Source organism: Lacerta agilis, chromosome 9, assembly GCF_009819535.1.
Source record: "Lacerta agilis isolate rLacAgi1 chromosome 9, rLacAgi1.pri, whole genome shotgun sequence".
NCBI classification, from domain to species: domain Eukaryota; kingdom Metazoa; phylum Chordata; class Lepidosauria; order Squamata; family Lacertidae; genus Lacerta; species Lacerta agilis.
Window position 1 is genome coordinate 30378382 of NC_046320.1, and position 249630 is coordinate 30628011.

The 249630-nt window shown below is 41.9% G+C and overlaps 3 protein-coding genes across 8 annotated transcripts; 2 read left to right on the plus strand and 1 right to left on the minus strand.

The window, feature by feature from the left end:
- Positions 1–13331: 13331 nt before the first annotated feature.
- Positions 13332–23498, plus strand: CBR4 (carbonyl reductase 4). 6 transcript variants are annotated; one of them, XM_033160972.1, is made up of 7 exons: positions 13332–13444; positions 16411–16552; positions 16925–17045; positions 17640–17776; positions 19331–19465; positions 22671–22829; positions 23197–23498. In XM_033160972.1, exons 2-7 carry the CDS (start codon positions 16411–16413, stop codon positions 23280–23282), a joined length of 780 nt encoding a protein of 259 aa, XP_033016863.1. In that variant the 5' UTR covers positions 13332–13444; the 3' UTR covers positions 23283–23498. The 6 variants fall into 6 exon arrangements, with proteins under 6 accessions (XP_033016863.1, XP_033016862.1, XP_033016860.1 ...); XM_033160971.1 differs by lacking the exon at positions 13332–13444 and adding an exon at positions 16117–16169 and having other exon boundaries at positions 16928–17045; XM_033160969.1 differs by lacking the exon at positions 13332–13444 and adding an exon at positions 16122–16169.
- Positions 23499–29785: 6287 nt separating this feature from the next.
- Positions 29786–237372, minus strand: PALLD (palladin, cytoskeletal associated protein). The gene is given in 24 exon segments (XM_033160304.1): positions 29786–31693; positions 40945–41078; positions 42203–42368; positions 43925–44132; positions 46346–46478; positions 49191–49285; positions 57345–57494; positions 62971–63192; positions 64135–64185; positions 65908–66009; positions 66709–66844; positions 73714–74400; positions 147140–147473; positions 149182–149301; positions 159334–159357; positions 159860–160001; positions 161009–161083; positions 162001–162106; positions 163194–163254; positions 163769–163947; positions 236331–236625; positions 236628–236843; positions 236846–237027; positions 237029–237372. Coding segments are annotated over 24 exon segments (4251 nt in total). The 3' UTR covers positions 29786–31604.
- LOC117052926 (A-kinase anchor protein 4-like) lies at positions 82409–84265 on the plus strand. Its single transcript, XM_033160305.1, has one exon. The coding sequence runs from the start codon at positions 82565–82567 to the stop codon at positions 83495–83497; it is 933 nt and encodes a 310-aa protein (XP_033016196.1). The 5' UTR covers positions 82409–82564; the 3' UTR covers positions 83498–84265.
- Positions 237373–249630: the final 12258 nt, after the last annotated feature.

Here is a 249630-nt window from a genome sequence, read left to right on the forward strand (position 1 = left end):
GGTTGCAAGCCATTTAGGGCTTTATAGCTGGTTCTGTGGTCTAAACCACTGAGCCTCTTGAGCTTGCTGATCAGAAGGTCGGTGGTTCGAATACCCATGACAGGGTGAGCTCCTGTTGCTCAGTCCCAGCTCCTGCCAACCTAGCAGTTCGAAAGCACACCAAAAGTGCAAGTAGATAAATAGGTACTGCTCTGACGGGAAAGTAAACAGCGTTTCTGTGCGCTGCTCTGGTTCCCCAGAAGTGGCTTAGTCATGCTGGCCACATGACCTGGAAAAACTGTCTGCGGACAAACACTGGCTCCCTCAGCCTGTAAAACGAGGTGAGCGCTGCAACCCCAGAGTCATCTGCGACTGGACTTAACTGTCAGGGGTCCTTTTCCTTTACCTTTACCTAGGTAAGAAATAGTGCCTTGACTTGAGCTCACAAACCAATAGGCAAATAGGGTTGTTGTTGTTTAGTTGTGTCCGACTCTTTGTGACCCCATGGACCAGAGCACGCCAGGCACTCCTGTCTTCCACTGCCTCCCACAGTTTGGTCAAACTCATGTTAGTAGCTTTGAGAACACTGTCCAACCATGCAGCCCATGGGACTCTCAAGAGTCACCTACAGCACCATAATTCAAAAGCATCAATTCTTTGGCGATCAGCCTTCTTTATGGTCCAGCTCTCACTTCCATACATTACTACTGGGAAAACCAATTACCTAGCACCAATTACCCTGGAATGTTAAATGACTGTTATGATTGTTTTAAGTCTTGTTGCCTGCAAAGATATAGATAGATGATAGATAGATAGATCTTCCCGAGTTCCTGCTAATTCGACCTTTTTATGAGCGCTAAAACAATGATGAAAGGTCCTGCCATTGACATAATCCAATCATTCAAAGAAAATTATTTCTAAACCCTTCAGTATATAACACATGCATATGTCATGACTTTAAGAAAATCAGTCCATAAGGATATTTGCTAAGTAAATTGCTTCCATCCTTCCTGCCGCCCATGGACATCTGGAATTTCCCAGCAGGGGGTTCTGAAATAAGGTTCTATGAGTTAACAAATCTGGTATGCCATCAAGGAGTAATTCTGCTTTTGATTGAGACGGCATGCTCTAAGGAGGGAAGAATCCTATGCAAAAAGTCATCTGTCTTGGTCTGTTCTGCCCCATTTATTTGAACAAAAAGACATCTTTTTTCACAAGTAAAGAAGGCAGCAAAGCAAATATTTCTTTAATGACAAAATCAGTATGTAAGGAGCAGCACCTCGAGTTACATACACTGCTGATAATTCAAGCAATGTACATATAAGAAACATTTACAATAGTACAGAAACCATTTAGGATAAAGAATTGGGAAATAAACCAGCAGTAGAGGTAATATTTCATTTAGTCACAGCAGCAAAGCCATTGATGGTTCAATAGTTAGAAGGAAACTGAGGCACTTGCTATAGCAGAATGGGAGATAAAATGTTGGGCACTGTTGAGAAGCTTTATACTTGTGCACTATATCAAGTTTAAGGAAGGGGGGCTTGTAGAAAAGAAGCTTGTGGATGAATGATAAATAAACGAATAAGGGAATAGTAAGGAAACGGCTGTCAATGTTTGGATTGAATGTTTGCATTTATGAGGAATGGTGAATGGCAAAAAGAACTATAAATGGATGTGTTTTAATCATTCTGTGTCTTGATATGGGATCAGTACTCTGTGTATTGAAGAATGGGTTGGTTCAGAATTGTGCATGTTATTGTTCTTTGCTAATAATGTGTGTACTGAAGAAGTGTGTAAGATAATAACTTACATATGATTTTTTAAAATAAGGAAACTTTGGGTCACTTGCTATGTTTTGTTGCTTTCTCAGCATACAAACTTAGATGAATTACCCCTATTTCTTAGTTTGTGTGCCAGAGATTTATGTATTCAAATTTTCAAACTTCCATTTTGAACCATGACCTTTCCCCCCTGGGCCAGTACCAATTGCTGCTATTCTTTTGACTGTGTTTTTCCAACCAGCTTCTAACAGCTTTCCAACCTCACCACAGGGTATTACTCGTCATGAACACCAGGCAGGCACAAGCTGATCAAATTCATTGTCCAATGTTGCCAAGATTTCCTTTAGACTATTTTAGCGTTCAGCTCACAGTGCCAGCTCAGCAACCTTGAAACATAATACAGTATAGAAACCAATTGGCTGGTATCCTTGAGCAGCTTTCCAAGGAAGTGGGTTCTCTCTGCTTTATCTTTCTGTTTACAATGGGGTTTAGCAGCTGGTACACCAGCTGCCCTCCTTCATTGAGAAGTCAGACCTGGCCACAGTTACCCATGCTTTGGTAACCCTCTAGGCTTGATTACTGTACCAAGCTACGCTTGAAATGTATCTGGAAACTTCAATTGGTGCAAAGTTCTCTAAGCAGGTTGTTCACTGGGGCTGGATACCCAAGATGATCAAACCTATCCATTCTGAAGGAAATCAGGCCTGAGTGCTCACTGGAAGGACAGATCCTGAAGCTGAGGCTCCAATACTTTGGCCACCTCATGAAAAGAGAAGACTCCCTGGAAAAGACCCTGATGCTGGGAAAGATGGAGGGCACTAGGAGAAGGGGACGACAGAGGACGAGATGGTTGGACAGTGTTCTCAAAGCTACCAACATGAGTCTGACCAAACTGGGAGGCAGTGGAAGACAGGAGTGCCTAGCGTGCTCTGGTCTATGGGGCCATGAAGAGTTGGACACGACTAAACAACAAATTGGTTTTAGAATCAATATGCAAGCAAAGTTCTAGATCAGCTTTTACAAGTTTGTACTCTACAGACATTTTGGAATACAACTCCCATCAGTTCCAGCCAACGCAGCCATATATAAGTTGCACCCTCATTTGATCCTGTCTTGTTTGAACAAACCACATTTTATATGTAACTAGTGTAATGACAGCTTGGACAGAACACTGGCTGGTTTAAAAGCAGAGACTGATGCTTCCAATCTCATCCTTAGTGATGTGCCGGAGGAAGAGGGGATGGGCATGCAAGCCCAAGGCTTGTGCACATACCAAAAAATAGTTAGGTTACATCCACAAGACTGCAACTCTAAAACTTAACTCTCTTTCTGTGTGTGTGTGTGTGTGTGTGTGTGTGTGGTACCTCGGGCAGGGGCAGAGGAAGTCGCCTGGCTACCCGGGGCGGCAAACCTGGAATCACCAGGGGTGTGGTTTTGCTCCCAGCATGCATGTGCAGCTGCTGCTGGGCGACCCCGGAACGGGCTTGCTTGGGGTCTACCAGCGGTGCGCAGCACTCTGTAGCGGCACGCTGCCAGCGGGCAAGCCCCGAGCAAGTCTGTCCGGGCAGAGGCGAGCCAGGGAGGGGTGCCCAGAGTGTCATCCTCTCCAGGGTGGTACCCGGGGCTCCCCGCCCCCTTTGCCCCCCTCCCTACGCCACTGACCTCGGGTTACAGACGCTTCAGGTTACAGACTCTGCTAACCCAGAAATAGTACCTCGGGTTAAGAACTTTGCTTCAGGGTGAGAACAGAAATCGTGCGGCGGTGGTGCAGTGGGAGGCCCCATTAGCTAAAGTGGTACCTCAGGTTAAGAACGGACCTCCAGAACGAATTAAGTTCTTAACCCGAGGTACCACTGTAGTGAGTGCTTTATTTTTATTTTTCATCCAGATGGTTTGCTCACTCCCCAACTCTACCACTGCTACCAATTTAAAGCTCCCGACAGATATTGTTTCATACTGACAGTTCTGACTTCGTCCAATGGATTTAAGTCGGTTGCTTGTTTCTATTGGAGCAGATGAATTGTTTGGGAAAGGGTTCCAGTGGCTCTGAATAAGGACTTGATCAAGCAAACTCAAATGGGTTTTGTGAATATAAAAGCTTTGCATTCCAAAGACATTGCAGAGATGCTCTGCAAATTCATGCAGAAGCCTGATGCCAGCAATTAAAGTCTGGTGAGAGCATGACGCATGTGTCCTGCAACAATAGCAACTGAATGGGAAAAGAACTCCAGGTGTTCAAATAAAGGTGAAGAATTTCCATTAAAACTGGAGGACTGCAAACTCTTTAGGACACATGTTGTTACATTTAAGGCATGTCTGATTATTTTCTATATTTTTATCCCTCTTCAGACAATTATTTGTCTCCTAAAGTGGCACACATCAATATTGCCACCAGGCTTTCAAAAACGCACAAGGCAAGGGAAAAGAAAAGGAAAGGTAGAGGAGGGAGATGTATTACTTACATCCAGAGCAAAGGAGTGAGCTATAAGCAGGTACTTATAGCCAGGCTGGGCTAGGCTGGTCTTCTTGTGTTGGTGTTTGCTGCCCTGGGCTTGCTGGGGAGACTGAATGGGATATAAATTCAATTAATCACCACCGCCATCAATTGCTACTGTAAGTCAAAGTATTAATGCTTGAATGGAAGGAGGGAAGAGGAGCAGGCATTCCCAATGCTGAAACCAAGATTTCAGCAGAGTCCTCATGTTATGCTTGCCCTGGATGTGATAAGATTAAATTGCTGGCAATATTTCTTTTGGTGAAAAAGATTTATTACCTAAAATATTACTGTAAAACTGTATTATTTATTTATTGCACAATATTCCGCTTAAGTCCTGAAATGTATACATATTTCTAGGCTTTATTGAAGCGAAGCAGCTCTTTTTCCAGTCTGCAGAAGGAATTCTACACAACCCAAAACTTTTGCACTCGTATTCAACAGATGTTTGTGATATATTTTACTTCTTCTGCATAGAAATTCTCATCAGAATTAACGGCATTAAGATCCCAATATCACTTTGTTCCTTACGGCAACCTTATTTGCAACTGAGAAATGTGTAACAGCTCCTATCACTGACTTTTAGCCGAGTTGACATTTAAGCATTAGTTGAACCAACAAAGAGGATAAGCCCTGAAGGATTGGCTAAGGGGGTGGAAAGGACTGCACTCAACGGCACATCCTATTTCAAGATTAAGCAAAATACTGCAGTTGGATTGAAGGGTTTTTGGTATGCTATGCAAATAGGAAATTGAAAAGTGATGCATGGGGCAGGTTTTTGGGACTCATTTAGTACCTCTTTGAATAACCACAGACCTCTCCTGTAACCACCATACTTGGCTCCAACACACCCAGCATTGCCCAGCACCTGCAGAATGCAAGGAAGATGAATGAAGATGGTATGAATAATGGCAACCATGGTCAAACTTTATTCAGATATGTGTGGTCATTAAAGAAAGGGTTGAGGTCAGCTCCAGATGACCTGCTGATTGAACGTTCATCCTGATTTACACAAAGTTAGTGAGGAGGTGAGATGACATTGGCTATATTCTTTATTATTATTATTATTATTATTATTATTATTATTATTATTATTATTATTATTTTACACTATACATTTAAATCCAAACATTAATCATAATCATCATCACTGAGGATTCGCTGAATCCTTAACTTCCCTCCATGGTTTCCATTATCAAACTTTTTCTACTGCATCATGCAATTTCTCCATTTTTCTTAAAATAATCCATTTTATCTTAGTTTTTAATACATTACAAGTGTTACTCAAATCCTGCCAAAGTTTTTAGTTGTTTACAGTGTTCTCTTAAGTAAATTGTAATTTCCCTCCATTCCTTACTAAAGTTTCTATCTTTCTGGTTTCTGATTTTCCTGGTCATTTTCACCGTTTCCGCGTTGTCCATCATCACCAACCATTCTTCTCTGGTTGGGACTTTATCTTCTTTCCATCTCTGTTGTCGGCTACATTCTTGAGCATTCATTCTGATTTGTTTCTGGGACATTTATATAACAATGCAGCATGTGATCACTATCACACACTATCCAGTGCATTTATTGCAACAACACAACAACAACAACAACAAGTCTTGAGGAAGCGGAAGTATTGCACACCAAATCAACTTTAATTGTGCAACATGAATTTTCTGGTATGTGATTGAATCTTCCATGAAAACTGTCTGGAAACACCATGAAGTTTGTAGTTACCTCAGTTTGGACTGTGTCTTATGCCATTTCCCTTGTTCTTAGGTCCATTCCCCCTTTTGTTGTCCTTCCTAATATCACCATCTTTTCCTATCTGCTAGACTTGGGTTTTCTTTTTCCTCTTTGCGAACAGTTGTCTTCCCAATACTGGAAGTTGATTGGCTTATATCTTCTATAGGTCTTGTAACTGGATGTTATTTTTCTTAAGGCATGTAAAAACAAGATTAATGGGAGGTATTTTTATATTGATTTTGACGTCTCAGTCCACCTTGGATTAGGGCAGGGGAACAAATCCAATTAAAGTGTTATTACGTTAAAGAACGAAAATGCTGCAAATAGGTTATGTGTTAAACAGCCACAAATTCTTTGATTGCAGGGGGATTAAATTTGTCCCACTGTTAGAAATGTTTATAAGTGGATCTAAAATGTGCCCAGGAGGACAATCTTTTAATAAAACGGCTTGGCATGTTTGAAATGTCCCCAAGGGGGTGAATGTTCACAGTAATATATAAATTAACAAATCATTCAAGCAATCATTTTAAAATGTCACTTTTCATCTTCAACAACTTTCTTCCTACCTCAGTAAACCAGCTGACAGGATTTTAAAAATTGAGAATAATCATCATCCTTTACTTCTCAACTACCACTTAACTATTAGTAGAGTGGAAGAACCAATAAAAGGCTCCTTTTGTCACATAGAGATGAAGCTCTTGACTAATGGCAGCAGGAGAAAAAAGGGGTTTAGCCACAAATTTGATGCAATAATACTTTAAGAAGGATTTATTTGGGAGGAGATCTGTTATAGAAAATTGATTTTTGGGAACCAAGGTCTATCATTCTTTCCCCAAGGGTTACAGTATCCATTGTAAACTCAATAACAATTCTTAAACAAAATTGGATTTGCCACTTCTTATAGTCTTGCTGCAGAAGAGACATTTCTGAGCTGTGGGTATTCTGTTTCTCTAGTATTGCGTCTTCTTTTTCTACCGATTTTCTTAGACTTAATTTTTAATGGTATTTATTATGGGCATTGCTTATGTACTGAAACAGTGGACCAGTTTGCACATCTCATTACGCCATGGTTTAATGTGTTATATGAACCAGGCCACAGCAATCCTACTTATTTTGGGAGTAAGCTGTACGTAATTCAATAGGTTTTACCTCTGATTCATAAGGTTTCAGTGTGTGTGTTAACTATACAGAATAAAACCTAGCAAAACACAAACTCCAGATCCGGCTTTTTCCTTTGGGGGGGGGGGAGGAGGATTGGATGTAGTAATGACTCTGCTCTGCTAGTGGGGGCACTCTGTCAACATAAAGGTCTCCATGGCACCCAATGTAAATGCAGGTGTGCAGAAGCTACTGCTGGTGGTATTCTTCCTAGCAATAGCCAGCACAGGGGGTTTCTGGGGTGCAGAGGGTCTGAGATCTAGATCCTAAGTTGGTCTAGTAACTACCAGCAGGCTAGACTTAAACCCTTCTCCTGTGACACCCTGTAATTGGATCAGCCACAAGTGAGGCAAAACCAGCCCCTTTTCTTCCACTCTGGCCAGGGTGAGTGGCATGCAGGGCTGTCTCATCCATAGGGGCTAGTGGTGCGGTGCGCCAGAGCGCTGTCCCCCCCCCAGGTGTGCCCCACGAGCCCGCCGGCATACCGGGCACCCCCTCCCCAACCCGCCCCCGCCCCCACGGGGCTGCCGCCCATGCCACTCCTGGGCGGGCTGCAAGCTGGCCGCCCTTGCCTCCCGTCCCGGGAGTACTGGAAGGGCGCGCAGAGCCCCGCGCCGCTCTAGCACCAAGCCTCTCACCCCCCACTTGCCCACCCCCCCTCCCGAGGGGCGGCAAGCGCGGGAGGTGGCAAGGCTTCAGATGTACTGTTCTGGCTCTGCCGCTGAGTTTGGCTTGTGTCACTCTGTTCAGCCCTGTCAATCCCAGATGGTAATTAGGATTATTTCCCTAAGAGTATAAAGCTGTACAAAATTGTTACTCAGAAGGAGGTCCCAGTGAGTTCCACGGAGCTCGCTCCCAAATAAACTTGTATAGGATTGCAGCTCAAAAAAAAGCAATAGACAGTGTCAAATTTGCAGCAATTTCTGGGTTGGGTCAAATGTTTTCTCCAGTTTGGGAACCCTTTGCATTATGGTTTGGAAGATATTGTGAATGTGAGCCCTTTTGTCATTATTTTTGAAAGAGAAAATAGATGGCCAATATCCTAATATCTACAGACCTGTCAAATAGTACACTCACAGAGAGGGTGGGGAGGGAGAGAGCAACTGCAAGAATGATAACAACATGTACTAATGATCAGGTTAGGACGGGTTTTTAAATAGATATGGATGAAAGAGAAAATGTGTGGGCAGCCTTACAACCTGAAGTGCCTGGTTTGAAACATAAGAGCTACAGTGATATTAATGTTAACTACCATAGGGAAGGCTTACACTCTTGTTTAGTGGATTTTATGATGCACCATATAAGCATCAAATGCTTCACTACTGTACCTTTTTTGGATTTTAACCAAATTATAGGCAAAGCGAATTCCTTGAAATGAAGCTCCTTTTTATATTTCGTAGTCCGCAATCCTTTGCAGGCATTCTTACGAGTAACTATCATTGCACTCAGCTGGGGCCTACTCCCAAGTAAACATGTATATATACAATTGTACTGTGCGATATTACCCTCTCACAATAATCTCTAGGGAAGAGAAAATGTACTATACAATTAACTGTGCTATGGAGCCCAGTAGTGAGGGGGAAGGTTAAATCATGCCAATTCTGGTTTCAGTAATCAGCTTTGCTAGTAGATTAGGGATATGTGTCTGTATTAGAAGGTGTAAATCTCCTGTAGGCTGGATCACAGGGCACATAAATAACACCACTGCTGTGAGTTCTATGGAATATGTGAAGATCTGATGCCCGCCTAAGCCTAAGATAAGTGACATAATAAGGCAGAGGGTAAGGTGGAATTTAGTTTAGATTGGTAGATGGATTCCATTGCTTGGATTTGCTTTTCATATGGCTGTAACTCTGCAATCCTATGCATGTCTACTCAGAAGAAAACTGATCTGAGTTAAGTAGGATTTGCTCCTAGGTAGAATTTATGTAGTATTCCAGCCTAAAGGCAGCTTCATATCTTTAAGTACATCTCACTTGCTGACTGTCCAAGTGTCTAAAGCAGGGATGTGGAACCTGAGTGCTGAATGCAGTTCGCCAGTGCAAGTAGATAAATAGGTTCTGCTGCAGCGGGAAGGTAAACAGCATTTCCGTGTGCTCTGGTTTCCATCACGGTGTTCCGTTGCACCAGAAGCGGTTTAGTCATGCTGGCCACATGACCCGGAAAAGCTGTCTGTGGACAAACGCCGGCTCCCTCGGCCTGAAAGCGAGATGAGCGCCGCAACCCCAGAGTCACCTTTGACTGGACTTAACCGTCCAGGGGTCCTTCACCTTTACTTTCACAACTGTAACATAGTGAATTGAGCAGAATAGAAGGCGAGAGACCGGGCAAATTTTGGCATTGCATTGGGCGCTGCTGAATTTTTGAAGACCAAAGTCTGCCACGGGTAGCCTGCCAACTGCCTGTGTGTGCCTGGTGCTGATGCCAAGCCTGCTCATCAGCGTCCCTTCGGATTTGGGCAAGGAAAGGTATATAGCACTGCACAGAGAATCGTAAGATAGGGCTACTTGTCTTTAATCAAACAGGAGGGCACCAGGCTTGCTTATTTTCAGTGGAGAAGGAAATGTACTCTGTATATATATTAGAGGCACTTTGCTGTTTGCAGAGATCCAGGTCATGCTAATGCAAGCAAGGGATTTTGCAGTTGTGATTGCTGAAGGGGCTGGAGGTCCAAACATACAGTATGCACAGGTCCAAGAAAGATACACAAGTGAGCTGAAGTGGCAAATAATGTAGGATGCACACATGCGCCTCCACCAATGCCACACCACCTCCAGGATTCAACAGCCTGTTCCCAGCTATTTCCTGTACTTGAACTTGGCACTTGCAAAAGGTTATGCTCTGCACACTCTTCTTTATTATAGGGTGGTTGGGCAAGATTAAAATGTTGTTCTAGTGCAGGAAAAAAAATCTGCATGGAGAGCTAAGTGAATAAACAGTGTTGGAGGTCTCAAACGTTTTGTAGTAATTCTAAAACTCCATATGAATTGTCCCGCAGTGCGATAAGAGAGGCTACCCATGGCTCCCTCTGCTGTTCATAAACACTGTTCTTGCCTGTCCCAGGAGCAACATCAATAGCACAAGGCATTTTCTCCTATGAACTGTGTTCTTGATGTTCCCAGTCTCTGCTGGATTGAAGAACAAATGTGCAAGCCAAAGTGTGATACCCTGCGATGGCAGCTGTGTTCAGACAGAGGGCTTGGCATGTTATTAAATCACTGAAAGTAGAAAAATGCCATGTGAAGGCTGAAAGTGTATTCTTAATCCCTCCTCCTTGTATACCAGCATAGCAGGACAAAACCATACTTGATTGCTGCTTTTGTTCCATTACAATAACAGCTAGGCAGACTGTACCATTTCACTACTTCCAAGTATAAAAATTACTGGATCAGGCTGGATTTTGGGGTGGAATTTGAAATGTGCCAAATTCCATACTGAGGGTCATTCAGAAGTTTTACATTACATGAAGATAGGTTTGTGATTCAGCTGCTTTCGTTTTGTCCCAAAATTGCAATTTGCATTGGAAAGTAATAGCTTTGAATCTAATCCCTCTGACCCCCCAACCCCAGTTTAAGGTAAGAATAAGTGAACACATTTTACCATCAGACCAAAATTAAGCACATAGTACAGTGGTACCTCTGGTTGCGAACAGGATCTGTTCTGGAGCCCCGTTCACAGCCTGAAAGGTCCGCAACCTGAAATGCCGCGTCTGCACATGTGCGCAACACGATTTGGCCCTTTAGCGCAAGTGCATGACATCATTTTGCGCTTCTGCGTACGCGCGAATTGCCGAACCCGGAAGTAAACCGTTCCGGTACTTCCGGGTTCGGCGCGTTCGTAACCCGTGATGAATGCAACCTGAAGCAATCATAACCAGAAGTAAGACTGTACATCTTCAAACAATTATTGCTGCTTTGAATGTCAATAATTACTGGTAATAAGTGACCTTACTCTTTCTAAGTACTAAATATTTCATTTATTTATCTTTAGTTGTACATGATTCAATTTTATTTTGTTTTTATAGTTGATGCTTCTTTATTGTTTTCTGATGCAATTCTTACAGAGGTCAAACAAATCCATACAAAATTAAACCGTGGAGTGGGAGTCTTGTGTATCTGTATTTGTTGTATCTGTAATGAAATCCCACCAGTGGGACTTATTTTAAAGTAAAAGGTTCAGGATTAGGTTGCTACATGCTGCAAACTTTCTCTGGATTGCACCTATTGTACAGCAACAGCATATTAATCAAAACTGACATGACTGGGTGCTTTGTGGTATTAAACATAGGGACAATAATTTTTGTCTGGTAAATTGGCTTTGGATTGTGCAAAGTAATATCTACTGTATTGTGAAAGGCTGCAAAATAACAGATTATTAAAGCTTTATTCTAGCCTCCACTATCCCTTTTTTCTCAATTAGCACTTCTTTAAAAAACAAGGCAACATCCTTATTTTTACTGTGTAATCATTCAGTTCATACAGGAAACATTGTTTCATGAACATCTTAACAGGTTCCTCAGTTTTCCAGGCAAGGCTCCCAAGGACGTGACAAGAGTACAATTAAACTGCAATTAAGTCATTTTGCTTAACTTTTTGCCTGCTGTCTAGCAAATGTCCTGGGGTCTATTATTATTGCCCGCAAGCATTAGCAAATTAGCCATATCCTTTCCCAGCAGGGATTGAGTCTGTTCCTTGAAGTCATCTTGCTTCTGCCTCTTTCGCTTGAATGAAAGTTTCTTCTTACAGCCAAATTGTTTAAGTGCTCTGGCAGCAAAAAGCCCCACTGAAGTTGGCAGTTACTGACGGGCTGCTTATCAGATCACAGGAATGCATGATTCTTGGAACAAAATCAATGTTTGACACATTATTCTGACACCTAGTGACAGTGCTTTAAACATCTGGATTGCTCCAATCGCTGTCAAATTTTTAAAATTGGCAATATTTAGATTCAGCTTTGGTTTGGTATGGTTGTTGCTATGCCTCCATGTGGATGAACACAGGAAGTTGCCTTATACCAAGTCAGACAATTGCTCCATCTAGTTCAGTGTGGTTTTTGCTGCTGGACTACACTTTTAAGGTGTTTTAGACAGGGGTCACTCACAACCCTACCTGGAGACTGAACCAATACTTACCAGTGAATGGCTCATCCAAGATCATATGGGTCACAAGTGACCAGCACACCAATCTATCCATGAACTCATTTTTTAAAAGAGCTTTGTGTCAGGAAGATATTTCACAGGTGTGCTTTTTTTTGGGGGGGGGGGAGCAAGTTTGAAGCGTCTGCAGCTACACTTGACTGTTTACAGTAGTTGGCTTGTTTGTGTGAGATCATTTGTGTGTTAAGTTTAAGCATGTTGTGAGCCATCTTTGCGGGAGGACGAACGAACACAGTTTTTTGGAGAACAAATGGAAATATCCCAAAGAGGATACTAGTCTGTTGAGATCTTCTCCACCCTGTCCTGTCCTTCAGGCAGGTTAAAGTACTTTTTAATTTGATTTATAATCATAAAATGGTGACCGAAGCAACTTCATGTCTAAGTGTTTATCTGATGAAAATAGGGACCGTCCGTTCCACTGACTGCGTTGCCCCAGCCACTCTGTACGGCTTCCAACATAAAAACAGGATAAAATATTAACAAATGTTCCTATACAGGGCTGCCTTCAGATGTCTTCTAAAGGTTGTATAGTTACTTATCTCCTTGGTTTTTGGGGGGAGTGGGTGGGTGGGTTGCATAACTGAAATCGCCTCTGTCCAGTCTCAACGCAGATGTATTTACATATTGCATATTGCATCGCAACGTATCTGAAGAAGTGTGCATGCACACGAAAGCTCATACCAGTAACAAACTTAGTTGGTCTCTAAGGTGCTACTGGAAGGAATTTATTTATTTATTTATTATTATTGCAAAGCAGTAGGCTATATGCGCCGCTTTCGGACAGTACAAGGGAAGTGGGCGCCACGATAGTAGCCCAAGAGATGCGACAGTAGGAGCACATGGGAAATTATGCCTCCTGGGGCGACGAAAGGAGGACAAGCAGCGGCTGCAGCGCCTAGTGGATAACGCGCCTGTTTCCTGCTGACGAAAGCCTAACCAGTTTGCAGCCGTCGAGTTCGGCCCTGAGCAACATCCCAGCACGCACTGCGAGACAACGAACTACAACCCCCAGACTACCCCTCTACGACGTATTCGGACCCCCTAAGGATCACGAAGCGCGGTGCATGCTGGGAACTGTAGTTCACGTTTAAAAGTGCAGACGCCTGACGGATAGGCCTCCGTCCGCCCGAGCTCTGCGACAAGGTAAGGAAAGGCGAGAAGGGTCGCATCCCCGGCATAGCCCAGCTTAGACACCCGAGTAAATGACTTCACACGGTCGGGCAGGCCAGGGTTTTTCCCTGCTGCCGCTTTCGGTAACCCTCGCTTTCTAGGATTCCGCTGGATTTTGTTCGGTGCTGCTGCCCCCTCGCGGCGTGCTTGTGGCGTTAACCTTTCCCAAGCGGCCGTTGCTCCAGGCGATGGAGCCGCGGCGACTCCGGCCCTTTTAATTGCTCTAGGCGCATGCGCATCTGTTCGCTATAAGCTCGTGCAAAGGGCGTCGTGTGGCGGACCCGCACTTTTGCTGCTAAGGAACAAGGCAGGAAAGTCGCCGCCGCTGCTTTGCGTGGCCGTTGGGAGGACGCTCCTTAACGCTTGCGGAGAAAGTTACTCCACCCCCCTCCAGAGGAAAACCTAGGGGGAGCGTTTTTCTATAAATAATTGTTATATCCACATTATATAAATTTAATAAATTATAAATGACTGTTGGCAGCTGCAGCTTGCAATTGTTGTCCAATGCACATCTGCCAGAGGAAGGCAGGAACTGTGGCAACTTTACTGTCCTGCTCTGTTTTTTTGGTGACGGGTTGTCAGGAGAAGTGCTTGGGACAAAGCCTTGTCTTTTGGGGCGTCCATTTCACATCTTGTGTGAAGCTGTTTTAGGAGTTGGGAAATGGCTTGGTTCGTGGCTCTTATTTCCTATCGACTAAGTGGGCCTTGCATTTCCTCCTCAAAATTGCAATCATTTGCTGCGGGAGAAGGTCTTCTTACTGGAGACTGAGCCTCCATTAAAAATTCAAGAACTTAGACTCTGAGGAAAGGTGCAGTCTTTCACAGGTCTGCTCAGAAGTAAATGCCATTGTGTTTAATGGGGACTCATTCCACAGAAGTACATAGGATGGTAGGCTCAGTAACTCTCCCATACAACCTCTGCCCCATCCCATTGGGAAAGAAATGCTGTTATTAACGCTTCCCTGCCTGGGTTGAAGGGAAAGGGCACTTTCCACATTTTGCAATAAGCAGCAAAACAATGATTTTAAAGTAGGTTTTAACTGTGGCACCTGGTTCAGTGGAGACTTTAACTGTTTATTACTTCTCCCTTTAAATACATTAAGTATGGTTTAATTTGTTTTCATATTAACTAGGGCTTGTTACCTGCTTGGCAAAAATAAAGCCATTGATTTAAAATTTTCTTCATAACTTTTTGACAGTGGTTAGTTAGAACCTGAATATTTGCAAAAGCAAAAGCAATATATGTTTAGATAGACACACCTCCCTCTGCCCTTTCTACAATTATGCTGCTTTGTAGTGGCACCAAATAATGTTAGTTTATTTATGTTGTCTATAAAACTTTATACTGCTTGATTGTAATAAGAAAATCACAAAGATAAAACAAGAACATTTTAAAAACATACAGTAGTATTTTAAAATATACAAAAGTTAAAATATTAAACAGATTATGTAGATAGTGGTGCTCTAGTAGACATGCCACATGGATTTGTGTAACTTTGATTTAGGCATTTAGCACCCACCTTCCCAGCCTCAAACTGATTTTTCAAGCCACCTTGGGTTGGTCTGATATGTGTTGTCCTGATCATTATGCTAACCCTTTTTTATTTATCCAGACAATTTTTCATGTGACCTGATATGTTTGGTTTAGAAACTTTGAAAAATTGAGTGAACAAAGAAGTTACTGCGCAGCTGAAATTAGATTTTACTCTAGCACAAAACACAGGCATAGTTGGGTGTTTAAATATTCTCAATGATTTCCCATTTCCTATTTGTACAGGCACTTCACAAAAGAAATGCAAAAGGCTAAGAGTATGCAGGCAATGCCATAGAAATAGACCGTATCATCATACACGTCTTAGGCAGCATTTATCACTTCAAAGCAATTGCACTTCATATCCATTTCAGGACTAGTGTATGGGTTGTGTGGTTACACTATGTTTACACAAAGGGAGGCTATGTCAATATGGTTATAAAGTTGTCTCCTTTAAGTGGCTTGCTGATTTGAACTTCAAGCGCTTTAAGAGTATGAGAGGAGTGCAGGTCAGTGTTAACCACACACCTGGCACTAGTTTTGTAATTATGTAAGCAAAAAATGTTTTTGAGTGACACAGGCAGGTGGGCATGAATGGAATGATTTGCTTCTTTGGCAAAGCTTGTCTGTCTTGTTAGCCTCTTATGCTTCTTTTAATACATTGTTTGTACATAGGTGCACTCTGTGTATGTGTGTGTTTGTTTGTTTTTGTATGTAGATAGAATATCTACTGTATCTTCTATCCATACAAAGATCCTTAAGTCTGTCTGACAGATGTGTCAGAATCATTGAAGTATTTCCAGAACACCCAGAAATCTGAAATTGGGAAAAGATGCACACCAACGCTTCTCAAATATTAATAAGGTCTGAAAGCAGGATACTTTAATTTATCAGTATCAAAATAGAATATGAAGTGTGACGGCAACACATTGCAATCCAGGGTGCAAATGAAGCAGTATGTTGGGCCAGGCTTAGGGAAAGTAATAATGGGTCAAGGCACATTTCTGTGGGAGTTCACTAATTCCTGTTTTAATACTTGGAAGAGAAAAAGGGTGACTTCGCTGGCAGCTGATAGTGCAAGAGTAATAACCAATTTGCCTTCTAGAAGATAGACTCCAACAGGCTTTGGAACGTACAGCCCTCCAGATGTTAGACTGCAACTCAATGGTCAGTGGTCAGGGATAGCTACAACATCTGTATGGTGTATAAATTTGGCCACCCCTGTGATAGTACTGGCTAAAAGATAATAAAACCAACAATAAAAAATAATTGCAAAACCCCCTGTAGCATGTAAACATTCTGTACAATTTATGACTCTTCCATCTTTTCATGCCAGTATAATAAATGTAATGCCAACACACATTTTGTCTGTCGGTACAATCAATATTTTGTTATCTGTTCATTGAAGATGTCAAAGGTCTGTGCCATTTTTGGAGGATCTCTGGGAATTGGCCATGCTGTTGCACAACTGCTAGCACAGAAAGGATATTGCCTGGCCATTATTGCCAGAAATCTGGATAGAGCTCAAACTACTGCAAAGAACTTGGGAGGTATGTATACCTTAGTGTTTTTGTGAAATGTGTTGAACGATTAAAGTAATATATGTGTGTTAAAGAAAGTAGCATGATTATTTTACACTGAATTTGAATCTTGCAGATCTGATAGTACAATCCCTGCATAATATAGTATAAGATAAGGGTCTGGTTAATAGTTGATGAGTGTCATGGGGAATTGTTGGTTCTTTGTAACACAAAAATGTGTACTCTGTCAGTATCAGACTTCGTTTCCAATCATATAATTAGTATCTTATTTTCTAGGATCCACATGGTAGCTAACAGCTCTCTGTCTGTATTTATGATACTTGCAGTCTCTGAATGTTTTGAGAAAGTTTGTATCTTATTGCGGACTTTGTGCCAACACAGCAGGTCATCTAGCATTTAGATGCGATGTTTCCAAAGAAGAAGACATCCAAAATGTGTTTAAAGAAATGGAGACGAGTTTAGGTCAAATAAACTATCTGGTTAATGCTGCAGGTATCAACAGGTTAGTTAACAATTTAAGCTTCTCTCAAAGGTACACTTTTGAAAATATTTAACATAAATAAATATATATACAGGTATAAAATAGTGTGGTTTATTTTGTTTTAGAGTGAGTTTAAAATCAAGGATTTATTTTGTATCTAAAAGCATGCAGAACAAATTTCATTAGATTGATTTGATATTCTTTGACTTAAGGTAGTTGAATTAACATTTCATTATCCTATAAGGACTGTTTCATTTGCTGCAGCCTTTTTACTGATCAAAAGCTGATTTTGGAGGGGCTCTTTATCTACCTACAATTACAGGGTGACCTCTAGTGAGTAAAGGTGCATAGATAAAACATTCTGGAGTATCCCTACTAATAAGACAAAGGTTGCCAATTGAGATTATTAGTCCTTAATAAAACAACATAGGGTACTCAACCTCATAATGAACTCATCTAGTTTTAAACTATATATTATTATTATTAGCAAAGTGGCTGAAATTGTTATATTTTTCAGTGCATTGTAATTAATTATGCTTGACTATATTGGCCTGTTTCTTTCGTGAGTCTAAACAATAGTATTTCTATTCACCATTGTCATTTTTTTAATATTAGGGATGGCTTGTTGTTGCGAACCAAGGCTGACGATATGTTATCCCAGCTTCAGACCAATCTTTTGGGGACAATGTTGACATGCAAAGCTGCTGTGAAGGGTATGATTCAGCAGCAAGGTGGAGCTATTGTTAACATAGGTGTGTATGCCTAAAGAAATATGATTATTTTCAATTGATACTAATTTTTCAAGAAGTATGGCATGTTACAAGTTCTCCTATATAAATGCATGCAGTTGAAGTTATTACCAAAATTAACCACAGCACTTTTGGGGACATTGGATTGGAGGCAAATGTGCCTTTTGCCTGCTTCTTTTACACCTCAGCCAAAAGCATTGTGTAATCAGAGTGTAACAAAAGCCAAATGTATTCTGCTTGTGTAAGATGCTCATACAGTAAGCCTTTTTGTCATTTTATGGAACTGCATATTCACTTCTACTGTTCTCTCAAAAAGTGTTTTCCAACTTCTCTGAGGCTGCAGTCCTGCTCAAACACATACACACTCCTACCTACCTGGGAACATGTCCTATTGAGCTCAGTGAAGCTTAATTCTGAGTAGTTATTCATAGCATGACTTTGTAAAAAAAATTAAAAGCTGCTTATGATGCAGTGGGATGTGGTGTCTGCAGTTAAGGAAAACGAGGATAATTCTACCTGCTTGCCTGCCAGACAACAGAACTCTCTGGAGTTGTGCCCATAAATGCAATTTGGAATTCATGGGTGCCCACTGGACATCCTAGATCAGGGACAGGGAATGCCTGGTCCTCCCTTGACCCAGTTCCTATAATCTAGTATGTTTGTGATATAGCTATATTTTATTCTTAGCTTTTTGTTGTAAGCATCTTTGGCAGTAGTGTAGAAGGTGGGTTACAAATAACATTAAATAAATAAGCAAATATTTTTAGGAGAAATTCTGTGATTTATATTTATGTCTGAAAGAGTTATCCTCTTTTCTAGAACCAAAGAGCTCCATAGATAATCCCTAATGGCTTCAAAACAGGTCTTGGGAAACACACTGGAAGTGACTATTTTTTAAAATGTAGATAAAATGAAAAAATTCTGCATGTAGATGGTTTTAAAACACAGAGTAGCAGGACAAGTTAAAAGTAGGAGAAGTATTATAGCCGCTCAGGGTTTTTTTAAATTTTTATTTTTAAATAGACTGACTTGATGCCAGGTTCATGTTATTTTGCATACAAGGAACAGATAAATATAAAACCATGTGAGGTAATACAGGGAAATGTCAGGGTTAACTGACACCATCTTTCCTCTTTAACCACTTCCTAACTGGTAATAATGATCATATTTCTTCTAGTTGTAGACTTTTGTGAGTTCTCTGGCCCCTGAGAGTACTGTCCACCTACTGTCTGAGGGGACGGTAGGGCTTGCTGAGGTGTGGAAGGAAAGGAGAAATCAACCAGCTTGCCATCTGCTACTACTTCTGACCTTCTCCCTTTACCCTATTGCAAGGGTTTGGGTTCTCACTTGTATTTTCATATGGCTGGGACTGTAACAGTATCTGTAATGCATTAAGTATGAAGTGCATGCTTGCTTTTCACATTAGGCAAAAAAGATAAGGCATTTAAAATAGTTATTAAAAGTTAAAGATCAGTACAGCTACTATTAAAAACCCCCAATTCTGACTATAGTTCCTAAACTTTGGCTTTGCCTGTCTTTCCTTTTGGTTTATTTTAGGAAGTATCGTTGGGCTGAAGGGCAATTCTGGTCAGAGCGTATACAGTGCCGGAAAGGCAGGATTAGTTGGATTTTCACGCTCTCTTGCTAAAGAAATAGGAAGAAAGAACATTCGAGTCAACATGGTTGCTCCAGGTTAGTTTTTAATTCACCAGCTGTCATTTGTGAATCCGTATGTAAGATCATACACTTTTAGGTCCTTATATATACTGAATGCAATGCACAATATTGATATCTGTCCGATCAGTTGCATCAGTTACCGGTACATACTTAACAGGTAAAGCAACAGTGGGGAACCTTTGACCCTCCAGATGTTGTTGGACTCCATTGGGAGTTTTCCACCTGCCTTGCCCCACCTTCCAGCCCTTGGATCCCAAGGGCCTTCAGAATGGTGCTGCTGCCACAGGCATTATGTGTGTGTGCCTTGTCATGAACTGGGTGGAAGACTGTGAGTCATGGGGATGGGGAGAGTGTGTGTGTGAATTCAGCAGTGCTTAGTTTGTTTTTGGTTGTTAAGTTGTTAATGTTGCTAGTATTGTTTTGTGCATTATGATTACTGCAATGCCTTGTAAGTTTTATAAAATGACTTCTCTTGTGGTTGTGCTGTTTAGCTGATTTTTAAAAGTTGTTTTGTTATTAGTGTTCTATAGAAGGTGGTTGTTTTACTGATGATTTGTTAATTATTTTATATGGTTTATGTTGTGGTTGTGATGTTCTACTACGTTGTTATTTATGGTATGTAAGCTGCTTTGTGACTCGTGAGTGAAAAGCTGTGAAATAATAATAATAATAATAATAATAATAATAATAATAATAATAAAAACATCTAGATAGGCTTGTCTCAATAAGAAGGTTTTTAGCAAGTGCCAAAAAGAGTACAGTGAGGGTGCCTGCATGATATCAATAGGCAGGGAGTTCCAAAGTGTAGGTGCTGCTGCACTAAAAATTTGAGTTGAGTAACGATTGAGTGAGGATATATGGGGTAAGACAATCTCATAGGTAAACTGGTGCCAAGCTGTTAAGAGATTTATATACTAATAGTAACACCTTTAACTTGGCCCAGTAGCAATTCAGCAGCCAGTGCAGTTCTCTGAGCATAGGTGTTATATGCTGCTAAGTCCTCCTGTCAGCAGTTGTGTTGTAGTGTTCTGGACTAACTGAAGTTTCCAGATCAGGTACAAGGGAGGTCCTTCATAGAGTGCATTGCAGCAATCTAGTCATGAAGTAGCCAATGCATGAGTGGCTGAAGCCGACAAACCAAGTGGAGTTGGTAAAAGACACTTTGAGCCACTGTGGCTACCTGAGTCTCCAGTTACAGGGTTGGATCCAGAAGCACCCCTAAACTGTAAACCTGCTCTTTCAGGGGGAGTGTAACCACATCCAGGGTAGGCATTGACCAAGTCCTTGGACATGGAAACTTCTTACTCATAGTGCCTCTGTCTTGTCAGATTTCAAGCTCAGCTTGTTTTCCCTCATCCCAAGCAATAGCCCAGGGACTGCACATCCTCTCCTGATTCATGCAGATACAGTTTTCAAAGTGGTTTGCTTTAGTAAAAACATTTCTAAAAACTTCATTTTTTCCTAAAGCATAACTGTGTGGTGACTGCACGACTGAACAGATGAATCATTATCTGCTTGGCAAAATACAAACAGCCTTATTTCTTTTATGTATGTACACATGCAGCAGGTGGAGTTCTTGCATTAACTCCTGTAGTTTACCTTGAATAACTCAGTTTGAGTGTGTCCCAACTAACCACAGCAAGATTTCGTTTTGAATATTAACTCCTTTTGACATCTCTGCAAGCCTCTAGCAGCACACTAAGTAAAGTCCCTGGATGTGAGAATTTAACCTCCAACCTCAATCCAAGGCATTTCAAATGCACTGTCTCTCTTCATTTTATTCAATTCTGATGTTCTGTGATTTTATCCTGCTAAGACTATCTGTGTAGGAATTGCTTTGTACTTATTTTATAGTGCAGCACACCTTTCCATAACTGAAATGCTTCTGTCAGCTTGCAGAGACTGTAGTGGAAAGCATGGGCTCTAGTAGCCTAAATATGGAACCTTACCTTCTCTTTCACTCCAAACCTTAACTTGATGCAAGTTGGAAACAGATCTTGGACTTGTTTTCTGCCCATCGTTAAATGTACAGTCGTACCTCTGGTTGCCAACGTGATCCGTGTGGGAGGCACATTTGCAACCCACAGCATTCACAGCCTGAAACGCTGTGTGGTGCGATTCATCTATTCTGTGCATGCGCGTAACGTCATTTTGTGCTTCTGCGCATGCGCAAGGGCCGAAACCCACAAATAACCCATTCCGGTACTTCTGGGTTTGGCGTGGTCCGTAACCCGAAAATGCGCAACCCGCAGCGTTTGTAACCCGATGTATGATTGTATAAGTTCATGTCTATAATGGCCGAGCACACAGTCATTTGAACACAGGATGTGCTTTTCACAGTAACGTAAACACTTGTTTGAATAAGAGAACTCCCAAAGATTCTGTAGACTATGCAAGGTTGAGATTGCTACTCCAGCCATCCAAACTCCATGTGTGATAAAATAGGGAACAGAAGTGGCACCTGAACCAGGCCCTCTGTATTCTTTAGTTTAAATAAGTTTAAACTGGCTTGGCTCACACAGCATTTTAAATCACAGTTAAACTTAAATATAGTTTAAAGGTGCACAGTGCTAAAACGGCAGGTACTTTGCTTCTCCCTCACTCTTATTGCTGGTTTGTTGCCAAGAACTAAACCAGGGTTTGACTTACCATTGCAGCTGAACCCAGGCTTGGGGTTTGTTTCCCTCCAAACATACCACAAGCTGTATGAAGGCTTGCTGTCAGGTTACTGCCCATGGATGGCTTGGGGAAAACCAACTATAGGCCTGGGTTTCGATGTAATGCTAAGCCAAACCATGGCTTAGCTCCTAGCAATGCAGCAGGAGTGTGGGAGGAGTTAAGTGGCATGCATCAGCATGATTTAAACCAACCGGTAAGTTGGTTGGATATAGTTTTAGAGGTACACCTCGTTGAAATCAGTAGTGGGCCTTAATGTGAAACAAACATGGTTAGAATGGGCTATATATGTAAGAATCTGGATGCATAAAATTTGTCACAGTTTCTGGACTGATGTTTCCAGTTTCAAGAAGTTTCAGATAAGTTTGAATACACAAATATTTCTTTCCTTAATTGGTTTTTAGTTGTGCAACTATGCTTTGCATTTTGACAGACTTATGACTCTTGAGCTCAGGAAACTATATAGTTGTGATGATAGTTTTATCAGGATTTGACTAGGTCTTATTTCATAAACATATTTTTTCTCCCCCCCCCCCAATGTTAGGCTTTATTCACACAGATATGACAACACACTTGAAAGAAGAGCAGTTGAAGAAAACAATTCCTCTTGGACGATTTGGGGAGCCTCAAGAAGTTGCCGAAGCTGTTGCATTTCTTCTGGAGTCTCCGTATGTAACAGGCCAAGTTCTAGTTATTGATGGAGGTTTGCAACTTTTGTTTTAAAAGCCATGATAGCATAGTCAATAAGTGTGGGAAAACATATTCAGCAGTTGAAAGTCCCAAGAAGTGGATTGAGGTGATACTTCTTTTGTTAGTATTTTAAATTAAAGTAGTATAAATTTGTAGTTAGTTTGACAGACTTCAAATCATATGCTTCCTTGTCTGTTTGCTTCAGGTAAATAAGCAAATTCTGATGTGTGACACCATATTTTTTTGGAGGGAGGGGGTAGATGATTCAGGGTCCCTTTTTGTTTTTTGTGTATATCTTGGAATTAAATGATCTTTTTTTAAAAAAACAGTGCTGCATGTTGCCAAATATACTAATTGTGGCATAGGCCTTGCTTCATCAGATTTGTTCTTTCTGCATAGAAAGCTTAATGCGGCTATCCTTCCAAAAGTTGGTCTATTTTTAGTTCATTCTGTAAGTAAAGTATGATCTTTTTCAAAGATTATGTTGGAAAACTTTGGTGTTCTACTTGGAGAGGCAAAGGAAACTGATGATAAACTGCTTAGGAATGTTGAATGCTTGGTTATATAGGGCACACTCCATGCATATTTATTTTGTTCCTTCTCTAAAGTGGTTGCTAACAAAGAATACAATACGCTGAACTTCATAATGTTAGGTTTCTTAAATAAAACACTAATTTTCAAAGGTTTTTTTCATTCATTCAAAGTACTTGAAATAGTGATAAATTATTATTTAGATCTGACATTTTCTGGCCGTCTCCTACTTAAAGCATAAATATTTGTCTTTTCTATCCCTTTAGACAGGTAGGTGTGTGTGTATGTATGTGTGTGTGTGTATATATATATATATGATCACTTAGTGCATTAGATGTTATCTAATCTATATTCTTATTCTGGATACTTTACGGCTCTTTGGCACCAATATACCTCTTTATCACAAACAAATATTTTGTGTCTACTACAGTATCTGGATAACAGAAATGTTCAACTGTATACTATATTGTTACATGCCACCCCTATCTCCAAGCATTGTGATATTCTGGGGGGTTGCAGGTGCGCTTTAACCCAGGGTTTGTGTTTCCTGTGGGACAATAAGGCACAGTGGAAACTGTAGTGTCTTTATGATATATGGTTTATTTGCACATAAATACAACCTGCAGCCTAGATGGAGGGGCTCACAGTATTTGCACCCCAAAAGGTTGTTGCTTCTTCCACAGCCTTGCACTCAAATGGACTGCAACCATCTTGCTTTGCCTCCTCTCTAGCTCATGTCCTTGCTAACTCCTAACTGTCCTTCTAAACTCTTAACATCTCCTAAAACACTGGCCTTGTCTTTTAAGCTAACTCTCAGTTGAGAGAGGGAGGAAACCCACACATTTGCAAATGTGATTAGCTTTTCTATCCTTTGTGTTGCTTAAATGGTTCATCCCTAGGCTAACGCCTCAAAAGGAAATTACCTGTAATAATTAGCTTTTACACTTGGCTTAATTAAAGGATTAAAGGTCTGGCATACACCTTAAATGCACACTTGAGTCTAGCTATCACGTCCTAGGAAATTAGCTTTGACACCCCAAACCTTAATTAAGTTCTCGTACTAATTTGATCCAGAATTTTGGTGGTCCTGCATCCCAGATTCATGAAAGTACATTAATTTTCCTACTATTTTTTAATTTGCACGATTATCTAGCTTAAAAATGTGAAATCTTTTTAGTGGTGGCTAAGTTGCCAGTTTTTTTCCCTAAACTGCTTTTCAGATTTAATTTACAAAACAGTTACAATATGCAAAATCATAAGAAACTTTCTTATAACATTAAAATATTTGTAATATTAAAAAAAATTAAGTATAATATATAAAATATTATATATAAAAATAAAATGAACTCATCAGAACTGAGACACATGGAAAAACTCAATGAGAACTTTTAATAGGAAAAATACTTATCTCTATGTTAAATTTATTCAGTTATAATGCTTGCAAACCAGAAAGGGATAATATTAAGGGCTGTTTCCCCTTATTCTTGTTCAAATCCATCAAAACCTTTCCCCCTTGCATAGAATCCAAGAAATCATGCTTAATATTGTAAAATCCCAAAATTTAATGTATCTGTGCCAACAAAGGCTGTTGTGAGTTAGAGTTCAACAACATCTGGAGAGCGCCATGTTGGCTTATCTCTTCTCTCAGCTTCTCTGTTCCAAAATAATTTGGATATTCCATAAATTATCCCTGTAAATTACTTGCCATAGCCCTGTCCATTCCACATTCCCAACCATTAGCTCCAGGGGGCGCCAACTTGAATAAAATATTGGGGGTGGGGCAGGTAAGCCCCATCCTGCATAATTGATCACAAGATGCGGCACACACACACCATTTGAATGGCAAGGCCCATAAACTTTTTTTGGGGGGGGCAGGCTCCTCAGATATTTTACTGGGGGGGCAAAAGGAACCTCAGCTTCTAGGAGTTGGCTCCTGTGATTAGATCTGACAGAGATTAAGAACCAGGTTGTCCACATCTTATTAAGGTTTGAAGGGTCATGCATTTGTTGATATTTAACCAGATATATTTCCAAATGTCATCAGAAGTAGATTCTCTAGTCATTATTTCTCATTCTTGGAATAACTGATTTGGCTTGTTGTTGTTATCAGTTGCTTTGTACAATAAAAGTCTCAAAATGACTTGACAGAATAAAATAGAGCACGTTAAAACAGTATGAAACCAGAAAATAGGGGGGGGGGGGATGACAATACATAATGTATAAATGTATAAAATGCTCATTCAGCAACATATTAACAAGGACCAAGTATTAACTGCTCCAGTAAAAGATGAACACCACTATAGACAGCAACATTAAATAACCAGGGTGAACAGCCTGAAAAGATGGTGCCAGACATCTCCCCCTTGTGAGAGCATTGCACAGACTGGGGGGGGGGGGACCACTGAAAAGGCCCATTCCTGTGTGGCCACCTTCCACATCTCCCTCAGGAACACACAGAAGGGTCTCTGATGAAGACTGCTGGGTTTACTTTACTGCTGGAATTACTTTGGTTTATCCCAAATTAGTTTTTCAGTCATTTAAACTGCCTTTGTTCATTTCAATTTACTAAGCAATAGTTTAAAATGTCTTCTATTTTAAAGTACTCAAATAATATTAATTTTGCATCTCCCAATCTTCCTCATCTGTGTTAAATAAGCAGTCTGATTATTCCTTATCCAGGCTGCCAAATTTAAATAGTTTGTGGGCTACAAGAAAGAAAGAAAGAAAGAAAGAAAGAAAGAAAGAAAGAAAGAAAGAAAGAAAGAAAGAAAACTGTCAGTTTAGGCCTATAATTAAAATTGGCAGAAATATAAGCATAGAATAAAAATGCAAACAAAACTATTCAGGTCTTCTATATATCTTAAAATGTAGTCTGGTAGTAATATATAATTGATTTTCTTGTAGGATCAGCCCAGTAATAAAAGGTGGAAGCAAGTTTACTTTCATGTTTAGAAAAATGACATATAAATGTTCACTGACATCAGGGGTGTGAGCATACAAACAGATCTCTTTTTCACCTCTTGAGGTCAGTATAATTTAAGGAATAATAGTTCGTTAGGGTTAGTTAGGTAAAGTACAAAGAACCACATATATATTTCTAGCCATTTAAGTTTGGCTTGAATGTGCAGAGCTAATTTAATGCTGCTTTTCATTTTGTTAGAATTGCTACATTCTTAAAATCCCAGTTTTAAATAACAGGATTATATTATTTGTGTACATAAATTCCAATTTATACATTCATGGTTGAAAATGGTTTCTTATCTCTCTATAAACAGTTATTTCATGAAATTTATGATTGGCTTATCTCTTTGTTTTATTATGGTCAGAGTGGGCAGAACATTGTAATACATGACAGCAATAATCTTTTGTGTTTTACAAACAGTTCAATGCAAGGTAATTGTATCTAACAAAAAATGGCAATATTCACAAACAAATAGAGAACCAGGATACACTTTCACTGATCTTAAGGAAGCCATAAGTAAACCAAAATTTCAGAGGGGGGCTACAGCAGAATTAGAATTAGTCAGAAGGTAAACTGTTCATTTGGGTCTGAATAGAGACCGTTTTTCTTTCTCACTACAGAAGTTATCCCGGCATTGCCAAGCTGATTGTTTTACCACCTATTACTGCTGTTACCAAGGAACATTGTGCTTATTTTTAAGACATTAGCTGCTATTACTATTATTATTAATTACCTGCCCTTCACCCAAGGCAGGTTGCAACATTAAAACACAATATTAAAAACAGTTAGAAACCGTTTATTGAATAATTGGAAATTGAATAAAAATTGAATATGTCAAATAATATCTGAATTATTGCTATCTACACTTCCTGCATGTTATTTCCCACTGACCCCAAAACTTAGTTCTTCTGTCCTCCTTACAGTCATGGCTATTTATCTGAAACTGAGGATTATACTTCATGTATGTTATGAAGTAGCAGACTCTAGTCCATGAAAAATTGTGCCATAGTAAACTTCTTTAGTTTTGGAAATGTCACCAGAATCTCTTTTGCTTATATATAGTTGAATCCAAGAGTACCTTGGTTGTGGAGAAAAGGCTTCACTTATGTTGGCAGTATCTTCTAAAAATTCAGGATGGTTTGGCCTTCCAGTGGTTGTGGCAGGACAGCTGCAGGCCATAGAACATCATTGTGTTTAGACATGGGCCTCAAGCACTCAAGGTGCCTTTTCATGCCATGCCATGATGCCATTGCAACTTTTTCTGGTTGTGCAAAAATGATTATAAAATGTGCTGGAGTAAACAAGTGAATTTAAATGTAGTCAATAAGCTGAACCTGAATGAAATTAATTAATTACAAACATATACAATTATTTAAAAAAGTTTAGAGATCCTACTAACTTTAACAGTATTTGGAATTTATCAAATTTAGAAAGCAGCTTTCCCGCATTGAGTGTCGTGCTTCCCACACTATTTAATTGTGCCAGACTGACTAGGCCCTTCAATTTCTGACAGCTGAAAATAAATGTCTAATAAATACTTCTGTGAGCATTTGTTGAGCTGTCACAATAATTTTGTTTCCAGGAAAATGAGTTATTTGTTCATGCTAAATCTTGCTTGAAATGTTTGTGCTCTGCCACTCCTACTGCTATAATAGTAAATACCTCCTTCCACTCACTTGGAAAATTTACTAGATTGTCACTGCATCATCTGATGAATTGATGGACCCCGACACATTTTAAAGTTTGAGAAATAGGCGTCTGTATAATAATTTGGGATAGATATATTTATGGAGTACTTTCTCCATGACTCAGCAGGGCAGAGATGACTGTGAAATGCAATTACCTTTCCCATTTCTTTCTCCAGTTTTCTTCTACTTCGCCATCCCACGTTTTCCTCTATTGTATCACACAGGCGTTTCTGCATTTGTTAAACCATCATGCTCTCAATCTAATAGTGTGCTGAAGTATTTGTTTTTTATAGCAACAGCTTTTTAAAAAGCAAGGCTGTTGCTTTATATTTGAGGCACGAGTTACCTCTGCTGTGATCATGAATGTATTGAGTAAATACATCTGTTTTCTTCTACTGTTTGACAAGCAAAATGTTCCTATAAATTATTGGTTAGCTCTTATGACACACCAGTAATAAAATTAACCATAAGGAGAAATCACTGTAAGGAGAAAACATTCCAGTCCCTTTGAAGTTACTCTGCTGTCAAAAGCTGTTTATATTCAGGCCTGAAGGAAGCACGATTCCTCTCATTTCACCTACATGGAGCAGGTAGGGTGCATTTCATTTTTTTACTTACTCCCAGGGCTGTTGTGGGTGAATCAGTATATAGTTTATCATTTCTTTAAAGCAACTAATTTTAAACTTGAATGCTGTTTTCTCCTAAACAACTTGCTTCTCTAGAGATGCAAAATGATGGTGGAAGAAATATGCGAGGTTTGCTCATTTAGAACTTGAGAACAAGTTCTAGCTTTATTCTTAATATTCAGCTATTTTATGTCGTTTAGGCTGATGTGTCAAGATACCTAATCTTTGAATCGGGTCTAATCTATACTGCTTCATCCTACACTTGAGCTGTAGTAGTGGAACTTCAGCCTGTGAGTTGTATTCAGTAGTGGTTTGTGCTAGTGGAAGAACTTCCTTCAGGCAGGTAAAATTTGCTGATCCCTCCTATCCAATTCAGTGCAGCACCCTGTGCCCCCCTCCAGATGTCTCTGGAGGGCTGTGTATCCTCTGGAGCAACATGGAACATGTCAGAGAGAGAGAGGTGAAATGGAGTGGCTCATCTTGTGCTAGTAGAAGTACTTTCTCTTGCCCAAAGCCACTATTAGGGGCAATTAGAGCAGGTCCAACAGAGGCATCCAAAGCCCTGCTTGAAGAAGTGTAGCTATCTTTGCGGCTATACTTGCCCTGGGCCTCAGAGGGTTAAGCTGGCCAGGGACTGGCTTCCTTTTTGTTTGAATCTATAACTTTATTCTAACAAGACTCCCACTCTGGTCCTGAGACAGGCTCTGCATGGGTGAAATTAAGACTAAAGGGCCTTCCACTGTATTGGTCAATGGTGACATAGTGTCTGTCCTGTTGGATCTCATGCATTGTTTTGGGTTTCCTCTCCTTCCTTAGGCCCCAGAATCAAGCAAGCCCGTTTCCTCCCAGCATTCTACATGTTAGAGGCAGATGATCACAAATGCATCTTTCAGGTAAGAGCTCCCATTTGTCAGTATGACATCCTTGCCATAATCCAGGCAATTGGGAAAGTGGCCCAGATGTCAGGAGAAGTTGATTTCAGTGGGGTTGGCTTAAAAAAATATACAATACTAGGCTGTACCTATGAAGTGGGATCCTAAGGATGTAAATCAGAAGCCTACTGGAGTTCAATGGGCTTTACTCTCCCATAAGCATGTAGGAGCCTACCCAGTTTTATTTGTGATGTCTTAAGTCCCTGACTCAGAAAAAACACTTAATAATCAACTTGTGTAATATTTATTGATGTTAAACCCACATTATATCAGCACAACAATCCAAAGTAGTATGATTGTACATTTTTTTATAAATACAAATAAAAAGAAGCAAAATGCTACTAGTGAAGCTAAACAAATATAGATTAGCAAGTCACATTGGAGAAAAGTTTGGTAAATGATAGGACAGTTTTATATGACAGATTGTGTATGACAGTACAGATATGTAAGAAATGCTTATAACAGGCTGTAACCCAGTTTGCATAGAAAAATAACTTTTCTGTGCTAAAAGTTTATTAGCCACTAAAAAAAACCTGGTTTGTGTACTTAACATGGGTGCAAAGCAATACATGTATAGCAGTAATGCAAATATATGGTGTGGTACATAATACAAAACTTCTCTTAAAAAGTACTGCACTTGAATAACTTGAGTTGAGATAAGAGTCAACATTTTTAATTATAAATAAAGTACTATGATAAGGAATACAGTGTTTTCCTTTTGTAGCAAAGTACTCTTGTACCATCAAAACCACATCTTTTTCCTGCCAGACTCAATTGAAGTCTTACATTGATTTTGAATGTTAAATGCCTAAGTAAAGTCCAGTTAGATGCAGAACTAGTCCACATTCTGGAAGTTTGACCATTTTTACTTTCTTCACGAAGTCCCAGTCTTAGGCAGGGCTATTATTCATTGCTGCAGTAAGCAATAACACAAAATTGTAACAACTAGTACACATGCATGCAGTGTTTAAAATATAACACCATTTTCTTTATCATCATTCTGCATTCCCTCCTATTTACTAATCTATTCTCTGTGGTGTGCTTATCATTCAAACCCTTTGCAGACTCACTCCTTTCCCCACGTACTCTATACTCATCACTTTTGTCATGGTGTTCTGGTCAAGCAAATCTCCAGTATGATGATGATGATTTAAAGCATTTGGGTAACCATGGAATTTCAAAGAGATGAAGTGCAATGTTTTCTCAAGACGCTTTCATTCTGAGAAATGTCTGTCCTACTGCCCTCGTCCTGTCCTGTCCCACTTGCAAATTTAATACTGTAAAATAATCCCATCATAATGTCCAGATTTTAAGTTATGACTGAGTTAGTCTGGCAGTACAGTTTTAAGTCAGCCACTTCTTAGTTGGCAGAAAACAAAGCTTTCAGGTGCGAAGTTTGCTTGCCTATCCTAAGCCTCTTTAAGCAAGCAGCCTCCTTTCCCTTGAGAATAGAAAACCATTTACAGAGATACTAATGACTCTTCCTTTCCCCTTCCATCAGTATATGCACATTTTTACTGCAGTTAATCAGAATGTGTTGCCGATACACTTGCTGCTGTGTTGTAGCTTAAAAAAATGACTAGCATTATTCATTATGAGTTATAGCACCTACAACTTGCAAAAGGCACTTGGTGATAAGTTCTGCAGTGTGCTTGCTTCTGAAAAATCACATTCACTTCAGCATTTGGCATTTGTGAATAGGATTATTTAAAGACAGTGCTACCCCCATAGTAATGAAACAGTTAGGTGAAGGTGATGTTCATGTGTAGGGGCTGTACATTTCCATTGAAGAATAACTACTTTAAATTGTAACAACGAGCAAGAAATACATGATTAAGGTGTTCTTTATCTTTTGCACACAATGGTGTTTGCCTTTCACATAAAGTGGCATAAATTATCATTGGTCAAGACAATGGCTTTCAGTGTTTTCACTTTGAAAGGAAATGGTAGGCCTGATAGCCAAGATTTACAGATCATCACTTTCTACCAATCCAGATTGTAGTGTCAGGTGTCCTGGGTTTGCTTCTGGCTGAAACGCAGCTTTGATGTCTAGTCCTTGGTCAGAAAGTGCTGCATATCGACTAGCTGAGGGACGCACCTTCTTTGGCTTGGTGGTCTGGGGCTGTTGCTGCACTGAGCTGCAGAAAGGGAAGGAGGAAACAGTTTTCTACTGTAACATAAGCACTACAAATGGAAAATTTAAGAGATTGTTAGCCTGGTTAAGAGGGAGTTCCTCCAGCAACATATGTAGGAAATCTCCTTGACTCAGTATTTCTCCTTAGTCACGAACTAGTGAGGCACCAAGATACGAGCCCCTGAACCCCATTTCGGAGATGCCCCCACTCCATTTTAGAGATTCACTTTGCTTGAACTTTGCTTCAACTTGCCAGCTAAAATCCTTACATTGCAGCTTCTTAGATAAACTTAGACATATCAGCAGTTTCAGCAGTTCAGCAGTTCAGCAGAATGCCAGTAAACGGCCGACCACAGACTTCCTCTTTTCCACACTCTGTCTGGGTAGCTAACCACAACTCACCCCTGACCGAGCCATTTCCTGTGAACATCAGCAGAAGCCAAAATAAGGTCCCAGGTGCAGTTGGGGGTCAACGGCTAGGCATTTAGGCACTGAAATAATAGCATATAGCACCTCCTGGCGGCTAAAGCAGCTTGAAACAGACAAAGGCAGCCGGACAAAGAAATGTTCTGATTTGCTAACGCAGTATTATAATATAGTTCTGATAGGCCAGGAGGAGGGATTTAGGAGGAGCTTACTATGTCTAGAGAGTACTTAAGCTTGCCCCACAGGAGGTGGGGTGTGCATTTGCCTTTGCTTACTGAATGCACCTTATTGCAATAAAGAGACTTTTTTCTGAAAACTTTGCTGCCTGAAATATTTTCGTCTGGTCTTATTGGGTCAAGGCATACAGGCGTAACATTTCTGGTGCCGTCAAGGACTCGGATCGGGCCTTAAGCCCTCGACCAGAGGCAGCCCCTTGCCTACTATGCAGGGCGTGGGAGGTTAACAGCCCTGTGACCTTGCGCGCACCACCTCAGTCTTAAGAGTTGGAAGGGATCAGAAGGCATCTTGACCCCCCTCACGCCCTGCAAGGAGTGGCAACGGACAAAGAACCGGGGAGACAGGGAAGACAGCCGGCTTTTGGTGAGTACTGACCCTCTATATTAATTAGAGGAAGGGGGACTTGATCTCTCCCCAGCGTATGGTATTAGCCAGCAGGTAAGGGGTCCTCTGGCGAACCCATATACGCAGAGGTAGGACAGGTAGGGCAGGTAGGACAGGTAGGGCAGGTAGATACATAGATATGTGTAGGTAGGCAAGAAAGGACAAAAGGGGGAAAACTTTGGGAGGTATATGTGTGTGGTGTGTGATAAGGTACTCCAGTGATTGTGTGTATGCATGAGAGGCCGGGGCGTTAGTGCCACTAGCCAAGCGACGTGTGGAGAAAGGTGTGTGATTGTACCTTGGTAGGAGCGGAGTACCTCAGCAGCAGCCCAGGATGGGAGGAGGGTCCAGCAAAGGGACTCCCCTCCAGTGTTTTCTGGACCATTGGAAGGAAGCCACAGAGGGCGACGATTGGGGATTCCCGTTGAGAAAGAACGCCTACGATCCCTGTGTGAAGTAGACTGGCCAACACAGGGTACAGGCTGGCCCTCCGAGGGAAGCTTTGATGAGAATCTCATTAATCCCTTATGGCGGACTATAATTGACAATCATCCGACCAGATACCATATATCTCAACGTGGAAGGATGCTGTAGACCATAATCCCCTTGCCTGCGAGGGTGCAGAAAATTGCCACCAAGGGCTAAGATCTGCAGTGTACAGAAGTTAGCAAAACACCCGCCAGTACTGGACAGTCAAGAAGAGGAGCTTATGGTCCGCGGCCACCCCCTTATGCGCCCCTAGTACAACAGCCTCAAGAACGCAGACCCACCGGCTGGGGCAGAAGGGGGACAGGGGAATAGGGTGAAGGTCCCTAACACCCAAACCCTGGAAGAAATATACCCAAACCTCAGAGAATTAAGGGAAAAGATAAGCCGGTATAGGTCCTCCAATCCTAAGCATAGAAGTGCAGCGGCAGCCTACAGCAGGGCCCGTAATCAGGCACTGAAAGACTATGCAAAAGGGTGCAAGGAAGCACCACCATAAGACCTAATTGCCCCCCTTCGGGTTGGTATGGGACAATCCACCCCCACCTGATGCACCTTTAGTCGATGGTGGACCCCCACCTCAGACATACACCATGCAGTATGTCCCTTTAGTACAACAGACTTGATGAATTGGAAGGTACACACACCACCCTTTAGTGAAAAACCTAAAGCTATGGTGATTTAATGGCATCTATCTTCGCTGCCCACGAACCAACCTGGCCAGATTGCCAGCAGTTGCTGAATACCCTTTTACCACAGAGGAAAGAAGGAGGATAGATCAACAGCATTAGAACACTTGAAGGAACAGAGAGTGTTAGAAACAGATTGGCCCACTCGATATCCATCGTCTGATCCCAATGGAAACGCAAACAATGATGGAGACCGAAACGCCCTGAAAGCATATAGGGAAACTCTCCTACAAGGTATTCGAAGGGCAGCTAGGAAGCCAACAGACCTGTCCAAGTCTCGGCTGTGACCCAGAAGGCGATGAGAGCCCTGGAGATTTTCTTGGAACGGTTAATGGAAGCCTATAGAATCTGGACTCCATTTGACCCCGACCTCCCCGAGTATGCGGCGATGGTCCAATAGCTTCATTTATCGCACAATCCACTTAAAGATATAAGGACAAAGATACAAAAGCAGGATGGGTTTCAAGGAAAGTCCCGGAGTGAATTGATGGCAATTGCCCAGCGAGTGTATGACTATAGAGGGGAGGAGGAGAAGAAGGAAAAGAGGAAGTGGGATGAAGGAGAAGGCGGCAGTTATGGCGGCAGCTTTGGCCTAAGGGGAACCGGCGACTCGGGAGGGCCAGAGGGGCCCAGAGGCCCGGGATAGAGGCCGGTGAAGAGGTCAGCCGCTTGGAAGAAAGCAGTAGAAGAGGCATTGAAGGAGTATGTAAGGATGAAAAGGCCAAGCAACAAGCGTCCTAGGACTGGTGACCCGGGTGAGGCCAGAGGGGTCTGACCCGAGGAAGAGGCCGGTGAAAAGGTCAGTTGCTAGGAAGGAAGCAGTGTGTCATATGTAGAAAAGGGAGACACACTGGAAGTGAGAATGGCCCCAGAATAGAGGAAGAGGAAGAGGAAGAGGACAAAGAAGAAGAGGGCTTGGAGGAAGATACCCCAGAGGGACCAACCAGAGATATTTCGCTGGGAGCCCAGTATTCTGTTATAACCACGCCTGTACAATCCAAAAGCCTAGAATCAGTGAACATTGTGGGAGCCACAAGTGATTTGTTCAGGGAGGCATTTGGAATGTCAAATTGAAGGATGCCACCTCACCCATCAGTTCCTGTATATGCCCAAATACCCAGTGCCCTCACTGGAAAGAGACGTCCCCTCAAGGTACAGGCACAAATTATTTTGTCCCCAAAGGACCAGAAATGCAGCTATTTCCACGAGTGACCAGCATATTGTCACTAATGGCGCCTAGAGAATACTCTTAGGAACTTTTGGCAGCCTTGATCACAAAATCCCATCCATTTACTCTTGGGAAAAGTGACAGAATAAATACCTGAAAATCTCCAAGCTCCACCAGGGGTGTGGGCTGAAGATAATCCCCAGAGTTGGCCAAAAATATCCTGCATATAATTCTTAATGTAAGGTCCTAGGCTATGCCAGTCTCAGTAAAACACTACTCTCACTTTCCTGCCACGATGGGCGGCAGAAGGAGCCCAGAAACACTTGAACTGTATTGAATCTTGGCTTACTCAAACCCCTTTGATACTGGCCACAAGGATTAAAAATTTTTGGTAAAGATGGCCAAAACTTGGAAGAAAAGGAAAAGAAGTTACAGAAGAACTGTTATACTTGTTATGGGAGACAGGATACAAAGCCTCTCAGAGAAAGGCATAAATTGTATCTGAAGGAAATCAAGTATTTAGGCTTCAATATATCACATCACAGAGGAAAGAAGCCATATGTCTCATAAGAGAGCCCACCACTAGGAAGCAGTTGTGGGACTTCCTAGGGAAATGCAGGGTGGTGCTAAATACCTGGCTTCAGTGTTTTACCAGAATCCCTGAATGATAGTACAGGAGGAGTGAAGGAAGACCCTTTGTGTGGGGACCAGAGCAGCAAGAGGCTTTTGAGACTATTAAGAAATGCCTAATGGAGGCTCCGGCCTTGAGGCTGCCAAACCCAGAGAAGCCCTTCCAACTGTATGTGCATGAGCAGAATGGCGTGGCAGCTGGAGTTTTGACTCAGAAGCTAGGAAGCTGGAATCGGCCTGTAACTTATCTTTCAAAGCAACTGGACCCAACGGCTAAAGGATGGCCACCCTGTCTGAGATCAGTGGCAGCCACTGCAGTCTTGGTGACAGAAGCAGATAAATTCACCTTTGGCCAAGAAATGAATGTAAATGTACCCTATGCTGTTCTCACCCTCATGGAGTACAAAGGGAGCTACTGGCTGACAAACCCCGAATGGCCCAATACCAGGGCCTGCTGTGTGAAAACCCAAGAGTGCACCTAAGAGTGGTGAATACCCTTAACCCCGCCACCCTGATGCCCCTACCAGACGACGAGGAAATAGAACACCATGATTGTCTCCAGGTGATGGACGAAGTCTATTCTAGCAGACCAGACTTGAAAGATGAACCCCTGAAAGAGCCTGATGTTGTATATTACACAGATGGGAGCAGCTTTGTATCCAATGGCGTTAGGAGGGCTGGGTATGCTGTGGTGACCAACGATGAGATTGTAGAGGCAGAAGCTCTGCAACCGGGAACCTCTGCCCAGAAGGCCGAAATAATTGCACTCACTAGAGCCCTGCAATTGGCAGCTGGATGTAAGGCGAATATATATACGGATTCAAAGTATGCCTTCTTAACCCTGCATGCGCATGGAGCTCTATGGAAGGAAAGAGGTCTGATAGGAGCCCATGGAAAAGCCTTGAAGTATGGACAAGAAGTGGAAAGTCTATTAGAGGCGGTGTGGGCCCCTGAGAGGATTGCTGTAATGCATTGCAAAGGACATGGGCGAGGCAAGGATTTGGTCACCAGAGGCAACCATAAGGCAGACAAGGCTGCCCGAGAAGCAGCTATGCAATCACCACCTCCAACCATGGCTGCACTCATCCCAGAAATAACCACTGAAGACTTGGAACCTCAATATTCTCCTGAAGAGCAAGAATGGGCACAACAGGAGGGAGCCCGACTGCAAGATGGATGGCTACTCCTCCCAGACAACCGAGTGTTCGTGCCCCAACACTTGGCCAGCAAAATTGTGAGAAACTATCATGAGTCCACACACTTGGGTGGCACTGCTGCTAGGGAACATCTCGGGAGAAAATTGTATGTGCCTAACCTCTCACAATTAACTGCTGCTATCTCCCAGAGGTGTATCCTTTGTGCCAAAAACAACCCCAAGCAAGGAATGCAACCCCCACGGGTGTACAACATGTGGGATACAGCCCTATGGAGAATCTGATTGTGGATTTTACTGAGTTGCCACCTGCAAGGACTTGCAAATATCTGCTAGTGTTTGTTTGTACGCTGACCGGATGGGTAGAGGCGTTCCCAACACGGACTGAAAAAGCCAGGGAAGTAACTAAGAAACTTCTAACCGAACTAATACACAGGTTCGGACTGCCCAGGAGTATAGGGAGTGATAATGGACCAGCCTTTATCGATCAGGTAGTGCAGGAAGTGTGCAAGAAACTTCAGATAAAGTGGAGACTGCACTCTGCCTATAGGCCACAGAGTTCGGGAAAAAACTGAAAGGATGAACCGGACTTTGAAAATCCAATTGGCCAAATTAACCCAAGAGACCGGACTGAAGTGGACAGATGTCCTCCCTATAGCTCTGTTCCGAATTCGAAGCGCCCCCACCAAGAGACTTAAACTGTCACCATTCGAGCTCCTGTATGGGAGGCACCTCCATTTGTTCGTGAAAAACCAGCTGGACTGGACAGGTGGAAGAGCATATCACCTTCCACAAACAAATAATCTCTCTATCTGTCTGTCTGTCTCTCTGTGTCTGTGTGTTGTCGTTCCCTCAGCAGGTGGGCCCTCGAGCAAACACCGTGCAGCTTTGCTGAGCCAGTCCATCAGTTCCAGCCTGGCTATAGCTTGTGGGTAAAGGAGTGGAAGCGCAACCTTCTTACACGGTCCATACACGGTTCTCCTATCCACCCCAACGGCGGTGAAAGGCGGAGGTGACCCCCTGGAGTCGACACCTGCTGTGCCTAGCCAGGAGTAGGTACTCAACGCACGGTGCACCAGTCTCCCTGCTGCGTCTGACCGGCAAGGACGCCCAGCGCACGGGAGACCGAATTGAAGTAGCCCCTGCTGTGACACACAGGACGCTGTCACTCGACGCACGGGCCACCGGAAACCTCCATTTTATGCAACAGAGACCATCTCCAGCAGAACCACATCAGAAAAATTGGTCAGAAGGACATTGTTATTAGTGGTTTGTCGACCAGTTGTTAGACAGGGCATAACTCTATAGATTGGGAGTGTTAGAGGTTTGAACAATGTTGGTCTAGGCTGTTGGGATTGGACGGGAAATTGGAAGGGAAAATCCTGTTGACCCCTGAAATTGACTTTGTCAAAGTAACAATATCCCTTTCTATTCCCTTGCGTGTATATAGTTGGGAACCAGAGGGGGAGGGCCTAGTCTTTTATACCTATGGGTGTATTTTCACTGGAAAAGAGAATAGGGAGTCCATTCTACAGCCAAACAGTTCTTACTGTTAGAAAGTTATTCCTGACTATTTGCTACATTGCAACTGCTCTCAAGAAGTCAGAATAGGTAAAATATTCACTGATCCTATTCTTCTCACACTAATTTCATTAGTCCCTTCCAGTCCTCCAGTAAATGTCATCACCCTCCATAAGAAATATGGGCCATATTCAGCTGTAACAGTAAACCAGAATTTAGTCCTCGAGGAATGAACTTGGGGTGAGGCACTGGCTCTTATTCGACTTTCTCCAGTGTAGTCACAAGGAGATTTGAAGCTTTCACACCAGGGGACACGCCACCCAGAGTCACCAAAGGGGGGTGGGAAGTCCTTTTATGTACAGGAACCGCAGGCTTACCAAATATACCTGTGGTTGCCACGCAACTGCTTACAGTCCAAGGGACTGACTGGAGAAGGACACCATTACAACGTTCGCCTCATACATGGCAGCTGTTGTGAGTGGGGCTGAGGAGAAGGTGGCTGCAGGAGGAGAAGGGATGGTGGAAAGCGGCAGAGGTATCAACGAATATGATACGGATGTCTTTGAAGTGGAGAAGATCCTGGACATGAAAACCACAGATAGTAAAATACTATACAAAGTACGATGGAAAGGTTATTCACCAGATGATGATACATGGGAACCTGATGAACATTTTGAAGACCCTATAGGGGTGTTTGAACATGGATGGATCAAGTTATAGAGGAAATCTCAGTAGGTCAATCTGAAGAGGAAGCAGAACAAGCTGCTCCTCTCGATTGAAAGGGGGGAAATGAGGCACCAAGATACGAGCCCCTGAACCCCATTTCGGAGATGCCCCCACTCCATTTTAGAGATTCAACTTTGCTTGAACTTTGCTTCAACTTTGCCAGCTAAAATCCTTACATTGCAGCTTCTTAGATAAACTTAGACATATCAGCAGTTTCAGCAGTTCAGCAGTTCAGCAGAATGCCAGTAAACGGCCGACCACAGACTTCCTCTTTTTCCACACTCTGTCTGGGTAGCTAACCACAACTCACCCCCTGACCGAGCCATTTCCTGTGAACATCAGCAGAAGCCAAAATAAGGTCCCAGGTGCAGTTGGGGGTCAACGGCTAGGCATTTAGGCACTGAAATAATAGCATATAGCACCTCCTGGCGGCTAAAGCAGCTTGAAACAGACAAAGGCAGCCGGACAAAGGAAATGTTCTGATTTGCTAACGCAGTATTATAATATTAGTTCTGATAGGCCAGGAGGAGGGATTTAGGAGGAGCTTTACTATGTCATAGAGAGTACTTAAGCTTGCCCCACAGGAGGTGGGGTGTGCATTTGCCTTTTGCTTACTGAATGCACCTTATTGCAATAAAGAGATTTTTTTCTGAAACTTTGCTGCCTGAAATATTTTCGTCTGGTCTTATTGGGTCAAGGCATACAGGCGTAACACTAGTGCTTTGAGAACATTTAAGCCTGGATGGATTTGCCTGCAAAAGGAACCAGGAGGGCTTGAACAGCTTGAAACCCCAGATAACTACTGCCGCTCAGCATAGACCAGCATTTCTCAACCTGGTGCCTGATGGATAGTTTTAGACTACAACTCCCAGCAAACCCGCAACCATGACCAATGATGATGGGAGCTGTAGTCAAAAACACTGGAGGGCAACTAGGTTGGAGAAGGCTACTGCAGACAATACTGAGTGAAACCAGTGATCCATCTTGCTCAGTATTAAGGCTGATTCCTGTGTTTCTAACCCCCTATTTACAACCATGGCTAGTAGTTCCACCAGCTGAAGCTTATAAACTTAATATGCAGAGAAGCAAGCTTTCATCCACACAAGGTAGTCATCTTTTCCCCTCTTCCATTCTGTACCACTGGGCCTTCTCTCTGATGAGTTTCCTTCCTCTGCTTTCTTCCAATTGCACAGATCTTGGTGAACTTGGCAACAGGATATGGGATTCACTCCCAGCAGTTCAGACACTAGATTCTTTTCCGTTTTTACATTGCAGCTAGTCTGGATTCACAACTGAGTGTAAGCCAATCCTGACTGTATTGGTTTGATATGCCAGTCATTCACACCTTACCTTTGTTCTTAGGTTCATCACATTTTTTAAAAATGTACAATTTAGCTATGAGATAGTCTTATCCACAGGTAATCAATGAAGTCTGGGTGGTTGTCATCTTTAATTACAATCCACAGACTGCTGGGGACTAGAAAAACACCCCCCCTCTGAACCTAAGAAAGTGGAAGCAATGCAGAGCATTCTTCCAACCCTACCTGCAAATTTGAATATACTTGTGGAACAGGCTGTTAGGAAGAACATTTGTTTGGTATTCCCCACTTGGGCTGCAAAACTAGAGGGCTCCTACCTTGTGTAGGCCTAATCTTAAAGTACAATAATCATGGTTTATGGATTTCAATAGAGCAAGGATGAGGAACTTGTGGCTCTCCAAATGTTGGTCTCCCCAAGAAGGCTGGGGCTGATGGAAGTCCACCAACATCTGGAGGGCCACAAGTTCCCCATCTATGACAGTGTATTGCTGTTCTACAGGGAGTAGCTAAACTTACTATAGACATCCAGCCTTGCTGTGCAGGACACAATCCCAGCCTCATTCTTTGCTGACACAGTGTACCAGCCAGCATCTTCTTTTGTAGCTCCCTGAACAAGCAGGCAGATATAGCCATGGTTATCCTGGTGCATGCTGAAAGAGAAGTAAATAACAATAGTGGCATAGTTACGTACATTTATTATTTTAAATGATAGTTTCTTCATTCAGATTTTGAATTTTAAGAGGCTAGTTTTCAATTCCTTGATCAGACCAATGCCAGGGATTAATTTCAGGATAAGCGTAAACCGAACCCACCCACCTCTTTTTCAGGGTAGACCTAGGCCCACCTATTACTTTTGGCAATGTTGCTCCCTCCCATTGGGAAATGAAAAGATATAACCCAGGTGGGACATTTGGGCGGGGTACAAATAATAAAATTATTATTCTATTATTGTAGGGATGGGGAACTGTAACCCTACAGTGTTGGGCTACAAGTCCCATTGGCCATGCTGGCTGGGGTTGATGGGAATTGAGTCCAGCAACATATGGAGGGCTCAGGTTCCCGGCACTTGATAAAACCAGCATAATGCAAGAAACCATTTGTCTTCTTTTCCTCCCCACTGTACTTTATTTATTCTTAGGCTGAACCGCCTCACTGCTTCTACACATCTTCAACTCCTGCCCTACCATGTAAACCTAAAACATTCTGCAAGTCTGTTACATTGGAAGCAGGTTCCTGACTGGAGGTTTGCCACCCCACTGTGTTCAATATTTATTACAGGTAGCTTTTAAGAATTCAGAAATAGCGGTTCTTTACAAATATATTTTCTTGGGAATGGTTTACAATTTTTTTTGGTCAAGCACAGCATTTCTATTTAGAGCTGCTTTATTTCTTTGTAATTTTCAGGGCTTAAAAAAATTATATAGCTGTAAGACCCAATGTACATAACGATATACTGATTATTCATTAAGGAAGCATCTGGTACAGTCCTGCCAACACATGTTATCAGTAAGAATAAAAAGAAATATTTTAATTCAATTTCATCTTGTAAACTGGTCAGTCTTCCCTATGCTGTGAACTGCAAAATCAGAGCCAGCTATACTATGTTTTCCACTGCCAGGACCAGCCCCTCCCTCCACCCCAACAAACATACTGCCATTATGGACCATCCACAGATGTAAAGCCTACCCGAGAAATAAAAGCAAATGCAACCCGTGACCACACAATACATGAAAATTTCAACATTAAGCAGAGACCCAGAATAAACAAGACTAACCTCACTCTGTCAGTATTGTATGTGAGCGACTCGTTTTCTTTCTTCCAGAAGATCTGAGGGTGAGGCACACCTGAAACCCGGCATTCCAGTCGCACAGGATACCCCTCAGCTACACCTGTGTTTTGTAGCTTCTCTACAAATACAGGTGGCTTGTGTGCTTCCTTAGCTATAAAAAAAAGAAACAACTTTTTTCTCTCCCTCATCTGAACCAATAAAAGATCCCATACATATTTCCCTGTGTTTCCAGTTGGTGTTTCTGAGCAGGAGCAGCACATGGCATATAGTGGCACAGGGAAAGCTTTTTGCATTTGCCGATTGTCCTTCGGCAGTAACTGAATTGCATCTTAGATTTGGGGGTCGGGGGAGATACAATCTGGTCAGATTCAAAATGACTTCACTAGGTGAGTTGTGCAGATTCTTGTTTTCCTCCTCCTAAAATCACAAACTTGAAGTGCTCAGATCACTGGGGATTGTGCTCAGTTTATAACTGTGCTTTTAAAACAGACACACACAACAACAACAGGCCCGTTAGATGTTCATCTCTTTAGAAGACGGAACACAGCTGACTTACCCACTTTAATTTTCCACTTGCAAAGGAACCTTCTAAGCACTATCCTAGCTGCATGGGAGCTATTCATGCATGAGTGAACCCACAGAGATGGGGTACTTGCTAAATAATCCAAACACGTGAGCGTGGAAGGGGATGATCTCAATGCTATTTCTAGTAGAGGTATGACATGTTGTACACCCTTGAAGGCAGAGTGCTGGTCCCATAGTTTACTTTAAACCCACACATTATTGCCCATTAGTGGTTGGATCTTTTGCATGGAAACTGCTATCAGAGAAGGCCAGCGTCTCATTAAAAGATCTCCAAAGCCAAACACAATTGTTCCTTCAAACAGTCACTCATTGCTCTGGTCTCTGAGTTCAACTGTTGTACGGTGAATTCAAATTACCAATTCAAATTTAGGGCACAACCCACCAAGCACTGCTCCTAAACAGCACTGTAGGGAATGCAGAGACTGTTCACCCATCTGTAGTCTTTTCCTTGTGAGCCTTTTATTTGTTATAAGCAAGTGGTGCAGTGTGTTGTGAAAACACTCAAGAATGCCAGGATTTTCAGGTAGGATTCAATCATCCCAGAAAATTCGGGCTGCATAAATAAAGCTGGTTTGGAGCTTTTGGGCAACAAACCCATATTTCCAAAAGATCAGACTTTCTCTGATAAGGTGATCGCAAAATGCACTGGAAATTGTGGGATAACGATACGACATGGTCTAATCTCCCCAAAGAGAGATCTGAGTGAATGCTTGTTAAATAGCAGATGTCATTTAACCTCTACACAAACAAATGGGGCTAAATGCTCATTAAACAGAGAGTCTAGGAGTGACCCAAGTGGCTTCAAGAAAGCCACTAGCTCATGGCAGCCACGTATCCCCCATGTCCCCAATGTGAGCTTGTTACTCTACATGATTTTAGTAATGTATCAAGGAAATTGTTACATTCCAACTCCCCCACCTCTGAGAAGGTCTCTTTAGGAAAAATATTGATTATGCCCAAATCCTAAAACCCCCAAAGGAAGATGATTTATTGCCAAAGAGGCCAAATGCATCTTCAAAAAGAGCACAGCAGAAAGCAAACTATGAATTTCCGGGGAGCTCAGACATGCCATAATAAATTACGCCTTACAGCTAAGCAGGAGGCAAGTTGTGGAGATGTTACCTGCAACTATCAGTTCCAAGCTGAAAGTGTTCTGACCAGCTCGATTGGTGGCAACACATGTATAGATGCCAGCATCCCTTGCTGTGACAGGCTCTATGATCAGGGAGTGTACACCATTCTCCCGTACAAGCATTTTGTGGGAGCTGTCAGAACGTATAACTCTTCCGTTGACTTGCCAGCTGATATCTGGTGTTGGTAAGCCACTGACCTTAAAATGGAACACAGAAGAAACCTCAGCGGGACAATAGTATGGAGAGACAATAGAAAGAATACAAGCGTTTTTTCAAGAGTATCCAGTGTGAAGGCCCAGAGCCACCCCTGGGGGGGGACCCCTCTTGTTTACATACATTTCCTCTTGTTTTTATTTCTCCCTAACCTTCAAGGCCATAAATGGATCAAAACCCATCACCACTTCTTTTTTTTGGGGGGGGGGGAGGATTTCCAAGCACCTCTAGCTTTCAGTGCCAAAGTGTATTTTAATACAGTATACATTCCATAATAGCATTAGGTATCATGACACACAAAATGAAACTTTCAAATGTGATCAGTCAACTCCTTACACTTTTGCCCTTGATTACCAAGAGGAGCAATCCTTTCAACATCCCTTTCTCTCCATAACAGCTGCATGGAGCCAAGTATTGAGAAAAGCAAAGGAAAAAAATGTGTTGGGAAATTTATCACTGAACTTCAAATTCCATTTCAGCTATACATTCATCACTTCTTATACTACATATTCAGAATGCTTTGAACAAACCACAGCTTGTTGAAAGATGTGCATCATTAATAATGCTTACTGCTTATAAAATGTTTTTTAGCAACAATGTCATGAAAAGCTCAGGGAGGCTTCAAAAGCAGACAAGTAAAATTCCGGATTGCTTAGTTCTATTACGCAAAGCGCCTGAACACCTTTCAATGCGATCGTTTTCAAATTGTCCTCTGTACAAGAAAACTTAAGTGGGATAAAACAGGAGTGAGGATATCTTTTAGCCCAAGGGCCACATTCCCTCATTGGAAATCTTCTGAGGACTCATGCCAGCGGTGAGAGGAGTGAGGCAGAAGTGGGCAGAGCAATGGATGCAACTTTTACCTTTGTACGGAAAGCAACATTACAGCAGCAAGACATAAATCAGACTGCCTAGACACCCATGTTTCTACCCAGGCATGCAAGAGGCATTATCTCATTTCAAGGACAAATTCCAGCCAGGGAAAAGCACTGGAGGAGGGGGAGTAAGGCCAGTGAAGGGTATGTCTTGGGGAAGAGGCGTAGCCAAGGGAGAGTCCTAATGACTAGATAGAAAGCTTAGAGGGAAGCCGCCCAGAGTGGCTGGGGCAACCCAGTCAGATGGACGGGGTACAAATAATAAAATAATAATTATTAGAGGGCCACATTTGGCTCCCATGGCTTGAGGCTCCTCATCTCTGGGTTCAAAGGAGGAATGAAAACAATGTTAAGACTAATATGCATTATATTTTCCTCTCTGTGCAGATGTATCTCAATTCAGAACTTCAACATGGGTTCAGTATTGACCAGGAGAATTACAGCCTTCACCTGGGCATGTGGCTTCAGTGAGGCAATCTAATAGTTGCACTGATATAATGCAAAACACGGCAGTATGACAGCTTTGCAAGCAGACATTTGTACATTTCACAAGGAGGCATCAGAATGGGACATCCAACTACATCCGGCCATTTATTTACTTAGGTTTTAAGCTTGCCCACTCTAAATACGTTAGATAAATTCATAAATCATATTCCTCCCAACCAGATGCAAAATCCTCATATTGCATTTCACAGGTCAAGTAATAATAAAGGTTGAAAATCTGGTGGCATCTGTTTGATAGGTTAGCTAGAAATAGGAGCACAAGTGTAGATTACCTTTGGTGTGCTGGAATATTTCTGTCCTTCCTGCTCGCTTTGCTACAACAATGCCATGTCTACTCTTCAACTAGTCTTACTTCCTGGTAAGTGCATAAAAGGTACAGGATTGCAGCCTTTGGCTCTATTTTGGAAACCCATGCATTCAAAGCCACTAGAGGGAGCACATATTTTATCTATAAATCCATTACCAGAGCGGTGCTTACTGTTAACTTTCACAATGTCATTTTTCACGTGATGACATTTCATAAAACATTATGAATCTCTGCCTTAATAAATTTCAGTATCTGCTGGAGAAATAAATAAAACTGCCTTTAAAAAGCTGAACTGGAATCCAGCCTATGTAGTTATGAAGTGATCTGATCAGGAATCCAACTACAACACAAGTTTATGGGAGTCAACTCTCCACAAGTGGAATATGCCTATTAGGCTCACCATCTGCAACCAACCCCATGTATTTGACAAAAGAAGTAGTAGTAGTATATGATGATCGTAAAATCCAGTTGAATATGACCTATAAAAATTTAAATTAAATTAAAAATGTACCTTGCAGTCCATTCTGCAAAGTTTTCCTTCTTGAACTATCAGATCTCCCGGGGCCTGCAGGAAATGAGGTCGGAAGAAACGTTCCTGGATTGGTTCATTTTCATCTCCACTATCCCTTGATCGAGATCGAGGTCTGCAAAAATATATATACAGTGGTACCTTGGGTTACAAACACTTCAGGTTACAGACTCTGCTAACCCGGAAGTAGTGCCTCAGGTTAAGAACTTTACCTCAGAATGAGAACAGAAATCGTGCACCAGCGGTGTGGCGGCAACGGGAGGCCCCAATAGCTAAAGTGGTAAAGGTAAAGAGACACCTGACCATTAGGTCCAGTCGTGTACGACTCTGGGGTTGCGGCACTCATCTTGCGTTACTGGCCGAGGGAGCTGGCATACAGCTTCCGGGTCATGTGGCTAGCATGACTACGCCACTTCTGGCGAACCAGAGCAGCGCACGGAAACACCGTTTACCTTCCTACTTGCACTTTGACGTGCTTTCGAACTGCTAGGTGGGCAAGAGCAGGGACTTAGCAATGAGAGCTCACCCCGTCGTGGGGATTCAAACCGCCGGCCTTCTGATCAGCAAGCCCTAGGCTCTGTGGTTTAACCTACAGCACCACCCTTGTCCCTGCTAAAGTGGTACCTCAGGTTGAAAACGGTTTCAGGTTAAGAACGGACCTCCGGAACGAATAAAGTACGTAACCAGAGGCACCACTGTAGACAGAACACATTCATTTTCGTTCCCAGGCTCTGTCCTAACCATAGCCTAAGGTTAAGAGGTTTTTCATTACTGACAGTATTCCCAAACTCTCAACAATGCACATACTTTTAAAATAAAAGTAAATGTGAACAAAATGATGGACTAGATTTCACACATATGTTCCCTCACCTGTGACCATCAACATCCCTCCCCTAAACTTTCATTAATTTCAAGTAGACTTTGAATTGGACTAAGATGAGAGGAATTTTTCTTATGTACCCTAAGCAAATTCTTGGCTTTCAGAAGAACTTTGGGGCAGGGGGGAAGAGTAGGCTCTCTACCACAATACTGGTCAATAAAATGAGTAAGATGCAAGGGAGCAAAAGGCAACCTCTGCATGCCTACTAGAACATAAATTTAAATTGCTCCCTATTTATGAGTCACATAAGGTTTGCTCTGTTACGCACACATCCAAAACTGAGTGCTGACAGAAGCTCGAAAATATATGAAGTGCCAGATGTTAGCAACACCATCGTGTTTCAATTAATTTTGGATATATTAACACACCCATACAAGAAAATCAATAAGAGTCTGTGGAATTGTGCATTTAAATCAATCTCTCACTGGACCAAATAGCTTGCAACACACACATACACCCCACCACATACTAAATTGGAAATTACACTTGATAAATTTAGCAGCATAATTTATTTTAGTGGGAGAGATTCAAGGACATGCTTAATCATTTTCTTTTTTTATGCTTAATCATTTTCTGACAAAGGGTGTAGCTCAAACGTTTTCTTAAATTTGGCTAGATCACTACTTTTAGTTTTTCTTGATTTTCCCTCTTCCTTTCTCTTATCATACACTTCTACATTTTTTTTCATCTTTGCAATGTTTGAAAACATGGAAGTGTGCAATACACACTCTTAACTAGTTTCTGCAGAACACACAGCAGTGGCACAAATTTTAAAGGAAACCAGATCTCAGTTCCTTACAGCAAACTATAGACAACACCCCCCCCCCATATTTTTTTTACTTTGCATTGCCCCAGCAACAGAAAGCTTTTTCTTGTGAACATCAGGACAAGGCTGCTAATTGCTGCTTAACTTTATGTAGCGACTGAGTTCCACCAGGGTTTTCCTGGGTCCACATGCATTTGTATAGGGGTTGTGCATCTTCGCTTTTAATTTTGTATGTTTATCACAGCAAACACCAGTGAAGCCCAGGGACTGCATAAAGCCTGCTTTGGCTAAGTGTGATGTGTAGACCAGGCCAATGCCATGCTAACGCAAACTGGCAGAGAGGCAATCGCAGTCGCTCTGCTCCCCCCCCCCCGATTGTTCTGTTGCTGTGCTGCACTGCGCCAAGCCATTGTTTAGCTTAGCATGTTCCAGACCTGTAGCCATGTGGTTTAGTGCTTTCGGGTAAGCAAAGAGCTGCAAACCATGAGACAAAGTTTTGTTATAGCTAGTGGTCAGTCTTGAGAGAGAGCCAAACTAGGAACTCCGTTTTGGATGACATACTAAGCCGAATTTGACTTAGTGCAGTGCAAAATAAATGGGGAAGAGTCAATCGGCTAGGATCTCCTACCCAGAAGCCTGTGTTTTGGGGCTGATGACATTATGTGGGAATCAGGTCTCTGCAAAATGGACCCAATAATGTTTTTTTTTTTAATGTGTTGATAAGGAATTTAACCTTCAGCTATTAAATGGCTTTGGACCCAAGTATTTTAAGCAGTGCTTTCTCTTGCACACAAATCTGCCAGGAAACTGTGGTATACTTTCTGAGGTACAGCAGTGACTACAAGAGAAAAGGCTTTTTAGTAGTGGCACCCAAGCCATGGAACCCTAGCCCGAGACATGCACCTGGGGTGTTCCGCAAATTTCACTTGCAGTGCCATTTCATATATTTAACATATTAACTATTTTACCACACAGCTCAGTGGCACCTAGAATCAGGATTGGGTTGAACCTCTTAGGCGTCTAATACAGAATTTCCTATGACGAACTGTTAACTGTGTCAAAATATTGGGAATCAAAGCAAGCATTACCAGAAATAAACATGGAAGTATTTATTTCTGTATTGGAACCACAAAGGACTCATGTTAGAACTCTTGGGAAAGACGTGCATATGCCCATGGTACCTTCTGACATGCGGCTGACTAGGAGGTGTCCGGGGACTACGTCCTCTCTGGTTGACGGCTTGGACCATCAGCCTTCCTGTGCAACTTACCCTGCCCTATCAAGCAATGGAAGACAAATACAGATGTTATACATTTGAGAGAAAACAACAACAATATATGCTGTCAATTAACACTGAAGACTACACCAAGTGTTACGCAGTTGTACCAAATGCTTCCACTGGAGAGAATCCTGTATTTCCCACAGCTGGTGTGTGTGTGTGTGTGTGTGAAAGAGAGCAGAGAGCTAGATGCCACCAAGGACATTATAGAAGGGCAAGAGAACCCAGGGACTCTATAGAAAGGAACAGAGAATGTGCAGCAATGTCTACAGCATCACCAATGGCACCTCCAAGCTTTATCTGGCTGTTGGGCAGGATTGCCCCAGGGGGATCCTTCCTCTTCACCATCACAGCTGCTATTCACTTACTTGTCTTTTCCGTCTCGGGCCCAATCTACATTGTCACCGGCAGGTATTATTACCGGTATGTTAGTAAATTACTACTGCTATTGCACTAAAAAAATTGTGCTTGCGTATGGGGAGGGTTGTTACATTCTGGGGAAAACCAGGCATGGCGAGTTAATAGGTAACTTATAACAAAGTAACACATTAAGCCACACACCCCTGGGAGTCACGCCAAAAGCATACAAAACCAGCTGTACAAACACAGAAAGAGCCTGTAGCCAGTCGCTATTGTTTGCTTGCACAAATGCCCCCCTCCCTCCCAAAATATCTAAAAGGTAGAACCAGAAAGCTGAATGGAAAGAGCAATAAATATTTCTGGCATGTATTCTTATGTGCTCGAACAACAAGGAATTTGTTCTCCAAAGTATGAGGAAGGCTGTGACAATTACACCTCTTCTTCTTCTTCTTCTTCTTCTTCTTAACATTTTAAGAGCACCTTCGAGTGTTTAAAGGTCTTCGTATACATTAGTTTTATTTACTTTGTACATTTATGACCTGCGTGTTTCTTCCATCATGGAATTCGTGCTGCAGCATCCAGGGCGTTCCCCCCTTTAGGCACTGACTAGAATATCTGCTCGCCCTCTGCAGGGGCGATGGGGCACTTGCAGCCTGGTGACTCACCTATCACCACCTGCCATACCGCTGTGGATCTTGCTTCTGACAAATTCCCCTCTCCCGCCAGCTGCTGGAATTCAAAATTCCTGCTTGAGCGGGAGTTTCTGCTTCTGCTTCTCCCTCCAAGGTGGTATCCCTTAAAGGGATCCCGGGGAAGGTGCTTTGGGGCAATAGCACTCGCCCACACAGCAAGACGGTGGTGGTGGTGGTGGTTCGCAACCACTTTATGTATGTCATGGATCAATCCCAGATACGCCTTGACCCCTGGTATCCCTCCAGCAGGTGGGCTGGAAGTGATGGTGGCTAGCCCAATGGCATGCCAAACTCACTGACATATGTAATCAAAAAAGTTGTGGCGAGTTTATGGCACCTGGGCATGCAATCAGACTCACTTTGCTTTCGCAGGGCAGCCTCATCATCATCTTCCCTCCTCACCGTGCCCTGGGATCAACACCCCTGTAAGGTATGCCTGTATTATTATTTCCCATATTTCTAGGTGAGGAGACAACTCATTTACTGTAAGCCACCCAGAGAACTTTTAGGTTATGAGACAGTACACATATGTCTTAAGCTGGGGTTTTTTTTAAAATCCCACTGAAATACAAAGGAGGAAAAACATTTAAAAGAGGGGTACTAAATAAATACAGCACGCCAAGTTTGCAGTAAGAGAAAGGATATCTGAATAAAAGGATTTCCAAATTTGTAGCACAGTCTCTTAGCCCTTATCAATGTGTTCTCTTCCCTAAAAGGACATAAATTGTAAAGTTGAAACAGCAAAGGGTTTGTTTGTTTTTTTAAAAAGACACCACTGTCTTATTATAAGTATTTGAAATATGTAATTAGTCTTCGGTGAGGATGACAGAGAGTGCCAGCCACATGTAGTTAAAAAAATTAAAAGTGGGCAGTTTGCAAACTGGAGTTAAGAGGTGAATCCTAGGTCTGGAGAAGCTGAAAAACTTACAAGGCAAGGGTTGGGAACTTGTGGCTCTCAGTATGTTGCTGCACCATAAAGCTCGTTCAAAGAAGAAAGTTGGGTCTTCGTAACCATGATATCATTGAGCTTGTGTTTTCCCTGGAGCTGCATTGGACTAACAATTCTACAACAACTTTTTAAAATCCGTAATACATTTTGCAAATGCAGGCTTCAAGCCAGCATACAATTATGTGTACTTGAATCTGGCTAAAATCCAGTGGGACTTAAGCACACATAATTATCTTCTGGATTGTGTTTAGGATTATCAGGTCCTTGCCTGCAGTTGATGTCTGTCTAAAAGCTCTACAACAGAGAGAGCATTATTCTCTGCTACCCACTCAAGTCCACCATTTTCTCCTGTAAGTTGTGAGGCAAAAGTAAAAGTTTGTTGTGTGAAATGGGTGACCATAAGAGAGAGGACTTTCTCTATGGTGCCTGCACATCTTTGAAATTCCTTCCCAGTAGACCTGCAGTGGGCAGTTGACACTTCAGGCTTTTTTTGAAAGGCCATAAAGACTCCTCTGTTTTAATGTCCTTCCCCAAGTAGCACTACACCAGATAATTAATAATAATAATAATAATAATAATAATATAATACCCCACCCATCTAAGTGGGTTGCCTCAGCCACTCTGGGCAGCTTCCAACTTAATAAATACTACAGTGAACAGTATTTCTTAACAGTGCAACTTTTGTAGTTGGCATGAAAGTCACGTAACCCACTAGTGCAGTGTTTCCCAAACTTGGGTATCCAGCTGTTTTTGGACTACAACTCCCATCATCCCTAACTAGCAGGACCAGTGGTCAGGGATGATGGGACTTGTAGTCCAAAAACAGCTGTTACCCAGAGGAATTCACATTCACACTAGCCACTTAAAAACAACTTGTGCTTCCTCTTCCTTACCGGCAGCCTCACTTCCACTTTCACCTCAGTGACTTCCTTTGCTGAATATAAGTTGCCTTTTAAACAAGGCCTACTCAGATAAGCTTTTTTTACTAAATGCTCATTACAACCCACAGACAGCACTCTACACAACTTGCAAAACAACTTTTGGCACAATAGCATCTTCATGCTCGAGACGACATTCATATGAGTAACAAAAGGCGACAAGTATGAACAGAATTGTAGGCAAGCTGAAATTATGTCCTTTTGAATCTTGTTCATGTTGGTGACTTAGCAAGCCCACAAACAGTTAAGTCAGTGGACTACTGAACCCAAGCAATTATCAGTGAGAGCAAACTAAAAGTTGAAGCCCATGTTCCCATTATCCTGGACAATTTAAATAACCAAATTACTGCCCATGGCCTGGAAATGAGTTCTTAAATGAAGTTTTTACAGTGCACAGAAACATCTTTATATCTCTCCTTCAGTCATCTCTATAAATTAGTCTTAACTAGCAAGAGACGAGTACACTTGCTTCTTTTAAATTTACTATCTTCACCCAGGGTGCAATCCCTACTCAAACCCCTTAAGATCGCAAAGCATCCCTTGTCCTGATAAAAGGCAACTGCTGCTCAGGGAGCACACTGTCTCACTTAATTCTTCATAGGGTGTTTCCATGCTACATGATGCTGTTGCAGGAGGAGCTACAGGAAGAGAAATTAAAATGTGGGCTGTTTTTAAGTCACGTGTAGTGCGGTGCCTTCTGACAGATGATGGACTACAACTGCCATCACACCTGGCCACTGGCTGGGTCATGGGAGTGGAAATCCATCATCCTCTGAAGGGGGCAAGATTGGGGAAGGCTACCTTTTCACAACTACTTTTGAAAAGATTAAGCTGGTCAGCTCATTACCGACCTACTTAAATCTTCACTCAAACACCCTCTTATATGGACGCATTAAGCGCATCTGTGCTAGCTTTGAGGCCTACAGGCATACTTCCATTATTGTTTAGGATTACAAAGCATGGCGTATTTCCATTGGGTGATGATGCTACACAGTTGGAATCTACATCTTCTGGTGTGAAAAGCTCATGCGCCGATCCACTGCTGCCCTTAGTCTCTAATGCACTGTTAAAAGCATACTGGAACTATGCTAACGCCAGGAGACGTAATTGTGTTTATTTGGAAATTATACCGTGACGAGAGAATATAAAATGACTAGATGAACCAAGCTTGTCTTTGTTGCATAATAAATAAACTTCCAGATTCATCCAGAGAGTTCGCTGATCCGTTTTCCAAAATAAATACATAAATCAAGCACCCTTTTGTCCTTCAGCCAAAGAGGAATATAAGCAGAACATTTTTAATTTAATTTTTTTAAAGGAAAGCACTGCTTCAGTTATTGCTTATGGTAATGACTAGAAATAAAATAATCAAAAGGTGCCTGGTGACCTTCACGGAATAATGCTACCCCCATATATCTTGAGCACCCCAGAGATTGTTCTGAACACTCAGATAATAGCAGGTAAGAATTCAGCACAATTGACAGAGTAGCAATAATCCACAAAAGCAGAGAGGCCCATCCACAAGCACAAAGTGATGCATCTCAAAACATGCACTGCCACTACAGTAGTGCAGAGATGCAAAGAACTGCTATGTCTGAATGTTCCTATAAGTCCCTATGCAGATGTGGCAAAACTACCCACTCACAACAGAGGCAGATGGGAAGCAGGCAAGGTCACAGCACTGGATTGGAGAGAGATGCAGCAGTCTGCTTTGTTTGTGGACAGATGTTTGGATCTTACAGGGGCTTTTATTTCATCCATGGGCCTTTGGGGATATATCACTAAACTATGGTTTGGTGGTGTTATGTGAGAGAGCCTTAGGCTCACAAGCTATCCTGCCCTCTCAATTCTTCACTTCTGCTTTTAAACTAAATGATGCTTCTTGTATGTGAGAACTTATATAACTCTGGTTTGTTTAAACTTTGGCTAGTAAACGAGTCAGGGTCATGAACCATGGTTTCATCCTGAACTGATTAAATTAACCAGAGATTAACCTAATCAAAGTTCCCCCAAGACGTAACCAAGAACACTTCTTAGTTTAAAAGTAGAAGCTTCCAATGTCCTCCTCATGGCTGCACCAGAGAAGGAGAGGGGGGATAAACTCAAGTCTTGCGCATGCAATGCTACAACATAGCTTAGTCTTATGTCTGAACTGGCACAATTTCTGTCAGCAATGCAGTGTGCCTAACAGAGCTTGGAAATTACTACTGTTAGTGTCTACATGCATAATAGGAAATGTTATATATGTTCACAGCAGTGCTTTATGTAGACTCAACATTTATGTTTCATGGTTTTCTAATATTTTGATACCAAACCAAGTTCTATGTATTTTACACAAAAGGGGAGGGGACAGTGGTGACTCTCAAGCCTTTCAGCAATGGAACCATTATGGTTAAGTAGCCTAGCAACGTTCATAACAGGCTACAACACTCTCAAAGAGGATAAGCTGTGCTTTAGTGATAGAGTTCATTATTTGTAAATGTAATCCTACTTGCAATTTGGGTTTGGAAAGATCTTTGGTGCTACACCAAATATCTTTTATTTTTTGACTCTTAAGATTGCAATCTAGAAGAGGGAGTGAACAAAGTAGGTGTCTGGAAAAGGATGTGCCAGTAAGGACACTTCAGCTGCCTTCCTTGCCTGAGAAAAACCCACACTCAGTTTGGATGCCTTACAAATAGTAATTATGCACAGGGTCAGGCTGTTGTTCCTTTAAACCAGGGATGATGTCAGGGACCGTGCTGAGGAGGGCTGCACTGAGGAAGAATGGTGGGAGCCACACCCTCCTCCTGATCCCAATTCTTCCGAGGAGCAGGAGGGACAGTGTAGATTTGGAACAGTGGTATGCAGAGGGGCATAGTTCAGAAGGCAGAAGCTGTGGAATACTGGATGTGGAACAGCTAGCAGAATAAACACTAGAAGAGAAGAAGTTAACAGATTCACAAAGTCCCGAGAGAGCTCAGAAGTGGCAGAACAGAAAACACAGCGGTTCCAAGCTCAGATTACAAAACGTAGGGAGTAACGTATCTTAATAGGGATGGAGAGGGGAGGTGAATTTAATTGGGAGTGCCGTCCATTTCTAGGAGAGGAGTCCTAGACTAATCCGCTTCTGGCGAACCAGAGCAGCAACATGGAAACGCCGTTTACCTTCCACCAGAGCGGTTCCCATTTATCTACTTGCACTTCATGCTTTTGAACTGCTAGGTTGGCAGAGCTGGATAGAGCAACGGAGCTCACCCTGTCGCAGGGGATTCGAACCGCCGCCTTCTATCAGCAAGCCCCATAGGCTCAGTGGTTTAATGCACCTTCTGAACCACTGTCTCAAGGCTATTTGCACTAAATCATTAGAAGCAGCCTAAAAACAAACGAACAACAAATGCATTTAAAACAAAGCAGCAGCAGTAACAAGAGGGCATGCCTCACTATTACCTATGCTGGCTGGGGCTGATGGGAGCAGGAGTACAACAACACATGGAGGGAACTGCACTGGCTACCCCTGCACTCTAGCCTACTGGAGATGCAAGTAACACCACTTCTTGGGTCTCAAGTTGTCATGAAACAACTTCCCAGTGAGCCAGACTGCTCTGCCTACAGTTAAGGGCCTACTTTCCTTCTGGAGGATCCGTTCTGGCGGTCACAATAGTTGACAATCAGGTTTTCAACCTTGCTTCTGAAATCTTTTACCTAAACAGAGCGGCATTTGTTGACCTGAGGTTCCTAAGGGGCAACACAGGTTAAGAAGCGTATTATTTCCCTTGGCAATCACAGCAGGCACTTGCGTTCTAACTTTTACTAAAAGAGCACGGCTTATCCTGCTGTGCTCTGTTAAGCTGACTTCTTCTCTTTCTGCAACAGGCAGTAAAGCTTACCCAATGTCTTTGTTTGTTTGCCACTCCACACCATTGGCTAGCCTGATGGGGTTTATGGAAACACCCAATAGGACATCTGGACAAGGGGTAAGTTTTATTATGGGGGACAGAGTGGGGATTCAACATGGTGTTGCCACTATTGGCAGGTGCCCCAGTTTTCTCATAACATATAATTACCCTCCGTAGCTCCTTGTTGCCCTGGACTGTTATATGGGAATGCCTATCATTTGGGTACTCATGGGCTAACTTGTGAAGTTCCACAGTGCCCCTGGGGCTCAACTGTGGAAGAGGGAATTTCATTACAAAAAAGGAGTTTGGCATATCTCTTGGCTGAGGGGCTCAGACGACTTCCTATAGCCAGTTGTGTGGAGCCTGTGATCGGCAAGGGGAGTCCATCTATGCAGGTAGCCAGGCTGGAAACATTTAGATTAAGTGGATCTCATTGTGATAACGAAAAGCTTCACAAGCCAAGGAAAGAAAGGTGGCAAGAAGGTAAAAGAAGAAAGGACTGCTACTCAAGAGTAAGCTTCATCGATGAGTCTGGTGAGGTGAGGGACTGATTAAGTTCCAAGGGAAGTGGCTGGCATTTTAATCTTTATTTTGCTCAAAAGGGAATATACTGGTTTTCAGTAACTTTTGCACTATATAGTTTTTCTTAAAACTCCATACTTTTTCCATCTTAGTAAACGATTTACTTGTTTCATAAACCTGTATGGTCTCTGATTTTAACAACCACGTGTTCAGAAGCCAATAGCCTACACTACCATTAAGATGTTTCAGGGGGAATTTGCAAGTCACTTTGTAGAACTAATCAAGGTGGGCTGAACTGGGGGATACATCTGTGTCAGCCAGAAACCCCCTTCCCATAGGTGACATGGGGCCCTGGCAGGTGGCCATCACAAAGTATCAGGAGTTAAGTTTCCATGACTGTTCAGAGCTCAATCATCTTCAACAGGGGGTGCATTAAGGTTGCACGAGAACACCACCTAGATGGCAGTTGCTCAGAATCAGGTCACAACAGAAAAACCTCCTTCTTTTTAATAATCCCTGGAGGAAACGTGTTTGCAACTTGGCAACATCTACCCTATTGGTCCTGCCCTATTGGTGTGAGATGAACATGGATGCTTTAAGTATCATCTGATCCCAAATGACATGACCCGTCAATTAAGTTAACCGAGAGTCAGGTTGTGAATGCTTTAGAGATATGTGCCAGGAGTATGCTTACTCCTAAATCAAGACTTGGTTTACCTGAGGGTTGGCAGCCATGATAGTGTAATTCCCATCATCATCCAGGGCGGAAGCAGCAGTGTGGAGAGAGCAGGTCCCATCAGGTTCTCTTTGCATCCTGTAGTGCTCGCTCCTTTTAGATATTTGCTTCCCATCTTTGAACCAATAGATCTGTGTCAGAAAACAAAACGCAAGTGATGAAGGAGGCAGACAAGGAATCAGAATGAATAGTGTGAGCAAGCCTCATCGGCGCAAAAGGCACAATAAGAATATGGAGCAAATCCCTGCCTTTCCTCCTCTTTTCGTTTCTTTGCTCTCCATATGTCTAACAGTGCTGGTGCACCTATTTGTGGCATCTGGAGATCTGCACTGTTGAGTGTGAGGAGGCTAGTGGTCCTCTCTTGTTGTTGCGAGAAGCTGAGCTGGAAGTTAAGGGCTGCCACCAATGTTACATATAATGCCAAAACTGGGGCAAAGCGGGTGGGCAAGTGCAGGCACAAATTAACAGCCTGCTCCTATTCCTTACCTTGGTTCCAGCTGCAAGTCAGACACCCATGCTTGTCTTACCTTTCTCAGGTGACTAAACTGAGGGACAAGAATCAGCAGTGCAAAACTGGGCGTAAAAGCACTGCACTGATGTCATCTCCTGCAACTTTGTTCAAGTCACTTTAACCTCATCCTTGCTTTTTAAAAAAGGGACGGGTTGTAACTTTCCTCCACACCAAAACTCCTGCATGTCACCCCATCTATAAAATGAATGCCTGAGGTTTGTTGGTTTACACTTTTATCTAGGCATCCCTATCTATCAAGACATTATGAGCGGTTTAAGCTTCTTGAACTCAACACATGGAAAAATGCAAAGCCTTGTACATTTGACCCATGTTTTTACACTGAATACAGGATGGCAGTGGGCAAGGGAGACAAATCTTGGTGACAGGCCCTCCTATATTGCATTCAACACACTGTTAGAATGAACACACACATATGGTATCTGAAGAAGTGTGCATGCACACGAAGCTCATACCTAGAACAAACTCAGTTGGTCTCTAAGGTGCTACTGGAAAGAATTTCCTATTTTGTTTCCTATTTTGTTTCGACTATGGCAGACCAACACGGCTACCCACCTGTAACACACATATAATCTCCCCTGTGCAATCAGAGATCCTGATTATAGCAGGTTCCTGGCTGTGTGCACAGTTTGTGTGTGTGCTGGGTCTGTTCTGACAATCAACAAACGTATGTGGGTTGGAGCAGGGCATACTGCCATGACCCTCTCCTCCCAAATGAGTATACAGTACAACACAAACACACACAGGTCACACTAACAGGACTCTTTTAATGCTGTGATAATCAGAAGGCAAATGAGAGCTACTTTCCTACAGATATTTTTTTGCAGCTCGCAAACTGTTCAGCTGGGCATGCCAAGCTTCTGTCCAGCACAGCGAAACTAAAAGTTTGCCCAAAAAAGGGTGATACGCATTTAGATTTGATCTTCATCAGTGAACATTCCTTCCTGCCCTTCTCTCTAATGGTTTCCTCACCAGATATTGCCACCCAGGATTTGTTTGCACTGAGACTAACATCCGTGCATTAGTTTATCAGTGAAGAATACATGTGCTGCTTATAATTACTTTGAAATGTTACCAGTAATTCTGAAATGAAGTCAGAAAAGGTCACTTTCATTTACAAAGGGTGGAAAAGGCCCCCCAAACAATCTCCCCCCCCTCCAACTATTAGCCACTATATACAGTTACATTTGTTTGACTTCAGGACCAATCCCAAGCCTTGTATAAATACTCATGGAGGGATTGAACCAATTTCTTCAATAACTCCACATCGAAGGACATGATGTTATGCTTAGGCTGCAGGCAGATACAGCAGCAGTACACATGTTACTCATCGGTAGTGGGACGTGAAGCAGGATTTCCCACAGCATCAAATACATGTGGCCCCCAGTTGTATGAGCAGACCTGACAAACTAAGCCATCCCTCTTAGCATTAGTTATCTCTTTGAATGAGTAAACTTACAAGGGTGCCAGCACACTGGACTACCTGTTTCCGATATTCATGAATGAAGATGAGAATTGTGCAAGGAACTCATAGGAAGATCTTTAATCTCAGGGCAACTTGCCTGAAAGCTGCTGGTTAAAAGGTTTTTTTGAGGAAGCACAGCAAGGAGGTGAATTAAGGGAGCATGCTCGCTCTCAAGACACCTGGAGACCTCAATCACTTGGAAGGAACGTTTACTGTATTATTACATTCCCAAAAGCACAAAAAAGAAGAGATGACCCAAAGTTATTATAGATTGCAACAGCCAATTCTGTCAAGATCCTAACCTTTCCTGATGCTTGATCATTATGCAAAAAAATTAAGGGAAGGCCTATCACTGTCCATCCAGCTCCTGGGAGTTCATACTTCCATGTAAGGTTCTCCAGCATTGAGAAGTACCGTGCGTCAATTTCACTCAGCAGTCAGCTGTATCTCTTCCTAATGCATGTGTGTGCAGGACTGCAAAATGCCTATGCTGCCAACAAGGGCTTGTTAATGTGTTCTCCCACACTGACATCACTTTTCTGTTTCACATAAAAAGGCATGTTATCATTTAAAAACCTATAGGACTTAGCAAAAGCGAAGCTTCAAAAATAAGTTTGAACTTGCACACTTCAGATTTCGTAATGTTACCTGACATCTGTTGATCTTGTAAGAGCCAGTAATTGTTTTATAACATAACACACTTCTTTCATTACAGAATCAGAAGGCTTGCCAGGAAGTAGCGATACAGTAAATACCTGGTGTCCTAGATTAACACAGCTATAAAGTAGCAAACTGCTTCCAAATATGGCTTTTTTCATTATTATTTTTTAAAATTCTGCTATGCAACAATTAATGGAGGATGTCAATTCTGCCCCAAAGCCATAGTCTCCCCCCCCCTGAAATTTACCATTATCATATGTATGTTGCCTTTGTCTATTTTTGCAGTGAATTTGAGAAAAAAATACAAATCAAATTTTGAAATGCAAGATTTTCAATATTAAATTTTCACTTTTTGAGAATGTGAACAATAAAACTGTTGATAGAAAGAGTTTCATCTGCCCCAAAAGGTTTTGCAGCTCACTATAAAATTTTGAATGCTCAAAAATCCAAAAAACCCACCCCTGAAATCAAAATTTAAATTAAGGAAAATTGGGCATACTTTCAAATTTGTGCAGAATTATATTTTTTTATAAATAAAAATATAATAATGATTAAATGTTTTTGCCTCCTAACAATCAGCTCTAGTGGCTGGATAATAAATGTAATAGTTATAATAGTAGTAGAAATGTATATTAGGTCAAAAAGAACTCCCAGAATTTCAGAAGAGTTCTTTCACAACTGGTTTTTAAGTTCCTGAAAAGGGAGTTGGCCATAAACCATTGCAGGCCGCTTCAGTACCCAACATGCATTATTTGGAAAACACAAGATCACTTCCTGAAATGAATTCCTGAATGCATGCTTGTGGAAGAAATCTTACATCAGAACTGGTTATTCACATGTTATCCAGAACTGAATCTTACAGCAAGACCTGACAAGAACTACGTACGGATCTTGTTCATTGATCAACTGTGCTAAAATATTATGTTGCAGAGTGCCCTCAGACAAAGGGTACAGGCTAAGCAGTTACAGGGAATCAGGAAGATAAAATAAGCCTGGTGATGTCATTAAGTCAGTTCAATTATTATATATGCTGATATCTTCATCAGATATAATTATTGCAAAACCTCTGATCTGACAACAACCCCCAGTGGTGGTGATCCAATTTGTAACTTCTACTTCTTGCCCTTTTAGACAGGCTTTTTATGGGTTTGGTTTTGCCAGCCAAGTGTACATCAAGACTTTGTGTAAAAGATTCCCTATCTCCATGGAAAACCATTCTCAACAAATATGCTAAGAGTAGAAATAAAGCATTCCTCTGATGCAAACGATTCTTGGCTCTGTCATTTGGAATGACTCAGGGTGAATAATTGGCCCCCGTTTCAGAACATATACAGGTGAAACTCGAAAAATTAGAATATCGTGGAAAAGTTCATTTATGTAAACAACTGTTTTCATTAGCTACTGGGGTTTAATATATGAGATAGACTCCTGACATGCAAAGCGAGATACGTCAAACCTTTGTTTGTTATAATTGTGATGATTATGGCGTACAGCTGATGAAAACACCAAAGCTGAGATTGTTAATTTGGGGTTCTCATCAGCTGTACGCCATAATCATCACAATTATAACAAATAAAGGCTTGACATATCTCGCTTTGCATGTCATGAGTTTATCTCATATATTAAGTTTCACCTTTTAAGTTGAATTACTGAAAGAAATGAACCTTTCCACAATATTCTAATTTTTCGAGTTTCACCTGTATTGTCATGGGAAGAGAGATGAGACTTCCGAAAACCATGGTCATGGTTCCGGGGAGTTCTTGGCCACTATGTTTCTGCCAGGGTTTGTAATTCTAGGCATAGGTGACCACTGCTATTAACACCAAGTGGATGACAGCAAAAGCCTGCAGGAAGGAAAACTCCAAATTCACAGGCCCAATTAGGTACTCAGCAAACACATCTCACCCCACATGATCAAAGAATGCTATGATGCCTTGCATGGGCTTTTCGCTCCACAAAGTTCCACATGATAGGATCCCCAAACAGCCTTGTTTACCACAAGGATGCACTTCTCAAGATATCAGATGGTAAATGCTCACACCTTCCAGTTCCACTGAGTTGTGAGAAAAGCCTTGTAAGGCACATATAACCTGAGCTCTGTTATTACATGGCCACTGCACTGGGAGCTGAAAGCTGCCACAGGGTGAAATTTGGTGACCATAGGCTGCATTTGCATGAACTGCTGAGCACATTTAACATGTTTAACCAAAACATAAATTGTATAGAACATGGTGCTGGTAATGCCAAGGTTGTAGGTTCAATCTCTGTAAGCGACAGGTGCATATTCCTGTCAGTTTGCATTTCTTAGTACAGCAAGTATTGATTTGATGTGTAGAGATCTTTCCTATTCTACTTAATTCAAGCAGGTTCTGGAAGCTTCTCTATGTGAAAGGAACAAGCAGAAGGTTCATGGTGTTTGGGTTATTCCTTCAGAAAAACTGAGTACAGCTGGCTTAAACTGGTTCTCTTATCTGTTTCTGTAAAGATAATGCTGACTATAAAAGTAAAGCAAGAAGGAGTTTCTCTTTTTCTATCTCTCTTCCTTCTGGTATGGTGTTCTGTACATGGTATGCTTAGTGTTAAGGTTTTAGATTTATAAGTTTAAGTTAAGTCTGCTGCAACTGGATTTCTTATGGACAGTGCCAATCCTGAATGTATTGGATTTGTGACCATTATGTTCATTTGCCTTGAGTAGCACTAAAGCTCTGCTGGATGAAATACTAATTGCCTCTGGTCTTTTTTGGGAATCCTGCAACGTGTTTAAGTTTTTATTCTGCTAACTATACATTGGAGTTCTGCTCTGGATCAATATTGAGTAGAATTATATAATAATTCCTGCATTGCAGGGGAATTGAGATGATCATCAGGGTCCCATCAAACTATGATTCTACGTTTCAACCGAAAGCCCACTGACGCTTTGTGTGCACCTCCAATTAAGTTTCTTTTCTCTTACCTTTGGGTTTGGGTTTCCAGCCACTCTGCAAGTGAAGGTGACTGGCATTCCTTCAAATATTTTGTAATGTTTCAGCTTCATCTCAAAATATGGTGCCACACTGTCCTCCGGGTCTTCTTCTCCATGCTCGACCTCATCATCAGACTCTTCTACAGGAGATCTCTCCAGCCGAAACTCAATCTCACTGATCAGCCTCTGCTCAAAGCTGGAGACTTTGTATTCCTACCAAACAAGAAAAGCTCAGCTAAGTTTCCAACTTTATTTTTTTTAAAAAAGTTAAGAGTGGATTATAGTTAACTTCATTCTCCAGATATATATACTGTATATTAATTCCAAAATCCATTAGGATTGTACATAAAGAAGAAAACTGTATTCTTGAATGTAAAACATAAGAATCCCTGGGTGGGATTCATCTAACTAGCCTTGTCAGAGGAAGTCCAGCACAAGGACTTCCATTTGCACAGTGGGGCATCTTCTCCAAAAATTTCATGGGGCAAACTGGAATGCTTGTGCAGACAGAACAGCAGTATGGTAAATCCAGTATTACCATCTTCCTGCATTGGGAAAGGAATCACATATGGTAACAGTGAATTTATGGCATAGCTGGAGAATGGGAAATTACCATCTCTCCACAAAGCAGAACCATTGTGCAGTGCACTTTCAAGGACCTACCACGTGGCCACATTCCATGTCCTCCCATTATTTATTGTTTTCTCAACAAAAGCTACCTGAAGTGCCAAATTCAGAAAGGGGGGGAGATGGCTGTATGCGATAGAAATGTTAGAATACTTTGAAATTCAGCTGGATACCTTCTTACATGTGCCAACAAGGAACTCATTTAGACAACAGGTAGAATTCAACATTGCATTCTTCCAGTCAGATTAGCTACAGACAGCCATCCCTTTAGATGTCAAGTTAATGCTGGATAACTTGCTGTTGGTGGCTACCATCCAATAAATGTAGCACATAAATAAAATATTATGGTCTGGCCGCACAGCACAGCAAAGCTTTAAAATGTTAGCCACGAACATTAAAAAATTGTGTGTAACAAAGAAAGAGATAAATTTCTGGAAACATAAATTTGTAAAGTCAGGAAAGGAAAAGACACCAGAAAACAAACAAGCCAGCAAACAGCAAGGCAAGAAAAAAGAAGAGAAGCGAAACCTTTTGAGCATCCTCAGAAGTCACTACAGAAGCACCGAGAGAGCCAGTTCCCTGCAAAAGGCAGAAAAAGAAGATAGACAACGAAAGTAAGGAGACTCAACGCCAGCCCGAGAGAACTCATCAGAATGCGCCACATGTTCAGATTGCCAAGTTCAACTAAAAATATTTTTTCAAAGCCATTCCAACTTTTCATCTCACTTCTGGACCTGGGTTGTATCCAAAAGTGCAGATTACCTATTGATGAAGCGAAAATGACGACAAGATGCAGAGGCCGTGGTTTATCTTGAGACAGTGAAAGATCAGAAGGAAAGAAGGGACTAAAAAGGAGTAGATGTTAAAATTTCGCTTCCACCTTATCCTGTGAAGAGAAAGCACCCTGTCTTGTTTAAAATATTGCTCATGGCTAAATCACCCTTATTTACATGATTTTATTCTCTTGTTCAGGCTAACTTCAGATGTCACAGTTTTGCCAATGTAAGAGGAATCATTCATCCATCTGTATGATTAAACAATTGCCCCAACCATAATATCTCTTCCAGCAGACACAGTCTAGGCATCCCATAAAACCTTCAGGTCCCCCCCCCCAGCCCTTAAAATTATGCATGTAGTTAATTTAACTGATGAGCCTACATCCACGTTTCCTCGGTGAAGGCTTTCTGCATACTTCCTAATCAAAGCTTTGGACTTTCATGGATTTTTCATTATTGTATCCTTCATGGATATAACCCGTGGCCCTTCAGATAGTGTTGGGTTTAAATTCCCAGCAGCCCCAGAATGGGCAATGGTCAGGGATGATGGGAGTTCTAGCCCAGGAAAACCCAGAGAGCGATAGGTTAGCTATCCTGGTTTAAGGACTGGTTGTCTCCCTCACCTATTGTACTGGCTACTGAAGTACAGGAGCACTTCTATGACCTTCAAGAATGGCACTATCCATTCCTTCCTACACATACAAAAAATGGGAGGAAGCCCCAGAGGGACTAACGGCAGAGAAAATAAACATTTTTTTTCTGTGGGTGGGGGAAAGGCTTATGCAAATTCAGACATTCCATGTTATCAGGAATAGTGGAACATTATGCACAGTGCTTTTTTTCTGGGGGGATGCAGGGGTACGCATACCCCTAAACATTTTGTGAATCTTTGTACTTTTGTCCATTTACTGTATTTATTTTCCCCAATTTGAACTATAAAATGGTGATTCTCTTGAGTCAAAATGAGAGTACCCCAAAACATCATTTTTTTTTAAAGAAAAAAGCACTGGTTATGCATATTCATGTGGATGACAGAACACCTAGCATATCTGTGACACTGGAGAGGCTGACTACTTGGCACACTTTTGGCATTAAAAATAAATTTCATTGAGTCCTTTGATGACTATATCATCAAAGAGTTGGAATGTGCATCAAAATCCTTTTCTAAAACAGAAGCACGGCTCTCTCAATTATGGGCATACTGGATAGCATGTTATTATGGGATTCAAATACAGCTAAGATGCACATTGATAATCTGGTTAAACCCTCCAGATCTTGTCTATTTTCCCTTCAAGTAAAGAAGGAAACTCCATTCAGGCAGCCATGAATCAGGTGTGGGGACATTAAGCATGCCTCCCTTCAGCAATAATCCACAGTATTAGCCAAAAACCCAAGTCAGGCATGGTTCCCTTTACTGCAAAAAAGCAATGCTTTCAATCAGCCCTCAAACAAGCAGGCACAGGGAGAACCAAGAGAAATAAACTGGCTGTTTTTACTGTGCAAGTGCAAAGCTACGTAGCCGCACCTGTCCTGCCAGTTCTTCTTCCGGCTCTTGAATATTAAATACGGTTGCAGCGTTGTCAGCACCTAGCAGTCGACGAGCCATCTTCTCCTCGTAGGTTAACTTCTAAGCAAAAGGAAAGAGAAAGAGAAATTAGCACCAGTTACTGGTAAGCAGATGGGCAACACACCAAACAGCAACTTCATTTCAGTAGTCAGTTCCGAGACTTGCCCACGCCCTAGGGCACTCCCCCCCCCCCCCGGAACAAAAACTGGAGGGACATTTTACCCTTACAGCCCCTAAAGGAAGTCTATCTTCAGTGGTTTTACATGCCGTTAATCTGAGCAACAAGTTTTAGAGTAAGTTGGCTTCAAAAGCTATTTTCATTGGAGTAAGATGCTCCTGTCAGAGGAAGGGAACCTCTGATTCCAACCGCTTTACTTCAGGTGCTTTATATCAAGGTCTATTTTGCCAGTATACAATTGCGCTCCCCCCCCCCTTCCATGTGCTGTATTCTACACATTAAAACCAAAATACAGTGGTACCTTGGAAGTCGAACAGAATCCGTTCCGGAAGTCCATTCGACTTCCAAAACGTTCGGAAACCAAGGCGCAGCTACCGATTGGCTGCAGGAACTCACTTCGGGACGTTCGGGTTCCAAAGAACGTTCGCAAACCGGAACACTCACTTCCGGGTTTGCAGCGTTCGGGAGCCAAAATGTTCGACTCGCAAGGTGTTTGGGATCCAAGGTACGACTGTAAGTGTCTCCAAACCAAATATGTGGCTCTACTGATTTTTGTCAATAAAGATCTTGCCGCTACGTACTGGTTGGCCATTGTTCAGTAAGTCTTCTTTGAAGCGAAGTTTTCTTTCCAGGTCCTGAATAACAGCATCTTTTGTGCCCTGAATTTCTTCATCAGATGCAATCCTAGCAGTTCTGCCTGTTTTCTTTGGAAATCCACTGCAAAGAAAACATAGATAATTTACAGGCACTGTGGGTGCTATACACAGAGAGAGCAGTTGCCCCAAACTATTATTGTTTCCTGCACCATCTCCATCTTGCTCATCTTCCCACTCCCTGTTCACTTGTTCTCCAATCAATAAAACCATCCAGAGGGAGAGAGCAAGGCAAACAATTACACCTATCACCTCACTCTGGTCAGATGAACAGGCAGTGACAGCAAGGAAGAGCAGCAGGACCAGGAAGAGCCAGAGGTTGACAGTGGGGCCTCTTTCGTGGTATGATCCTTGGCAGGTCCCCAACAATGCCAGCCTCAGTGCTGGCAACTAGTTTGTATTACTTATTTATTTCTAGAATCAATAAGTGAAACCTTCTCCTTGAAGATTTGCACGCGCGCGCGCACACACACACACACACGGTGTGTGTGTGTTGGTAAGACGAAAGCCTTCAAATCAGTTAGAATAGCAATATTTCAAACTCCATGTAGGTTCAGTTACAGGTAGGTAATCGTGTTGGTCTGCAATAGTCAAAATAAAATAAAATAAAATAAAAAATTCTTTCCAGTAGCACCTTAGAGACCGACTAAGTTTGTTCTCGGTATGAGCTTTCGTGTGCATGCTCACTTCTTCAGAAGTGTAGGTTCAGTATCTGTAATTTGCTTGAACGTACCACAAACATATAAATTATATAAAATCCTATTTACAAAATTACAAATAAATGGGCAGAGCACATGTAATTGTTATGTTCATGTAAAAACTCGGGGTGGGGTGGCAGAGCAGGGAGGCTCTTATTAATCCATTTCTTAGCATGACCTACAGAACAGGGCAGAGGGCCTACTAAGTAGTGGCGCCCGCCCTGTGGAACACCCTCCCATCAGATGTCAAGGAAATAAACAACTACAGTCATACCTCAGGTTACGTCTGCTTCGGGTTACTTTTTTTGGGTTATGTACTGTAGTGGTACCCTGTGTTACGCACGCAATCCATTCCAGATCGTTCTACATAACAGGGCGTGCTTAACACGAACGCCCCCCAAAAAGAAAAAACCCAGAAGTAGCATGATTTGAGCGCTTCTGCGCATGAGCGAAGTGCACAGAAGCATTCTGCGCATCCGGGGGTCATGCGCGCTCGGGAAACGCTTCCGGGTTGCGGGCATTCTTAACTCGACTGTATCTGACTTTTGGAAGACATCTGAGGGCAACCCTGTTTAGAGAAGTTTTAAATGTTTGATGTTTTATCATGTTTTTAATATTCTGTTGGGAGCAGCCTAGAGTAGCTGGAGAAGCCCAACCAGATGGGTGGGGTATAAATAATACATTATTATTATTATTATAGCTTTGTCTATCAAACCATTTCCCCCCCAAATCAGTACAAAATGTGGGAGATATAAAAATATTCACTGTAAACAATGAACTCAAAATTAGCACACACATCGCCTGGTTTGTGCTTAACACAATTTGGGTAAGCCTGAATGAGCAAGTGTGCTGGGATACAGTTACAAAATCATGGCCACTTCACTCCTCCTCCTATTGAGAGCTAAGCCATGGTTTGGCTTAACATTACTTATGAACTCCAAACAAACCAAGGTTTGTCCTTGGCTTACTGCTTATGGTCTGTTTGTGGGGAATCAAAACACAAGCTTGGGTTCACACATAATGCTAAGCCAAACCATGGCTCAGCTATTGACAGTGTAGCAACAGCAGGAGACAAGAAGGAGCAAAGCAGCTATAATTTTCTTCTGTGTACCAACAGACTTGCACTGTTTGGCTTAATGTGACATGCAAACAAGACCGATGACATTATGCTGCATCTGCCAAATCCAAATTTAAAAAGAACATGTTGCTGGTATATGACTCCAAATAAGACCAGAACCATAAAGATACTGATCTTCACTGCTGGAAAGACAACTTTCCCTTAGCTGAAAGGGAAGTGAACTGAAAGGGAACATAACCACAAGTGATTACTGTATTCCACTCTGCAACCATTTTGGATAATTATTAATGAAATTAAGATAATTATAAGCTACAATATACTCTTAAAGATCTTTTGGAAATAAGAGTGTTACACTGATATTAATGTTCACATTTTCCTTTTAATCCATACACACAACCCCTTATTAAGCAAAATCTATTGTAATTTATTTGTTTAAAGCCTTTCCCTGAATTTCACATAAATGGAACTTGTGTTCTTTGGTATCTAAAAAAGAACCTCAATACCACTGCCTGAGCCCTTTTTATCTAAACCAATAAAATAAAAAATAAATATACAAGTTGAGGGAAAATAAAACCAACTAGGTTTTTCAACTATTGGATATTATCCAAAACTTACCAAAAATAAAACAGAATTCCCATTAAAAAGTAAACTTGCATTAACTTCAATCACCCATGAGGCCCCCTTCAAACATGGCAAGTGCATAGGCCTCTAGCCAGGTCAGTAAGCCAAAAGCAGCAAACGGTTGGCTTGTGCCCTACCAAAAGACCCTGAGTAAATAAGCAAGGGCACCCTTCCCTCTCTCTCAATAGAGTATGACATATGCTTTGTAGCTTTGTTTAGTTGAGACTGACAGCAGGTCACTTGTCATTAGAAAAATGTTTTTACTGCAGCAGTCACTTAGAAATAGAAGTAGATAAAAAGCATATGGGAAAGAAACCCTTCCAGATGCAACCATTTATCAAGGTAGAAGAGGTCAGTCCTTTTGGCTACTGTACCAATCTGGAGATTGCCTCCTTTCCCATCGTAGGAGCCAACTCCTAGGGGCCGAGGTCTCTTCAGCCCCCCCCCCAAAAAAATTTGACTGGGCCGGGCCCCTCCAACGTTGATGGGCATTGCCATTCAAATGATGTGTGCATGCCACATCATGTGATCAATTATGTGGGGTGGGGCTTACCTGCCCCCCCCCCAATATTTTATTCAAGTTGGCATCCCCTGCTTCCCATTAAGCCAAATTACTGGCCAATGCTTATTGAGGAGTAACCCACAGCACTCCATCTGTATTATGAACGAGACTTGGTGCATCTGGACAAAGATCTGCTTCTGTCCTTCATAACTCTGGGCAAATTTAATAAAATCAATTTATGTTATGCACATACTGAACATAACTGTGGATAACACTTACATTGTTCTTCATAGTATCTATCTACAAAATAACATGGCGGAGTCAGGGTGAGCCATAATGAAGTTTCTCAGAGATATTTGATAAAAGATGGGACAAGTGCAACTATGGGGAATCACCCATGTTTATTGTGAAGCAGCAACTTCAGAGTATTCTGGCTAAAACCTGTGTCCCAGCCAGGCTTTTGTCCTGTCTTCAGGATTCTCTTTCAGAACAGGATTTATTAAGGTGCCAAATGGGACTGAGGACAACAATGTTCTTAATGCCTCACTTCCTTCAAGTGTGTCAGTACTGCTGCTACACCCACAAATGTATTCTGCTTTGGTATAATAAAAAACAACAACCCCAAACCTTAAAAAGTGTCCGTGTTTTGGTTTTGTTCCCAATAGATAAGGAGGAGCACGAAGAAGAAAAAGTTGTTGGAGCCCAAACTGCTGTTACTGAAGGCTATGCGAATCATGACTCCCCCACAACCCTCCGCCCCAAACATGCGGGGAAAGGAAGAGATCAAGAGCTCACACTGCCGCTTGTAATCAAGACGTTGGCTGCAATCCAATATATATGGAATAATGTAGCTTTGAGTTAGTGTGCTGGGCACTTCTACTACAGCTGGCAAAGGGCTTGTGCACAAAAGACTGCATTCGTCAACCGAAGCCATTTATCTGTGACGTCATGTGCATGCACACATTTATGGCAGAAGTCTTTCGTATAGCAGACCAGCCAGTTTCACTTAGAAGGTGGGGTATCCTGCTTAATGAACTGCTTAGCAGCATGATGTATTGTCTTCCTTTGATATTGTTTACGAGCATCCTTGATCAATTAAAGGAAATGATAAAAATCAGTGGACACTGGGTGACTTGGTATTTACCGAAGCAAAATCAAATTTAAAAAAGCACATTTGGATGAGACAACCAGCTGCTTCCACTCAAAATAAATGCAACCTCTCTCCCCTCTGCCACATAACATTCCTTAATCCTCTCAATTCCCATAGATCTTTCATATTTGATTGACTGCTTTGAAGAACATGGAAACAGCAATTAAATTTAACATCAGCAAGAAAAGAAAAGAAATCTAATGGTAATTTTGGAATGTGTAAACAATGCCCATTCCAAAGCAATGTTTTCTTTTACATTTTAAAGGCTTTTATTATATTTGGGGCTGGCTGTTCTTACTCAGAGCCATTACTGCTGGGAGTTATGCACACAGCAGAATTCTCTGTGAACATTCAGAGTTGCACCAAAGAATGTGAACAACCAATCTTGCACAAATCCTGCTTCTATCCCTGTTTCAAGCTGACATACCCACAAGCTGAAAATGCATTCTCCTGCCCTCTGACGTTGCAAGGGATTCCAGTCTAGCCATGGACTGATGACTAACTCTACATTTTCTTTCTAGTGGTTATGTACTGTATATTTGCAGAGACTCCTTATGAGCCAGCTGCGCTTTCAGGCTCAACCATGCGACTCCACAAATATAAATAAAGAGAGAATTTGGATTTGCCTTTGGAGATACAATTAAACTGCACTTTCATATGAACAGAAAGGAATGAAACAGAACCAGTTGGGGATTCTGCTACATGGTTGTACTGATCTGAAGAGGACTAGGAAATAGATACAGCTATGTACACATCTGGTGGCTGTAATGAACACAGTCAATCAGGGAGAGGGAAAATTGGCATTAAGGCCTGCAATTTGTTTTTGATGCAACTGAAAAACGCACTCGGCATCTTCTGATTCAAGGCAACCAGACCCACAGTATAGATAGGAAGCAGCAGTCTCTGCTGTACATGATAACCACTTGTGGACAAAAAGAAGGGACAGCAACAGCTAAGGTTGTGGACAAGGAGCATAGTAGCCTGAAATGGAAGGGAAAACCCAAATTCTAGTTCATTAAAAAGGGAGCAACATCCCACAAATCAGCTGACCAGTAGGACACACCACTCTCTTTAAACTACTCTACCCAAAGCCCGGAGGGAGTTTCAGAGGAGGGTAGGATAAACTATGTCTATGAAGCAAATTCACAGATCTCTGTGGACAGGAAGAGGGCTGGATGGACTCCAGGAATTTTGCCAGGGATTGCCACAGCCTGCTCATTGGCGGTGCATTCTATTTCCAGGCCTTCTTTCATACTCTTCAATTTTGCACGTATTTCTCAAGTTAAGCAATTGTTTAACTGGTTTTTATTATGTATCCAAGTTGCTATTTCTAAATGTTTTCTGCATGCAGTAAACAAACCTTTAGAAACATAAGTTTTGGTTGTGTGTGTTTTTAAAAACGCAAGATTCTGGAATGCCTAAACCTATATGCTGGCAATCTAGCACTTTAAAGCTGTCCAACTGGAAGATGTTCACTTAAACAATGATGGTTCCGGCAATGCTGCCAAATCCACAATCTACAGAGGCCTCTAATTCACAAAAATGAAGCTCCTTCGGGTTGAAATGTTTATGTGATATTTATTGCTCATGTTCCCATGCCACATGTTCGGGAACAAATGTTACTGAGCCTTGATTGAGTGCTCTATAAAACTTTGGTTTCATGGGAAATCAAGATGTCTCCTTTGGCTTCAAGTTGATTCCATTCTTCTGTTTAGCTGTAGTGAGTTTTCATCCATTATTTCCTCAACTTTCACCCCAAATGTGGAGGACATGTTTGCTATTAACTCCTTACGACTTTGTGCCAGGTAGAAAGAGCCACCGGGAAGTAAGGAGGAGGAGAGCTGAAGCCAAATGAGCTTTTGACCTTTTAAACAACAGGCCACAGCTGAACAATGTTAGGTGCGAAAAGGCACTGTGTGGGAAAAGACCTGAAGATAATGGGCAGGACTGAAAGGGACGGCCTGACCAAGGCCATAATGGAATGTGGTGTCAAAGGAGGCCAATGAGGCTCTTTATCTCTGCAGTGGTTCAAAATAATCTACATTATCTTTCCTGGTTAAGCTTCCTGCGAAGTATCCAGTGCTGATTATTGTCAGGGCAGGGAAGGGGGAGATGCTGGGATCAAGGCTCTACTCCAGTATAAGAGTTCAAAAGCCCAATGGCCACAATTAGCAGAATCGTAAGTAATAAGAGTAGAAATAAGAGATTATACTGGCAATCACAGGCCTTCCAAATATGCATCTGGTCAGTTATTGCTCTGCCTGTTGGCTCAGAATGGTGCCCAGCGCCATCTCTTCCCAGATGTTTCACATACTGCATGTTTGGACATCGACACACACGCCTACCTTCTTAGAAGGGAGCGGCAAAAATGAGAAGTTGTGATGTTGCCAAGGACCCAGAGTATAACAATAACTTTAGTCATCTCAGGAGGGTGGACCAAGGGAAAGGAAAGTCTAGGTAAGTCTGGAAATTATTCTGAAGCCAGCAACTGGTGGGCAATGAGGACTTTGTCAATCGACTACTACTCTTGACTGCCCTTCAAATGCAACTTCCTATTCTGGGCCGAGGAGGGAAGGTAGCTGGCTATAGATATATAAGAGCAGCATCCAACAACCATGTGCATGTAAGAAAGGATAACAGTCTGAAGGTACCAGGTCTTTTAACTGCAATGGACTGGGGGCGGGGGCGGGGATGAATGATGGTAGAAGACCATGCATGATGGCTGAGATACCTGCCATACAAGTGTGCTCTGAGAGATATCCTACTGGAATAATACATTAACTATGGAGAGTCATGGAGGTGCCTACAAAAAGGAAAGTGCTACAAATAAAACCAAGACTAATAAACCATTGTTTTGAGAAGTCCACCAAACATTGATACTTACGGTGGTGTGACACCTTTTGGAAGTCCTAGTGCGTTGACAGAGATGGGAGGTGGCTGGGATGGCAGCATGGAGCTGAGGAAGGCGGCTGGGGACTGGCCAGAGTTTGAAAACCTTGATGTTGGAGAAAGGCTGCCAGACGGTGAAGGGACAGATGTCGGGAGAGGAGGTGGCGGTGGCGGTGGCAGTGGAAAGAAATCGGCAGCTGGAAAAGATGATGTTGGACTGAAAACTGGTGGAGGTGGAGGCGGCGGAGAAGGAGACCACGGGTACTCCCCTTCCGGAGCAAATGGCTGAGAGAAAGAGGGAGCAGATGTTCTGCCAAATTGTTTCTGAGAAGCCGTGGGAGACATGGGAGATGGAAGGCTTGATGTTGAAGATCCGGAGGAAGGAGTCACGTAGCTGGAAGCAGGGCTGATGTTCTGCGCAGCAATGAACTGCTTAGGACGGGCATAGTTGAAGGAGCCAGATGACTGCATGGCAGGAGCAGAATGGGAGTTCAGAACGCTCATTTGCCCTGGAGAAGCGGCAGAGTGACTTGACTCGAGTTCTTGGAATGAAGGTGGAGGGGGGAAAGTTGGAGACAAGGGAAGAGTCTGATGGAAACCAGTTTGCTGCTGAGGGCACCACTGGGCAGATTCTTTTTCCAGTCGGATTTGGTTTTGCAGCTGCTGAAGCCTTAGAGGGTCCCTGCATTTAAAAACAGGAGAAAACAATTTTAATTTTGTGTTGTGTTGTAAACAACGCCGACAACAAAAAGAGAAATGCCAGTTTGGTCCTATGCAGATAAAACATTCTTGACCTACATTCCCTGTTAACAGATGAGAAGTGGGGCATGGGAATCCCAGCTTATCCCCTGCCATGTGTAAATTCTCTGCCTCCTTTCTCGATTACAGGCTGCACCTGCACCAAGCTAGACAGAATTACCACTGTTACAAGGATTTGAAGCTGTTTCCCCCCCTTTCAAATCCTGATGGAAAGGTACCTTGCTTAGTGATAACCATGGTTAAGGTGAGCATAAGATGCTTTAACCACGGTGAAGACCTGGCAGCAATGGGAGAAGCAGAGAGAATCTGCAAATGGAAGTGGACATGGGGGAAGATACAGACAATCTCCCCTCTCGTAACCATTACAGCTGTGTGAACCAGACCTTTTAAATAATGCCTCCCCTGAAGTTAGCAGTACACACGATACGAACAAAAACTAAGGAATGCTTAAATATAAATGCACAATAAACAAACAAACACACCTATGTACCAGATTAGCTGAGACAATAATCTCATTCCAGGAAATACTGCTCTCAGCTTCCTTATGATGAAAAAAGGATTTACCACCCTGCAAAAATTCGTTGTGAATGCCAAAAATAATATTGCTACCACAAAACTATGAAACACATGACAGAATGCAGCAATACCATCAGCTCTTTCTATACGGCTGTGATCCTATGCACACTGATTCGGGAATTGGTCCCACTGAACAGAGTTGGCTTTACAGTCCAATCCTACTCATGCTTAACTAAGTTCACAGAAGCCTAACCTGCAAACCAACCAATCGTTAGTCTGCTTGTAAGTCATAAAAGGGGCGGATGGACTCAGTACCTCCTCCACCCGCCCTGCTATATTTCCATGTTGCATGTACAGGAAAGGGCCTTGACCAGCATAGAAACATGTGCTGATGGAGGGGGCAAGGAATGCTCCACCCCACCTCCCACAATGCACTCCTTTCCCTGGATGCAGTTCCTTTCCACCTCTAGCAACCATGCAAGAGCTTAAACACAAGGCTGTGCAAAAAAAAAGCCCACCCCAAACTTTTGTCTAACTTGTATTGAATTATTTTCCACACATCTATACTGAACTCTCCAGGGCTTAAACAGGAGAAGATTTTTCCTATCTCCCTTGAAGATGGCACATTTGGTGAATGCCTACTTCCTGTGTAACCTGCCCCAGGCTCACAGCAAGGGTGGAACAAGTAAGACTGCACCACCACCTGGGATACTTTACTTCACCTAAGCTTTAAAATAGGGCTCCCCCCACCCCCCACCCCCAAAAAATGAGTCTTGAAGAATAAGAGCTTGGTTTACAATAAAAAAAAAACATGAATGGCTTAAACAACAGTTTCAGGCAGGATGGGGTAGGGGGTTATTGTTGGATTTGAGTGAAAGGAAGAAGCCATGGAAGCTACATAGACTGGTGTGTCTGTGTGTGTGTGTGTGTGTGTGTGTGTGTTTATTGTGGAACTTCTAAATATTTGTGCATGGGACAGCGGCCAGCCACTGTGCCACATAATGCACGCAAACTATATTAGCAAGTAATACATGCAAGTTCACACCCATGCACTCAAAGGGCTACAGCTGCTCTACTGTAGCAATGCTACATTCTCAATGAAACCTCAATCCAAGCAAATATCAGCTTTATCCTTGTGTGGTCTTTATTGGAAGATTCATCCGTCTTGTTTACATGCTGTCTATCACAGCTAGAAAGCCACGAATAGTCCTAAATGTTCCAGATGCTGTTTTTTTTAATATTATTATGTGTGCACACCTTTTTTTTTCTTTTTCCTTTTAGTATATCTGCCCTATAAATATTTATAGCATAGCTGACAACTTTAAAATCTTGGCCTGGATATTGCCCTGCAAGTGAAGTCTCATAATTATGTGGTCTTGACTGTTGTAGCCTAGCAGATGCACAAAAACAGTAGTCATCTAGTAGCTTACTCTGAAGAGAATATTCTCCCCACACACATGGCAAATGTTATGTAAATACAAAGGCTTCCAACCTAAAACGTGCAGTTAAGGCGAGGTTGGGTCTGTCACAATTAACGGCGAGGAGAAGGGCTGTAGCTCAGTGGTAGAGCACTGGCATTTCCACTCAGGGCGAGGAAAGGCCCCCTGAATGTACTCTGGGGAGCCCCTGCCAGTTAGTGTAGAAGAGAGATGGAGGTCCTAGGCCTGCCAATTTGGCCTATGCAGCCATTTTGTCTAGCCACGCCCTCCTGTCACTCACTTGTCATTAGGTGCAGGTCACGCAGTGGCTGTTTAAATTTGGTGGTGAATACAGAAGCCCAGCTTGGATTGGTTCCACTCAGCAGATCCCCATCAGAGCTCCTGAGTGGCACTGACCCCTGTTGCAAGCTTAAGAGTGTGATCCCAAGTGTTCCTTGACAGCATGGCCTACGTTAAGCTCTGTTTAAATGCAGCACCAAATGCAAGTCTTGCTCGCTTCTGGTGGGCACAGCTCCACCTTACATCCACCCACCTGTCAAAAACAGAGATCTGTGGACGGGTAAAAAAGGTTAAAAAAAGGTAAATTACCCCATGGCGGTTAAGTCCAGTCAAAGGCGACTGTGGGGTTGTGGTGCTCATCTCACTTTCAGGCCGAGGGAGCCAGCGTTTGTCCACAGACAGCTTTCTGGGTCATGTGGCCAGCATAACTAAAACCACTTCTGGCGCAACGGAACACAGTGACAGAAACCAGAGCGCACAGAAACACCTTCCCGCCACAGCGGTTCGCCTTCCCGCCACAGCGGTACCTATTTATTTACTTGCACGGGCGTGCTTTCAAACGTCTAGGTTGGCAGGAGTTGGGACAGAGCAACGGGAGCTCACCCCTTTGCAGGGATTTGAACCGCCGACCTTCTGATTGGCAAAGCCCAGGAGGCTCAGTGGCTTAGACCACAGCGCCACCACTTGGGGATCCGGCCTGCCTGACCAAGGTGATCTCCCACCCCTTGTGTAGACAATACTAAGCTAGATGGGCCAGTGGTCTGACATGCTATAAGGCAGTTTCTATGTCCCCAACGTCAGACAGGGATGGGGAACTTATGGCCCTGCAGCTGTAACTGGACTACAATTCCCAGCGCCATGGGTGATGGGCCGCCCTGGCAATGTTGCTTGGGATTAATGGGAGTCAGGAGTGAAGCAACATCTGGTGAGCCATTTCTTAAGAGTAACATCCTCTCTTACAATAGGAAAAATTCTTCAGGGAGGACCCACTGGAAGTAATTTACAATCTACAAGTGGGGCACAAGCCACGGGACTAAAATGAAATGGCAAGCTCCAGCATGGCTCCTGTTTATATCAGTTGGGATTTATGTGTCATCAAATCTGTTTGGCTGGCTGACAGTAGTACTGTAATTAAGTAGAATTAAGAACATTTTTTTTTGTCCTTTCTCTTCTAAAGCACTTTCATTGGATTACAAGGATGTCACACAGTTGATTTATGAAACCAGTTGTGCAAGACTTGTCTTTAATGGTAGGAAACTGAAAATGCTTGCTTCCTTTAGTCCCGCTACACTGAGAAGTAGACAGAAGTTGTGAGTATTCCACCTCTAATAAGTGTTGCAGATTATCAACCGACTGAACAACAATGTTTATCTACCACTAACCAGAAGAATCTAATATGCATTTGACAGTGCCATCTGCAATGGAAGCTGGGTTTGGCACCAAGCTGCTGAGCCAAAACATGAAAGGTTCTCAGGCTTTGATTTGCAATGTGGCAAAACTGTATGGAGCTGTAAATTCTGCAGATTGAATACTGCAAATATGCCAATTGTGTCCTTAGGACAGAGGTGGATAAGCTTTTTCGGGGGGCCAAGGGTCATAGTGATCCTAAGACAACCCTCTAGGGTAGGGGTAGGAAACCTTTTTGGCTCCACAGGCCACATTTGACAGATGCAAACCTCTTTGTGCTGAAACAGTTGCTGAAATGAAGGTGGGGGGACTTGCCCTGCTGCCTGCTATGTTCTTTGAAAATACAGTCAAACTGAGCTGGTTTTGCTGCACCAGAGAGTTTCCTCTCTGGGAATCCGAGGCATTCTGCAGATCTTCTCCTGTCTCCTTCTCCCCTGTCTCTGGCTGCCTGGTCTCTTCCTCTCGTCTCCCCTCTTCCACCACTGGCAGCTGACTCACGAGGAGCACAGCACCACACCAGTTACTGGTCCCTTCCCCTGGATCATATTCCACTGCACTTGCTTCCTCTGCCTACACATCCCTCCACTCCTCGGCTCCTGCCCATCCCTGACACCTGTGGTTTGCCAATGAACTCTGAACCTACACATGTCGGCAAACCACAGGTGGCGCAACCAGCTTCAAACCGTTGCTTGATATCCTGGATTGTCCACCCTTTGCACACCATGCTGACATTAGTTCAAGCTTAGGAAGAAATGATTGTTTGGGCTTTGCAAAGTCAATAATATGTGAATGTGATGGCTAAATGCAGCTGCAGTTAGCATAGTTGTAATGCTAAACCACAGTTAAACGAGACCAGGGAAGACAGCAAAGGAATTCAAACCAGGGAAAGGGGGCGGGAGGTATGTCTGCCCCGGGCCTATGTAAAGACCCCTGAGATGATTCCTCACATCTGGAGTATGCGGAAGGGCTAAGGAACGGGAGTCATGCAATTCCTGCACGCGCTTAATGAAGAACAGCCCCGTTAACCTGACATTAACTGTCAAATGAGGCAGAGGGGATAACAGCACAGGAAAGACAGCAGAGTCAAGGCAACCAGCCATAAGCAACGCATTGCAGTCACGGTTTGAGGTTGGTTCTATTTTGAGTTATCTGCATTGACCATGTGGCCTGAGCTGTAGAAAAAACTGCTCGACAGAGGGCCTGAAAAACATAAGCACGTCAGAGTTACAAGAAGCTGGGGAGGAAAAGAGCAGTGCACAATTGAAGCTGGAGGCTTCTGTTTGGGAAAAAAAGTAGGCTGTAAATCAAACAGTGGAGAAAGGGCTCTTCACAAACCTCTTCCTTGGAAAGGAAAACAGCAACCTGCACCACAATCTGGCAATACAATGTCTCTGTATTTACTGTGCATATTCCTTCAAATTGTGGAACACCAGTGCATTATGTTGACTCATTCATGCATACCAGTAGCCATCAACTGTACACAAGGCAAGCTTTGAATATACAAAATCATTCTAGGCTGGCACTTTGCTGAGGCTTAGTTAAAGAGACCACTTACATGATTAATGCTGCAAGATAAGTGAGGTTGCACAACTTCCAGAATTCACATTTGGCAAGGCCTACAAGAATGCAGTTTTGCTATCACTCTCCCAGAAGAGCGAGTGATTCAAAGAATGCAATGTGCTACGTTCTGGAAAAGTCTGTCCTTGGTATCCTGTACATGTCTGTTCATCTTTATTCCAGTGAAACGTCTGGAATAGCTTGTACCACTATGCATTTTGCTGCAGAATAATGACTGAAGTTGACTCAACTTTCTTCTTTAGAAAAGTTCTGCTGCATTCATTCTAGAGATTTTTTAAAATCAAAATCAAGATGCAGCACTTCTGCCCAAAACTGAATTTGGTGGCAGATCTGAGATTACTTTATGGTTAATTTATCCACAGAACCTATAGAATGAATTATGACGACATGCTTCTAATGGCCCTGGAAACATTCTAATGTTCAGCATGACATCACAGAAAGACTTCACTCATCCAGCCTTGTAAAACAAACAAGCCAACAAGCCAACGAACCAGTGAGTTCCCAAAAGCCTGTTGGAATAAAACAATTCATCAACCAGCAATTTGCTGCCCTCTCATGACACCAAAAATCAGCTGCCTTAGGCTGCCACCTCAATCTGCCTAATGCTAGGGCCAGGCCTTTCCAAGTGACATAGGGTCCAACACAGAGCCAAGCTCCCTGATTTCAATGTTTCCAAGCTTGCCTTGTCCTGCGTTGGACTGTAGCCGTACAACAGAGTTCGTCAAATATGTTCTGAAAAGGAAACTTATTTTTAGGAAAGACAAAAAGACATTCCAACTGTATTAACAGAAGCCTGTTTTAGGATATACCCATCTATTTCTGCTTTTACCAACTTTCCTGCCTTATCGACGTGAAACCCAGCATTTCCCAATTTAATTTTGTTATCTGCCAAATAGACCTCAAGCTAAAGTTTGTCCTGAGGAAACCAGAAGCAGCGATAAGACTAGTACTTGGTGAGAACGTGGGATGTCTCTCAGCAATTCTTCCATTTACAGGAAGCATTTTTCATATTACTATAATATTTTTTCCCCTCAAAAACATGCACCCATTAGGATAGCCAAGGATGGCTAAAGAAAAGAAAATGCTCAATAAGACAAAGACACAACTCTGCTATTATAAATGCCTAAATTCAAAACTTTTATCAAATTAAACAAATGCCAACACAGCTCATGGCTCCTTCAACAGTTGGGACAGGAGAGAAGAATTAAGTACGGTCATTTTTCTACTACTGTACTGAAGTACTGCAATGGAAGAAACTGCACCTAATAAAATTTCCCCTATAACACAAAATGTCTAAAGGCAATGGATTCCATGTCCTTTAGGAAACATTCAAGATCACAAAAAAAGACCTCAAACGTAGCAGCCTTCTTCTGCAAGTTTCAAAGGTGATTATGGGGTGCAGCGCTCATCTCGCTTAAGGCTGAAGGAGCTGGCGTTTGTCCACAGACAGCTTTCTGGGTAATGTGGCCAGCACAACTTCTGTCACAATGGGAAACTGTGACGAGTGTTGGAGCGCCCGGAAACGCCGTTTGCTTTTCCGCCGCAGCGGTACCTGTTTATCTACTTGCACTGGTATGCTTTTGAACTGCTAGGTTGGCAGAAGTTGGGACAGAGCAACGGGAGCTCACCGCGCCGTGCGGATTCAAACCACCGACCTTCCAATCAGCAAGTGCAAGAGGCTCAGTTATTTAGACCACAGCCTTACAACAACCCTGTGAAATAGGTTAGGGCTGAGAGTGTGTGAATGGCTCTCAGTGAGTTTCACTGGTTGAGCAGGGATTTGAACCCTGGTCTCCCAGGTCCTAACCAAACATTCTAACCACTACACCATACTGGCTCTAAACTCCTTCAATGAGCAGATGGGGAATATAGTCTGCTTTGGTAACAAAAACCTTCTGCAGGCATTCTGAACAGGGCTTAAGGAAACATGCAAGCAGGAGACAGCATACACAAACTTGCAAGCTCTGCTCCTCCATCCTTCATACTGCTGCACTACATATGTTTAGTGACTGTCTGCAATGGGGAAGACTCCAGTACTTGAGGAGGTTCTCGGGTGTTTTGAAACTCTGATTTTCTAGCATTTCAAAAGGTACCACAGCCTCCACAAGTACAGGGGACTTACTAGCTGTAGACAGTCACTGGGGAACATGTGGAGAGCAATGGTGACAGGAATGGTGGAAGGGACCTAGTGCATTTGTGAACACTCTTTTCTCCTTGCATTTGTGAACACACTTTCCTCCTTGCAGGTTGACTATTCAGAATGCCCCCAAAGGCTAAAACAGTACCAGTTAAGCCATCCTACTCAGCTCTCTTCTCCTTATAAATATCTCAGCTCCTAGTTCAAGAAACATAGGTGGCAGTTATTCCAGATTAATTAATCCATAATTAAAAATGCAATCTTTCTTTTTGAACTGACGAGCACCCCAACTACCCACCACCATTTTTGGATTTTAACAGTTTTTCTGCCAGACAAACTTAGGGAAGGGGCTGAGCTAGGCAATCTTCATGTATATTTCAGACTAATGATCCTCAAAGGTAAAATGATCCTCTGGATCCAATGTGGGCTATATAAAATAATCCCTAAAAAGCAGTCTAATATTTGTGTGCCAGGAGAGATTCACAACTCTTATTAAAAGCACTGCCTAAGTACACCACAGGTTGCTTGGTGATACTGATGCTTTATGATGTCACTGTTGTCATAGAAACCAATTGTCCACACAAGTGAAAATCCCATCTGCCACTAGAAGAGCATGGGAAGCTAAGAGAGGAGGCAACACCTTGAGTCTGGCAGGATCAAAGCTGCTCAACTAAAACACCATCACCACCACTCTATGGCCCTGGGGACAGCTCCACCCTAAAACAACAGATATGGCACATGAAATCGACTGGTTGCGCAGTCAGGCGGCCGTATGTAAAGTAAACCACTACAACCCTGAAGGACAGAAAGACCAGGATCGCAAAATGATCTGTTTTGTTGATGTATCCAGCTTAAATATGAAGGACAAATGTCAGAGAGGAGGATACAATCATCTTGACCTGGCGAGTTTGGAGGATAAAGAAGTTATTGTAATAAAAGACAACGAGCGGAACAATCCCAATAATACGGAAGGTGCGGTCTGCCTTTTCAAGCAAGGCTCCTCTGAGGAACTCAACGTTGTAAGCTGGCTGAGCAACGACCTTCAGAAGTACGCAATTGGATTTCAGCACGCACTGAAACCTGCAAGTGGTTGTCGTAAAACTCAGCCCTACACCATCTCATCCGACAAACTGATCCCTACTAACTCTGGTCAAAGGGGGAGCTCAGACGAACCTTCCTATGTCAATAAACTCTGCTCCCTGGTTGTTCAAAAAGCACGTCAGGAGATCAAGGATAAACTGGAATGTAGTGGCATGCGCCAGCCCTCTACTGCTGATCGTAAGGTTTCAACTCCGGCATCCCCGGATAGTTGTTCAGAAAAGCCCTGGTCCATGGATTTGCATGCAAAAGACATTTTCGGCATGGCATTGAAGATGATACAGCAACACTTAGTGGAAAAAAACAGGGAAGTTGTCCGTGAGTCACATTCCACTACGCCAAGCTATACTCACAGGGAGTCTGCTAATTATGACCGGGCTGGAGCATGTCAAAGACCCATATCTACCCCAGTGGCAGGTGGGTTACAAGAACCCCACCATGAACCGAAGCCAGGTATATCAGGGATCCTTTTGTCACTCGTCCAAAAGGTCTTGCGCGATGCTGCTTCAAGTATCGAAGACAGCTGCGATGGGCACCGGGCTTATAAGCCACCCGCCACTTCGTAAATCAGGCTCAGGAGGGAAAAGGCCTTATCAAAAACAGACTAATGGAAGACGGGATATGTATGGCAATATGGATCAGATAAGCAAACAATTTATTGACCAGTTGGTGTGATCTGTGATGAAGTTGAGCCCATTCCTGGCCAAGGCAATCAGTGGTTCCAATTTAGTGACTGGTGACATCTCAGAAAACTGCAACTGTCACAATTGCTCATCATAAAGCTCAGAAGGGCAAAGAGAAGACCTTTCTTCTGTGGGGGAAATCTGACAGGAGGCAACTGGGTGTAATCCATTCTGGGCACAGTGGTTAACACACATAACCAGAAGGTCAATGTTTTATAGAGCAGAGAGTTCAAGCTTATGCCTCCTCCCGCACAGTTAATGGTTGCTTCTTAATTTGCTGCCCAAACTGAGGTCGACAAAATAGGAACGATGGAGAATTGTCTGGGAAGAGCTATAGCAAGGGGGATATGTGGAAAGAGTTGCTGAGATACGCTGGAGAACAACAGATGGATGCCACCGTGGGAAAGACACTCATCTGGCTCCTTGCTACCATGGCAGGAGCCAACTTGTCCCTCTCTTATTGCTTCAGCCCAGCCTAGGCACCTACCCACTCTTCTTTGGAACAACAACTGCCACCACCACCACAGCCTCATTATTTAAAAACAACAAAACAATAACACCAACCAACAACAGCAGACACAGAGAATTCAACTGGTAGATAAAATTGTAGCTGGGCAAGATCATCAATTAAAAACATTGTAAAAAGTGAAAGCCGAAGGAGACTCTTTTGTTAATCCACTGGACAGATTCCCACCCCGCCAGGTGCTACTACACAGGTTCTCAGTGAGCTTAGAATGCTGCTTTAAGAAAGCCAAGGTTCTCCAGCTGGAAGGTGCTATTCAAAACCAGGCAAATTAATCATGCTTTTGCTTAATTTGCTTTCTTAGCAATGACCATGAAATGCTTGTTTTGCAGAACTTGGATGAGGTTTTGGGCAGTGATTAGGAAACGGCTAAACTTCCAGAGTGGTAACATACAGGGAAAAGGGGACATAGAGGGACAGACTAGGGGCAAAACTCATCTTCATATCACAGGATCTCTTACTGCCTGCCTGATTTAACTTTCTCAACATATCCATTATTTATTGCAGAGAATGAGAATACATTTTATTCCCAAGATTTGGTGGGGCAGGGGTAAGCCACATCGTGGAGTGTGGTCATTGCCATGCATGCTAATTCCAAACCTATTGATCTTAAAAACTTTTTAATGGCTCAAGAGCATGGGCTCGTTCACAGAACACCTTCAAAGTGATCCCACCAAATGATCACAAAACACATCACCTTTTAGCTCAGGTTCCATTTTGGGGTATCTTCTAAGATAGGGAAGAAGACAGGGAAAACACCACCATTACTCTTATGTGTGAAACTCACAGGCTCCTGGTATCGGGTGGCAAGGCAATGGGAGGTTTCATCACTGAAATGGGGCTGGGAAGGTGTACAGACCTTTTAGGTAGTAGAGGGAAGCAGAATTGTGACTTTATGTGGCTGTAGTGCAAAATCCAATTAGCACATTTCAGGAGGAGGCTGCTATGCACCTCTTGGAGCCAACAGTGCCACACAACTGCTGGAATAATCTCCACTCACCACTGCAGCTCCAAAACTGGGAGGGAAGCTGGAAACACCCAGGGCATTCTCTCCCCCCCCCTCTCTCACTATGGCAACAAGCACAATCATGGTGACCAGGAGAGCATCACCTTTAATGATGAAGTATGATAAGGTAGGTCATAAGAAACAGTTTTTAAAAGGTGTGAACCATTTATGAAGAGTCCTTCCAGGTTGTGCACTGCCGTCACTCCCTTGTGCAGAAAAAAGGGCTCAATAGCCAGCTTGTACTAGGTGAGCCACCTGTAACAGGAATGAGGAAAAGTGCCAGTGGACTACAGAAACTGATGAAGAGCTACATTTTGATATGCAGACCCTGTTTCAGTTGTATGAGTGAATGTGGATGATATTCTGAACAATTCTCATCTCTGTAGGTAGTAAAGGTCATAGGGCGGGTAACAAATGTGGAATGAAGCAGGCCCACAACTTACACAGAGGCTATGTTCCAGGGATTGCACCTAAAGCCAAAACTGCGTATAGTCAAAACCCATTGGGTTCAATAGTGGGTGGGATTGCCAAAGTCATTTTTCACAGAACCCTGCACCTTTCTCACCCCCTTTTAATTTTCTGGGTAAACCTGAATGCACATAAGTTAAAAGCGTGCAAGTTGCAGACTTACTGTACTCCTTTTTTTTTTTTTTTGGCTGTACATTGTGAGATATCTTTGACACCCATTTTATTCAATGAATGTCTGTTTTTTTTAACCCAAACAAAAAGCAACGTATTTTATCACCCAGTCCACATATCTTTTTTCTACTACAGCTATATCCAGGCACTATAATTGTTAATGCCATTATCCAAAGAAGCCCACGGTCTTTAAGATTTAGCATTTATGGGTATTCCAAGTGCTGCTATACGAGCGGATGGAAGTCATAGTCCAAAGCATTTGAAGGGCACTGGGCTAGGGAAGGCTGAATCATATAACCACAATACAGACTATAAAGGGACACACCAACAAGGCACAACACAGCAATTTGAATCCCCACTGCATGTCCCATGCTTTAGCTCTCCCCATAGTATTTTGGGGGAGTGGTTCAACAGAAAAGCAGGTTAAAGTGATGTTTGGTTCTTTTTTAGTTCAGATAGGAATTTTCTGTTAAACAAGAAATGATTGCACATCATCTGTGTTTGTATGCCGTCCAGGAAATACTTCATATGTTAGCTATGTCAGCTGCTATAATCCTATAGGAGATATTTAGTCCTTTGGAACCTGGTAACAGAAATACTAAGGCTGGGATATTCTTAAATCTACTCTTTTGGTAAGAATTTAATTTGGGATTTGAAATTAGCATGAACCCTACCAGAAGAGGGGAGAAATTAGCTTGTTTAGTATGCTTTATAATTAAAAGGAAATTGGTTGTTTCGACTCCTGGCTGACCTAAAGTATACTTGTCAGTATTTAGCAGCATGATCTGCTTCCCTCGTGAACTGCTTCAACTGAATGAGTGGAAAAAAGTATCTACAGTACATCTTGACAGGGCTGCTGCATCTCGTTATCTCTAGGAATACCTCATATATGCTTGCCAACAGATCCATAATTCTGCTGTACTTCTCAGATGTGAAGGAAAGGCAGAATGATTTTGAATGGCCCCTTGTCAGTTGCAAAAGATCTTTCTGCTTTTTGTGCAGGTCACACACACAGCCATGTTAACTAGACATCCCAAGAAGGATCATAGAATCATAGAACTGTAGAGTGGAAAGGAACCCTGAGAGCCATCTAGTCTAGCCCCTTGCAATTCTCTGCTTTCTCAAGACCTGTGTACTACCAAATGGCCAGCGAAAGAAGGGTCTGAGACCTGTGCAACTCTTCCTTTCTCCCCAGCAAGAATGGGGAATCTGTGGCTCTCCAGATTATGCTGGGCTTCAACTCCCATCAATTCCCCAGTCTGCATGGCCAGTTGTCAGGGATTAAAGGAGCTGGACTCCAATAAAGTCTTGGAGGGCTACTAGTGTCCCATCTCTGTTCTAGACAACACAGATTCTAAAATTTTGTTCTAGTGTATTTCTTTGGGTCAGGCGCTTCCCCTGCCCCTGCAGATGTAAAATTCTTGTTCAAAAAAATAAAAAAGGATGCAAATGCGGAGAATGGGATGGGTTCACCAATAGACAAGAGATCAAACGCATTGAGCTTCATGTTCCCAGCAGAAGCCTCTTCAGGAGCACCTAAGCAGTCTTGTTATCCCATTTAGCTATGATTCCCTTTGATACATACTTATGGGTGAACTGGGGATTTCCAACCCGTTTCAGCAACTGCAAGACTATGGATGGCTGCAGATCTTCTACATTAATTCAAAAAGGAGCAATTTTGTGTATCCAGTAAAAAAAAAAAAGCACAGAATGCAAGGTTGTAAAGCTACTGTCATGAATCCCATGGAGATATATCATGGAAAGGATGGTTTGATTCTAAGGAAGAATGGGCAGAGCTCAGGGATTTGGAGATTGATGCCCCTGGGGTGGGTGGTTAGGAGGATGGGGGAAGTGAAAAAGGCAACTCCAGAAGCCTCTAACCTTGGTGAGGGGGGGAGGAGTCTAGGGAACGGAGAGCGGGATCAGGGGAGGGACTAAGCAGGTTGGCAGAGGAGTGTTCCACCATGGTGACACCCTGAGTCAGATACCTCCTGCTGCGAAGTGGGCCTGGCGCATCCCTCCTGTCAGTGAAGAGCTTCCACCTTTGAGGAAGGTGACAGAGTGAAATTGGATGCTTAACTGGCACAGAGACCATCTCCATCTCCAAGGACATGGAGACACCAGCAGCAGCATGAACAAGCCTCACAGACCCAACTCATTCAAAGGAGCGCCTGTTTGCATGCTATGTCCCGGGACACTGGCTGCTTGCCATGCTATCAGCTTTGTCCACCTCGCTCTTCAAAAGGAAAGTGAGAGGGGCATATCACTTGTTGTATCAATATAGTTTGCACTTAGCCATCTATCTATACCTCTAATGTACCAGCTGCACCTTATAACCTGTTCCTTTCCTATGTAACCACAGACTCACAACAGCATTGTAGAGTTGGAAGGGACCCCGAGGGTCATCCAGTCCAACCCCGTGCCAATCAGGTTTACGCAGCAAAACCTTTGCACAGTACTTATCCTAGCCCTCGCTGCAGGACAAAGAACTCTTGATTCTCAGCTTGGTTTCTGCCAAACATTCAGGGGGGGGATCACTCCCCCCACACCAGACAAACATGATCAATTAGCGCAAATGGTGAAGCCCACAGGTACTGGAATACCAAAATGAGGTGGAACCTGACCTCTTGGGTGATGCAGAAAGACAGGGGGCTGGGGCTGGAACGGCTCACACTTCCTCTAACAATTGCTCATGGTTCTGCAGGGAAACTTGCTTCACCCCTGGAAGCTCCTAGCACAAAGGTTTGCGTGTATTGACTTGAGCAGGTCTGAGAAATCACATTCCAAGTACTGAATCAGGACTGTCTTGCCTCACTGCTTGTCTTCTTCATTTCAAGTTATTATGTGGGTGACTCCTCCTTAGCGTATCCTACCAACATCAGGTAACTGACACAATATATCCCATGTATTGTGTAAATGTCTGAAATAGTGTCCCCATACCACATGGCAAACCATCTTGGGAGATCTTGAAATAAAGCAACCCACGTAACTAAGTGAGCAACATATACATTTTCCCCTAGTGCAGAGAACAAATGAATTCCCTTTGTCCAGTGTTGGATTCTGAGAAGTGCCTGCAGCCCTGCACAAGACTGTTCCCTGGTAAAATAAAACCACTGCAAAGCAGAAATACTGTTGTCAGCAAGAAAAACAGTGTTTGTAAAAGTCATCAGGTAGAACAAAAGGCAATTAGGAAAAGCAAGAGGGGCCATCATAGCCAGGCTGGTGGGGTTTGAGCAAACCACTTCCCTTTACTTGTAGCGCACAAGGGAATTGATTGGGTAATGATACATTTGCCCAGGAATGCTCACAGGTAAATGATGTGTTTTTATAGCTGCAAAGCATGGAGAGATTCAGCAGTTGTGGTTTTGGTTAAGCTTGCCACAGGGTTGTGGTGACAGAAACCTATTGTCTAGAACGCATTAAGAAAGAGAACTGAAACACTCTTCCCAAGGCTGAACATCAGCAATCCCCAAATCCCCTGCAGTGAATTATACATCCATTTAAACTCTGGGAGGTGGAAATTATAATTCGCAAATCAGACCAAGGCCTGGTGCAGATATAATGCTGAATTATGATTTAACATTATAGAAAAAGCTTGCCCAAATTACATATTGCCAGCACTAACTGGCAGCAGCTTTCCGGGGTTTTCAAACAGGCAAACTTCCCAAGTCCAAGATGGCAGAGAATGAACTACAGACCTTCTGCAAAGCAAAGTATGTATTTTACTACTAAACTATGGTGTCTCCCTCACTTTTTTGCATGCATGAGGAAAATACATAAAGATTTCAGTTTAGAACTAACCAGAGTTCCCCATGGTGTCTGAACTGCGATTTGTTCCAATTAGGGTTAATTAACCAACCAGGATATCAAACTGTGGCTGGATTCTTGATTGTTTTAAGCAACAGCTCACAGCTCCTGAAGTTGGGCAGCCACAGGGATTTTTGTTAATTCTAAAGTGAAAGCGAAAACTTTCAGTCTCCTTGCGAGCACTGAGCAAGAGGAGGGTGGGGTACACAAACTCCAGCCTGGTGCAAGCGTATTCCCATAACGCGAAGTGAAATTTAAATCCACAATCAATTTTATACGACACTGAAAGATGGATTGGTTCATTAGCCTCTATTAGAGGCAAGGTTAACTTCTAACTACAAATAATGCTAAGGAGTTGAAGCACAGAAAAAGAAAGATGTTGTATTAAGAGCTGATGGAAGCATTAGTCAAGGGGATTACTGTTTTAAATGCCTCAAGACATACAGCCCCAAATACCACCCCAATTTTATGATCCTTTTTTTTTAAAAAAAAGCATTTTTTTTTTGCTTAAACCCGTTTGATTGAACTAAGATGCTCAAAATACCTTTATATAATTATTTCCATTGCATATAAACATAACCTCCTGGAATTACTAAACTAGCCTGACTAAATATAGTGAGCAGCACTCATGTTGTTGGGGTATCTTTCTCTGGTATGCAGCTAATATAAATAAAATGAGTGGAGAGAAGCTGGCTGTATTCCATTGGCATTACATCACTCTTCCTTAATAGGAAACCTCTCTCCAACCAACAATTTGCTTCAGTGTCTCCATTTAAGTTCTCCGAAAGGATCATTTTGAAAGGCTAATGTCTTAATCAGAAACAGAATTTAAAAGGACAGAAGTAATTTTCTTTGCAATTAGAACATTTAGAACTTCTAAAGCTCTTGTTGTAACACAAAACTAACAAGAGAATCTGCTTAAGGCTTTTAGCATTTTACAACTGAATTGGAAACATCAGGGTTTACTTCTGTGTGAACATGCTTAGGATCATACTGATGTCCAATAATCATGGATGCCAAGTTGACATGCCATGTTTCTCCCACATCTCAAGTGTAAACTTTCTAAATAGCTATACATTTAGCATTTGCCATTCATTTTCAGCAATGGAAAGTCTGATTTCAAGACCATGTTAAGAGAAATGCATTTGTGTGCTATTTTCTCCAGCACTGCTATTTTATCTAAGCATCACCACACAGAAAATGCCAAGCAAGTCTAGGCTACTTAAGTTCCTTATTTTGGGAAATGTAAAGAGCTACAGATTTCACTGGAGGCATCTTACAGAATACAAGTCTCATTATAAACCAATAAATAACTTTCAACTGATCAGAGAAAACAGGAAACATTTGGGTACCAAGGTATGTTTTCCATTTTAGAAGTTTATATCAGCCTCTATCAGGCAGGAGTCTGAGGTTAGATTTGGAAGACCGCTGTCATAGGTTTCCAGGCTAACAGATGAGTTACAGTTAAAGGAGGGGGAAAGGAGAAAGGCTTGGCCTGCAGACTGACCCTTGACCTCCAGGATTGATGAAGCCTAACACTTTGGAACTGGTTTTTGCTGGACGGGGAGACAGGAAAAACAATTACTCTGGCAAGTCAAAAGCAGCATTGGCTATTCATCTTATGATTCACAGAACCAAATTAGCTGTCTCGGTACATAAAATGCCCAAGGTCAGTGTGAAGACAGCTTTTGCTTCCCTACCTAGATATTGCTACTTAAGGAAATCAATGAATAAAGTTCGAATACTATTCTGGGTTTCAGTCTTGCAGCCAAATTAGACAAGACATGGGTGATGCCCAATCCATTTAAAATTATTTTAAAGTAGCAATGCCCCCCCTTACTAATTAACTGGTGCCACAATGTTGGGAGGATAACCCATCCCACATGCCATTTTCCCAATGTAATCTCCCCTCCAACAGCTATTTGTTCCATTAGGGGTTGCAGCTTGGGGAGGGGAAGCAATTTATATGGGGGTGGGGAGAGAACTAGGGAAAAAAAATAAAACACATCTCTCAGTGCTTTGTATTAAACCACTCTGGGCAGATCCTGTTAAATATGAGGTAAATTTAGAGAGATGGAAGATCTGTTCACAATCTCTGTCTCATTATAATTTGACCACTGGAAGCATAGGCCAGATTCAGACAATCCTCCAGTGTATGGCTAGAGACCATGGTGTGGATGTTCAGTAACCAGCAATGATAAGCCTTGGGGTCATACACTCTCTCATCGCCTTCCTCTGAGCACAAGGTGAGAAAATGGCAATCCTCACACGAAAATAGGGGTTCAACTATAGCCGTAAGCAATGCACAAAAGGAACAACAACTACAGCAAAAGAGACTGGTGGTTTCCAATGTGTTTCAGGAAATGTTAAATCAGTCAAGGGAAAGTTTTATTTGATGAGCTGAGGTACGAAAAGTCTTACCAAATCAGTTATTTTTACATTATACTCTTCGGTATGGAGTAGGAAGATTTTTCATAACAAAAGTAAAGGTAAAAGGTAAAGAACCCATGGACGGTTAAGTCCAGTCAAAGGCGACAATGAGGTTGCGGCGCTCATCTCGCTTTCAGGCTGAGGGAGCCAGCGTTTGAACACAGACAGCTTGCCGGGTCATGTGGCATGACTAAACCGCTTCTGGCACAACAGAACACTGTGATGGAAGCCAGAGCGCACGGAAACGCTGTTTACCTTCCTGCTGCAGTGGTACCTATTTAACTACTTGCAATGGTGTGCTTTCGAACTGCTAGGTTGGCAGGAGCTGGGACAAAGCAACAGCTCACCCCGTCGTGGCGATTCGAACTGCCGACCTTCTGATCGGCAAGGGTTTAGACCATAGCGCCACCTGTGTCCCCATAAGAAAAGTAACACACAGGGAGCTACCAATCTACACAGCAATCTGTTTTCTTCAAAATCAGAAGTTTGGACAACCATCTATTTTACTCAGCAGCACCAAACCATGGTTTGAAATCCATGCATAAAGCAAACCATTGCAATATTGCTTCCATTGCCGAACATGGGAGTAGCGACACACTGAATGTCCCCCATCCTATACCACCTCAGCCTTGCACATGCAGCTGTAATGCATGAAGGCTTCCAAGCAAACTGGAACCCTCTTGGTTCTAGAGAAGCCCTTGGGCGTGGAACTGAATGTGCAAATACTCCATTGACACTGATGTTTGCGCAGATGCTAGAAGTGGGGCTACTTGGTGCATCCATGCTGAACAATCCACTCATAAGACTGAGCAGCAAATTATCCTTTCCTGTTAGCTAGAAGCAGAAGCTTCCCATTGTTCCCTCTCATAGTTACAGGTTAACTGAGTTTTAATTGAGGTCAACTTTACCCTTGGTATAATGAAATATATAGGAGAACAGCTTGCTCCACTTTCCACTGAAAACTATACCCAAGCTTCTGTTGCTATCTTAGTTTCAAAAGATCTTGTTTGCGGTTCCAGGAATGTTCCCGAGTATGAAGAGCAATTTGGTGTTATTCTCAAAACACTGATATAAATAATAGTAAAACTATGTTTATAACACATCAATCAAGACTTAAGTTGAAACAAAACTTGGACCTAAATTGTGATTAGTGATAGATGATGCAACTATTGTTCTGTGCAGTGTTGCTACAGTTCCTTGCTGAGCTTGAAGACTTCTCCCTTGGTATGTTTGTCATGGCTGGGGGGGGGGGGCGAGTGGGGAAGGAACAGAAAACATCTGTTAAAATGAACTGTAATGGAAAAAATGCAACTGGCTTCTCCCCTCTCTTCTATTTTAACAGTGGATTACACTAGTTTGCTTTCTATATATAGCAGCCAGAAAGAAAAATCACATTTTGAACTATCCCAAAGATGCTGTACAGGAAGTCTTTATTTTGTGTGAATATTAAGCTTGACATATCTTCCAAGGAGCTTGAGGTGGTGTACATGGTCGTTGCCTTCCCCATTTCATCCTCACAACAACCCTGTGAGGTAGGTTAGGTTAAGAGACAGTGATTTGCCCAAGGTCATCCAAAGAGCTTCATGGCTGAGGGGGGAATTGAAACCCCAGGTCCCACACTAACCATTATGCCACACTGGCTCTTGACTACATGTGAAGTGGACCAAAGGGCTGCTTAGACAGTGAGCACTGTCCTTAGAAGATTTATACAAATAATTAAAACCTTTCAAAAGGTAGACTTTTCCAGATTTCAGCATTACTTGCAGCAAGCCACATGCAGTTCAAGTTACAGTTGTACCTTGGATCTTGAACGCCTTGGCTCCCAAACAAATCGGCTCCCAAACGATCAAAATCTGGAAGTGACTGTTTTCAGAAGCCAATGATTTTCAGAAGCCAAATGTCCGGCGCGGTTTCCGATTGACTACAGGAGCTTCCTGCAGCCAATCAGAAGTTGCGCTTTCGTTTCTGAACATTTTGGAAGTCAAACGGACTTCTGGAACGGATTCTGTTCAACTTCCAAGGTATGACTGTAGAAGCAGTCAGGTATCAGTGCAAGCTAGGATGTAACAGGCAACACCCAAGCTACATTTCACGTGCAACAAAGGGCCCCTCCACACACACACCTCACTACAAAAGACCTAAAAAAACTGGAATATTGATCTGTGCCCTTAAGCCCCTTTGTTTAAGCTCCTTGCATTTCTGGATGCCCAATTTGGATTTATAGACATATAGGGTGGTATGGTATTTAACATTTTTTATACATGCACTGGTGCCACTAGGGCTGAACAAGGAGGCATAGGTCCAGACCCCGTGCTACCCAGAGGGTCCTGCACAGGTGGGCCTTTATCAGAGAGGAGACAGGGTAGGCCTGTTTCTTAACCTTTAAAAGAAGGACTTCTGCTGTTCACAGTGGAATAAGTCTCTTTCTGTTCCAGAATCTCTATCACTCCAGAGCCACTCCTGGAAGGGTGACTAGCGGACTTGCCCTACTACCTTGAGCATCTTCAAAGTGATGTGATGCCAATTGTCTTTTCCAGTTTATTTCTTGCTCTTCAGAGACAGAAAGTCTACTTTCAAGATTTAGAGAAAATACCAGTGGAGCCTGGTTTATTAGACTGAATGGGGCACTATCTCAACAACCTAAGTCTGCCTGCAGACTTCCCTCACCTGTCTACCTTCATACAATCAGTACCGGTGTGTGTGTGTGTGTGTGTGTGTGTGTGTGTGTGTGTGAGAGAGAGAGAGAGAGAGAGAGAGAGAGAGAAACCTACCTTGGTTATCATCTTTCTTCTGCTTAATCTCAGTTCTGCCCTTACAGGGAAGAAGATGGGGACAAGCCTAGAATTGGCTCCACCTGTAATTGGTTCTGGTTCCTCCTACCATTGCCCTCCCAATGGGTAACAGCTGCCACTACAAAAATGCCACTACTATTTCCCATTCATGGCAATGCCCTTCTAAGTTACTTCCCGATTGGACAAAGGAGCAGAGGTGATGCTCTTAAGTTTGTAGACCAAACTAGAAGACTGAAACAGGATTCTAGATGATCTTGACAGAACAGAGAACGAAATAAAGAAAGTGTATTTTTATGCCTTGCTATTTGCTGCCCTGGGCTCCTTTGGAAGAAAGGACAGGATAGGGGGGAAAGGCAACGCAATGCAGCGCCGGCAGGGTGGGGAGGCCAATGCAGTTGTAGGCTGCATCAACGAAACTGGAGTACCTACTTCATTAGAACTAATGGTACCACTCTGATTTGGTGACAGTGAGACCTCTCCTGGAGCGCTGTGTCCAGTTACACACTCAACTAGGCAAGTCACTCACTCTCAGTGTAACAGGGTTGTTGTGAAGATGACATGGGAAGGGGGAGAAGGACTGTGTGTATGCCACCTTGGATAAAAGGTGGGAGAGAAATACAATAGAATAGGAATACCAAGGGTGCTAATCATAGTGAATTTCCTGCATCATCAGGGGAGTTGACTAGGTTACCTTAGATGTCTCTTCCTAATTCTATGAGAATTCAGACACATGCACCTTTAGTGATGTTAAATTCTCGAGAATAATCTTTTGGAGAATATTCTCGATTAATGAGATTATTATTTTCATTTAAAATAGGAGTATATTCATTTTAATGCATTGAAAATGATATAATTTTAATGCATTGAAAATGATATAATAAGTTAATATACAGTGGTACCTCGGTTTAAGAACAGCCCTGTTTACAAACTCCGCAAAACCGGAAGTAGTGTCCTGGTTTGCGAACTTTACCTCAGTCTAAGAATGGAAGCCGAATGGTGGAAGGGCACTGGCGACGGGAGGCCTCATATGGGAAAGTGTGCCTCGGTTTAAGAATGGTTTCGGCTTAAGAATGGACTTCCAGAACTGATTAAGTTTGTAAACCGAGGTACTACTGTACATGTTTATTCATGGGTAAAGTTGTTCAGATGGCAACTTGTTCACATGCTGTTACACATAATTGTATAGGCCTAGGTACTTTAAGTGTATAAAGCATTAAAGCAGGGAAGGATAAAACAGATAGATCACTATTTCCTGAACACAATGCCCATCACACTCAGAACAGTGTTGCATTTAAATCTGGAGCATCTGTCTTCCCTGTGTTTATGTGCTAAACAACAACAGGGAAGTAAGTACAGTTTGAGCTATAGAACTTACAGTGGTGTGTTTGGCAATTCCAATATGCTTGCAGTGTAGACTGATTTGATATGCTGGTGGTTTACTAAAGTCACTTAAAATTCAGCCATGCAGGCAAGCCCTTTGTTAAAAGACCATCAATTAAGACATTTCCAAGAAATAGCATTTAATACCGAGGTGCCGGTAATCAAAACAATACAGTACTCTTAAATACCCTCCACATTAGTATGACTTCACAGAACACATATTTCATAAAAGAAAGGAATTTCTTTTTAAACACAGCAGTGATTTCCCATAATAAATTGGTTTCCTCAATAAATGGGTTCCCTTTTCCTATTTGGAACCCACGTCGGACTCATTCTCTGATCACATGTTTCCTTAATAGCCCATCAGTTACTGCACAGTTTTCAACACACAGTGAAGGAAAGGCCGTGTGTGCAAGCAAACGCAAACACACACACACACACACACAAGATACTGGTGTTTTCTGGCATCTTAGACTTGTGTAGGTGGTAGTGCTATAGACAGATTAATACTCACATTCCAAACAGTGTGCCCAATTTTAAAGACGATGCCAGCCTCAGGCCAAGTAGCTTTTATACAATCAACTGCATTGCATTCAAAAGGGTTCTCTGACCTGGTACACAATGAAGTCACCAGTAGGAAAGAGTGTTCAAGTATGGGCAAAAGTCACTAATCAAATTTGCTTCACCAAAACTGCTATTTGCCTTAAAGGGCAGAAGATATAGGTGTATATATGTTTTGTCCTATGAGACAAACAATAGCTTTGGGTTAGGGAGTGACTTAAAAAGTGTGTGTGTGTGTGTGTGTGTGAGAGAGAGAGAGAGAGAGAGAGAGAGAGAGAGCCCTTAACTGCAATACAGTTACACTAAATGTGTTGGTAAATGGGTAAAGTGAGAGAGATGGCTAACCGCATCTGCTAGCACAACAGCTAACATAAATCACCATGCAGCTTCAATTAGTACTGCCAAACACCCCTCCCCCCCAAAAAACCCACCCTTTGAGAGATCAGTCACATCTAGTTAGGCTCTTGAAAGTATCCCAAAACTAGGGTACAGAGTCATAGTTCTGCTGATGCAGTAAGGTTCCAGGTGCAGCCCTTAGCATCAGAAGTTAAAAACCTAGCATGGAAACATGCAGAGAGCTCTTGCTTGCCAAGGAAACAGAAAATATACTTGGCTTAGAGGTAAAGAGGCAGATCTCTTGGAGGAAGCACACATGAATTACCAAAAGTTATACATCCACCTTATCTACAAATATGAAAGACAGTTCCCAGAATTGGATCACACCAAAAAATGGGGGGGGGGGGAGAAGAGATTTTGAGAATATGAAGAGGGTGGGATTATACTGATGGGCAAGGGACTCTGTTCTCAGTGTTAGGACCCAAGTTAAACAAAAACAAAGAACCTGTACTCTGGGACATAGATGAGACTGAGAGCACAACTTGACCAGACACTGATGTCATCATGGGCAGGTTTAGCACCTATCCTCAGCTGGGGCCCAGAGCCTGTCTTTCACGTTTGTTTCTGGAGGCCAAAAATCAAAACACATGTACTAAATCTAGCAATTGATTTGTTCTAATTGAACCACTGGGCCTCTTGGGCTTGCCGATTGGAAGGTCGGTGGTTCAAATCCCCGCGACGGGGTGAGCTCCCGTTGCTCGGTCCCAGCTCCTGCCAACCTAGCAGTTCGAAAGCACGCCAAAAAAAGTGCAAGTAGATAAATAGGTCCCGCTCTGGTGGGAAGGTAAACGGCGTTTATGTGTGCTGTTCTGGTTTCGCTGTTCCATTGCGCCAGAAGCAGCTTATTCATGCTGGCCACATGACCCGGAAAAACTGTCTGCACACAAACGCCGGCTCCCTCAGCCTGTAAAGAGAGATGAGCGCTGCAACCCCAGAGTCGTCCACGACTGGACTTAACCTTTACCTTTACCTTTTTTAATTGAACTGCTGATCTGGTAGCCTTATCCAAAGGCTAATTGTGATTTAGAGACGTAGGTGTATCTACCGGACAATCTTAGAAAGGTTTATATCAGTTTAACAACAAAACTTATCTCCCATGAGCTATTTTGTGACATGATGGGCATATGTGGTGCTGTAAATGGCAGGCATGGTACTCTGTACAGAAGTGTGTGCATGCACATGGTTCCTGCATGCTCTGCCTCACTGCAAGTGCATTTCCCAGCTTGAAGCCTGATGGAAGCCTGTGTATGGGCTTTTGTTTGCACTGGACAAACACATTAAAATTTGGCAACCATCTGTGCAATTGAAACTTACACGTAAAACATTTTTCACATGCAGGGTTCTGTATGTCCAATACAACCGTCTTTCTCGTCAGAGAAGGCAAATACCTCAAAAAGGGAGTTAAGCTATGTAAAGTTCAAATGCATCTGATACCATATGAATAACGCAACAGATGAGGATTGATTCAGTAATCTTAGCTGTAAAATGAAACTGGTTAGATGTTTCTTTGGTAGCAATCCAATGAAAGACTTAGCATATCTTTGATGTCCATTTGTTTAATCGTAGGACAAATAATAGATGAAGTTTGAAACTGTACAGCCCATTTCCCATGCATGCTGCCTGCTGAAAGGCTGAACTGAAAAGAAGGTACTTGTCTCTGGGTGCAATGCAGGTACAACTGATATCCTTTTTGCACAATTCACTTGTGACGTACCAGTCAGTGAACATGCAAGTACAGTAGAATCTTGGTTTTCAATAATAATCCATTCTGGAAGACCATTTGACTTCCGAAACGTTCAAAAACCAAGGGTCAAAGGGCTGTCAGCAAAGTCTATGGGTGAAAATTGAGAAATGCGCCTTGGAAGCCGTGCAACTTCCAAGGCATGTTTGAACACGGAAACATTCACTTCCTGGTTTTTGGCTTCCAAAACTTTTGGCAGCCAAGATGATCGAAAACTGAGGTTCCACTGCACATCTTTAAGGTAGTCATTTAAAAACAAAAATGAGCAAGTATTTGTTATTGTTCTGCTTATCCTATTCAGCTTTCTACTGTCTATAAGACACACCCTAAAACGTGCACACCGTATTTTTCCATGCATAAGACGACCCCCAATTTTAAACTTAAAAAATTTGGGGGGAAATATAGTCTTATATACGAAAAAATACAGTACATTTATTAATTCCATAAATGATCTAGAATACTCAATACTTTTTAAGATCACCCAGCCCCATATGTTTGAGACTTTCCTCTGAGCCTCTGCTCTGCATGGCTCCACTATCTGGGTGGCATTGCAGGACAAGGTCTTCTCTACTGGGGCAATAAATAATATTGTGGTCCTCTCCATAAAAGTAGTCTATAAACATAAGACTCCAAACATCCAAACTTTCCGATCAGACATTTCAATGACACACTCATCACTGGGTAGGAGATTACCCATGCTGCTTTCACTTTTCCAGTTGCTGCTGGTGCAACTCTCTCCACACACTTTAGATGTAATATGCATTTTTATGTGGTTGCACTTTTAGATTTTCCAACACCACAATGAACAAGCTATCCATCAAACCATTCAGCATATTGGCTGCTGAAATGTATAATCTTGTGATAAATATGCCAATTCAATAATTGAGTGTTGCATTTACTAAAAACTCTAAATCAAACTTCACTGGTAGATGCAAGTCTGCATAGACCTTCAGTTTCCATCTGTAATGATTTTAGAACTAGCCATTTATTTTGCATTAGAAAACCAAACTGAAAGTTTTATTTCTTGATTTAAATAAAAGCAACAGCCGCAAGATAGTATTTCATGTTAGTTTCCACAGCAGTGGCTACCAATATTTCCTGTTTCTCGCAGAAACTTTCTGGCAACCAGGTCATATGGCACTGCAATGCGTTTCTAGGTGGATTAGATCCAGACTAAATTAGCTATGCTTTAGTCAAGGGCTAATTTAAGATCCCATTATTCCAATGGAACTAAAGTGTGGCTAGGCTGCAATCTTATATAAACATGGGGGAGTAAGTTCAACAGAAATCAAAAGGGCTTACTTCTGAGTAGACATGTATAGGACTGTCCCATTGCATCGGAATGCAACTCAATGTACATTTGTTTTAATGACCTCTTCATCTAACAACCATTCTCATAATAATCGAAGTATTGATAAGTCACTGGACTAAATAAATCCTCTCTTATCTTTCACACTAAGCCAACTCCAGCCACTAAAAAACACACACCCCTGAGTTATAAAAACTTACATGCAATCACACACAAAGGGGACACTTTCTTAGTCATTCCGTGCTTAGGAGCAATTGCCAATGACTCAGTAAAACTTTTAGACAAGTTTCTTGAGGTCAAGAGATTTGCCAAAAGATAAAGGTTTCCTTATGAAGTACATTACAGACACTATCAGTTACTCTTCCTACTCATTTCATGGTTAGCATCTGTCTAGTTAATCACAGGCTCTTTCATCTGCCCAGAGGCCATCAGGGAAAACCAAACGCCAGTAAGACACACAGCACAAATCCCCTCCCCATCTCCCCATCCATAAATCATGCAGCTGTGTGTGTGTGTGTGTGTGTGCTCTTAAACATTCTTTGTTAGATGATAGTACTGCAATCATTCCCATAATGTCCAAAAGAGAGATCCCCTCCACTCAATACTACAGTTTAATTTGCTAATTTGCTTCTCAGTTTAAATCATACCATGGTCTAGCTAGCACTACACACAGAATATCTGTTGCTTCATCCATACGCCTTCTAAATTAAAAAACACACACATCCCCATTCCTATTTTTAGAGTGGGAGTTTTTCATATTCCTTCATCTAATACAGATATAAATGTTCCCAAACCAGACACTGGTTTCTCTTTGAAAACCAATGCATCTCTTTGCTTTCCAAGTTTCTGTAAACACATCATTATATTTTAAAAAGGAGGGTGGGTGGGGGAGTCAAGTTTTACTTTCCCCAGCATTCTTCTTAATTAGGTGCCTGCTGCCAGGAAACTTTCACGTACTTTGTGTCCAGTTTGACCATTTAAACAAATGTCTACAGCAGTCAGCGAGATGGACAGACAGACAGAAAGCAAGAAGGAACCCATAAGGGCAGCTGCTCTGCAATTCACAAAGCTATTGCAAGAGTACCACCAACACCAAATTTCTCTCAACTTTCAGTTTGAGAGATCTGACAAAAACAAACCAACAGCACGAGTCCACAAGTTGACATTACCAAAAGGTTCCTGCATCACTTTTGTGAGTTTGCCAATGACCTGTTGCACTTTGAGAAAAAGCATGAGAAAGAAAAAAATCCTTGAGGTTATGGGCCACTTACTTGACAAAACACTTCTGTACTATTTGTTAAATCACGGGATGGTTTGGAAGATTGGCCTCAATTCAAAACTGCACATATCCCTTTCTGTGTTTTGGATTTTACTATCCTCACTGAAACTTTCAAACTTGTTTATGCTGGAAAGTATGCTTACCCTGACCTTTTCTGCTTTCCCCAGTGGTATTTTTGCTTTAAAATGAAAAGAATAATCTTCCTTAAAAGTGCAAAAAGAAAAAGTTGCATCCCCCCCCCAACAAAAAAAAATCCCTGCCTATGTGTGAGAAATCACACATGGACTTAGACTGAAACAGCTGCTGCCACACTGGCATCCCAACTGGACTTGAAAAAACTAAAGTGATGCCAAAGACTGCAAATAAAGCAGGGCTGCCAAAGCATGTCTCCAATTACAGAAAGATTAACTAATACAGGAAGGTACACAGAAAGAATCGGTCCAGAGAAGAGCCCAGTGCAACTATCTAATATATACGATCACATTACACAATTCTATGTATGTAACTGCATTCAATCAGCCATCCTACAGCTTCCCTGTTCAGCCTATTTACTTACCTGATACACAAAAGGCACACACAGAACTGCTACACAGAAACCCTCTCATCTTACCTTTCCTGCGTCTAGTTCACACCAGTGTGCAACGTCTCTCCACGAAGCGGTAAGGCAGACCAGCTGCAGCAGTAATACCAGCACTTTGGGAACTGAAGTGGAGTTGAGCAGGTACTCAATGATATATACAGATTAGTCAGAGGAGAGAACACCAACTTCATGACTCAGTGATTCTTCACTAAAGCTTTCTAGCTCTTGCAGTTTCACAATAAGAGTCCCTTCCAAGTTCCCGGGAATCCAAGCAGTCAGTTGCTAAAAAGCAATGTTTGAAAGCGGGGGTGGAAAAGGGAGAATACTCTCAGGGTCTTTCATTTCTTCTGGGCTCCTCTTCCTTAGCCACAAGTCTGCTAAAGCTCTCTCAGGGTCACCTTAGAGGAAGGCAGGATTTTGGAATGTTTTAAAGGTCTCCATGAGGGGCTCCTGTCCTGATAGTAGCAGGCTGCTTTAGCAATAGTCTCTTTTCCACGGTGCCTTTGTGTCTGTTTCCATTACAAATTACAGAGAAATCTCTAATAAATCAGGCATGAGAAAGAAACAGCCTGGGTTTTGTGGTGTTGTTAGTGCGTTTTAAAACGGCAGTGTCTGAAAGAGTTTTGCTGCAGGTTCTCACAGTGGCATGGGATAAAGGTTACATTTTGTTAGGTGTCACGATACTCCTTTTTTTTCAAGAGGGGAGAGTGGCAGAAAGGAAATGTATGGCATTAGTTTAATGAAAATGGGAATTACTGCTTTGCTTTCCAGAGAAATACTGTATTGCCTTTTTTGACCCTGTACACCCACTTAGGTGTCCCCCCCCCCAATATTAAGCAGTTTACAAATGCTTTTAAATAAATAAATAGTGCTGCAGTTAAGCCGTTATAAAATAAGATCTATGCATATTTGCTACGAAGCCAGACACAGTGAGTACTGTACTATTGGACTCTCACAGAGAAGAGGCCAAAGGTAGATCTCAATCTACTGACAGATCTCTGGATGCTTTGGAATAGATTTATGATTTATTTATTTCCTTTTTAAAGCATCAGCAGCAACAAAAGGGTGCCCCAACTTTCCCATTCAGCTTGGGAGAATGTCAGAATGGATTCTGAGCTCATTTCTAGTAATGAAAACCAATTATTGGGCTCACCCCCCCCCGACTACTGTTTTTCTCATTGTCCCTGTTGGAGGACCTCAAGGTTCTGTTGAAAAGCAAAAACAAAAGTAGATTCACCGGCCTGTTTTATGCCCATCCCAGTGTTAGAGAATGATTTGAAGAGTTTCCCTATGTCCATGCATCAATCACCAAAATGATTTACCCTAAAAGCAGCCTCACTAAAGTATATGCAACCAAACCCAACCTGGTGCCCTCCAGATGTCTAGAACTGCAACTCCCATCTGCCCCAGATTACATGGTTAACAGTCTACAAGGGTGAGAGTTGCAGTTTAACAACACTTGGAGGATACCAGTTTGGGGAAGGCTGATCAATAGAACAATACACTTTAAGGACCAGAGACTTCAGATTAAAGCACAATTCCATGCGCTGTTATCTCATAAAAAATAGATTCCACCTTTGATGATATCATCATGGTGCTGCCAATCTAATACACAGCTGTGCAGAGGACTTGCTATTTCTGATAAATGAGTAGTAGGATTAACCCACAAACTGGATTATCATCAAGGCCACAATTCTATTCCTCAATGGTGCTTGCCAATATACCAATATGTATACATTGTTAAAAAAAAATTCAAGTATTAAGAGTAAGACCAACATGATGAAGATGCCTATTTTAGCACCTTTCCATAAGAATTTATTAATGTGATTAAAAGTAGAGAGCAAATAATAGCCTGTGTATAGGGAACTGGAACTGGATGCAGGAATTTGTGGTGTTGCATTAAAAAAACTGACCAAATTATTTGGAAAATATTTTATGAAGAATCAAGATGCTGGAAGCACTGTACAATACAAATGTCAAAATTAATTATAGAGACCAACCAAATTCTCAGATTAAGGTTGCGGTTTTACTTGGAAGTAAGCACCTTACAATTTATTCCAGACCAGCTACATACAGGACTGCATTGCACATTTTAAAGTTTGCCCCATCCCCAAGCCTAGAGATAGGTAACTAAATTTTAAAACATGCATATAAAAATATTGGATTAAAACCAATTAAAGGCATTGAAGTCCCACCCTCTTTATTGGCTCAACCTTGAAAATCTAAAGCTACTCAAAACAGTTAAAGTACTTCTGAAAGACACCAGGACTAAACCTTTGGTAAGTGTCCAGAAGAGAAAAAATTCAGAGTAGAGGGATAGCCACAAATAAGCTTTTACATCAAGGGAAGTTCTCTGAACTTTGCAGATGTACAGCAAGAGGACACCTTGGGTTGTTCTTGAGATTATCACAAACACATTGGAGAAAAGGTCACGGCTTTAATGGGAAACATGCAAAAGGTCCCAGATTCAATCCCAGGCATTGCCAGATTGGCTGTTGGCATCCTTCTGTCTTGGGAAACAATGGAGGAGTGCACCTTTGGGGGTGAAGTCAAACTGTTGGGAGTTGTAGCGCCTGCTGCGGCTGTAGAGACCAATACAGGAGAGACATGTTTTGTTGCAGCCGGGACAGATGAAGGTGTCTGGCTGTGCCGCTGCAGATGCACCACGGCGCTTCTTCTCCCATCGCTCCTCCCAGTGGTCATTCTTCCTCTGGTCACTGCTGTGGATACACAACCTGTCTGTCTGTCTCCAAGCCCTGCGGTCATCTGCAAGGGATTCCCACATGGAGGGTTGACAGCCTTCATGCCATGTTTGCAGACATCTTTGTAAACGCAGAGTTGGTCTGCCAACGGGCTTAGTGCCTGAAGCCAGCTCCCAGTAGAGCACGTCCTTTGGGATCCTGACATCTTCCATTCCATTCCATTCTCAGTTAGGGCTGAGAATACTCTGGAAAACCACCATCAGTCAGACTGTACTGAGCTACATGGACCATTTGTCTGACTTGCAGCGCTTTTTTTCTTCCCAGTAGAGAAGACTTACTGTAACCAGAGTGAGTACCGGCACCTATTTTTCCAGAAAAAAGCACTGCTGACTTGACATAAACTCCTCAGTTATGTTGGACCCATAACATTAAGGGTTTTGTAGATTCAAAGGTGCCTCTAAGGTACAGGAAGCACTCAGGGCCAGCCTGCCCATGAGCTGTGGTGAGGCAGTCACCTCAAGCAGCAGATTGGGCGACAGTTGTGAGGGGTGGCAGATACGGGTACCTGGAATCACATCACATCACACCCCTTGCCACCTCCTCCTCTTTGCATGCTCTTCTCTGGCTTCCTTTTTGGTGGTGGCGGTGGAGGAAGCTTCGGCAGGAGGATTCAGATTTGTCGGGGCAGCTTCATTGGGTAGTGACATTTTTTTGTTTTGTTTCAAACACCAAAACTTTGTGGGCTGGCCCTGAAGTGTTGGTGCATGGTCAAATGATATCTGTTTGCACAAATATAGTCCTCCGATATTACCAGCTGTCTTCTGGAACCCAGTGTCTGCAGAAACCGCACAGGAAACATTCTAGTGACATATGGTGTTTTCCCAACAAACCACAGATATCTTTCTGTAAAGAGCACGGAAGAACACAGAAGATGTCCTGCCCAGGGCCAGAAGCCGTATCATAAAAGCATCGCAGTCAATAACACTAAATGACACGTTTCGTCATCAGTCTCTGGAAAAGAGATTGGCCAGGAAAAAGACAGTCTAACTTGCTCCTGTGGCTTAACAGCTTGATATGCCAAACTCAGCAGATGAAGCTTTTCATAGCATGGAGATAAACAATATCACCTGGCAATATCTGCACATCAAGCTGCTTCTAAAGGAACAGCCAAAGGTGCTCACTGAAAAACTGGTGATCTTACTCTAGAAGCAGCAATACTTTTTCATTCATTGGTCTCTGGCAGAACACTGTCAGCCGAAATGAAAATTTCAGTCTCAGTAAAGAAAGCAGTCAACATCCAAGTTATTCCTGAAGCATTAAAGCAGCTGCCTTTTCAACCTCCTTCCCTAAAAAGAGATCAGAAGCTACCTGTAACCACTGGCGTAGGAAGGGTGGGGCGCCCCGGGCAGTGTGATCACAGCAGGGTTCCATCTCGGCTGCCCCCCCCACCTGCGCTGCATGCGCCGCCCCCAGAACGCCCGCCAGCCCGCCCCTGCCTGTAACTGACTGCTCAGAGACTGAATGTACTGTATGTATACTTTTTAAAAAAGCAGTTAAATGTTATCTTAAAGGGGGCAGCAACAGCATGATACAGAACATTCTAATCCAAAATGGTACAGTTCAGAATTTATGTTTGCTGTATACCCTGGAATAAAGATATACAAAGTATCTTCACCATTTGCTTCGGAGTAAATAGGCACTGATTGTAGGTATTACAAAAGACAGAAATGAAAATTCCTTTGTAATACCAGAAGGGCATTGCTGCTTGCATCACACTAAACCACGCAGTTTCTGATGCAGTGCGCCTTCTTCAACAAAGGTCAAGTAGGATTACAGCGCACAATTTAGTTGGGCACAGCTGGTTTCCTGGCACCATGGATACCAATGTGATGCCATAGTTACAACTGGGTTAAGTTCAATTCCAAGTGTCAACTATTTGCCATCATCAAATGGTTTAAACTATGTGATGTTATGTGAGATAACATCACTGATCATAAGGGTGTAAATACACCTGGGTTTTTTATTGCCTTTATTATTCTCAGACTAGTTTTATGATGCTCTCTGTTCTTTTATTTTCAAACTGATTATACATAATAAAACTGAAACTCTCCAATAAAGTCACTGGCATTACCAGCTTCAGAGCAAGTCATGATATTAAACCAACTTCAAAATGTGGCTTGTTCTGAACCTGGCAACCAGTTTTGCATTGCAGACAAAACTAAAATGATTTAATTAGAGCAGGAATAAAGAACCTTCGATCGGTCAGATGTTATTATTGTACAACTCCAAACAACCCCAGCCAAAACAGGACCAAAGCTCATGGGAACTGGAATCAAACAACATCTGGAGGACCACAGGCTCCCCATCCCTAAATCAGATGCTTCCTGGTTTGGTTGCTTATGCTGTGACGGGAGAAGGAAATGAGCTTGAGTGTGAATATTCATACCTCATATTTCTCATATGATAATCAGAACTGCACCACCCTAACTATTTTTAAGAGTTGAGTTTTGTTATTTAAGAGTTGAGTTTTGTTATTTGCATCCCAGAACAGATTCACCTGATCCACATCTCCTCGGGCAGATGTGTACGGAATCAGACCCACTCTAGAATACGAATCTCACCCAATTTTTTATTTTATTTAATTGGAAATAAATCCAAATTTTATTAAGAGACACAAAAAAATCTTGTATCATGCTTAAAAACATTACAGCTAAAGTAGTTTACAAAAATATTGCTACCAAAAACGTTCTTTGGAGCTTTAACAAGAGTCTTGGAAAGGCATTTATATATTATAGAAATAATCCTGGAAAGCTGCTCCATCATTCACCTTTCCAAAGTGATACAATTATCTATAGTAGAGGGATGCAAACCTACTTTTGAAATTAAAAATGATTCAGGAATCTAGAGTTGTGAATAGTCCACATAACAGATGAAGCGATGTTCTAGCTAAAAATAATAATTGCATTCACTTTGGCATTATTCATAATTGCTAAAATAGTCATGTAGCTGTCCTTTCAAGTAGTCCTCACAATGCAACCCAGGAAGAAGTTATTTACAGCTGTAGAAAGTGTGTTCCAAGTGGTGGAAAGTCATTTTTTATGCTTTAAAATTGCCACCTTGTAGATTATAGCCAGACACAGTGTTGTCAACCTACATTTTCTGACTGCTGGGGGGGGGGGATGTGATGGGTTGCAAACTTGATCACAAATAGTACAAGAGTGATAAAACTAGGGCTGCTACTTTAATTATGTTATGGCCATGAAAATGAGGAATACTGGCTGTACTAATAGAGTTTTTAAAAAGAATTTGTCATCCACACTGTGGAATGATTTCCCCGTGGAAATCAGGTGGGCTCTGACTGCAGGACTTTTCCACTGATGACTGAAAGCTTATCTGCTTATCTGCTTACCTAGGAATTCCCCTGACTGCTTCTCGGCATTCCTGGTTACTGAGATTGGCATTTTAACTTTGTTTTATTGAGGTAGTTTTATTGTGGTATTTGTTGTTGTTGTTTTGTTGGTGAATCACCTCAGTACTTCTTTTCAAAATGAAAGGAGATGTAGAAGATTTTAGCAAACTAAAAAATAAAAGAGAGCCACAAGTAGGCAAAATATTCTTGCAGGAACACATCAAAGCTATGAGCCTAAGTGGACAGTTGATCCCAGTGATGGACATTCCTATTCTGACTGGCCTCTTATTTCCTTGTTTTGATCTCACAGTTCTGCTTTTACAGAAAATGAATGAAGGGGGTGAAGGTCAAAAATAATGTGGCAATGAAGATTCTTTAAAGAAGTTCACTCAAGGAGTTATGCATTTTTTATTTGTTTGTTCCAAGAACCATACTGGAAATATTTGCCGTCATATATTAAGTACAAGGGCACAGAAAGTTTCGGAAAGCTGACATTCTGAACTACCTAAAAAACTAGGGCTTTCATGGTAGGTCCATCAGGTACCAGTTATACTCCAGATTTTATGTACGCCTGGTTTTATTATCATTATTAGTAAAGGTAAAGGTACCCCTGACCGTTAGATCCAGTTGCGGACAACTCTGGGGTTGCGGTGCTCATCTCGCTCTATAGGCCGAGGGAGCTGGCATACAGCTTCCGGGTCATGTGGCCAGCATGACTAAGCTGCTTCTGGCGAACCAGAGCAGCGCACAGAAACGCCGTTTACCTTCCCGCTGGAGCGGTATCTATTTATCTACTTGCACTTTGACGTGCTTTTAACTGCTAGGTGGGCAGGAGCTGGGACCGAACAACGGGAGCTCACTCTGTCGCGGGGATTCAAACCACCGACCTTCTAATCGGCAAGCCCTAGGCTCTGTGGTTTACTTTAGACCACAGCACAACCCGCATCCCTATTATCATTATTAATTAGTATTATTTATAATTTTATATCACCATCAGTGTGCCTGGCACTTTAAAGGTTCTTGTGCTGAGAGGGTTACAATCTACGGACCTTTTCTCACTTACCATTTAGCTGGCGTTTCATCCAACGTTTTAAAGAGTGAATTTAGCTCACATCTCACTATTATTACAGAATGGCTGTGGGGTTTTTTCCTTTCCACACTAATGGTGGATGGTTCCTGAACGGAGGAAAGTTCCAAGGCTGCAGTCACACTCCTATTGCACCCTTGTGTTCCTTCAGGCAGGCAATGTTTGAATTATGAGTAACTGCATGAGGACATCTCTTTCACAGCATTTTTTTTGGGGGGGGGGTATTTAATTCCTAATATTTCATGGGAGAATAGGAGATCAGAAGAGGAATTGTGTGTTTTCCTGAGCTATGGCCAACTTGGTTACTGTGATGACATTTTGTCTGTAGATAACAATTGCTAGGATGGACAGTACTTTGACACAGTACTACCGTGTTTCTCCTAAAATAAGACACCGTCTTATATTTTTTTTCGCCCAACAAAACACAGTATGGCTTATTTTCAGGGGATGTCTTATTTTAACCGCGTCGCATCGGTACGCTGCATAGCCACGCCTCTCCAGGCTGTTTTAATGGGAGGTACCACGTCACTATGGCTTATTTTTGGGGTATGGCTTATTTTTGGGGAACGGCTTATATTTCGCAAATGCATAGGAATCCTGCTATGGCTTATTTTATGGCTATGTCTTATTTTAGGAGAAACAGGGTATTACCTCTGTCTGCCACATCTCTGCTCTGAAATGTGCCTGCAAACTGACAGCCAGGATCAGTCAGGGGGAAGTGGCATAAAACAGATGTCTCACAAACCACACCCATCCTGCACACAGAAACCAGGACAATGCTTCTACACAAGCCACACAAATTAAAACACTGAGGATCCATACTGTATCTTTCACAGGAGTCGTTTTTTTTTTGGCAGTATAAGAGAAAGTACATTTTAGAGTTTTTTGGCAGTATAAGAGAAAGTACATTTTAGAGTATATTGTTCCTGAGTAGGAGCTGAATGATCCTGACGTCATGTGGCAACATGCCAATAACAACAACAACAGAAACAAACAGCAACTATTCCACTATAAATGGTTAAGTATGGAAAGGCCCTAAAAGTCTATACTAAGGAAGCAAAAGAGCAAGAGGAGGGAAATGGAGGTAGGGGAAAACAGGGAAAGAAAATAAAACTGTTTCAGTTGTTTATCCAAAGCTGCAGCAAGTGGGGAAGGTGGAGGTTGAGCCAAACACTTCCCAGAAAATAATAGGCTTTGAGAAGCGATTTAAAAGTAATAAAAGATCTTCATGCAGGTGTCCTGGGTGACACACTTTTTCTGCAACTGCCTCCAGACCTCACCCATTTCCCTTAAAAAAAAAGTTGCTTAAATAATTGCACATTCTTTTTAACAATGCAATTAAAAGTATGCATAACAAATAATCATGGAGACACCATGGCAGATCAGTAGAGACTAGAGCTGGGACCCACCTGCCAGTATATATAATAAAGGTAAAGGGACCCCTGACCATTAGGTCCAGTCGTGTCCGAATTTGGGGTTGCAGGGCTTATCTCGTGTTACTGGCCGAGGGAGCCGGTGTACAGCTTCCGGGTCATGTGGCAGCACGACTAAGCCGCTTCTGGCGAACCAGAGCAGCGCACGGAAACACCGTTTACATTCCCACTGGAGTGATACCTATTTATCTACTTGCACTTTGACATGCTTTCGAACTGCTAGGTGGGCAGGAGCTGGGACCAAGCAACGGGAGCTCACCACGTCGCAGGGATTTGAACCATCTCACATAAGGAAAGGGATAAGACGGCTTTTTGAAAATGGTAGAGTTCTCCCCCCGCCACAGAGAATAGTCTTTAGAACTGCAATGTTGGGAATCTCCGATTATTATTATTATTTAAGTAATTACCCATTGCCATCTTTCATATTTGCTATAACATCTAAGCACAATGAAAATGAGTGCAGGCAGTTGTTGACATAGCCCTCATCCTATTCCAAAGCAGAGGAGGGCCACAGTTTTCAGAGTACTATAAGCATTTTCAATGTTAAAAATAGACTAAAAATACCGGTAAATACATCACAGAACTGCAAGCTGTCAACTGATTTGATTAAACGTTTTCAACCTAACTGATATCTCTGAGGAGGGAGCATGTGCCACCGCCCTTCAGTTTTCAAGGGAAGAGTTGCCCGTTATTGTTCTCTTTCAAAGAAAAGCTCCACTAAGTAGTGGTGCAAAAGTGATGCCCTGTTCCGAGTTTGTCAGAGTTGCTGACAGTGGATTTAACAGGGATAAAGATGGATGGGTTTCCTGCTCTTAACCTACACTTGGCTACACAAGAACGTATTCCCTCTTTCCCAGCTTTTCCAAAAACCTTAACATGCTTGTATTGTGAAATACCAGGGCTCCAACTTCCTTATTTGGTTGCTGGAACTGTTCTTTGTCTTGTTCAAACATTCTGGGGAAGCGAGCTGCCTGCCTCCCCTCCATCCATACGGCCTCCAGTCCTCCCCCCCACCCCCCTTCATACATACTGTCTGGCTTCAAGCAGGTCACTCTGACTCAGCCTCCTTTGTAGCTCGCAAACCAATCCCACAGCAGTTATGCCCATTTATGGAGTCCCTTTCCTTTTGGAAATCAGCCGGGGCAACAGGGAGTTTTCAGCTGTTTGGAAAGTTTTGCTCCACTGCAGACACTGAAGGGAGCACAAAGCATGTGTTTTCTTGTTACACAGTTTTGTTGCTCTGACCAAAAAATGTGTGTGAGAGACAGAGTTTGGGGGAAACAGCCTAAACACTTTCCCCACAAACTTTTTGCTTCTAATCTCTTGTTGCAGTTTATGCATGCTATTTTACAAGATATTAACAGTACAGACCAGAGGAGCAAGTTCCTCGAAGTTCAATTGGAGTTAAAGTGCATTTAGGACAGCAGCCTTCCTCTTTAATATATATACATCTATCCTGTACCTTTCAGATCCTTTCTCGTGCCGCAGTTTCAATATGCTATAAAACTGAAATAAGAGAAAGAGGAATTGGGGTGGGGGTTGAGCTTCCAACGTAAACAGTGTAAGGCCTTTAAAAATATTTCTCAGTGGAACTAAAGTGAAGGAAGCATCTTAAAGTACAGTTAGATACTTAAGGGATGGTCTACTTGTCTAGGCAAAGTATAAGCCCTCCTACATATTTCTGGGGGTGGAGCTGGTATGGCACTAATCATTTAAGATGAGACAATTGCTAGAGAAATGTTTCCTAAGACATGCAACACTCAGAAAGGACAGAGGAAGCTGAACTTTGTTTCATACTCCCTGCTTTTCACATTTGCTTATAGTCACGCGGGCATTTTACTGAACATTTAAGTCTTCGTGAATGTGACTACAGACAAGACAAGGCTTAGCAAGTCCTATGTTTCAGGGGACACAATTAAGAATTTGATTCTGACACATATTCCTCAAGATATGTCTGCCTAGAGATTCCCATATGTATTGAAAACACAGTCGTACCTTGGAAGTTGAACAGAATACGTTCCAGAAGTCCATTCAACTTCCAAGACGTTCGAAAACCAAAGTGTGGCTTCTGATTGACTGCAGGAAGCTCCTGCAGCCAATCAGAAGCCATGGAAGCCCTGTCGGACGTTCAGCTTCCAAAAATAGTTCACAAACTGGAACAGTCGCTTCTGGGTTTGCGGCGTTTGGGAGCCAAAACGTTCGGGAACTAAGCTATTCCAAAACGAAGGTACAACTGTACATTCCAGGAAATGTTCTAGGTAGGATGGATGCTTACAAAAAGTTGTTGTTGTTGTTGGTTCTTCTTATGGTTAGCTTAAAACTAGACCAGGACCAGGCTATCCTTCAAAGAGAATACTCCTTCAAATAGAGCACTGTCTTTTTGCAACGTAGGACACAAGGCCACCTTAGTTGCAGGACACACACTGTTCTGATGGTCATTTGACACTTCATAACTGTGGTTGTGTCCAAGTATTGGGGCTGAATGCTCCTCCTTCGCCCACTCAAAAATGTTGTCTGCAACATTACGTCCTGCTAAGCTTCTGAAGCAAGTCAAAGAAAGCTGACCAAAAGAGTTTCCTTAAAAAGCAAAAACAAAAGCGATGTTTAACAGAATTCTTATTCCCACAATGGATCTGGTTGTGCTACTTATTGAACAGCTGCAATTCAAAATGCACCCAGCAACTTTTACCATCTTGATATGGAAGGTGGAAGAGACATCTGTGTGCGATAGTGCATACGTGCATAAGTCAACACACTTTTCAGAAAGACATTTCCAAATACCTCGCCAAGGGGTAAAATAGAGGCACAGGCTTATCAGGGAGAGATTATGTAAAATAGAGACAACTCTGGAACACATCTGCCTGCAGACACTGGAATATATATGAGTAAGCACTCCAGCCCATTTGCTATACAGTGGCTCCGATCTAACACATAGTGATGCATGAGGAAATCCATTGATTCAATAACTTAAAATACTGTTTTCTCCCAAAAATAAGACACTGTCTTATGTATTTTTTTCCTCAAGGAAACACACTATGGCTTATTTTGGGGGATGTCTTATTTCAACCGCTCCGAGTCGGTACGCTGCATAGCCAGGCCTATCCAGGCCGTCTTAAGGGAGGCGCCACATCACTATGTCTTATTTTCGGGGTATGGCTTATATTGCGCAAATGCATAGAAATCCTGCTACGGCTTATTTTATGGGTATGTCTTATTTTCGGGGAAACATGGTATGCATAATTCCATGCTGTATTGCGACCACTGTTCACCCTATCCTTTATTGGTGTATTGCTCTTTTGGGGTGTGTACTGTGAATGTGCAAAAATCACCAGAGAAACAGAACGGGATAGTTAAAGCAGTGTTTTTCAACCACTGTTCCGTGGCACACTAGTGTGCCGCGAGATGTTGCCTGGTGTGCCGTGGGAAAAATTGAAAAATTCAAGAGAATTACTTTATATATAGTCAATATAGGCACAGAGTTAATTTTTTTAACATTTTCTAATGGTGGTGTGCCTCGTGATTTTTTTCATGAAACAAGTGTGCCTTTGCCCAAAAAAGGTTGAAAAACACTGAGTTAAAGAAAGGGAACCAATTTTATGCCACAAGATCCCTACCCCTGGCATTTACCAGTGAGCCACCATCCTTTATCCATAAATGATACAAATTAGTCAATTGTCAAGAACAAACAAACAAAACCCCACGTGGTTCACCTCAACATCTACTAGCAAATGTCACAGTTTGTTTCACAAAGGGAAAGCCTGTATGTATCTCCAGAGATGGAGCCCTGGTTGTGTGGAGTTTGAGCATTTGTTTTTCATACATCCATGCCTAATGCCTAAACGTGGGCTGGGGAAGCTTCATGTCACTGGGTACAGGACCAGCCAAATACACTTGGCTAGCCTTGAGAATTTAAAGGATCACTGAGAAAAGCCAGCATTCAAAGAATTTCTGACATTTATCATAACGTATAAATACATAGTATGGGAGGACAGCTTAAATTAGCCTTTGTCCACCTGGTGTGCTCCAGATATTTTGGACATCAATTCTCATCAGCCTCATCCAGCACACCAGGTGAGAAAAGGCTGGCTTGGTCATATGTACTATGCCCACCAGCAAACTGAATGCCGATACATTGCTATTGTGTTTCCACTTTTGTTTGCCTGCTCTGTCACTACATCGGCTCCTTCGCCTTCTGTAGCAGGAAACCAAAACGCCCCAATTCACCTGCAATGGATGTAACACAACACCTTACCACCTTAGCCATTCATGTATGGCACATCGCCCGCCCCCTCGGGTAGAGGGAGAGGTGACAGGAGTGATGACCAAGCAGGTTGGGGAACAGGGTAGGACGAGACTGGCATATCAGGATTTGATCTGCTGATGTGCTTGAGAGAGGTGCTAATATAATAAGAGAACTGACAGCACTATGAACATCATTTTAGTATTTTCTCCCATCATTAGCTTTCCTATAGATTCCGTATGCAAGAAGCATTCTTGGTGGTCAAATCAAAGAGCATCTAATTGGGATTTCTTTTCCCAGAGAAATGTAAATGATGCTTATTGATCCCTTTCTATTCCTTAACACTTTTCATATACTGGTAGCTGAAGTGTTTTCCTGCCCTTCTTCACACCAGAAAGGCAGCAACCATCTCTATTACAACAGAAAGCCAACAAACTGCAGGACGGAGACACAGTTCCCAGATGCAATTTGTAACACCAGGTAGAGATGACTGAAAACAGGAGCAGTACACCCTGCATTCCAGGCATTCCCCTAGAGGGGTTTCTCCTTGTCCGGGGGGTGCAGCTGTTTCATGGAAGCAGATTGGGGGGGGGGGGCGGGACAGTCATGTGAAACATTTATCTCCTCTTGATGGAATCCCCTCACTTGCACAATTTACAAGTGATAAAAGATCTTAGTGAACAGGCAGCAGGAAGTATCAAAACACCTACCATGTTTCGGATCAGTAAAAAAAAAAGCTTAGACTAATTTACTTATATTGAAAGCCTGCCAAATCATTAGAGTTCAGACTTGTTAACAACACATCCTCTTCTCACGTATCCTCATGCTCACTATAAATAATAATTTATATCCTTCAATTATAATTTGCAACAGTTTAGCTGCATTTCATAATGTTTTTCACCTATAAATTACGTCAGCCTTCTTGTTTTGTTTTGTTTTTTTAAAAAAATCAATTTGAACCACATTGTTTGCTGTGCAGACATTTAGGAAGACAATGAAGACAAACCTCTTTGTCCCTTTTTAGTGGGATGGGGGGGGGGATCAGGTGGTGCTTAATCTAATTCCACTCGCCCCGATTTTGAGCACTTCTGTTTTGGTCTATGATGGTGCTGCAGTACTTGTTTTTTCTTCCTGGGGGCATGCAGTACCAGAACCCTCCCCCCCCCCCCAATGTTCAAAGTGTGGCACTTACTGTAACAACTTCATGGTGAGTACCAGCACCCTTTTTTAAAGAAAAAAAAAAGCACTGGTGCTGCAAGTTTCTAATTATACATAATCTGCATTCTATGAAGAGCAGGTAAATAATAATAACAAAATTATGTTTAAAAACATTAAAGAGCTGCCTATTTAAAACATCTGTTTTCAGTTGCAAATGATTAGTTAAACAATGGAGGATAATCACAGCAATAAATTAAGATCTATGGAAGATTCTAGTCTGTTCCTGGGAAGAATAGCAGAGTGGCCAATTTTTGTCATAAAAGCCCGGTCTGCATTTCTGGAAAGATTTTTAGTTCTTATGTCAATTGTGAAGGATGGAGAATACACTATGTGCTAACATTGTTTGTGGATAAAAGCCTCTTAACAAAAACAAATTTGATCGGCTAAGAGAGTTCTTACCAGCTACTGAGGAACAAGAGAATAATTTGGCTGCACATTCCCAAAGAAGACCATTTTGCGAACCTTTCCCTAAGGATCTAGGACTAACTAGGATATATTTGAAACAGACTTAATAGCTGAAATGGATCTATAACAGGCTGTTCCTCAGTTTATTATGGTTTATTGCCCTGTTTTTATGTCCACTGAAGTATATTTTAAGTATGCTTATAGATTTGTGGATCTTATGGTTGGCTGGACGTGTTATACAGGGACCCTTTTTGCATATTGTACTTTACTCATACATAACTCCATATGGGATGGTGACATTTGACATGCACAGCACTTTTACATGATTGTGGCCCATCTACTGGCCTAGTGGTACGTTCACAGGCTCCTAAAGAACTTCCATGGAAACATCAGCAGAAGTTAAAGGTCAGTGGAGTTCTACTCTTTAGAATGACCCCACCCGTTCTGAGTCACTTCCCTCTATTGAATTTAATGTCCCTTATTGGTATTTTTGACACCCCACCCCAACTTTATTAACTTCTAGCATAAAAAATACTTAAATATATTCTGGTAGAGTCTTATAGAGGTATATTATTTTGAGGTTATTATTTCAGTTGAGCTCATCTCTCTCTAATTGTACAGATGTTTAGTAGCATTTATCCAGTGAGTCAGAGACACTGTAACCACTTTATGTGCTATCAAAACTATTATAAACAGCTGCATTGGATTCCAGTTTCAGGTAGCTGTTTATTACCCTTTAAAGCTCTAAATGGCCTAAGGTTTATGCAGAGGCAGAGCTAGCTGCTCCGGCACCCAGAGTGGTGCACATGTTGTGCACCTGGGGGTGGGGCTAGCCGCCCGCGGGGCAGGGCGAGAGTCCCAGGGGGCAGGGCGGCAATGTCACCCCCCTCAGGGATGACACTCGGGGCAGGCTGCACCCACCGCACCCCCTTCCTCCACCAGTGGGTTTATGGCATACCTACAAGATCACCTGTCTACTCACCAAGAACTGCTCGACAGGCTCTCCAACAGGTAGCTGAGATGGGGCTTGTTGGGAGCACAGGTGAGAGCCTTCTCTGGTGCCATCCCTAGGCTACATCACCAACGGTCCTCCCCTAACCTTAAGAATTTTATTCTTTTGCCTGGGTTTTAACATGCCAAACTGAAAGTCTTTGTGTTTGCTTCATCAGCTGTGGTCATGTTTCTTAATCTCCATCTTGGGTTGTTATCCAATGCTGAACCAGTGGAAAGGGACTTCCATTTCCTCTCCTCCCCGTACAATATGTGCCGGAGGGTACCCTTACCAATTTTGAGGGCATGTGTGTTGGGGGCAGGGGGAAGCAGCAGCTGGATGGGACAGGGAAAGAAAGCACTGCATACATGGAAGTTGGTTGCACTAGTTAAGGCTGTAGCGTCAATAAGACTTGAGCATCTTTTAAAAGCAAAAGGCAGGATATAAGTATTTTAAGCCTAGTTAGATCCTTGACAGTGTATTAATAAAGCATTTTTACAGCACAGTTCTATAATACCTACTGAGAAGCAAGCCTCAGTAAGTTCAAAGAGGCTTCCTCCCAGGTAAGTGCATAAAGGATTGCAGCCTAAAGATATGTATGATACCTGAATAGTAATAATTAAAAAATGAACACACACGCACAACCACAAATACCCTTGGCAAAGCCAAGCCTATAAAGAGTAAACAAACTGGTGGTTTAGAAAATAAATTAAAGCAAAAATAAGATAGCATTCCTTCGACTGCATTGATAGGGAAAGGATTTACTCCGGTAAGCACTCACTTTAGGAAGATTAGTAATAGCAGGAGTTCAGTATTACTAAAATAGAAAGAGGAACTTGCAACATTTCAGTGAAGTGAAATTGAACCCATGAAGTGATGTCCTATATTGCACAAGGAAGGGGATAGCTACCGTATGTACACTTCTGACTATTGGGGGAGTATGACACAGCAACATGCACACATCACATGATTCTCATTGTTTCACGATGCCATCACTCACTGATAACTGAGCTAGACTTCAGGCCAGTGGCCTCCATGACATTTACTTCTAGGGTACCACAAAGTTTCATCAATGGTGCTGAGTAACTGAACAATATATTTCACAATGGCTTCATATAAAAACCTTTTAATATTTAAACCATCACTTAAGTCCTTTTGCCTAGTTTAAAAAGAAGTGTCTGAGAAATGAAGACTACCGGTACATTGTTCCCATAATTTCCTTATCAGTCCTATTGTACTCAAACTGTGTTTTTACATGGGAAACCACTCTATACCTAATGGGCATTCGGTCCATCTAGCTCAGTATTGTCTACACTGACTGGCAGTAGCTCTTCAGGTACTCAGACTCTGTTCTCTTCTAGTCTTACCTGGAGATGACTGGATTTGAACACAAGACCTTCTGAATGCAAAGCAGATGCTATACCACTGAGTTCCAGCCCTTCCCCTGGAAATTTCTTTCCATGTATCCTAGCCATTGTAAGAATACATAATACCAGTACAGTCATACCTCACAAGTTGAATGCCTTGCGAGACAAATGTTTTGGCTCCCAAACGCCGCAAACCTGGAAGTGATTGTTCCGGTTTGCAAACATTCTTTGGAACCCGAACGTCCGTCGCGGTCCGTCGAGATTCCTGCAGCCAATTGGAGGCCGTGCCTTGGTTCCTGAACGTTTTGGAAGTCGAACAGACTTCCGGAACAGATTCTGTCTGACTTCCGAGGTACAACTGTACTTGGTATATAATTGGAATGCTATATTTAACAATGCAACAAAGCCTATTAAAGCCTTCTCTCTATCTACCTATTACTGATCACCGTATACCAGAAGCTCATTATCTCCACACCAAATATGTTTTTTAATCCCCTTTAACTTCTTCAGAGAACAAACAGCTGTTAATCTGGACCCTGCCAGGCCTACACATGCATCATATCCAGTACTTATGGTATGTTCTACGCAAACAGAGTGGCCATGATGGATTAAAATGGATGACACTAATGCTATGTCTGTGTCCTTCCTGTGGAAGCTGCTCGAACCCAAGTGCACATTTTTGCTGCCAATCTGTCATCTTTTCTTGAGCCAATCTTACTTTTTTCCTAAGTGATTCAATGTCATTGCACTGCCATCTCAGTTAGCTATTTTTTTAAGTATAAAAATAAATGTTGGGCACTTTCCAAATAAAAAAAGTCCAGACTTCATCTGACATTTACTCCTCAAAGTCTTTATGCCACTTTTCATGTATTCGTATTTCACTGATACTTTGAAAATATTTTCTTCCCGCTTGTCTCCATTAGTATTTAAATCATACTTCCCACGCACCCCTTATTCAAATACAGAAATAAAGAAAAGACTATTGTGATATAGGCAGGCACATATTAGATATAATGGGCTAAAAGTTCTGCTTCAATTGTAAACACAAACTGTTACCTACAGCTTGTTTTCAGGGAAAGGGAGTTGAATATATACTCCATCCTTTATAAACATTAATGATTTCTATGTTTCTTACGTTGCAGCTTCACAGTTCAACATCCCTCATGCACAAACCCATTTTATATCAATTTTAAGTTCAGACAGAGAAATATATATATATTCTGCTTGTTCCAGAATACTCCAACAAAACTACTTATTTAATTGCCAAGATGAATTCTGGTAAAGGATCACTGACAACTGTATATTTTACTTAAAATTTTCTATGCCAATAAAACTAAGCAGACTGTGTGCCCCAATGATTTTGCCATAACATGAAACACATGTTTCAAATTTAGAGGCAAGCTACAATCCTTGTTAAAATACAGCATGCAGCCCTTTACATTAATTCGTAGGCCTTGGTAATTGCATATTACATTGACAATTGTAACCTTTCAAAATAGAAATAACATGGCAAATGGAATCCATTAAAAAAAAGAAAAAAAGACAAGCCCTCACAGAACAAAAATATGTGCAATTAACATTTTTGCCAAACTGAAATGAAGCTTCTTCCTAGACTTGGCGAGAGAGAGAGAGAGAGAGAGAGAGAGAGAGAGAGAGAGAGAAGACAACACCACACAAACACACTAGTACCCTATGAGCAGATTTTATAATATACCATTGTTTACAGCTCTGCAGGGCCTATTCTGGCCTGGAAAATCTGTTCTGAAAGACTACTGTGTTCATTTTACAACCTTCACACTATGTCATACTGTAAAATCATGCTGTTATGAGAGTGTGAGGCAGAAGGCTCCCTCCGTTCTCTCACTCGGCCTTGACTGAAAAGGGATATATAACACATAGGCAACAGGATTTTAAGCAGGGGGTGGAGGAAGTCGACTAAAGAGAAGACACATTGCAAAAACAGTTTTTATAAACTCAGAGACTATTTTGTCTCAAAATACTGAAACTAAAGGACATTCAGTGTGGATTTAATTGGCAATATTAGCTTCAGAACAGACAAGTCAAGGTGTGTTTTCATGAAACTAGGGATGCCAAACAAGGCAGGGGCAGGCAGAGGGCTGTTTTTCTTCTTCAGAGCCAGGCTACACTGCACACTATGCATTTTAAACTCAGTATCCTGGCAACTATGGTTTGTTAAGGATTCTGGAAATTGTAGCTGGGGGGGGAGGAACTACAGTTCCCAATTTTATTTGGGAGAAATCATGTGCCTTAAATTATAGTGTAGCCTATACACAGCCATAGTTGCTATATAAGCAACCAGAAAGCCTAAAATTAAAAAAGACACTCACAAAACTGTCCACGTTATCAAACTTGGCAGTTCTGGGCTAATTCCCTGGACACCCAAAAGAGCAACTCTCTTGACTTCACTCTGTGAACTGGTCTGATCTCTGCCCCAACTCCACTCAAATGCCCGTTGTTGTTGTTGTTTCAAGAGTTTGCTATTTATTTGTTTGCCTAAATAGTTTAATGCCAAAACACCACTAAGTGTCGACTACAAAATGAAAATGATAAAACAACATGCAATAAAAACAATCACAAAACTTGTATAATCACACACATGCAAAGCTAAAAGGTCTGGACTAATAAAAATGTTTTCATTATGTGTGGAAAAGAAACCAGTGGTGGTACCAGAAAAAGAGATTTCCACACCTGAAAAAGGCCCCATCTGTGGTTACCATCCTACGTCACTTCAGAAGGCCTCAGGACTCGAATAATAAAAATTACTTTAACATACTGCGCTGAATGTACTTTTGGGGATGGAGGGGAAGCAACGACAAAGAGATTTATATGTTAAAACACTCAGGAAACTCCAGAAAAAGTTTGAGGAGGCTTATATTGCTTTATAAAACAGGAATGGGGGACCCCAGGTCTGTGGGCGAAATGCAGTATCTGGCCTGTAGCACACTCCATACCACCCTCACTCCTTAGGCCACATATTCACCTTGAGTGCCATTTGTCTGGCAGGAACGAGTTCTTAAACACTTGCTTCTTGCTTGGCTGGACAGAGGATAGAGAAGGGTGTGAGTACAGAAACTAGCTTACTGTACAAAGGTAAAACTCACATTCCTTGCCTTGTACTTTTGACTTTGGCCTACCCGCTGGCATGTGCTTCCCAGAAGATAGCAAAGAAGGGAATGTGGTCCTTGAGTTGAAAAGGGGTTTCCACTTCTGCTGCAAAAGACTCAAGGGTGCTTGTGTGGACCTATACTTCAGGCACCTGGTGTCAAGGACTGGTTGGACACAGATGAATGGTGGGAGGGATCAGCTGAGGAACCACCAAGTGAAGAAGGCTCAGAGCCCAGGGACTGGTGGAGGGGCAACAATAAGTCGTCAGAGGCAGAAGATTGGGAAGAGGTGTTGGAAACTGAGGACGTAGCCGGGCTTAGTGAGCTGGTAGAGTCCATGGCAGATGGAAGTCCTGAATCAGAGGCAGAAGCTGAAGCAGGAGGGTGGTAGGAGAAAGCCCAAGAGGCAGAGAAGACTCAGGCTGCGGAAGAGTCATGGGTGTCTCCCCCTCCTGCTGTGACAAGGTTATGGGCACAACAATGGAATGTCTAGGTGCGCTTTTTTGGTGACAAGAATACAAAGCTGAAAATGAGTAAACAGCAGCTAAAATATTATGTTGATTTTTCACATGGTCTAGTCCCTCCCCTGCCCACCCCCCTAATATTCTTAAGAGGGTCTCTTCCCCAGTCTTCAGAGAGAAGCGAGAAGTGGGAAGGCAGAAAAAGGTCCTCCTTTTCTTCTACTCTGCAGTTTTAATCTGCAGAAACTGCTCATGCCAATGAAATTCCCTGTTGCAAAATGAGCCTCGAGCAATGGGAGTTTCGAGCACTGTTCCCCCCTGGTCTCCCAGAACCAGAAGAGGCATGAAAAGGGTTGCAAATGTAGTCTCTGATTGCTTGGGGAAAAAACTCGTGAAGTGTAGGGGACTTAGGCAGCTGTGGGAAGGCAGGGACTCAGCAGTCTCAGTAACTGCTTCGTTGAGGCAAGATGAGTTGCTGTGCTCCTTAGGCCTGACATATCTGCACAGATCGTGCTTTTGCTAATAAAGTGCTAAGTCCAACTTCCACAGTATCATTTTCTTGCTCCTGACACCTGGTTATCTTGAATTGACAGGTGTGTGTGTGTGTGCTTGCGCTTGGAGAGGAAAAAATGGGCTAAAAGGGGTGCATTCATATACACCTTATTTATATTTTGGTGCTTACAGGGCACCTGATGGTGTCCAAATTGCCATTTATATCCTTCTCTACCTCACAGCAAAAGCAGAGGTCTTTTATCTCTTGTCCTTAAGGGCCTTTTTGTTAGCTTTTCTGATTTGTGAGATGTGTTCATGGCCACCCATGTAGCAATCTCTGAAGGCAGGGCAAGGATGGATTAGCAGGACATTACACAGCAAAGCCCTGCTTCCCTTTACGACTTCCCATCAGAGACTTAAAATCTGAGTCAGTCAATTATATCAGATCATCAGTAAACAGAAGTCTGGAATTTTATCGAAGAGATGAACTAATAGTTTATAGTTTACACAGAAGAGGTGAAAAAAGTTTAAAACAAAGTGGCTGTGAACTTCCTTTGGCTACTTCCCCTCCCCCTTTTAATAACAACAAAAAAGTCCCTGCTGCTAAAATGGAAAGGTTGTGCTATTTTGTTCCGTTTCTAAGCAGATACATGAGCAAACAAGCATGCACACCCTGGGGAAGAGAGTTTATTTTGTATTGGTTTGTACAATTCAATTCAAAGCTGACATGCTACAGCCATTCTAGTGCACTATGGTGCCTAGACCAGCGGTGCCAGGAATCTGAAGGGAGAACTGGGTTTCTTTAACTGCATATCAAGAAGCCGGAATCAAAGACCACATGGTCCCAGGTGACCGGAGCCCACTCCCTCTTCCAGTTTAAGCCACTGAAGTGAAGCCATGAGAGATGGGCTGCATTTGAATGTAACTCTTAACCATAGTTTTGGATGAATGAGCCTAAATGAGCCACAGGTTTACATGCTCTTCCTTCACCTCTCCAGTGAAGTTAAGAGACAGTGATTGAAAGCTTCCACTTCTGTAGTATAGCGTGTCAACAGTAACCCTAAACTGCGGTCAATAGTGAAGACAACCCAGCTTCATCAACTAGTTTTGAGATTGGTTGTTTCTGCTAACCATAGTTAAGATTAGCCACAGTTTGGTCTGGGTTTTAATGATATAGCAATCTGCCACTGATTTAAATGGAATTGAGAGCTTCTGAACTTCTCCTCAAATCCATGCTGGAAGAGAAGGACACAGACAAGCCTGAAGCTTAGTCTGACCAATTCTTGCAAAACTAAATCACAGCTTAGCATTATGTCCAAACCAGTGCAGTGTGTTGCCTTACCCAGGAATAAATCTCTTACAGAAACCTTCCTAGGCAGCAAGGAATTAAGCTTTGTAAAGAAATCAGTACCACACTTTTGAAGTGCTATGGGACACTTTGAAAATTAAGTTGCCTCTGCCTTTTCCCTGCAACATGAAAAGCTTTCTCTGGCCCATAATGAAGAAGACTATATGAAACATTTTTTACAGTGCAAGGAATGTTACATAGTATATATCTTCTGGAATGGTATATTTATCTTCTGGAAAGACAATACAGATTCTTCTCCTTGAATTTCATCACAGCTTGAGTATAGACCAACTATCCATCCAGTCTTTCATGCAGATTCCCACATATGCAATGATGTCCCAGATATGAGCCAAACAAAACAGCTCTGCAGACCTCCAACAGACAGTAAGACACAAAGAATCAGCAGACTTTCACATTTACCTCCCCAAGTCACACAGGCTTCCCAAACATGCAGACACATGATATGCAATCAACTACACAGGGAAGCATCACATTGATTGGCAACCCCTCTTAATTTCTTACTGGCAGCTGCATTTACTATTTACCAAGTAAAGAGAATTCAATTCGATTTAAAAAAGGGTAAGCCACTATCAGAGCGCTGTGGCCTAGATACATGGACTATAAATCTGAGAAATGAAAGTTGTGGAATTAAATCATGTAATAGCACTGGCTAACAACATTTTCTCATTTTCTGGGTTTTTGCTCCTGCTTCTCCAAGCTTTGAAACTGAACATCAAATATGAAATCCTTGACAGTACAGACATAGCCCAAAGAAGAATAAAATCACGTTGAAGCAGCAGCTGCAAAAACATCAGCACCTGACTGCTGTTAAAAACCTTACTATCAATGGTTTATACCACATGGTAATTACAGTATGCTAATGAAAACCCTTAAGACTTTAGAGGATTTTTTTAGTCTAGCTGGTAAACAACTGCAAGTTTCAGAACTCTGTTTACTCAATGGCACTTGATTCTGGTAAAGAGTAGAAATTCCACCCCAAGCTTTTTCGGTCATGGTGACTACTGAGGCATTATGGTAGCCTGGCAAGAGTTTCCAGCCATGATGGCAAACTACAAAGTTAAGTGTAGTAAGTAGCAGCACAGAAATGTACAGTATTCACTCTGTATTTCAGCAGATTGAGACAAGCTGGCACACCGCTGGCCAATTCTTGGAGGACCACCTATTGGCGACTGCTTGGTGGGACCTTTGCAAAATAATGCTAAGCAGGGCCTGAATTGATGATCCAAGAAGCCAGTTGAGTTCTTAAGCAAGAGTCTCTTGGAATCTTATAGTTAAGTCACAAAGTCAGTGCTAGGTATAGGAGGGCAGTTGGTAAAATGCCCACTCAGCTCAACACAAGCCACACCATACCCAATGAAATGTAGCTCCAATAAACCTCTTACCTGTCATTTTCAGAGTAACAGTTTTAATTACCCTTATGGTGAAGGATTAAAAAAAATGTATTTACTGGCATATTGGAAGTAATGAATGCACGATGTACCGGTACTTAGACAGCATACTGCAGTTATGCTCTGAAATGCTTTCATAAGAAAGCAATGGCTATGGAGCCATGAGAGAAAAACATAAGTGGAAACTCAGCATCAGCATAATTTAGTTCCATTTGGAAAACCACAATGTGATCCTTCAAGCCTTAAGCTTCTTGCAGTACTACTAGAACAATGTCTGCATGCAGTTCATGAAACTGTGCTTATCTGAAGTCAAGGGTGTGTGAAGCACAGGAAAAGAAGCAGCATCTTTACAGATATGGTGTAAAAAAAAAAAAACCCAACCAATACTAATTAAGATTAAAGGTGCTCCAAGTGAAATAGGGAGCTATTTTTTTGCTACTCTGGGAGGCACAAAATAATCAATATAAACAGCTCATCCAGGGTGAAACTGAATTTATAGTGCCATTCTGTTTCCCCTAGAAATATGGGCACAGATATATGTCTGCACTGCATGAGGAAAATCTCACCATTTGCTGACAGCAATAATTAGAGATGATTGTCAAGAGGCTGAATGGGGTGAAGAGATGGCTGAGATGAGAATGGCTCAACCATCCCGTCATCCCATCAACCTCTTTTCTTTATGACAATAATTTCTAATTATCCAAGTCAGATCTGAGGTACTGCGTAAAGTCACACTGAAATACACTAGGGTACTGTTTAGCTTGTTTTTATTGAAAATAATAAAATGCAGGAGGTAACAATCCCACACCTTTCTAAAACGTGCAGCTAATGAAACAAGTAAAGTTAATGGTGTAGCACACCTTGTTAACATCTGTTTCATTATATAAGCTAAAAGGAAGACTTCCTAGTTTGTTTGCTGCCTTACATAAAGAGAAGTGTGAAGAGGCTGTATGCATGGCCAAAAGGAGCCAGCAATATAAGATATTAAGCAGAGATATAATTGTCTGAATGCAGTCTCTCTTTATAAAGGGATTATCAATGACTGGAGGTCAGAGTACAGCTCGTCATTACAACATCAATCCCCATTAGTGAGTTTTAGAATATCTGAAAAGGGGTAAAGATTACTACTGTCATTAAGTTATTACAGTAATGATAAAATCATGCACATCTGCAAGCTTCAGACTGAGCAACCTATGCTCAGATGTATGTAGTCTTTTGAACTAATACCTCTTCATAAGCAGTGATCATGCAAGATGATGTGTGTGACTGCCTTCTTAATGCTTCATGGTTTATTGGAGGTTGCAGTAAATCTTGTGTTGCAAGAATCATGTATATTAATAATTCAAATATTAAAGATATAAACCAGGACCTGGGAATTGTGAAAAATTCTTACAAACCATAGGATTTAGGAAAAAAACATACTGGAGAGCTGTTTTATAGCTGCGTACTGGCTCTTAAGTGGTTAGGGCACTCTGTAGTCACATGTTTGTGCTTTTATCTGCAAGTATAAAACATGTTAAAAATGAGCACCTAACATCCAACAAGTTTCCCCGAGGGCCTGTATTGTGCCCACATCTAATCTAAAAGAATGTTCAAGCACAGATAAGAGAAATGATCAAAGAATTTATCTTTTTAATACTATTTCCCCACACACAACTGTTTCGTGTCATGTTGTCAAAGGTTGCAAAGGAATAAATATCTGGCTTCTACTTCTATTAGCATGCTAAAAGAATCTTTTCTGAACATTTGTAGGCCACACTAATTAACTGTGTCAGGTTCAAGACTGTTCTTTTGAAAACTTCTTTATGTTCTCTAGCTCTTTCCACTTCCATATCTCTTTCAAAGGAGCTTATAAAAATGCACCCCTTCCTTGCCAAGGAATTTGGGAGAATCAAAGCAAGAATGAAAATGCTTTTGCATTTTTAGTTAAAAGAAAATAAGGACCATTTTTATTGCAAACACTGCCATATATATACCTAGTCCCCATTTGCACACCATGGTAAACAAACCATGGTTTACTATACACAAGTAAACTGTTCCTGCGTTGGTCTTCCTGCTGGGAGAAAACAAACCATGTCTAAACAAGGGATTGTGGTTTGTTTCACTACTAACAAACCATGATTTGTGGCCAAGGTTTGTTAGGAGCGAAACAAGCCATGGTATTTGATTCATATGCAATGTTAAGCCTGGGATCATGGTTTGCGTCTCCTCAGCTTAAGTGGGGAGAAGCAGGACAGCCTAGCGCAGTAAGCTGCTAACTATGGTTTACTGCCATGGAAACAGGGCCACCACATCCTGTGAGCATAACTCTATTCATAGAGCTCTGGCTCCAACCCAGTGCCTTACAGACACCCAATATATTGTAAATTATCAAAGAGGCCAGTGCCCTTTATAAAATCCAGCACAGCCCCAAGTTATGAGGGCAATAAATAGCGCTTTAAATAGTAATTGTTATTAGCATGTGCACGTATGTACACCAGGAAGGAGGATTTAGAAGGGGGAAACTGCAGGCTTTATGTGCAAAAGAAAAGGCTTCAAATCTTTGAAAATGTAGTGACAGATGCCAAACAAGTACTACTATCTTGAACTCACTGGAGGAATGTACTTAGAATTAAAAATAAAATATTGCATGCCCAACACCCACAGCAAACTTGTGCACTTAGTTATTTTCAGCAAGTCTTGCATTTGTACTCAGTCACAATATAGCACTGTTTATATAAAGTTGCTATGCAGCAAAATAAAAAGGGGTTAACTTTGGCTCCCCCACCAGAAAAAGGTTCTCTGGCAGGAATCAATGAAGCTTGTTTGGAAAAGGATTTGACATGCATACATTCTCCTGCTGAGAGCTGGCAAAGGAAACCTAATATGAAAAAAAGGTTCCTGCCACATCAAAGGAGGCAAGGCTGTATCCCTTCATTTCTTTCCATACTTTCCTTCATGCCCTCCCTTATCCTTTAGCTGTGTGGTTGATGAAGTCACGCCATTCACAATGGATCCGAAACGTTTTAAATGAAAAGAACAAAAGCTATGACATTTTGACAATTCTCTACACTTTAAACAGAAAGTATTTGTGCAATGTCACAATACAATCCAGCACGAGGAATAAGAAATTAACATTCATTTCTCTGCATTCCTAGATCACAGGATTATGAGTCGATTTAACATAAAGCATCTGAACGTGGAAATAGAGCTTCTTTAAGGCCCAGACATTCCTTTGTTTACTTACATACTAACTATATTTTTATCCAACTTTCCAGAAAATAGTCATCTCCCAATGCAGTTCGCATCACTTAAAAAGAGAAGGCAACACTGTAAGTTCTACAAAGACGTAAAAAGCAGGAGGGATAAGGTAGAGGAGGGAAATCAGTTCTTTAAGGCCAGAACAAAGTTGGTGAACTATAGTTGGGCATTTATATCCAGTCTGGGCCAAACTGATCTTCCTTTTCTGCTGTACTTTCTGTTTAACCTCTGAAGATGTCATCTTGCTGCAAGTTCCACCAGCAAGGAACAACAGCAACCAAAATACCTTACCCTTAAGGTGATCAGGAGTTGGCAGCTATGCATCTATTTTTACTTCTTTTCTAGAATAAGGATTTCTAGGCTGCCTGCCAGTCACAGTCCTCTGCTTGTTTATCAAGCGAGAACTCGTAGGCAGGGGTGGGAACCATTTCCATCTGGGGGACCAGATCAAAAAGTGCCATGCCTCCTATGGTCCACAATTGACAGACAAGAAGGGCCATCACTTAGATCCAATCCCACTCCAAAAGCAACAGGGCTTGCATTTGGCATCAAATTTAAGCAACACCTAATGCAAGCTGCAAAGTAACAATCAGGAGTGTATTCTAATATTCTCTATTATTCATTTACAGCAGCCACTTCATCTGTCCTATGTCTGACGTCATACGGTATCAGATAAGTTACAGGTCGGTGTGGACAGCCAAAAATGGTCTTACTGACCAAAATGAATGGCCTGACTGGCCTAATCTGGCCCATGCGCTTGAGGTTCCCCACCACAGCCACAGAGAAAAGAAGAGGAGAACAAGGACTAAACAGACCACAGGTAGATGAAAATAATTTTGCATAAGCTATTAAGAGGCAATGTTTACAACCCTTATGGTTCGAGATGCCAAGGGAAGCTGGCCAGGACACACCACCAATGCGTCTCCCTGGCACACAGTGTGGAGGCACAGTTGATGGCAGTAAGCAATGGTGTCTTCTCAGTGGTTGCACCAAAATTGTGTGATATACCTTGCTCCATGAGGTCCCTCTACATTAGCTTCTGCTAGTTTGTAAATACATTTTTCTTCTGCTTGCCAAGTACCTGTTGTTTTATAAACCCCTGGTCTCTACCTCTGTTGTAGTTTTATTTTATTTTATGACACTGCAATGTGACATTGCTGTTAATCACCTTTCCTAGTGCACATACATTAGAAGGATTGGATATAAATCTGTTTCAGTGATGGGGAACCTATGGCTCTCCAGATACTGCTAAACAACTCCCATTAGCCCCAATCAACATCACCATTAGTCAGGGATGATGAGAACTGGGAGTCCAACAACATCTGGAGGGCCACAGGTTCCTCATCACAGCTTTAAAAAAGTATTTCCTTCATTCTGAAATACCTCAGCCATGACCCTTTAGACGGCATGCAGACCACTTCCCATTTACTGGCCAGGTGTAAATTTCTGCAAAGGTGAATCTGCAACACTCAAGTTTGCAAGAACAGCAAGGGGAGCCTTAGCAAAATCCACACACACACCCTGCCACCTTCTATTTAGTCACTCATGCACCCTGGTGGTCTTCTACAAAGAACTGATAAGGAGAGCGCCGCAGGAGGTTAGAGGGTCAGGCCTCTCTGTGCCTTCTCACTTGATGTCTATTCTCCAAAATAGTCAAAACAAGCTGAAGCATTATACTCCATGTACCTTCGTTTTCTTACTGGCAAGGCTGTGCTCTCCATGCTTGAAGAAATATGCTGCCAAGAATGTTTAGGAAAGGAATGTTAATTATTTTCTATATTGTTCTCTTTCTGCATAACAAGGAAAGCAAGGAGACAATGATGTTTTTATTGCGAAAATGATTGTGGATAGAAGCATAATAGAAGGCACAAGGGTTTAAAAAGTTAGCCCTTGAAATAGGCAGAAACCACCACAGCAATTTCTGCCATTAATCTTTGCCAAGCACACCAAGCTGCTGGCCGGTATTCTTGTTTCACCTCTTTGCCAAATTCAAGCAGACATAATAAGCATAAACAAGAGCAGTAAAAGATGTTTTGTCCCTGTTCAAAACATGGTTCTCCCAAGAGCAGCAAGAGAAGAAATTAAAAGCCTTTGTCTGGTTGAAGGAACAGACTAATAATAATCCAAATTGACTTTTAGAACTTCAATTATAAATTCATATCCAGGGTTCCTAAATTGAAAACCAGGCTAAAAAAAACCACCCAACAATATTGTCAAAGGATACCTGGAAGCTACATCTTCAATCCAGGCAAGCTTTCTCCAAAACACACAGAGTCTGTGGCTGGCAGTCAATGATTATTCAGTGGTAAGGAAAGCAAACTGTTCGTGTTCATGAACTTGCCTTCTTTAGAGGCATTCTCTAAGCACTCTCACTTTTGGAACTTAGCTATGAGAGAGAGGATTTTTATATGGCAGAATCTAAACTATGCAACTTCCTCTCTGGGTTATATTTGCTTACTACCACACTTTTCTCTACTTTAGGCACCAGTCAAAGTCCATCCTGTTCTCTCGAGCCTTTTAATGGCTTTACTTTTACAATAGCAGATCTTCTAGAATTGCCTTTAGTTGCTAGCCCCACTGTCTTGTCATCTGCCATTTTATTCCGATTTTTAAATGTTTAAACATATAAACCAGCATGCCAGCTGCAATGCTAAGCTGGTAAAAAAATCCCTAGGCAAATGTGTTACCACCTGGACAGCCTTGACTCCAGAAGCACCCACAAGCTGCACACTCGATCCTTCAGGGGGAATGCAATCCCATCAAGGATATATTGAATCCTACCATGTGAAGATAAATGATCAAAGCTATTTTAAAAGTTCAAGGAGAGAAGCAGACTGAGATTTGTTTCTTAATCTCATTTATACTTGATAAATATAAATACGCTAAACCATACTAGTTGCTGTTTTTAATTAGTAATCAATTTGCTTTGTTATTTATAGCATATTTTAAAAGCAAACCAACCAGCCAACTATTATAAGTAGCTTACAACAGATGTCCCCCACAATAGATAATAGTAATAAAAATACCACAATTCTATTACAGTTCTTATCTGGAAGTATCCCCTACTCAGATATGTGCTAAATATGCCCTGTCCCAGCTTCTGCCAACCTAGCAGTTTGAAAGCATACCAGTGCAAGTAGATAAATAGGTAGCGCTGCAGTGGGAAGGTAAATTGTGTTTCCATGCGCTCTGGTCTCCGTTACGGTGTTCCATTGTGGCAGAAGCGGTTTAGTCATGCTGGCCACATGACCCGGAAAGCTGTCTGTGGACAGCTTGGCCTGAAAGCGAGATGAGCACTGCACCCCATAGTCACCTTTGACTGGATTTACCTGTCCAGGGGTCCTTTACCTTTACCTAAATATACCTCCAAAAGCTAATGCAAGGTCACTTTGGAATTTGGATTGGAATTGAAACTTGTAAGATACCCTTCATAAATTTGTTGGTTTCTGACTTAAACCTTGGTTCAATTTTGTGTGTGGTTTTCTCTCGCAACTATTCCAAGGAGCACAAACACCACAATTATGACCCACATGAAGAAAAATGGAATGGCACTCCCTCCACATTAGGCACTGCGACCCCCCTGAAGAGGATGCAGACACACCACTAGGTCTGTCATGCGAAGGCGCACCATGCACATCTCCATGTGGAAGGCAAGTCTATCAGTATCTCAAAGAGTGGCTCAAGTCAATGCTGCCTCCCCAGCTGCAAAACTGGCAAGAAACTCATGCACTCCCAAGATACAGAGCCACCAGTATGTGTGAACTATCATTTTCATTCCAGTTGCTGTTTCTGCTTTGCAATGTATGTTCAATGAGATTTATTTCTTTTGAGCCAGATGTCGTACACAAATGGATTTCGGCTCTGGAGAGTGTCTTTTATTCAGTGATGACACAATGAAATAAAGCCATTCTCTAAACTGAAATGCAACACTAAATGGCACTTGCATTACACACTGACGTGGAGGGTGGGAATGTGGTCCGTTCAGTAGGATTCTTTTCCTCTGGGAAAATCCATGTATTGTTTTGAGCAGGGCAATCTTTTTTTAAAAAATGAAGAAACGACCTCACACTTCAATTATTTTAAATATTTTGCAAACTAAGACTGTAAAACAGTTATCTTTTAACGCAGATTTTTCTTTCTTTTCTTAAAGAGCAAAACCGAATGGCAGCATTGCAGGGACTAGGCTCTCTTATTTGTCTGGAAGCCAAAAGGGACAGAGAGATAAACAAGAGGGCTTTTCTTTCCTAGATTGTTGTCACATCTTCAGTTAATCTTTCTTCCATTTTCGGTATTCAAGAAATATATCAACAGCCACAAGGCTCAGAAGAAAATGCCATCTGGAGCTTGATCTGACTTTGCTGAAATGAACCATCATGGGAGTGAGGCAATAAAAGAGACATGAAATCAAATAGTGTAACATAAATTAAATCAACTCTCTTTCCACTGGGTTTTTTAAATATATAATTATTAAATAGAGGTCATTTTCTTCAAGATACTATTTTCTGCAAATGGAATTGTAAAGTTCAGTAAGACTGATGCTAATTAAAGAGTGCCACAAGATGGAACACAGATGTCTCCGAAAATGCTAAACAGCTCTTAATAGCATTTTAGCCTGCATTCCCAAACACATTTTCAGAACAGCACTGCTCTTCTGTCTGTTATGCCTGAAATGCATGCATTTTAAAAACAGGGCTACTTCTTTCAGCTGCCCCTAAACTGTACAGGGAAAACCATGTAAACGCCAAGCAGAAACTCCTATTATGGACAGCTGCATGAATCCAAAATATATGTCTTTGCTGGGTCAAAGAAAGGGCTTTTATAGCTTTGGTGTGACCATAAGACATCATGCACTGAATATGCTGTCCAAGCAAATCACAGGAGGTCCTATAGGTAGAAGACACCTTCCTTCCTCTATCAGCTCATTTATTAATTTGTAACCTGCCTTGAGAACTCAAAGAATCAAACTGAATCAAGCAACAATCATGATAAATTAAAGAATTATGACACAGAGGAACAGTAACACAGAGATCAAAGATACCATTATGCCCAGCACCAATCCATCAACATCCCAAACCTGACAAACTAGATTTTATATCTCTATAGACAGATAGATATCTAACCTCCTAAAATGCAGGAACCTGAAAGAAACCTCCACCTTGCTATCTGAAGGGCTGGAACCTGCAGCAGGGCCATGTACAGTATAGAAGAAGGGAAGAGGGCAAACTTGGAGAGAGCTGAGGTGTCATGTTCCGGTGGCTCTGATGCATCACAAGGAATGAATCTAAAACAGGGGTCTCTCTGCACAATCTAACTACGTCCACACAAAGAGAAGCAATCTATCAGTTACAGAGGGGTGATAGATCTGCCTGTGCAGCCCACTTGCGCTGAATTATAATTCAATTATTTAGCAACACAGTAAAAAATGATTATAGTAAGAGATCATACAGGTCATTTTCTAATAATTACAGTTCAGGATTCTTTAAGAAACAGTCTCAAGACTGCATTAGACCGTATGATCCAGTATTGCCTAGTCTGACAGAAGCACTCTGTCTCACAGACTTCAGCATCAAACCTTTATTTCAGCTTAATAGTACCAATTCTTTCATCTCTTGGAAATGGCAGTACTAAGACAATAAGGAATAGTGTATGGCCCTAGTTAGAGTGAGGTAAGTGTGCCGTATGATCTCATTTTGAAAAGTCTCTTTCAGTGGGTGTGGAACAAAAAGAAGAAGAAAAAGCAACTAGGAGATGAAAGCATCTTCAGATACATTTTAGAAACTACTAACTCACTCCCAAGTGGAAGAGCTTATGACAGTTAAAGAGCAATGCACTTTTAAAAGAAGATATCATATTATAATTCGAAAAAATCAGCATTAAAAACCCTAGCATGAAAGATTCTGAATGTGTTTCCACTTTACTTCTCTTCCATGCCAATGAGAAAATTTATCCCAGCGGTTAGTGTCCATGAGGTAAGCTAGTTTTGTCTGGGGAGCCAGGGAGGAGGAGCAGAATTGCAGCTGTAATTTTTCTTCCTGTTTTGCTCTATTACCCTACTTGAGGCCTTAAAGATCTTCTAAAGAGGTCTATGTTTTTGTGTGTGTTCTGTGTGTGTGTGTGTGTGTGTGTGTGTGTGCGTGTGCGTGTGTGTTTGGTCAAATCTCTATAGCGAGTAGACGTTTCCTAAAGACTAGCATAAGGAGGCACACCCAGTTAAAGGAAAAGTAAACTATTGAAATATGCATACTTTTCATATACACATAGATATTTTAGCAATGCACATAAATATCAATGAGAAAGGAACATCTCCTAGCTGAAAATGCAAGCCAATTTTGAATAGCCAATTCCTTTATTCACCTTTCAAGTATGCACGTTTGACCAGAGCCCCTTTAATAAATCTAGATTTGTTATAACACAGGATTACTGAAGGGTAAATATTGGGATGTATCCAGTGCTTAGCTGAGATTCTGTCAACTGAGCAGAGAGAGAAGCAATTTTCAACAATTCTTCCTCTTTCCTGCAGCCCCATGCCCTGTGTCTGCAACAAAGTGTTGGGTAACCCTCCTTACCACATTTGGGTGCGCACACACAGGGGGAAATCACTGAACAATGCTCCCCTCCCCATTCCTTACTGTCAGCTGAGTGACACTGCTAGACACAACCCATAATCTCAATTGAAGTCAAGCAGAACTATGGAGGGGACGGAGGCTCAGTTTTTAAGATAGTAAAGTCCCTGTGCCATTTACATTTAGTGTTTGCTCTTTTAAGCAACATAACGTGGTTATTATGTTTGGGAAAGCTCAACATAGAGGCATAATTTTAAAAAGTGTCTGATTATTTACTTATTTGTTGCATTACATCCCACCTTTTCTCCAAGGAGCTCAAGGTAGTAAAACCCCTGGATGGCTAAGTCCAGTCAAAGGCGACTATGGGGTGTGGCACTCATCTCACTTTCAGGCCAAGGGAGCCGACGTTTGTCCACAGACAGCTTTCCGGGTCATGTGGCCAGCATGACTAAACTGCTTCTGCCATAATGGAACACCGTGACGGAAACCAGAGCGCACGGAAACACCGTTTACCTTCCCACTGCAGCGATACCTATTTATCTACTTGCATTGGTATGCTTTCAAACTGCTAGGTTGGCAGGAGCTGGGACAAAGCAATGGGGGCTCACCCCGTCACAGGGATCTTAACTGCCAACCTTCTGATCAGCAAGCCCAAGAGGCTCAGTGGTTTAGACTACAGCACCACCCGCATCCCTGTTCAAGGTAGTATACATGGTTCTCCGCTCATTTAATCCCCACAAGCCTGTGAGGTAGGTTAGACTGATTGGAAGTATATTTGTGAATGCATTTCTAGAAATACTAGTAACATTCTTGCACGCACCTTGAACTGATACCTTTTCAGAGCATCTCCTCTTTCCCCTCTGTGCTTCTCTGTGTATATGATGCCTTAAAAAGAAAAAGCTAAACACTAAGTTCATTGTGCAACTGGAGGTGAACAGTCCAGATATAGGTAGATGAAGCCCATCTGGATTGTAGGGATACAACACATAAGGTTCATGAAATATTATATAGCACGGGAGCAGCAACCATCAATGTATTGGAAAAGATGACCTACAACTACATCATCACAAGGTCAGGGAGATCCTGTGTTTAAATAAAGGCAGGATCCCCATCTTTCTCTCACAACTTTCCCCTCTTGATCTCATCCTGAGAGCAGCCTCACATCTGAACATACACTATTTGAGAAACCTAGGTTCATCTCCCCATAATGTGTGTAACAGCCATTGGTTCAATTTGAACTAGAAATCATTGACATGCTGTCCTCCAGATGTTGTTGGATGACAACTCCACCCACCCACCCCAAGATATTGGCCATAGTGGCTGTAGATTATGGCAGTTGTAGCTCAACACCTGGAGGGCATCACAATGACTATCCAAGCCTTTGATTGTGTGCTCAAACTCCACTGGTTTCAAGTCAGCTCTACAGACACCTCATCTTCTCTGGGTCACATTGTTTTAACTATTTTAATTGTGCCACTATCAGTGATCTTACTTTATAAAATATTAGTTTTTTTATAATCATCAAGTTCTTCCGGCTTCCTTCCTTGGTTTCAGATGGAGCAATTTTTACCTTGCTGATTGATTTTCAAGAGCAGTGGTATGGTTGTGCAATCTCCACACAATAGATCGGTACACCAAAAACCAGATAGGTTTCTAGGCAAGACATGATTCGTCTATGGGGAAATGGATACAAGTTAAGAGAGAAAGAAAAGGAGATTGCAACTAAATCAACTTTTGAGAAGAACAAGACTCCCTGAATTGTGTTTTCCAGATCAGATAAACTGGATGTAAATGGACAATATGAAGCTTGCTGCTGACATGAAGCTGGCTGAAAATTCATGAACAAACAACAAAGTAGAACCAGTTGGACAAGTCTTGCAGTGAAAAGTGAGATTTTAAAGTAAAGGAGTGAGGTGTATGTCTAAGGAGTGGTAGGGGGGGTAAAAATCAAAGAGGTTGGCATCAGTAGATTTTGTGCTTGTAATAAGCAAATGAAGATAAAGTGCATAGACAGGGAGCAGACAGAGACTGGGACCAGAAAACAGCTCAGTACAAAAAAACAAAAGGGAAAGCATGTGATCCTCCAAAAGTATATCTTCTTTGATCTAACCCTTAAAGATGCTATCAGAGAAGCAAAGGTTGAATATTAGTGTCCAAAGCTGCTCTTTCCTAACAGCCTTCCTACAGTAAGGAAGACACATTTTTTAAAAAAAAAAATCTACATGTTGTTCATTCAAGTACTTAAGTCTTAGCTCATTAATCCTCTACACCAGCATTTGATAACCTGGTGCCTGCCAGATGTTTTGGACAAGTCCCATCAGCTGTGTTCCTTGTTTGGTAGATAAGTTTTATAGTTAAATTGCAATGGTCACAAATCTCATGTTACCTTGACACTGTTTCCCCCCATTGCATGTTTGACATTCCTTATCAATATACATTGACTGATTTGCTTATCAATTCCTCATCAATATACATTAACTGATTTGTTTGTAGAACTTAGAAAAATGCTGTCATCTCGAAAGTGAAATGCTTTGCTCTGCAAAGCAGTAATTAGCCAGAATCTCCCAATTTCCTGTTCATTTCCTTAAAAAAACAAAACAAACCCACACATTTCCCTGCCCAACTAACAATCAGCACATTTTAGAACGAGACTAAGACTACAGTTGGCAACACCAAATAGGTCAATTTAGCTTCTTGGCGCTAAAGGCAGCTTGGCCACTTTCATATTTTCTTTTAAGCATGTGTCCAATTGGTAACTTTTTTGATTTTGTACAATGTTGCTTATCTATTAAATGTAATAGACCAAAAATCCACAAAGAGGTGTAATGCCTCTGTGCAAAAGTGACACTTAGCAGGCTTCATGCACAGCAAAGTGCTATAGTACAAGAAGATTTCGTATCTGCTGAATTTCCTGCAGTTTCATTCTTAAATACACAGGAGCACTCTTTCTTTTAGAAGTGAAAATACATTAATTAATACAGGGGAAAGCATCAGGCCATAGAAATACAGATACCTTTAATAGCATTGATCTCCGTATAGGCCAACAGTTTTCTACATGCCTTAATAAAAACTTACCTTCTCCTGTTAGGAATGGGGGAGAGATTCAATTCAGGTCACACTTAAAAGGTGCAATTACTTACCAGTAATTTGCACCTTTCCAAAACAATATGAAAACTGAAACACAGCCACCCTGCAACATATGCACGCCTCTGAATTTTGTGATGCAGTTCTCCAACAATACAGGGTTTAAAAGAATGCATTTATTAAAATGAACATATGTTAGTGAAAATAACATACAAAAGTTCAAGGTAGAGAAATTGCTCGCAAATATATGTACGTTAGCTAAAACTGCATACAAAGACACGTTTCTTAGAAATCCGCACTAAAATACCAATGCATTTTCATGTGTGTGTGCGTATATACACAGAGAGAGAGAGCTGTAGAAATGTGGAGAAATTTAAGATTGGGAAAATGGGAAACTTTTATTTTATTTTATTTATGGCCACGGTATGGGGACGTTTTATTTTTCCTGTCAGATTGCAGATTAGATTCTATATAAGCAGGAAATTCAGTTAGTTCTCTCCACCTATTAAAAAGGTCAGTACAGCGACAGCATTTTGTTGTTGTTGTCAAATCCAAAATTCAGAATTACATGACACCAGAATATCTCAATTCCATATTCTCTCTCTCTCTCACTCATGCCAAACACAGATTAAATCAATGCATTTTTAAAATACTGGTCCCATGCAGGCTGCAAACAGTTAACAGCACCTTATCTGTAGTCCTTGGATCACATTGACCTCTACTCCTTGCCTTTAATTTAGATCATGGAAACTAAAGAATACTAATTGTACTAGGTACATATGTATGTGTATTTGATGCACAGATTTAATTTTCCTCATTTGGCAGGATGTAATAGATGGGAAAGCTATTCTGGGGTTGCTTGATCATCTGTAAGAGCTCTGAAATTAAGCTTCTGCAGCTTGGATCTTTTAATTTGCTTTGTAAACCATATTGGAATAAATATGAATGACAACGTGTAACTGCTTTGAAATCTGCTCCTTCCCCTCCATCTCCAAATCAAATTCCCTCTCACCTGCTTATCTGGCTGCTGTTTCAGTGGTGGAAGGAAAGTTGATCCTTTCTGCCTATGGCACCTCTAACACTGGGAAATATACTTTCCCCGGGGATACCAGCAAGATATGTGGAGAGGGAGGGACAGAATTAGTTGGGGAGCTCACAGGCAAGTAAGGAATAGACTGCTTGCATTCCCCCCATGAAGTCATTTGGGTGTGACACGATCAGATTTGTCTTGTAATTGAGTTCAAGACAATAATAAGGGCTATTTCCTTTCTTTCTTTTACTATGGGAATCACAACATTTGCCAAGTCCAATTACAAATTAAACCAGGGGCAGGTGAGTGAGTCTGCCAGTTGCTACTGTTGGATCTCCCCAAAACTTGTCTTCCAAGCTAGATCCAGAAGCTGGAAATATGCCCAGGTTTGGGGCTGGCAAGTGGAGAGAAATGGGTGGGAAAGGAAAGGTTACAGAGAACAATCAGGCGACAGGGGAAATATTACATAACCTCCCTCATACCCACCAATTCTCCCCTACAAAAGAGGAAATGTGCAATCATGCCCTTATTTAACTAGACCAGATTTCTTCCATAGCATGTTTCACCTTGCCGTAACCCCATACTGGGCTGATGTGGCTGACACAGGGAGTCACCCCATGTGTCCTCCTTTATGATGACTGTGGGACAACCTTGGGGGAACCTTTCATCAGGAAACCTCCTAATGCTTCTGGATGTGCACATCAGCACTAAATCAACAAGGTATGAAGTCACTGTCTGCAGATTAAGAGAGAGTCATCTCTACTTGGGCTAATGGCTATTTAATCTCTCCATGTCACAAAATAGGTCATCTTAGTTTGTAGAATGCCATTCTCCAACAAGCCCATTGCAATTTAATGTGTATGATCAGAAACCACACGGACAGATTAGAGAGAGAGAGAGAGAGACAGAGAGAGAATAAGAATATTAATGCTCTAATTTCCCCTTTAAGAGCATGCCTCTCCATTTTGCCAAGAAAATGATAAAGGAAGCATTAATTTTTAGTATTTTAGGTTCAGCCGAGACCTAATACACACTCAAACAAAGAATGAGGTGTACGGAATCAACTTCATCGGTTAAAAAAACCAATAAAACCAAATGGTTTATTTGTAATACCTTCAAGCATAGGAACAGACTAAACATAAAGGGATTAAGAATCTAGTGATTCTAATTCATTAATTTCAGACTGGTGTGCTCAGCATTTCTGAAGATCTAGACCTCAACTCGTTTTGACAGCTTTGTTCCTTTCCAAGCAGAAAGGTAGTTGTAGACTGCTAAGCAGACACAGTTTTTGAACACTGTCCATGATTAATTGGAACAGCATTCCAACACAAATAGGATAAAGAGGGAGTTACACTTTTTAAAAGTAGCTGTCAGCTCTTCTCCAGGAAGTTTTGGGTAATCACAATGGTGTCGACATGTCAACTGTGCACACCTTGGGCTGGGAGTTTGGTTATACTAGAGCCAACTGACAATACAAAAAGGAAAAAAAAAATCCCACCAGAGATAATTAAAGCTCTTATAAAATGTCTCTCTCCCTTCTTGTCAACTCCCAAAGAAGAAGGTAGCTGAAAAAACATTAACGCTCATGGTAAGTTGGATTATGTTTATTCTCCAAATGGATTCACACACCCTCAATACTTCAGGCCTGTTTCTATGAGAAAAAGCAGCTTGAATGGTGGAAGCAGGCTTAAATTAAAAAATAATAATAATCCTTTGGACATAAATCTGATATCCTTTGGCGTAGGGTTTGGCCTGTTTGTCCAATATAGAGAGCTGAAGGGCACTGTTGGTATTTGATTGTGTATGCAATCAAATGCCAACAGTGCCCTTCAGCTCTCTATATTGGACATCAGAAAAAAATACAAAACCGTGTATATCACTGGAAGAATAGCATAAACATGAAACTAAACTGACAATATCTTAATGCAAAGGGCATTTATAAATATTTCATCAGAGGAAAACCTATATATGCTTTAAATCATAAAGTGCTAGTACAAAGTGCAATAATACAAAGTGCCATATAATGTTCAGTATAATGATGAAGATGGTATAGCAAATGTCTATCAGACGCGTGGGTCCATCCTCACAATGTTGGGGAAGGTTATTCAGTCCCTCATAACCTTCCCCAACATTGTGAGGATGGACCCACGCGTCTGATAGACATTTGCTATACCATCTTCATCATTATACTGAACATTATATGGCACTTTGTATTTTTGCACTTTGTAATTGCACTTTGTACTAGCACTTTATGATTTAAAGCATATATAGGTTTGCCTCTGATGAAATATTTATAAATGCCCTTTGCATTAAGATATTGTCAGTTTAGTTTCATGTTTATGCTATTCTTCCAGTGATATACACCGTTTTGTATTTTTTCTGAGGTACGGATACCGTGACTGTCTGTTGTTGTTTCTACTCTATATTGGACAAACAGGCCAAACCCTACGCCAAAGGATAAATGGACATAAATCTGATATCAGAATCACAAGACAGAGAAACCAGTAGGAGAACACTTCAATTTCCCAAGACATTCTATAAAAGATCTCAAAGTAGCTGTCTTAATACAAAGAAATTTCAGAAATAGACTGGAAAGAGAAGTGGCTGAATTGCAACTAATCACCAAACTTAAAACCATGGAGAAACCTGGTCTGAACAAAGACATTGGATTCTTATCTCATTATACATGACAAAGCTATCTTTAGCCATCTCACCCCTTGCCTTTCCCTGCAAGACTAATTGCAGCCATTGTCAACAGGTTTTCCACACCTATCAGCTGATCACCCATCCCCACCACCCTCTGAGTAATACCCCTCCCCACTCCCTCACTATATTTAAGGATCTGGTGACTTCTGTTTCAATGTATCTGAAGAAGTGTGCATGCACACGAAAGCTCATACCAAGAACAAACTTAGTTGGTCTCTAAGGTGCTACTGGAAATAAATTTTTATTTTGTTTATACTTGACAATGACTGTGAGGAAGCCTTTACCTATGCACTTTTCATGTGTGACCAGTCACATTTAAGCACAGTTATCACACGCAATGGCTGATATGAATGAAAAACTATTTGTATTATCAACAACTGATAGGTGGGGGGAGGGGACCACTGACATGCTAACACTACAAACAAATGTTTTCATTGATTTTTTTAAATAGCTTGTGTATCCTAAGCATGTGGCCAATCAATCTGCTTGCAGCACTGAGACACCCTAGGCCAGTGATGGCCAAACTTGGCCGTCCAGCTGTTTTGGGACTACAATTCCCATCATCCATGACCACTGGTCCTGTTAGCTAGGGATGATGGGAGTTGTAGTCCCAAAACAGCCGGAGGTGTTGTGGGAATGGAAATTTACTAGTCTGGATTTTTACCACTGGTCCTGGGTGAGGGTTGCGCTCTCAAAGACCAAGCCCACAGTCTGGGAGTGCTTCTGGAGTTGGGATTAACTGGGGAGGTTTCAGGCAGCTGCAATGGCCAGGAGCACTTTTTAACAGTTTAGACTAGTATGCCAGCTGTGATCCTATCTGGAAAGGTCTCGATTTATGGCGGTTATCCATGCACTAGTGGCATCCAGGTTAGACTACTGCCTTTGTAGGGCTAATTTTGAAGATAGTTTGGAAACTTCAGCCACCTGAGTTCTGATTGGAATCAGGTGGCCTGCCCAAGTGACACACATGCTGCACCAGATGCACTGGTTGCCAGTGTGCCTCCCAGTCCATTGCTCGGGGCCCAGTTACCTCAAGAACTACCTTCACCCGTATTAGTCTGCACACATGTCAGCTTGCATTCTCACACACCAGCATCTGAGAGTAAGTCAGGCTGGTAGTGACACGGGAGAGGAGCTTTTTCTATCATGGCTCTGGAATGCATTATGGCTGGTGGGTGTCTCATCATTACAGGCATTTAGAAGAGTCTTAAAGACCTATTTGTTTGAGATGTTTCCTGTGGTTGTTTTATGGAATTGCTGTATTGTTTTAGATTGCAAATTTGTAGTACATATCTGTAGTTACAGGCTGGAGGAATGCCTTTATTATTGCTGGCCTTTATTATGTATTTTGAAACAGAGCTTGCATTTTATTTTATGAGCCACCTTGAGAAGACTTTTGCCCTTCAGTTGACCTAGAGGTATTTTAAATAAAATAAAAATCTATGAAGTATTTATTTTAAAGCGAAATGATTTATTTTATTTTTAAAAAAGAACATTTGCAACCCATCTGGCAGCTCTTTTCTGTTCTATGGATCTGTGAAGGCAAGTAGAGATTAAAAGGTGCCAGCTGAGTTATCAACACAGGAAGCACCGGAAGGTCAAACAATGTAGGAACTATTGTATCTAACGGCATAATCTAGAAGCCTCTCTCTCTTGTAAAGCAGTTCTTGGTTGCAGACACAAACTCTGCATATGAAAGCATTGGTTTTACAGCAGTGCCAAGAAACAATTACATGCAAAGGTTTCTGAATATAAAAAAGAGTGATGTTGATCATTTTATTGCCACATGCTACATCTACTGTTACATATTATGTGTGAAGTCCTCTTTTTACCACCACAAGCTAACCCTTTTCTTCAAGTGCATTAGCATACTCTAATCCAAAAGGATGATATTACAGGCTGCGACCATTTTGTGCAGGGGTTCCATTGCTGTCCCCCATGTGCATCAGCAGAGTGCACATAACCCCCCTGCTCCCCGCCCCCGTTCTGCCCTCTTCTGGGTCCAAAAGGACCCATGCATCAGTGGTTGCACACCAATTGGATGCTTGCAAAATAGTTACTGCCTATACAGAAAAGCTGAGTTCTGCTAAATCCGGAATGGGTGGACTCATTTGGGAGAGTACATTACATTTGACTTTACTACTTATCTGATTTTTAGAATGCAAAATGCATGTCCTAGAATACTGCTTGTGTATAAATCATAATTATATGACATGCCTTTTTATGAATTAGAAAGGGGCTTACAACATGAGCCTCAACAAAATCATTCGAACAATTCCCACCACTACCACTTGCCATGTACTTAAATGATCACAGCCTCTCATGGTAACTTGCATGTGTCAATGGAGGAGCACAGACAAAACAACATAATCTAAATACCGATGCCCAGCCATGGCACACACAATCTTTTTCATTTAATCTTGCTCTCATATGCTCACCAAAATGTGAATTACAGGTTGAATAGGACCATGTACTACAAGCTTATCAGCAAAAAGACAACTGGTGAGAGATACTAGACGTCATATAGCTTAGCCACATTACAATGCTAACATCTTGGCCTAAAATCACATTTACTTGCAAGTACAATGCAGGTGGCACTATGGTCTAAACCACTGAGCCTAGGGCTTGCTGATCAGAAGGTCAGTGGTTTGAATCCCCGCGACGGGGTGAGCTCCTGTTGCTTGGTCCCAGCTCCTTCCAACCTAGCACTTTGAAAGGATGTCAAAGTGCAAGTAGATAAATAGGTACCACTCTGGCGGGAAGGTAAACGGCGTTTCTGTGTGCTGCTCTGGTTCGCCAGAAGCAGCTTAGTCATGATGGCCACATGACCCGGAAGATGTCTGTGGACAAACGCCGGCTCCCCCAGCCTATAGAGCAAGATGAGCGCCACAACCCCAGAGTCATCTGCGACTGGACCTAACGGTCAGGGGTACCTTTACCTTTACCTTTTTACAATGCAAAAAGGTTTCAAGTTTTGAAATTTGAGGCAAATCTAGTTGTCTGTAGAATTTGGTTAAGATGCATAACCAGATTTGTTCTTCAAAAGTCTTGCAGCAAATATTAAGACATATCCCGAACTGTATCCTATTTCACTCTTTCCACAGTGCTTTCACAGCAAAGTATAAAACTCTTAGCTCATGGGTCAGCAGTTACATTTTCAGGTTTCCCCATTTGGCATCCCCTAAATATGGCCTGCCAACAATCCCGTTTGCCAAAGACTCCTCCTCATTGACTCTACTATTCCTGAAACTGTTCACCTCTACTGCACTGAACCTAAATATCACCTCTTTTTTCAAGTTGTTTTTTTTTCATTTTCTGGATTTTGCATTAGTAATCCTATTACTTAAGTATCTCACTGGCATGTTTGAACTGGAACGTGTCCTCTTCTAAACCTCAGTATAAGACAAGCAATGCAGAATAGTTTGTAACTAAGCCTGAGCACAGTAGTGCCTTCCAGTGTGTACCTGAGGTCTGGTGCTCAAAATCCAGCTCACAAAGAAAGATGGTGATGTCATTCCATAAGAACTATGTCTTAACCTCACAAATAACCACAAAAATTATTGTGTCTGATTTTCAGAGACAAGAAGAAATTAAATTAGGATTTTTTAAAAAAATGGACAAAAAGAATACTTTTGACCTTTAAGTGAAGACAGTACTGTAAGCTGTTAGCATGACCAACGTTTAAGAATACCCCATATATATCCAGTTAAATGTTAGCTTGGGTGCTTTCACTCTTTCCACACTAAGCGGGAACAAATATATATTTCATACGTCTATCAGTGGTTTCCCCCAAGCTGCAACACCACACCAGCTTTCATCATTACTATTTCAGGTAAAATTTCCCAGAACCCTTTCATTTATTTATAGCCGATCAAAACCACAAAAATAAAGCCAGCCTGGCACATTAACTGGAAAAGAAATAGGAGCTGTAGAAACAGCAGAACTTTAAGTAAATGACTGCTTAGGTTTTCTTAGTATAGGATATATACCCAAATGCACATGGGTATGGCAGAATAGACCATCATGTGGAGGAAACTGGATGTTGCATGGGGGCCATTATTTCACACATGTATGAAAGCAAGTACAAGACTCAAATGGCAGCGGGGCCTGCCTGCGTCAACACTCAGCATCCTAGACCACCTACTGTGCTCAAAGGTTCTACGGAGGGCCCAGTAGCCCTGATACCTGCTCTGGAACCCTTCCACCCCCCAAGAGCTTGGGTTTGGGTCCCATAATGCCCTGCAATGGACTACACTAAGCACTACTGGACAATGTGAAATTAAGAAGCACCCCTGGTGCACTGCCGCTGCCATCTTCACTGCCTGGTATCCTTGACAGGGGCCACCAATGTAAGAGGGTGTGCAACTGTTTTGCCCAGAGTTGCCTCAAACCTGGAGCTGTCTTCATTTGGTAGCAGGTTTCCACTTCAAGCACATGTAGTAAAATAACACTTGCTTGCTCCATTTCTACTGTAGCGTTCTTCCAAGGAGCTCATGAAAGTGTAAATGGTTTCCCTCATGCAAAACTTTGTGAGTTAAGAGATACTGAATAGCTCAAATTTATCAAACAAGCTTCTCAGCTGAATGAAGAACTGAACCAAAGTTTCCCCTAATCCTAGTCCCATCACACCAGACGCTATCCTGCATTAGCATGCATTGGTTTTTTTACACATGCATACATCCATGTCTGTTGCTCAATGGTTCTAGGATTCTATATATGCCATTTTGTTGTTTCATAAAATGAAAAATAAATATTAACACAGAATTACTCACAGCTTTGGCTTAGCAAGGACTGGAGGTGGTGTTTTTGTAGGTGAAAGCAGGCCACCAGGATGAGAAGATATATCGATTTGGGTGTCACCATTAACTACCCCATTTACTCTACGGCTGGCATGGACACCATTGGTTTTCTTCTCCGAAGAGTTGAGCTGTAACTGAAAAGCTGCTACACTGGATCTGGCATTGATCATCTGGTGGCTCTCCAAGTGCTTTGGAGGAAGCTCAATAGAAGTGATCTCAAGGTTTGTAGGTGGGGGTGGGAAGTGGTGGAAGTCTTCGTCGTTCTGTTCTCTCATTGGCAAGTCATGGTTGGAGATTTCAGAACTGGCTAAAATAGGAGGAGAAAAAGGTAACAATATAGATGGGAGATTGTAACTACAACAGATAGTTTCAATTACTCTCACAAATACAGTATTAGTTCATTGAAGGTGATGTCAACATTTCAGTTATAGCAGCTATGCCAAAAGGCATATGCCTTTCTCAAGTTCTCATGCACATTTGAGCTGATGTAATCACCTTAATGAATATTTATTCACTGCTGTTTGTCCATGATGTAGGTTGAGCTAGTTGCCAGTTAAGAACAGTAATTGATTTATGACTGCTCAGTACTGGTTGAGTGAGCCAGTTTGATGGATCAGTTGTGTTAGCACTCACCACAGATATTCAACATCACTGTGCATGAGAACCGCCAACTTTTTCCGATGCTTTTGTATGTATTTCTGTTTTGCATTTTACATTGACAGGAGGACTGCATTTTCGCCTGTAGTAGAAACTTAACTTTTTCCATTTTGCCTCTGCTGCCACCTAGCCTCAGAACCTTAGTGTTAAAATCTGCCAGATCTACTTAAACTTTCCCCCCAAGTGCAAGACAAAGGGTGTTTGTTATTCAACTAAGATTTACTCAGAGTAGACCCATTTAAATTAATGCACATGGCTACATTAGGGCCATTAATTTCAACAGTCTGCTCCGATTAAAACTTAGTCGAATGGTACCCCAAATATTAAATTACTGAAAGTATTTACTGATAAAAAATAATTACTGTGATTTTAATAAAATAAAATACGAATAATTATTTTGCAATTAACTGGATGCAGTGAATGGTTCACAATGCATGCTTTTACTTGGCTATTACCCTGTTTCTCCTAAAATAAGACATAGCCATAAAATAAGCCATAGCAGGATTTCTATGCATTTGCGAAATATAAGCCGTTCCCCAAAAATAAGCCATACCCCGAAAATAAGCCATAGTGACGTGGTACCTCCCATTAAAACAGCCTGGAGAGGCATGGCTATGCAGCGTACCGATGCGACACGGTTAAAATAAGACATCCCCTGAAAATAAGCCATACTGTGTTTTGTTGAGCGAAAAAAAATATAAGACGGTGTCTTGTTTTAGGAGAAACACGGTAGTAAAGTTTGTCATCTGACTGAATGGAAGAGTTTTTGGACCAGTTGCTGTAATATTTCCTAAAAGCATCTTAAGGTTTTCTTCTGGGTGTTTCATATATCATTTAAAAAGACATGAGATGAACTCTGACTCTGCCCTTTATCGTTAGATTTTAAATCCCCTTTCTTTGTGCTTGCAAGTGCATAACACCAGGAGAGTCTGGTTTACACAATTAGTGAACTGATTGAAACAGAGATCAAATAGCTGCCCACAATCCTTTGGGGGAAGAGAGGCAACACTGTTTCAGTTGCACATGTTTGATGGTACTTGACCTTCAAAATTAGCAGCTGCATTTCTGGAGGTTGAGAGATCTCCATATGGCCCTTTTTCCTATTTCCTAAATGCCTTTGAAGATTATGCAGAAGCCTCTTCACCATGTCAACATTACATACTCTTCCTACCCAGACGCAGAGTAATCAAGTCAGCACTACAGGATGTGGGAAGACCATCAGAGACTAAACATGAGATGCACCCAGAAGGGGGAAGGGACTGTCTCACTACACTGCTGCAGCTGTGTCCAAGAGTGGCCAGAAAAACATCACTGACTTTCACATACACATTAAACGCTACATCAACACTGCTGAATACCTGACAGCACGGTCAGCTTTGCACTGCTTGTGACTGATCCATAGTCATTTCTTGCTGTACAAGTGAAGGTTCCTGCATCCTCAGGAAAGGTCTCTGCGATTACAAGAGTACATATCTCCTCTAAAAAAAAAGAATGGAGGGGAGAGAGAAAAAACCCCAACAGATTAGTGAGTTAATTTGCGCACAAGATATACTGGAACTGCTATGGGTCTGAATACGATATTTGATTGTGAATCATGTTGTGCGTTAAACAAGAAACACAATAGCCAAAAACAGTGCCTGAGGGGGAAGTGAGGAACCAGAAGAGTAACGCACACAAACACCCAGGTTGTTGGATCCCTGTGGTTACTTTCACATACAAATCACAATGAAATCAAAAACAGGAAATTAAAATGAGGCTGTAATCCAAAAGAATGCTTCCTGGAGAAAACCAAGAGAACTTTGGTTAGGAAGGGATATTGGCATTTATTGGAAAGTGGCACCTCAGCCATGTTGCACTACATAGTAGCCTTGCTGCAGTGCAACTTACTTCAGATAAAATATGTTTAAGATGGGAGTTTTAATAAGAAATAAACTATTATTTCTCCCTCAGAAACCTAGCAAGTGGGACAAAGCTTGACTTTCCCCAAATGCAATTTGACCATTCTGTATCCACCTCAAGATTTTCTTATAGTATGCATTTCTTCTCACCACCTTAAATACATCCCAAACCACTGATAACTCATTGACATCAATACCCCTCCCCACTCCCCCACTATATTTAAGGATCTGGTGACTTCTGTTTCAGTGTATCTGAAGAAGTGTGCATGCACACGAAAGCTCATACCAGGAACAAACTCAGTTGGTCTCTAAGGTGCTACTAGAAAGAATTTTCGATTTCATTGACATCAGTTTCATCAATCCGCCTCCCTAGATTATTAAATTTGTTACACTTACACACACACCCCACCTTCCTAGATTATTAAATATGTTTCAAAGCTGGCTTATAAGAATCAAGATTTTTTCTTTTAAAGAAAAAGAACCAATAAAGTTTAAACAGCAGCAATTTCGGTAAACTTCACCAGTCTCATAACATAAAAAGACCTTATCCTGTTGCCTAGAAAACCCCAGTAAATCTGGCTGCCAAGTAAACAATGCTGTCCCTGGGATAGCATTCTAGGGTCAGTGTACCATTATAGAAAGACTTTCCCCTGCCTAACCTCTGACAAAAAAGGCTCAATCACAATAAGTGGGCAGCTTCAGGTGGAAGCAGGAAATCGATTAGCATGGTTACACTAAGATTTTGTCCTCTGCTTTTTATTGTAGCCCTTTTAATGTCACTATTGTCATTAAAATCTAACGATAGATTGAGTAGATTCAGACACCATCATACTGACTCTTACAGTATATGAGCCTGACAAGATGGAGACAAAGTAAGCCTCAGTTTCACTGGCTTGGCTCCAAGGACAAGTTCAGAAATTTTCACTTTCATTTTTGATTAGCTACACACAGCTTGCCATGTCATCCAAACTTGGCAAAGTGTGGATAATCTTAACTATGAATTGTTTTCAAAACAAGCCAACTTGGGCATTTCCCCTATTCTTTCAAAAAAAAACCCCCACCGTTGAGTGTTTTTTGTCTTAGTAACTGCACACTCTGAGCAATCCTGGTCGGTTCTTAGTCTAACTACGCTAGCAGAATTAATAGGTAGCCCAATTGTCCTTAAGACTGGATTAATTCAAAAGCAAGGTCTTGTTGTTAACATTATAAAGCAGGCTTCCTCAACCTCGGCCCTCCAGATGTTTTCAGACTACAATTCCCATCATCCCTGACCACTGGTCCTGCTAGCTAGGGATCATGGGAGTTGTAGGCCAAAAACATCTGGAAGGCCGAGGTTGAGGAAGCCTGTTTTAAAGGCTGCACTCCTAGGTGCACTTACATGGGAGTAAGCCATATTCAGCTCGAAGGGACTTACTTCCAAATGAATATGAATACTGTAGGTTTGTGCTGTGATACATTCATATTTGTCTCATTGAAAGAATACAGAAACTTGGGACGACCTTTTCTATTTCGAGCCTCACTGTATCCATGTTTGTAGGAAACTAATGCAACCATGCAGAACGCACCATGATTTGCTTCCTGGGTATAATAATTTAACTCTAAGAGGAAGACATTCTTCAAGTTGAATTGAGTGGCAGCTGATTGGTGTCTCAATTAAGTTGAACTGTTTTTCCTTAAAAAATTTTTTTATCATGTATTATCATATATCCAAAGACTTCCTGTGCTGGAGACTGTCTGAAAATGAAGTACTGATTTAAAAAATGTACAGTATAGGATTCCACCCCCTCGCCAGACAGAAGAACAACTAGCTGGCAGCACAGAGCAGTCTGTAGAATAGGACATAAAATTTTGTGGTCTAGAATTACTTACCAGAACACATCAGTTTTAATCTGATCTAGATTATGACTAATGAAAGATCACATCAGACAATTAATAGGCAAGACAGTTATTTTCGACCAGGCAGACTTTTTACATCAGCAGTTTCAGACAATGGATTCTTTTTATGTAATGTTATGTTAACTGCATGTGGAAGTTATACATTTTACAGGAATGTAAGTGCTAAAAAGTAGAATAATTCAGTAAAAAATTGAGAAAATTGATGAAGTCAGCAGGCTCTCCAAGAATAAGAATGCACAAAGGGTTCAAGGACTGCTACTTTTCTTCAAGAACAATGCTTGCTAGTTATTTGTGCAGTAATTAGAGACAAAGTTGTCATTCATTTTAAATTCTAGGTTTAAATTCCAACCAACTTGAGCCTGAAAGTTCATGGCAGGAAAGAATATGGAAGATAACCTATATGAAGAATCCAATAAAAATCAAAACAAAATAAAAGTATTGCTGGCACTGGAAGTTTCAATCTGCACCAGCTTGTTCTCAAATAGCAGCAGATCATGCAAATAAAATAAAAAAATTGTCCTATAATTATATTTGCTGGTGCTTTTCCAGCAAAAGGTGCTTCTTTTTGGGTTGGATGGGAGCCACTGAATCTCTATTCTACTTTCATAACCACCCTAACCTGTCAAGGAAGAAGACAAGCACATGCAAAAGGCCGTGGGCCAGGTTGGAACAACATACATCTTGTTAATCACTTCACTTTTAAACTTCTATTCTTTCTTTTTTTTAAGTTCTTAATTACATTTATACATTTTTTTGGGTATTTCCCTCCCTGTAGCTACGAATGTTACATAAGTTTAAAAGTTATCTTTTTTTCCACGGGTATTTTAATTATTTGTTTCATTTTTATTATATTACACAATTGTTTAAATAGTATTATCCTATAAGCAGTTAATCAATATTATATTTGCAACGCCCCTGAAGAAGCGCACTTTGAAATGCATTGTGCAAATTAAATGCAACCTTTTCTGGCCTGCACATTTAATATTAATACTTGTGGGGCGGGGGGGGGGGGGAGCACCGCAGGGATAGACAGACTAGTTCGAAACAAAAACACGATCATCTTCTCGTCACCCTCCATGATGAGCTGAAGGGCAACTGTCTGAAGCAGAGAGGCTTCTTACTTGTGGAGAGGCTCTCCAAATAACTTTAAGAGCCCTCATTTTTCAGGATTCTAAGATGAGTGTGCACTTCCGGTGGTCTCCCTCCATCTTGTGAAGAGCAATGACAACAGCAGCATACGGGGCTAAGTTCACTCATATCCACAGACACACACACACACCCCAACATTTTCACTTAACACGGCATTATAAGGTCTAAATACAGCATCATTCTGTTTATTGCAACAAACACTCTGCAACATGTAGGCCTCCCCTTGAAAGAAAGGGCCAGCTGGTTCAGCACAAAACACTGCATTTCCCAGGTTCCCCTTTAACCGAAATCCGAAGCCAAAACTGCTAGGCAAGAGCATCAAATGCAGCCATTACTATTCCGAAGCTCTTTAAGACCTAATAGGTACAGTACTAGACTGCTTGCTTTCAAGGATGCGGCCCTGCACACACTTAGCAGTAAATCCCACTAAACTCAGTTGGGACTTATAGAACTACAGATGTATAGAACTGGGCTGTAAATGTAGCCCTGTGCCAGCATTAGCCTACAATTCCAGTACTGTACAAATAAATCACATGCGGGTGGGGGGCATGAGGAGTGGGTATGAGCACCGTAGCTTTGCACACACCCCACCCCAAAAAACCTTCCTCAGTCACCTTCCATGAGTTGGCTGTGGGGAGCATTTTGTATCTGTGGAGGGTTCACACACATTTGAGAAACATTCATGGGGGGCATATTTAGAGTGCGCCTTGCCACTGCCCCCACCTCATGTGATTACTTGTACTGGAACTGTTAATATCTGCATAGGATTTGGGTTATACCAAAAATGTGACACTGCAGCTTTGATTTTTAACTGTGATCTTTGTCTCCCCTTTTTCTTTGTCAAGTTCTAGGAAGCAGACATTTTCATTAAGCTATTTTAACATAATTAAGTTGTCACTACCAGAGATTCAAAGCAACAATAAAGACATTAGAGCAAGACAGCATAACATGCCCACAGCAATGATACTGTACACTGATACAGAAAAGTTATTTAACTGAAACAAATCAGACTTGTGTTCCACATTCAACCATGGTCCTGTCTGTAGTAAAACAAGTTCCAGGTTTTAAATGACCATGAATTCAATAGTGACACAGTAGATCTGAAAAGTATGTTGGTAAAGAAAAATGTTTTGAGACAGCATTTTTTTGTCTTTTTCAAGACTCCTGTGAGAAACCTGAGACAACCCAGTTTCCACAGCTAAATCCCAACTAAAACAATAGATACTATCAGATCACAGTTGTGAAAACTCTCATACACACACACACACACACACACACACACACACTTTAAAGTCTGTAATAGAAGTAATGGGGATGTGTGGAAGAACTTGCTGACATTTAAAAATTAAGCAACCTAAGAAATTATGGCTGCATTTTACCAGCTCCTCAGCTGCCCTGACAACTTGATAATTGGAGGAGACATTCCCACAGAAACCAAGAGCAGAACTTCACATTACTGGAGACGTCACTTGCTGTTGCTGGCGGGAGTGAAGGAAATGGACATGACGCCACCATGTCATGGGGAAAGTGCTATAACGTGTTATAGTGGTTTGGGGGACAATATGATGTGGGGGTGCCGTATTTGGTGGCAAGCCCTGCCATCTCATAGGACATGTGCTTCTGCAGAAAGAGCCACTTGAGGCATTACACAGAAGCAGTGATAGCAAATACAAGTCATACTGGTGTCTCTCATACATAAGAGCCACAGCTGTGTCTACTTGGTCCTTTATGCTCCGGGATAGCTGTAGACTCAAGTTAATGGTGTAACCACATGGGCAGGGGGGCTGCATGCATCTTTTCTGACACGATACTGATTAGGTGGGAAAGAGGGAGCCTAATGTGTGGAGGACACACACACAATCTGTTCTGCCGATGAGGGAACAACACAGATGGCCATCAGCCACATCAAACTGCATCATAGAAATGGGACTTTGAGGAAGCTGCAACAGTCTGTGAAGGGCACAACACACGCACACACATGTTGGTACTTCAAGAAAAGGGTGAGGGGGGAGAGTGGCATGAGCACAATATAGTAGGAAGATTTCACACATCTTTCCGAAATGGAGATTTGCCCGTTTTCCCTTCGTATGCTACTTTGGAAACTCAAAAGGGCAAACCTCTACATAGTCACTTGTTCATCCAACCTTCTTACTATTTCTGCCCTAGAAAATGGCTTCCAGGCCCTGCAGGAAGCTTGGCTTGAAGACTTCTGTTAATGCATTTGTTTCTTAATAGGGATTTATTTTATATTATAAAATGCTTCGTTGGGCTCTAAGGTCCTCCTGTTCAAACTCCTATTTCAGTCACAATTTTTTAAAGTCGACACATCCAGACTTCCAGTTGTGTCCAGGGCCCACTTAAGCCATTTTGCTGCCATGATAAAACTTAAATTTGTTCTCCATTCTCATACTGGATGAGAGAGGAGCAATCATTACACCAGTGGGAAAAAGGAAGGGTATTTACAAGCTTCTTACCAAGATAAAATAGGACTCGTTTGTTGGCAATGTGTGTGTTTTTTTTTAAAAAAGTTGAGGTGGTAGTGGTGGGATTTGATCAAGGAGCTGTATATACTGGAATTTCATGAAATCACTACTCTGAAAATAAAACCTGTCATTTCTGTAGGAGCACAGCAAGCAATTATATAGACAAGCTGGCTCCCGCAGCTGACACCCAAAAGGCAAGTAAACTGTAAAATATATTCTCTTTTATCAGGGAAGGAAAAGTCTGCTGTTTAAATAATTTATCTACAGAAGTCTCCAAGCCTTATTCTTTAGCCTCCTATTTCCTACCCTTCTTTCCCCCTCCTTGATTATCTTAAAATGCTGAATCAGCTCCCCAAGCTATTTTGCCTGTTTGGATTTCTTTATCGGGCAGCAACCTTGTTGTTCCTCAGCCTAATCTATTAGTTGAACCCTTCCCCTTCCTAGAGGAAAAGGCCTAGGGCTTCAGTTCCGCTGTGCATTAAAAGGCTCCCCAAAGAAATCCAAAAAGCTCAACCGAAGACAGTGTAGGTAACAGGGGAAAAATGGTAGGAAGAAACTGTGTCTCATGAAATTCAATATACTGAAGGCATGCCTCTCTCTCTTCTGCCTCACACTCCACATTGTCATCAGAGCAGGATGCTGTTTTGCTGCTGCTCCTGCCTCAAATTCGGGGCATTATGAAGGATGTTGCAAGCCCCATTCAGGCTTTCTGAACTCAGGTGCTCTCCACTGCACAAGGGGTTCACTGCACTGGTTAGCTCTGCCCCCTCTGCCTCATCACTGTTGCTGCTCCCACACCCCACCGCATGTTGGGAGCTGAACATCTCTGAGTTCTCTGCTCTCCTCATGTAAAATTCCTTCAGAACTGTGAAGGAAGCTGAATCGAGTCGAGCTGGCTCACGGCTGAAATTTAGCTTCCGACATGCAGCGTGACGCAGGAGTGGCAATGCTGATGCAATGGCACTGTGTGATGTTGAATAAGCTGGAGAGGATCATGGAAAGAGTGGAATCAACACCGTTAGACGGTTTCAGTTGACCTCAGAGTTATCTTTAAAATGACAAAAATTTAGCAGCCTAACCAATTTGCCGCAAGCCTCTGGATTCTATTAGTGTTAATTCTGAACTACATGGAGAGTTGGTGTGTTTTCTTCCCAGGTGTCCTATAATGAGGCTTCCATGCTGTTACATTAGCTTTTGCTTTTCTGCAGCTAGCCCCCCCCCCCACATCCATAGTCATGCAAAGGATCTGTTGCCTCCTTCTCATGTTACCTTTGCATCTTGGGAACCATTCAAGCGTGGCTCCTTCCTACAGCATGGAGCCCAGAGCCACATGGGAGAGGAGCCCACACAGTGCCTTGACTTCAGGGTTTCTCCCCCCAGAAACTAGCACAGCTGCAACATTTATGAACTGTTCCAGCACAGCTCCTTTCCTGCTGTTAGGGGTGCAGGATGCTTAGACCCTGCTGACATAAAAAAAAACCCTCTTCACATTCAAGGTATTGAGAGTTTTGTTTAGGGCTCATTACTAGAGCTGGAAGACTTGAATACAGCTCAGAGGGACATTAGTAGTTTTGCAAATATATGCTCCAAAGCCAGAAAACAACTTTTTTAAAAGGGTGGGGGTTTTTTGTATGTGTGTGTCCAATACATTCAACCCTGTGTTCTGGAAGATTTTCTGTTTTGCAATTCCCTAATCACAGCCCAAAAGAAAAGAAAAGATACCAAGTACAGCATTTTTGAATACCAACAAGACAATTGTTTTAAAGAAATTCAATATGCTTTGTGGCTGCTTCCAGACAGCTGAGTAATGGCCAAATCATCAACAGCTGGCAAATGATTCTGCAGGTTCTCTTGCCTGCTTCCTAAAACAGACTGCTCTTTGAAGGAGTCAATCAGCATAAAGTCAAAATGTCAAAATAACGTAGCACTGAGCAGGTAACTTGACAAACTGTGATGTTGGCCCTAAGTAATTTGACTGACTTATTAATTCTCAAAACAGTCTGAAGAGATTTGTGATGCAGGCTGATTTCCGTCTAGACAGAGAAAAGAGTGTAAAACACATTAGCCAGATACAACTTTGCAATGACAAGAAAAACCTGTTTCATAAGCGCTCAGCTGCCTGAATCCACAAAGCACAGCTTCCCCCCCCCACCCCCAACTCTTGACCTCACCGTGCCTGACCTATAAGTATGCAGCAACTGGCCATCCCGGGATTTTTGTTGTTGTTGTTCTGACTGTTGGGGATTAGCAGATGCACAGATAAAAGCTGTCCTCTTTGATTTCCTGTTCTATTTATTGCACCAGTAATTTTAACGTAGGAAGAAAATACTTTAGGAACTGAGACAGACAATGGAGCGTTTCATGTGAAGTGTAACACTCCTGCAAGCATCTTTATTTTAATTGGCTGCAATTCTTCTGAAGCCCTTGCCTGAAGGACAGGCTCCTGAAGCTGAGCCAGTTTGCACTCTCATCCTCTGTGTCCCCATAGTTACACTTACAGTTGGCAGAAGTGACTGAGGAACCTGCTACGAGGTGCCCTATGTTTCCTCTTGCTCCTCTGAGCCACTCACAGTCTTATTTCAAACATTTATTTCATCTGCTCTGGCCACCCTGTCTGCTGGGCATCTCCAATGAAGAACTCCACCATTGTATACTGGCTTATTCTACCTCGAGCAGAAAAGGGCTGTGGCTCAGTGGCTAATGCATATGAAATGTCCCAAGTTCAACCCCAGGTAGGGCTGGGGGGAAACCCATTTGAAACCCTGGAAAGCTGCTTTCTATTGCTGTAGACCATATTGAGCTCGTTGGATTCTCCATTCCTAAAGTTCATTTGCTTCACGACCTCTGACTTCTTCTTTGCTCAACAACTCTACTTCGTCACCCTCCATTATCAACCCAGAACAGCAATGGGGGAACCTGTGGTCCTCCAAGGCCCATCGTCCCAGCCTGCAAGGCTAATGGTCAGGGACAATGGGAGCTGCAATGTATCAACATCTGGAAGGTCACAAGCTCCCCTTCCCTGGTTTAGAATCTCCGACCATCAGTTCCATACCTTTATCATGCAGGATAAAGAAAACCGTGGCTCCTAGTTACAATGGCTATGTGCTACCTCCAGTTGCTAGGAATAATAGGGAAGGAGAGAGCTGTTTGCTCTTGTGTCCTCTTGTGTCCCAGAAACATGTGACTGGCCACTGTGGGATACAGGATGCTGCACCAGACAGACCTCTGTTGTGATCTAGCAAGGCTCTTCTCGTGTCCTACCTCACATCCCACCTTACAACCGAAAACACTGCTACAAAACTGAAATGTGACATGACTGGGTGGGGATCCACCTCTTTGCAACTCTTTGATCTAGAGGGGACGGAAGGAACCGATTAAATGCTGCCAGTCTCGTAGCTCTGATCTTGGAGCACCTGACTGGAGCTTCCCTTGTGAAATTGCTTGGGGATTTGTTCAGAGATGTTTGGTGGGGGAGTTGAACTATTAATAATGCTTAACATCTGTACAGAACTTTCAAGCGAACAGAGCGCTTTCTATACAACAACTGCAGAAAGCATTACAAACGAAGGGAGATAAAAGTGGAGAAACAAGTTCCTTCCATTTGCATTTTTTAGACTGGCTGAATTCTGCCCTAATATACTAAAAGGAATGCTGAACTACGCTTTTTATTTTTTATTTTTAAAAAGGATGAATGGGCTTACATTTTATTTAGCACATATTTGAGAAGAGGAAATCAAACATTTAGCAGTCTGATACTAATGAAAACATGCCAGTAGTTTCGGTGGTTGAATTGTGACGATTGAGCAACTTGCAAGGTAATGCAATTTTCTAAGAGCAAGTTCTTTAAAAAGGTTCACTCCACTGGGCCTCCCCCACATTGGTCTGGATGGGATTTGCTGTTTCACCAATAAAGAAACTGATGTAAAGTACAGAGTAGCAGGGTCTGAAGTCTGCGATAAAGAATAGGCTGTCTTGGAGGGGGTTTCATGTTACCAGTCCCTTGCAGAAACATGACACTATTTAGTTTCAATTCACACACAAAAAGAGTAAGCAAACAAAGGTGGTTCTTTCACAAGATGCTTACCAGGTTCAGCGGCAGATCGCGGCTCTGCACATCACATCATCCAAAGAAAGAACAGGGAATAGGAGGGGAAAGAACAAAATGCATTAGAAACCCATTACAAATACAACAGTCAAGGCTTTATGGCAAGGATGGGGACCTGTGGCCCTCTAATATCATTGGGTTCCAACTTAGCTTAAAATACAGTGTTAAGTGGTACATAAATTGTTGGGGGGGGGGGGGAGGAAAGGAAATCCCATCAGCCTGTCTTGCCAATGACGAGGGATGAAAGGAGCTGGGCTCCAAACAACATCTGGAGGAGCCACAGGTCTCCCACTCCTGTTTTATAGAAGGGTAATATTTGATAACAAATTTAACTATTACTCATCGAGTAATCTGATAGATACAGGTAAAGGGTAAGGGAATACTATAATGAAATGTCGAGCCTAAAAAGTAATTGTGCACACTAAAACAAACCTGAGGCATATACTCTCCCATTTGTTTTTATACTGCAGGGATATCTGAACCAACAATTAATCTGCCCACTTACTTTTTTGAAGAATTCGGAAATCTGGAGAATCCTGTATTTCGGTTCCTTGCCGAGACCAAATGACATACAAAGGAAGTGCTCCCCTCACTCTGCACTCAAACACAACGACCTGCCCTTCACTTGCTGTTGAATCTTGTAGCTCCTGTTAAATTTGATAAACGGATTATTCGAACCTCCAACCCCAAATATATATATATATAATTTTAAAAAGGCTCGACCCTGTAGCCAAACTACCTGCAGATAATTACAGCAATGCATATGCTATTTTCCATTCTTACTTTAATTAATGGTGGCATAGCAATTAATTTGAGCAAATTCTTATTTTGGAAATCTGAATTACAACCATGCTGGCAGCAGAAAGAACCCCTCTCTGATCCACAAGACATTTTAAAAAAACTATTTTGGAGAGAGAGTGTGTGTGTGTGTGTGTGTGTATAGTTTTTGATATGCTAAGATAGGGATGAACTCATCCTCCTGCAGTCATGGAACATGTGCAATCAAAACTGATAAAATGTTGGGCACAATCCATCTGGGAGAAGGTGGAAGCTGTACAAGCACACAGTACAGTGTTACCTCGGATGACAAACACCTCAAGTTAAAAACACTTCGGGTTACAGACTCCACTAACCCGGAAATAGTACCTCGGGTTAAGAACTTTACCTCAGGATGAGAACAGAAATCGCGTGCCAGCGGCACAGCGGCAGCAGGAGGCTCCATTAGCTAAAGTGGTATCTCAGGTTAAGAACAGTTTCAGGTTAAGAACGAATTAAGTTCATAACCAGAGGTACCACTGTATTCATTTCAGTAGCACTTGCACAAGAGAATTTTCATGTGAATTTATTCTCAGTTACACTGAAGGTGTGAGCCATATGATGATTTTTAATGCCTATAGTGATACTGAGAAATGATTAAAAGAGAAGTGAATGCAAAAAAATACATAACTACCTCTTTTGTATAGCAAAGAATAGAAAGTAATCATTAAAGAAAAAGTGCTTTTGCTAGAAGTCCATTGCTATCCTACAATAAAGGAACCCATCTTTATTCAGCAGGTTTAATAGGAGTGAAATTATCCTTGCACTAAAAAAACCAAAACATTTTGCTATTTCATCCCGAAACCATAGAATTAGCATTTCAGTGGAAAAAACAGACCTTTGTAAAAATAGGTGCAGCATTACTAGGTTTTGATCCATCTAATCTGCAGAGGTATGAAGTAGGACTTTGGACCTGGAAAACAGTTAAACCCAGAAATTTGCATACCATCAGCACCATTAGTAATAGAATTTCTGCACTGATACATCCTTATCTCGCTTACACATTTACTAATAAAGTAAATTCCTGCTACGTTAGGGTTTTTTGTGTGTGTGTCTGATTCTGTAAACTGTCCCAGTCTCTTGCCCCCACCATATCGACCACTTATAATAAAGAAAGCAAGTATATCGATGTCAGGGAACTGTCCCCGGCTCAGCGCAGGGTGGTGGAAGGGCTCTTGGGATGTTACAGAGAGCCCCGGCCCCACCTGACCAGCAGCACCTCCTCTTCCAGCGGAGGAAACAGCGAGGTCTCCAGCGGGGAGGGGCAGGCAGTTCTGGGTCTTGAGAGCAAGAGGCTCTGGGGATGTTGGGAGAGACCCTGCACTCCCCTCGCTCAGTGGGCGAGGAGGGAGACATGCCATTTCCGGCGCCCCAAGTGCGCAGAGGGGTGAAACACAAGGAGGGGAGGCGGAGATTTGGGATACTGAAACTCTTATATTGGGGTCACAGCAGGAAGGGGCCACTCTGCGAGTGATTGATACAGACATGAACTTGTAGCTCTGCACTGTAAATAGCATGCACAATAAACCTCTTAAAAGACGGTTTGGAGTCTTGCCTGGTTACTCGCGAGCAACCACCCCACGGACCTTACAATTAAGAACCAAATTTTGCAACCACTGCCATTTAACACTGAATTAACTCTGTCACCCAGGCAACTTTGATAAAAAGGCAGTCAATGACATTTCATGTACAGAAACTGCGTCTAAGAGAAGTCCAAGGTAGAAAGGATGAGAGTCGTTTTATCTGCAAAGTTCTGTGCAAACATGTCACAGCGTGCTACCAAGAACTTGAGTCAACTTTTGATGTCTTAGAAACGAGACATCTACATACCTGCAGATTAGGCACAGAAATAGGCTGGATGACTGCTGTAGTGATTCCAGCCTTTGGAGCAGAAGATCCTATCGTTAAAGAAACAGAAGTACTTTTCTTCTGGGCCCTAGATAAGTCAAACAAGTAGTAGTCAGTCAATCTTGCCATAAAATGCTTCCCTTTCACATGTTTACGTTGGGTGAAGCACAGCCTATTTCTGAGGAACAGTTGAGTTTATGGTAGGCTGTGACTTGCTGAAGGCCACCCAAAGTCTGCCATGATCAGGGATTTTAACCAGTCAACAGAAGTTCATCCACTTTTCCAGTACAGCAGAAAAGAGTTATAAAATGAATCTTTAACACTAATGTTTTATTGCAAAATTGCAAAACGTTTTATTCAGAGAATCTTTGGGGTCTTTTCCCATAGGAAAAAAAAGTGCAGGTAGTCCAAAAGGGACATTTCTAATGCACTCAGAAATCGGCCCTCAATATTTGATACATTTCATCTTCGTGTATATACATTCAGTTACATTCAGTCAAGAAAAGTAAGGGCATGTGTTCACTAAAGGTTTACAAATAATTCACTGCTATGTCTCAATTTCAGATATACAGTCGTACCTCTTGTTACGAATGCTTCAGGATGTGTACAACACAGGTTACGAAAGTGCCGAACCCGAAAATAACGGAACATGTTACTTGGGTTCAGCGGTTCGTGGATGCACAGACGCGTCAAATGACGTCATGTGCAGTAGCGGCGAATCGCGTCGCGCACGTGCACAGATGCGGTGCTTCAGGTTATGCACGTCACGGGTTACGAACGGGGCTCCGGAACGGATCCCGTTTGTAACCAGAGGTACCACTGTAACAGAATGGCAGGCATAGCTTTAAAAGGTGATAACTATCTGTGAAAAGTACATGGTAAAAAAAAAACACATGCAGCAGTATGAACGTGTACTTCATTACTTCTGCAAAACAATGTACAGCCAGCAAAGACTTTCTAAATGGAGACTCTGAACCAGAATCTGTATCTGTGCTGCCCCATGTTTAACGTGCAATGCAATATTTTAACAGGATCTGATCATTAATTAACACTGGTTAGTCTCTCCCCACCCCCATGGAATGACTGCAAGAGGTGAAGCAGAACAACTTTGCAATAATCCTCCCAAAGCGTCCTAGAAACAAAGTGTATAATTAAATTTTGCTATGTAAACTTACTGTGGCATGGCTCCAGATTTTGATCTGAAAATCTCACTGTCTGAATCAGAAGAGCTGGCACCTACAGGGGATGGAAAGGGGTATGTTAAAGGATGAGGGGTGCTGTCATGGAGTCTAGAACACTTCAAAACAAAACAAGTTTTTTAAAAAAACAAAAACAAACTCCCATCACTGTAGCATTATGCTTAAAACTACCAACCTATCTGCAGACAAACGCCGGCTCCCTCGGCCTATAGAGCGAGATAAGCGCCGCAACCCCAGAGTCGTCTGCGACTGAACCTAATGGTCAGGGGTACCTTTACCTTTACCTTTATTGAATGGTAATGAGCCCCATTCAAGGTGGGGCTAGACCAGGCATAGGCAAACTTGGCCCTTCAGATGTTTTGGGACTACAACTCCCATCATCCCTAGATAACAGGACCAGTGGTCAGGGATGATGGGATTTGTAGTCCCAAAACATCTGGAGGGCCAAGTCTGCCTATGCCTGGGCTAGACTCTTGGAACCAATGGCATTTAAAGCATAATGTTTTCACTTCTTTTCCTGTTTGTGACCTTCAGTTGATGCTCTCTCTTACCTTCAACAAACAGTTCTGCTGATGTAGAATCAGACCCAACAGAATTTGAGGCCAGGCAACAGTAGCGCCCTGTGTCGTCCTCAAAGGCTTCTGCTATAATTAGTGTATGGAGCCCTCCACTTTCACAACAGATCTGAATATCGGGAGAATTTTGCAGTTCTTTGCCCTCGCAGAACCACCTGTGGTTAGTACACCATAGAAAGGGGAAACACAGAGCAAGGTCAGGGAAGGAGGAGCGCTTTTCAATATTTATATTATAGAACTGCTACAATCGTAGATGAGTAAAACGAGAAAAGATTAGTTCACAGACGATATCGGTGCCAGAAATACTGCTTTTTTAAAGAAGCATCTCACAGAAAACTCTTTATAGTGAAATATGAACAGAAACCAGAATGTCAGTCGACAGTTTGCTAAAGGCACATTGGGAAGACATTTCCTAAAGTTTGCCTTGTTATAGCAAACATTATAGCCCTTTCCCATATGTTGCTATTACCCATGTTTAATAACTGTGGGGGTGGGAGGGTGGGGAAGCCTGTAATCTACACGCGTTCATTGTAAAGTCTGAAAGAAACCCAACACGTACATGCAGAGGGCTCTACCCTGAAAAAGCAGGCTGCAATTACTCTGCAGAGATCAGGTGGTGATGGAGCCTGTACTGTCTCCCTCCATCCCTCCCCAAACATTTAATGAACAGGGGAGAAACTTCCTTTAAAAAGGGAATCAATTGCTAGGAGCCATTCTGATAAGAGACTGCTTCTCTTGACAACAGGCAGATCGAGATGGTACAGAGCATCACTCTCCTCCATTGCAAGGTTTTAAAGCAGAGGTTGGATGGCCATCTGTCAGGGATTCTTTAGTTGCGAATCCTGAAGTGAAGGGGGTTGGGCTAGATGCCCTTAGGCAGGAGGAGCTAGCCGCTCTGGCACCCAGAGCTGCGCACATGCTGTGTACCCGGGGTGTGGCAAGCCGCCTATGGTGGCAGCGTGGCACCGCCTGCAGCGAGTGTCCCATGAGGGGGGCACCCGCAGCAAGCATCCCAGGCGATGTCACCCCCCAGGGATGACACCCGGGGCGTACCACACCACCAGAGCCCCTAGGGGATCCTTCCAACTCTACAATTCTATGATTGTGGCATCTAAGCCCCCAGAGTGAAAAACAAACAAAACACCCCACCATATACTCTGTTATGGAAATGCTACAGGAGGCCCATGGAGCCTGATACAAAAATATGCTTGCATTGTATACCAGTGGGCTGATCATTTTGACTGCAGAATAATCGGACATGTGAAGGTGTCCCTGCCAATCAATCGTGGATTAAGTTAACTGATAGATGGCTGCTCCTTTGATCAAACAATGCCTGCCCTCACAAGCAACAGTGGACTAGCTGTGCCAGTCAGGTTTTGTTCAACTGATATTGCTTCAGGCACAATCTTTATCTTGTCCCATATCCCACAATACACCGTTCACGGGCTGGTTGTAGTTGCAAGCCGAATGCATAGTACTAGTTTATGAGAAGCAGATTAACAAGTCCTACCTAGGGATTAGTCAAGCGCTGGAATACAAGCAATAAACCATTTTCCCCTCAAACAACCCCACTCCTCCCTGAAGGCTAGAAAACTAGGGGCACATTAACTATACATTAAAAAAAAAAGCCATAACCATAATCATTCCGAAAGATTTATCATGCTGCAGGAATCTACAGTTTCAGAGTGTTTCACAGTTATATACCACCCCATAACAATTCTCTCAGATCCATAGAAAAAGAGTGCACTTGGATCCAGTTATTTTTTTATGGATGCTCAACTATGCACACCAAGTTTGGGTGTTAATAATGACCATAACCTCTTCTTTTCAAGTGAATACTGATCGCTTTCACACATTACCATTTTTCTGTGCCATGAATACTAATGCATGTGTACTGGGTGGAGCAATTCTAAGAACTTGGATAGAAACACAGGGACATTCTGTTTTGTTGAGAGTTAAAAGGAACGACATCCTTCCAATGTAGCAGCTTTCATGCCCCCAGCAAGCAAGGTATGCAATCATGTTGACCATTAACAATTGTCCAGAACTTCAGCTAGTAGTATTAATCCCTCCCCTTTAAAGAGTAACTTGAATCAGGTAGAAAAGAGGTTACAAAGTCCTAAATCAGTTGCAAGCCATGGTAGGCAAGCAGTCTTCTGAGTGTTTATACCAGGGGTCAGCAAACTTTTTCAGCAGGGGGCCGGTCCACTGTCCCTCAGACCTTGTGGGGGCCGGACTATATTTTGGGGGGGAAAATGAACAAATTCCTATGCCCCACAAATAACCCAGAGATGCATTTTAAATAAAAGGACACATTCTACTCATGTAAAAACATGCTGATTCCCGGACCATCCGCGGGCCACATTTATAAAGCGACTGGGCCGCATCCAGCCCCCGGGCCTTAGTTTGGGGACCACTGGTTTATACTATTCCACAATACAGTACACTTGAATCTCTCTTGCAGATACATAATTGACACAACCGTGTTGTATATTATACCCCCCATGCCCTGAATGTTTTAGAGGTTAACGCTCGCAGGATAGATCACATCACCCTGTAGATACCACTTCTCACACAAGACTTATAACTCATTTTTAGCAGACAGACCCTTCCTTTTCCAAACAAGAAGTAGCCTGGCAGATCGAATTTCAACCAGAGGCAACTATGTACTAAACCGCTATGCTTTCTTTTGAAACAAAATGCAAGATTTACCTCTCCGGCCCAAGTTAAAGCCCCAGAATTCTTTGTCTTTTTACAACCATGCTTGGAATATCATACACAGATTTGGTTACCATACCTAAAAAAGGGATGCTGTTAAGAGCCAGAAAAGATAGAAATAATCTAGAGACTGGCCCTATGACGAAAGATTGCAACTTTTAGGGTTTTGTTTTGTTTTTTAGTTTCGGGCAGGAGAAAAACAAATGAAGGGGGATATGACAGAGGTGTATAATATTACTCACGTTGTGAAGAAAATGGATTGAGAAAATGTTTCCTCTCTCTCGGCACCTGAACCCAGGACCATTCAGTTAAGAATGGTAGGACACACGTGACAGACAAAAGGAAGCACTTTTCACAAAACGCATAGATATGTTGGATTTCACTACCATACGTAGCAATTAAATTGTGATTTCATGTTAAGAAAGCATTTCTGTTGTAAAAAAAACTAAAAGAATTTAAAGCATTTCCCCTTAAAAATCTGTTTGGAATTGGGATTGAACAGGCATGCCAATCAACTCATTTGTAAGGGACATGGACCAAACCAATAACTGTTTCATCCAACCCAAGTTGTTACCAACACTCCTTTGCATATGCGTTGAGGGCCTGTGTGTAGAAGAAGAAGAAGAGTTTGGATTTGATATCCCGCTTTATCACTACCCGAAGGAGTCTCAAAGCGGCTAACATTCTCCTTTCCCTTCCTCCCCCACAACAAACACTCTGTGAGGTGAGTGGGGCTGAGAGACTTCAGAGAAGTGTGACTAGCCCAAGGTCACCCAGCAGCTGCATGTGGAGGAGCAGAGACGCGAACCCGGTTCCCCAGATAACGAGTCTACCGCTCTTAACCACTACACCACACTGGTCTCCATGGTTAAGTAATTTTGCAATGGCTGGACCTGCTTTTCAGAGTGGACTAAGAATTTACTCTGCCACCACAAATAATCTGTTCAGGGTGAAATAGTAAAAATAAGAATATTTACTGGGGGGGGGGAGGAATAAAACTCCAAGCAATCACAAAAAGCTCCAATCCTGCCCCAATACTGGCCCGTACTCAAATCCAGCTCTTGGATTGATGTCTTGTAATGGGTGGTGCAATACATGCACCAGTTTTATTTGCCACACGATGCTCCTTTCAGATGTTCTACCATGTTGAACAGACACCCACTGGTGGGATGGTGCTGCAGCAACAGGCTCCACCCCAAACCTATACGTGTACACACAAGTGTACGCATACAGCCTCAATTTTGGATACTCAAAGGAAGATGTGTCGGTTGGGGGTTACAGTCTACTGCCCCCACCTTTGGGTGCTCATTCCACATGATTAGAATGACTGAAAATGGCAAATGCATTGCAGTCCCATGGTATCCATTGTTGTTTATTAAAAGTACCTTATTAGTTACGCATTTCAAGTTACATCAGCCAAGGGGTGCTTTTATATATGGCAAAGCTGTCCTTCGCCCAGCTCTGGTCCACAAACATCAAAGAAAATTGCCCACCAACACATTGTCATATGTTTTTCGTGAGTACCGATGGCATGAAATCATCCCACCATCAGGCCAATTCGGATCAGGTTGGCCATGTGCAAGTTCCCAAACAGGAACTTCTACAAATAGAATGCCATATGACATGTTTGCCTTTCTTCGTATGAGGTTAACCAAACATAACATGTGCCTCAGCAAAAAATAACACTGTGAAATAATGTTTATTTTTATTCAAGATGGGTTCCACAATTGGGACGTTGCCTTCTCTAATCAATGCACAATAGGCTTATGCATGCAAAGTGACTCCTACTTATGTTAATGAAAAACTATATACACAATTCCCCCCTTGCAGGAGAAAGAATAAACCCTACATCCCTTAAGGCTAGGAAATGTTGATGATGGAACTAAAACACTGTACCATTCCTTTCTTGTAATTAAAATCCAACCAGCTCCTATTGTGCCCAGAGAGAACATCTCACTTCTGCATGGAACTAATAAACTTCCTTTGTTTACTCAGTAGCCTCATTTGGCCTAGTTTTACAAATAGGTTCTGGAAACAAATGTATCCTGTGAGTTCAGCTGCCAGTATTTTTTGTGATTTGTCCGCTTCCCTGCGCTGCAGCAGAGACTCAAACCACAATTTGTAAACTGTCAAGAGCTTGGATTTTTATGAGATCTTCCCTGCAGAGAGCTTTTATTTTGATTATACAGAGAACATAGAGAGATGCTGCACTATGCTTTAGGGTATCTTATATGGGTTCATTTAGATAAATGCATATGGCTTAAATGGGCTGTGGATCAGATGAGAGACCCTGCTATTGAAGTGACTACTTGAAGACTACAATGGTTGGAATTTTAAGTAAACTACTCTGGTCTGGGCAACCTCTTGTCCAGAATGAGCAAAGACAAAGGGTAAACTTATTAGATACATGCTAATCACTTGCTGTGACACAGTTTCCAAAGAGAGCTTCATCACATTGCAGCAACTAAGCCGGGGGTCAGCAAATTTTTTCAGCAGGGGACCGGTCCACTGTCCCTCAGATCTTGGGGGGGGGGCAGACTATATTTGGGGGGGGGGAATGAACGAATTCCTATGCCCCACAAATAACCCAGAAATGCATTTTAAATAAAAGGACACATTCTACTCATGTAAAAACATGCCGATTCCCGGACCGTCTGCGGGCCAGATTGAGAAGGCGATTGGGCCGCATCCGGCCCCCAGGCCTTAGTTTGGGGACCCCTGAGCTAAGCAATCACTGTTAGCCTTTGATATATCAGAAAGATAATCCGAGGAGTTACAAATTCATCTTGTCACAGCCTTATTTTTGTTGTCGTAACATCATGGCTAGTTCTTTACTCCGCATTAGATCTTGTTGGGAAGAGAAAAAACAATGAACAATTGGTTATGACAAAAGGCAATCATTATGCTGCTAGCTGCAGATCTGGCTCTTCGAGATGATTAATGAAGGTGAGGGGTTCACACCCTTCAATGCTGCTCCTTTCAGTTTGAAGAAAGGATGCTGGCTGCCATCCAGTCCACAATTACATGTGTTTCTATCGCACTGACATGCACCCATAATTCTGGGCTGGGCTGCAACTTTCATTTGTGGCATTGCAAGATCCCTCCAGAACCAGAATGGTGCACAGTAGCCTTTTTCATGCTAGAGAAAGCTTATGTTCTGTACTAGCACTGCAGGATCATCTGCAATGTGTCAGGATACCACTGCAGCAATCTGAAGCCTTTTCATTTTTTGCCTTGTCAAATACAATCATCCCACACTAAATCAGTGTGTTTCTGGACACACCTCATCTGTCATCTGTCAAGCCAGAAGTTGATGCAGACAGAATGTAAGGAACAAGAGGCAGAGAATATTCAGGTTGCACTAAGCCAAATCGTGGAATGAATGTACAAACTCAGATTGCGAGAGCAGATTGTGGGTACTTGGCTCCTCCCTGGTCCTTCTCCTGCTGCACTGAGCTAAGCCTGCTTTCAAGCGTTATTCAAACTTGGGTTCGTGGTTTAATTCTGCTATACAAACCATGAGCTTAAAACCACTAGCTCAGGTTTGAATGACACACAAATTCAAACCAGGACTTAGCTTAGCACAGAGCAGAATGACCGGGGAAGAAGAAAGCAGCTGCATTCTCTTCTCCAGGAGCCCATAAATTTGAGTTAAGCCATTATTAGGCTTATTATGACATGCAAACCAGGCCATTGAGTCTGATGTTCTGCACCAAATAATAGATGGGAAATTTCCTTGTGTACCTAGAAGCATTTGGTGGAAGAATTACATGAACACCCCCCCCCCCCCGCCATCCAACACACAGCCAAGTCACCATAGGGTGAGTTCTCTCCCTTAGTAGTCTAGGGTAGCCCAATTTTCTGTATTATCCTGCCAAATGGCAAAGTCAATATCTTCATCCATCAAGTGCAGACATGTGATTGAGACCAATCGCACTCATCAAATGATATGTGAATGATCAAGTGACAGCAGTTTCACACAACCAAGAAAAATGCATGGGGTGGGTGGGTGAGGTTTGGTTGTTGGAAATGTGGCCTCTCCCTGCATTTCACTCCTTCTTCCCCAAACTACACAAGAAAGCAAATGTTGCTTGTTCAGTATGCAGGACTCAAGCAGGATGGTGCAATTTTCATCCCCATTGTCCCCTCCCTACTCATCACCTTCTCGCTGTTAACCAGATGACTGAATAATCTGACGAGTGGATGAGGGTGTGGCACTCCCACACCCTCAGCTGATGTGCACACACACATCAGTTAAGGAGGCTGTGTGTCCTCCATGTGCATGAGGCAGGATAGCAATACCCTTCTGACCCATGGGCCCTCAGAAGGTTGGCCATGCATGGATGTGTCCCTTGGGTGCAATAAAAGGAGTTAGTCACCCCTGGCTGAAACCATGTTCTAGTAATGCACCATAATCACAGTGTACAAAGCTAATGAAAGTCTACATATCTCTCTTCCTATCATTCTCTCTCCTACCCCACTCCCTCCCTCCCTCCCTCCCAGGACCTTCATTGCCTGCAGATGGTCAAAAATTGACACTTGAAAACAACCGTTGGTAGAGCTAAAATACATACATTTGAGTGAATATATTCGAACATGCAGCCACTTTCATTGTGCCAAGATAATGTTTTTTTTTGGGGGGGGGAACTGTAACCACATGGAGCAGTCACTGCCACCCCACTGATTTCAAGTAGCCATCATGCAATCATTTGTTTATCTTAATTGGTTAAGTTGAACCACCACAGAGACTAGGGATATATAGGTAGAATGAACCTTCCGCCATCCCGGTTAAGATTCCATATACTAAAATTATTTCAATGGCCTAATCCTATGCAGCATAATGTGTCTCTCAACCCACTGAAATCCAGAAGTCTAGACATACTGAAATCAACATAGGATTGCAGCCTCGGCATCTTAGTTTTAGTTTGGATTGTCAGAATGAGAGTAACAGTACCCATTTAGCAGCTGGAGCTGATTGCAGCCCAATTATACAAATTTGTCTTTTTCTTCCCCACTTCTGTCCTTGCACCAACCTCCAACAGCAATCCAGCCATAGGAAGGAATATATGAAAAATGCAACCATGATGGCACATCTGGGATTCAAAAAGTAAAGGAAACAGCAATAAAGCTGAGCAGCCACTGGCTGGCTAAAAAACTAGGGCCTTAAGAAAAACAGTTCACGGTTTCCTCTAATGCATAATCCTGCTGCAACCTGTGTTTGGTAAAGGTCACCGAGGAATAATGAAGGCTTTCTTTCCACACCCTTTTAAAAGATAATTTAAAGCGACAGTTGTACTGAAACCAAAAGACACAGACGAAGGAGAGAATTATACTTCTGACCGTAACAAGATGTGAACAGAGGTAAGTGGTAAATTAAAAGGCAATTTTATCCTTAATGCTTACTATCATTAAGGTTGTTTTTTTTTAAGGTTACTGCTGTTTTCCTCTACAGTTTCAGTTTTTCTAGCACTCTGTTCAAGCAATTCCCTTTATGCTTCTTTAATTGGGAAGGTATTTGCATAATTATACCTCTTATGTTGGCTTCACAAGTGTCCCACACAGTTCTCCAGCCTCTCTCACATACTCCTGTACTATTTATTATGAAAAACATTTAACATTTTTTTTCGAAAACAAAGAGTATGAAATCTCCACTGAGATTTGTTCTTCCTTTCACTTTTCATATCCAATGAATAGGTATGTGACCTGTAAGATGTATTCCATTTCTACTTCAATTTTTTTAGCAGGGTTATTCAGAGTCAAAGAACATGTTGCTTCTGGAAAAGTGGAATGAGAAAGGTTAAACTTTGGGGCAATGGAAACACCACATATCTGACCACTGAAATCTCTTCAAACCACACAAAAAAATGACTGCAAAGTGTAATTTGTCACCAACTTGTTGGGTGTTTCAGTCATTTGCAGTGTTTAACATTCCATTAAAAACAGCAGTTATGTCTATTTCTCCTTCAGCAAAATTCTCCAGTGCTTCCTTTATTTTTGTCTAGTTGAATGATACACACACACACACACACACACACACACAGTGTGGACTTTGTCCCTTCCAATTCTCCTTTGACTGTGGCTTATCTACTACAATCTAACATTTATACTGTAGAAATTACTTTTCACTTGGGATTTGGGGGTGTCAAGGTTTTTACCACACATAAGCAGTAAGTGTCAATGTAAACAAAGATGAACTTTGCACCTAGATGCATTTTTAAGCAAAACCCAACCTTGTTGAATTTCTTTTTTCAAAAAAAGATTAAATCATATGTCTGTGGCTCATATTTATTTTCAACTCTGTGAAACAAAAAAGGGGGGGAGTCTTATGCATGGTCAGCAGCAGAAACTCCAATAAAACATATCCCCTTTCCTACTTGATGCTTCTAAAACCCCCCAGAGATAATGACATATACATTCTTTTGGCATCTGTACTTGGAAATCTTTCAGAAATGTACCAAGATTTGAAAAGCAAGGGCTACACATGTAGACGCACCAGCTCCTTCCAACACGCACAACCACAGCAGTATTTTTCGGAGCAGTGGTGGTTAAGAGGAGGGCTTGTAGCTCAGTGATGGGGCCCATACTGTGCATGCAAATGCTCCCAGGTTTAATTTCTGACATATCCGGGTAGTGCTGAAAGAATCCTCTCTGAAGGCCTGGAGAGATGCTACAAGTCAGCGTAGGCCACATAAAACTTGAAGCGAGTAATGATATCACTCCATACAAGGCAGCTTCCTACGTGGAGCAACATAAATGCAGATTAGTTTCAGTTTATTACGGTCATAGACCAGCAGTTTCAAAATAGCTGAGAATACAATATTTATAACAAGATACAGCAGAACCTTGGTTCTTGAATGGCTTAGTTGACGTGTAAATCGGCTCCCAAACACCAAAAAACCGGAAGTAAGTGTTCCAGTTTTCGAACGTTTTTCGGAAGCCGAATGTCCAACATGGCTTCTGTGGCTTCCGCTTGAGTGCAGGAAGCTCCTGCAGCCAATCGGAAGCCGTGCCTTGGGTTTCGAATGATTTCATGAGTCGAACAGACTTCTGGAACGGATGAAGTTCAAGAACCAAGGTTCCACTGTGCAATAGTTTTAAGAACTACCGGTTGCTCCTTTTTTCAGGAGGGTCAAAAATATTTTGTCATGAGCTAAAAAGCTAAGAAGGGAGCAGCATTTCTGTAGAAGTTCTTGGTTTTATGCTTAGCAGAGTAAATGAGAGCATGGTCAAGCAAGCATTGAGTCAGTATTAAGCCTTAGGTTATGGGTAGGCAAACTAAGGCCCAGGGGCAGGATCCGGCCCAATCACCTTCTAAATCCGGCCCGCGGGAATCAGCATGTTTTTACATGAGTAGAATGTGTCCTTTTTTAAAAAATGCATCTCTGGGTTATTTGTGGGGCATAGGAATTCATTCATCCCCCCCCAAAAAAAAAAATATAGTCCGGCCCCCCACAAGTTCTGAGGGACACTGACCGGCACCCTTCTGAAGAAGTTTGCTGACCCCTGCCTTAGGTCAAATAAGTTAAGAGTGGGAATGGGCTTGCCCACACATACCTGGAAGCGGTATTCAAGTAGCAACGCTGACGAGAACTTGGAAAGAAATACAATACTTTTAATTTATAGGTCATGTCTGATTGCCTGTAAAATGGGAATCCTTTGTCCTATCCCTTGGAAATTTGGAACTTCTCATGCCTCAGGGGATTAGAGTGCTTCAAAAGCCCATGTAATTTGGATGAAAATTACCAAGAGTTACAGGTGCCAACCGCAGGGTGGGTCTCCCACTGAAATCAACAGGGTCTAGGACAAGGGGATTCTGACCAAACACAACAAACACAATTTAAACTAATGAAAAAATTAAACTGAATGGAAAAACAAAACAGATTTTTTTTTGTTCTTGCAAAACCTCCCAAAAGGAAGGAGTGTGCACATTGTAACTCCTCACCCTGACTGTACTGCCTCATAGGCACATTAGTAGAGAGAAAATCCTGAAAATGAAACAGGGAAATTGCTTTTGTGGATGCTGATCACCGCCAGAAGGTTTAGATAATGTGCTCTTAAGACTGCGATCCTTGGGAGTAAGTCCCATTTAAGTAAATAAGTCTAACCTCTGAGTAGAAGCATATAGGATTGCACTGTAAATAATGCAGTTTTAACAGCCAGTTTGTAGAACAGGAGGAAGCTTCTTTTAGTAATAAAAGAAGTCTGATCTTCTTTGCTGGCTCAGAAAGTGCCTAGTTGCATGATGCTGAAGAAATCCAATTCTCTGCTTAGGGACTTGGACATCACAGACTGACTAGGAAAGAAATGTGTTTTCAGTCATCAGCAGACACCCTGTTTATTAATTCTCCACTACAGATTGTATCATACTTTCAAAGGTGCTCAGAAGTACAGGATAGGATTTGAAATTTATTACAATTAATTCTCATTGTTGTTATATAAAGGCAAGGAGCCCTGTTGACGTTGCCATGTGATGTTTTTTACTGCTGTTTACAAGTACTCCAGTTTGGACACATGAGATGGAGACTTCCCTACTCAAAACATCCTAGTCCAGGCATAGGCAACCTTCGGCTCTCCAGATGTTTTGGACTACAATTCCCATCATCCCTGACCACTGGTCCTGTTAGCTAGGGATCATGGGAGTTGTAGGCCAAAACATCTGGAGAGCCGAAGGTTGCCTATGCCTGTCCTAGTCTATCAGGGCTGGGAAGATAAGAAGTCTCCTTCCAGCCCTATGATTTAATTAACAACTGAAGAGGTAGCTAACAGGAGGTGCGCAAGTATTCGGGCCCTATGATGATCCCGTGTTAAATGTGAGAAACTATTCATATTTACTCACAGCTACAAGAAACTGTTGCATGTAAATTTCACTGCTGAGTAGAGCAATATTTATGTATATAATCTCCAGACATCTTGTCCCTTTTTGGCAGGCGATTTAACTAAATGTTTTTGTACAACATGCTCCTTGTGGAATGCCTTCTGCTGAAGCCAAAGTATAGTGGACTCGTCTACATTTTTCAAGTGGTTTCAATAATTTCACTTGTGGAGATGTCAGGCATCTCCCTCCTATCTGCTCCTGTTCCCCTCTCCGTCCCTGCAAAAGGGTGGGGGGTGGAGAATTCACTTGCTGTTTGCTTTTGGGAAAATGGAAGATGGGAGTGTAAGACATCAAAAGTGGATCTGCTACTTGATTCCCCCCCCCATCTGCATTAACATTCTCAATCTGCCTTAGATACATGCTTGGCTATATAATTCAGCAGTCGTTCAGCTCATCAGATCGGAAACCCAAGTCAATCTTGTTCTAGGTTAAGAAACTGAAGTCACATCTACAGTAGAACCTCTACTTACGACCGCCTTTACTTGGACCCGATCCAAGTCGCGACCACAGCAAACCCAGAAGTAAATAACGGGTTTGCCGCAATTCGCGCATGTGCAGAAGTGGCTGCCGCCATCTGCACATGGGCACAATGGCGCTTCTACCAGTGACCCATTTCGTCTAAAGGATAGGCCGCCGGAACCAATTATGGTGGTACGTAGAGGTTCTTCTTATAAAGTGGCCACCTTGTGGGAGCAAATCCCACAGCTTAACTATACACTGTGTGGAGAAATACTTTCTTTTGCCTGCCCGGAATACTCAGCTTCCTTGAATGGGCCCAGATTCAAGTACGAGAAAGGAAGAAAAGCATCTCTATTTCCATTGTCTCATCACAACTAACTCCATACACCTCTAGCACACCCACCCTTTACACTCATCTTTCTGAACTGAAAAAGCTCCAAACCTTAACCATGTCAGCCTGCTAGTGCCATTAGGCTCAGAAAAGACCGAGGTTTTATATCACATTCCTTCTGGTTATTGTGCTGCCCTTTACAAAAAAAAAACTCCCCAAAAAACCCCTTGCAATGTAAGCCTTCCTATTATATTTCTCTCTCGAGAAAGCAAGACTAAGCAGCTTGTTTTCACGCTGACAGTTTGTGGAGAGCTTAAACAGAACCCAAAATCTGTACTTCTGACTGCAGGCCACCCTCCTTTCTACTATTAGGCTCGGCAGAATTAGATTTGATCCTTAATGTATAGAATTACTAATGTTGTTAGCCATAAAGATATTTAGCTCTTTCCTCCCCCCCCCCTTTTTTTGGCTCCCCAGCACAGCACAGCGAATAAAGGTCTGGATGTATGGCAAACAACTCATATTGCTTGATCAGGCAGTAAATTACTGCCAGCTATATATTGGGGTTGGGGGGGGGGTCTACTAATGTAGTGCAATACAGGCTACTCCCGTTAATGTTAAAAGGAAATCATGCACATATATCTCCCATATATATTTGTGAGGAAAGAAAAACACCATAGTAGCCATATTTCCCACTGGAGTGCAGGGAAAAGATGTCTGTTGATAAGTAAGTACAGGTGGCCAGTTACTGCCACAATATACCCCCCCCCTCAGAAAAATACCCCAACCCTCTCCCGAGAAGGCATTTTGAAAATAGGAATTATAGTAAAGTAGGGGGTGGAAAAATAGTGGAATGGTCTGCTAAAGCCACGAATGTTGGAATACACAATGAATATGGCCTGCATAAGCTTTTCCTGTTCCAAATGATATTTAAAGCTGCTGGATGAGCATTTTTGCTTTAGATTAGGACTTGGAAAGCGCACATGCATTGTTAGTGTTTCGCACCACTGTTTTATTCTTCAATCACAAAAGAATTCCTTTTCCTCTGCTACATCTACTTGATCTTAAAATCTCCCACGTCGATTTTAAAATAAATAAATGAAGAGGCATATATAAATGTGTGTGTGTAGTGAATGGCATAAGATGGGGGGGGGTGCTGGTGCAATCACAGAGCAATGAAATCCATGCACACCCATTATGCACTGGGTTGCTTTTACTGTATACCATTGTGGAGGGAGCATCAGGAGAAATGCGATTTAGGAAATGAAATGCAAAATGTACAGACTTTGATTTCTCGGGTTGCTCCTAGGGATCAAATGTACTCTACAGCAGTGTTTTTCAACCTTTTTTGGGCAAAGGCACACTTGTTTCATGAAAAAAAATCACGAGGCACACCACCATTAGAAAATGTTAAAAAATTTAACTCTGTGCCTATATTGACTATATATAAAGTAATTTTTCAATTTTTCCCACGGCACACCAGGAACAGTGGTTGAAAAACACTGCTCTACAGCACCTCGACACTGACACCCTCTAGCACAGTGTTTTTCAACCACTGTTCCGCGGCACACTAGTGTGCCGCGAGATGTTGCCTGGTGTGCCGTGGGAAAAATTGAAAAATTACTTTATATATAGTCAATATAGGCACAGAGTTAAAAAAATTTAACATTTTCTAATGGTGGTGTGCCTCATGATTTTTTTCATGAAACAAGTGTGCCTTTGCCCAAAAAAGGTTGAAAAACACTGCTCTAGCAGTATAGACAAGCCCAGTTGAGACATATGAAACTGGCATTTAGAAACCAGCATTCTTAAACATTTCCAAGTACTTTTGTTTCATGTGTTTGCCATTATTTATGCCTGTATGTCCCTAAAGGCAGAAAAAATCGAATGGAGAGCTCCAATTTACTCACACATATTAGGGGGGGAAAACACATTTGGCTTTCCAAGCAATGTTTAATTTGGATTCTGCTTATTATGGCTTCTTTCCAGCTTGCTTATTTAATATATCCCAAATAAAATGCAACATCTTTTTGTTATTGCTTCAATTGAGTCAAACAGGGTTGTTGTTCTTGTTGTTTTTAGAGATGTGACTAAAGTTATTTTGGGTACACTTGATTCCCCTCATTGACCTGGAAGAAATAAAGTTCTCTTATTTCCTTTCTATTCCTTTCCTTTTCAGTATTCTCTATGGTTACTTTGGGTGCACTCCAGAGCTATGGTATTTAAAAAGGGGGGGGGGACACCAACAACTGCAAGTTTTAGCCATGGACTGCAACAGGATATGGACTGCCTTCACTATTTGTTAGCATAAAGCATGCTATAAAGTAAGAAGAGCTTAAGGGACTAATTTGGTTTTGGGGGCATTCTTTGAAAAGTGTCTAGAGAGAGACTAAATAAGGAAAGACTAGGCAAATAAATTATGAAAGCCAATGGTGATATCACTTTTCTAGAAGCCAATGTTTTGTATTTCATGCATGGCCCATTACCTAATTCATTATTCTTCGCTTTTATTAGTTTTTAAAACCTAGAAATCTCTGCACGCCACATACAACATTCCAGCAACCTATTTACTATTCTTGTTTTATTCATGTCTGTACCACAAACCCATATAAAAGCACATTTCTGCTGTGAACAAGATCTCAATTAAAACCAAAACATAATAAATTCAAAGCAAAATTAATTAAAGAAACAGAAAAGTACAGAAAAGGGCACCTAACAAGGTTATAAAAACAGGAAACTCTTTTTGTCAAAAGGCTTGCTGGAACAACCAATACTTAAGTTGGCACCTAAAACTCGTTACAGATGGCGAAAGGTTGATATCATTACACAGAGAGTTCTATGGCCCCAGTGCCATCACACCAGATGCACAATTGAGGACAGTTGGACATTGCCAAGCACCATCAGATGCGCCTGAGTGGCAGATTGTAAAGACTGCACAGGAATATCAGGAATGTGGTATCTTTATGTTTTTGTTTTAAAAAGTATATTTACCCCAAGTTGTTTACAGCTTTGTGATGAGCTGCAAATGATAAAAAATTTAATAACCGCAAGTGTTTCAAGACATCATCTTGAGAGAGAGAACTTCAAAATTCCTTGGGTGTATGGTATGCTTTAAAGGAGCATCCTGAAAGTCTTAGCAGATCAAAAATATTTTATATTGTAGAAGTGCCTTGAACAGTGATAGGGAAACTTTGGCCTTCTGGAGGTTGTTGAACTGCAACTTCCATCAGCCCCTGCCAGCATGGTCAGTGTTCTGAGACAAGGGTACCAGGTGCACTGGGTTACCATAGCAACACCAGCAAAGTCTAGTGTATGACTTATTGAGTCCTTCACGCTCCCACTTGTTCAGGAAATATGCCTACATGTAAAGACTGATAGTCTCTAGGGCATTACTTTCATTATGCCTGTGATCTTGTCCATGCTTTGGTTGTGTCCTGACCTGTTTGCTGTCAGGGTCTGAATCTGAGTGTCAGGGGAAGAGGCTGTGGGTTTTACAAAGCAGTGTTAGCTAGCACAGTGATAGAAGATCTGTGCATATACTGGTATATCTTTACAGAAGAACTGTATATAGTGGATAGCAGTGTTTAGCTTTGTCTTGTGTCTGGAGACAACACTTTGAACTATGTGGGAGAATAATTTTTCCCTTAACCGGACACTCTGGAAGAAGCTGTTCTGCTGGGTGCAGGAAATCTGTGAAGATTCTGCTGGAGTTCCACATACTCTGCTGATAATCACACTGGTTGAGGTGTGGTGAACTACCAACTGACTTCCACAAGTCACCAACATGCAGCAGTAGTATTGCCTCCATATTGGACAATAAGTACAAATCTTAATAGATACCCTTCATAAGTTAAGTAGTATTATTACATAGTGGAAAAAAGAAATTTACAAAGTATAGCTGTAGATTTTTATCATCATTTAAAATAGAATGTTTGTAGCAGGTCTATATTAGTGGTAACTAATACATGGTATGGGGGCCTCATACAGCCCATTAAGACCTCACTTTTGGCCCACTAGCTGCAAAATTCATGTACTCAAATTGCCACAGCAATCCATTTGGCAGGAGTCCAAGTCTCCTAACCTGCCCCAAAGGAGCCGAGGATCTTTTTCGAGACTGGTCTGTGGCTTCCAATGCAGCTATTTCCAGTGCCCCCAAAATAGGCTTTGCCAAATTGCATGCTTCTCTTAGGAGTATCGCAGTTAAACAAGGCATAGAAATTAGACTTTAATACTATTAGGTAAATCTCTCTCTCACACAGAGAGAGATGCTCACCCTGGTTTGAAAAACAAACACGAAGAAATTAATCAAAATTGGGGCAAAAAGTTCAAGTGAACCATGATTAATGTACATATTTCAAAAGTCACATAGGGTTGTAAGGAATGGAAAATGTGACACAACTGAATACCGAGTTAGGTTAAAATTTTCCATCTGGGCGCTCAATAGCATTTTATAAGTAATGACTCCCAGTGTTTTGTGGTGGCCATTATAATGGCAGGCTAGGATGGTGGATTACTAATGGTTATCATCTAGAAGAAAGATAAGATGGATGTCTTGCATCCTCTATTCTACAATCAACATATTATAGAAGAGTTCTCAAGTAATATGTGGCGACAGGATTATAATGATCCTGCCAAATTTAATTTTGTTTTGACTGGGCAGTTACTTCACTCTTCCACAGCACAGCTAAAAAGAATGACAAACTAAATACACACACACACACAATAGATAGTGGTATTGAAGTCTGCCTTCTGTCTCTTAGGGCTACCAGGCTTGCCAAGACCAGTTCCTGGACAGATGAAGGTAGACTGTCAGCATAATTTCCAAGGCAATTTGGAGGTTCACCAACAAAAAAGACCCAAGTCTACATGTGAATACAAATGTATGTTTGGGGCTCAGAGAATGCTCACAGCATCACAAGCCCTTGTTAATAACAAACTATTAGATGAGTGTTAATTACTAACTATTAGGTGAGTGAACCATACTAGTGTACTTTCTCTCTTACTACTACCCCCTGCCTGCCTGTCTGCTCAAATTTCCTCTTCCACACCTGACTAGGGAAAATCAACAAAAGCACCCATTTGTCTGAGATGATAGCTGTGGTGGGAAGCTTTTGAGGGCTGCTTGTCCCCCATGTTGTTAGTTATTATACATCCAGAAAGTGAAGGGCCACCATGGAGGGTAGACAAGTTGGTTCTTGTACCAGTCAATCCTGAAGGCTATTTGTGAATAATAATTCCCTGTAAAACACAGGTTGCCCCTTGGCATTGGTCTGTCTCTTGTAGTGAGGTACCCTATTTTTCGCTCCATAAGACGCACCTTTTTCCTCCTGAAAAGTATGGGGAAATACCTATGCGTCTTATGGAGCGAATGGTGGTCCCTGAAGCTAAATTGCCCAGGGGCCAAAAGCAGATTGTGCTTTTTTATTTTACAAAGAGAAAAGGGAGTGTTGAAAGGACCCTGCTCAGCAGCTGATCAGCAAGAGATCGGGAGAGAGATAAGAGTCCCGGCTCCCTTTCAGCCCCGCCCTCCTTTGTTGAATGTGCTGCAGAGGGAGGTTGTTTGTTTCCCCAGCGACATGTGACTGGCTGATTAGATTATCTGTCTGGAAACTGTAGAAATGGCTCCCTTTCCTTAAGATTTTTTCAGAAATGTGAGTTAAACCCCATAAAAATGAGGCTTTTCCTCTTTGCTTTTCCCCTTTTGCAAAAGGAGCTTTGCTTTTCCCCCTTTGCAAAAAAGCTGCAAAACTTTTAGTTGATCCTCAAAAAAGCCAGGGCTTTTCCCTTTGCAAAAAAGCTGCAAAACTTTTAGCTGATCCTCAAAAACAAACAACAACAACAACAACAACAACAACAACAACAGGGCTTTTAGAGGAGGAAAAACAGAAACATATTTTTTTTTCTTGTTTCCTCCTCTAAAAATGAGGTGCGTCCTATGGAGCAAAAAATACGGTACTCCATTACTGCATAATGCAGAGATAAGGGAACCTTGACCCTCCAGTTGTTAGTAAGACTCCCAATTTCCATTAGCCTCAGCTGGCATGGTCAGTGGCCAGGGATGATAGTGTTGGAGTTCAGAAACATATTGAAGGTCCCAGGTTCTCCATCCCAGATGTAATGAAAGGGGAAGTGGTCTATGCACTGACTAACATTGTCATCTGGGGAAATGTACACTCCAGAACCAGAGGGGGATGGCGCTTCAAGCTTAAAATAACTTTGCAAAAGGGTCAGTTAAAGGGTTCTGGCAGGGAATAGATGGTCACATTACACTACGGAGATCTCCTGCTCTTTTGGGTGTTCTCAGCCTCAGTACTGTTGCAACTGCTGGTAGAGGATGGCTGCCTCCTACGTTAACTGGAGTGGCATGGGAAGCCATCAGCCAGAAGTCGGATGGGAAGGGCAACAACATAGCTATTTATTTTATTTAGTCCAGTATTTGTAGAACACTTTTCATCAACAAAAAAGGATAGCAAAGTTGTTTCCAAAAGCCCAGTAAAAATAAAACAAAAGTTAAATGTGAAACAATTGGGGGGGGGGAAACCACCTGATAACATCAAAACACCTACAGAATCAGACAACTTTAATGTTTTAAATTCATATATCAGAGAAGCTAATCAGATATACCATTAGCATGAATGATTAAAAAAAAAATAGGTGGCAAGAGAAGCTCATCAAAGACATACGGTAGCTGTCCAATGCCACTAGTGAAAAAGTTCTATAACCAGGGCACCACCACCAAGAAGGCCTTCTCTTCCATTATCACACCCTGAGCAACATTCACCAGGGTGGGGGTAACAAGCAGGGCCTCTTCCCCTTATCTCAAGGCCCAGGGATGTTAGTCTTCCCAAGTATGTACTCTCAGATATCCACGTCATTCAGGGCTTTATCAATCAATATGAATTTGGCCCAGTAACAGATAGACAATCAGATCCACAAAAACAGGCATTATGAGACTATGTATTGACAACAGTGCTGTTCCAGCTCCTGGGAGAGTCAGCACAGCATGGAAATAGATCATAGGAACTAAATCATAGGGGCTAAGGTCACATCGCCCCCCCAAAAAAAATATTTGAGGGGGCAATGTTGATGGGCATTGCCATTCAAATGGTGTGTGTGACACATCATGTGATTCATTATGTGGGCTTACCTGCCCCCTCCCATATTTTATTCAAGTTGGTATTCAAGTTGGCAACCCTGGCTATTGTCAACTTCTCCCAAGTATCTTTAAGTTTCCTACACTGACTGGCAGTTTATGGAAAGTAACCACACTGTCAGGGAACTGTCCTCGCCTCAGCGTAGAGTGGTGCAAGGGCTTTCAGGGTATAGAGAGCCCCTGCAATACCTTCTAAGCAATTCCTCTTCATCCAGCGGGGAAAGAAGCAGTCACTCTAGTGGGGAAGGGGAGACTGCCCAGGGAGGTGCTGACCAGGGCTCTGGGAAGGTGGGAGAGGACTTGCACTGCTCAGGCACAGGGGGAGATGCACCTCTTCCGTCTCCCCACTTGGCAGAGGGGCCAGGCGCAGGGATGGTAGGAGGGGGTTCCGCATCCCGCGGCTTTTATGTTGGGCAAAGAACCGGAAAGAGTCATTCACAGATTCTGCGGAAGGATGAGACAGACATGAACTTTTATGCTCTTCACTGTATATACCAGTACTTGCACAATAAAGAAACTAAAAGAAACAGCGGAATCCGACTGGTTACTCATGGGCAACTACTGAGGACCTGACACACACTTTAAGCACCGCCCCCATTTTGAAGTGAATGTTTCAGTGCGTAATAGATGTGGCAAAAGAGATCTTCGAATGCTCCTCATATAAGAAGTGCCTTGCCGAATGCCAGTCACAAAACAGCTGCCATTTTGTGGTGTTGACACTAAATTGGCCACACCACACTGATTACACAAATAAACTACATCTCTCTCACCCATACACACACTTCTACATATATACATCTCCCCACTTCGCTCTGCCCAAATATCTCTAATCACACACATAGCACATTTCTGAGCACCCCAACACATCCATAAAAGCTTCACCATAAGCAAAGGAACTGTTGCCATTTCCAGAAACACCACCACCACACCCAGAAGCATGTTGGCAATCCCTGACACATATAATGCATGTAATGAACCTCTGGAAGTGTAACATGTAATTTGCTCCAAGGCTTATTTTATTACCTTTTTCCTACACCCTTATTACATTTTATTGTCCACACCTCTTTCCTAACCCATTCTGCTGAATGTGCAGATCTGGTCAAAGCTGTATGGTGGTTTATGCAGCAAGATTTGGACTATGCCATTTATGCCTATTGCCTAACGTGTCATGCATAGAGTTCATTTCTCATGTGGGGCATGGAATGTATGGGTCTACCACGAAGTATGCCCATCGTACAAAATATCCTCCGATTGGAAAATCTTTTATATGTTGTTGATGTTGTTGCTAAATTATATACTGCCCTTCGTGGGAAGACCACAGGGAATCTTACAACAAGAAACACAAATGTAAACACATAACAAAAATGCCTTGACAATACTACGATTGAAACGGTTATATAAATACAATTATAACTAAACAATAAAAAACAGATACTCGTAACAGCAAGAGCATAGAAAATGAGGGAAAAAATCAGCAGCATGGTATCAAAAAATATAAAACAGTGCACAATTACAGAATCGTCTCTCTATCCCAAAGTGACTCTTAATTCTGGCCCTTACAGACAATGACGGACCCTCCCAGCCCTCACTTGTCAATATTCCTTTCCTCTCCCAGTCTCTCACCCTGGGAGATCTTCATCTCCCTGTGTCTCACTCAGGGTACTGCCACCATCTATCTGTCACTTTCATGTGGGTGCAGTCCTTGGGCCCCCAATGGCATCCCAAAAGGATGAACAGCAAAGCGGTAATTTCCCCTTCAGGATGTTGGCTTATCACTGGGCAGCCCACTGCCTGCAGCATGCCTGGCATCTCTCCCCATCCTGACAAATACCCCAAGGGTGGGTTTAGTCCAGTTTGCCAGTGTGGTGTAGTGTAGTGGTTAACAGCGGTAGACTCGTAATCTGGGGAACCGGGTTCGCGTCTCCGCTCTTCCACATGCAGCTGCTGGGTGACCTTGGGCTAGTCACACTTCTTTGAAGCCTCTCAGCCCCACTCACCTCAAAGAGTGTTTGTTGTGGAGGAGGAAGGGAAAGGAGAATGTTAGCTGTCACCCCATCAGAGTCCATAGAGACTTCTATAACAGAGCCTTGAGGGCGGGGTTTGCTGATGAAAGTACAGGTGTTCCTTGTAGAAGGGAAATCAGTTTTGGGCCCACAGGGATTGCTTGTCTGATTGCCACAATCAAGAACCCTTCAGCTTGTGCCTCTAGGCTGTGGTTGCCAGCTAAGTACCTGAGGGGTGGGAGGAGCAAACACAAGGTTAAGATACAGGCTGAAGTCTTCCAGGTGTTTCCTTCCCATTCCAGTCCTGCCCTCAACCAAGCAGTCTCTGGGTGGTGGCTCCCAGCTAAATAGCTGAGGGTGGGAACACAAGCTTTTTGACATGATTCAACTCTCTCTCCAAGCAGAAAGAAAGAAAGAAAGAAAAGTTCAAACAACCTAGCCAAACATTTGTGTTAAAAAAAGAAATAGATTGCAGACATGTGGTCTCAATAAGACAGAAAATTAACACAAAAATAGTATTTTGTTAAAATGTATGTTGCACATTCTCTTTACAAAATCCTATTTAACCAGCTCTGAATTGCTCTCACCACAAAAGTCATTGGTGGCTAACTTTTTCAAGCACTAGAATATGCTGGAGCAGGCAGATCTGCGCTGGAATTGACTTTTGGGACATTTCCCACTTCCCCAGGGTAAAAAGTCAGAGCGGAATCCAAAGCCTTGAAGGCAGAAAGTGACATCATGGTTCGGTCGGCCTGGGAGGAAACCATCTGAACTGCTGCAGCGTCGCCGCAAGGTACCACAAACCGCAGCTGCTGGATAATACCAGACAGAACAGTGTGGGATAAAAAAACAACCCCAAAAACAATTCAAACTGTAAAGCATATAGATATACCACCACAATCAGCTGGAAGATACGTTGGTTGATTACATCATTCAAAAATGGCCTTGTATTCCTAAACCCAACTATATTTGGAGGAGCCAATCAGTACAGACTAGAACGTTGACCTTGCTATATTTACTGCTATCACACTGTTGTGCGCTTCCATTAAAATGTAACCAACATGCCAATAAGTAAAACTCCGCAAGTAATTTTACCCTAGTAAATATGTTTTCCTTCTTTTATGGTACCAAGCTACCTACATCCCCTTAAAAACAGAAGGAGTTTATAATCCCTAAGACAATTAATCTGCAGCACCATCCCATAGTCCTTGTCGGAACTTTCAGTACAGTGGTACCTCAGGTTAAGAACGGTTTTAGGTTAAGAACGGACCACCGGAACAAATTAAGTTTGTAACCAGAGGTACCACTGGTATTCAACAGGGCACAGGTATCATTTAGACATGTGGAGGTCAAAAAAGAGAGAAAAGCTCAGAAAAAAACGTCATCCCTCCCACCCAATTTGTCTGCTTTCCCTCCTGGACTCTCCTAGCATTGCCTCGATAAGTTTGCAAGCTCTCTTCGCATTTGTCAGCCAGCATTGTGCAGTGATGTCATTTTCAAGCGGGCCAAGTATGCTGAACAGGTCAGCAGGCGTAGCATTTAGTTCATGGTTTGTACGGTCAAAGAAATTGGCTGAACCTTGCAAACAAGGTGCAGACATACGCATTACTCTCTGAATTATGGGAGTACACTTGCCAATTTGTAGGTAGATTGCCAGCATTTCTTAAGAGGAGCCCCAATATTAACCACACCTAAAAGTTTAATATAGAGAGATTCAATTCTCTACTCATTAATTTAAGCAAAGCATTCAGGCAATTAATAATTAAGTACTTGCAACTGTAAACCCCTGAACAAGCGCATAACATCTGCTCCCAGAGCAAGAGCAAAATTTGTATTATTAGCCATGTGAGAGTTGCCATTTAGTGTTAAATGACATGTTTAGAACAGTGCACCGTGCAAGCGAAAACAAAGTTAAGGTGAAAGGCAACATCTATCCCATAAACAGCAGGTTATTTCTACCCTTTAGAATCTAGTTTCTATACCTTAATTGTTTTACTTACTCCATCTAATGATAAGATTGAACTATTCTACAGCAGTTCAAACAATTAAGATGTAGAAGCTTTAGGACAGACTTTGTGTTCATAAACTGCATGCACTCAGCACAGAGAAGATGTGTTGAGTGGGGTGGTCTTGTGCCCTACTAGCATTTCATCTGAGGCTCTGTAGATTTATTAGGTGGTGGTGGGGAATCCCAGGTCAGAATCAGTGACCCAGGCTTCGCTCTTCCCCCCCACATACTTTTCCTGCGGCTTGCATTTTTGGAGCTGTCTGCTGCTCTATATTTACCTTGGTGCTTTTTGTGCATTCCTGATTTCCATTTGTCATGCACTGTGGCGGTCAGCAATCCGCAGGGGGTGGATTTATAGGGACCCTACACAGGGCCATTTGTTGCGACTTTCTAGTCCTTTCCAGCTCTATGAAAATCCAGTTCTTGAAACGTGAACTGATTTACAACACAAACCTATGTTTATTTACAAGCAATCGGTGCATTAAAAAAGAGCTAACTGCTTAGTGAGTAGTTTTCAGGATTGCAGCCTCGTCCCCCCCCTCCCCCAAAGTAAGCAGCATATTCCTCATGCCAGAATTGATATTGCACCTCTGGAAATGGAGGAATTTAAAATATTGGCAGACATAATACCATCTGAAAAGCAAACTTCAGAAAGGACCATTCCAATTTTAGCTCTGAAGAGGAATCTTTGGTAATTCCAGTCTCCAGTTCCAACAGAGTGAATTCTGTCTTATAAATAGACTAAACAACAGCAAGAGATGCTTTCCCCCCAATGCAGTGACGACATTTGCTGGGTTAAGGGGCGGGGGAAGGGGGGAGAACCACTGAAAAGAGAATGAAACTTTAAGCTCCATCCACATTAAATGGGAACTCAAAATCCCCATTAGTAAGCAGCTGATTAGATTAGCAGAACACTTGTTCACTGTGTGCCCCTGCAGAGATCAACAGAAGATGCCAGAATTGTTATTCAGACTTAGATAGGACTACTGAGGAGGGAAGAAGCAAAACAAGCTTTACTCTAGTTACAGGTAGGTAGCCGTGTCTGTCTGCCTTAGTTGAAACAAAATAAAAAAATTCCTTCCAGTAGCACCTTAGAGACCAACTAAGTTTGTTATTGGTATGAGTTTTCGTGTGCATGCACACTCAATCATGACCTTAACAACACTTGCAGAATAGTTATCAGTTCACAACAGTTTTAAACTCTTATATGCTTCTCTGTTTGCCTAAGCAGACTAGATTTTACTATTTTTGTCAAGGGAATTTGGCTGGATTTTGTGGCCAGCACAAACAGCAAGTAGCATTATGACTTTACTGCACATCAGTAATATTAAGACACAGCGCTTCCTAAGGGAGATTCTTATTTCATAGATCCAGCCTAGCTGTCAAAGCAGGACAGCAGAGTTAGTATTGTGAAATACTGTTAAGACAACATCCAATTTTCATCTAGAGTCACGAGAGGTTTCTATGATTGTTGCTAAACTTCAACTTAACACAGTAGTCTCTCTGTGTTTCCGCACAAAGAAATGCAAACCGAAAGCAATCATTTTATTAACTTGCAGGCCACTGTGGGAACAACAGTTCTTATCTATCAGAGATATATTCCCATTCTCCATCCCACCCCCATACACACATCTATTTTAACTGTAAATTGTACTGTACAAAAGCAACCACAGGAGTCATGATCCGGGCAGAGAAACAAATCTCTTTAATTTCAAAGGAAAGTTAAGCGGGCATTGAACTTTCTCCCCATGAAATTCAATGGGACCTTTGAAGTATTTCAATCTGGCCTGATTGTGCCCAGCTCTCTTAGCTGCTGGTGAAAACATAGGATTTTTTTTTAAAAGAAAACTGATGAGGGCAGCGAGTAGCACAAAAGCCTGAATAAGCATTTTTCACTGAACCCCGTGGTTCATTCAAAACAACGCATGCTCAGATATTTTGGTACCTATATTGGTTTTTTTAGCTTTGTGTAAAATCATACTGAGAAGCTGAGAGCGAGGGGGTGCTGGAGAGAATACAGTGTGCAATGAATGAACAGACTGCTCTAAAGAATGGCTTATTTGTGACTTTCATTGAGCAGAGTTCTGCAAGGGAGAGTGGGTGGGATGGTGTACATGAACTACTACTGTATTGACTTCTGTTACTTGTATCAGACAGAATAATACCCACAGCTCAGGTATTCATTGTTTGTGGGAGGTGGCTAACCTGAGGACATTCAGGTGCTAACCAGGGTAAAACTCCCACTGTACCCAACCATTAAATAATGCTGCCTGGGTGCAGATAGGTGCTTTACAACCTCTGGAGAGCCAGAGGCAAGCGCGTGCGCGCGCACACACACACGCTTAAAGAATTAAACAGTACAACTTCGACAGGGAGATATTATTATTGCTAGCCAAGAAAGACCCTCCTCCCCGCTTTACAAAAAAAGTAAACTCACTACTCAGAGCCCAATAACAACCCCCCCCCTTTTTTTTAGCAACAAGGCAAACGCTTCGGCATTTTTTTTCTTTAGCAAAAGCCCTGCATTCTTTTCAGGGGAGAAAAAGCAGAAATAAAAACTTTCAGGTAAAGAAACAGTTCTGAGCACGGCTAGGATCATTCACAAAACTAAATCACATTTTGAGCAGTCCCCCCGCCTCAATGCATCACGCTTGCTAATTCCCTTTAACCACTGGGACTTAACCGCAGTGTCAGGGGAAAGACCCACCTATGCACTCCCCCGGCTACCTATTTATTTATTTATCTACCTACCTACCTACCGCTCTTCATGCCTCCTTATTCTCTGGTTATCAGCAGCTCGCCGGCTTTTGACCCGGCTGCTCTCAATTCAGCCCACTTTGCAGAATGGGCGAGAGAGGGAGAGGGAATTAATAGGCAGCGGACGGATTCGCCGCCACTTACCGGGAGGTGCCGCAGGAGCCGGCGAAGGAAGAAGCGGCTCGCCGCCTGCGAGGAGTCCGGAGCGATTCCCAAGCAAGAACAAAGGCTGCTGGCAGCGAGCAAGGCGAGCTGAAGTCCTCTGGCGGGCGGCCAACTTGTTGCTCTTGTTCTTGCTCCCCCGGAGGAGCGCGTCTTGGTGCGCGCGCTCTCTCGCCAAGCCTGCAGCAGCAGGAGCGCGCGGGGGGCTGGGCCGGGGAGGAGGAGGAGGAGGAATGCCGGGGATGTCCAAAAATAACACGGCGCACAAATCACCCGGGCTCTCCGTCTCCGGGCTGCCCTGGCTACTCTGACGCACCTGTGGCGGGCCACGCTTTATCTGGGCCGCCCCGGGGCTTTCTTCGTCATCCCGCAGGGGGAGGGATACCCACGGGTGCTTGCGCGCGGGAGAGAGTGGGTCGGTGGGAGGAAAGCGCGCAAAGCTTTCTCCTCTCCACCGGGGACTATCAGTTTGTACTAAAAGGGGGAACAAAATAAACCTGGAACTCCTTCGGTCTGCCGAGGCTGCGAATCTTCCCAGACGACTCAGGCAGGAGGGAGTGTTTAGCGCCAATTAACAGTTAATTATTCAACACAATGTGGCTTTTATCCGACCAGCCGGTCTGCCTGCCACGCCCCTCATCCACCCCAGCACAACAGCTATTGAGCGTTTCCCTTTGTCACCTGACGGCAATAAGTCCCCAATTGCTTCCTTTCCCATCACTTGGGATTCCGGGCTGCTGCTGCTGACGACGTCACAGGCTGCTTTCCAATGGGGCGCATTTGCACTAACGATAATAATATCACCAACCCTTTGCAGTTCCAGTGAACTGGATGAGGTCTATGTTTGGTAAAAGGCAGACGATGCAATTTCTTGCATTCGACTGGTTGGGGGGGAATATGTATTCTGTGTAGCCGCGATCAACACCTCGTTCAGTTGTCAATGATGGCCTCTACCAATCCAAGCTCACTTTCGGAAAGTAGGCCATTTTCTTACCTTTTTATATATAAATCGGAGTGGGCACAGTGTTTTAACGTTAAAGAAGTAACATTTAAAAGGTGGCTAACAAGGCAAGTTAGCGCGATATTATCATCACCCCCGTTAAGTCAACTTCAAAACCCAGTACTGCATACCAAAGTTTGCAAGCTAAACTTTTTTAAAGAAGTACTGCTATAATTGTCGAAAAGCATACACTGAAGGGGAAAAGGGGAAACAAAAATATTACTAATACAAGTGGCATTTGAACAATAATGCAAATAAATATACCCTGCACATAAATTAATATCATAAAAAAATGTCTTAAACTAATACATAATACCCAAAGGCCTGTATGCTGCTTTCATTCTCATGACACAGTATCTCCTTCCTGCCCAGTGAACTTTTCATACTCCAGAAAGCTATTGATAGTTGCTACTGTGAGAGCGGATTTATACTCCCAATACGAAGCACAAGTACGATAGCTCTGGATATGTACTTACCACATCAAAAGTTTTGGAATGTGTAGCTCTTCCCACCACACATATAAGCACATGTTCCAACCATCTGTTTTCAATAGCTTACATTCAGCACAATCTGTTGCATATTTACTCAGAAGTAAGCCCCACTGAGTTCAATGGGGCTTACTCCCAGGTGAGGATCAATACGACTGCGGCCAGCCTTTAAGTAACATCCCGGTGCCCTAAAAAATACCTATATATTTTGGCCCATGCTAGACAAAGATCAAAACAACAGCTACATTTCATATTTTCAAAGGTAGAATAGCCATTGCTCTTGGTCTGTGCCCAATCCTGTTTTTACTTAGAACTAAGTCCAAATATGTTCAGTGAGGCATACTTCAAAAAAACTAAACACACCTAAAAGGGAGCAAGTCCCAAAGTTGCAGAGTGACTTAGTTCTGAGTTTAAAAACCACAGGTTTGCAATATTAGTCACCCCCTCTATTCCAGTTTAAGGCTATTAAAATCTGGAACGGGGCCCAGCAACATTTTCTCTCCCTGCTGCTCTTTAGACAACCAACCAACCAACCAACAGAAGAGCTCTGGTGAACCCAGAAGCTTGCTCACTGCTTAGTAACTTTTAATTTAGCCCTAACAAAGGTATTAGGCTTTTGTTGTTGCTGTTTGGCGTTATACTGGTAAAAAGCAGGCAAGAGTTGCTTTTCAGGAGTCTTACACCTGCACTTTGAACATGTGGGAAGAGTACCACATGTATAAGGACTGGTGTCAGGAGCTGGCATTGTTGGGAAGCTGACCACAACTTCTCAGAGGGGCCCACTGCTGAGCTCTGGAGCTTTCTAACCCTGCTGCTTATCCTCCTTGCTGCTGTTTAATGTTCACTTTCCTATTCTGAGCATGAAAGCTATAGCAGAAGTGGGAGGAAGGAGCACCCTGCTCCACTCGCCTTGCACTCTTCCCCTCTGGGTGGATGCCGTAGTGTAGCAGAGCAGCAACAAAGATGCCATATCCTAGGGCACACTTTGCCCAAATCCTGGGGTGCACTTTGCCATTTTCTCAGAGAGGACATACTCACCCAAAATAAGCTAAGAGGGGAAAAGAGGCACATAACATTAGAAGATGTGGCTGCTGGTTAAATTGTCACATCTATTTCGTGTGGTTAAATTGTCACATTAACTTCTAAATCCAGAAGTTGTTTATTATGACCAATGAAAACATCACAAAATAGTGCACAACCTTTCAATTCAGATAGAGCTCTTCATCAGACTCGATGTTAAGAAAAGGGATTTGGGATAAGAAAAATATTGGCAACGGCAAGGGCAGAGAGTGGGTGGGACCCGATCTACAGAGGAGCGTTGTGGGGGCGTTTTGCCTACAGCGGCAAAATGCCTCAGGCTAGCACCACTGCGTGGTTGTAAGGACTGAGCTCAGAAGAAGTAAATGGGTAGCAGTGGCAGTGTTGCAGAGGGGTTCCTCTCACAGAAAGTGGCCCACAGCTGCTATCTTCCCTGAGCACCCTTCAAAAGCTGGAGCCAGCACACAAGCATATACCAAAGCCTGCAGACTTAAACACATATCAAACTGTAGGAGCACGCTACATAAATAATACAAGGTCCTGCATGAGTACATTCACAGCTGCAGAATATATGGCTTTGGTTTCAAGGCAATCTTCACAAATAAAAAGGCATAATTTTGTCATTCATGAGATAAGATCTTTTCAAGAAGCTCATGGTCAAGCAAGTAAGAATAAAAGTACAGTAGTAATAAATGATTGCATTGTTTGTCTACTATTCTTTATTAGAGATGAGCTCCCTTAGGCAGGGCCAGCTTCAAGTTTGAAGATACTCTTGATAAAGTGCCCATTACTAGGCCCTTTCTAACACCAGTAAGCACCCCCTGATAGGCTTACAACACAGAGCATGGTATCAAATCTGAAGTATTGTGTAGAAATTAAAATGGGGCTCCCAGACCCCCAGCTGATAAAAGATAAAGAGTTGGAACAGATAACACTTGCTGGAGACACAACAGGAACAAGTAAGTAGTAGACACCTGTTGCCAAGGGCACTTCCCAGCCAAAGGAAAGCACACGGCAGATAGTTAACTCTTTATTGCCAAAGATAACACTTACAGCCCCTTATATAGCTCTGGATACTTAGGCATACCAATCTACTGTAGTGTCTAGACTAGGCAGCTGTTCCCAGGTCCACACTATGGAGCAGTTGCAGCAACAGAGGACTGCTTCCCCTCCACCAGTTTATATGCCTTCCCCCGACAGGCTGCGCGCGCACACACACACACACACCTGGAGGCTATTCCTGTGTGGAAGCTTCCTTTGCTCATCCCTTTTCAGTCCCCTCCTGGTTCTGGGAGATAGTGGTGCAGGAGAGGATGGAGAAGCAATTGATCCTTCACCTCCCTGATCTGCCTCTTCCTCCTGCTCTGAATCTTCTGCAGCCTCTTGCCTCCTGGCTGGTACAGTTACCCACAAATCACTGACTGCCCCCCTCCCTGCTCCCAAGTCAGACTCCAGCTCCACTTCCACTGGAACACACTCACCAGCATCCTGCTGGTCCCTTACACCCGTTAAGGATGAGACTATGAATGGGGAACCTGTGGTCCTTCAAATGTTGTCTCCCATCATCTCTGCCCAAAACATCTGTTAGGCACCTGGTTGAGGAAGGCTGTTGGGAATTGGAGTCCAACAACATCTGGAGGGCCACACTTTCTCTGTCCCTGGATTAAGTGATTAGGTGACGGTGGGTGCATTGGAGGCGAGTGGGAATGAATGATACAATGGGTCGTTGTGTTAATAACAGAAGGTAGATAGGTACCAGGGTGTTGCTACAACCAAATTAAAGGGACATTAACAACAACAGAAGGACATGCATTTAGAAGGACCTGTCCATAACTTTGGAAAGGGGTTCATGGACTATCTAGACAAACCCCATGCAACAGCAAGGTCCCTCTGGATTCTAGGTCCTAGATCAAAGCCACAAAGTCTTATGGAATCCAGCTGTTTCACAATGTTTGATCTGTAGTGTTTTCCCCAACTCTGATTCCTACCAACTGGTTAGTGTGGGGTTAGCAGCTGTTGGGAGGACTGGAAAAGCTTATGTGCCAGCTAGGTTGGATCTCACGGATGAAGTTTGAATTCCTTAAGTTTTTTTAAATATTAAAAACAGCAGGTAATTTTATAACTTTCTGTTGTACCCTGTACCCAATGGCAATTTCTTATAAGAAAATTCTTTCAGGCATAGCTAAACCAGGAACAGATATATCTACTTGGCAACACCATGGGAAATGTCAAAAACAATTTGGGGGAGAATAAATTTTAATATCATGTGAAATAACTTGAATGAAACAATTTGCCATGCTTGAGAATACTGACTGCCCTGTGCTACACCAAAAGTGGATGGAGAGGAGGGCATTGAGTCTGAACTGATTTTCACAACCTTGGTCTTTCATGGTGGCTAAATAAAAAAAATGTAACTGAAGATCATATATAAATGGAAATGATGCGGTGAATCCCCCCTTTTAAAATAAATGAAACAAAAAACTCCGATATGAATGCAGCCACAATGATGCAAAATAATACAGATAAGATACAATAAGCCTTGCAGAAAGCATGCAATTTTTATATAAATTCAAATGATAACCTAGTCCAGCCTTCTCCAGGTGCCCACCAGAACTCCCATAAGGCCTAGACAGCGTGGCTTGGAATTATGGGAGTTGTGATCTAGCAACATAATAATATATAATAATAATATAATAATTTATTATTTATACCCCGCCCATCTGGCTGGGCTTCCAACAAAATATTAAAATACAATAATCCATCAAACATTAAAAGTTTCCCTAAACAGGGCTGCCTTCAGATGTCTTCTAAAAGTCTGGTAGTTGTTGTTCTCTTTGACATCTGGTGAGAGGGCATTCCACAGGGTGGGTGCCACTACCGAGAAGGCCCTCTACCTGGTTCCCTGTAACTTGGCTTCTCGCAGTGAGGGAACCCCAGAAGGCCCTCAGCGCTGGACCTCAGTGTCCAGGTAGATCAATGGGGGTGGAGACGCTCCTTCAGATGTGGAAGGTTGCTAGGTTGGGTGACACCGAGCTACTCCTAATCAGTTTACGATAGGGGTTCCAAAACTCCCCACCTCCCTCCTGCCATATATCACTTTAAAATGCTGAGGTTCTTGGTGTACCACTTAATGCTTTTTCTCCTAGCTGTAGCAATTGTAATGCACTGTGCTAGATGCTGCTTTATTTTTCATTGCGTTTTCATTGCTTCTTTTTTCCCTTATACTGTACAACAAAACTCAATATAAGAAAGAAAAGAAGCACATTTAACTTGGACATACCATAGTGGACCACCTGAATGAATCTTGCAGTCCACTGGTGATCCACATACCATAGTTTGAGAACCCCTGGTGTATGATACCACCTTAGAAAGCCTTTGGTTATTCAATTTAACTTGGTAAACCGAAGCTTGAATTTATCATTGCTCATTTCATGGACTACCACACATCTATATCTGACATTTCACCCACCAGGAAACAGTAATCCAAGCATTATCCCAAGCCCTGGGTGTTTGTTTGAGGGATCAACTGCTATACAGGGAAGAATTTGAAGATTGGTAGATAAGAATTACGGTTGGTTCTCAAAACATTGCAGAGGTGGAAAACAGTGACCCAAATGATCAGGGAGCTGGAGAAACTGCCATATGAGGAAAGCTTACAACCTTTGGGTTGTTGTTGTTGTTTTAAGGGAAGTATGGGGGAACATGACAGAGGTGTATAAAATTATGCCTCGTGTGCAGAAAGTAGATAGACATTTTTCTCCCTCTCCCATAGTACTAGATTGCACCTCTCCTCTGGCAGTAAAATACAATAATGATAAATGAAGCAATTAGTGGCCCTTTCATATCACCCAAAGTTGGTTATCAGAGGTCGCCTGCCCACTCTCTCTAATGGTAGGGCCAGTCCTTGGCAATAACAATACACTATATCAACAGGTTGAGAGCTGCACCCAATGCTTGCCAGCTACCTGGTGCTGCTGTCAGACTGTTCTTGTCTTTCTGCTTCCACCAGAGTAGCCCTTCTCTCTCTGCCCCAGCTTGCTGCCAGTTTAATATCTGGAACAATCCTGCCTTTACTCCATTGTGCAGCTGCACAACATATTTCTCTTTTGGATGGGTTCACGCTTTCAAATAATTGGAATAAAATTTCCATAAAACTTGGATCAATTGGAAATGCGTGATGAGCAAAGCAGAAAAGTATCCTTTGTTATTGGTCTTCTGATGTTCATACATCCAGCTGATGCAGGTATCTGATCCATTAGATCAAGGAAGAAGAAAAAATGTGGTCAGTTGTATCGCTCACCACATCCTCCCTTGTGTATTATAGATTAGGAAAGCTGGCATGCAATAACCAAGGCAGCCTAAGCTAAGCCATATGGTTTGGGGTAAACTTTTAAAGAGGAACCAACAATATGAAGAAGCCAACTAAAGTATTGAGGACACTTCCAGAAATAAACCATACTGAAAGTGGGGTATTGAGGAAGAAAGCCAAGCAAGGGAAACATAGATAAAGAATGTATTTCAAGTAGTCGCAATAGTCTGCATGGATGAGCTTAGTCACTTAGCAAATGTGAGGGTTGCTTTTGTTAAATTATTAAGAACAATCCTAACAAAATTAACACTGTGGCTGTAATCCTAAATATAACACTAGTGAGTTCATCCCTTGGAACTTAAGAGGAACTTACGGAGCAATCCTAAGTGGGTTGGGAGTTTTACCATTTCCAAATCTGAGATGGTGCACTCTGGTCAGAAGGAATAAGTATTTTTTTAAAAGACATTAACTCCTATGGCATGGTTCCATTTCCAAGTTCCTATCCTTTCCATGAGAGAGAAAATAACTATGCAAGCTCAAGGCTGGGCATAGGTACAGGTTACAATCCAAGGCCATTCCAGGGGGGCAAAGGAACTTTGATTTGGCAGATCCAAGACCATCCCTGGCCCAGCTCACAGGATGCCTCCTGGATTGCCCAAAGTGGTCCTTGCTGCAGGTGGGAACATGTGTCAGTAGATCTATGCCCATGGGGCTTTCAGCCAGGCATACTAGTGGCCTCTGGGGCAGAAATGCTGCCCTGCCAGCCGGGCTCCTGCGTGCTAAAAGAGGGGGGTCCCCCGCCCACAGCCAGTCTTCTGCAGGGGTTAGAATAGAAATATATTAATTCTGAGAAAAGATGCGCTGCATGTGCTCCTTTTGCAGGCTCTCAGATACAGCCATATGATTCAGAATTATTCCACAATTATCCCATCCAGTCAAATCTGAGTTTCCAAGCATCTTTGGTTACAAATAATCTTGCACTGATTGTGGGTGAGAAGGGAAGCACAATAAATGTGGTCAGAGCAAAGAAAATCCCCCCTTGTTATTTGTGCTTGAGTTTGCTCACGTCCCACTTATGGTATTTCAGATCATTAACATAATGAAAGCTGTTGCTCAATATTTGTCTTTTTATTATTCTAACTGGATCTCCCTGAAGGCTGTAGTGCCAGAGAACAAATGGAAGAATTTTGTTGGTTTCTATGTTAGTTGTTCCATATGTTTTCAATGAAAAGTTCTCTCTCTCTCTCTCTTTCTCTTGGCTCATGAACAGACCCAAGAGTGCCCATATATGTCAAACAATTGAAACATGCATTTATGGATCTGAAAAATTTCATAGTCTTCTTTGTGAGGAACTGATGAGTGATTCTACAATATACTTAAATTATGTTTCTAGCCACACTTGTATAAATTTGGAAGAAAAAACAACAACCCTGAGACTGTATTTATTTTGTAGTGTTGTTAATTCCTTGCTGAGAATATCTGCGGAATGTATGCGGTTTTCATTCTAAATAGTTATCTTAAAGTTCTGAAGCCCTGTTGTGTGGAATATGTAAACATTCAAAGAATGGCTACTCTTATTCTGTCTTCAACTGCTAAATTAACAGGAAATCCCCCAATCAGAACTGAAATCTTCCCCAGTTAAAGAAATTGTGTCTGAAACCAAATAGAAAAATATTGTTTTGCTTTTGCTTTTGCAGAATAATAAGACAAAATTAATCAGGCACAGTGAAGTGTGGGTACAATGCAATAAGTTTAGGTTTAGAGTCTAAACATTATACCGGTAAATGTTTCCATAGAGGAGATTGTTTTAAATTAGGATAATCTCCTTTATGGGAACACTTTCAAATTCTAAACAAGCATTTCTACATTCTATTCCTTACCTTTGTGGTGGGATGTGAAAAATTGTGGATTTTAGAAATAATCTAGGACTTGTGTCCAGATATGATCTTTTACCCAAATTACAGCATAAGGAAGCCACCTGCATCACATCACAGATATTTAGTAATAGTCTTAGGGTCTTTCCAGATGAACATTTTGTGCATATGCACTGTGTTTCCTTCCTTCCTTCCTTCCTTCCTTCCTTCCTTCCTTCCTATGGTGGTGAGATCTGCACAGATCTTTAATTTGCACAGTAGGAAACAGAAGGAGCTCAAATTCAGTGACTCTATATAGCCATGGTTCAGACCACAGTTTAGCATGACATGAATCAGCTTAGGGTAGCTTTTTCCTAGGCTTGTGTACTCCCGCTCCACTGACTTACCCTTCCGCAGCTGAGGAGAGGCTTCCTATGTCAACCATGCCTTCCACAATGTTAACAATAGATTTCCATGTCATCCAAACTGGGAACTGTTTGGTTAGTCTCATCAAGTCAGCTTCATAACCCATGGCTTGAAAACTATGACTATTTAAAGTAGAATGATACTGTTTTAAATGGGTAGTGCAGATGGCATAGGTGTCAACTCCCTGGGGCCCTGGGTGCCCAAGCACCCAGAAAATTCCACACGAAGGGGCAGGACACCCACAAATTTCAGTGCCAGGAGCATGCAATTTGCATGGCACCCACGGCACCGGGCACCCACGGTCGCGGGGTCAAGCTGGCACTCCTGGCAGATGGGACCACAGTTCTGTGTACAAGACAGGCAGCCCCGAGACGTGCCAATGTGGCCTTAGGCACTGGGTGCATTTTCGAGATGTGGATGTAGCCTTAGACACCAGATACACACTTTTATCACCTTACCAATAAAGGTTCAGCAATGTGAGAACATTTAAGTCTGGCAGCAGGGAGCTAAACAAAATGACATCCAGGAGAAGTCAGTTATTACCACACAGCTACTACGCTAGTAAAACAGAAACATCTAGGAAATTGTTTGTGGAAGTCTAATGTAACGCTTGGGAATATATTTTATTATTATTATTTTGAACTAAAACTCATGTTTATGTGTACCTATAACATTGCATATTTGAGAAAGCAATTTTCAACACATGCAGTGCCTTTAAGAACGATTTCCAGATAAGGTATGTTTTGGCAGAGATCCCATTGACTAGGTCAGCCAGGGGAAAATCCTCCCTAGAGATCACCTGGTAGAGATTGCTGACTGTACCACAGAGGTCTCAATACATGGTTCAGTTGCAATTGGCCTCCTGTATCCATGAATCAGTTTTTATACAGAACAAGTTCACATTGGGTGTTTAGATAGCTGTGAAGTGAAGGATGAGTTTCACCAGGCTGCCTGTTCGACCCTCTTGTGGGATAAATCGGCTTTCATTATTGGAAACAGCAACAACAAAAATCTTAAAAATGCCATTGAAGAGGATTACCATGCAACAGTAACTCTCCGCAAGCAGTTGAAACAAACCATCTATTTCTGGTGCTAATGTGGTGGGAGAGATGATTTCAGAAAAGCATCTAGTAACATGATTTGCAAATGTAATTAATTGCTTAGAAAATTGGACTTAATTTGCTTTCTATGTCCAATTTGCTATGTGTCATTAAATAATCAGAGGGTTCCAAAAAACAACCAAATATGCCACAGCACCAAAATGTGAACCAAATAAGCATTTTGGTCTCAAAATGTGTTGTTATGGGATAGGCAATTATTTTCCAGGGCAAAATTATGTAAGTTGGAAGGCTGTAGTCAGAATATGTTGTATTCACCTCTTCCAGCCTAAAGATGGTTATGGCTAATATATACAGTCGTCTCCCAACTTGGGGGGGGGGGATATGTTTTGGAGATAACGCATAAAGCCAAAATCATGTATAGAGAAAACACACTCCCCCTGCACCTCTGAATGCACTCCCAAGTAAGTGCAATGGTGGGTGGAATTGCTAACATTTACCCCCTCTGGACAATACTGCCCCACAGTGAGGCGTTGTAGGCCACCTCTGCTTCTGCCACTGTCTCCTGCCACCACCATGACAAAGCCTCACAGACTGTTACTTCTGCCACTGCTGCCCACTGCCGTCGTGAGACTTCGCAGGCTGCTGCTTACTGTGCCAGGCTGCCGCTGCTTCAGCCTCCTCCGCCATTGTTGATTCTGCCACCGCGAGGCTGCTGCCACTTCTCCCGCCTAGCAGGCTTGCTGGCACTCCCAGATTATTTGTATTCACTACGACTCATCGCCGTACTTTAGATTGTCCTGAATACCACCATTTGGTAGCCAAACCCAAAACTAAAAGTCTCATTTGAATGCATTTTGGCTTGCCTGCTGATGAAACTGAGTGTGTGATGATTAATATTGTCATTTATCCATTTTAGACCCCTAAGTACTGTAATAGCAGTTGCCAGGACATTGTCCTGTTCGCCTCTGCGTAGTTCCTGCCTTATTTCAGATTTTGTGATATACTGACATATCACGAGGTTTAGCTGGTATCGTGATACTGAAAACCAGTTATCGTCTAGCCCTAAAACAAACTATGATTTAATATGAATGAACGGTGTAGTGGTTTCCGTTGCCCAAAGTCCCATCTTGGCTCATCTCCCACTCCTGCTGTTTTCTCCCTGGGGAGGAAATTAACTGCCAAACTGGGGCGGTGCTTTTGACACCTGCTAATAACTTGTTTTCTTTAGGGAAGCCTACCTAGACATGTAATTTTATTATGCATATCTGTTCTTAAGCTGTGTTGATTGTATCTATATTTTGGTATTTTTATTATGTCTCCTTGTTTTTACAGTCTCTTGATTTTATCAGCATGTTCTTATTAATATTTTATACTATTTTATGGAGGGGGCAGATTTAATTAAGCAGTCTATAAATCTAGTTGAATGAGTTACAAATAAATCAGACAAAAACAGGGCTGGAAAGAAAAAAACTCCATGTACAGTTGTACCTTGGTTTTCAAACACCTTGGGAGTCGAACATTTTGGCTACTGAATGATCAAAAACTGGAAGTGATTGTTCTGGTTTCTGAATGTTCTTTGGAACTCAAACATTCGACGCGACTTCCGCAGCTTCCGATTGGCTGCAGGAGATTTCTGCAGCCAATCGGAAGCCGCGCCTTGGTTCCCAAACATTTTGGAAGTCGAACAGACTTCTGGAATGGATTCAATTTGGCTTCCAAGGTACCACTGTATTACAAAATATTCCTTTTGAGCCAGTACATTTTTTGGGGGGGGGGAACGGACGACCATATGAAGGTCATGTTTTTAATCAACAGTTGTGACACATCACAATCTATGGAGTGTCACCTGGGGTTTGGGTTCACCAACAAGGAAAGCAAGTCAGAAACCGGCTTCATATTACGCCCGAACCAGCTCTCAAGATTTGTTTCCCCCCAAATAAGCCATGAGCAGCAAGCCAATAACAAACCTTGGATTCTGCTCCTGGTTTGTTTGGAGAGAAACAAACCACAAATACTGGTTCAGGCAAGTTAGCCTCTGGTTTGTTTATTCCCTGGTACAGCAATAGCAAAGTGGTTCCCCACAGAAGTGGGGGCTTCTAAGCAGCATGCACTATTAAATTATATTAATTAATTAATAAATAATAATAATAATTGCATATTGTCCTTCATCCACAGATCTCAGGGTGGTTCGCAACATAAAAATACAATATAAAAACACCAAATACATGATAAAAACAAGAACAAAAAAAAATCAGTAGCCTCTCCCCCATCCCTCCCACAAACACATTTAAAAGGGGCAAAAGATGTTAATTAGCCAAAACCTAAAGGCCTGGTTAAAGAGGAATGTTTTTTTGCCTGGTGCCTAAAGGTGTAAAATGAAGGCATCCACCGAACCTCCCTGGGGAGAGCATTCCACAAACGGGGAGCCACTGCAGAAAGGCTTGTTCTCATGTTACTACCATCCAGTCTTCTCGTGAAGGAGGCACATGAAGGGCCTCAGAGGATGCTCTCATGGTCTGGGTAGGCTCATATGAAGAGACACAGTTCTTGAGGTATTGCGGTCTTCACCTGTTTAAGGTTTTATAGGTGAAAACCAGCACTTTGAACTACAGCTTAATGTGATGTGCAAACCAAGCCATTGTCAGCTCACTTCTCTGAAAGGTGCCCTGCCTCCAACGCCATTAGACTGTGGTTTGATTTTGCATAAAGTTATCCATGACCTAAATATGGCTAATGCTCAGCATTCCTTAATCTCACTGAAATTTTTTGTTGGTTGCCTTGAGAGCAGTGCACAGTGATTGTAATGCTCAGTTTTCCAGCTGTAGTCATGTAAGGCCATCACCCTCTATTCCTGTGCTGTGGTACAGAAGAATGCAATTGGCAAAACTAAGCCAGCAGGCTTCCTAGCTGGTTGGTGAAAATGACTGGATCCAGTTGTGAAATTGACACAAATGGAGATCAGGCATTTTCAGCCTGGTCTGTAAATGTGTTTTATTCAGAAGTAAGTTTAGCTGCAATCTTTTTGCAGGCATTTTTTTTTTTAAAAGAACAACTTTCTAAAATGTTTGCAGTTGTGCTGCTTCACAAACTATAGAAACACACAGGAATACATGCACAACACTGCCTACATGGTTATGCTATAATTTCTATATTGTTAAAACATACATTGTACATGCAATAAAAATTGCTAGACCTCCAGAAGTGTGGATGGCCAGCTGCAATTCTATTTGTAGATTATAGTAGAAGAGCATCTGGATGTACCTCGTGTTTCTTATAACAGACCAGGAAAAGCTGTAACCATTCACTAATATTTACCTTACTTATTTTAGAATCCGCATGTATAACTGTTTCCACTTTGGGAACAGATCCCATTTCTCTAAATCATATTGGCTGTATTGCCAGAATACGTTGGAATATTTCTGTACAGGGATATACAGTATCTCTACTACTAGTGGTAAAATTTTCATTCACAAATAACTGGTGGAAAATTAACCAAGGAATCAGATCTCGACAGCAGCTTTACTGTGGCTCCTCACAGCTGCTCTGAGGCAAACTGGGTAACAGCAGATCTCACTGGTAGCTGCACTTCTTTGCATAAGGAACAGATAAGCAGATAAAGGTCAAAGACAGAACCCGGATGATTTGAAAGAGGGTGGAATATTAATACTTTTCTAAATAAATAAAAGTAGTAATCCACAAAGTAATCTGATATGTACTGTATCTATAAAAGGCTGTTACTGCCTGTGGACCTTCGCTGATGGAAGCTAGCCAGTCTCTTACTAGACATCCTATGGCATAATGCTTATTGTGTGTACCCTTGGTTCACTCAATTTCTGATTTGCTGTCCTTCCTCACCCAGTTCTTGATTGGTCTCTGGGTATATGAATGCTGCTGTAATACTGTCTAGGCAGTGCACAGTCATGTAAATGTGACGCATGGTTGCCGTGTGTAGTATCACTGTCCATTGTGTTTGTCAGTGGTCTGTGATGTCTATGGGCCTTGACACTTATACTTTTGAGTTAGTGTTTATACATGCACACATACCCATCTTAATGAAGTGCACCGGCTCTGTGCTTTGGTTTTGCCAGACATCCTCTTTTCACTCACACTTGACTCATGCAAAGCATGAACAGCCCAGCTGCATGGAAGGAATTCCGCCAGTCTGAGTTGCTACACTAGCAACTGACTCTAGGATGTTTTGTGAGCTATTATAAATACTGTGGCTTTTGATGCTCTGCTGGTGCAAATGGTCCTTTTTAGACTTGCCCCGTAGATCATGACAGCATCATTTCTAGGTATTTATCTAGCTATTCAAACATTATCAGTTCAAAAGCTATAAAAAGAAGAGAGAATGTGCAACCCATTTCTATGCATTTTTATTTGGGAGTGTCCCATAAACATGTTAGAAAATGACTGCTGCTTTAATTTTACTTAGCAAGATCTAATTCAAGGTCAAGCAAAACAACAGGCACACGTAACAGTCTCCCAAATCTTTAAAAATGAGTAACTGATGCAAGAGTCTATGATTTGGATCAAAAGCACAGAGGAACTCCTGAATCATTCCCTTTCCAATGACATTTCCACTCAAAAGCACCCCTCAAGCTACTTTTCGACTCATAGCGTGGACAGACATTTCTTCTGCCCCCAATGGTGAAAAATTGTTCAGTTTTAGGGGGCTATTCAAAGCAGAAAAATGTCTGGAGGAATAGTTTTCAGCAGATTCTTGTGTGTGTATTTGATTCTTAGAGCAGTCTCCCGTGGGTGCCTTCACTAAAAATAAGCTGGCACTAGCAGGATGTTATGCATTTCTACTTAACACCTAGTTTTCACTCTTTTTAAAGTAGTTCCTTTTAAAGTAGTTCCATAAGTCTAAGGCTGCATCCCCAAACACATGTACAAGGTAGGAAGCAAGCCCTGCTGAACACAGTGAAACTGGAACTTACTTTGAAGATAACGTGTATGGGATTGCAATACACTATGTTAGACATGCTTATTTCTGATACCAATTAACATGTTTATCAGGTTTTAGTTTTGACTTGGTGTTAAAAATCCTTGAAAAGAAAGATTAGCTCATTTGTCATAGTTTTAAGCATAACTAATTCAGTAAAGTGCTTTCAGGTACTTTGAAAGGATCTTTCCATTATTTTTTATTTTTTGCACCAAGAAAATTCCTAATCCTGGGAGACAATCCCACCACAGACATATCAGGAATGTGTAACCAATATGTGAAAATGCATATAATTATGGTCAGGTCAATTCACATGTTCTTGTAATGGAGGAAGTACAGTACAGTAACTGGGTGTGGATGGTATAGCAGGAGACAGCGAATTTATTTCTGGCAGTTTTTCTGAATACTATATACAGAGGAACAGTTTCTTTATATTCAATTGCTACCATTTATTTAATTAAGAGATTTCTAGGCCACCTTCAACAGTAAAAAAAAAACCCAGTACTTCCCTCTTTGTAGTCAAACTGATGCTCATTTTTGTTTCTTCCAGCTTTAACTGATAACCAGGTCTAACCAGAAGCTCTAGCATGATTGCATGAATATATTCATAGCATGTTGTTTACCAGAAGTAAGTCACTCATCTCACTGGGCTTTGCTCCCTACTGAGTGTCCTTTGCAAGGCAGGCTTAATATAAAGTGTGTGAGACAGAGCAAAAAGGAAGCACGGTAAATATGGTTGGACCCATATACAAAAGTGTAGCAGGTGCCAGTATCTTTTACAAAAGGGTTCTTGCTATCTCTTGAAGAAGAGTTTGGATTTGGATTTGATATCTCGCTTTTCACTACCCGAAGGAGTCTCAAAGCGGCTAACATTCTCCTTTCCCTTCCTCCCCCACAACAAACACTCTGTGAGGTGAGTGGGGCTGAGAGACTTCAAAGAAGTGTGACTAGCCCAAGGTCACCCAGCAGCTGCATGTGGAGGAGTGGAGACACGAACCCGGTTCCCCAGATTACGAGTCTACCGCTCTTAACCACTACACCACACTGGCTCCACACTTGGTAAAGGAAAGCCTACTGCTGGAAATTACACTGTAGCTGCCAGCATTTCAGTTTGGTTTCACTTTCTTAATTCTGATAGTATGATAATTTAAAGACAAACCTGTTACAATTTCACAGTGGAATGAGGATGATAGGATCAGATCAAGTTCTTTTGCATACTAAGGATGCAGGCACAAGGAAGGAACCAGGGCAAAACGATTTGGGTTCGTTTGTCATTTTTATTAAACAACTGTTTAGAAAGCATTTGGACACTAAAATGTGCCATATACAATCTGCTCTGATAAATATTCCAAATTACCTTTGGGTAATTACGTGCAGTGAAATGTACTAGGCAAAAAGGCCCCAAAGTTCTTGAACTTTATATATAGTTAATGATGCACTCCTGCTTAAGCAACAGGAACCCCTGGATCAGCTTGCAAGCATCATCCCTTCTGTGTACTGTACTATATTTTACAGGCCATTCCTATAAATATACCTCAAAGGCAGTTTTTGGTTGTTTATCTCTGCCTTCTAACTATGATAGAGAGAAGCAAGTTTGGACAGTGTGTGTATGTGCGCGCGAGCACACACACACACACACACGGAGATTACTCTTTTTTACCAATTGACAAATCAGTAGTAGGTAAGGTATTTAAGTCTGCTTGTAAAATTCATGTCATGGAAGCATTTGATTTATTATGAAGGCACCAGCAGGGACTCTATTTGGATTCAATGTTACAGTCCAGCATACTAGGTTTCTGTAAGAAAGCAGTGTGAAATTTCACATAAGATAGTTTTGTGGCCTTCGAATTTCCCATTCAGAATTTGTTCTGTTTCCACTATGGTTTCACATGTCTGTCTGACTGGTGAGCTTTCTAGTCAGGTGCTAACGCACTGTAACGAAAATGACCAGAGGCACACTGAATCTATGCTTTTATCAACAGCTGCAGTTCTAACCCACAGTTTATTCCCATACAAATCAGCTCATTTTCATAGAGATCATCCTTTCAGACATTTCACAGCAATCCTTAGGGATACAACAGAAGCCTGATCCACAACTAAAAACATTGCTAGTGTAATGGGAAAGGCATGCAGGAACTACCTATTAATAATGTGCTCCTCCAGGATTGACAGATCTACCCAGGGGTTCCCTATGTTTGTCCCTCTCTTAGTCATGATATTGGTGCAAATCAGACTCTAGCCTAGAATTATAACTCCCTTTCTTTACAATTTGCAATTTATTGTACCAGTAATAAAGCTTTATTGGAAGCTTGGGATGCAGAGTGCTTTCTCCTCTTCGTTGGTCTGCTCCGACAAACTGCAAGTTTGAGGACTTAAACATTAAGTTTGCTGTAGTGTATAGGCCATGATTCACAAAAGGGAAAGGAAGCTGACTTTCTAGTACAGTGGTACCTTGGTTTATGAACTTAATCCATTCCGGAAGTCTGTTCTTAAACCAAAGCGTTCTTAAACCAAGGCGTGCTTTCCCATAGCAGCAGGGGACTCAATTTACAAATGGAACACACTCAACAGGAAGCAAAACATGTTCTGCTTCCAAGGCAAAGTTCACAAACCAAAACACCTACTTTCGGGTTTGCAGTGTTCTTAATCCAAGTTGTTCATAAACTAAGCTGTTCTTAAACCAAGGTACCACTGTAAAGTGGGCATCATCCCTAGCTGTCATGTTGGAGATCTAGCTTTGACTCCCCAGCGGGGATGAAACTTCTGGTTTTTGTCATGGTCTGCCTACAGAAGATGCTAGGTTCAATCCCTGGAAAAACCAGTTTAAAAGATCAGATAACTGGTGATATCAAAGACCTCTGCCTAAGGTTTTGGATAACCACTGCAATAAAGAAAAGAAAAGAAAAGAAAAGAAAAGAAAAGAAAAGAAAAGAAAAGCCAGATCTCTGGATCTCGTATCTGTAGTGATGCAAAGGAAGACATGGCTTCTGCATCAACCTGCAATCTCCATCACTGGAACACTCACCCAGCAATTTCATCCTCTGAAATTAGTGAAGAGAAGAAAGCACACCATTTTGTAGCTCTCCCACTTTGTTCTACTTTAAATTTTTTAAAATAAGTTATTTTGACTCTATATGCTCCACTTCTCTTGTGATGGTGCAAATAGCCAGGCTTTTAAGTTTGGGGAGTGGGTGGGTTGGGAGAAACTGGGGATGGTATTCAACTAAGTTTTACTCAGTGTAGACCCACTGAAATTAATGAGCATGACTAACATGAATTCCAATGGTCTAGTCTGAGTACAACTGAGTTAAACACCACCTTGGGACAGGAGCATAGGCATTCCTGCAGGAATGCTATTGAGCCCCAGCCATCATGATGCAGAAAGACTCCTAGAAAAAGGCATGCCTCAAAAAATATTTGCATGATTAACAAGTCACAATTACATATAATATGAGGTTGTGTGTGAGAGTTGATGGTTTCCAGGAAGGAACAAGGTTTCATTACAGTATTATCACAAGTTGACATTTAAGCAGCCTTGGTCTGTGCCTTTAATTTCTGCCCTGGGGTATTCCTTCCAAATATGCTGAATGCTCAGAGTAAAACACAGAAGTGCCTGCTCTCTTGAACCTTAATTAAAATTGGCCTTTGGCTTTAGTACTGTCTGGAGATAATTGTAGATGCTGGCATCTCCAAAACTTTTGAGGTCTTTGCTTTATGCCAATGATCCCAATCTAGCAAATACATAAACACAGCTAGGTCTTACTGTTGGCTACAGGAGGCAAGGATCTGTGAACACATGCCAACAATAAGAAAACACCAGTCGCTGAATAAATTAGTCAATGTCTTAACAATGGCAGTCTAGGGAGCTGTTAAATTGCTTAAATTTGGCATAAGCCAAATTTAAGCAATTTAACAAAGCTACTATGAGATCTGTATGAATGCAGCAGCAAACCCCACACTTATTCTGCTACAAACACTGAGCAAAACAGCCTTTCAGGTTATCTATTTTCCCCAATAGTTTCTATTTAATTCTTTAATTTCCAGGTTGTTCTTAAGCATGTTTTCTTGTAAGGCCTGTTGATTTAAACAGGGCCCAAGACCAATGTTAGGACTGAAGCCTAATCATAATGAAGTTTTGTCAATCTTATTTTGGTTTTTTAAAAAATAAAAAAATAAAAAAATTCCTTCCAGTAGCACCTTAGAGACCAACTAAGTTTGTTCTTGGTATGAGCTTTTGTGTGCATGTACACAAAAGCTCATACCAAGAACAAACTTAGTTGATCTCTAAGGTGCTACTGGAAGGATTTTTTGTTTTGTTTTGTTTTGTTTTGACTATGGCAGACCAACACGGCTACCTACCTGTAACTGTTTTTTTTAAGTTTTTGTTGTTATTCTTATTTGTTTGTGATGTGTGCCTTAAATTATCAGTGGGTTGCAATTCATATCGTGCTCACGTGTTATGTAAAATAGGAGCAAATTCACATAATATGGGCTGGTTTTCCAGATAAAAACCATTTACATCTTTTTAAAAAATCAGTTTCCTATGGTCTGATTAGACAGAATGATATCCATTAGTAGATCACAAGCCTATTATTCCCTCACATCTCTTTAATTAAGCATATTGAAGTTGAGCCAGTTATTGAAGGGATGGGAGTATAAAGGAAAACTAAGGACCAGGACTTGCCCAGCAGTGTAGGAAATCCTGTAGCATAGGTGTGGCCTAATCACATCCTAACTAAATTCCAGCATTGGTATTTATATTCTGACTAGTCATTTATTTTACAGAAATTATCTCCTTGCTATTATATCTTTACACTTTGCTTACATAGCTTCTTCTATGACATTTAAAACTAGCCATCTTGGTTTGTTTTTGTAATTATATGTCATAGTTTAAAAAATAATAAATATGATTGAACACAAAATTGTCCAATGTAACTTTATTAATTTCTTTGTCCCTCTCTGGCATCCTACACTTGTGAAGTTACAAGGAACCAGGCAGAGAGCCTTCTCGGTAGTGGTACCTGCCCTGTGGAATGCCCTCCCATCAGTTGTCAAGGAAACAACGACCTTACTTTTAGAAGACATCTGAAGGCAGCCCTGTTTAAGGAAGTTTTTAATGTTTGATGTTTTATTGTGTGTTTAATATTCTGTTGGGAGCCGCACAGAATGGCTGGGGCAACCCAGTCAGATGGGCAGATGATGATGTTGATGATGAATGATGACCACTACACTTTTCCATTGCTTCTTCTAGATTTCAGGACCTTCACCAACCTGTAAACCACAAAATGGGAATACTGCCTCCAGTTGTTTTGCATTAATTATCCTAAATCACCTCATGGTGTTAGCGCTGACTGATACTGTTCACTCCTTTCCTCCAGGGAAAGAAGTTTATCAGTTTATCTACTTCAGTGCCAAGGGTTTTTACGGATGTCAGAAACATAGCTGTCAACTTTTCCCTTATTTTAAGGGAAATTCCCTTATTCCAAATAGGATTCCTCGCAAGAAAAGGGAAAAGTTGACAGCTATGGACTCAGAAACTGACAATGCAACAGTTTCCCCCATTACCACAACCTGATAACTATATCTTCCGAAAGAATTATAAACCAATGTAGTTACTGTTCTTATTGACATTTGCCATTGCTTTCCCTATTCAGAAATTATATGCTCTTTGGAGCCAAACAGTGCGGCTCAGGTTAAGTCCATGCTGGCTGGTGAGTAAGTATGGACTCATCGAGGATCACCTGCTAATGTATCTCCACATACAATTAATCACAGGTGTAATGTCATGACTTCTCTCTTGCATTCAGAGAGTACAATCTGATAGCTCATCCGTGGAATAGTATCAATTATTCTGCCAGGGCTCTTCCAAACACCAGGTGGTATTAGTGAACATATGGTATACTTTGTCAAATGTGTTTGGTTTATCTCAGCACATTTGGAGAACAACGATACACAGAAATGGTCACTTAAAACACTTTGTGGTTTTGCTCAGATAGCTCACATGTGCTGTTTGTACAGATTGTACAAATATTTGGGGTGTGCAAATTTAAATCATTATACACAGATAAATGTAATCTTGATTCTACCGTGTGTGTGTGTGTGTGTGTGTGTGTGTGTGTCATGGTCCTGGATCGGGTCTTCTCAGAAGCAGAGCTTTATTGTAACTGAGGAGATGTATCCATGCCCCAGTTCATCCCATGTGAATCCACAGGAACCAGAGTCCACTTTCTCTTACATCCCAAAGTCCTGAGGACACCAGGCATAGCTGTCAACCTTCCCCTTTTTTGTGGGAAATTCCCCTATTAGTACTATAGTCTATAGTATAGTACTGATAGAGGAATTTCCCACAAAAAAGGGAAGGTTGACAGCTATGACACCAGGCTCTGTTGTTTGGTCCACAGACTCTTTGGAGGATCAAGAGAGCTCTAAGGAAAGTTTTTGACAGCTGGGAAATTTATTACCCTTTTACTGCCTTTAAGTCTTGCTAGCCTGGGAATCAGGAACTACTGACCTCCCCTTAGCTGGGCACCACCGCTATTTGTTGGTGGGCATCCCTTATTGGAAACGCAGTGGCAGAGATAATTCTGTGTTAATTCTTTTAGTGTTATCAACTAGCCAAGAGGGAGAGGGATGAAGGTGTTGCTTAGCAGAGTGGCATGACCTTCACTGGGGTAGCATAAACTCCAATTGGCTGTGTAGTTCTGGGAGAGGTTTTCCTCTGTATGTTCAGTTGAATGTCTCCTGCTCTGTACAAGGCAGACTCCTCAGGTTATACACTATTTTATTTTATTTTATTTTTGGTTCAGTTTGCTCAGTAAATTGTTATCAGGATTTTTCTCTCTGGAGTTAGTGGATAGCAACAAGGAGAAGGTAGATTCCTTTCTCCCACTTACATGCAGTCATGGTACACAAATAAAGTCCCCCTCCTACGCTGTAGCGAGAAACTATTAGAAAACAGGCATGCCCTTTTATGAGGAAGACTGCTGCTGATTCTACTCTTATACTTTATTGGTTTATCTTCTGTATTTATAGGCCTTCTTTCATGGTTACTAAGAATACTACCAATGTAAGAGCAGACAGGAAAAAATAGCACATTAAAAGATCAGCAGCAACAAAGCACAAGAACCAGGAATAAAAATAAAATCTTTATGTCCTGTTTAAAAGTCTTACATGCAGGGGCCATATGTATAGATCTCGGGTTCAATGGGCACAGGGGAATGTCCTGACACTTGTGTCACTCATCTAATACTTGTTGGGACCAGGCCCACGAGCAGAGACTCAGATGCTGATCTTAAGGCCTGGACAGGCTCATATGGGGACATGTGGTCCTTCAAAGAGCTTGTTCCCAAACTGTTCAGGGAATCAGTAGCTAATATTATGTCCTCTTAATGTTGCGAACTACAACTCCCATAACCCTCGGGCAGCATAGCCCATGATCAGGGATGATGGGTGTTATAGGCTGAGGAATCCGAAGGGCAACACAAGTTGGCTACTCCTTATTTAGGTCTTTAAAGGTAGTCACCAGCTTTAAAGATAAATAAATAAAACAAATATACCCATAAATATTTAACATGTTCTTGCACATGTTATTGCTAGCCTTATATATTTAAATTTTATTCTGCAAGTAATTGATACATTTTTTTCAGGGGAGTATAAACATTTATTGGAATTGCAGCTTTTACAATGCAACCCTACTCAGAAGAAAAGCACAAAGGCTTTCAGTGGGATGTACTCTTAAGGATGCAAAGGTTTGCACACTTACCCAAGGCTACCGGCAGGTATATTTCACAGGGTAGGCACTTACTGAACTTTTAATTCACAGTTAAATATATGCAAGTGAAACACAACTCTGTGTGTGTGTGTGTGGGGGGAAGTTATTTCATGAAAAATGCCACTCCATAACAAAGATGTTAAGAGTTCTGTGACTTTGGCATTCATAGTAATATGCAACAGAATCAAGTTTCCTGTCTATGGGTGGCACCAGAGGGTGCTGGGGGAGGGAGGGAGTATAAGCACACCCACAAACAAGGAGCTCATATATCCATTGCTGGACTCCGGTCATTAACATATACAGTTATTTTTTGTTCAGAGATCTTAACATGTGGGACACAGCTTACCCACTTGGAAAGTTTCTTCTGCGTCCCCTTCTTCTTCTTCTTTTTCCTGCTGCCATCACTAATCCTGTCCAAAATACCTTATAGAGGATGAAATACCTAGCAAGTTGTGTCTGAAACCAGTGACATATTTTTGTACTTTTGCTACCTCAACAGGGGCACAAATGAAATATTCACCCTATTAAGTGAAATTCAAGTGCCATCGTTTATGGTAAGGGATAAATAAATAAAAAAGTAAAAAATAACTTTTAAGAAGCAGAAGCAACAGCTGTTCCTCAATTTGACCTCAGGAGTTTGGATCTTTTGGAATATTTCCGCAATATGGTTATAAAAATGTGTCCCACAAGTCTTATTTGCTTTCTTAATGGATAGTGCTTCTGGCTTGGATCTTTCTGTGGAAAAAAAGGAACCCTTTGTCTCATAAAAAGCTAAAATGTTACAGACTCTACTGTGCTGAAATACTCATTTTATGCCTATCTCATATGAAGTCCATTGGAAAAAAAATCAATTTTAGGCTAATGTTTAGCATCTGTTAGTCTCAGTCTAGAAGAATTTTGCATTCTAAACTTTAAACCGCCTTCCTCCCCTACATCCTGCAACTATTGGACACTTGCCAAATTTAGAAAAACCTGAATAAATTATGGTACATTTTAACAATCCCTCTGGAAAACTCATAATGTATGTTTTAATATGCTAGTTGACCTTGCTACCAATATTCATGTTCTAAATATATATGCATTTAAAGTTTTCCCTCACCTTAACTGAAGGGCTCGGAGGTTATCAAATGGCCTAATATTATGATCTCTTAATAATCCTTTAAAATAGGTCATGCTTCAAAATAATTACAGAAAGACGCAAAGTAAACTTCTTAGCTGAGCAGCTGAGCCATTAGCAACACAATCACCTGTGTTTACTCAGAAGTAAGCCCCACTGAGTAAGTGTGCTTGAGACAGCTTAAATGCAACTGAATCAGTACTCACAGTCACTTGTGAATCATGTCAAACGTGACAGACAGGTGCAGAAATGTTAGGGTGGTCTGGTAGCCAAGTCTTTGGCCTAGCAAGCTAAATAAATGCATATTTGCCTTATTATCTGGCAAAAGTGCTCTAAGATCATCAGTGGAAAGTGAAAAGAAGTGCCTCAGTTTTACTTATATTTCAAAGATGACATAACAGCATTTCAAGAAATAAACAAAAATCAGGCGACTTTAAAATTGCTTTCCTAGGAAGAAGGGTTTAGTCGTCCTATTGAGGCATTCAGTTCCCTCGTGTTAATTAGAACTGTGTTATTGGCTATCTCTGTCTCCTCCTCTGAATCTCTATGCTTGGCTCCTCTGCCAACCAGGTGCCGGAAGGCAAATACCGGGGGTTGGGAGTGTGCATGCTCTTTGCTTATTTAGAAATCTGATTGTGCAGTGCTTCTTAAAGGGTGTTGCACAGCGCAGGAGAGGATGGCAAGTTTGGCCAGAAGATTCAATAAAAGAAACATGTAAACATTTCATTGTTGGTATAGTATAGTGCCCAAAAAGCTTTATATTTGTAGAAAATAATAAGACATCTTTTCCAAAATGACAGCAAGTGCATCAAGTGATATTGCAAGCTCACAGCTCTCATTGAGTTTGTATATACGTACATACTTAAGGTTGTAAGAGGCTCATTTATATTTTGTTTATATTTCTGCATTGTTTTATGCTTTTTGGATGTCCCATGATCATATTATAAAGTAGTTGTGTTCTTAATCAAGCACTGCTAGGAGTTGTTTATGTATTTCTTAGCAATAAAAAAATTGGTGTGGCAAGAATAAAATTTTATTCTGAAAGGGTGGTCCACAGAAATAGGTTTGAGAACCACTGGTGTGGACTGTGGTAGGGCTCATGTCAAGGATGTATGGAAGGGGACAGAGCCAGGGCTGTGCCTACCATTATGCAGAGTCAGGTGGCCACAGCAGGAGCTAGATGCCAGGGAAGGGGGAAAAGAGCAACAGCGAGATGTTGGAGGACAGTTTATACATGCATAACCAGTTTATACACACATACAGGAAAGAGACTGAAGGATCTATACGGGTTATGACACCTAATGTGACAGAGGAGAAAGTTAATCAGAAGGCCTGATAAGTATCTTATGGTATCTGAAGAAGTGTGCATGTACACTTCTTCAGATACACTTCTTCAGAAGTATGCATGCACACAAAAGCTCATACCAATAACAAACTTAGTTGGTCTTGAAGGTGCTACTGGAAGGAATTTTTTTATTATGTCAGAAGGCCTGATAAGTTACACAAAGCAGCTATGCTGACCAAGACCTAACCAGTTAATAGCTTGAGATGCTGCAATCAAGAGTAACTGAGATAAATGAAATCAAGACAGTAATATGGCTCACATTTAAAGCATTGGTTAGAGAATTGTAAAGTCATGGCCCTGTTTTCACTGTCCACATTGTGGCTATGGGAAAGCTTGGCGAATTAATCTCCATTTTGCTCTTTTATGAACAAGAGTCAGTACCTTCACAGCTTGCAAGGCAAAGGAAGGGCACTAATATTTGAAGACATTTCTTAAAAACTGTTGCGGATATGAAAAAATTAAGTACAGTACACATATCCATAACAGTAATATCAATAGAAAAATACAATGTGTGTATTTCATTTAACTCAGCATCCTTATAAACTTATATTTTTATCCTAGTTTCCCCAAGAAGCTCATGCTGAAGACTGGTTTCCACCCATTTTATCTTCACTACATTCCTATGAGATAGACTGGGCTACAAAATGGTGACTTGACCTTGACAGAGACCTTCACAGTTGAACTGGGATTTAAACCCAGTCTAAGCATCAAACCAGATGGGATGTTAAACACATCTTTAAATTCCATTATCTGAAGTCTCATTTCCAAAGCTCACAGCAATCATGGTGGGGATGGCAATGTAAACTGGAACTGTAGAGCAGGGGAGGGATTTTAAAGCTTTTCCCCGGCACTATTTCCCCACTGAAATCCACCCTCTCCCCACCAGATGGTATTTGTCCCCGCAGCTGCTATATGCATGCTTGAATCTACCATTCACAACATCACATTGGCTTCTTCACCAAATATCACAGCTGTAAGTGTATTGAATACCTTTTGGGCACTCTTTGATAAACATCCTATAGATCAGTGTTTTTCAACCTTTTTTGGGCAAAGGCACACTTGTTTCATGAAAAAAATCATGAGGCACACCACCATTAGAAAATGTTAAATTTTTTTAACTCTGTGCCTATATTGACTATATATAAAGTAATTTTTCAATTTTTCCCACGGCACACCAGGCAACATCTCGCGGCACACTAGTGTGCCGCGGAACAGTGGTTGAAAAACACTGCTATAGATGTCTGCAAATTTCCAAAAGTAATTAGAACAGTGTGGCTCCTATCTAAATTATTCATGAATTCTACTCGTCGTAATATTTTCCCTCTATAAAAGCCCCAAGTATTTACAATCTGCAGATGAGATCATACTCTAGGAACAGTAAAGTCAGAGAGAGAGAGAGGTTGTTCACACTAACATTGTGCATATTGAAAATGTCCTGACCTGAAGTCTCATTGGCCTTTCCACAAGTGTAGAATAATATTTGCCCAGTTGCTATGTGGATGGAGAGGGTTGCCAATCCAGCCCATTCATAAGACTGAATCTGGTTCATGTTGATAAGAAGTCATTGTTTGACTAAAATGAGCTGATAAGATTCTCTCTAGTGCAGGTAAAACAGATTCTCCCTTCTTATTTAACTGTGAATATTCTGGAAAGATTGGGAATCATGCTGTGCATTAAAACATTCTGCATTAACAGCGATTTAATCTGCATACAGTGCAATGTGATTTCCATTCTATCATATTTTAAAATATTAACTAAACGCGTTGTTATGTATAACATCCATGTGTTTCTATTCATCAGTGAACAAAAAAAGGCTGGAAAAGACATATGTATTACCGGTATTTCGACTTTTGGAGGGAGTTTGAAGTCAGTAATAAACTTTGAGCCTTGAACTTGATTTAGATTCTAATCCTATATCCGACTGTGTGGGAGAAAGTCCCATTAAACTCAAACTTGATTTCACAGAGGGATGCTTTCTTAGTCCTTAGCCAGTTCTTAGTCCTTAGCCAGTTCCTTCAGTGATTTCTTCCTAGCAACCAGAAAGTTCTAGAACTGCCAACCCCAAGATCTTAAAAACTACGTACTGTAGATAGAAAGGAACTCAATGAATTCATTAGGAGCTTCCAGAGCACTGGGGGCTTGGTTTGCAAATGGTTCACTGAGATGTAACGAATAAGTCACCAGCAACCAGGGTCGTCCCCCCCCCCATATCCAAAAAGGTACATCAAGATTAGAATGTGTGTGTGGGGGGGGAAGATAAGGGCTGGCAGTTTGATGCCAATAACATGTGAATGCTGCAAAAAACTATATTGTAATAGGGGTATCAATCACACAATAAACACTCATCTGGAAGCACCCTTAGGCATGAAGGTATAATAAAACTCTGTTGTTTTTGCTGCAACAGACTAACATAATTTCTCATCCCTGTATGCGTATTTTAGTGTTCAGCTTCTGAAATGTATAATAAATGAATTGAGAACTATAATTTTTTAAGTTTAGAAGCTTATACCTCCTTACAGCAAACACCTACCTTAAAGAAACATACCTAGATTTGTGGATTAATTTATGCGGCTACATTAAAGCGAAGAGTAATTGAAAATTGATTATTACCATTATGTGCGGGTTGGTGAGCAGGTGGTGTTGCGTAACAGTGGCGGGATTCCTGGGGTGGAGTTAAGGGCTGGCAGTTTCTGGGCAGCAGGAAACATATTGTACCTGGATCCTATTTTGCAGCTCTCAGCACAGGAAGAGTGGCTGTTTCCAAAATGAAACAGAAATTTAAAATCTCTCTCTTTATTCTTATTAGAAACATGTGTTGGCAGGGGTGTACCTGCCAGATGCTTACTTTAAGAAACAATTGGCATATCGTTTGCCATGTTGGGGCTTCCTGCTACATAATCCTTTTTTTTTAAAGTGAACTGTTATAAAATTAAAATGGTGTTTAAATGAACAGAAGACGCATGTGTACAGAAGAGTGATTTCTGAATTTCTTCAAAACCACCTGTAATAAAAATTGCACACAAGCAAAAGCCAAGCACCTGAACCTGTCAAACCTACAGGGTCTAACTTGATGTTAAATATCTGCTCCAAACACAACTGGTTACAGAAAGACTTACACCTGGGTGGCCGAGTGGTTGAAACTGCCTGAAGCAGTAAAGAAAATACAGCAGAAGAAAAAAATAGAAAGCACAGAAAGAAGAAAAGAAGAGAAATGTAGGTTTCTTATGACAATAAGTTACAGCTTTTTATTTTCCAATGGGAAGGGGAAGCACTTAACAAAAGGAATGGGTTTCCTCTGAAAAAGAGGCAGGTAACATCAGCCTAGTAAACTCAACCAGGAATTAATCTCTGGGGAAAAAATCTTTTTCATCTGCGCCAATTCAATCATTTGACATAAAACTTATTTGTATTCAGATTATTTTGCCAACATTTTCCTTTTAGGGAAACTGCCCTTCAACCAGTTTGCAAAATGTGGTTTGAACACCAGGATTTCAGTCTCTGCAATGACAGCCTAACCATGTGAAGCAAGTGTGCCTCTAAAAATATACTACTTTTTGAGTTACTTTATATGGTTGCTCTTCCAGAGAAAAGTTCCTGCTCTGGAAGATAGCCAAAGAGATTAAGCAGTAAGCGACCATATCCTTCGTTTGTATTATCTAGACTATATTTCATAGTCACACACTGCTGCATTGTAATCAAAATTCAGAATAGGGCCTGGTCCATGCAGTGGAATGAGGCTGTAGACTCCCAAGGCAGTAAGAAGTGCAGGTTGCAGGTGGGGGTGCCATTTGTGAATGCTCTCCCATCTCAAACTCTGCAGCTGACAACTAATGCAGCTGAAAGATGTGCTAGTTTTTGCCAGGCATTGGATCTAGCTGGGGTCTACTTCTGGCAAGATCAGGATAGGGCCAGAGGCAGAAACATAGTCAAAAGACTTGCCAGCCAGAGGTCAAGGACCAGGTGGGACATTCCGTGTAGAAGACTCTCCATCTTCTAACAGGAGAACGGCTTGGAACAAGAGTTATTTGGAACCACCAATTGGTTTCTCCAGTTACATGGCCCTGGCTGAATGGAGAAATTCAGCTCCAGCTTTGCCTACCGTATGAATGGTACCATAGCACAACAGATTGTACCAGTAATTCCTGAATCTGAAAGCAGTCCTGCTAAGGAAGCAAAGTGTGTGGGGTCTGCTGCCTAAGTCCTTAGTTCCAATCTCCTGGTATGCTGCAGCTTTCTATACACAGTGAATTTATTTTAACATTGGGAAGCATTCAAAAATATGTTTCCTTACCTCCAGTCTGAAGCAGCTGACAAGATTCCACCATCCTATTCCTTCCTCATTGTGGTAGCTGATCAAATAACCAACACAGCAACAACTGCCATTTGTGGAATAATTTTGCCTGAGCATTCTAGAAGTCAACTGGATTCAAAGATTTTGAGGGGTGGGCTATTCAAAAATATCAGCTACCCCTGCAAAGGCTGCATGCCACAAAAATCTAAACTGGGGCCCCACCACTCACCTGATTTCTGGTCAGTGGTTTCCCTGCTGCTTCCCAAGGCAGCAGTAAGATAAGTGCAGTGCAAATGCACTGGCATAGCAAATATGGAGCATTTGCACAGCACCAACATTGCTTCTGTTTTCCAACTTCCTACTCTACCTCCTGGTAAGCAGCAGCAGAGCATTCAACCAGAGGTCAGGTGTGCAGTGGTGCCTCACCAACACTGTCTGCTACTGTTAGCAGGATTATGGTCTTTGCATGGAAAAAGGCAATACACCACTATCTCCTTCACAGACAGCTGGCTTCCAGACCAATAGCTAAAGGTAAAGGGACCCCTGACCATTAGGTCCCATCGCGGACGATTCTGGGGTTGCGGTGCTCATCTCGCATTATTGGCTGAGGGAGCCAGCGTACAGCTTCTGGGTCATGTGGCCAGCATGATTAAGCCGCTTCTGGCGAACCAGAGCAGCGCATGTAAATGCTGTTTACCTTCCCGCTGGAGCAGTACCTATGTATCTACTTGTACTTTGACATGCTTTTGAACTGCTAGGTTGGCAGGAGCAGGGACCGAGCAACAGGAGCTCACCCTGTTGCAGGGATTTGAACCGCCAACCTTCTGATCGGCAAGCTCTAGGCTCTGTGGTTTAACCCACAGCGCCACCCAGAACACCAAATTCAGCTTCTGAATTCACAATTCACTGCTTTTTGTAAGTGAACTGTAATACACTGGAATTCCTGTGCTGAGTTACCATGAGTGTTGTTCATGGGGACCAAGAGGGCCTGCAATGCAGCTGTCAAAGTGATCTCACCAAAGTGTTCAGAATCTCCCTTGTTTCACTGTGGGCAAAAATACTCTGGTACAGCAGAATACTTGTACATCCTTTTTACTGTGCATTTCTGATTATTGGTGTTCACAATGCTATTGGGACGGTCAGATGCAATCCCTCTTCAATAGGCTACTGTTTAGCCCTACAAATTTTTTGAGATGGCCATATTGCTACATCTTCAGTCTGTGAATATTCTGTAACTTCCTTAAAAAAAAAATCCTGTAACTTTTTATATAACAAATGTTTACTTTTTTTGTCCTGCTTTTGTTGTGCTGTAGCCCAACAAAAATATAGGACAACAGAAATGTGGAAGCATTGCAGAACTAAACTAAAGCAGAATGTCACAAAAACACCCATAATAAAAAGTCAGAAGGGGACACAAGTCACCCCCCCCTTACTATGAAGAGAACAAATCAAAACAAGATCTAGCCAAATGGATAAAAGTTCTAACCGGAGTGAGTAAAGAAGGTTATTATTATTAATAATAAAACAGTTTAATAAAAAGGTTTAATGATGATACAGTTTTAAAATAATGCAGTTGTAATTTGAAGAATGTTCCTTAATAAACTCAGTCAGGGGCTGATTTGGCACGTACAATATCCAGAGCGAGGCATGCTTGAAACAACCATGCAGTTTGCATTCAGGGTTTCCACCTCGTAAATTAACAGTACAACCTAATTGTATCAATACATTGCACAATCACTTTGTGATGAAAATGTTTGGCCTTGGATCTCACAGCACCCTCTGTTGGACACAAGTAAGGTAAAGGTAAGATAAAGGATCCCTGCACGGTTAAGTTCAGTCAAAGGTGACTATAGGGTGAGGCGCTCATGTCACTTTTTGGGCCAAGGGAGCCGGCATTTGTCCGCAGACAGCTTTCCGGATCATGTGGCCATCATGATTAAACTGCTTCTGGTGCAACAGGACAAGTGCCAGAGCCACTGGCGGAGGAAGAGGGGGGCGGTGGGAGCACACCACCCCCGGCAGTGAGATCCTGGTGGGGTTCCATTGCGGCTGCCCTCCGCCCGCACTGGGCACCCTGGCCCTGTAGGCAGCCTGCCCCGCCCCCAGAACACACACCCCACCCCTGCGGGCAGCGAACCTCACCCTGGGACATGCACCAGCCCCACCCCTGCCTGCTCTCTGCCCCCGGTGCCGGAGCATGAAGCTCCGCCACTGGCCAGAGCGCATGGAAACGCTGTTAACCTTCCCGCCGCAGTGGTACCTATTTATCTACCGCACTGGTGTGCTTTCAAACTGCTAGCTGGGACAGAGCAATGGGAGCTCACCCCATCATGCAGGTTCAAACCACTGACCTTCCGATCGGTAAGCCCAAGAGGCTCAGTGGTTTAGACCACAGTACCACCCATGTTCAGGGAAACAAGTAGGAAGCAACAAAAACACATTTTGGGTGTGTGTGTGAGAGAGAGCCTATAATCAGTTAAAAGGGACATTTGGGCAGTAAAATATTTTAATTTTTCTTACTGTTCCTGGAATGTTTGTTATGTGGAATTAGATCTTAACTAAAAATCAATAAAGGAAAGGTTAAATCACAATTCCCTAGTGGCGGTCATTGTATATCCCTGGTAACATTGCTGAAACCCACCAAATGATCTGGGACAGTTGTCTCTGCAGATACAAAACCAAAGCCTGATAATACACAGTATTTATATGTTTTTACGTTCACTGCACCATCCCTGGCATACAAAGTAACAGGACTGGGAGAAAATGCCATTTCGTTTTTAAAAGAATCTAGAATCCTGTGTCAAAGGATACATTTGGCATTTTAGTGTCTCCCTTCTACCACCTCCACTACTCTCAGCCTAAGGAAGCATGAGATAAAGTTTGAAGAAGAGGCACAGACAACACTATAATTTATGGATTAGAATGCATCTTAAATTTTAAACACGTTGCAAGGTGTGTCTTATTGTATGGATTAAATTGTGCTGATTTTATCCTTGAAGGAAAATGCAAGAACAAAAGAAAAGACATTTGTGGAGCCAAGTGTAGTTCTCTTTCTTTAGCTGGTATAGCTCACTAAGCTTTCATAAGAATGCAGCAGCTTATAATAATGGCATATTAAAAAGTATATTTCTTATACAGAATAAAACAAGCCATGTTGTGTCAGGTTTAAACAATTTGGTAATTCAAATACTATGCTGCCTTTTCATTTTTTTTGGATGAAAATATATATCCACAGAAATTAAAAAGGCTGTTTATATTCTCACAGTAAGCCTTTGAGCTTAAGGGAAATGTTCCAATGAAACCTTTTTAAAGCCAAAGATAAATAAAATGAGAGGTTAGTGTGTGATCTCCATTGTACAGAGTTCTATTCTACTGATCTTAGCAAATATTTTTGAGAAAGCTAAGGAGATCTTTAGGAAATGGTTTCACAAATGCTGGAGCAACTCACATATGAATGAAAACTATTCTAAACATGGTATCCTGTCTATGGGCCCTTCCAGACAAGCATGTTGCAGGACACGTAACATATTAATAATGCATTTGTGGTGGATTTATTCCACTTTAGCTTGTTATGAGATGCTTCCCCAATGTGGAGAGCAATATACACAGGAAGTGTATTGTAGTTTCCTCCAGAGACAGATGGGTGAAGATCTAATTTCAGCCACTTGAGTCTTGGGGCCAATTTTCATGTTAGGGTCTTCTGATTAGGGAAGATATCACCATTATTTATTCCTGGCATCTGCAGTCATGGCAATTCTATTTAATCCGGGAGTGAGTGGCTAACAGACATTACAGTCTCTGTAAAAAATCACCGCCACTGCTCAGCATTTCCAACAGCCTCTCACTTGGGGGCTATTATATGAGTGTCAGCCAATAATATATCAATTATGGAGTTGTTCAGAGTATTTTAGATATGAAGTTTATTTGCAGAGGCAGGGTGTGCAGCATGATCCTCATTCTTGAGAACTTCCCTTGGTGCCCATGAAGCCTCTGCACCCACCCCATTCATTTCCCCCTTTGTCATTTACTGGTAAGGGTGGATACGTCCCCTCCCCAAAAAAGTACACAGAGCTGAAGGAGGAGTTTGGATGAGTGACATGCGTTCTCACTTTCTCTTTCAGCTCTGTTTATTTTCAAGGCTCAGATCCACAGCCAAGCTGCTGACAGCGGCGGAGGAAGCCTCTTGGGCACCAGGGGTGGTGCGCCGAGGGACGGGGCGAACCATCCAAGTAGGGATGCAGAGCGCATGGCTTTCTTACTGGCTGCTGATCTGAGCCTTGAAAAATACAGAGCTGAAGGAAGTGGCAGACAAGCAACCAGAGGAGGTGCAGCCTAGAGCAAAAACTCAAATGTGCCCATGGACCCAAAAAAGGTTAGCAACTGATGGCCTGATCATACAATTGCCAGCACAGCATAGGAGCCAATGTCTAGGGGCCGGGTTCCCTTCAGCCCCCCCCCAATAAAATATCAGAGGATGCTGGGCTCCCCAAAATTGATGGGCATTGCCATTCAGATGGGATGTGTGCACCGTGTCTTGTGATCAGTTACGCAGTGCCGTGCTTACCCATCCTACAATATTGTATTCAAGCCCCCCCCCCCCGCAGCACAGTTACTTGGAAACAAATCCACCTATGTCACTACAGCTCTCAGTAAGCATGTATAGGGCTGGGCTGTAACTATTCTTTATGATTCAAACAGAAAATTTCTATGGTACATTTTACACCTAAATTGCTGGAAGCAGAGAGCTTCCACTGTAAAGTCATGTTGTAAAGGTAAAGATAAAGGTAGCCCTGAACATTAGGTCCAGTTGCAGACAACTCTGGGGTTGTGGTGCTCATCTCGCTCTATAGGCCGGGGGAGCTGGCATACAGCTTCCGGGTCATGTGGCCAGCATGACTAAGCTGCTTCTGGCGAACCAGAGCAGTGCACGGAAACGCCGTTTACCTTCCCACCGGAGTGGTACCTATTTATCTACTTGAACTTTGACGTGTTTTCGAACTGCTAGGTGTTGAGTGTGACCTAATGTCCCTCGGTAGCAACAAACTGCCTAAACTCTATCAATGTATGCTGAAACTGGATGTTGGCACCACCAACAGGTCCTCACTAGAATTTAATGATCGAATTACCTAAAACTGGGATGAGGTTGGTCCGGCAAGTAACCTGGTCCTAAGTTGTTTAAGGCTGTGTATATCAAAACCAAAACCTGGCTCAGTAGCTCATTGGCAATGAGTGCAGTTCTTTTAAGACTGGTGCCATATGCACGCAGCAAGGTATGTGAATAGCCTAGCTATCAGTTAAACCAGTTGCAGCTTCTGACCCAGCCTCAACGGCAGCTCCTCATAAAGCACATGGCAATAGCACATCCTTATAGCTACCACTGCATTAGTCAGTCATTACCCTATCCATGTCCAAGAATGACCGTATCTGGCAGACTATTCCAAGCTGGTAAAAGGCAACTCAGCCACTGTTGTCACCTGGGCATCTAATGACAAAGATGGATCCAATAGTACCTTAAGATGGCATACTCATTCCTTTAGAAGGGCTGCAACCCAACCCAATACTACCTAGTTCCCTGACCTGGGAACTACCCAGCCATAGGATTTCCAATATATCAGGATTGAGTTTCAGTTTCTTGGCCCTTTCCCAGCCGATCAACGCATCCAGGCGCTGGATCAGAACATGCACAGCCACATCTGATTCAGATCTTACAAAAACAAAGGGTTGGGTGTCAGCATTCTTTTGAGGTTAAGACTTTTTTTTGTTCTCTTGGGAATTTTAGTGGTTTGCATTTTCAATCTTGGAAGGATGGTTAGCTTAAACACTGGGTATAAAGTTTTTACTCTGGTGTTTTAATAGATATTGAATTGTTCTATTTCTTTATTGGTTTAGTTGAGCCAGTGCCTATTTTATTGCTTATTGTTTTGTTTTAACAGCATTGTAAACTGTCCTGGAATAGATAACAAGGGCAGATTTTTTTTTAAATAAAAAACCCCCAAAACACCACCACCAGAATAGTACTGTACCTGATGTTGCAATGGTCTAGGGACTCCATTCCTATAAAAAAATAAAGTGTCTATTTAAAGTTGTATTATCTCTAGCTAATTTGCCAAGCTACCGGTAAGTTGCCAGTGGCACTGTGTGTAACACACAGAACTTCACTAAAGGTCCTGAATTTGTATGCTTGCTGCCCCAGACATAGTGACCTGGTTTGCAGATTATATTAACATTGCTAAAATAGATTTGCTCTTCCCCTGCTGCAGGAAGAAAAGCAATGGGTGGTCACCCTGTCAATGGATTCGAACTGCTGACCTTATGATTGGCGAGCCCAAGAGGCTCGGTGGTTTAGACCACAGCGCCACCTGGGTCCTACAACACAACAGGTACTGCATGTGAAAGGAACACTAGAAAATGGGGCAGCATTATAGCATTATAATAAGGAAAACTAACACAATATTCCCCATGTCTGAATACACCCCAGGTCTTCTCCCCAAAACCCAGCACCTTTCTTCTTCTGTGGGTGCAGGCAGAAGGGGGAGTGGCCATTCTGCTGGTGCCCCAGTAGGATGGGCCTTCTCTAGCTCCTACATCCTCTCACAGCACAAGAAAAAACAAAACTAGAGATCTGCACCACTTCTTTCCAGATGGGTGGGAGTTTTAGAATTTAGAATTGTTAAGTAATATTGTCTGTGGAGGAATCATTGTGAAGCCTTCTATTACAAATGAAAACAATGAATACTGCAATCTCTTTCTACTCTTGCTTGCATAGTACTCTGTCTGCCAATTGCAGACAATGAAATCATTCTTATCTGTCCACCTGTGAAAACATCAGACTTAGCAACATGCGACTATAACTTTATAGCCAAGATCAGTAGCTATATTTTATAGACATGGCCACTGTGCACTAAAGTAGTCTAGGAACACTAAAGAAATGTTTTTTGCAGTTCTAATATGCCCCATTTCCTTATTATTGGGCACGCTTGGGCGAAGGTAACTTATATGAACTTTAGACTAATTATTTTAGCAGGTATTTGTTGAAGCGAATTCTTCTTTACTACACTTCCCTCCTTAGGGATCTGTTTCAAAAAATGCTCAGTAGTGCACTGTTTTCTGTAGAAAGCTGGTTAGACTCTAGGTTATTATTCTGAAGGGAGAAGTATGCTTTGACAATCCCACAATGGATTGTAGCCTGTAACAAAACACATACCTGTAGTCACTTTATAGTGAAGTGATCCGGCCTGTGCATTGGCTTTAACCATTTGTGACCCACGACCCCCAATGAAGTGTATCAGTTACCAAATGGTTGTTGATTACCAAATGGTTGATTGCCTCCTCCCGCCATTTTGAAATCCAGGCGGGCAGGTAGGGGAGGTTTAGTGAGCCCCCAGTGAGCTGCCATACACAGCTGGTGGGCTCCTTTTGACATTCAGACCTGTTTTGTGTGTTTAACAATTCCACACAACACTTTATAATATCCCCTTTCTTCTCCATTCCCCATGGTCAAGGATTCCTATTTCAGATGTCTGAACATGAGGAAAGGCTTCCAGCGTATGACAGAGATACGTAAGCATGCAGGTCCTTTGATATAAAGGCAGTGCAAGGGCAAAGTAATAATAATTTTTATTACATACATGCTAAACATGAAGGAACATCAGCTTACGTTTGCTTTGAAGTTGACAAAACAGGAGCTGAGGGGGAAATACCTCTACAGCACAAGTGGCCTGTGCTAGATTTTAAAAGCTTGCTTTTACTTGTAGTTTGCTTAAGAAAAACTTTTATGGAGAATCCTATTTGCTAATTAGTTGAGAAACCTCAGAGCTCTTAAGATGACATAGGTCCCATCCCCTTTTGGACCCTTTCCTAAGATAAACTGTAACATTCAGTAAACTTGTAATGCCAAAGCCAATTATATAAAACTGAACTAGAATGTTGCATTTATAAAGGCTGTATCCATAGTACAAGGCTTCTTGGACTCTCCTACACACGAAAGCATGAAATTCAGTCAATGAGGATGGAAATCAATTTTGGACATTGCATTTTTAGTCATAAATTACAGACCCCTTTTGTGTATTGGTATCTGCTATGATGATATCATAGGATTATAGCCAACTCAGACTAGACCCACTGAAATCAAAGGCAGTCATGTCCATTTATTCCAATGGGTATACTCTTAAGTTTGATTAATGTTACATACAACCCCATGCCTTTTTTGTTTCTTCCATCCTAATGGTTGTGGAAATGTGCTGGGTTGGGAGAAAAGAGTGTGAAGCGATGGGGTGTCAGTAGGTCATGCAGGGAGGGGTAAGTGTTCAGCTTTCCTGCTCCACGTGCCTTTTTGAATGTCAAAATAATACAGCCCATCCTGCTTTACATGTGAACAGAGCAAGACACATGAATAAACAAATGCAGCTTCCAACATCACATATATTTTGGTCCAGACCATACATCAGTTCTTGGGTGCAACATTGCTGCCAGTTTAAAATTGCCCTAAAAACCTCAAGCACAAAATGAGTTCCAAGAAATCCCAATCTAATATATCCACTCAGTGCCTGCTATTTCATTTTGTTAACCCTTTCAAACACGCACACACAAGCATTTTATACACTGCACAGTTCAGATATTTTGAAACATTCTTTGCTTACCATGTAATGGTTTAAAGTGATAATTGTGTTTGCCACATAAATATTTATGAAGCAGTGGACTGCATCCCACAAAAATGTGTCAACTAAATTTGGTTATTCAATTGTCATATTTGCCTCCAATAATTTTAAACCGTCCAAGATGCTATCTTGCCAGAAAGCAAACACAGATAGATGTCAAAAACCCACTAAGCATAACAATTTAGGTTGGTTTGTAAGCACTACTTTGTAGATGTATGAGCACTGATAAACAATGACTATGGTTCCAGTACTACAATTTATTCCAACTGCAATTCTTTGCTGAGAGGTTTTTTCCTCCCATATTCCCAAGGCTGGCTGAATCCTACAATTTCAAGGGGAACTCTTCTACATGCAGGCTATTCCACTTAGCATACTATCAAAAATGAAAAACAATGATTTGATTTGTGAAGGTTGCTAAATAAGCACATGGTCATCAGATTAGAACATAAGCCATCTATTTCCTTTTTATCAAATCAACAAGATAGTGATGAACTTGTGAAACTTCAAGGAAACTGAGGATGTGTGTGTGTGTGTGAGAGAGAGAGAGAGAGAGAGAGAGAGGTTGTGTGTACATATACAACCATACAGCCAATAGTGTTTTTTGTGTGTGAAGTTTGGGAAGCATATTAGTCCTCAAGTCTCACCCAAGAAATTTATGCATGGAGGAATTCCATGCATTCATTTGTAAACACAAATTGGGAGACAGGATTTCTAATGTCTGAAATTTCCAGCGATAGCCAAAGAATCAAACAATGATCCTTATTTCCCAAACAAATGACTATGAGTCAGTGCTTGAATCCCATGCATTAATGCAGGAGTGGGGAAATTGTGGACCACCAGGTTTTGCAGGACTGCTTCTATCATTGGCCATGCTGGCCTGGGACTACAAGTTTATTTGCTCTGCCTTAATGTAATCTGAGACAATATCATTACCAAAATTGACCAAATGGTAACTGGCTAGGATGCAAAGGACAACTTAACCCATGCTTATCACCAGCAGCTCCTTATCTCAAGTTGTTTGTGAAACTGCTATAAATTTCAGTGGCTGCATGTTAGTTGCCATGACATGTGCAGGTATTAGGAAGATCAGATTTTGGAGCTCTACTATACACACAAATGACTGGAGAGTTGAGAATCACTGCAGGTGGGGAGAGAGGCCTGCCAGTCTTCCAAGAGAGCTGAGCAAAGTGGTAGAAGAGGCATGGGAGGCTGCAGCTACTGAATAGGCAGCACCACCAGTATGGGCAATGACATTGCCAGGCATTGCTGGGCACTGATACCCAGTTAGCAACTGCAAACCTGTACAGTGGTGAGGTAGCAATCTCCCTGCCTCTGTCATTGTCTCATGGTGTTGGTGCTGGGTCTCCTTCTCCATGCAGTGGCTGATAGGCTGTCAATAAACTCCTGGATGAGCTGCTGCATTCAGCTGTGAGTCACTGAACGACTAGATATATCAAGAAATGTACATGCATGTCTGAATTATTCCCAATGTTTTCCAAGTTCTGTTGACAAGAGCAACTGGGATATTATAGCCAATTAAGTCTCTGGAAGAAGACATTGCCAATCTCATGACACCACCTTTCTCCCCAAACACTCCCTCTTAACAACAGGTCTTGATTTATAGAGAACTTACTGCACAGCTTGTTTTTACCAAATTTATAGTAGCCCCAGGGCTCCAAATCTATGCAAAAGTGGGGGGGGGAGAGATCAAGGAGTGATTATTTTCCCTCCCACACATAAGACTGTGGGGCACATCAGCACACGTTACAGAATGTAGTTTTTGCAAAACAGCACAGCTAGATGTCAGAAGAGCCGAGTTCCCAAAACGATTACAAATGTATTGGCAATAAAACTGCTTCCTCACTTGAGTTTACAAAAAGGCAGATTTGACTATCACTCTTAAAGGATTAGGGAGTGCAGCATTTCAGTATATTAGTATGAAAGTGGCCTTTCTCTCTCTAGATAATGTATTATGGAGGCTGTGCTGCTTATTGGGAGGGCAAGTGGGAGGAGCACAAATGTCAAGCAGAGGCACCAGTCTAGATTGGGACTGCAGCAAAGGATGGGAAGCATCCCTCCTGGTTGCAGTCCCAGTCAGTATTGGGTCTTCCCTGTGCCTGCTGTTTACTCCGAAAAAATATCCATGCAATTGCTAACTGCATAAACAGAGTCACATCTACCTGTAGTTTGGCCCTGACAATATCTCCTTTAAAATCAAATTCAGCTAAGTTAAAAACAACAACAGAAATCTATCATTTATTTTATTTCCGTATATCCTGCTTTTCCTTCATGAAACTCAAGATGATGTAGGACTCCCAGATAATCTTCCATATGGACAGTTACTAGTCCCAGACCAGATGGTTACAAAAAGTAGAATTATAGAATATTTCAACTTTCAGAATGAATGTGGCTTCTGCAAGCATAACTGACCAAAGTTATTATGTGTAAGAGCATGCAGAAGAGTTATTAAGGAGCTGTATAGGATTTTTAATAAACATTTTGAAATATGGCTTTGGAATGGGTCAATTGATGTGGACATTTAGGCTATGACTTATGAGTGTGGCAGTAGATTGCAATCACTGTACATTCCCCATCCTCAAATTCAGTTCTAAAATCTGAAGAAGCAGTAGGCTGGATCCAAACTATGTTGGTTGCACTCCATTGAAATCAATGAGGCCCAAGTTAAGTTAGGGCTAACTTTTTTAATGGTTCCCCGTGGGACATAAGTACACCTAACTTAGTCTGGATACAACCCAATTAGTTCCTGTCTTACAGCACCACCATCTGTTGGTATTGAATAAATTATAACAACTATAGCTGTTCTTTCTTCAGTCTGGTGGGTGGAGAAAGGAATTTTTTTGAACTTAACAATGCAGAATTCACTGGAAGTTGGGGGGGGGGGGTGTTAAAAAACACACACCCTCCACTACATTTCTGTACAATATCACTTGAACAAGTGAATATTTAAAACTTTCAAAACTGCCAAGCTGTATAAAATGCATTAAGATAATACTGTATTATTAAAAAATATAAATGAAAACTGAATTAGACCAAAAATATATATACTGTACATATCCACAGTCTGGTAAGTCTTTAAATCAATAATCTAAGGTGGTCTCTAACATGCGTTTCTTAAAAAGTGATCTGAATAACAGCACAAAGTTTACTGTTCAACATGAACTCTGTGAGTAGCTGATTGTACATGTAAAAATGCAATGTTCTGCCCCCTGGTGTTACTCACTAAAAAAAGGAACAGTTAAAGCGCTCCCCTTCCTTTGCCTCACTTGAGATAGAGTGACATCTTCAGTTGAAGAAATGTGACTACAGTGCGAAACACAGACAATTGCACAGCTGTCAAAATCTGCCCAGTAGCTTTCCAGGTTTCCCTGCTTTCCTTCACTTTGTATAGTTAACATTAAACATTCCTTGTTATGGGCAGGGGAAGAATATGTACCTTAACATAATGCAGCAGGGTAAAATTAATGTGCAGCAATTTAACAACTATCCAAAACCCATAGAGCTTTATTCTCATTCTGGATAGTGCTGTACCCTAAAATGTTACACGAGAAGCTGAAGCAATTACATTTACAGCACAATCCTATGCTAGTCTACTAACTAGCAAACCCCTCTGTGTTTAGTAGGGATAATTCTCAGGGATGTACGTGTAGAACTGCAGCCTTAAACTGACAGTGTAAACTGTTTTTTAGTGAAACAAGGAGGTAAGAATTGTGCTGATTTGATTTGAAAAAAAAGATAAAATGAGGCCTCTTGGGATAAAGCAACAGGCAGTGGTTTGTGTATGAGTACTTTACAAACCAGAGGATTCAGTGTCCCCAGGTTCAGTGACAGATACCTTGCCAACAAAAAATAGCAATTAACCATATTCACGGTGAGCAGCCCCTCTGAAAGAAACACAGCCTGCACACAAACAACAGCTTTCTTGAAACTTGGGCTGCATACACACTATACCTTTAATGCACAATCAAATCAAATTCTGGGCATTTATGTTATAAGGGTAGCTCGGATTTTCTTAACTCTGAGGAGTAAACTACATTGCTCAGAATTCTTTGAAGGGAGAAAAGGTATTTTGAATGTGCATTAAAAGTACAGTCGTGTTGGCAAGTCTTGGAAGAAATACAACAGAGTATCAATGCCAGTAGTATGCGCTTTCACTTTTTGCATGTTCTGCCTTAGGGCGAGTTCACATTTGACAGTTATCTCACAAATGCACCTTGAATACTGCTGCACACTACCCCAATCTCCGAGAGGTGCAACTTCTCCACAGGGTTCAGGCACTTACCCAGGGTTGGGTTTCCTTTAGTATGAAGAGCAGCAGAGACTGTGGTGTCTTTATGATATATGGTTTATTTACACATATATACAACCTGAACCTATGATGGAAGGGTTCACCCATATCAAGCAGAAATTGGGCATAGCTCTGACTCTCTGGCTTTCCAGCTTGCTGCCTTGCTTCCAGCTTCTAGCTCACATAACAAAACTCTGGCCTTTCCGTGTAGATGGTGCTATTTGGCTGCATAGGGATCCACACTATGAAAAGGAGCTCACTATTTGTATATACAATCTTTTCAAAAATTGGCAATATGTGCTCCTTCCTTAGCCCTAAACCTATACCTGGGTATTTGAAGGATCAGAGGTGATTTTTCTCTTTCTAGCAAAGCTATGTTCCTGGAAGCACAGCTTCCTCTCTCCTTCATTCCTGCTGCCCAGTTCTCAGGTTACTGAAGCAAAATCAGAGCTAGTGTTGCTTAGCACTGAGGGAGAACTTGCTGTCACTGTTCCACAGAAATAATTGTGCGCAACATGAGAGACCTATTTGCTGACCTGCTCTGGCATCCAAGGGGTTCTGGTGTTTGCCTGGTGCCCACCTGGAAAAGTTGCACAGGCTCATTAAGCTTACTCATCATGGGCACCACCAGCTATGCACTTCAGAGCAAGGCCAGAAGATATGGGGACGCAGATGGCTTTCCCATCTATCTGCCCAGTGAAAGGAAAAAAATCTGCCCAGATATATTCCAGAAGGATGGTTATGATGGAAGTATAAATAGATGTTGGCTTTCTGAAGCACATGACGGGTTCTGAGAGGACAGACCACAGGGAAAAGACACCAGGCTAAAACTGGGAAAACTATATATTTAGAAATCGGCTTGATAAGCTGAGGATGTAACAGCATTTGGGGCTATAGTGGACATTAACATAAGAACATAGGAAGCTGCCCTGTACTGTACTGAGTCACACCATTGGTCTTTCTAGCTTAATATTGTCTACACTGACTGGCAGCAGCTCTCCAAGATTTCAGCCATCCTTCTCTACCAGCTGCACCTGAGCTAAAATCTCACAAACAAACAAACAAACAAAATACAAGGACATCTAAATGAGATTTGATATGTTTTGTTTATGAAGATGGGGGGAATAATACTGTTTCTAAAAATTGGACAAAGTGTGCACCAATACACTTTTATACTCTTACAATCTTTAGTCCAGCAACAGCAGCATATTCTTCAGTCTCCGAATAGCAGGATAGGGTGCCCTTATCCATCTACCGTGCAAAAGCTCATGCCTCAGTGTGGTGTAGTGGTTAAGAGTGGTAGACTTGTAATCTGGGGAATTGGGTTTGCGTCTCCGCTCCTCCACATGCAGCTGCTGGGTGACCTTGGGCTAGTCACACTTCTTTGAAGTCTCTCAGCCCCACTTACCTCTCAGAGTGTTTGTTGTGGGGGAAGAAGGGAAAGGAGAATGTTAGTGGCTTTGAGACTCCTTCGGGTAGTGATAAAGCGGGATATCAAATCCAAACTCTTCTTCTTCTTCTATTCCAATAAATGTGTGAATCTGAGTAGTGCATGAAATAGTCCTTAATTATAGGAACAGGGTTGCTAGATTTTAATATTGGAATGTTTGGTGGTGGTGGGGTGTTTGACATAAAGTTGAGAACTGAAATTTGCATCAGACATTATCATTGGAATAAGCCAATGAGATGAGGAAGGACCATAGCTCAGTGGTCAGAGCTTCTGCTTTGCATGCAGAAGGTCCCAGGTTTGATCCCCAGGTATCTCCAGGTAGGGCTGGGAGAGACGCTTGCATGAAACCCTGGAGAGCTGCTGCCAGTCAGTGTCGACAGTACTCAGCTAGATGGATCCAGTGGTCTGACTCAGTCTAAGGCAGCGTCCTTTGTTCCTCTGTCCAGGTTTATACACTCCCTTTCCCATCTCTTTCTCCAGCGCAGCTGTAAGTCGGGGACTGGAAGCTTTCACTTCCAATTTCAATTAACCACAGTTTAGCATTTCACCCTAACTTTAAACTAAGGTTTAAATCATGGCTTGTTGAGAAAAATTAGCTTGGCCTATAACTGGTCCCCCCCCCTCTTTTTAAAACACTTTAGTTAAGATTAACCAGTTTTGGAGAAGAGTAAAAATGGAAGTGAAAGCTTCTGAACTCTTCCTGATGTCTGTCCTGGAGAAGAGGGGAGAAAAGAGCTCATGAGGAAGTCTTTGTATGAAGGTGGCCTGTCCCCTTCCACTTGACATGGATGCCTAGCGCGGTATGTGTCACACACAGAAGCCCTCCATTCCCATCACTGTAAGGTTCACATGGAATTAAGGGGCATGGAGGAGAGGGAGAATGGAAAAGCACTGGCTGCATGTGAAAGTAATTACCATAACTGTAAGAACATAAGCTTGCCAAAATGTGAATGAATGACAACTCTATTGACCTCACACTCTTTTAAGGAACACATTTGATATGCAAAGGAAACTGATATGTTAAGGTTAAGAAGGCATTCCCTACATAGCTGTTAGGTCACACATTTTACTTGTGTTTATGCACTGGAAATCAGCAAATAAAATTCATTTTGCTGAGTTTAGGAGGCACTTTTACAATGCACTTAAATCCTTAACCCCCCCTCCCCCCCCAAAACACTTCCTGCATGGCAGTGTTGCATTGACTTCAGGTTATGCGAGTTCAAATGCTAATGCATGATTAGGAACTCCATTCCTATTGTTTTTAATTTCAGATGTCATGGACCTTGGAGGAGAGCCCGGGTTCTTTGCATCTCTATGGAAAAGTTGGAAATTTGTGCCTGATAGTATACACTCTTAAGTCTTTGACTGTTTGCAGGAAGGGGATGAGATGCAACTACCAGATGTTGTGTAATTAATATATTGTATGGATGATAATCTTAATTACTGCTTCCTGTAATCCATGCTGCATTTAAAAATGGGGGAAATGGAGGATCCAGGAAACTACAAACCTTTGATGTCTGTATCAGCTAAATTGGAGGAAAGCACTACTAAAGACAGAATTATTAAGCATAGAAATATAGATAACAAGCCTTGCTCAGGATGAATTATTTTCCAAGGCCATTCTAATCACAGTGATTTGTGGGAAGGGATGTTGAAATAAACAAACAGAGATGTTATTCACGTGGGTCATCATTTTCCTCTGAGTTGGCTGTGGAAACAGGGTGTAAGTGCTTCCAAACACTATTGAGACAGATAGAATGCAGATTGTGCGGTTGCTAAACACTCCTAGTATATATGTGATTCAAATATATAGGAACAGATTATGAGATTATTTTGTTGGTCCATAGTAATACATTCCCATTAAGATCAAAATCTGAAGTTGTTTTTTTTAACCCTTCTTCCTTTTTAAATAAAGATTATCATGTGGAGATACAGCAGTTGTTAGTCATATACAGGTATGAGGAACAGAATTTCCATCCCAGGAGATGATGGGACTGAAATCCCAGTCTTACCTGACATGAGGTGTTGGGTTTCCAGTGACTCTGCACTCAAGCAGGACCTTCCTTCCTTCCGCAACTTCTTGACTCCTGAGTTTCTGGGTAAATCGAGGGGGTGAAGGTTGATTGTGTATCTCTTTTGTGACCTGGTACAGGGAAGCATTCTCACTGGCCTTGCAGTCTTCTTTCCTTTGGAGCACAGACTCTCCAGTATGAGTGTCTTCAGGCACCTCATTTGCAGGTGTGATCTCTGGGCATGTTTTGTCAGGGGTTGGATTCCTTATGGAATTAGGCATGGTTGGTTGCTTGTTTTAGGAGAAAGATACCCACTATCTGGAGAAGAGGAGTTTCCATCAGGGCTCCTGACTCTTGTCTTGGCTGCTTCACGAAAGATGGAAGAGAGTTCTTCAATTAAAGTAGCCGCTTTGTCACACATCTTATTCTTGAAGGGAACATCACCTGCAGAAGTTGGTTTGGATTTGGGGCTCAGCTTTTGCATGCTTGGACCACACCTTTCAGCATTTTTAGGCTCCGAATGAAGCTGGGTCTTGCAGGCAGCAGGGGAGATATGCTGGATTGTTTCCCAGTAACATTGTGAATGTTGTTTGCTTCCTGAGAATACATGTTCTGGTTCTTCTGGTCTGGGAGAGTTTGAGCTGAAATCAGTAGTGAGTTTGGGCTGGTCACCTGAGTCCTATTGGAAGTGTTTGACTATCCCCATTGGTCTCAATGGAAGAGGCATATATAGTGAGTTTGGAGAAGTGTTGAAGTAATATGTGAACTCCTGGTTTGCGTTCCTATCCTCCTTTACAGAATTCACAATAGATGTGTGAGCAAGTTCCAGGCTTTTGCTTATCTCATCGTCACTAAGAAAGGCAGATAGCTCATTTGAAAGTTCTCCATCTGGTATGTCTGATAGGGAATCATAGAAGAGTTCATAAGATGAGGAATCCTCAGATGTGTTTTCATGGTTTCCCACATGTGTGCTCTTCTCTGCAGAATATGCCTCCATCACTAAAGGCATTGGTACAGCTTGCTCACAGCTTCTGTCCTGCATGCTGGAAGAGAATAAATCCTGTTTTGGTAAGGACCACACACCTTTTTTCACCTAACTACTCTTTTTCATTCACATATTATTAGCTCCAAAACTAGAGAGAAAACTGTAAAATCGCTGAAATCCTTATGGTCCATATGGACCTAGGTGAAATTATAATTTAAAGGTACAATGTATTTGACTACTACAATGCCAGGGTCCCTGTAGTTGTTCTATGCCAGGCATAGGCAAACTCGGCCCTCCAGATGTTTTGGGACTACAACTCCCATCATCCCTAGCTAACAGGACCAGTGGTCAGGGATAATGGGAATTGTAGTCCCAAAACATCTGGAGGGCCGAGTTTGCCTATGCCTGTTCTATGCATTTGTAGCTATGGGTCCTGAATGTTTTGCCCAAAGCTTGGAAATTTCAATGCAGCAAAAAAGAATCTAAGAAATCAAGTATATTTGTGAACAATGTTCAAAATCTTCTCTAGAAGGAGGCTATTGTGAACCATAACAGCAACTGCACAAAACCTCCAGAAGGCTGTCAACCAATTTATCTTTTAGAACATTAAATGCTTTAAAGTAGGTAAAGGGAACTTGGGGCTTTCCATACACTGTTCAACAACAACTCCCATCATTCATGATCCTGGCTATGTTGGCTAGGACTGATGGGAGTTGGAGTCCAACAACAGGTGGATAGCCATAGGTTGCCCATTCCTGAGTTAAGCAAATTTAAATAAATTTACATGTCACAAACACCTCAATAAAAATATCTTTTCAGGTACTGAGGAAAGTATGATATAATTTGCAATTAAACAAAAATCTACCAGCAACAAATATGGGCCATCTTTAATCTTTTCTTTTAAATTCCCTATCACATTACATCACAACTCAAATGAATTTTCTCTAGACATGCACAGTTATTCATTTAAAATTTCCATCACTGATTAAAATTGGCCCTATTGATATTCAAACCCAAAGGCTGCAATCCTAAAGACACATACAAAGGCATTATTCCCTGTAGTGGGTCTTACTTTTGAGCAAACATTCATAGAAGGGCAATCCCGGGGCATTTTGCTCTCTGAGGTGAACAGGCAGAAGTTGAAAGGGCTAGAAGTTGATTCATAGTTCAGGATTGGTGACAGAACAACATCTTTCCCCTAGGAGCAGCAGGTTAATTTAGGCACCTCAGAGCAGCCTGCATGGTACACCAATCTCTGTTGTCAAACAGAAGGGAATGGCTAAGGCACTCAGGAGGAACAGCAGTGGGGCTACTGCTGCCACACATCCTACCTTTTGCCACCCGAGGCAGCTGCCTCACTATTAATGTATATACTGTTTCATTACCAAAGTGGCTTCAAAGCTGTTGACAAGTATTAATTCAATTATAACATATATTTTAAGCAGAGATTGGATGACCATCTGTCATGTATGATTTACTTGAGATTTCTGTATTTGCAGGGAGTTGGATTAGATGACCCTTAGGGTCCCTTCCAACTCTACAATTCTATTTTTCTATCTATAAACACACATAAAATACAATAATAATACATTTTTTCCCCTTTCAAGGGCTGGAAAAAGAGAGAAAAGCTATGTTCGACATACATTGTTATATATTTTAGAAGTATATTAAAAGCATTCAGGGCTTTGCAAGGAAATGGAAGAATTGCATCTGGAAATGTGGGTAGACCAAAAGCAAAATGAATGCACAACAGCATTTCTGTTTGAAGGCAGGCGTTTAGATCTAAAATAACAGCCAGCCTAGTGACGAACCAGCTTGTTAGCAAGACGGCACTGATTTTTCCACTTCGTTTTTCAAAGTTGCATATCACCATATGCCATACTACTTTTCTTCTGTAAGAGATGTATGACCTGGCTGACAGTCATGAGATGCAATCGGATGTATTTTACATTGACTTGTGTAAGCTCCTGTTACATTTAGCAGCTCCTCTGGGGCTTATCTTGCATGAACTGTTAACTGATTGGCAGAGTGCTTGAATCCTTGGACTAGCTTGGGCATCTCTTAATATCTCTTCTCTTTCTCAGTGCCATTATCACTGTGTAATCGAGCAGAAAAGAAAGCTATTAGGAAGCTGAGCTCTTTGCCATGTGATTTTAGCATCTGAATCTCTCAGGCAACGAATCTGCATTTTGTTTATTCTGGGCTCTCTGCTTCCCTTTTAATCCAATTTCTGTGACAAACTACATGCAACAATGAGTTACCCAAAAAGCTTTAAATCTGAACACAGTTGTCCGAACCACAGTTTAAGAACTTTAGAAAAGAACGTGAGAGATTAAACACACATTTCCAATTTAATACAGAGTCCATGAGGGTGGTTGAATACCGACAGAGTTTCAACATATGCAAGGGCTTCCCCATTTATTTTGAAGAGTATGAGCATATGTATCACTTTGCGAACACTCACCTGCCCCTGATACTGAAGTGAATGTGGAAGCCTGCATGGATGGGAGAGAAACTCATCAGTGTGTGTGCACTGATGTCTGACTAGAACAGGCTTCCTCAAACTTGGCCCTCCAGATGTTTTGAGACTACCAATTCCTATCTCCTGACCACTGGTCCTGCTAGCTAGGGGATCATGGAGGTTGCAGGCCAAAACATCTGGAGGGCTGCGTTTGAGGAAGCCTAGACTATAACTTTGGTTGAACCTATCCTAACCTGTTGCTCATAGAGCTATTCAACAGTGGATAGACTAGTTAGAAGGTGGTGGGGCTGCTCCTTCACTGGAGGTTTTAAGCAGAGGTTGGATGGCCATCTGTCAGGATTCTTAAGCTGTGATTCCTGCATTGCAGAGGTTGGACTAGACAACCCTTCCAACTCTTTAATTCTATATTTATGACCTAGAAGTGGGTCACAAACCTTAAGCAAATGGGTTGCAGGCTGTTATAAGTAAACCATTTTCTCCCCTTTTAATCCTTAACTGGTATGACGAATACCTCTTACAGCTTGTGCTTATTGGTATATTATAATGCTTATAACTGAACAACAGAAAGGCTCAAGACTTAACACTTGGAAAAGGCTTTCTGACAGCTGGAAGCAAATCTGTGATAGCAGCTTGCCACACAATAGAGCTGTACAACAGAGGTGAGCTGTAATAGCCACTCAAAGAGGTGAGCTGTAATAGCCACTCAAAGCAGCTTACTAGATGAGCACCTTGTGTCATACTGTCACTGGATCTCTGCCAGGGTAGGTTAATAATTAAGCCAGGTGATATGCTTAGTTAAAATAAGAAATAATATATTTCCCTTCTGTATCCTATTATTCAGGCTATATCTGAACAAATATCAATCCTGCTTTGATCTACTTGTTGACAAAATGTAAGCCAAGTATCTACTGACACTTGACAAAAATAGACTTTATTATGAATAAAACTATTTAAAATATTCATTAACATGGCTTGTGCAAACATATGTTTTTAGAATAATTTAGTTTAGGAAGCAATATCCTGCAGGCAGATGCACACCAATCTGCACACAAAACGGTGATAACTTGGTAAATACTAAAAACATTTCAACAAATTCCACATTAATATGCTGTTTGTTCATTTTTTTATTGGGATGCCTCAAAACAATGTTATATACTGTAACAGGCAATCTTGCAGTTAAAAAGGCTGCCAAAGACCTAAGGCCCAATAAAATAATGTGTCACCATACCAAAAAGGTTGGGAATCACTGGTCCAGGGGATCAGCTGTCCAGGCTTCTGCATAAGTGCCAGAAAATCAGGGCTAAACTTGGAAATTGTATGTTTCATATGCTTATTAAGGAAATGATCCAGCCACAGGCAAGTCCTTTGAAGTCCCATAGATTTCAGTGGAATATATTTTAGCCCTTGTCATGTGGTATACGCGTGATGAGGCCACCAATGCACATAAAGGAAAGTTGCCTCAGACCACTGGCTCCCATCGCTGATATTGTGAATAACCCTGCCTTCCAACATCCATGCATTAAACACTCATGTCGGGACTCTGAGAGGGGAAACCTGCTTACATAGATCTCCATGCACATATCCGATAGTGAGCCTTCCTCTTTTCAGATGTCCACTTCAATGTGTTGGCATTTTAGGAAGTGAGTTTGAACTTAACTGTACGGAGCCCAGCTCCCTGTAACTCTGAAATTAAAGATCAATGGGATACATGAGCAGTTAACTTTGGCTGGATCATGCCCAAGTTTTTATTGTAAGGTTTTTAATTCTCCTTTATATATATTGTTTAAAAAGAAACACCCCCAATTTTAAATAATAGTTATCATGTACATGTAATATTTCTTATAAATGTGTGTTATTTTTCAAAATTATATTAAATATGATGCTTGGCATCCTGCTGGCATTAGTTTTTCCATCATAGTGTTAAGTGAGCAAGATCTTGCAAGGCTGCCAGTGCATGTAAGCAGTGACAGCTCTCGTTCCATTCAACAGTGAGAATGTGCTCTGTGGGCATAGAAAAAGTGAATGCAAAAAGGCAAATTATTCCTTGTGGACAATGCATTCACAATGGGTAAGTTAGGGTGCTCCAGACCGACTGAAAGTGGTTTACGTCCATTTTGCAATCCACTGCACATAAAGCAAGCTTGGCATAATTGTGTCTTACCATTCATTCTCAGATAGGCCATACACAAAGAAAGGATAAAATTCACATCCAGAACAGCCTGCTAATCTTGATCCCAAGTGCCTAAAATAGATACCTAAGCAATATGTTGGCACCATGGCAATGTAGCTAGATTACTAGAAGGTGCAACATTTCTTCGTTTGTGAACAAAATGTCAGTTCCCTACTGGCACTGCAATTATTTGGCTCTTCTGAACTTTTGTCCATTTATTTTGATTGCCTGCAAAAAGGGTTCACATCTCTAACCATAAGCCTTCAAGTCTGCATGCTTTGAATTAAGGTTTGCAAAAACCGACCCAAATTATTTTGGTGGGATTAAGCGCTTCATTCATGCTGCATCATGGCCAGAATGTATAGCTCCACAATGTTATCCAGGAATCCACTTTTCCTTGCCAGGACCTCTGCTTCTTTAAGTCATATCTAGTTCTAGTTAAAATAACACTTGAACCCTATCAAATAGCATACATGATCATAATTAGAACTAGGCTATGAGCTATTTCTAGACTCTTCTGATTAGACAGCAGCATATTTATAAATGCTTTCCTCATCTCTCTAACGAGCTTATTGGTTGATGGTAAAACAATGTATTGTACAGTTTGGAGAAAAAGATGAAAAATACATGTAGCTAGTCTGTTATTTCATGCATTTCTTGATTTCTATTTTATATTTACAATATTCTCAGGCCTAAATGTGATATTCTACAAACAGCAATAGGAAAAAAACATATTCACAGAAACTTTAGACAATCAGTTATAAATAGGCTTACTTAAACATTATAGTTAGTGTTTGAAAGGCACTGATAATTCATATAATAAATAACTCAGATATGATGTTTAGCACTGTTTAACAAATAATGTTCAAGATCTGATTTCTGGTGCAGTCAGAAAAAGGAAATGCACAGGACAAAAACACATATCAATTAATTAATTATGTCTATAATTGTTTATTTAAAAATTTAAAATCAAATGCTTTCAAAAACATTTTGCAACCAGAAGCGTGGCAATAGTCAATGAAATATCTTTATTGTAGTGAATGTAATATAACATTCATACATGGACAAAATTAAGCAGAATTTAATAAAGAATCCAAAAGGATCTTACAAACCTTAAGTCAGTGGGAAGAATTTCATATAGATAAATTTCAAAGCATGGAAGCTCGTCTTCCTTTTGTCTAAGAAAGCTGGAAGTTGCTTTAAGCTATCATTCAGGATTGCTTGGTCCACAGTATGGAGGTGACTGTGGCCTCTGAGTTACATCTGTCTTCTCTGACTATGTAATTCCTACCCTCTCATCTATATTTGGTAACTGAACTCATGTTTCAGCAGGACTGCCACTATCTGGAATTCCAGGAGAACGAACATTGGGCCAAGATGAACGAGCAACGTCTGTGTGTGCTTCGTACTTATATATCCAAGGAGTTTTGGAGATTACAAAAAGCAGTCCAGTATTGTCCCTTTATACCAATGCTGGGAGTTTCCCCCCCCATAACTTAGTAACAGCTAGCCTGAATAATTCTGTAGGGGTGACTGATACAAATAATTCCATAGAAAGTTTCCTGCTTTACTTCAAAGCATGCTTTTGGAAACATAGGTGCAAATTAGTCCAACTACGTTTTTTGGTACCAGATTGTCCTGTTGCAGTGCTTACAAACACAGTATTCAGATAGGGGCTTAGGAATGAATGATGCTTATTTTCTTAGTTGGTCAGCAACATGATTTTAAATCTTTTTTGGGGGGGAATGAACAACAATGTTGCTGCATAAGGGAAAAGGTACCCCTGACCGTTAGGGTCCAGTCGCGGACGACTCTGGGGTTGCGCGCTCATCTCACTCTATAGGCCGAGGGAGCCGGCGTTTGTCTGCGGACAGCTTTCCGGGTTATGGTGGCCAGTATGACTAAGCTTTTTCTGGTGAACATGGAAATGCCGTTTACCCTTCCTGCTGGAGCGGTACCTATTTATCTACTTGCACTTGACGTGCTTTTGAACTGCTAGGTGGGCAGGAGCTGGGGACCAAACAACGGGAGCTCACCCCGTTGCGGGGATTCGAACTGCTGACCTTCTGATCGGCAAGCTCTAGGCTCTGTGGTTTAGACCACAGTGCCACCCACAATCCCCATGTCCTGCAAACCCTACCACATTTGCATTTACATTCTAGCAGCAATTCTCAAACTTTTCTTGGGGGTAGGGGAAGTGGAACTGAATACTGTATTAATGTACCACTTAGTGCAAGCATCATTGTCAAAACCAGTGCCTACGAAAACAGAGGCTGCTGAAGAGGCCAGAGGCCTGGAAGACCTGCTCCCTGCCTTGCATCTGACCTGGGAAGGCAGGCCCTGACTAACTGCAGCTACAAAAGCTGAGGCTGCTAAACACTCTTGAGCTGGGTATTATTTAGGTCCTTTTGCTGGGGGACGTTGTTGCTGCTTTTGATATTAATATTTTTGAATCTATATTTTAGATCTTATTAAGATTATGTTGAAATTGTTTAATTTGCTTGTGTATTTTTTAATGTTTTTGTATTGTTTATGACCACTTTTGTTATGTTTGTAATTATGTATTTTTATGTCAGCCGCATTGAGCAAGGTTTAACTATGGAAAGGTGGAATACAAAGAAAATGATGTATGTAAGTATGTACAGGTGGTGACCATTTTGCATGGGGATTTCATTTCTGATTCCCGTGCACATCTGTGCAGCATGCATAATCTTGCTCCACCCTGTTCTGCCCTGCCACATTTCTGGGCCACTTCTGGATCATGTGTAAATAGCCGCTGGCTGTATATTACCAAAAACATGCCCCCTATCCCATGCATCTGAGAAAGGTTCTTTTAACTGGTAAAATTGTGAGGTGGGATTAATAGATAACACCAGTGCTGTACTGTATATATATATATGAACAGACTCTAAGCCAGGGTCTTGTGTACTCCCCATTTTATAAATACTTTGTTTTGTTTAGTTGTGTCCAACTCTTCGTGATCCATGGATCAGAGCATGCCAGGCACTCCTGTCTTCCACTGCCTCCCGCAGTTTGGTCAAATTCATGTTAGTAGCTAAGAGAACACTGTCCAACCATCTCGTCCTCTGTCATTCCCCTTCTCCTTGTGCCCTCAATCTTTCCCAGCATCAGGGTCTTTTTCCAGGGAGTCTTCTCTTCTCATGAGGTGGCCAAAGTATTGGAGCCTCAGCTTCAGGGTCTGTCCTTCCAATGAACACTCGGGGCTGATTTCCTTAAGAATGGATAGGTGTGATCTTCTTGCAGTCCATGGGACTCGCAAGAGTCCTCCTCCAGCACCATAATTCAAAAGCATCAGTTCTTTGGCAATCAGCCTTCTTTATGGTCCAGCTCTCACTGTCACCATCTACAGTGATCATGGAGCCCAAGAAAGTAAAATCTCTCACTGTCCATTTCTTCCCCTTCTATTTGCCAGGAGGTGATGGGACCAGTGGCCATGATCTTAGCTTTTTTAATGTTGAGCTTTAGACCATATTTTGTGCTCTCCTCTTTCACCCTCATTAAGAGGTTCTTTAATTCCTCCTCACTTTCTGCCATCAAAGTTGTGTCATCTGCCTATCTGAGGTTGTTATTTCTTCCGGCAATCTTAATTCCGGCTTGGGAGTCATCCATTCCAGCTTTTTGCATGATGTATTCTGCATATATGTTAAATAAGCAGGGAGACAATATACAGCCTTGTCGTACTCCTTTCCCAATTTTGAACCAATCAGTCGTTCCATATCCAGTTCTATAGAAATACAGCCCTGGTCAAAATGGCTTCAATCTGAAAAATAAATTTTAAAAATGTAACCCGTCCCTTGCCTATGTAACAATCTAATTTACACATTAAAGCCTTTGGCAGAAACCTGAGTGGGCTTTTGAGTTCTTTGTTTGGCAATGACAGCCAGAACACACACAGAGAGAAAGTCCCATTAAACTACTTGTATAGGATTACACTGTTACATTATTTACAAAATTATTGATGAGTTAACTTTTGGTCAAAAAAAGTGCCCCAAAGCGACTTTCAACAGAAAATGCTTGAAGTTAAAAACTTTAGAGCACTATCCTAACAAATAGAGCATCCTTGGCTCTTTTTTGTCCTTACCTCTGTCTTCCTCTAAATTTATCTTTCTGTACTAGACACATACCGTAGTTGTTTAAGCACCATTCCTTCCCCCCAGGAAACCTGAGGGAATCACCATAGCTCAGTGGTAGACTACATGTTTCACATAGTTAAATCCCTAACATTTTTAGCCTCCAGCCTCTAAGATCAGGTAGCAGATGATGTGAAGACCCCTCCCTCGAACCCTGGAAAGCCAGTACCAGTCTGAGCAGAAGACAGATGGACAAATAACTGGACCTGCTAGAAGGCAACTTCCTCTCAGTGATGTGCCAAAAATATCATCTTTCTTCTAACTATTCTCCATCAATTAATGAGAAAGGAAACTGCATTAGTAAATCATCAAAGGGGAGGAAGAAAGGGGCAAACTTCTCATGGGAGGGCTGCAGGATTTCTTTTTGGTGGTCATTCTTACTTTTGAAGTAGCCAAGGCGTATTTGTGAATATGCCTCCTTTCATTCTACAAATCATCTCATCAGGGGTATGTATGTAGCCTTCCAGGGAAAGACATTACTAGGAAAACACTTCCCATGGGGTTTTTTCAGTTCAGGAAGTAGGGAGGCTGCAGAGATTTGTTTATTGGAAAGAAAATCCACAAATATAAGGCCATCTCAAAATCCCACCCCACCAAAATTCTAAAGAAATTCTAAAGTAATTATTTTTAACTATTTTATTACCTTTTGTATTTATTTAGCAGGCAACAACAACCAGGAACATAAACAAATATGCAAACAGAACATACGAAAGAAAAGCACATATTCCATGTTGTACAACGAAGTTCCAAACCACAATGTAAATATCAAAAGGAAAGGAAATGCAGAAACCATGTGTTTGGGCAGTCATCTAACACAGTGTCTTCAAAGCTGATTCTAAAGTCCCCTGAGAATGAGGAAGAAAATTGACTTTCTGCAGAGGAAGAGAACTTCTAAAAAATTGGAGGACAGGTTTTGATACAGCACGCACCACTTCCTATATAACCCTGGGAATTGCTGTTCTGTGAGTGTGACTTTCAGATCTCCAACACCAAATTCTAAGGAGCTACATCAAGCTACAATTCCTGTATTTTTTTTGTAGTAGAAGCCATTTTTCTTGTCTCTCTCTCTCTCTCCCCCCCCCCCCCGCCCCCATGTCACTTGTTCAACGTAGCTTACACTTCAGAATTTTAACAGTGAATCAGTACTGGAGGAAGGCACACTTGGGTGAACAAATAAGGTTTCAATGGTTTAGATACATATTCAAGTCTGAAATCTATATATTTGTAACTTAATGCAAGTATTGCAAGAAAGATGAAGATTTTACATTCGAAAAAGAGACTGGTCAACATAGTGCAAGCATCTAGCCTACATATAGCAGATGCAGCAGATTGCTCTATCTCTTTCCTAAGCATGTTGGTAAAATAAGTTTCCTTTAAAAAAAAAAGAAAAGAAAAAGGTGTGTGTGGAAAAAATGTCAGTCAATGACATTTTTAAACTTTTGTTGTTGTTCAGTCATTCAGTCGTGTCCGACTCTTTGTGACCCCATGGACCAGAGCACGCCAGGCACGCCTATCTTTCACTGCCTCCCGCAGTTTGGCCAAACTCATGCTAGTCGCTTCGAGAGCAGTACATGGCTTGAGAGCAGTACATGTGAAAAGGATCTAGGAGTCTTGGTAGACCATAAACTTGACATGAGTCAACAGTGTGATGCAGCAGCTAAAGAGGTCAATGCAATTCTGGGCTGCATCAATAAGAGTATAGCATCTAGATCAAGGGAAGTAATAGTACCACTGTATTCCGCTCTGGTCAGACCTCACCTGGAATACTGTGTCCAGTTCTGGGCACCACAGTTCAAGAAGGATACTGACAAGCTGGAACATGTCCAGAGGAGGGCAACCAAAAGGCCTGGAAATGATGCCTTATGAGGAACGGCTTAGGGAGCTGGTATGTTTAGTCTGGAGAAGAGAAGGTTAAGGGTGATATGATAGCCATGTTCAAATATATAAAAGGATGTCATATAGAGGAGGGAGAAAGGTTGTTTTCTGCTGCTCCAGAGAAGCGGACACGGAGCAATGGATTCAAACTACAAGAAAGAAGATTTCACCTAAACATTTGGAAGAACTTCCTGACAGTAAGAGCTGTTCGGCAGTGGAATTTGCTGCCAAGGAGTGTGGTGGAGTCTCCTTCTTTGGAGGTCTTTAAGCGGAGGCTTGACAGCCATCTGTCAGGAATGCTTTGATGGTGTTTCCTGCTTGGCAGGGGGTTGGACTGGATGGCCCTTGTGGTCTCTTCCAACTCTATGATTCTATGATTCTAACACTGTCCAACCATCTCATCCTCTGTCGTCCCCTTCTCTTTGTGCCCTCCATCAGGGTCTTTTCTAGGGAGTCTTCTCTTCTCATGAGGTGGCCAAAGTACTGGAGCCTTAACTTCAGGATCAATTTAAAACTACTGTACATATAGAACAGGCAGTGAAGAAATCTGTTACATCGTATAGCTCTGCCAAATTTGCACTTATTCCTGTCAAGTTGGTGTAAATATTGCAGCACCTTCAATTTGAATATGCTTAATCTAAGGCTAGACTGGGGGGACGACGACGAAGGCAAAATAAAATTTATGGGCACATGGCTGTGGTGCTGGAAAATGGCTTTACCGTTAGTGGGTTTCCATGAGAGCCCAGATGACTCATGTATGGAATTAGGATTTATTCCTCTAATGATTTAATATCCCTTGACAGTTAAAAAGCAAAGTGGAGCTTGCAAAGATTTAGATATAAGGTGAAGAAGCACGAACTACAGCTGAGCTATAAAGTTCCTTTGCCAATGAAATCCAAGGAACTTCCTGGACAGGGAGGTGAAAGTGATACCACGGAAGGCTATGCAAAAGTCCCTCATAGCAAAATAGTGTTAAAAGCAGAGGGTGACTCTTTTGGATTCTCCATCAGTCAAAGCTTTGTGTAAGTATATGCAGTATATTCCAGAGCTGTGGGGGAATAACGTCCCCTTAAAAAAAGCTCAACCAAAAACACTTCATATCAGAGATAGAAAAGACGACAGTCCTAATTTTTCAAGTCAACATTTTCATGCTCTTTGAGATTCAATTCAGGGTTTATTTTCTGATAGACTCTAAAAGACTATAAACCACAAGTGAATCCCACATGTGTTCATACTCAGCACTCTGAGAACATTCCACAGAGATTAGATTTCATTTTAAAAAAACAGAGTAAGCTGCCAGTCCTCATCATTACTGTGGGGAAAACTTTCTCCAATCCCAGGAACAGAGGAAAAGGTGGTGAGCTAGCTCACAGTTGCCAAGGCCAGGCTGCTGCATAGGGATTTGCAGTGTAATTAGAGATGGAAATCTTGAAGCCATGGGGAAAACTTGCTATTTTTTGCCAGGGGAGGGTGTTAATTTTGGGGAAAACTTGGAAAACAGGACATTGTTACTCCAGGAACATCAAATATATTATGTATAACTTGGTTTGTCCATACAATTATTATATTTGATATATTAAGTTTTAAAATATGGTTTGTTCATGCAACAATTACAAATGTACTAAATTAAAACATCT

What these genes read in the sequence shown, in the direction of transcription:
- LOC117052926 (XM_033160305.1), top strand. Translation starts at nt 82,565, where the DNA reads ATGGCACATGAAATCGACTGGTTGCGCAGTCAGGCGGCCGTATGTAAA.
- CBR4 (XM_033160969.1), top strand. Translation starts at nt 16,149, where the DNA reads ATGTTAGACTGCAACTCAATG. An exon ending in TACTGCAAAGAACTTGGGAG is followed by an intron (nt 16,553 to 16,924) that starts GTATGTATACCT and finishes GTGCCAACACAG; the next exon opens with CAGGTCATCTAGCATTTAGA. An exon ending in AGTTCTAGTTATTGATGGAG is followed by an intron (nt 22,830 to 23,196) that starts GTTTGCAACTTT and finishes TTGCTTCATCAG; the next exon opens with ATTTGTTCTTTCTGCATAGA.